Source organism: Anastrepha obliqua, chromosome 4 (assembly GCF_027943255.1).
Source record: "Anastrepha obliqua isolate idAnaObli1 chromosome 4, idAnaObli1_1.0, whole genome shotgun sequence".
Classification (NCBI taxonomy): Eukaryota; Metazoa; Arthropoda; class Insecta; order Diptera; family Tephritidae; genus Anastrepha; species Anastrepha obliqua.
In genome coordinates this window covers 77101839-77390196 of record NC_072895.1, presented here as the reverse complement: position 1 = coordinate 77390196, position 288358 = coordinate 77101839, and the positions used below count along the sequence as shown (strand labels likewise).

Sequence of the window (288358 nt, the reverse complement as noted above, 5' to 3'; positions counted from 1 at the left end):
TGCATGCAGAACTCACATACATACATACATTTTTACTAGTATTTATGTATCTATGTATATATTTTGAATACTACTTGAAGAATAATTTGCCTGGAAAAACTTTAGAGCGTGTGTAACAAGGTTTGTGGTATTACAAGAGGACATAAATGAAGCAAGGCTGAAGAATACGAGCAAGTACAAGTTATGCAATATTTTGGAATATCTTAAGTCACAGGTAGTTACCATATTTAAATCTATAAGGGGTGAACCCTTATTCGAAGCACATTTCGGCCGCGTAAGTGTGCTCCCCCCACAAGTTGATTACTGCCGTAGAACTACTTACATATTAGACTTTACTGAAATCTCACAACACCACAATTTTTCATAAACTTTATCTACATATTTTTAGTAAATAGAAACTCAAGAACGCTCCCACTCAGTTAAATTGTCTTTGTTTCTAGTTTATAGCATTCGGACCGGTGATAGCACCAGCGATTCCGGTACATTTTCAACTGTTATCAACTACATTTTTAACTTTATAACATATCCGGCTTTTATATTTTTAGGAATTATTTGAAATTGTAAGTAAGCACAGTGCGACCATCTTGGCTCCTTGGCACCACAAGATCTACTCAGATTTCTTCGGAGATCGGGTAGATTTAAAGAAAATTAAAAGGGAATCCAAGTGTAGTACAATGGACTCAATTAATGTCTGAGTGCTGCACTTGCTAGTTGTTTGGACAAAAAAAAAAAAAACAAAAGAAAAAGAAAAAAAAACACAGTGCTTCATCAAGAATCATAGAATATAAAATTTAGTTACATCCTCTTCGGGTATGCACATACATTATCTAAACATGGATGATGTCAAAAGATTATGGAACCTGAGTTTAAAATCAACAAATGTAATTAGCAAAAGAAAAACGAACGAAGTGTTAGACTCTTCTTTTGTTATAATCCGAATTGGCTGGCGACTACTGGAAATGTTTAAAGCGTTTTTAGAGGTTTCATTTTTTAATTTACGACCACATACATTTTTGATAGCAACAATTATTAATTACGTAAAAAAATTACGAATTACGCAAATACTTGCCCAAATTTAGACAATGGATGTTCAATCTAGCGTTTGGAATTCAGCTTAATTAGACTATAAATATCAAAAGCAGGAACCTTTTTTAATGAGTTTTGTTTTATATTAGAAGCAGTAAGCCTTTCGTTCAAATGACTTCCACCGCTGGCTCTATAGTAGTTCATTCTTCTAGTTTTAACCCAAATTTTCCAACCCCTTTTTTTCTGGATTGTGGGTGTAATGGTACCCTACAAAATAGTTAGTCGTAGCTTCTGCAGTAGCCCCGATTAGTTCATCTTGTTCGTTAATTGCAATTGCACAATAAAAAAAATAAAAAAATTTCCTCATGTCTGTTTTCAATGGCTTAGCAGAGAAAACAACCAACTATTTATCACAAATATTGCAAACTATTTATGTGCGGCAATGCCAGATAGTTTTTTAGCAATAATTCCTTGTGCACCTAACAGGAGAAAATTTAAGGTATATTTCGATTCGATTACACATAATTTAACCAATTATGCGGGGAAAATGACGTGTACGTTTAATGAGATATATTTTTGACCGAGTGAGCCGATCGATTGTGCTTATATCTAAAAATTATATGAGCTACGTGATTTAGAGAATTTACTCTATAAAAAAAATATAGTTAGGTAACACAAAAAATATTCCATTAAGCGAACCAATTGAGGTTTTCAAACATGACTTCCATGCCATGATGTATACCAAATTTTAATTTTGGCTTCCAGGGTAGTCCAAGTGATCATTTTGCAGAAGAACAAGCCATTGAAACAATTATATAATAGGACTATGAATAAGTTCCTTGCGGTTTTACAACAGATGGCGTAACTTGATTATTATTCCATCGATCCACATTTCCAAACATTCATTGGAGAGCTACTGTCGTAAGGCACAAACGTCAGTATAAGTTTTTTATTTGAAGCGTAAACAACAATATTTTTACCACACTTGAAAATGTCGAATTTCGTGCCAAATAATGTGTTTTTGCGGGGAATTTTTTAATATGAAGAAAAAAGCAGCCGAAAGTCATCGTATCTTGGTGGAAGTTTATGGTGAGCATGCTCTAGCTGAGCGAACGTGCCAGAAGTGGTTTGCACGCTTTAAAAGTGGTGATTTTGGCTTGGAAGACGAAGAACGCGAGGGTGCGCCGCCAAAGTTCATGGATACCGAATTGGAGGAATTGCTCGATCAAGATCCGGCTCAAACGCAAGAAGAGGTTGCAAAAACTTTGGGAGTTGATCAATCAACCATTTCCAAACGTTTAAAAGCCATGGGAATGATCCGAAAGGTAGGCCATTGGGTGCCGTATGAATTGAAGCCAAGAGACGTTGAACGCCGTTTTATGGCATGCGAACAACTGCTTCAACGGCACAAAAGAAAGGGTTTTTTGCATCGAATTGTGACTGGCGATGAAAAGTGGGTCCATTACGACAATCCAAAACGTCGGGCAACGTATGGATACCCTGGCCATGCTTCAACATCGACGTCGGCGCAGAATATTCATGGCCTGAAGGTTATGCTGTGTATCTGGTGGGACCAGCTGGGTGTTGTGTATTATGAGCTACTGAAACCGAATGAAACGATTACGGGGGATGTCTACCGACGACAATTGATGCGTTTGGCCGAGCACTGCGAGAAAAACGGCCGCAATACGCCGATACACACGACAAAGTTATTTTGCAACATGACAATGCTCGGCCACATGTTGCACAAGTGGTCAAAACATACTTAGAAACGCTCAAATGGGATGTCCTACCCCACCCGCCGTATAGTCCAGACCTTGCGCCATCCGATTACTATCTCTTCCGATCGATGCAACATGGCCTGGCTGACCAGCACTTCCGTAATTACGATGAAGTCAAAAAATGGATCGATTCGTGGATTGCGGCAAAACCGACCGAATTTTTCACAAAGGGAATCCGTGAATTGCCAGAAAGATGGGAAAAAGTAGTAGCAAGCGATGGACAATACTTTGAATATTAAATTTGTAACCATTTTACGTCAATAAAGTTTCAAATTTCGAAAAAAAACCGCACGAACTTATTCATAGTCCTATTATGTATATGTATATTGATTTGTAAAAGCTATTGATTGGGCGATACAAAATTAGGAGATCAATCGTTTTATGTCGCTTCCACTGCATATGATTTTTCACGGCAGAAGGTCATTTGATATTGTCTGCCTAAGAGTTCTCACTCATCTCACTCGGTTTTTTTCGGCAGTGAGGTTGGGTTAAAAATGCCTTTGCACCATTTAGTAACCATCGATACTGCGTATATGGCGATTCAATTAAAAACATGCCTTTTCTACTCTTGGATTTTTTCCTCAAATCCGGAACTGCTTCCGCATTGCTTCACTTACTCATCCTTCTTCCATGGTCACCTGCATTAAAAAACCTATGCTTAATGCTCTTTGGCGTAAGTTTCTATTTCACGCCCCTTTTTCGGATAATATTCTCAACGAAATTTGCGATAGCATTCCATTTTTCTTCACCTATCATCATTTCCTCGATTATTTCTTCAGATGTTAATTAACCCAATTTCTCGTTGCAGAGCTGGTCTCTCTGTGTTCCACCTGTCGCATTTGAAGAAGCTGTGTTCAGCATCTCCATAAATGCAATCGTTAATAGTTAACTTCACCGTGCTTTCTTTCTACCCACCTTTTCAAATCGGGTATTAGTCTCGCTGTAGCCGCGGCAGCCGAATGGGTTTGTGCGTGAATACCATTCGGAATTGGAAGTACGTTGGTTCGATTCTCCGTGACACACCAAAATAAATGAAAAAGTTTTTTCTAATAGCGGTCGCCCCCCTACTGTTCGCTTATCAATACTACTTGTGCTCCTTTCTCTAAGACCATCTGCTTCATTCATATGTTTTGGCATTTTCTTTTGTCATTGGACATTTGTCCGATCCTAGCCCATGCTTTGTTTCGCTGCGATTGGCATCAGTGCATAAGCAGCATTTGGGCTCTTTGGAGCACTCTTTCATTTTGTGCCCGGCTTCTTCGCATCAGATGCATACCTAGACCTTTCCTGCTTCTGTCTGGTCCCTGGCAATTTGAAGGTATCCAATATCGAAGCACCGGTAACACCGCTCAGAGATGTGCTAACTCTCGTTCTTGCACTAACCCATCCGGTCTTTCCGCGCTTTCAATAGCGAGAGTAACATAAGCCGTACTTGTTCTCGTTGATTACATTTTGCAATCCTAACAGCGATATTTTCATTACGGCCGGCTAAAATTTTTTGCCTCAAAGCTTCATGGACTTCCTTCTTTCTATAGCCGCCGATTTTGGTTTTGGTACCCAATCATTCTTATTTTTGTTCTCCTTAACTTTCTCTGCTGCATCGCTCTCCATTCAATTGATTCCTTTTGGCACGGTATTGGGCCTAGATTTCTGCCGACTTACCACTTGCAATTTCTCAGGCTCTCGAACTCGTGGCTTCTTGGAAAGTCGGGTTCAGAAGGACTTGGTGAATTTCTTTTCGCGGTTGAAGGTGTGTTCTTCGACAACACCCGTTTTTCGAGCTGTTGAGAGGGGGGTCTCCATTGCATTCTTTTCAACCTCTTTTGACGTTACTCTTACGTCTAATTCTTAAGACGTTTATTGACCGTCTTTGGTTTCACTCTGGTTGGCAATGAAATATTTGTAAGAGGCGTATTCGTCTTTTGTGGCGGCTCTGCTCTAAATCTCCATCATTAACGGCCTTCTGCCGTTTGTCTTTTTCCCTTTGTTGTAATCCATACTTTTTATTTAACCAGACAAGAGCGGGTGTATCCTCGAAAACAATGCACCTACCCCAGTTCCCTGAAGCCTGACCTACGCTTTACCGATCCCAGAAAACACCGACGGATTGGCGCTCGCCCACAGCAACTCTTTCGCTCTATGAGGAGGCTAGTTGCTGATATACATCGGAGCTGACGCATCAGCAGAGTGAACTCGCATCACCAACTTAAGGCCTCAGGTGGAAAGGGTAAAATTTATAAGGTCCAATCTGCCACCTAGGTAGGGGCTATTCTATATCAGAAAATCATAAAATCTTCAGATGTAAATTTTATAGTTATTCAGAGAATAAGATAACTAGTTTAGTATTGAATTATTGCCTGTCTACTGTGTTTTAACTAACAATTTTCTTGTTCTACTAAAATATTATATATTTGGTCAAATTAAACTCCTTTTCATCCGGAGCGCAAATAAAAGGAACTTTAAAGAACCTTATCCGAATTTTGGTTTCTTGTCTTGGAACTCAAGGTCAGCGGAAGTATTTTGCCGATAAAGGGATTACACATACTTGGTGCATGTTGGTAAACAACACTTCAGACTATTCGATGTAGACAACCGCTACAATAGCTAGCTAAGTGTGGTGCGCACACAAGGTCCTGTCGAGCGTATTGTGTGAGAGAATGGAGGCCATCGTGAGCAAACTGATTGGGCTTTACCAGTGCGGCCTCACACCTCGTAATTCCACCATAGACCAGATCTTAACAATACGCCAAACCTTGGAGAAACCCCATGAAAAACCACTTAACACATACCATCTCTTCATCGATTTGCTGCTGAGCTAAACCGCACTGGTAATATCTTCGGCAAGAGTACCATGCTAATAGCATATGCCGATGACATCGGCTGTGAATAAGGGCAAAACCAAGTGCCTGCAAACACACAAGAAGTTTTCGCGTCTTGTGAAGCGCTTTGTCTACTTTGGGACCAGCATTAACGCAAAAATTACAACTGTCTGAAGGTTAAACGGATATAAACTCTTGCCAACTAGTGTTACTTTGAGCTCAGTAGGCAATTGAGAAGTAGATCTCTCCTTCGAAGGACTAAACTAACTCACTGTAATACACTCAGCATTCCCCTCCTGTAATATGGCGCAGAAGCATGGACGATGTCAACAGCAGATCACAAAGTTTCTCGATTTAGTGAGAAGTGCGGTTTACGGTGGAACAGCGAGCAGTATGAGTTACATAGGGGGATGGACATAGTTAGCCGTGTAAAAAATACAGCGGCTACGATAGTTTGGTCATGTAATCTGTATGAAAGAAAACCTTCCAGCAAGACGAATCTACGACACGATAAACCAAAAAAGGAAAACCAGGAAAAGGAAGACAACAGCTCCGTTGGAAGGACGAAGTGCTGCAGGACCTGTTAGCACTCCAGATTTCTAACTGGCACCAACGTGCAGAGGACAGAAATAGCTGACGCGCTATTTTAGATTCGGTCAAAACCGGCACGTAAGTAAGAAAGTGTGATGCGCCAAAAGTCGAAGTAATCCACGTCGAATATCACAATAAAACATCGCACGAAGTTTTCACGAGTTCAAACCAATCTTTTTGGCAAGATCATCTTTTCAACTCGCTGCAAAACAAAAAACAAATAAAGCTAGTGGAAATAAGTGGAAATGGTATTTATATGATTATGGTAAAAATATTGTACTAAACTTTTGGATAGAAATATCGAATTAAAACTCGACACACATAAAGTGCAACGGCGCAAAATGTGAAAGGTAACCGTCATAAAAAAAGGCGGACTAAATAAGGATTTTAGCACATATCAGAATAGGACATATCATTATAAGTGCATTTAACTTTTGCTACCCAAAAAGAGCATTCTTAACTCTCTTGGGAGACCATTATGAGACACTTTTTCAACGCTTCATGTCTGAAGGTGATCGTAAAAATGTGTATTATGTAATAATATTTGCTGACATAATCCTGTTCATTTGTTCATTTGATTCTGGATTCTCAAAAATATTTAAGTAAATAATAATATATTTAGTGTTTTTGTTCTAGGCGACAGTAGACGATGCACGATTTTCGATTATGTCACCATTGTCACTGAACTGCCATAAAAGATATACAAATTTGAAAATGATATTGATTAAGTTGTTGCTCGGCGCAAAAGTGTTGCAACATACTATATATATATATATGTATTTACGTAACCAAGTATATATTATGTGTATGAGGCAATCAAGTCATGTAACAGCGTGCGCAAACTTCTACATATCTTTCGTGCTTCATAAAACACATACATGCATACATGTTTTTCTAATCCGCTTATACCTAATTTGGTAACATAATTAAGCCATGGGAAATTCATTTTATGATTTTTTTTTTGTGAAATGGTTTACTTTATTTTTATGAAAAAAAGTTTTAAAAATACACTTTGATAAAGACGCGCTTTCACAATATTTTTAGCTTTAATTTGAAAAACTAGCGGAACTAAACTCAATCGGCGGCCGCTGTAGCCGAATGAGTTGGTGCGTAACTACCATGCGGCATTCACAGAGAGAACGTAGGTTCGAATCTCGGTGAAACACCAAATTAAGAAAAACATTTTTCTAATACCTGTCGCCCCTCGGCAGACAATGGCAAACCTCCGAGTGTATTTCTGCCATGAAAAAGCTCCTCATAAAAATATCTGTCGTTCGGAGTCGGCTTGAAACTGTAGGTTCCTCTATTTGTGGAACAACATCAAGACGCACACCACAAATAGGAGGAGGAGCTCGGCCAAACAACCCTGGTGTTGCAATTTGGCAACTGACAGCTGTATCGCAATGTTTGACATTTTTTGGCTTTTACGTACTCAGAACGTTTTGAAATGCTATTTGTGTTGTTTACAGTAACTTAAAAGATTCATCTCGGTCCAAAAATGGAATTAAGTCGTGAACATTTTCGTGCGATTATTTTTTACAACTTTCGACGTGGATTAACTCAGCAACATTGCATGGATGAACTTAATTCATTTTTTGGCGATGAAGCTCCATCAAGGACCAGTGTTTATCGATGGTATGGTGAATTCAATCGTGGTCGTAGTTCACTCCAAGACGAATTTCGTGAAGGTCGTCCAAAATCAGTTGTTGTTCCGAAAACCATTGATGCTATGCGCGAACTGATATTGTAAGATCGTCATGTGATGTATCGTGAGATTGAGACAATCTTAGGCATTAGTGGGACCAGCATACATTCAATATTGCATAAACATTTGGGTGTCAAAAAAATTTGTTCGCGTTGGATCCCACACAATTTGGCAATCGCTCAAAAAAAGGCTCGTGTCGATTGGTCGAAGGAAATGCTCAAAAAATACGATCGCGGGGCTTCGAAACATGTCTATGACATCGTGACAGGTGATGAATCATGGATTTACGCGTATGAGCCCGAAAGTAAACAGCAGTCGACTGTATGGGTATTTCAAGATGAGCCAAATCCAACAAAAGTTGTTCGCGCACGAAGCACTTCCAAGCAAATGGTCGCCTGTACCACTAGAACAACGCAGAACAGTAAATTCTGAGTGGTACACAACCATTTGTTTGCCAGTTGTCTTTCAAGAAATTAGGAAAACCAATCGCCAAAGACGGATCATTCTTCACCAGGACAATGCGAGCTCTTACACATCGGCTCAAACAACTGCATTTTTGATCACCCAAAACATCGAATTTATGGGTCATCCGCCGTATAGTCCTGACTTGGCACCGAATGACTTCTTTTTATTCCCGTACGTAAAAAACCAAATGAGAGGTCAACGTTTTTCGACACCTGAAGAAGCGGTTGCGGCATTCAGAATGCATGTTTTGGAGGTACCTCATACAGAGTGGCAAAAGTGCTTCGACAATTGGTTCAAACGCATGCAAAACTGTATAGATCTTCATGGAGAATATTTTGAAAAACAATAAAGTGATTTTCGATTATTAAAATTTGTTTTTGTTCTCTAATCCCGACATATAAAAGGCACCCCTCGTATATTAACTCAATCTGGAGACATCTAGCAATGAATCATTTGTGAAGTCAAGTCGATGCCATTGCTCAACGAACAGTGACATTTAAAAACGATCAAGGTTTTCCTCAAAATCATCTAGCTAACTAACTTTTTAGATTGGGAATGATATTTTTTAAATCAAACTAGTGAATAATGCCTAGAAGGTACCTCTTGTTTATGTCACCTGTAACATTTGGCAAGTAGACAGACGTACAATTTTACACAATAGAACAACGCGTTAAAATCATTGAAACTTATTACATATGTATATGGTCGTTCTTAGGAACAATATATCTCAAAATTCGTGATTTTGTGTTTGAAATAACATAATCATTCGAATGAGTCGACATTTCAAAGGTTGGTGAAAGAGTTTGACGATAGAAAAAGGATTGGCAGACCAAAAACTGGACGTTCTGCAGAGCAAAGTCTTGCCGAACAACCTTTAAACATCAATATCTCTTAGTTCTCAACGTTGCTCATTTGAGCGAAAATTTGTTTACATTTTCCACTGAATTTTTTGACGGCAGCAGGAGAATTTAAAACAAGTCTATTCTCGAAGACTTTCGTCAGACGCAGCCGAGCAGGAATAATTTTTCCCAAATTATTTCTTTTATGTAATACAACATTTAAAAATATTTTGGTTGCACCTAGCGGGTCTGAGACACTCATGACAACTGATAAAAAGTGCTTTGTAATCGATCGACCTGTGGCGCATAAGCAAATATTTGAGTTTTCGCAAAGCCTAAACCTGTAAAAAAGTTACTGTCTTTTGGAAATGCAAAGTACTAGAACATTAAAAAAAAGTATTTCAAAATCGGTTTAGAGCTTTGGAACCAACCAGGGATTATACAAGTTTTTTAACTCTTTTTTATATCATTATAATATATTACTATAATGGTTACTGGGTGCAATTTCTTCGACAGCCTGGGGCAGGGCTTCGACCTAAGCCCCATCAGCTTTCTCCATTACATCAACAGCCGGTTGGCTGCAGATATCTCGCCATTACAAGTCTCAAAATAGTATCAAAATCGCGCTTTTGTGCTAGTTGGCGAGTACCAGTGTGGTGCTTCAACCATTTCGATTATACCAATACACTGGTGCCCATATCCTTAAGTCACTTAATCTTTTTCCAATATTAGCAATATTTTTTTCGTTAATTCCTTATAAAAACATAGTTCACTATGTAACAAAAACAATATAATTTTAATTCCAAGCTATGTAAAAAAATCACAAAAATTTAACAAAAACTATCGTCGAAATATTTAATCAAATCTTTTAGAGGGTTTCTTGCGATATAATTTTATAGCCCTTTTAATTTGAACCCTAATCCCATGTTGCTCCATTTGACACCTTAATACCATGTCGATGGGTCGGCGCTTATTTCTACTAAATAACGCCAACAGAAAGAGAAGGATTTTCAAAAAAAATTTTATTTTAATAATATTTTATCATGAACAAATGGTATGAAATATGCGCCGTGTAGTAGTTTCAGAAAAAACGGGCCGGAAAAGGTAAATTTAGTAAAGTGAAAATTTCAAATTCAGCCAATTCTCAACTTCAAATTTTTTTTTTTTCATATGCAAATTTTTCCAATTCCATTCCGTACGGAGCACAAAAAGTTGCATTTTAATTACATTTTTTAATGAAGTAAATAAGTAAGTAAAACTAAGACTGATCAATGCAAAACAAAATAATTTAAAAATCTATTCAAATAAATATTTTTTTCAAAAGCTTCGTTAGATCTTATATTTCCGAATTGAGTTTCAATATATCTCATGAGCTGAAAAGTCCTGGGCCTAACACATGGATGGCTCTAGTTTTATTCCATTCACCTCTTTTTCAGTTAGTACTTGAAAAGACTGCTGTTAAAATTTCTGATATTTTCTTCACTAGGTCGTGAGTTATTGTGCTAATAGTGATGCTACTTTTGTTATTTTCAAAACAATGGATCAAATAGAATTTCGTGTTTTAATTTTACACTGCTTCTTGATGATTCCTGAATAATTGAAAAGTGAAGTTGCTGCGTGAGTCCAGCACTCGAAGTGTAATCAATTAAAAAGCCCATAAATTTAGTTTGGAAAACTACTTTTATTAAATTCAAAGTAAAAGATCTGTGAAAATAATTAAGACCAACCAATTTACTTTTACCCGATATGACCATCTTTCGCCTTGACTATGCCCTTGAGACAGATCAGAACTGAATCGCAAGACGCCCAAATGTCCCTTGCAAGTATTTTGGCCCACTCGCGCTCAATGATTTTTTTCAGCGCCTCGAGACTGGTGAATCTTTTAGTTCAGACCTTTAACTCCAAAATGGCCCAACGAGAATATTCCATCTGATTCGCGTCTAGTGAATTTGAGAGCCATTGTGTGGACGTTATGAGGTTCGGAACTTTGTTTTTAGCCATTCTTGGTCCACTCGAACTTTGTGAGACGATGCCGAATCTTGTTGAAACGTCCATTGTCTGCCACCATGGCTTTAAAGCAACCTCCAGAATACTTTCTCGATCATATTTCACATTTATCTTGACCCAAACGGGCGAATTCTGCCTCCTGGTGGCCAATCGATGACTCTAATTATCGTATGAACGGACGGTCAAATAAACCCTATCGTTTTGGGAGTTTAGGAAACGCTCAATTTCAACAATTTTCTGGTCAGAAAACACAATGTTCGGAAATAGACCGCTTTCGGCCAAGGGTAACAATTCCTTCACTCTCTCAAGTATGACTTGTTGCTGCTTTGGTGTGAGAGCATGCACCGTTTGGATCTTGTAAGGCGTGATTTTGAAATCATTTTTCAGTATGCGGCGGATGCTACGATCAGATATTTTCACTTTTTACTTTTTTTACTTTAAGGTGCTCGAGCTCACGAAAAATCGCTGGTTGTGATTTTCTAGCCAAATATATTGCAATCACACTATTGTAAGCAATACTCTGAAACCAAAGCAACTAACAGACAGATAATGCCCGTGCATCAGTTCCGCGAGCAGTCTGAAGTTGATTACACTTCGAGTGCCAGACCCTGTAAAAATATCAGAAGGACGTGTTGGCTTTATATTGCACGCGCATTTAAGTATGAGAAAGCTCTGTTCAAAGTGGATGCCGTTTTTGCTCAGTTTTGTTTCATCAAGACAACGCACCGTGCCACAAGTCAATCAAAACAATGACTAAACCAAATGAATTGAACTTCGAACCGCTCCCACATCCACCGTATTCGCCAGATTTGGCTCCCAGCGACTACTGGCTGTTCGTAGACCTAAAAAAATGCTTGCCAGTAAAAAATTTCCTTCCAATGATGAGGTTATCGCTGAAACAAAGGTATATTTTGAGGCAGAAGATAAATCGTTCTACAAAAATAGTATTGAAATGTTAGAGCGGCGACGGAATGTTTGTGTAGTTCTTGATGGAAAGTGCATTGATGAATAAAGTTAATTTTGAACAAAAGAAAGTGTTTTATTTGTTAGGCCCGGGACTTTTCAGCCCATGTGCTACAAACATACTATATACCGTGCATACCATACATAGTAATATATATACCGACTATAACAAATAGATTTCCAATTCGTAGATCTCCACATCTTTCGAAGGGGTTACCCGACTTGAAAATCATTAATTTCTTCCTCTTTTGTCACCCAGAACATATGCTTATTCTCATTTATAACACAAACATTTTTCAAGATATTTATTTGAAATGGATAAGATATTTTTTTTATCACAAATTCACTGATGCAAATTATTCAATGCATTCATTGATAGTTATTTAATAAACCTTTGTATTGCAGTTCATGCAAAGATTCCTGTTTTTCATTTAGCAAGTAAGGTCTCTTCATTTTACATATTATTGCTAAGTGATCAATAGTATGCCATACTGTTTTAACCTTTTCGCGCCTACTGGGACAATATAATATGTCCCAGCCTCGTACAAAGTTATTTATTAGTTTTGTTATTCAATAAAACTTCCATCTTAACTGTCCCAATAAAAGTTCTTGGTTTCATTTATAAAAAAAATCCCAAAAAAATTCGTAATTATAATATACGTGGCACCACTGATCCAGTTAACAAGCACGTGTTGAGAAATTTTAACGATATGGCAAGACAAACGATGTCAAAAATATATGTTCCGCGATCGTCATTGCGTTAGCATCGAATCAGTAAATTGTGCACTTAGAATTCTCCCTATATCGCATTTAATACATTCTTAGAATATCAGTAAAGGTGAGTAGCATATAATTTTGTATGTCTTGGGATCTATTGTCGCAGTTTGCATTTTACATGGGACTTATTTGTACCAATATGGTTTTTCCCAGATGTCGAAGACAAAGTACACTGTGGAAGAGGTTGTAGATATTTTATATGAAAGCTCTGAAGAGGAAGATTTTAGCCCATCTGAGAGTAGCTACAAACCATCGTCAAACTCTGGGAACAGCAAAGCAGATGGAGATAATACTTATGAAGTTAGAGTGATGCTTTTTATTCCGAATCAGACGAAGAATATGCTGCCGATGACATAAATTCGAGTGTGGATGAGGAAGAAGAATTATGCAAGAATGAGGTGAGTGAAGCACCTGCCATTGCCACCTGGACTAACATCATAGAAGATGGATGTTTCGAACTCAAATTTCGAATGCCATTAGAAAGAGATTCTCAAGTTCTGGTAGATCTTCCCAGAGGGTCTACCGAGTTCCGTGTATTTAGAGAATTTTTTCCAAAAAGTATGTGTATTTTTATTGCACAGTGCACAAATCAGCGACTAAAAAAATTTAATAAAGAGAAGAAAACTAATAGAGCATTAACCGATGAACATGAAATAATGGTGTTTTTAGGCGTGGCTATGATTATGCACTACAACCATTTGCCATCAATACACGCTTATTGGAGTAAACACGCATCAATGCCTATGAAACCAATCAAACGCGGTGTTAAAATTTGGTTGCGATGTGATGCAAAAACAGGATATACATACGATTTGAATGTATACACTGGTAAAGATGTCACCACTAATCTTTCTGAAACTCTTGGAGAAAGAGTGGTTTTGAAATTAGCAGGTACTATCCGTGATAATGATGTGGCTGTTGCATTCGATCGATTTTTCAGATCAATAACATTGATGAAATCCATTCCATTTCCTGCTATTGGTACATATATGAGAAATCGAAAAGAAACACCGGATTTCGGGTCGCAACTGCGATGGTCTACTAGCTACTCGTTGGATGGACTCGAAAGAAGTACTTGTTGTCTCCAACTGTCACAAGCCGAGCATAGGAGAAGTAGATAGGAAGCAAAAGGACGGTAAAAAGAAAAAAGTTGCCTACCTCTTAGCTATTGTGGACTATAAATGTTTGATGGGGGGCGTAGATCTAGCTGATCAGAAAGCAGCGGTATACGATATCAACCGGAAATCCCAAAAGTGGTGGAAAAAGGTTTTTTTCAAGATTCTGATGCTTTCAACTGTTAATGCTTGGATTGTGCATAATGACCTGAACCGTAAGAGATCAACACTGACACAGTTCATAGTCCCATTAGCAGAGTCCCTTATTGCGGAAGGACCCAAGTACAAAACGTTGACAGACGATTTTGCATGTCTGAAATGCTGCTTAATCGCCACAAAAAGAAATCGTTTTTGCATCGTATTGTCACTGGCGATGAAAAGTGGATTCATTACGACAACCCAAAGCTTAAAGATCATATGTGAAGCCAGGCCAACCAGCCAAATCGACACCAAATCCGAATATTCATGGTTTGAAGGTAGTGCTCTGCATTTAGTGGTATCAGAAGGGTGTGCTGTACTATGAGCTGTTAAAATCGGGCCAGACGATCACGGGAGAGCTATACAGGCAACAATTGATACGTTTGAAGAAAGCAATAGCCGAAAAACGGCCAGAATGGGTGACCGGACACGAGAAATTGATTTTCCATCATGACAATGCTCGGCCACATGTTGCAATACCGGTGAAAAAATTATTTGGAAAATGCCGAATAGGAAATTCTACCTCAGTCGCCTTATAGCCCAGACATAGCTCCTTCTGAATACCACTTGTTTCGGTCGATGCAGAATCACCTTTCTGGAATACGGTTCACCAATGTTGAAGGTGGCTGACGACTTTCTCGGCGCAAATGATGAGAAGCTTTTTTGGGTTGGAATCCATAAATTGCCTGAAAGGTGGGAAAAAGTTGCCGCTTCCGATGGACAATATTTTGAATAAAATATTTTTTCACTTTTTTCACTATTTATTTTAAAACAAAAATACGAAATTATTTAGTTGTACAGCCAATAAATGCAATTTGTATATGGGAGACCAGTATATGAATGTGCGTTTGTGGGAATGTGTGTGCGTATCAATATAAGTACAAAGTTGCATATACGAATGCTCCTCAATGCAATCGAACGGATGTTTTCCTTTACAACACTGGAGATTAGCTGCACAGTTGGTTTTTGTTCCATAAAAAATAAAAACAATAAAATATTACTGGACGCATGACAACCAAAACAAAATCACCCTTGAACTTGTCCGCAACTATAGACATATGTATGTACATACATACATACTATAGATATCTAAAATACTTGTATAGAGTGAGCTTTGGATATAATTTAGCATTTACTTATTACTTGTTCATTATATTATTCGCATAATAGACTTCCGTTCACATAAAAAGAAATAAAAATGACTCTGTTTTAAATTTACCAATTTATTATGGACTTTAATTAGGTCGAACGAGATATGCATCATTTTTTGATGCTTTCGTGGAATTTCAGAAATGATAACGTGTGTTTTTCTAAGTATTTGTATTTTTATACGCTATAGACTAAAGAAGATTTAGTTAAAAAAAAAAAACAAGAGCTGAGAAGGTCTTGGCAACAATATCGTTTTCCAAAATACAAGAAATTGTTGTCTGAATGCACAGTTTGGTTCGTTGCGCTCTTAAAAAAGAAAAGAAGAGGGATCTTCACGATTTTCTTTCTAATCTTACTCCTACTGACCGAACAGATTACGCACTGAAATCTGTCTTCACTCCCAATCAATCTTCTGCAACTACTTGTGTACCACTAGACTTATTGCAACTACCAAAATGCCAATAACATTTAAAACAAATAACATAGTTTCAGTTATTAATCAACTTAGACTTCAAAAAGCGCAAGGTTACGACAAAGACGCTGAAAGAGCTCCCCAATATTGCCGTTCTTCTCGTGTTACCTACTAGCCGAAAGCTTGGAAAGTATCTGAAATCACTATAATTGGTAAATCTGGGAAAGACTTAAGGCGAGCTTCTTTCCTACCGGCCAATTAGTCTAACGTCTGTACTCTCGAAGCTTTTTCAAAATTTCCTCTTGTAGAAAATAATGCACTTTATTCGTGAAAGCACTATTATTCCTCAACACCAATTTGGATTTAGAGCAAAACATAGTACAACCGAGCAAATTCATTGCATGTGTAATTTATATGAAAGTCCTTTGAGAAAAAACAGTACTGCACTGCACTGTTCTTTACGTAGCACAAACATTCAATAAGGTATGGCACCACGGCCTACTTTACAAAATTACTAGTTTACTACCTCCGAATGTACATCTCTTGCTGCAAAACTTCATCACAAATAGAGAATTTTTTGTGAAACAAAAAGATTTTTTCTCTCGCCATTGAAGAATAGACGCTGGTGTTCTACAGGGCAACGTTCTAGGTCGTATTCTATACATCTGACATGCCAACGACGAGCCAAACAATGACATCAACATTTGCCGATGATATTGCAATTCTTTGCACTCACACAAACCCAAAAGTGGCAACGTCTACTGCAAAGTCATATATATAGATGCAATAGATGCATGACTTAAAAACTGGAGAATAAAGGTTAATGAATTCAAATACGTGCATATTACTTTTACTCTAAGAAAAGAAACTTGCCCTGCAGTTACAATTAATGGCCGGAATATACCAGAGCAAAATGATATAAAATATCTTGGAACTACTTAGATAGAAAACTCACATGGCGGAATTATATTAAAAAGAAAGTTAAAATGAGAAACCTATATTGGATGCTTAATTCGAGAGCAGCATTACCTCTAGAGCTACAAAAGCTAGAAGACCATCCCAATAAACTAGCCCGAAATCTACATCTCAATGAAGGTCGCACACGATTGAGAAAAATAGGCATTTTCAAATCTGCATTATCTTAATTATCTCATCTCGCATGAGGGTCCGTCCACGAAGGTAACGGAATCTCGGCGATTCCGGGTTTCAGTATGGCCTCATCGTGATGAGAGATTATTATAATCGTATTATTATTACTCTACCACATAAGATTTGTAAACTTATTGTTAGTTTCTTATACAAGAATCAAAGAATTATAAACGTCATCATTATCATAATGATTTGACAAATGAAATAATTTTTGAATTGTAAATTTTGGTTCAATTAGGTCATAGGTGCCCTTTATTAAAGCCAGCACTTTCCCAGCTAAAACTTCCTCCAAGATTTCATCACCTTTCAACATACCTGCTGCATATACTGCAGATGTACTCGTACATCTGTAATTATCACAATTTATGAATTCTTCAAAGGAACATCGTTGTTTAATAGCTGATCTTCAGATAAATAACCTTTTAAATCCTTACTGAAACCGCAGGTAGGGAACACTAATGAATGCTATCAATTCCACACTGTATAAGACATTAGCATGACGACCAAATTAATTACAATTATTTGTCGGCTTGAACATAAACATTGCTTAACTAGCTTTTAAGCACTTGTCCGATATGAATACTAACTCCGTATTACTTACAGAGGCATGATTGGTTTCGATTTATCACGGAGTGTCTTCTGTATGTATTTAAAGCCTTGGCGACTATAAATTGTGTGAAAATGGAAAACATCCCTGAAAAGTTTTCGGTGCAAATAGCAAAACTATTCTCAAAAAGTGCCCCAAAAATATTCGTGTTGGCCTTATAGTCCTAAGATCAGAGGAAAAGTCGAAAAAACCTAGAAGTAATACCCGCTGGAGCATGAAAATAATCAGCACTAATTTTTAAACTGAAGTGGGCAATCAAACATAAATTATTATAATTTCATTTTCACTTTTTTCGAGCCACTTTCGATATTTTTATTGTTACACTAGCGTACCCTCGCCCGCTTCGCTAGACGATAAATTCAATGATTTGCTGAAAGAGAATAAAATTAATACGAAACAAAGCAAATTCTTTGATACAATTTCATTCGAACTTTATTGTAACACTTTTTGGTAGACAACGTTTTTGGTTTTTTCATCTTTCGCGTGAATAATGACAATGGTTTGCCAACTCGTGAGCAAGCTACATACAATTGTCCATGAGAAAAAATTGGGTATTCTAAATTAATACCGCACATTTGTAGAGACTGTCCTTGCGCCTTATTAATTCTCATAGCGAAGGCAAGGCGAATAGGGAACTGCAAACGTTTGAAATCGAATGGTAAATCCGCCGGAATCAGTGGAATTCAGGGTATCAAAATGTCTTCTCCTTTTTACTTCCCTTTCAAAATTGTTGCTTCGATAACGTAACCCATTAGCTTCTTCACAGCGAGTCTGGTACCGTTGCAAAGTCGGGGCACATTACTATTGCGCAGCATAATAATCGGTGCTCCAATTTTTAATCGTAAATTATGAGGTGGTAAGCGTGGCAAATCGAGTGAGTTTAAGAATTCAGTTGGATAATTTACGACCTCATCTTGATCAGTAATAGTGTCCATTGACTTATACGCAACTATGTCACCAGGTATTTGATCTAAAATAGCTGAATTTATATCATTCACGTCCTTATTTTTCCCAGCTAAAATTGCTCTTTCGCTGAGTCAATCATGGTTTTTGTAATGTTGAACTATGTTTGGAAATACACTCTGTATCAATACCTCTTTAGACTGTGCAAAAGTGCAGAAATTGTTAGGCAATGTTATCATTCCTGTTGTTTTTGAAAAAAGGTTTATTTTTTTTGGTTAAAAAGTGTTTTTTGAAGTTTTGAAAAACACTTCCCTCTAACAAATTTCTTCTCAGTTAATTGCTGAAAATTAAATATTTTGAAAAAACTATTTTTTTTAAATTTAACGTTAAAAGTTTAAATTGATTTGTTAAAAAAGATTTTTTTCCGCGTTGAAAAACACCCCCTCGAAAAAATGTATTCTCTATTAATAGTGGAATATGAAATGCTTTGAAAACACCTTTTTTTTTAATTTTGTTTGGTTTTCAGAAAATTTTGTTTTGAAAAAATTTCATACCCTTGAAAAAGTTTTATTTTATTTTATTTGTTTAAAATTTTTGAAATTTTTTTTTTGTAATTTTAGAAAAACACCTCTTCGAAGAAATTTCTTTTATCTTTTTGAGGAAAATTTGGTTTTGAAAAAATTTCATGCTTTCGAAATTTTTTTATTTTACTTTATTTCTTCAAAATTTTTGAAAACAATTTTTTTTATAATTTTCGAAAAACACCCCTTTGAAAAAATGTTTTCTATGTGTCATAGTGGTATTCCATTAACTTTTAGGATTATAGTCAAATACTTACAAATATCTACGCTTTCACAAATAGCAACAATAAACAAATTTCCTCAAAACCAAAAAATTTACTTTTTTCTAAAAAAATTCTAAACAAACAACGTAATAAATTTAGAATTTTGTGTTCACGAAAAAACAGTATTGTTTTTATTGTATTAACTGAAAAGCAAAATGTTGCAAAAAATCAAAACAAAACTAAATTATTTTTTTGTGTTCATTTGGTCCATATGTTCCATAAAAAGTTGATATGGTAAATAATATGCAGGGTCTGATACACGCAAATTTCCATTGGCCATTATAGTAACAAAATTATCGATCACCAATTCCAACAGGATTTCAAAATCAGAGTTGGAATGAGTTGTTGTGTGGTGTACTTCTGAAAAAATGAGAAATAAACAAAATAAATATAAAAATTCGAATTCTAACTTTATCTTGTGTATGTTCTTATTACCTTTGAATTTTTCCAATGAAGCACCATTCATTTTAAATTTTCCAAGAATTTTTTTTATCATTTCGCGTTTCTTTCCTTTTTCATTCGATTCCAACATTTGTTCATAGCCGAAAACATCGTTTGCAAACGCATTCATTTCCATATAGAATTGGTCAAAGAAAGCATTGCTCAATTGAATTGAAACATTATTTTCATAAATACTTAGGACCTTAACTAATGCACCTTGGTACATACCTAACGCAGATATTCATCGCGACCTTGACATCGATACTATTGATGAAACAATGCAAAGCGCTAGCAGAAGACACATAAATAGACTATTAACGCATACAAATCCTATGATGAGAAGACTACCAAATAAAGAAAAATCTACCCAAAGTCGGCTTAACCGTCAAACACCAACAGATCTTGCAAAATCCTTGTAATCAATTGTCAACTAATCGTATATGTCATTGTTAACCACTTGTTTTTAAATAATATATATATATTTCTTCTAAATGAGCTTGGGGGCATTGGCCCTTCAATATCACTCTCATTCCATCTTTTTGTAAATCAAATTACTTATTGTCTAACGACAGGTGTAATATTTTATGGAAGAAATAAAAAAAAAAAAAAAAATTTTCATTCGAATCATTTGAAATTTCGGTATTCGACTCTTTAATTACAACACGACACAAATCGTTTCACAATAACGAAAAATTCAAAAAAAGTTGTACACATAAAATGAATGTCGATTCGAAACTTACTTTAATCTAAGAATCGAGCAAGTTTTGTTTTGTACAATATTTTGATTTTTTCTTTTTTTTATATGAAGAAAATATTTAAAAGAACGAATAAAATTGGCCTCGTATCGGCCCAAAAAAATGCGTACAAACGAACATCATTTCATTTATATATATATAGATTTTTTAAATTCGTTTTCATTTTCAAATATTTGTAAGGCTCACAAAATGAATAAAAAATTTTAATTTTTTTGAGCTGCGTTTTTTATTTCAGATCTGCTGAAGAGTTTTCTAAAATTCATTTTAATCAATATTTCATAATTAATTCTATCAAAAATTTTATCAATGAGTTTTTCAATGTTTAAATGTTATATCACTATAACATAATACGCATTTTGATAAATAAAAAAATTTGAAGGGGCCCGCATCTCAAGTTTCCCCCGGGGCCCGAATACTCTCTCCACGGCCCTGCAGCTTGGACAAATGTTCGTACCATGATTTATTACGATTTTCCATGTAGATTATCAAACGATTGTATACAATTTTAAATAAATAAATAAAATGATTTTGAATGATAGAAATCCTTATATTGACCTTTACGCGCTCCATTGTTTGTATGTTTGTATACTGCAATTGTCTCGCACACAAGTGTCAAATATGTCTGACTTACGACGCCATTTGCAAAAATTATAAATCTTCCAAAAGGGTGACTACTTTTGCATTACGAGTATAATTTGGTTATATCTCAAACAATTACACACAAGATTAAAAGAGTGCTGAGTGGATTGGTACCAAAATATTTAGAAAAATTTACCTACGAAGTGTTTGCAATTGAACGATATTTTATGCATATTTTTAAGAATATTTTTATTAGTTCCGTATAACTTCTTCTTTAAATATCAAATGTAAGTACAATAGAAAGTAACTGCATATACAGTTAGATTTCGAATGAAGTCAGCAAACACTGAACGAATAACAGGGTGTAACTTGAGCAATCATGTTTTTGTGAGGCTACGATTCCACCTGACACCATATTAACACTTCTGAAGATCAATCAGCGCTAGTAGCCGCCTGCAAGTTGTATGCCCGGCAAGCGCGTGGCCATATTGGAACGGCTTACACCTAACATTGAGATTTGTAGTTATTTAATGTTACAATTTTAATTTAAAAAAAACTTCTCAAAAAATGCTGGTGTTATTTACGTTATTTCGAGGCAGAATCAATTACTTTTTGGAGGAAGGAAAACGCTTTCAAATTTGTTAAAGTCTTGAAAGAAAATCTATGTTGAAAATACACACTACTATTCTTCTTATTTATGCCCCGATGAATGTTTATTTAAGGAGACCGAATACATTAATAAAGTTACCGCTCTCTTCTGTGTAATTTGCATTGTTTTTGTGTTTTTTGTTGAAGCTGAATGAATGAATTTTGCACAAAGTTTAAGGGACCTGGCAGTGATAATGACGCTATAGCTACGTGCTTTTTGTGATCTTTGTGCGAATTAGTATTTGTTTTGAATTGCAACGTAAGCAAAATATTAATATACAAAAATTAACAAAGACTTTTTGCTTTTATTGCACAACAAATACCTAATAGAAATGAAATAATATGAAGGTATGGAAATTTTCAAACGACATTTTAGTAACTCGAAAACCTTACAATCTCTACGAGACCGATGAAGTGAATAGTTCAATTAGTGAAAAACAAAGCACATGGACTCACCTCTGAACTCTGTCCGATTGTTTCTGCAACTTACAACTTCCTTACTCACTTCCATAGAGCTCGATCTCTATGTGATACCCACTAGTTCAATATCCCTCATGCCCATCAAAGCCCCATAAGCTATTCACCTTCTTGATATTATAGTGCACTACAACAATATGTCGGCTTCGGACGATACTAAAAATTTGTAAGCGACTAATTCTATCATTTTCTTGTTACTATATACCGTGAGCGTCAAAAGCAAGTGATAAGTTCTAACTATTTATTTATTAATTTTAATTAATTTTATACAAAAATTGTATATTCGACTATTTTTTACAACAAGAGCCATATAAAGCAAGGTTTCAAACTTTGTATAAAATTTAAAAAAAATTTGAGAAAACTTCATCATTATTTCAAACTTTTTACTCCAAATTTTTAGAAAATTATCGGGTATTCCGTTTTACAGAGAATTTAATTTTGGTATAATAGAATCCAAGTTTCAAGTGGTTCCAAAATCGCATTTTTCTCAAATATGTCCTCTTCTATACTGCCTCTAGTCTCTATGGGGTCTTAAAACTATGTTTTCCAATAACCATAAAAGCGCAGCAAGTGCCGAGCATGGCAGGACGGTAAAATTCGTTCTACACTCCGCATTTAAATATTCAGTTTTATTTTTTAGGGCCTTTTCTTATAAAATACGCAGATATATCAATCTATTTTCATGTAAGTCACCACTTACAGGCCCCAGTACTGTAAAGGAAGACAGCAGTTGAAGTCAGGTGTTGTCAGCTTTTGATGGCTAGGTACTAAGCCTTTGGTGTGACCAACTGGCGCCGATTAGGACGAGAAAGCACCGATTGGTGCGCTTGGTTAAACTCGGCCAAAATCGTGGAAGCGGTTTAAGAAGAAGAAGGTAAGTGCCAGGCAGGCAATGGCAAACCTCAGAGTGTATATCTGCAAAGAAAAAACTCCTCAAAAAATATCTGCCGTTCGGCTACGGCGCCCGCATGTATGTTCATTTTACTATTATAGAATATTTTCAAGCATGGAAAGTCTAAGAAGAGTCACCAGCTTCGCCGAAAGTTCCGATAACCCGGCTATATTTATGTGAGATTTAGTATAAGTTTCGACATTTTTTAACATAAGCAACAATTGTAACAGACGTCGATATCCAGTATATCGGCAAAGCGCTTGAATAACTTGAATGTGACTTTAAATTCAATAACTTTTAATCGTCAGCACAGAAAGTTTTGGAGTAACTGAATAGTATTGGGTTGCTAAGAAAAGCAGAGATGGCTCAGAATTCTAAGTTTAAGCCTTGTTCACAGCACTTGAAGGCACATCTGAAGCCGTTGCTGCAAAGCACGGCGCATATGATGTTGGTGAAATTGATGAAATGTAATTCTATTTTGTCCCATTTTATTTTATCAAAACCTCAGAAATCAAAGCATTTGGACATCTACCACACAACTGCTTACATACTGGTAGTTGTGCCGGAAATTCGCCAAGTTATCCAAATTCTGTTAAAAAAAATCAATTACGATTTAAAAACACCAAAATTTGCCAATTACTGGCAATTTATTTGTATCTTCAACACAAGATTCGGCATCTAGCAAAGAAATGGCCGACTTGGACAACCGAAATCTGAAACCACCACAGACCAAATCAAGTGCAAACATGAAAGCCATATAAAAAGTCTTTAGCGGCTGAAATGCAATCTTGTCAACGATTCGTAAAACTCACTCCATATAATTTTAGATCTTGCAAATTCGTCCTTTTTACACCAAATTACACTGATTGTTGTATGTATGTATGTGTTGAACATAGTACGTGCATACATATAATATATTCAAAGAAATGCACCACAATTCACAGTTTCAAGTCAACCGATGACGACCGAAATAAATCATTTAGACTGATTAAAATGAAAGCTTAAGGTCGTTGAATGGTTTACTTTACTTTTGCGTAATCGAATGTGGATAAGCCAAAGGGCAAGAGCATACATTTCCTAGAAGAGAAACAAAATAAAAACAGATAGTAATATACTTATAAGCACATAGATAGACGTGTACAAGTATATCAGCAATGCTTATTGTTTTTTCTCGCTATTTGGATAGGAAAGACTGTTTTCGTGTAATACTGCTTCTTCGTATGTGACTGAATACCCGTTTGGTGGTTTACTATATGTCATGACCAAAAAGATCCAAAGAGCATTTTTGCCCGTCGTTTATCGCGTCCGTCCTGCCGAGTCGGGTTGTACCTCACCATCATTCTGTTATTCAATAAGTTTTGCGGATCGATAGGAGAGGGCGTTGCTACTAGCCTAATGTTTTTTGAAGTTTCATTTCAACGTATCAATTAATTCTTTGTATACAAGCTACGTAGCATCGATGTGTCACAGTATTTTCTACTATGGAAAAATCAAGTGTCGTGGAGTGATTGAATTTTTATTTTGGACTAGCTGTACCCGGCACGCGTTGCTACGCCAACAACTAAAATAAATTTAAGAAAAATCAGTACACAAATATTCAATTCATTCTAAACCATTTTATTGATTTTGTTTATTTCGAAAAAATCGGTTGAACGGGGCAGAAGTTGATACTCTCCTGCGCCACCTGGTGGAGAGTGGCAGCAATGAGCATATTCTACAAACCTTCTCCATAGAAAAATACATATACCAATATACCAATTTTTATAATAATTGGACCAGTAGTTTTTGAGTTCATCGTGGACATACAGACAAACATTCATTTTTATATATAAAGATTTAAGAGCAAAGGAAATTTACTTGTATGAACGAAAGAAAGCTGTATGCACAATCGATGCCGCCTTCGCTACCAATGGAACAAAAACACATTCGAATGCGATGTGGGGATCGTTCTACTATCGCTTGTCTTACCCAGCTGCTCACATTACCCCACATAACACAGTGCAAGAGCCCTGACTCTTTAGGGGCCGCCTCTGTGGCTTTAGCGCGTTGAAAGGGGCCACGTTCGAGGGGGCAGGAGGGACACGTTCAAGGGGACGGGAACAGGAGTTCGACTAGACCTAGGACCGGTCTTATAGTATCATCCCATCTCTCTGTGACGGGTTTTGAGCAATTCTGTTGTCAAGATCTGTTAGCGGCTGAGGTGTGTTATAGGGGTGGACGCGGATGGTCGAAGTTTGTGATTGCTTTTGCTTATTTTCCTTACGATAGTCTGGGAGGGCCATCACCTGGGAAGGCCACAAGTCTCGTGAGGTTCTGTGAGCAACGCAATCTGGGGCTTGTACTATATTGCGATGCTAATGTCCAGCATACAATCTGGGGCAGGACGGCAAAGGACGTGGCTCTCGACTTATTCGGGAATCGAAAAGAGCTTGTTATAGGGAATTCTGAAGCGGAATTGAATCTCTGAGTGACACTGCGAAATTGGTTAGTATCCTAAAAATGGACCCAACTGCAAAGTTGGGGTCACTTAAGAAATCTGATGGCTCCTTCACGGAGAAACACAGTGAGACACTCAGCTTGCTGATGGAATCTCTCTTTCCAGGTAATCAGATAAACGTCGGCCGGCAACAGCCCTTATTGAAAGAGGCTGTTGTCAGAGCTATACTTTTTCGGCATGATTGGTACGTTGTCAGATCTGTGGTGAATGAGGCCGCCATTCGATTTGCTATCAAATCTTTTGGCGGCTACAAGTCGCCCGGACCAGATGGCATATATCCTGTCATGGTGAAGGCAGGCGCTGAGTCCTTGACTGCAGCGTTGAAGAAATTTTCACTGGAGGATAGTGAGGGTCGCCTTCATCTCTAAGGTTGGAAGAGAGAGACCCATCAGCATGACTTCTATCCTGTTGAAAAGTCTCGACCGACTGGTGGTCGCTGAAGGCTCACCCTCTGTCTCCATTTCAGCATGCCCATCAAAGTGAAAACTCCTACGAGTCGGCACCGCAAAACCTTCTTGCTAGGGTAGAGCTGGCCATCGACAGGAGGGACTACGGTCTGGAAGTCACACCTTGAAACAAAGACATCCAAAGCACTGACATCCTTCAGGCAGTGCAAGGGGTTTTTTGGGAAAACGTGGGGTCTTTCTCCTGGCAAGGTCCTATGGATCACCTATGCGTTAGTGGTTTGGATATGTAGACTCTCTCTCGTGGGAGTCAGGAAGACCTTATCGAGACTGCAACGCACTGTGGCCATCTGTTGCACCGGAGCTTTTCCGATTACTTCAGACCCGGCATTAGATGCAAATAATAATAAAATATTATTAAAAATAAAAAGTTATTTGTTACAAAGCCTTTCCTCATCTCATTAACCAGCTTTGTTTCGCTGACCCATTTAGAATAAACCTCATTACACTTATTCCCTTTCAGTTTCAATATTAGAAGTGTAGACGAAATATAATTCTTACAGCATCTTTTATTCGTCTATGTTGAGCGAGATGCAAGATGCGTTTGTATTGCATTATATAATATTATATTAAGCATAATACTACAAAGTACATAGACAGAGTACTTTGTACCAAGTTTGATAAAGGAATCAGTTAAATTTTGCAACGTTCGCTATCTTTAATTGTGATTGTTACAAGTTAAAATGTTGTTGGATTATATGAATGCAAAACAAAAGAACAACTTTTGATCTGAATAAGCAATAATGAAACTAACAAAATTTGTCCAAAACTTTTCACACCTTTTGTGTTATATGTACAATGGGCTTTATTTTTTTTTTTTTTTGCGCCAAATGAACTGATTTGAGTGGGCATTGCATTTCAAACAAAATAGTCTAAAATAGCATAAAAGAAGAGACGAGGACGTTAAGACAATGAACACAACTGAATATTTAAATAAACTTTATGGAGATTCGTAGTTTTCCTACTTCTTATAAAATTAATTAAAACTTTTATATTTCCAAACTGTAGCTCTTTAAATTATACAACATTAAAACTCGTTTCATGAATGGGGCAGAAGTAGATTTTTGTATATTTCGCGGACTTACGAAATTATTTAATAGCTATGCAAATAAACAAAATAAAAATTGACGCGAAGTGAAATACACTCCGTACCATAACTGTACAATTAGTGTCATAGTAATTTTTTTTAATAAATTTATTATTTTTATTTGCAAAGTTATTAATTTATTACAATTACAACATTCATAGCGCAACAGAAACTACTTATATAATATAATATATTACGATTGCCTTTTATACCTTGAGGCCAATAATGAAAACGCAGTCACATAATCATAAAAACGGCTTTATGGTTTTTCTAAATATTTATTTTGCAATTTTCAAAGCAGGTTTGCCACATGGAGATCGCATTGCCTTGCTGAAGGATGATTCTTCTTCGACGGGTGGTTTCTTTAATTTTCAGAAACTTTTGACAAACAAGTAGTTGAGTACCAGTAAGTATTTACAGTTTTATGTTTGTCTCGCGGTACAGTTGCACCATGATCAGATTTTACGAAAAACAGCCACTATTTGCTTTGAGGTGCTTCTTTCGCGAACAACTTTTGCTGAATTAAGATCACCTTGGAACACACACACTGTCGACTATTGTTTTATGCCCAGCACACATGTGTAAATCCAAGATTCCTCACAAACACGTCATGGGTGAGCTCTGAACCTCCGCAACCGAATTTCTTCAACATTTATTTACACCAATCTTTGATTTGTACCCATCAGAGGCCTGCATCAAGCCAAATATTAGACGAAAATCGATTTTAACTCAAGTTTCCCAACTTTTTTCACTAAAAAAAACAACAAAAACATGGTTTAAATTCCATATAGTACAATAATATAAATCGAAAGAAAAAGAATCATATAACAAGTCCAAGTTACAAAACCAAACACTTTTTTTACTAAAATTTCATACTGCCAAACTGTATACTAAAAAATATTCTAAAATTTCAAAAATTAAAAACGTTAAAAATAAGATGAAAATTTGTTGAATTTTTCTAAGTTTTGTAGATTCCGCATCGCGGAATTTAAGACATATGGTACACGATCAAATTGTATGGGTTTGGACAAGTTTGCATAACGCCTTTTAACGTTTCTTTTTCTAGCACAATTACCGGCACACCTTCATATGAGGCACATAGCGTTGTGTTATTATGACCCTACCCGTACAAGTACTGTCTCAAACAGCCGAGCCCACTAAGCACTTGGGTCATATAAAAATCCAATCCAACATGTGATTTTAGTCAAGCTTCGATGCTCAGGAATAAGTTTGAAGGTACAGCGTTGAATACGTGATCCAACGTTGCTGCGATTGGGTGACTTTTTTCTGGCGTTCGGTCGCTCTCTCGGGCTTTGTTCCGGGACCTCAGATAAGTTCGCTGCCTTTTGCTAGCCAACAGTACATTCTAGTATTATGCCAAAAATTACACAGGCCACCTCACATGAAATCCCACTGAAAGGGCTACATAAATATACGAAGCACACATATCCGAGATACCGAGTTTAGGTGTTAGGACATGATTTATATTTTAGCTCAAGTCTTACGGGGATAGTGTGGGTAGGAGTTTATTCCAACGGCAAAACGACTCTGAATTTTGTGGAGCAAATTTTAGCACCCAAACAAGGAAATATACATTTTCGATATCTTAGAATGTATAGTGCATTCGTGGGCATAAGTCTGGAAGACTCAGCCGCAGCCAGCAGGGCTATAATAATTTGGGAGTAGAGAAGAACTGTACACTCGTGACTTAGTCTTCTAAATATCGCCTATAAGGTTCTAGCGAGCGTATTGTGTGAAAGGCTGAAGTCCACCGTCAACCAACTGATTGGACCTCATCAGTGTGGCTTTAGACCTGGAAAATCCACCATCGACCAAATATTCACAATAGGCGAAATCTTGGAAGATACCCACGAAAGGAGAATCGACGAAAAGATGGTGTGTGTTTTCGTCGATTTCAAAGCTACATTCGACGGTACGGAAAGAAGTTACTTGTAACATATGCCACGATGTCTGGATTTGGTATCTCCGCAAAACTAATACGGCTTTGCAAGATGACGTTGCTCAACACCAGAAGCGCCGTCAGAATTGGGAAGGACCTCTCCGAGCCATTTGATACCAAACGAGATTTCAGACCTGTATAGGGAAAGAGGTAATAGCTACACTTTCGTTGCGTGTAACTTTGCATAAAATCGACAAAAGTAATTTTTTAAAACATGCATTTATATACTATATAATTGGCGCTTGCCTCCTTTATTGGGTGCGTCCTCCTATTTGTGGTGTGCGTCTTGATGTAGTTCCACAAATGGTCGTTCTTGTTTCTAAGAAAAAGCTTTTTCAGTTGGTTTTACAAATGAGCGCACAGGTGTTCAATTACATTGATGTCTGAAGATTGTGGAGGTGTTTCAAGTACTTTAGGGCAGTTGTACATAAGCCATAGACGGCCATCAGATGCATTATGCTTGGGACCGTTGTCTTGATAGTACTGGAAATTGTTCTTAATTCCCAACTTGTCAGCACTTTGAACCCAATTTTCTTCCTTAGTTGTTAGGTATTGTTAGTATTGTATTGTATTTGTATAGGTATTCCCACACATCTGACTTAAATATGTTAAACTTACTTTCGTCTGCAAATAAAACGTCATTCCAGAACTCGAAATCCTTATCCCCATGGCGCTTTGCAAATTTTATTCTCTTGTGTCGATTAATATCGTTGATGAAAGATTTTTTTCGTGCAACTGTTCCTTTTAATTATTCTTTCGCAATCACTGTACGTATACTCTCGGAGTTGCAGTTAATATTAAGGTGTTGAGCGACTTCTCCGAAAAAAGTTTTGGTCGTCTCGATTTCGTCTTACTTTTCACAGATTTTGCTTCGTCCACGCTGTCTATCCATGTTTATAATTTGGACTTTTATTCAACAAAACACAACTAAAATTTTATATTAATTTATTACGTTTGGTTCTTTCTTTGCACTGTTCTACCGAGAGCAAATTAATTGTGGATTCCCCTTTTAAAGTGCCAAACAATCAGGATAATGCAAGATCTCATAAAAATGAAAATATTTGCCTTGTATTTCTTACAAAAATTTTGAATTTGAATTTGTATGTCCGAGTTCTTTATTGAGCCACTGTATGTATGTTCTTTTTCTCTCAAAAACTTGTTCGCATTTTTTTACGTTTGCATATACCTACCTTTAATTTAATTAATCAATGGCTGAAACCTCTAATTTGACTGCACGATTGTGCAATCAAATTCTAGTTAATACTCGTAAATGATAGTCGGAGACAAATAAACGGAACACTTGGTTGCTCATGCGAATGCGCCCTGCATGTATCAGCTGGGGGGAGTGGCCAAATTCTATGTGCATACATAAATAGCAAGAGAATGCCCGCTATTTTTAATTGAAATTTCAGCGCACGATAATCTGCTTCCATAAATAGCAACAACAATACTTTCATAAACAAAAGGTCAATGGTGAGTTCAAGATTTTTTTGAAATGCTCCATTTCGACAATTAAAACCTCATAGCTTGAGTTATGGTAAGAAAATCCATCTCTGCTCCTATTGAGTGCGCAAAATAATCAAGAGTATCGTTATTTAATATAACCACAAATTATATGCAATGTGAAGATGTGGATATTTTGTAAGGTAGTATTGTTAAAAATATATTTATATAAGGCAGGTATGTAGTTAATTCGAAAACACTCCATTCTATATTACTTCCCTAAAACGTTTTAATAACGCGGGACATTATATAATATTACAAATCATAGAGTTTGTCTAGTTTTTTTAAAACAGCTTCAAGAAGCATTTGCAAGTATTGAATAGAATTTCTAGAAACCAGTGATAATGTCCGATAGGGAACTTCAACTTAAAATTACACTTCGAACGAAAATTACGCTTTGTAAAGCAGAATGTCGTAACTTCTTAAAAATTATGTAGAAGAGCGTGACTAAAGACCGCTTTCATGAGCGCTGTCAATATTACCAAGTGCAGTGGAACTAATGAGACTGATATACATAGGGCTATTGGGCTATATTATAAACATATGAAGATTTATGAGCACTTCTTCCTTCGAAGTTTCTTACTCTCAGAGAGCACTGTTTTACAAACCGATGCGGCTGCGCAATGAGGCGACATTACTTGGTTGTCAGTAAGAAAACAAAAGCTTATTTCCACTGGGAATGCTATCGGTAGGTGGAAAAGAGCCGAATTATTCGAAGTAACAAAAGCCGAAAACACTCATGGGTTAACAAATGGTTTCACTACCGGGCACATAATAAGAAACGCCGATCTGGCCTAGAGCATGTTTAAATTATGAAGGGAACACTTTTCTACCACCATTAAACAGTGACGCTAGCGAAAATCATAGATAAGATCACTACTCAACGCAATTACAATGAGGGTGATCCTATAGTATGCTTAAGCTACGAGTACTATTATTGCATCTAATGTCCGAATGTGCGAATGAGGAGGTTTAAAATGCGTTATGCATCATCAAAGCTGCTGTCGCAACAATGGTATGTCCGGAAACTAAAAAAACTGGCCCACGTTTGGAACCGTGGCCCACCCTGAAACCGCTTTCGCATTACTTCAGACTGACGTTTCATCTTCCTGATTACAAGGTCTATGCTTGTGTGCCTACGTCCAGGTCCCACTTGTTCATCTGAAGAATTTTTTCCGCAAAACCAATGACGATTTCTGGCGTTTCCTTGCTACTTAGCATCTTGTCGGTTACATTTTCAGTGGTTATGTAACAGATTGCGTTTTCCAGCGTTCGATGTTCTTGTTCCCAACGCATGCATTGCAAAAATGTGTGTTCAACGTGTGGGGGTGGTGTGTTCGATTTTCCTTATTTTGAACAGGTACATATTTCTGGAAATACCCATGGCCCCAAAGCATTTGGGTTGGATAAAAATTGACTTCACCGAAGTTTCTGATATATAGCGACGTCTTTTATTAGCCTGACCGTGCATCTCTGGCGTTCTTCCTTCCTCCAGCAGTCTTACCATAACGTCATCGTTTCATCCTTTATTTCGCGCGGTGCAGGTTTGCTAACTCCGTCTTCCATACTCTCCTTCTTTAACGCCCACAACTTTTTTCTCTCAAAGGCTAGTAAATCTTTACTTTTACTTTACAACCTTTCCCGTGGTTAGCATGTGGAACAAGTTTGCATGTTAACGTGTAGTGGGATGTGCTTCTTGGTTAGAAGTATTAGTTTTGTTTTCTCTGTAGCTAGTTTGAGGCCACGTGAATCTAGGCAATGGTGGATCTTAAACGATGATAAGATACCCGATGCAGAGTACGTACAGGTGGTGGCAGAGTAAGAGGAAAAACCAAGCGGGGAGATCCGCAGTTTCACTTGTAGTTTCTAACCGACGTCGGTAGCACGAAAAAGGAGAAACAACTACGTTTTATGTACTGTGCTAACTAAAATCACTCAGGCGGTTACTGCGTCACAAATTAAAAACCTCTGTGATGTGAGATGTATAGTTTGATAATACTAACGATTACACGGGTATGCTCCACTCTACCTGCTTTAAAACTATGTAATACATTTCTGTAGTAGTTGATTAAAATACAAAAACATGTGTTCTAGGTATTCAGAATAAGTACACCAAAAGCGAAGATTTGTCTTAAAGTAACTAAAATAAATTGTCTACTAATCACATCCTACGTATTCACCTTGTAACCACCCAAAAATTCCTACTCGTTTGATATCTCTGATTGTTTATAATGAAGAATTCGATATTTTTGTTAGGGGAGCGATAATTTGGAGCTCCACTAAAAATGTTTGTTCCTGCATATAAATCCTCATACAAATTGAAAGCAATAAGTTATACTCCACCCAGGTACAGTGGCTCAATAAAGAACTTGGACCAAGGCGAATTTATTATAGGTGACAGCAACCACATATAAGTAAAGCCCTACATGTATTTGTTGTTGCGTTTGGTCCAAGCATCACGTCAAAATCAGTAATCAAATGTAAACATACGAATGTAAACATACCAATACATACAAACAAAGCATATCATTTTGACGTAAGCCATATCTACGGCGAAAAATTCAGCTGGGTGAATGCTGTCACCTATAATAAATCCACCTTGACTTGGACATATGTACATAGCTTGCATCTTCAAATTCAAAATTTTTGTGAGAAATGCAAGTTAAATATTTTTATCTTTATATTTTTCCATAGAGCATTTAAATAGGATTTTAAAAATAGTAACCATAATTTACAAATTCATTGCCTCTTTGTTACAAAAAAATTGTCATGCAGCATTCGCAAAATTGGTGTCAAGAAAGATATTGGACATCTGGCATTATTCCGATTGTTTGGCACATTAGAAGGGGAATCCACAATTAATTTGTTCTCGGTAGTACAGTGCAAAAAAAGAACCAAACGTAATAAATTAAAATAAAATTTCAGTTGTGTTTTGTTGAATAAAAGTCTATTTTATAAACATGAATAGACAGCGTGGACAAAGCTCGATTGAAGTCAGAAATTTAATTATTAGTCATCATGAAAAGATTAAAACCGTTCGGAAAATCGCAGAAATAGTGGATATACCCTCTTCAACTATATACGACGTGATAAAACGTTTCATAGAAACAAAATAAAATAACAAATGGAAAATAAGAAGAAATCGGGACGACCAAAACTGTTTTCGGATGTAGATGAATGGTGGATAGTGCAATAAATTAAAAAAACAACCCAAATTTGAACGCTCGCAACAGATTTCGCCCAACACCTTAATATTAACTGCAACCCCGAGAGTATACGTACAGTGATTGCGAAAGAATAATTAAAAGGAAGAGTTGCACGAAAAATCCTTCCATCAAAGAGATTAACTGATACACGAGAATAAAATTCGCGAAGCGTCATGGGGATAAGGATTTCGAGTTCTGGAAGCACGTTTTATTTGCAGATGAAAGTAATATAAGTTTAACATATTTAAGTCAGATGTGTAGGAATCCCTAATGAAAAGTTGCTGGAAAAAAACTTACGTCCGACAGTTAAACATGGCGGTGGGTTGTTAATGGTGTGGGATTGTATGTCCGCTGCTGGTACTAGAAATTTTTGCTTTATTAACGGCAATATGGACCACAAACAATATCTAACAAATATGAACGAAAATTTGGTGCAAAGTGCTTTGAAGTTGGAAATTAAGGACAATTTCCAGTATTATCAAGACAACGATCACAACCATATGGCACTTGATGGCTTATGTACAACTACCCTAAAGTACTTGAAACACCTTCATAGTCTCCAGACATCAAGGTAATTGAACATCTGTGGGCTCATTTGGAAAACCAACTGACAAAGCTGACAAGAACGACCTAGAAGAGCTATTATAGAATAGTCGGGGAAAATGGATTCTCTAGCACGCAAGAAGTAGGTCGAGTCCATCCCAAGAGGATTGAATACTGTGAGAAAAAATAAAGGCTTGCCGACAAAATATGAATTATTTTGTTTTTTCTTAAGTATTATTTGTCTAACTCTACTTTATATAAGTTCCGAGTTCTTTTTTGTCATTTATTTTGCTAAGTTTTTATGTTTGTATATTCTATATACGAATTAGTTAAAGTTTGTTCATGTTTTTTTGTAGTAGTTTTGAAAAATAAGCTTAAAGAACGAAAATAAATGTGACACATAAACGCATTAGTTTTGCATTACATATATACCATATTTGTTGATTTAATACCATATCACATGGGTGTCCGAGTTCTTTATTGAGCCACTGTATATATGTATGTGTACCTACCTATTATACTTAATGTAGAAATCATCTCTATTAGACTTGACATGGATCTGGTCGATACATCCATTTCGCTGCACATGATTTTCTGCTTTCTAAGGGGATTTCTGTGAATTCATTCCCAAACGGCTTTTATAGCTACACTGCACATAAGGTCCAATGGCCGTTTTTGCTATGCAAAAGTGATAAGAATGAAACTGCTGTTTTACTTTTGGTGTTGTTGTTTTGAAATAAGAAATTTCTCAAAAGAAAGGTGCGTGGATTTTTTATTTTCACTTAATAAAAAACACCGTTACACAGGCATGCGTCAAAGTCAATCGTTAAGTTTTAGCAGCAATTCGTAAATATCACCTGCACTATGCCACACTTATGTAATGCAATCACTGCAATGCCGTATACATTGTCACAGAATTTATGGCAGGACTAAATACAATAATGACTATGAACGAGCAGTAGTAAATTCTTCGTCGGATGCCTGTACTTAGAAAAACTTCTGAAAATCGACTTTAAACAATCTTCATAAATATATTAATTTAAGCTGAAATATATGTATCCCAACAACCTATTCGGCTACGGCGGAGCTGTCCTAAATAACACTCAACAGTTTGGCGTCGAGGCCTTTTGCTTAAACTGTGTACATGGAATACTTTTGTATTTTGTCTTAAATTCTATGGTATAGGTTGGTTATTTTAAGGAATTTGGTTATTAAAGATATTGATTCGGAGGTTGGGGAAGATAGGTGCGTCATTGAATTTGAATTGCGGAAGGTTTGTCGTATAATGGGCATTGCAGGATATGAGGTATGCTACATCTTACGTCCGGGTTGCACGTGCACGTAGTTGGGCTGGTGTTGGTCATGAAATGGTCATGTGTAGTCTTTGTATGCCCTAGACGAAGACGACCGAACTTTATGACGTCTAGTCGGGTCACCCTATTTTTATTATTTTTTATAAAGTCCGTTATGTGGGTTTTTGTATGGTTTACCTGTTGTACCAGTCATTAATTGAGTTCCATGAATGGTGCTGTTTGTTATCGAAATGTTTTTTATATGTTTTTTAATGTCGGTTAAGATGAAGTTATCTCTCATTAGTGTTGGTGTTTGATGTGCTTGTTTTGCGGTGTAGCCAGCGAATTCATTTCCGGTTATTTTGGCGTGTCCCGGCTCCCAAACTAGTTTGATTTTAGGGTATTTCGCTATCATAATGCTTCTAATGGTGGTTGGATAGTGATCGTAGTTGTATATGTTTGCTATTGAGTTGATGACCGAAAGGGAATCGGAACATATTGCGAAGTTTTTGGTTTTGCTCTTTATTGTGTTTATAGCTTCGCATGTGGCTATAATTTCTGCAGAGTATATTGAGCTATAGCTTGGTAGGTTTGACATTTTATAACTTCGTTTTGTGAGGTTATGTATTGTTGTCGATCTTAGATCCGTCTGCGTAGATGAAGGTTTAGTTTTGGTATTTCTCTTCAATTGCGTAAAACTTTGTTTGATACTGGATTGTGTTCGTGTTGTTTTTGTTTAAGTTACTTATGGTAGTATTAATTGCTGTAGGGTTTAGTATCCAGGAAGGCGAGTTGTGGATGATATATTTTGGATGTTTTGTAAGTAGATTGAGTTTCGCACAGAGGTTTAATATTTTACCTATGGCTGGCTCTTGTTTGGGTATGTATTCTTTTTTTCTTATAGTTTTGAGCGATGTTATGAAGAGGGTTATGTTTTGTTACTAAAGGAGTTTCAAATAACCTTGCCGTAGTCAAGTCTCTCTGATTTTCTACCGACCGTATATTGGCTTCGAAGAGTTTGTTAGCAATTGGAGTGGATCGCAGTGCCCCCAGGGCAGTTCTTATAGCTGAATTGAGTGTTGTTTTGATTTTTTTAACTGTGAGTTTGAGGCGTACAAAAAAATGCCATAACTTATTTTCGGAATGAGTAGCGTTTTAGCCAATGTGAGTAAAGTTTGGGTATCACAATTAAACTTTGGAGTGGCCAGACACTTTATGACATTATGTTGTGTTATCAGTGCTGTGCTCATTAAATATATGTGGGAGTTCCACATGTATCTTTTGTTAAAAATGACACCTAGTAATTAATTCATTCCTTGGCTGGAGGTTTATTTCATGCGATATGATTGTGCATTTGCAATTGTGTTTACGAGAAATGTGAATGTATTCGTTTTTGGTTTGAGATAGTCTTGTTCCTGTATAATTGCACCCGTCTAATATGTCCCTGAAAATGCTCCTCATGTCTATTACTGGATTTTTTCCTTTTTTTCTAGAATTATTATATACCTAAAAGAGGTCCGCGTATGCACAGAAATCGAATTCTATATAAAGAGATATGATGGAGCTGAATTTGTTCTAGGCGATGGGGAAAATGGTGACCGATATGGGGTTCCATTGTCCATCGGCCGGATATCGGAGAATTGGTTATTAACGTGTACCGCTAATTTATGGTGGGCCGCCGTAGCCGAATGGGTTGGTGCGTGATTACCATTCGGAATTCACAGAGAGGTCGTTGGTTCGAATCTCGGTGAAAGCAAAATTAATAAAAACATTTTTCTAATAGCGGTCGCCCCTCGGCAGGCAATGGCAAACCTCCGAGTGTATTTCTGCCATGAAAAAGCTCCTCATAAAAATATCTGCCGTTCGGAGTCGGCTTGAAACTGTAGGTCCCTCCATTTGTGGAACAACATCAAGACGCACACCACAAATAGGAGGAGGAGCTCGGCCAAACACCTAACAGAAGTGTACACGCCAATTATTTATTTATTTTTTTTTTATAAAGTTTATGACATAATGTGAACTAATTACAGCCAAACTATTGTACTTTAGCATTAGTTCACTTTTAAGATTGTCGAAACTTAAGGCAAAAAATATCCGACCATGCATTTTAAAATGAAAATTTACATTCTTGAAATAACAGGAACTACATTCAGAAATCCATGTATTTAAAAGTGTTAAAGCATCTACTCGTATTCGTTTTAAGCCGAAATTCTTTCAATGAAATTATTTTACATTCTTCTTCTCCTTCCTTGTCAAAATCGGAAATTCCGCTCTCTCCAGCATTTAAGAACGTTCATGCCGCTCTGATCCACTCTTTCTTCTTCAGCCTACTTCTCATGGCAAAAACTTGTTGAAGTTAAAATAAAATCAAACTGTCCTGTGCCCAAACTAAGGGCGCATGAATAGTTCGTATGACTTAAACTTGTACTTCGAACTTGGAAACCAAACACGCACATTTCTTAAAAATATGAAAATCCGCGAACCGAGATATAGCAAAATTTCATGATTTTATATATTTTGAATATGTAAGCATTCACGTACAGAGATGTGCATGTACATGTTGTAAATATTTTAGATTTTCAACTCTTCTTTACTCTTTGGAGTTTTCAATGTAAAATAAAAAGTGTTCATATTTTGGCGTGTTCATATTAGTGACCGTGCACTATAAATGTATGTGTATACTTGACTTTGGCACTCATTCTTTCTAATATGTAAATCGACATTATGCTCAAAATATGTATTTCTTTCGATATGCTCAACGGGGTATTATATGAGAAGAAGAGAATTAGAAAAATTCCATTTAGTAACGCCATCAAGGGAACACCTAACAACATCACATGGTCATCATAAAAATTAACACTGTTAGTGGCTGGCAGAAGATGAAACTATTTTCAAAGAAAAATACAAGGCTAGAACGCCCTCAAGTATGCAATGAAAATTTGCATTCAGCAAGCCACAGCGCACCTACTAGGGTGACCGACCATTGAACTTTTCGAGTGGAATATATTTTTTAGAAGAAACAAATCGAATTTCCTTTAAACAGTACATAAATTAGTAAATAACTTTTCCATAATTTTTCAACGATTTTGAATACATTGTGTACTTTTTCAAAGAAACATTAAAGGATAAGTAAGCAAACATATGTAAAAGTCTCTTTACTACTGACTAATATTTAATATCCCCGATATATATTTTTTTATTAAAAGATTTCAATTAAAAAATCTTTGCACACTTTTTGTCATAAATATTGAAGGTTCAAGAATATTTAGGCCCAAAGTAGAATAACACTCAGTAGTCACCTTGTGGCTAGTTACGGGTGTCTAGACAGTTTTTCAACATAGAACAATTTTTTAAAATTTAAATTTAAATTGAGCACCCTAGTACGCGTGCAGCAACTGTCAATTATTTTTTACACTCTCTCGCGTTCACCCTTGAGTCATAACAGCTGAGTTGAGCAATTTTAATTTGGTTACGTACTTTATCCATTCTCTCCGCTTTGCAATTCTCTGGCGTGTTGTTTCAGTAATCGTCAAACTGGATGACAAGTCTGTGGTTAGTTTCTGACTGGATCGGCTGAGATGCCACGCATTTGCATCAGACTCTAGTGTACAACACTTACGTGACACAATTAAATATTTTGCCTGCAACAAGAGTCCAGTAGCTTCAATGTAGATAGAAGCCAAGAAGGCATATGATAAAGGGCATATAATAGAGCAGACGAATGCAGCTAAACTAAAGTAACTGAAAGCGCACAAAATGTATATGAATATATATGTACGTATGTATGACCTTATTAATGCAAGCAGAAATGTTGAAAGATATATTATTCTTGTTTTCTTGCTTTTCAACTTCTATATCTCAAAACTTCCTGAACCACCAGAAGGAAGTTCAGTGATCTCATACGCTGACCATTACTCGATATTGGCGTACGGCGATGGGACTTCCCTGCAACGAACCTCCAACTTTCCCACACTGAATACAGTTCATCCCATTCACCTCCTGGATGAGAGAGGCTATCATCCGGGTACTCCAAAGGGTTCATGTGGGACAGGTCACATCCACCAGGCGCAGTGCATAGAATAGCAATAGTAGATCGAAGTCTATAGTTAAAGTCAGTTGAGTACCCTGGTCAAGAGAATCTCCGTAAAAACGCGTCAGGCGATTCGGCTCCACCAAAAGAAAATGACTTTATTAAGTATGGCTTTGATGCCACCAAATTCAGAACTTATAACAATGACAAACGCACGGCTTTAAGCCTAGTTGCTGAAATACAGGCGGAGGTGGCAACAAAGAGCACATATGCATATATTAGTAGGCGGGGCTACTCCAGGACATCCAAGGACAAAGATATTCTTGTGTGTACCAAACTAAGTATATTGTTCCTCCCTCACTTTAGGGTAGCGAATATCCTCTGGCTGAGCCTTCCGCGAGGGTGCCACCTGGGCAATGAGTCTCTACATTCCTGCTTCCCGCACGCTTGCTTCTGGGCTAACGACTAAGTATTCAAACTTAGGATTGCAATCGATTGGTATGGGGGCAGGGATGTGGGGAGCAAGGCAGTATAAGGCTTAGCAAAGACCGTATGCAAAGTAATATATGTATGTTTCCGTTCAGCATTTGTATGATGAACGAAGAGATGCAGTACCTTGCTGCAGCCATGGTCAAGGGGTGCCTGGCGGGTAGGCATAAAACGCTACGGGAGGAGTTCCCGAAATAAAAACCAGTATGGGAGGTACAGAGGAGAAGAAGCGGGTCGGAATATCGACACAAACGTCGATGGGAGAAGTGGCTGCTACCACCGGAGGGCACGGAGTGGAACCATGTTCTACTCCGCGTGTCGCCAGCGGTCACACCTTTGCTGGGGCGGATGCAGGCCCCAGTCGCCGACCATCCGAAGTACTGCTGTCGATACATACTCAGACCTCGAAAGCATTTGTAGCGTAGCAACCTTGAACACAGCTGCTGAGGAAGAGCTTCTCAACTCCCCAAAGGCCTTTACTTCGAGTGATGCCCTCTCTGGCAGGCCAAAGAAAAAGGTCAATAAGGAGCGACAGAAAGCTCTCGCTCAATATAAAGCAACAATAGAAATCCAACTGCGCCTGAACGGTAAGGCCACTCTTTCGCTTATGGAGCGGGAGGGCCTTAAATGAGCAACCGAAATAATAGCAAAAGGCAGAGAGGATTTCTTTCAAAACGAAAAAGTCACGTCGATGCACCCTACCTTCGTAAATTAAACCGATGAAGCAGTCGCTAAGAGCTTGAAGGAGCCTAAAAGAAAGCGGTCCAAGGATGATGAAAAATCCGAGGCCAAACGTCAGCGAACGCACAAACCAGTTAACATAGCGGACCAGCCAGTCACTTCCATAGAGGAGATGAGGGACAATGCTTCCCAGCCAACGACTTCGAAGAAGGCATTGACGGACAAACGGTATTTGACGGTCGAATTGATTGACCTTCATCACCCTAGTGGACAGATGTCGACGCAGCAGTGGAAACGGGTTGACGCCAAAATTCTGGAAGTCATCGTTGCAAGAGAAGTCATTGAGCCCGACAAACCATCCGCCGTAGCCGAATGGGTTGGTGCGTGACTACCATTCGGAATTTAGAGAGAACGTAGGTTCGAATCTCGGTGAAAGATCAAAATAAAGAATTTTTTTTTTAATAGCGGTCGCCCCTCGACAGGCAATGGCAAACCTCCGAGTGTATTTCTGCCATTAAAAATCTCCTCATAAAAAATACCTGCCCTTCGGAGCCGGCTTAAATTGTAGGTCCCTCCATTTGTGGAACAACATCAAGACGCACGCCACAAATAGGAGGAGGAGCTCAGCCAACGCCCAAAACGGGTGGTCGCGTCAGTTATATATATATATATAGGTTGACGTTTCAGAGAGCACTGATCCAAATGGAGGGCAGGTTCTGCAGATCAACCTCCAAAATCCATGGATATCTTCCGGCAAGAAGGTATCTTGATTAGATTCAAACAATTTACAACACCTACGGTAAGAAAGACTAGATCTGTCATCTTAGTGAGGAAAAATACTAACTCTTACTTTATTCCTAAATTTAGCACAGATGAGCCTTAGAGGAGGACGAGGGGCAAAAGGTCTTCGCCTCCTGCTGCATGGCCCATACCGTCGAGTCACCACCCATGGAACTACAGCACCTCATGAGAGAAGCTCATCAGCGGGGACTGGAAGTTGTGGTAGAAGCAGATGCAAACTCGCACCACTCTCAATGGGGCAGCAAGGACCGTTTGGTGAAAACATAAGTGAGACAAATCTTATCCCACATATGTGCGAAAACGAAGAAAACTGGAAAATTACATGTGTAGTGGCCGCAAATATCATGAAGAACCTTCAATATGCGGAATATGCATGTAGGTCCTTAGAAAGAGCTCCTTAGCACAATGTACAGAACAGAATGACAATAACAGACGCTTTAGTATTAATATGCTCCCCCTCCTGACTTACTACTTAACGGTGAAGTTCCAGGAGGACATACCGTAGGACATGAGGGGGGGGGGGTTTAGTTGGGTTAAAATCCCACACCATGGCTTCGGCCATAAGTCTTTGATGCTTCCCTTCCTCCACAAAAAAAGGATATAAACGAATGTGGTGAGTGCCTTTTCAAGTATATATTAGAAAACAATATGAGTAAGGAGGAACATCCCGACTTCTAAGAGTCCAACTTCTGAAGAAGTTTTCGATATCAATTTCTTCTACAGTAATAACCTACAAATCTTTAACTAGAAAGAGCTGAAGTAACCATCCTATTCAAATCATAGGTAGATTGGTTTTATGTTTCCTGGTAAAATCCCGAAGGCAAAAGCAACATTTAGGAATCCTATGAAAAAAAACTGGGACCTCTATGAAATTTTGCTAAAGGATTACACTATTTCATACCGGCAAATACAGCAAAGACATAGAAAAAACGAGTGAGGTTCTTACTGAAACCCACTTTTCTGGATGTACGGTGATCACAGGCCGCATCTCCCGAAATATTTAAATTCTGTTTGAAATTCAGGTATGTTCCGAAGAATTGGAGACTCTCGAGGGTTGTATTTATACCAAAAGAAGGTAAAGGCAGCCACTTGTTTCCGAAGGGTTATCTGCCTATAAGCCTTACCTCGTTTCTCCTTAAAACCTTCGAAAGATGTCGGGGCATCGCATTATATCATTCAATGACGCAGCAGCCAAAGACAGGTATTTTTGTGCCATGTTTGCATGCTTCGTAAGTCAATATAGAAGAAGTTTTTCCAAAGAAGACAGAAGAGGGTAACACTTTGGTACCTCTACTACAACCAAACTCATGTGACCAGGGAACATGGGTTCATCGTCTTATTCTGAGTAGAAAAGAATTGTCATCACAGTCGTGGAATTTTTAATGCGTCACATCACTACTAAAAGATATAGGTGACGCTGAGGCCACCCGTAATGCATTCTGTAGAAGCTCAGAGTTCTTAAATAATTTAGGGATATGAAAATTACTTCAAACATAGGTTTAAATACGAGAGAGCTTGATCGCCATGGTGTTGATATCTGCCTCGATCGGCAAAGAAAACTGTTAGTTAATGACAAAAGATGATGCATTTGTATTTTTCCCTTCCGTTTTTCAGCTAATACAATTAATTAAATACGAGAGAGCTTGATCGCCATGGTGTTGATATCTGCCTCGATCGGCAAAGAAAACTGTTAGTTAATGACAAAAGATGATGCATTTGTATTTTTCCCTTCCGTTTTTCAGCTAATACAATTATGACTTTATTAACACTAAAACGTACTCAAAAATTTCCTCACAGCATAGCAAAAGCAGTGTGAACAAAAAATATTACTGCTACCCATAATTTAAAGCAAGGGCAAACCCTTTCACGGTTTCCATATCCGGATAATAGCAATACAAATTCGAGAAAGAATTCGCATCGCTGAGCGCCATTTTCTATCAATTTGAAAAATATTATACGAAGTGCATTTTTTCGAGGTCTGCACGTCAAAATGTCTTTACCTCTATAGTATTTGACTATGGCACTGCTGGTATGTAAGTATATTTGCCTGCACCGAAAGCCATTTATATGCAGTTATTGTAAGTGCTTTGTTTGTAGTTGAAGGGATCAAATTGCATTAAATTTTGGTTTGAAATGCAAAGTCATTGCGTTCGTTGTGAGTCTTAAAATACGTTGCCAGTCCCGCTTGTAGTAAAAACAATGGCGAATCGAATTTGACTAACGGAAACGAAAATAGCGACGTCAAATTGTTATTGGAATTGCGCCTAAATGTTCCCCCCAAAGAGATAGGACCGCAATAGAAATTTGTTGACTCCTAACAACAACTAGCAGCCTAACACTTTACTGCTTATGCATACACATACACATAATACATACAAGTATGTGTGTACACATGTGAGTTCCATCGAACACGTGATTTCCATTCGAATGTGCATGTCGATTTTTTGTATTTGTATGCAGTATGGGCGAGGTTTTGCTATTTAGCTGGTACAATGTAAACGACGGACTTTTACTGAATGGAATACTTACGAATCAAAACGTTTCTGTGCTGTTGTATCCCATCTTCCTCGAACAATCAAATACAGTATACATATGTACTATATAGGTAAGTAAATATCCCTGAGTGAACAGAAATGGAGCAACCAATTCTGAGTGGCTGGAAAAATACAGCATGAGCGCTATGCTCAAAACGAAGAGACATTCATAATTCACTAAGCCGGATTTAAATTGAGAAAGTGGGGTAACAAATACAGCTATAAAATACCGATTATTATGTGGCGTAAAAATCTCAGTGCGGAGCCCAATTAGACTTAATCGAAGGCATTTCTTCTGCACATTACACTTACCAATCGAAATTATGAGCCAAGATTGAGAACACGAACTTAAAGTAGCGCCATGACCCCAAGCATACCCAAAACTCGTGATTTTGCATTTCTAATGCAGCAGATCTTAAAACCGATACGTCCTGGAGCTATTCTGACTCAGATTCGCATTCAGTACATCAAAAACTTTCGGAAAAGTCTAAAACTTTGGTTATTGGCTTTGAAAGTCAATCAAATTTATCAGCTTGTGTTAGCTTTAGAACTCTAAACAAATATTCTTCAGTAGGATCGACTCACGCGGCCTCTTTGTATATTTTAGGGTACTTTACGCCGCCCTAGCTGAATGGGTTGGTGCGTGACTACCATTCGGAACTCAGCGAGAATGTAGATTCGAATCGCCGTGAACCACCAAAATCACGAAAAAGGTTTTTTCTAATAGCGGTCGCCCCTCGGCAGATAACGGCAAACCTCCGAGTGCATTTCTGCCATGAAAAAGCTCCTCATAAAAATATCTGCCGTTCGGAGTCGGCTTAAAACTGCAGGCCACTCCATTTGCGGACAACATCAGAAATGCACACTACAAATAAGAGGAGGAACTCGGCCAAACACCCAAAAAAGGGTGGAACCGCCAATTATATGTATATATATAGAACTATATATAATTCTTCTTATAGAACTATATATATTTCTTCTTATAGAATGTCTGATTTTAGTAATCCCAAAAACCACAAATTCCTCCACAATTAGAAGGGGCCACGCAGAGTCGTATAATTTCTTAAATTTCTTGGTGGAGACTACAATTTGAAATGCAGAACAGGAGACATTTAAAAAGGGACTGTTTTAATAATAATTACGCTTTTGGCAATTGGGCATTGGGAGAGCATTCGCACACCGTTGCTAATTACTGGATCTGAAATAATTCCAGAATAAGCGCAAAAAACTTGCAAACATACATTAAGAAATATAACAAAATGCAGTCACACTCTAAACTATGATATATATATTTAATAAGTTTGTACTAAAAAAATATAATGCTTTCGTTCATTCAAAAATAAAATTCATTACACAAAAGTCTAAGAGATTCAATATTAAGTACTTCATGACAAGAACGAAGATCGTGATGATATTGATTATTAAGATAACAATGAAATTATAACATTTTGAAGTGAAACTTCTTTTGCCTCGAAGGATGAAACGCTGTGAGGAGTAAAACCATAGCGTTTCATCGACATGTGACGCTACGCCAGCGCCATCTGTTAAAAGCGTGGCGTGGATGAAACGCTGTGAGGAGTAAAACTACGCTAAACTAAGTAAAACTCACGCTATGCCAGCGCCATCTGTTAAAAGACTGGCGTGGCGTGTCGTCGTGAAGTGAAACTTGGATAGATAACGAACAAGAACAAAGCATTCCTAATTTCAACTGTATCGTGAAATATAAAAATCCAGGCCCTCGAGAGGGAGGTGTCGCGATATATCACAACTCCACTGACACTTCAAGGATATTAACTCCTCATATGGATATCGACATGCATTCTGTACAGAATGTATCCGTCAATTTGGGAACGATTGGAGAACTATGTGCTGCAGAGTGCCAACTTGAAAATGGACAAGTAATTTTACTTGTCTCTCTTTATATTCATGTAAATAAGAAAATAGACGATATAATATATTTTATTCATAAAATATTGTTACCATATACTATGGCAGGGTCTGAGTTGCTAGGACAACATGATCATCAAATTCCGATGATTTTAAGTGGCGACTTTAATGTCAATTTTGCAGAAGAGCGATCAAAGACTCTAATAAGTTTCCTCAAAGAAAAATTAAATTTAAATATGGTTAATGATTGTGAAGTACCAAGAACAAGATGCGGAACTACCATTGATGCAGTATTTCATCGATACCTTGATAGATTAGAATGTAGATCATTTTTTACGTATTTCAGTTACCATAAAGCCCTTGTTTCATTTTTGGAAAACGAATCCAATAATGATAATGACAATGCCGAGAACCAAATGTAATTGAGTACAATAAATTCATTTCTTTTTATATTAAAATAAATAAATAATTCTGTTTAATAAAATTCCATTCCATGCTTTCCATGACTTCTGCATGCATTATATTGAAATAATAGTTAAATTATTGATTTGTTGATAAAAGAAGTTTCACTTCAATCGTGCGGGTTCCGTGAACTACCACACACTTTCTTTTTTTTTATGTATTTGTACTGCGAGAAGATGAGATAACTTATAACTACATCATTACTTTAATTTTGTGAAAACATAAAATATAAACAAATAATTTTTTCTATTAATTTATTTTATAATGATAATCTCTACGTGCAATATATAAGCAATTTGCCGAAACTTAACTAAATGAGCAAAGGTAATCTTATTTAAAAACGGCAATCGATGTTTGTGTAAGCCTTACACTTTTGCCAAAAAAATTTTAAAGCATTTTTTGTGATATTGAAGAACAAGCACAAAATGAGAAAATAATTATGATAAGGTTATAGGGGTAGGGTTATAATATTGGAGATGACATTTAGAAGTGCCAAGAAAACTTCGTGGCCTATAAAATATGGTGAAAAAACAACACTCCTTGGTGGAGATGGAGCAGATCTTAAAAGAAAGAAGAAACTAGATCGAACTTTAAACGCAGCTACTCTACAGGTAAATGGGAATTGTACAGGAAAAGTCCGAGACAGTACAAAACGGCAACTAGGGCTGCCAATAAGGAGAGCCTTTTAAACACCCATTTTACGAAACGCAGCGCTCACGAACATGGGGATGGAGGTGTTAGGCGGAGCCAGTATGATCCTCAGCCTCTCACAGATGTAATATTTATGAAGGGTAAACTGGCATGGGCAATCAAATCCTCTTCACCTTTTAAGTTTCCGGGCCCTAATGGGATTATTCCAAAGTTATTACATGAAACCATGGACTGTATTCTAGCATGTGGAAATTTTCAAAGCATGTTTAAACTTAGGCCATATTCCAGATAGATGGAGGCTAGTTAAGGTCGTCTTCATACCAAAAGTAGGTAGGATGGGACATGAACCAGGTAGGAGAGGACAGACCAATCAGTCTTTCGTCCTTCGAGAGGCATTTGGATATACACCTAAGAAGCTCATTGGAGAGTTCTGAGGGGCAAATCTACGGATACAGCCCTTCACGGTGTAACTCGAATAGAGGGCTCTCTAGAAAACAAACAGTATACCATGGAGCTTTCTTGGATATCGAAGGCGCCTTTAATAACGTAAGTACTGCTGCTATTCAACGGACGTTGGTAGACTTAGGGGTGGAAAACTGCATTGGCAGTTTGATTATATCTATGCTAGGATGCCAGGATCATCAAAGATAATATTGGAAATACTAACATAACAATAGGGCAAGGGTATCATCTCCACTTCGTTGATTATATGTGATAAGCAAATTCGTGATTTAACTTAAAAGAGGTGTGGTGAAAGTTGTGGTGCATGCTGATGATGTGTCGGTAATGCCATTAAAATTATATCCTAACACGATCAGTGGGATCATTCAAAGAGCGCTAGGTGAGCTCAACTCTTGGGCTATAACCTATAGCTTAAGTTTTAACCCACGTAAAACAGAATTCATGCTTTTTTACATGGTTACCAATTTTACCCACCAATTTTATCTACCACAAATTAATGATCAAACTCTCTCAATTTCACCCAGCGCAAAGTACTAAGGAGTAAGCTTGGACTCCAAACTTAGCTGGAAACTGAACACTGAAGAATGGGTAAGGAAATCAGAAATTGTTCTGTATACCTACAAACGTATGCGTGAAAGAAGATGGAATCTTCAACCTAAGTACACTTTATAGATGTATAAGGCGTTATATGATAAATTTTATCATACGACTCGTAGAATACAAAGATCAGCAGTAGAATACTTAATGCAGTGACACATATTATCCTGATGGATTTCCATATCAAGAAAATGGCAACCATGAGTGCATTTAGGTTAAAAAAAGTTACTACTCTCAATTTGGTCGTGATACTAGACTGTTTAAAAACGAAATTATGGGTCATGTAATAATTTTAATTCATTAACTCCAACGGTCCTGCATATGATTCATGTCGATGAGTTCATTCATTGTAGCACAAACGTAGATTAACGTCACGAACGAGATTTCTTTCACGGTGTAGCAGATTCTGGATAGCAGGTTTAGGGACATTCCCAGCAGTGCATCGGTACGAACCGTCCGTCAAGTTCCCTTGTTTGCGTTGTTTCGTAGTGATCTTCACAAAAGCGCTCTTCAGCCGTTAGAGGCGTTTTGTGCGGAGTCTCTTCTAAGTCCCAAAATTTCGTATGTGCTCCTACCAGTTGAACATCAAAATGTAATACCTGCAGACTTGGCATTGGTGGGCCGTTTACGCTACCTAAAGGGTCTATCCCATGACTGTTCGCTACGCCATTGGCAAACCAAGTTGAACTTGTGGATTTCCAGAAGGTCGAGCTGCTCCATAATGTCCATGCCAATCAGTATGTCTGAAACATTGATTGTGAAACATTTTTCAGAACAACGTGAAGAGAGCGAAAGTAGAACTTCACCTTGGTCTCAGAGTCAGAGGTCTCGTCACCTGCGATGCCCATGTGTCCCGGGACCCGTGTTAGTATCAGGATATTATGTCTACCGAAATGGTTCAGCCTGGATTTACATACCATAAGCGCAGCTTTGCTGTCGCTGCAGACACATACAGATGTGGCTCTCCACCTGTTTTCCACAACAAAGTTCATTGCTTCTTGCATAGCATAGACCTACACTTGAAACAAAAATGCGTACATTCCGCTAGATTCCACGTAGACAACAGAGCCAGAGCCGTGCTCGGTCATGGAGCCATCCTTGAAAATGCAAAAACAGTGCTTGCCGGGCTCATTTTCAGAGTTTCTCCGCAATTGAGCCTATGGTAGCACCACACTGTATCTCTTTTCAAGTACGACCTTTGATGGCATGGAGTCAAAGGGCACGGAGAGAATCGTTGGATCGAAGTCCATGCCTTCTCTGTTGTCAAATGCCAGACAGGAGTTGTACCAATTCCCATTGTGTTTCAGCCTGCAGATGACCTTCAAGGACTCTCCTTGGATGAAAACCTCATTCGGTTGTAGATTAACCAGAGCATCTAATGTCGGGCCTGAAATAATTGAAAAAGTTCCAGTGCAACAGATGGCCACAGTGCCATAGTAGTCTTGATAAGGTCCTCCTGACTTCCACGAGAGAGAGTCTACTCATCCAGACACTGATACATAGATGATAATAGGTCTTATCATAGCTGTGTAGATCCATAAGATCTTGCTAGGAGAAAGACCCCACGCTTTCTCTTGCACTACCAGAAGGCTGTCAGGGCTTTAGATGTCTTTGTTTCAATGTGTGACTTCCAAAGGAGTTTGCTTTCGAGGATTATTCCAAGATATTTGATTTCTGGATAGCTGGATTGTGACTCCTGTTAGCTTAGGCAGAACGAGCCCATCAAGCTTCCTCCTTCTGGTAAAGAGGACAATACTAGACTTGGTGAGGTTTGCCGATAGCCCATTAGCGCTGCACCCCGTGTCTATCATATCCACAGTTTTCTACACTTTTCTACAGATGTTAACAAGCATGCAGCGTCCCGCATTATTTAAGGTGGTGAGTAGAGGATCGATCACCATGCACCAGAGCTATTGAGACAGCACACCACCTTGGGAGCAGCCTCGATTAACCCCTGGTAGGATATAATTTAATCGAATACTTAATTGGACTCATCAGTACACTTCTATTGCAATCAAAATATTTGCTATCATATTGGTTTGCTTTCATAAGGTTTTATAAAGTTAAGTGTTTTTAATTGTTTAAACGGCAACATTTTCTAAAACATTGTACTTTACTGTTAAAAATATGATTCTTCTTTTCGTCAAGTGTTAACAACTGGCGAATAGATGAAGCAACCGGTATAAATAAACATATTTCGGTAGCGCTGAAATAGAACTGACTAAAATTACATTTGTTTGTGAAATAGATGTATCTCGGGCGGACAGAAATCAGTATCTGCTACATGAGCTGAGAACCAATTTTAATAATTTCCAAAGTCATGTTTAGTAATGAGTACAGTACCATGAAGTGGGCTTAGAGGTATTGCCATGTACCTCTGAGGGGGCGGTGTCATGACCATTTGCCAACTAAAGTTTATAATCAGCATTCCTTCTCTTATATCAATATTCACAAAATTTTGCCAAAATTTACAAGTTTGCTTTAGAACAAAGCCAAATAAATAAATTCGAGCTATCTGCAATGAAAGTTTTGATTTTGGCCAAATGAAGGTGCATTGCGCGCCAATCTACGACAAAGTACCGTAGCTGTCACTGAACGACTTTTTTCGTTCCTTTTCCTATTTTCAGTTCTTCGGTAAATTTTACTTAATATACTTTCACTGTCGTAACTTTTGTAATAATGTTAGATTTGGAAACTTATCTCGAAAACATAAGAGCAGGTGTAAGGCAGAGATAATCTAGAGAAGGTTCAATGGTTACTTCACGTGTGTTATATGTACTTATATGTCATTTCTTATTCCGCAAACATAAATCTAAGGTTTTAAAGCGGCCGTGGATTTATGATTCCCAAAAACTATATTTTGGGGCTTAAGATCACATTTTTAAATATTATATATGATTCAGTCATCCCATTTTTAACTACATCGAATTCATGGGAGTTAATAGTGTTGATTGTCGACTTAGCAGAAGGGCACATCCGTACACTATCAATCCGCGAAAACCAGATAGCATAGAAGTGAAAAAGGTAGCGGAGGAAGAGAAGTTCAACAAATAGATGATAACACATGCATATACATACATACATACATACATGCACATGCTCACTTGCATGCATACATACATATGTGAATTTGAATCCTTGACAGAAAATAGTGGTGAAGAGATAATAAAAGGGAATCCAAAATAAAAAATAAATAATGGAAAAGCATGATTGAGTTATGTTCTCGTATTATGCTCTCGCCAACAGTAATCCTGGACTCAATCCTCATATCGCCCTCAGACTATTTATTGTAAGTCAAAAGTCAAGTGAGTGTGTTATGAAATGTCACTGAACCACCATAACTCATTTGCCCATCGGTGGCCCCGCTTCCAGTGGCATCCGTTACAATTGCAAGTACTTGTCGAAAAATTTTAGCAGGCTTTTCTTTTTTATGTTTTTTGTTGAATATTGGCTGTTGAAGGGAATTTTCGATAGCTTTTTATCTATGTAGAAATGTTGTTGCAGTTATGTTTTTTGTCTTTCCGCTGAAGTATATGGTATTCGTAGTTTGTGCTGCATTTGCTTAGTGCATTGCCAGAGTTGATGTTGCTGTGGCTGACATTTTTGGCACATTTGTGAACTACATGCATGTTGATTCAAAAGATTTAACCGTTTACCAGGCCTGAATAAAGCATTTCGTAGAAACTGAAACTATTGTTTTACAAAAAATATGTGAATATAAAATACTTACAAAAACACAATACATGAGCTACTTACATACATACATACATACATACATAAATAGTTCGAATCGCGCTGAGTATGAAATATCGAGATTTTGTATGTGTTATTTATATGGAAAACACATTTCTAGTGGGTTTCTAACATGTCTACGTTAAAAAAGAGAGCAGTAGGTTGAAATAAACACTTTGCAAGCTATATCACACAATGCACCCCAATAAAAAAAGTTCATGCTGCCCCTGATATTCTCATTAAAAGCCACAATAAACATTACAACGTAAATTCTTACTGTACAGAAGCTATTCAAGCCATAAATATTGTTCTGCTAAGCTTGAAAGGCCCACTCACAACCTCATCAGCATACAGCCCACCCAAGGATGCTATCAAGGCAGAAGAATATGAAAAATTCTTCAAAACTCTTAGAGACAGATTTCTAGCTGGACGAGACTACAACGCAAAACACACTCCATGGGGATCCCGACTCTCTAATCCAAAACGTCGCTAACTCTTAGCAGCTATGATCAAACTGAACCTCCCCACAGCCTCCTCCCAATATATTGGCCATCGGAATCAAATAAAATCCCCGATCTCATCGACTTTTGCGTAGCGAAAGGCATCCCAGCTCGTGAAATAGCCAGCAACTCATATTATAAACTATCCTCCGATCACTCTCCCGTAATGATCGCTTTAAATAAAGAATCAGTTGACTCATTTCCCCACTAATGCCCCCACAATAATAAAACCGATTGGTTTTACTTTCGAACACTATTAATTGAATAATTAACGATCAACACCCACTCAAATGCAATGAAAATATTATAAATGTTGTCAAGCACTTCAATAATTGCCTTCAACAGCGTCATGGAACTCAACACCCTCCCTTACCAAGAGACAACACACAAAAGTATCTCTGGTAGTTAAAGATAAGTTAAAAGAAAAACGACAGGCAAGAAAAACGTGACAAAGAAGTAGACATCGTGAAGTCAAAAAAACATTAAACTTGCCCACCCAAGAACACAGCACACAACTCCAGAAATATGTACCTCAGTAACCTCGATGTAACCCCTGCCACTGACTACCCACTTTGGAAAACTGCCAAAAACCTTGAAAACCAAGCTTTAACACAAACAGCCATTGAAATGGAAAGTAATAAATGGGTTAAATCAGATATTGAAAAAGCTCACCCATTTGCTCGGCATTTATCCCGAATTGTTACACCACATGAATTTGAACCCTCACTAAGCACTGTTCAGAAAGTGGAACTCATAAAAAAATGTTCGAAGAAAAAAGTAAAAGCGGCAATAAATAAGCTTAAAACAAAGAAAACCGCCGGATATGATCTCAACACAGGAGAAGTACCTAAGCAACTGCCAGATGAAGGAATCTCTTTTCTCACATACGGAATACGTAAACAAGCCACCTGAGTTTTGGAATAGTGTGATTTTTTCAGATGAGAGCAAGTTTCGCATTTTCGGGATAAAAGGTCGTCAAATTATTTGGAGGAAAAACGGAACGGCACTTGGAAAGCAAAATCTGGTACCTACGGTAAAGCATGGGGGAGGAGGTGCCATGATATGGGGGTGTATGGCTATTTCGGGCGTTGGAAATATATAGTTTATTGAGTCGATAATGAACAGACATGATTATCTCGATATTTTAAAAACGAATTTGAGAGAAAGTGCAATCAAACTGGGACTCGGTGAAAGATTTGTTTTCCAACAGGACAACGACCCGTAACACAAAGCAGAGATTGTTAGGTTGTGGTTGTTGTATAATGTTCCAAAACAACTTCGCACACCCCCACTATCACCTGACCTTAACCCCATTGAGCACTTATGGAACGTTCTAGAAAAAAAAATACGAGAGCGTACAATAACTAGTAAGGAAATGCTTAAGTACGCGCTTAAAGAGGAATGGGAAGCCATAAGTCCAGAAATAACAGCCAAACTAGTTGGATCAATGAAAAGACGCCTTCTAGAAGTAATAAAAAGGCGTGGATATCCAACTAACTATTAATTTTAAATCATTTCTATGATCTTAAGCCTTTTATTTTATTATTATTGTAGTGAACGCAAACTTTTTCCGTTTAGTTTGAATGGCCTTTTTAATTTTATGTGATCTCATTTTAAATTTGATTTTGTTATTGGTAGCGAAATATGTGTGATAGTTACGTTTAAGTGAACTAAATAAAAATTTATTTTCTCATAAAAAAAAAATTTCAAATATTTATTGTTTTGAACTTTTTCTAATGCAAAGAATATTTGCATAGGTGAACGCAGACTTTTTCTACTATGTGTATGTATACTATGCTATCATATTAACTGCTTTTGTTTTGTTCGGCTCCAGAAAAACACACGGTGCCATCGAACAGGTACACAGTCTCGTAAATAGTATTCACAAAGCCTTTGAGCAGAAGAAGTATTGCACGGCCGCATTTCTCGACCTATCCCAAGCTTTCGACCGCGTTTGGCATGATGGCTGGCTCTGCAAAATAAAAGACACTCTACCCATAAATTATTACACTTTTATGTCAAAGACCGACATTTCTTTGTTAAGCAAAACGAAGAACACCCTCAGCTCTGTGAAAGTTTAGCTGGTGTATCCCAGGGCAGTATAATGGGCCCAATTCTATACTTGCTCTACACCCACGATTTACCAGTGACTGAGCAAAGTATCGTCGGAACTTTTGCAGATTACATCGCTGTTCTCGAAATTGACTCTAACCCCAAGAAGGCTTTACTTATAATACGTTCATATAAGTATAAGTAGATGATCTACTTCTACGCGCTTTACTCAAAATCCGTGATTAAAAAGCGCGATTTTCCATACAAAATTTCTCTCCCAAAATCTGAGATTATAAAATAACTGTTTACTATTAGCAGCCAATCAGGCAATTAAATTACCTATTTCTTCTCCTTGTATTTTCTTCATATCGTTAATAATAATTAAACAAACCAAAAACTCCAAAATATTCCACAGAAGCAATTGCTATGAAGAAAAACCTCTCAAAGCAGTTTTGACAGCTGATTGTAGATTTTGCAGGTAATCTGCCATATGTGAACGGGTAGATTATTTTGGTGGATTTATACTTAGGTGATTAATGCATATGTGAACGTATTATTAAACTCCAAAAAGACTGGATTTCTTAACTCAATGGTTAAAATATTGGAGAATACAATCCAATGAGACAAATTCAGTTCAAGTAACTTTCACAGTCAATCGAAGCCTTTCTCTCCCGTGAAACTTAATAATGTAACCATACCCCAAAATAATATTACGAAATATCTTGGATAAATGGAAAACACATATTTTCACTAAACGTAAGGCATTTGGAATAAAAATTCCGAAATTTATACTGGTTGGTTAATCGAAATTTCCATGTTTCTCTCAAAATCAAGCCCTTACTCTAAACTAATATGGACCCATGGCATACAGTTCTGGGGGCACTGCAGCCAACTCTAATACCGAAATACTCCAAAAATTCCTGTCAAAACCCCTAAGAATGATTACAAACGCACCATATTACATCACAAATGCCCAAATTCATCGTAAACTCAGATTTCTCACAATATATATTTGATGCTTTTTCTCCTATATGGGACATAGGTTCTCAAAAAATTGTTTCCACTGCTCCCAATTTTGCGCCAGTGATAGAAAAGATATTCGTAAAACACAGCCACTACTTTTCAACCGTCAACCTCACCTGCGCGTGGTGTATCCTGCTAAAACAAACGAGGCTCTGTTGACCGAAAAAAGGCGGTATAACCTACAAACATTCCGAGGAAATGCTGAACCAAAGACTATCTGAGGGCGGAGCTGGCAGCCCCAGCACTCTGACTCTAGTGCGGTAGGCCAATAACCTGCTCACTGTGAACTCAACATTATTGCAACCTCAACAAATATGATTTATCACAATAGCTGAAGAAATAAAAAAGCTTGCCACATCACACAATATAAGACTCCAGTCGTATCCAAACCCTTTAGTTGCTGAAATAACTTGCAATCCGATATCCTTTAACAGACTGAAGGGGAAGGCAACCACGAATATAAATAATAATGCTAATAAGCAAAAATCTAGAAATGGTTGCACCACTGGGTGCTTTCCATGCATGTATAGTACAATGACCTAGTTTTAAGTGCAAGTATTGCTGAATGTAAAAGTAGATTGCAATTGGATTAAAAAAACTAATTATAATTGTGGAAGGTGCGATATGACACTTTGTATTTCAACACTAAATAAATATTTAAACAAATATTGTAATTAAATAATTAAAATAATTAAATAATGTAAAAAAGAAGTGAATTTATACAAGTAATCAATATTGACTAATTACAATAATTACATGCAAACAAGCCCACAATAGCAATAATGATACTTCAACCATTGTTTGTTAAATGAATTTAAGGAATTAGTAGCATACAATTATAAAGGTATTAAAATTAACACCCTTTAGATACCTGACAAACTCTCCACATGAATACAAATGTAGTTATTTAATATTTATTCTTAAAAACACATACAGTTAAACATCAAATAATAGTAGTGTCTGTGAAAACCTTAGAAGCTAAGAAAAACCTAGAAACAATTTAAAGTGATTATATTTTAAGATGCTCGGCACAAATAAAGGCACTGTCTAACGTTAGTTACTCAACACCAACAGAGCATGGTCTACGATACACCACCATGACGGATGATCTGGGACAAGTGTTAATATAACTGAATCGGTACCACCCATTTAATGAAGCAGCCCTAGACTAGGTTTATATGTAGACATAAAGTATATAATATATATAAATGTAACAGTAAAGCTGCAAACAGCTCATCTTATTCACTAAGAAACATAGAATTCCAAAAATAACTCCCCCAACTCTAGGTGGTGCGCCACTGTCATTTAGTGATGAAGCCCGCTACTTAGGTCTAATATTAGAGAGGAAACTCAGATGGAAGTCAAATGTCGAAAATAGAGTAAAAAGAGCGACAATAGCACTCTACTCTTGTAAAAAGTTTATAGGATTTAGTTGGGATCTTTCTCCCTCTATCGTACATTGGCTTTACACAAAGGATAGCCAGTCTGCATCTGCGGTGCCCTTAGGACTACACCTACATAGGCATTAAACATTATCATCATTATCTATTCAGAACGAACCGTAGAGGGCGCTCATCAATTTTAGATAAATCCTCCTGCATTCCTCGTACAACGGATGTAAGCCCAAGGTATTAACTTAAGTAAATCCTTCATCTCGGTTTTTGGTGCGAAAGAGGAATGAGATAACGGACTTTTTGTAAGGTAGGTAGGTAAGTAGGTGGAGGGATTTACTACGATAAACTTGGAGTCAGCTAATCATTTCGCTGACGCTGATACCTATGCCTATAGCCACTTGTAAATTGCTTATAGATAGGCGAACCATCAACATGGTAAATATAATATTATATAATGTGGCAAAACACACATAACCGTAATGGAATAGCGGTCCCTCAAAAAGCCAGCCTGTTAAGATTTAATAGAGAAGTTACAAAAAACATGATAGGTGTATTAACTGGTAATTTTTTAATACGTAATCACAAGTTTAGGACTCCCATACTACGATTTTTGTAGAAGCTGTCTTAACACAGAAGAAGAGGTTAGTCAGACACCTCATATATGAGTGTAAAGGCTTACCCAGAAGGAGGGTTCGCACTCTTAGTACAGTATTTTTAACTGATGCAGCACATCTAAAACTAACGAAGCTTTGCTCGTTTATAGGTTCCGGCACTCGAAGTGTAACCAACTTCAGACCGCTCGCCCAGCTGCTGCACTGGCATCAGCTGTCTGTTAGTTGGCTAAATGACAGTCTAGAGTATTATTTATGAGTGCGCGGAAACATTTTTCCGAGAGTAAATGCGAAACAGTAATGGATTTCAAAGTAATAGTGTGATCGCATTATATTAAAATCACAACCAGCGATTGTTCGTGAGATCGAGCATCTTATAGTAAATAAAGTTGTTGTTTATCGTATCATTATTCGTTACAATGATACTGGCAATATCGCGAAATGCCATGGGGGTGGTCATCAAAAGACTGCAACGTCACGTGAAATGGTTCAAAAAGTTATGAAGCGACTTGAGCGAAATCCCCGACGAAGTGCCAATCAAACGGCGAAAGAATTGAAAATATCTGACCATAACATCCGCCGCATACTGAGAAATGATCTCAAAGTCAAGTCTTACAAGATCCAAAAGGCGCTAGATCTCACACCAAAGCAGCAATTCAGACTTGGGAGAGCGAAGGAGTTACTCCGCTTGGCCGAAAGCGGTCAATTTCCGAACATTGTGTTTACTGACGAGAAATGTTTAAAATTGATCAATTCGTAAACTCGTAAAACGATAGGGTGTATTTGACCGACCGTGTATTTGAGTCATCGATTGGTCACCGAGGCAGCACGTGCCACAGGTAATGGTTTGGGCCGCTGTAACCGCAGATGGGCGCTCTCCAATCGTTTTGATCGAGCCTGGCGTCAAGGTAAATGCGAAAATACCTGTAAGTCACATTCGGGCTGCTTGTGATTCGTCTGGATCGTCTCAAGGCCATAGTCAAAGCAAAATATGGTCATATCGAGCAAAAGTAAATTGATTCTTAATTTTCATTATTTTCACACATTTTTTACTTTGAATTGAATAAAAGTAATTTACCAAACTACAAACAGATTGGTTTAAAAAGGATAAGTTCCAGTTGTATCACACTGGATCTACGACTGGTCTAAGTGTGTCATTGCGACAGCCACCCTACCTACGTACCTATATACATAGGCTGACATCAGCAAAGGTATTTCAGAGCAAAGGCCTACCAAATTCGAGATTTACTGAAGGTTGTAAAGGAGGAGAGGAAAAGTATTTCAAAGTGTTGCAAAGTACATGCTGTTGAAAGAAAGTATTAAATAGTGGAATGTACGTATGTATGTATATTTTAAGGAAACATAAATGTTTTTTTTTTTATATTTTCTGTGGACGTTCCTCCTACTTATACAAAGATTTTGTCTGGGTATACCCCTAATGAAATTTTTTGGCAAAAATGCCAAAAAGGAGTCTAAACGACCCTGTTGTGGGTGATCTTAGGGATTAATATGTTCTACAAAATTATTTATCGTGTACATATAGTATGTACCGGCTTGAAACTGAGTAATGAATTTTTGAGTAAAAAACCTATTTCGCACTTTTGTTTTTTGCAAAATAAAAAATTGTTAACTACTTTCTTGCAATTGTTTCTACATGAAGTCGCTCGTGTAAATAATGATGATCATTTTGAACCCAGAATCACTAAAATCGGTTCATTTTTGACTAAGTGAAATTAAAAAAAATCGAATTTGAGCCAAAAAACAAAATTGCCGATAAATCTTGAAACAAATTTTTTTCAGGCGAACAAAAAAATATGTGTCTCATTATTTTGATCAGAGGGCAACATATTTGAGTTACATCGAAATCGAAGATCATGACCCGAATAGCCCGGTTGAATTGAAATGGAAAGCATCAACTGTCATTTGTAATAACATAACAGAATCGGGTGAAATACGTATCTATGATTAAGCATGTTTGAGCAATTTTTTCAAGCGCGTTGTCAAAAGATGACCAGTTAAGCAACGGAAGGCTTTCATGCGAAGATCATCTCCAATTAGTCCTTAGATGAATCTGGTCGATACATTCATTTTCCTGGACATGATTTTCTTTCTCGAACGGTTTTTATGTCTGCACTGGTTTGTACCACGCGAGGACGACCATTTCTTTTCTTGACTGTCACTCCAGACGTTTGGGAAAAACGATGGATCGTGCGGTAAGCAAACATTTTCGAAATACTAAGTTTTTGCAGCAATTCGTAAATCTCACTTGCACTTTTGCCACACTTTTTTGATGCCATCACTGCAATGCGATTTTCCTTAGGTCCCCACTCCATTGTTAACCAGTGAAATTTGCCACGAGTGAATATTATATAATTTATAAGTAGACATGCATACGAACAAAAGCAAAAATAACGTAACTTTTTTCTACGAATTTGTTCTCACCGTATGCATTGTAAAATTTGTCACAGAATTTATGGCAAGACTCATGATTCAATTATTAAAGGTTTGCTCACTAGTAACATTCGATTTTTGACACTCCTTTACAAAAGGTTGTATTTAAGAAGGTGAATAAAGTGGAAAAAAGTGGTAGCAAAAAGGTATTTTCTTACTTAAGGGGTTAGGTGGGTTTGAAAATTTCAAAAAATCGATTTTTTTTTTTTTTGTCTTATTAAATAGTATAATATGTTTAAAATATTTTCCTAAAATTTCAAATTTATCCGAGTAAAATTCTACGAGATAGACCCTTCAGAAGTTCCTCCCATCAGGCCATGTCAGTGCAGAGTTTCGCAGGTATACGCGTTTATCTCAAAACTCGATTTTTTTTTCCTTCGTCCAGTAACGAGATTTATCCATGTACTAACGAAATATTTTTGGTTTTTTGATTTTAAATGAACCAATAATGAGTTATGCTGTCCACGGCAAGAGCATTTTTTTGTGAGACGTTAAGGGAGATGAGGTACCAACGGCTGAGTTTTCGGAATTTTTAAATAAAAATTTCACAAAATACTGTTTAAATATGTATCTTTGATATGCTGAATTGCTTAAATAAAATATATGATTGTATATATTAAAAAAAAATAGTAAAAATACCCTTTTTTTGAACCTCTGTAACCCACCTAACCCCTTAAACGGAAACAAACTGCGAATGATATAAAAAACTAATTTTAATTAATATTTCAATGTAAATAATGGTACCAATAGAATTTATTAGCGGAAATTGCCAAGTCTTATATGAAAACAAGAAATTATTTCACTTAATCCAAGATTTTATTTTGTGAATTAATTTTTAAATTTAAAACCGATCACGAAGTTTCATCAATATGAAATTATTTTGTTAAAAATAAATACATAATTGGCACGAGCAGTTCTGTTAGGTGTTTGGCCGAGATCCTCCTCCTTACATTTGTAGCGCGTTCCACAAATGGACACTTCATCCATCCATGGGAAGGTGGGCTCATTGGAAATAAGTTCCGTCAATCCCAACATTTGTATAATGAGGTATGCAATGTTATCGATCGCATCGGGACTACCCAATTATTCTCCCTGTCGTAACTATTTGGGAAATGATAGCTCTTTGTAAAACATGAATTCCATCTAAATCACCACATCATAAGAAACAAAGCTTTGTAAATTCACCACTCATCGATCTCGCGTTGCGTCAATTACTCCATCATGTCCTGACTTAAGCGGTATGTATTCCATGTCTTACTACCATAGTCCTGAACAAACCGATGAAAACTCTTTAGCGAGTTGTTGCTCGTAAGCAGACCATTTTGAAAATGAATTGTTTTCTACAAATTTTACTTTTCCTCCACTTTTACTCAAAATTTCTAGAGCTAGCAACCCAGTGCACCCTGCAGGGTCTTGCTAAGGAAGCCGATTTGTCAAGAGAGAACGAGAAAGCTGCTTACTGAGCAAGCCTTTTATCATTGAATCATGGGCAAGACTAAGTATATAAAATTTTCAGCACTGAATAACTCCCAAAATTATACTTTTTTTCAAAGTCCAAAATACTTGATCACTTGACATAGAATCACAAGACAGTAACTTAGGGTTAATTTTAGTTCATCTTAAAACTATCCACCAACGAAATTAAACAATGTTTATAATTATGATAAAAAAGAGGTTCTTTGCAAAAATTATGCCTCTGCTACTGAAACGTTAAAATGTAAATTAATAATAAAAGGATATATAAAAAATGTATATAAATTACTGTAGGATGAAGATATACTCCTATATATTTTTGTTGCTGGTTAGGAAAATATTTATTTTTTAATCGTTTTTAAATCGGAAGTAATTTCGCATCAGTTACGGTAATTAATATACATTTGTAGGTATAATAAATAATCACCAGGTAGAATAGACTAATTGACTTCACCAACAGGGAAGCTATAATATTTTGCGAATTTGACTTTAAAGATTTAATATTTCCATATGTGATTCATGAAAATTCCAGTAGCCCAACCACTCAATCACAAGCCTGGCAATATGCAGGTCATAGAATGCATTATTGATGCCCACCAAGTGGCGGAATAATTAAAGCCAATGAGTGAAAGGACGACGAGCAAACCAAACCGCAATCATTGTAGCTATTGTGGGCGATCTCTTAAATATATTTATGTATAAAGAAGGGATGAGCTAATTGAAATCAGTGTGAAACAAAGTCACACAAACAATTACAGCGTTCACCAATATGTCAAAATATTACACGCTAGTCTTTAAAAAGTCATAACTCGTAACCAAAATAATTCAGCATTAAATTTATTATATTGATGAAATTCGTATTAAATCAGGGGTAAGCATTTCCAACTCTAACTTTGTGTTTTGCTTTATAATTGAATGCCAAAAATCCGTTTTTTTTTTTTGTTATTTGAGTTTTATTAGTTTTAAAGTTAAAGAGAATAAAATTTTCCAAGCACTTCATAAGGCCAAGAAAAATGAAAATCAGGGGTTTGACAAGGTGCAGCGAGTACATAGGGGACGATATCTTTAGAATCACAAAAGGAAATCTACATTGACTTCCAAATAAACGTCTCGAAATTTTGATTATAGCCGAATATGACCTCTCAAGCAATACCTACTTCTAATAAGTAGGTTTTACTTTTATTTTATTTTTAAATGAGAGATATCATAGGCAAAAGGTAATAGCAGAGAATGTTAATGGAACGACTTTAGCAACTGCGCCATGAATTGACTGCTAACGCAACTTTCCCAATCACAAATTCAATCGCTTCGCTGTAGGCTTGAAATAAGTCGAATCCCTTACTATTGTGGTGAAAAACCATATGAAATCCCTTACTAGTGTGCTAAACACAGAAAAAATCTGAATTGCTCTACTAGCGTGGTAAATATCTGCAATCCCCCACTAGTGTGGTAAGTTGAATTTGAAAATCCCTTACTATGAATTTACAAATTAGTACTCGAAAAAAGCTCATTTAACATTTGCTCCTTCTCATTCCATTAATATTCTCTGTTGCCAGAACTTTGCCTTTTTTCGTTCTCAAGTTTTAACGAAAAATTAAATCGAAAGCTCAAAGCTTTGGTTGCGATTATGGCTAAGCCTAGGCCGTGCTTTACATTAAAGGCAAAAGCATTTCAAATGTCTTGTTTATCACGATGATTTTTCACCCTGGGTGAAATCAAGGTGTACCGCAAGGTGCTGTCCTTGCCTTTCAGCTTCTACATCTTGTAGCTCCCCAACCACCAGAGGGGGTCTCACCGGTATCCTATGCTGACCATTGATCACGTATGGCGTCGGGCGATGACATCGATGGCTTGTGTTCAAAAGTGAAGGACTATTCCTCCAGTTTTCTCGATTTTTCACTGCGAGGAATCTACTCACTCATTTCCTTCACTAAATCTACGGCAATCCTCTTTACCTCCTGCACGAAGGAGGTCAAACTGCAGCTAAATATGAAAGTCGATGGCACACCAATACCAACCGATTTAAAACCATTGGCCAGCAGGGTTCTGAGTTATGCTGTGCCCATCTGGTCGCCTGTCGTTACAATAACAACAACAGAGAGTTCTGGTTTGATTCGGGATTGGGAATTATGGTGGCAATTTTCCACCATAATTGGTCGAATTGTAGGGAATTTTGTCGAAGCCAGGGGGTTTCCCCTTTAAAACTTCCGATGCTGCCATTGAATGCGTTCCCTAGAAGGGTGTACGTCTAGTTCAAAGTATGATTTTTGTCTCTCCTATAATGGTTGGAAAAAATTTTATCCAATAAGAAATTAGACCATACTGAGTCAAATAGGTTGGAGATTACAGATAGGTCAGAAGAAATGTAATTGTTGATCCTAATTGCAACGACACACAAATACACAAAACATATAAAGATAGAATAAATAAATATAAATACATACCATACAGTTGCAGGCAAAACTCTCCGTACGACCGCTTTTTTCTTAATTTCTCCCGATCTAAAGCATTTAAAATAAATGTAATGATGCAGTTTGGTTTTAAGTCTAATTATATAACAAATGTAAAAGAAAAATTATTTTCAGTATTTACTTTAAAAGTTATTCACGAAAAACCAAAAACAGGGACTGACAAAAGTCTACATACGTTATATTAAGGCACTTATTTTGCTCTTCTTTTCAGCGAAAACTTAACTGTAAAGCACCGTTTGTTTTCTTTTATGGTTCTACTTTGCATTCTTCTTAAAATTTATGGCATTCTGTCTTTTGAAAAAGTGTACGATCGGAATAATGTCGCTCAGCAAAGAAATCCTTACTGATTTGAGAAAATTAATTGTTGAGTACAGAAGTAATAAGAAATCCTATGGTAAAATGACTTATTTATTGCGTTTAAAAGTTTAAAGTAAACCGCGTAGTGGCCGGCCCAATAAGCTCAACCGGAGAGATGTATCCTTTATTCGCAAAGCAGTGAATCAGAATCCGAAAATACATACTGATTTGGCCCAGGAGGTAGCCGAGGGGTATCAAATTGTTGTCCACCCATGTACAATAAGCAGGGCCCTTAATAATGAAGGTTACAACTGCAGAACTCCTCACAAGAAGCCCCTTATAAGCGAGAAAAACCGAAAGCACTGTCTGGAGTTTGCAAAAAAGCACCTTAATAAGGGAATTGAATTTTGGAAACTAGTTTTATTCACTGATGAGTCCAAATACAACATATTTGGATGCGACGGCAAAGCCAAAGCTTGGAGAAAACCAAACACTGCCATGGATCCTCGGAATCTGATTCCAACTGTAAAACATGGTGGTGGCAGTGTAATGGTTTGGGGAGCAGTTGTAGCCACAGGAGTTGGAAACCTCGTTTTAATTGAAGGAAATGTGGATCGCTTCCAACACAAAACCATTTTGGAACAAAGCCTGATACCATCTGTGGACAAACTAGGCCTAGACTCGAGCTAGATCTTCCAGGAAGATATTGGTCCTAAGCATACTGTGCAAATCGTCAAGGACTGGCTGCTATATTATGCTCCACGGTAACTATATTAACCTCAACAAAGCCCGGACTTAAACATTATTCAGCATGTTTGGGAAATTTTGGAGCGAAAGATTCGGAAGCACTCTATTACTAGTGCTCCAATCCTCAAAGAGAAGTTGCTGGAGAAATGGCAGAATATCTCGGTGGAGGAGCTTGAAAACTTAGCAGCTTCAATGCCCAGACGTTTGCAAGCAGTCATCGATGCTGGTGGTGGCCCAAAAAATATTAATTTCTACAAATTTAATCAGTTTTCCTAGAAAATTCTTATTTTCTAAGTTTCTCTAATTCTGGTGTTTCACCGAGATTCGAACCAACGTTCTCATCCGGCCAAAAAGGCACAGGGGATCAGCTATAATACTACGAAAAGCTGTCAAATGTGTTTTAATGGACCCGTACAAAAAAGACAACATCCAAGCTACAACTGTCCAAATTGAACACCAAATGGGGCCTCTGATGATATCAGCTGCATATTGTCCACCGAATCACAAAAACTCGACGACCCAATACTTCGACTATCTCACAACTCTCGGCAGAAGGTTTATTTCCACTTAAAACTGAGGAACTAATCGACGGCGCTATTGCATTTTTCACCAATACCATCATTTACGCAATAACCTTATAAACAAAACACCAATTGACAAACACAAACGCAAAAGAGAATATATTCCGGACCACCTTAGACAGAAGATAAAACTTAAAAGAAAACTAAGGAAACAATGGCAAACAACAAGACATCCAGACGACAAAACAATCTTAACAAAATGTCTAAAAATACGTCCACATATGCAGTAATCAGCAATAAATCCACAAAATTAATGTACCCGTTAAAATAAGGCAGATTACCTGCTAAATAGGCAATCAGCTGTCAATACTACTTAGAAAGGTTTTTCTTCATAGAAATTGCTTCTGTGAAATATTTTGGAGTTTTTGGTTTGTTTAATTATTATTAACGATATGAAGAAAAGACAAGGCGAAGGAATAGCTAATTTGATTGCGCAATTGGCTACTAGTAATAAACATTTGGAGGATATCCGTAAACGACGTTTACTGAGGATGAAAAAAATTATGCCAGCAATACGCATGCGGAATTCGATATTCCATTTTATGATAAGTAATAAGAGGACAAAGCGTTTATGGACATACGCTTTTTTCTGTAATATGAACGCATAATTAATAATATTTAACAAAAATGTTATTAGAATTATGTCTACACACCTTTTTTCTTTGCCGGCATCCATTTCATTTAGTTTTTACTTCGACGTTTCTCCTAACATTCGTAAAAATAAATATCGATAACACAGAAAACACAGGGTTGTAGAAAAGTGTGGTAATAATCTAGGACTATTTTATGATCTTAAATTTCGGGAAAGATATTTTGTATGAGTAATCTCGCTTTTTCATTACGGACTGGGAGTTAAGCACGAAAAAATAGATAATCTACTTATATGTGAACATATTATAAGGACATTAAACAGATGTTAAAGAAATTTGAAAATAAAAACCTACAATCTTATCTGGCGAGTTTAGGCTCTACAAAAAATGACAAATTCTCACTATGGCGACTAAGAACATTAATAAAAGAGAACTTCACCAACGTGAAATTCTTACCGAAAATAATACGTGGGCTAAAACACATTTGGTTAATGCTTGTACACTTGCGAAACACTTCACAAATACCTTCCACAATCCAAAAAAAAAGGCAACAAAATAACATATAAAATAAATTTGAGTTCAAGGTGGAAAAATCAGAAAAGTGACCATACATGAAATACTGACAAAAATTAAGAATAAAAACAACAAAAAATCTCCGGGCTACCACAAGACTCAGAACTGACTATTATCTACTTTTGCGGAGTTACCTTAATGAAAGATATTTTATGTTAAATATCAGAACGAATGGAAGCGGTGGTTCCACGACGAAGTGTTTTCGGGCCACTCTTATAGATTATCTATACACTTGATATACCCTACCCAAAGTAGCATGATTGACAACATAAAAATAATGTATAATAAACGCATAAACTCGGCCTAAAAATATGCAAGCTTTTTGTGCTTCTGCATCATTAAAATTCATTCAGTGTTGCCAACTCACATTTCTTCCGCATCTTAAAAAAATTATAATTTAAAAAAACTAAAAATGGGTTCTAGCCACTCCTCACTGAATCGGGGTGGTTCGAAACAGCAACAACAACAAGTGCAACAGCAAACCCAACAACACCAAAAACATCAACAACCATTGCTTATAACCCCTCCTTCTCCGTGGAGTACACAATTTTTTTCCCCAGATATAAACTCGCCAAAACCCTTGGGAAATCAAGAACAAATCACGCAACAGAAAATTATACAGCATAAAATTAATTTACTGCGAGAAAAGCTGAAGCTGCTATACAACCAGAAAATCGAAGAAACCACTCCCCAATCTCCTCTAAGTGAACCTCCCCAAAATCAAGAGCAGAGTTTTTCTCCAATACATTCAACGAGTAAATATACTCCAGGTAATGGCTGGCAAACTGTTGACCCCAATAAAAGACCACGTGATAGCCCAGGTAAGCTAAAAATATCTCAAAAACAAGCTAAATTCGATCACTATTGGCTAGGTAGCTCCGAGTCGTCTGAAAATCATTTCTCTTCTCTTTGATGAAGTTCTTAACGCAAAATGCTCCTGGCTCTTACGATATGAAGCTCATTAATGAGCAAGTAAAAATACAATCATCAACCCCTGAAGCCTACAAAAAATTAGTTACCCTTCTGGAGCAAAAAGACACCGAATTTTATACGTATAAGCCAGAACAAGAGCGAAACTTCAAGGAAATTCTCAAAAATATGCTCGCATCTATTGACACTGAAGAAATCCTTCAAGAGCTTAAAGATCTCCGCCACACATAGACAAATATACACAACATCAAGCACAGAATTACAAAAACGACATTCCCGATGTTCATTGTCGAATTGAAACCGAGCCCGAACAATAAAGGTATTTATGAGATCAAGTATCTATATAACTTTAAAATTGAGATTCCTCAATGCGCTAACTGTCAGCAGTACGGTCACACCTACTGCCACAGAAGACCCGTTCGTATTAAGTGCGCAAATTGCTCCCGTCAGACGAAAACAGACGACGTCAAATTATAAAGGCTGCATGATATAATATGTATATAAAAATCTACAGAAGCTCAGATACCCCCCATTAAGAAAGAAGGATGAGAACTCAACAGCCGTCGCTCCAAACTCATGAAAGTCCTTCCCTACTAATCAAGCGCCCAGACAAAGCCATAACTCACTTTCATATTCCCAAGTTGCTAAAAATAGCCCATCAACGCAAACAAACAACATCGGATTCCTCAAGTGAAATGCGAGAAATGATCGCACGTCTCAAAGCAGTCTTGCAACAAGTCTCATCAATGATGAACCTACTCATTGCCCTCATTGACTCAAAAATTAACCCCACTCAAACCCATGAATATTCTTCTGTGGAACGCTATGGAGCTCTTCAAACACATATTAGAAATAAAACTGCTTCTCAAATAACACAACATTGATATTTTCCTAATATCCGAAACTCATTTCACCGATAACAGCTACTTTTGTATCCCAAATTACAAGTTATAACACACAATGCATCCCGATAAAAAATCGTATGCTGGCTCTGCTATTCTCATAAAAAACACCATCAAACACTACAGCATTAACTCTTGTTGCACAGAACCTATCCATAGTTGTGGAAAACCCGCAGGGCCTTCCAGTAATCTCATCAGTTTACAGCCCACCCAAACATACTATAAAATCTGAGGAATATGAAAAATTCTTCTCAACCCTCGGCTACAGATTCCTTGCAGGGGGAGACTATAACGCCAAATACACGCAGTGGGGATCTCGACTCTCTTCCCCAAAAGATCGCCAGCGATAACAAAATTGAATCTCATTACAGCCTCTTCCTCCCGACGGACCTAATTTAATCGCCTTTTGTGTAGCAAAAGGCCCGCCTTAGCACAATCAGCTATTAAAATGGAAAGTAACAAATAGGCTAAGTCGGATCTTAAAAACACTCAAGCATTTGCTCGTCACTTATCCCGAGTATTTACCCCAGATCGCTAAGTACTACTCAAAAAGTTAAAGACACCCTGGGCGCAGGAATGGGGTTGCTTAAGAACAAGCCCTAGAGGGGAAATCCTCCTTGAAAGTATAGGATGTCTAGACGTAGCCCTTCTCAATAGTCACCTTTAGTCGCAACGGATTTGGGTCGATCATCGATCTAACGTTTGCTAGTTCAGGTATCGCTAGATTGTGCAAATGGGGCATAAAAGATGTCTACACCCACAGCGATAATTTGCGACATAAAAACTAGCAACAAACATTCAGTCTCCACTCGGCAGCCATCTGGTTGGAAGATCAACTCGCTTGATAAAAAGCTAGCAATCGAACAACAAATCAAAGTGTTTAGCAATTTATTCAATAGTCGCCTTTCGGAGTGCACCTTTCCGTCAATTTGGAAACGCCAAAATTTAATTTTGCTTCCAAAACCAGGTAAATCAGCGGATGAGCCGTCGAGATCAATATGTCTAACCGACTCTGCGGGTAAGGTGCTCGAACGAATTTTATCCGATCGACTAGACGCGGAAGTCAGATCAAAGGGAGGCCTGTCCGAAAATCAATCCGGATTTAGAAAGGGGAAGTCAACGATAGGTGCGGTATCTTCAGCAATCCAGCTTGCAACGAAAGCAATCAGCGGCACCCGCTGGCTAAATGGCATCAAAGAGTACTGCCTGATTATCACCCTAGACGTCAGAAATCCATTCAACTCTGCAAACTGGGCGAAAACCTTAGGCACCCTAGAGCGAATTGGGGTACCATGTACGTGAGGAGAATATTGCGCAGTTACTTCGATGGCCGAATTCTATGCTACAGTACATCAAAGTTAAAATAACAAGTGGCGATCTACAGGGATCGGTTCTCGGGCCATTGCTGTACGACGGTGTTCTCCGTGTCAGGATTCCAGAAAGAACCAAGATAATTGGCTTTGCCGACGACATTGCCGTTGTGGTAACGGCTAAAAATCTAGACGATATCCGCAACAATGCGATCCATGCGGTTTACGGCGTGCAATCTTGGCTAGCCCAAAATAAGCTAGACCTAGCGCAACGAAAGACCGAAGTAATCCTTATATCCAGCAGAAAAAAGCCAGAAGAGATCTCTTTTAGAGTCGGAGACTTCAACATAACGACCACTACCGCAATCAAATACTTGGGAGTAATGACAGACAAAAGGCTGTCTTTCAAAGCACACTTCGAGTACGCCAACAAAAAAGCATCCACCACCTTGACGGCGTTGTCGAGGCTGTTAAACGTACGAGGGCCAAAAGAAATCACCGTCGGCCCCTGGCTAATGTCAAATTTTGTATGGTGCTCCAATCAGGGCGAATAAAGCTAATCATGTATCATACGTTCGAGGTCTACAGTCTACCTACCGGTTGTGCGCACTACGCGTATGTAGCGCATTTAAAACGGTGTCCAACGATGCAGCCTTAGTAATATCTGGCATGTACCCGCTAGGCATATTAGCAATGAAAACTGCCCAAATAGCGAGAGAACAGCGACCTATAAGTCCGTCTACTCGGGCCGCGTTACGAGACAATTGCATCGACGAGTGGCAAACTAGGAGGGACTACTCGGCCAAAGGGCGTTGGACGCACAGATGCATTCCCAACCTAAAGTTTTGGTTAAAGAGGCCACATGGAGAAGTGGACTTTTACCTGACCCAGTTTTTGAGTGGACATGGATGCTTCAAAGCATATCTATATAGGTTTAACCACGACGACAATCCTTATTGCGACTACTGCGATGGAGACATTTTAGAGGACGTTCACCACATATTTTTTACATGCTCGCGCTTCCGTTCTGCAAAAGAAAGACTCTATATAACCTTTGGAGACCCTCCTTCGCCGGAAACATTCGTACATCACATGCTGCGCTCGAAGGAACAGTGGAATGCGGCAGGCATCTGGAAAGACTGCGACACAGCAACGGCGACTAATCACCTTCCCTCCCCGCGAAGTAATAATTGATGGTTGTCCCGTGGCTAGAGGTGATGGAGAGTAACAGGCTCAGCCTGGTTTCAGAAGGCCAGTTGAGGGTAGCGCGCTTCCACTACGCCTATGAAAAAAAAACATCCTGAAGCTCATCCACCACGAAGTGAAAGTAGCAATGAAAAAGCTTAAAACCAAGAAAGCCCCCGAATATGATCTCATCACTGGAGAAGTACTAAAGCAACTCCCAGCAGAAGGAAAGTTTTTCCTCACGCATATTTACAATGCCTCAATATTAACTGATTTTGTTCCTCCCCAATGGAAAGTTGCACATTCCCATGGCCGCCGGTTCTACGTTACCGGAATGACTCGGAATGTCTCCGACCAAGCGCCGCCGCCTCAGTAAACTAGTCCTGTTTTGTAAACCGTATCTCACATCTCCTCTATTGTCACAGGAACAATCCTATGCTACAATTTTGCTCCAAATACTTCTCCTCAGGACTGGTATTGAATCCAACCCTGGACCAGAGGTATTCTATTGCTGCGTTTGCCATACACGGCTCTACCCGAACTCCACCTCGGGTAGGTGTAAAAAGTGCAACGGGTGGAGTCACCTTACGACCTGTTCAGGCCTTAAGTCAGGGAGTAGTCCACACTGTATGTGGCCACGTGTTACTCCCGCCGCCAGGCGTCTCATGTAGCGACTGCTACCACATCCCTGATAGGCCGACACCACCAACCGCCGCCACAAACCATACCTCAAGGGTAAGGAGCTTATGGACGCGACACAACTTCCCCAGGCCAACCCCAACCCTTTTGCTCCAACCCGAACAAACCAGCAGCTCTTGGACCCCCGCACAGTCCGTTCCGTGTGTCAGACGAGAGTACTTCGGAACCTGACAAGATATAGCTGTCCGGTCAGGCGATGCCGAGCCCGAAATTTTTAATGTATACATAACCCCTGTCAAGTGCGGCCCGGCTGGATATCACCCTGATATTCGTGCGCTTGGTTGTAGGTGACTTTAATGCGCATCACGACCTTTGGCATTCAAGCCTGCCAAACGATCGTAGGGGACATCAATTGGAAGAGCAGATAGACGATTCGAGATTCAGCACTGTGAACCACGACGCACTCAGTGGGTAATTGCAGTAACTGGCCTGACATAACATTTGATGCCGCCCGTTTGATAAATAGCATAACCTGGCGACGTATGCTATCGCTTTCAACAGACCACTTGCCCATTATAGATTGGGAGACCCGCCGACTTTGTTCCCCGACTCACAGGTCATATATTAATTTTAACAAAGCTAATTGGGCAAATTCGCAGAATTTACCGAGGACACCTTTGCCGCTCTTCCCATCCCCACCGATGTGCGCGTAGGCGAACGCGCATTCCACAAGGCGCTCACAGCTGCTGCGGCTCGCTTTATATCCGCTGGAAGGATCCGGGACATATATCCCAATTTCCAGCTGAAGCACATGGTCTAGTAAACGAGTGTGACCACCTACGTCAGGTCGCTCCCGGGGATTCTCGCATAAGGGATCTCAGTTCGGAGATCCGGCAACTGGTAAATCAACACAAGCCGACCAAATGTGTTGAGCACATGAACGCCTGTAACTTCACCACTGGCGTGGATAATCTCTGAGAAGGCCATAAACAAAACCTAAGCAGCAAAAGTCATTGGCCCTGACGGACCTACCATGCTGATGCTGAAAACCCTAAGTCCGTTGAGAGTAGGGTACCACACAAGGGTTTTCAATCTGTCTATGGCGACTCTCATCATTCCTGACAAGTGGAAATCAAGGAGAGTGGTCCCAACTACTGAAACCTAGGAAACCCGCGAACCATGGGTAATCTTATCGGCCGATAACTCTCCTTTCTTCAGTAGTGAAGACTTTTGAAACTCCTGCCTCACATCAGCATGGCTTCCGAAGAGTGCACAGTACTCACCGCCGTAAATACCCAGATGAACCTCGGTCTTAACCAAAACTGACCCTGCAATAGGACTGTCCTAGTAGCGTTGGACCTGAAGAAGACTTTCGACATAGTCAGCCATTTCACGCTATAGATGACATTTTATAGTCGCCATTCCCGCCGGGGCTGAAGAGGTGGTCCGCTAACTATCTGAGTAGTCGACACTCGTGAGTGATTATTACAGTATTGGCAGCTGATAGTCAATTTTGCAGGTAATCTGCCATATGTGAACGGGTAATTTAATTTGGTGGATTTATAGGTGATTAATGCACATGTGAACATATTATTACACAAGTAAAAATTACAAATTAAAAGTGGGATACATATAGGTACTGTGAGCATCAAAATAAAGTGTACAAAGCATTTTGTTATAATATGGATTTTATTTCAGTCTTTTATAACAAAACAATATATTTTAATTTCATGTTTTTTTTAATTAGCATTTGATTCTTTATTTAATACTAGAAAACGACAAAAAATAAATTACAACAACAGAAGTTTTAAAACAAAAACAAAATTTAACGCATATTTTACGCGCCAAAATAAAGTGTGCAGCGGACATCAACAGCATTTTAGCGATGTTGTACCGTTGTATTAGGTTGTTTACTTTCTTTTTCGTTGCAGTGAAAGCCGCTAATACGACAGTTAATCAAAAAAAACGAGTTGATTGTGCAAAAGGATACGAAAATCTGGATGTTTCTTTCTGGAATAATGTCCTGTTTAGTGATGAAAGTAAGTTCGACGTATTTGGGCAGAAAAAAACCGGTTAAAGTCTGGAGAACCAAAAATAGTGAGTATGCCGACCAAAATTTGATAACCACTGTTAAACACGTTGGGGGTTCGGTGATGGTGTGGGAATGTATGGCGGCAAACGGAGTTGGCAATTTGGCAATTTTATTGAAAGTACCATGAACAAAAGAGATTATCTGAATATTTTACAAAATAATTTGCTAATCAGTGTGCAGAAATTACACATGCAGGGATCTTAGATCTTTCAACAAGATAATGATCCCGAGCACACAGCAAAAATAGTAAAAGAATGGCTGCTTTATCGTACTCCTAAGACATTGGATCATCCTCCACAGTCACCCTATTGAACATTTGTGGGAGATTTTAGACCGCCAAATCCGGAAAAGGACAATCACCAATATGGATATGCTGAAACTCGTTGTAAAGGAAGAGTGGGATAAAATTCCATCTGACGTGACGAAGACTGTCTTCCGTTATGAAAGCAAAAGGGAAGTCAACAAAATACCAAATCAATATCATGTTTGTAAAATATATCTCTGTGCACTTGATTTTGTCGCGTAAAATATGCACTAAATTTTGCTTTTGTTTGAAATTTCTGTTGTTGTAATTTATTTTTTGTATTAAGTAGAGAATCAAATACTAATTTAAAAAACATGAAATTAAAATATATTGTTTGGTTATAAAAGACTGAGATTAAATCCATGTTATAACAAAATGCTTTGTACACTTTATTTTGACGCTTACAGTATAATTGAGCTCATTATTATATACATTAGTTTCTGTACGCAGCGGAAGTTTACATTTACCCTGGATTGGACGTTTTGTTTCTCCATCCTATTATCCACGGCAGTCAATGAAATATTTATTAATAGTTACAGTACCGCATACGTATATGTATGAATTGTACCAATACTGAATTTTTCAAGCGCCCTTTTGAGATCCGATTCCTCTTGACTTTTTTTAAAACGTAGTTTTTCAGTTAACTTTTCTATTATATGGAGATATCTCATTGCTTATAATATGTTCACATATAACAAGATTATCTACTTTTTCGTGCTTAACTCCCAATCCGTAAGGGAGAATGGGGAGTTGTGAGACGGGTTTTGTTTTTGGACCCGTATTACTCAAAATCTTAATGTTCTGCATATGTCAACGATGGAATCTTTAGTCAGTGAATACTGGAAGCTATTGGTATGGCCTATTTAACAAAACTACAATTTTCCTTAAAATTAAAATTGTATATAATAATATAAAATATAATACAAAATACAAAAATGTGGGGAGTTGTGAGACACCATGGTTTAAATTAATAAAAATGACTTATTTTAGTTGTTAGTTCTTTATTAAGATGAAAAATAAAAAAGAAAAGACAATTTTTTTAAAAAAAGTGTATAAAAAATGCAATGCCATCAATCTGATGATTCGCAGTGAGAACATGCAAAGGGTGTTTTTTTTAGAGGTTAGGTTTTCAAGTTGGCACTACTTTTTTCGTAGATGGTCTTTTTGACAGCTGTCACTTGATTTATGCTCAGTTTGGTTTGCCATTTCATAATGAATAGACTTACACCTGAACAACGTTTGCAAATCGTGCAAATTTATTATGAAAATAATGGTTCGGTTCGCGCGACGCTTCGAAGAAAATTTTGTTCAGCGATGAAGCTCACTTTTGGTTGAATGGGTATGTCAATAAGCAAAATTGTCGCATTTGGAGTGAACATAATCCACAAGCCATTGCTGAGACGCCGTTACATCCTCAAAAAGTCACTGTTTGGTGTGCTCTATGGGCAGAGGGAATCATTGGTCCATATTTCTTTAAAAATGAAGCCGGCCATAATGTTACAGTCAATGGAGAGCGCTAAAGAGCCATGATTAATGACTTTTTCGTGCCTGAATTGGACGATGTTGATGTGGATGACCTTTGGTTCCAACAAAACGGCGCTACATGCCATACAGCCAACGCAACAATCGATTTATTGAAGGAAACTTTTGGTGAGCGCATTATCTCGCGCCGTGGACCTGTGGCGTGGCCTCCAAGATCGTGCGATATAACACCGATGGACTATTTCTTGTGGGGCTATGTGAAGTCGCTCGTCTACGCAGGTAAGCCCGAGACGATTGACGTCTTGGAAGAGAATATTCGGCGCGTTATTGCTGACATACGGCCCCAATTGCTGCAAAAAGTGGTCGAAAATTGGGCCTCTCGGCTGGAATTTATTCGAGCCAGCCGCGGCGCCACTTGCCCGAAATCATTTTTAAAACATAATGGCAAACCCTTATCTTTATAATAAAGCTAAATTCTTGGCCATAACATTAAATTATATACGTTTCATTTCATCTTGAAAACCTAACCTCTAAAAAAAACACCCTTTATAATAACCACAGCTCGATCGCATACATTGCAATGAATAGAGTTGTTTCTGCTTAACTTAAAACAATAAAAACTCAAATTTAAGCAAAAATTTCATGATATATATATAAACAATGCATGAATATTGCGAGGTACTTATGAAAGATGCGTTAAAACGTCGAAAAAAACGGTGTCTCACAACTCCCCAAATCGCTTTTTTTATAAATGGCCGCGTAGTCATAAACACATCGAACGTTCATGCCCAAGTGAATGTGTAAGTTCAAAGCTAATAGGACAATTAATATAATAATTTGTATATATTAACATTTGCAATTTGCTTCAACAACTGATCGAATGTATCGCAAAACAAATGATGAAAAAACTTACCGAGAAATTCCAAAACACAGTAACTGGAGAGACGCGTCGAATGCGTGTAAATATGACCAATGCTAGCTGAAAAGTGAGATCGCATCGAGAACACTTGTTGACACTTAAAATCGAATGTAAATAAATGAATAATGCCGAAAGGTAACAATGTCTCACAACTCCCTGTGTCTCACAACTCCCCATTTTAAAAGCGAGATTACCCATACAAAAGTTCCCTCACGAAATCTGAGACTATAAGATAATCCTAGATTATTACGATACTGTTTTACATACAACCCTGTGTTATCGATAATTGTTTTTACGAATGTTACGAGAAACGTCAAATAATATGGACGCCCGCAAAGAAAATAGGTTTGTAGACATAATTCTAATAAAATTTTTGTTAAATATTATTAATTATGCATTCATATTACAGAAAAAAGCGTGTGTCCGTAAACGTGTTGTCCTCTTATTACTTATCATAAAATGTAATATCGAATTTCACATGCGTATTGCTGGCATAATATTTTCAACCTCTGTAAACGTCGTTTACGGATATCCTCCAAATATTTATTACTACATAGTAGCCAATTGCACAATTAAATTAGCTATTCCTTCTCCTTGTCTTTTCTTCATATCGTTAATAACTCAAGAAACCAAAATATTCTACCAAAGCAATTTCTATGAAGAAAACCCCTTCAAAACAATATTGACATCTGATTGTAAATTTTGCAGGCAATCTGCTAGATGTGAACGGCTACATTAATTTCGTGGATTTATTGTTAATTACTGCATATGTGAACGTACTTTTAGTTTTGGCGATCGCTTGAAATAGTTTATTTAATATTTATTTATTATAAAAAAAAAATGTTTAATAAAATTGCCTTAAAGGCAAACTTATGTGGAAATGCCACCACCTGTAATAAATTCGCCTTGCTATCATTCTTACCTATTGAGTGCATTATTGAATAATGTATACACCGTGTAACATATTTGCGTAGAAACAAAATCATTATCAGAAATCGAATTACGTAACGTGAGAACTTAGCATAAGATTATGCTTCTGGTCTATAGTTGTTATAGTTATCGCTCTATCCATTAATTATCGTAATCGAATCTAACAAAAGTGTATTTTGATTAATATTAAATTCTTTTTCATACAATGATATCCGTTCTTAAAAGGCGTTTTGAGTGCCCGAAGTTGTTTGTGGGTACGGAATTAAACTATAAAAACTTATTGTCACAGTATTATAACATCTTATAATGCTCTCGATGTGTTGTTATATGTAGTGTTTTTATTTTTATAGGTTATTTAATTAGAGCCGCTGGTTTAAAGAATTTTGCTCGGCAGAAGGAGTATGGATGTAAGTGAACTTTTGTTGAATTGGCATCTATGATTAGAATTTCCGTTTTTACAGATGTTGAGAAAGTCGAACGGCCAAAACTACGAGTTATGGAAAGAGTACCGCAATATCCACCCAATCTTCGACCGCCAAAAATGCAAAAAAAGTTGAAGTACATGAGAGGTCCTGAAATCATTCATAATGAACTTGTTCACAAACAATATGGCATAGTTGCTGAAAGTGGTGGGCGCTTGCGATGGGGACATTTCGAAATGTTACGCCTTACGATTGGTCGCAAAATGGATGTCAACAGAATGTTTGCAACATGGAGGGTGCCAGCGCCTTGGCAACCTGTAACCAAAAAAGGTCAGGGGCAACGCATGGGTGGCGGGAAAGGCGCCATAGATTATTATGTCACGCCTGTCAAGAAAGGGCGGGTTATTCTTGAAATTGCCGGCACATGCGAATTTGTAGAAGTAAAGCCATTTTTAGAGTTAGTAGCGCAACAGTTACCTTTCAAAGCCAAAGCAGTATCAGAAGAAATGTTGAGTGCCTCAAAGCTGAAGGAGGATGTAACTCTGGAAGGCAAATACTTAAAATACATAATACAAAATAATTTAAGCGGTTGCCATAGATGGCTTTCTCCCGTTGATCACAAATGGTTTGGGAAATATATTTAGTTATAACCAAAATCGTGATGGAATAATTATAGGCGATAAAATTTTACATTTTTAAACCGACTCTTGCTTTCATTTTTTCTTTTTCTTTTTTTTTTGAAAGGAGAAGAAATTAAACCCTTTATGTTGTTGTTGTTCTTGTTGTTGTAGCAGTACCTTTGCCCTGTCAGTGTAAAGGTAGGCCCAGGAAACTAGCTGTTCCTACGGGTTGGGTCCAGAGGGAGAGGGGTGTTAGATGTGTGGGCTTAATGGGGAATGTGAAAAGGTCGTTAGTGTCGTGCGGGGTGCATTCACATGCTGGACATATTTAGGTATTCATAGAAGTCGCGGACCATCTGGTATTGCTAGGGACCAAAAGGTCTATGCGTGGCTTATTGCCAACCAGGCTAACCTAACTTAACATTTAAAAAATACAATATAGATGATCCGATTATTCAAGGTTTGCTTACTTTTGACCATAGAGTTCTGACATTCACTTACAAAAGGTTGCTTGTGAGAGGGATGAAGAAAGTGGAAAGCATTAAATCCGATTTGATAAGAATGGTAATAAAAACGTATTTATTTAACTTACACGGAAACAAACTGCGAACGGTTTAAAAATTAATTAAAATTAATATTTGAATGCAAATTATATAATTTCACGGATTCGAAGTTTCGCCAATATGAGGATATTATGTTAACCAAGCAAATATTTAATTCGATCGCTTACAAAGCTTTGCTCACGTAAGTTTGGAGTTTTAACCCCGCAAGCCACGATAATTCTCACATTACTAACTACTTGGTTAACTGCCAGAACTTATTTAAATTAATTATTGTATTTAGAGGGCATTTTCAATTGCTGATACTTTTCTGATGTTCGGCAACTGACCAAGAAATTTTTGATGCCGATTTATTTGTATTCGCGCGCAACATTTGCCGAATTTTTGACACTTCGAACGTAACGATTTTGACAATATTGCCAGAATTTTACATCGAACGTGATACTTTCACAAATCATTTAACGCTGCGGTTGTGACTGAAGCTCGAACAAGCCCTATGTAAACGCTGAATAACTTTGTCATTTATCAACCGATCGACTTCAACATACATGTTTTCGATACGTCAATTAAGTACAATTTCAACCATGGATCGCTTTACACCGGAACAACCGAAAGCGAAGCTATAAAACCCGGGATGCTTGATAAGGTGAGAAAACCATCGCAGTTTATGATTGCTAATAGAGGTGGGCACTTGATTGATATTGTATTCAAAAAATAGTTTTAATAAATTGTAAATAAACCAAATAAAAAAACCTCTCTTATAAAAATCAGTTTTTTTTTTCAAAGTTTTTCAATGTTTTCATACAGACATACAGATGGTACACCCTGTAGATAAATTTATTCCAGATAATTTGTGTATATTTAAAGCCACTTTACCTAGTAAGTATTTTCCAATTTATATTGCACGAGTTTGAGGAAAGGGTGGGCGGAAGCGTTTTTCGTGAGGAGGTCCCCATCGGACTCAAAATCAGGTTACCGGACCACTGCAGTGTGTTCCAGGAAGAGGTAGCCGCAATCAAGGAAGCAGCTGATTGACTGCTCACATGCGTATTAACAGTCAAGAAAGTATGTAAATATCTACTTTGACAATGACGGTCAGCCTCATATGGGTTCCAGGTCACAGCGACATTGTCGGAAACGGTGAGGCGGATGAGCTGGCCAGACAAGGGACATGTGAGGCGATTTCCCCGTGAGTACCTGCGGTCTGTTCCTGGAAATAGGGGCTTCGCGCCAATTTAACGAGCGCTAGACAAGTACACAAAATTGTAAGGTCGTGAAATCCTTCTGGCCACGTGTGGATCGGGGGCGCTCGGACGAGCTTCTGAGGTTGACAAAATCTCAGCTTTCGAACCTCGTGGGTTTTCTCATAGGACACTATGCGCGAGTGGTGCATGCTGTGAGACTTGGAACTACCTGAGTCTTTTTTGCGTCAGATGCTTGAAGGATGAGGGGGAATCATCTCAGCATCTTCTCTTATCTGCCCTGCTCCGGCGGGGCTAAGATCTAGGCATCTTGACTCTTAGTTCTTTGCTACACCTGCTGATATAGCTGTCGTTCACATTAAAAATCTGATGAGCTTCATCAGCACCGTAAAGCGGTTGACGCAAACGCAGAACAGTCATCGTTCACAATCCACACATTCTAAACCCATCTTCATAACGATCCCAGCCACACCTCTGCTCGCCCTCTACTTTCAACCCAACGGTTTCCTTCTTCACCTTACTTCCTGCACAATGGTATCACAAAGGATGAATCCGTTCATCTTCGTCGAAGTGTGCCTACTCCTTGGGTAACCATTCCAACCTAACCTAACCTATATATTTTTGCAACGGCGAAGTTTCGCGAACCGACTGGAAACAATAACGAACGAGATGCCAAAACAAAAACATGAATTAGCCTTGATGGCGTTGGCAGCCTGCGAGACAGAGCACGCTTTCTGAGTCTACCGTCTGAGTTAGACAAAGACGACAGGTGACTACATCGCACAGACAGGATTTAGTAATTTGCTACAACAGCAAAACTCGCCAGATCTAGAAATTCGGTAGTTATTAAGCACAAGTATATATAGATTCTGTCAAAAAAGTACCGGGAATTGTTCCATAAAACACAAAATAATTGTTTAATCATCAAAATTTATTTTGTCGCCTTCAAAATAGGCTCCATTTGAAGCAATATACATATGCCATTGGTCCAGTCATCAAAGCGCGTTTGAAGAGATCTTCTTCAGCGAATTCTTCTAATGGCCTCTATCGACTCAAGGCGGCGTCCGCGGAGTGGCAATTTAGGTTTTAGGAAAAGTCACAGGGAGCTAAATCCGTTGAATAGCGAGACGGTGCGTTATAATGGTTCATGAGTTTTCTTAAGGGGGGAAGCTGGTCTAGAGCGCAAAAAATGGGCATATTTTATGAATTTATTTTGACTCAACAAAGGAATCAATCGAAAATCTGTGAAATGGGTTTAATAATATAGCTTTCATGGTACAAATACAAAATTTTTCGTCTGAATTAATTTCAAAATGGCCGCTGTCCAGCAGTTCTTCTAAGGCGCCTTTTTTTCTAGTGGGTCCATTGCCGAAGACATAAACTCCTTAATTTTTGTCCTGGATCAAAAAATAAAATTTTTTTAGTTTCTATATAACAACAGAAAGAGACGTACGTAGGATTTTTTCGATATTTTGTTTTTTCGCGAAATGGTGCACGTTTGAACAAAAAGTTACAATTTTCACTATAAAGAACGACATAAAATTGTTGATTAAAAAAAAAACTATGTAATATAAATAAAAAATCCTACGTACGTCTCCGGAGAAAGGTATTTCGAATGTATTGTCAAAATTTCGTAAGAATCGGTAAAGATTTGTTCGAGTTATGTCTTCGGCCAGTTTAAAAAAAGTGATTTCGAGAAAAACGCGTTTAAAGTTGTAAGTATTGTAAAATCATACCTGCGAGGCACTGCCGTCGAATGAAAAATTTGGGCATTTAGACATTTTTGCTGGCATCCCTCATTTGGTATATTATTTCTAAGACCCTAAAGCACCTTTTAAGACAAAAAAAAATTTTTCGATTTTTTCAAAATTCTAGACCAGCTTCCCCCCTTAAAGATTCATGACTTTTCTTTCCACAAATTGCACCGTTTCCTACGCACATTTTCTCTCAAACGTCGCATAACTTCCAAATAATATTCTTATTATATTTTTATTATTTACCGTAGAATCATTTGGAACGAATTCTGAGTTTACAAAACCATGATAATCAAAGAAAACTAGTAGGATGACGTTCACTTTTGACCGACTTTGTCATGGTTTTTTGTGTTTCGGCTCATGTGGATATGCGCCATTCAGCCGCCTGTTGACTGGTTTGAATGTCAAACTGATACACCCACGTCTCATCACTTGTTAAGATGCGCTGGATAAACGTTGGGTACGAACCAATTTCTTCCGATGAATTTTTTGAAAGAAATTTAACTCTCTTGGATCTAGTCGAGCAGCCACGCGTCTCATACCCAATGATGATGTAAAATGTTGCGAATTGATTCGTGAGACACGCTAAGGTTTTCGAACGGAGCCCTCCTGATATCAGGCTGCCTCAGGTTGTAACGGTGGCCTTGCCATGGTATGGAGCGCTGCCATGGTCGACCGGTTATTTCCCCTAATTCCTCTTTGGTCACCGCGCATGGCGGCATGCGCAGCTCCCTGGGCGGGGCAGGTGACCGTACGAACCAGAAAAAAAAATGAATAACAAAAAACGGAAAGACAGACGGACGCATTCACAGCACAGGACAGACAAACGGACACACATACTAAGCGACAGGACAAACAATCTGTCACCCATGATAAACTGGGGATCGGATCTTCCTCGGAGGATGAGCTCCTGGCCTCTAGCCAGGAAACAGTTGAGGGTAAAGCTGTGGGCCACAGCACGCCAACAACATCCGCTAAAGCCATGGAGCAAAAGCGCGCTAATAAAGGCCCGTCAAGGTATAAGCTCTACCAGAGGTCTCTCGCTATCCTTGGCAGGTTTCGTGAGAACGAGACCGAAGGTAAAGCTCACCCCAAAGATGAGGCTGACAAAGCAAGGTGTCAAAAGGTGGTGGACGAATACCTGGCATTCCAAACCACCCGAAAGACAGAAGCCAAAAAAACGTACCCGTTCGCAAGACAAAAACAAGAGGGCAACAAAGAAGCACAAGATCTCAGATCAGGGTGCGGTTGTCCCTAAACTTACGAAACAATTCAGTGAGGTGGCACGGGACCATCTTCAAATGGCACTGGTGGACGAAACTTCCAACCGCGGCAAACCTGTGCTTGACAAATGGTCGGAGATTGAGGCACGGTTGTCTCGCATAATCGTCGACCATGTCATGGCGAACCCAGAGGGTCAATCGTCAGGTTTCCACTCGGTGGAAGTGGTTCGCGGTTGTCGGATAATCAAATGTGATGACCAGTACTCATTGCACTTCCTGACAAACGCGATTGGCGAAATTCAGAACATCTGGGAGGGCTTGAGGCTCAAGCTCATTTCATGTAGTTTGCAGCCAATCAACTAATTCCCTATCGCCAGGCTCACAACCGCTCAGTGACGATGACCGATTGGTCGATCATAAAAGCGGAGGCCCCTTCTTCAAATCACAGGAGAGAGTCTTGAACCGTTGCAAAAAGTGGAAAATAAACTTCGGTTTGGCATATGGAAGGCCCAACTGAAGATATTCCGTTCTGCGAATCTGGAGGAGGAGCAGGATGAGGTCGACGGCACCAGCGAACTGCTGACTGGCATGCAGTTAAATGACGCGGAACCTGCGGAAGCAAACCAATAAAAAATGGTTTTAAAGGTTGTCCAAATTCACATTCACAGACTGCAACGGACAACCTAACCGTTCTCCTAGGGAAGGAGAACGTTGACATAGCCTTAATCTAGGAAGCCTGGGTGCGGAGCAACGAGGTGAAGGGTTTCTCGGGAAGAAACTACAATCTGTACTATAAGCGAGGTAATCCTAGATCATGTATTGTAACCAAAAAACACTTAAATATATTTTTAATCTATCTATATGGCACATGATCGGCCAGCACCGCCCGCGGAGGCTTGTAGGCTTGTGCTTGAAGGAACCAGAAACAAAATCCTGCTACTCGGATGCGACGCCAACGCGAGGCATGCGTTGCGGGGAAGCTCTGAGACAAACGACCGAGGTGAGTCTTTATATAATTTTATTATTAATACTAACTTATCGGTATGTAACAGGGGTAACACTCCCACTTTCACCTTTCCTAGTACGGAGTACTTCAGAGGATGGGAGGAAGTGATTGATGTTACTCTACTGTCTGAAAATAGCTCAGTAAGGGTAGATAATTGAAGGGTTTCCAATAAAAGGTCCTTTTCTGATCATAGTTGGATCCTCTACGATTTGGATCTTAAGGTAGATCCACCCTTACCGTATCGAAATCCTTTAAGAACCAACTGGAAGAGGTTCAAAAATGCAGTAAACAAGAGGATAGGAGAGATTCCTATCCCTCAAATCACTCTCACGGAAAACCTTGAGAGTAGGGTCATAACACTGGAAAAGGCATTTAGTATTAGTAGGGCCTACAAAACGTCCTGCCCCATAAAATTTAGTAAAAAAACTCACCCTCCTTGGTGGAGCAGTGAGCTCTTAAAACTAAGGGAAAAATCTAGATCAACGTTTAACCTCAGCTATTCGACGGGAAATTGGGAATTGTACAGAGAAAGTCGGAGGCAGTACAAGAAGGCAATCAGGGCTGCCCAAAAAGAGAGCTGGAGGGAATTCTGTTCGTCAATCGAATCCACCAGGGATTCTGCTAGTCTCAGCCGTGTTCTTTCCAAAGACCACTCAATGGCTTCTTGGGTTAAGAAACCTGATGGAACTTGGACTACTACGGCAGAAGAATCTGCTAAACACGCATTTTCCGGGATGCAGTGCCCACGAAAGTGGGAGAAGAAATATTAGGCGGAGCCAATATAATCCACAGCATCTTGCAAATGAAATTATTACCAAAGAAAAACTTGCATGGGCAATCAAATCTTTCTCACTCTTTAAATCTCCGGGGCCAGGTGGGATTATTCCAAAGATGTTACAGGAAACCTTGGACTGTATCCTACCATGGCTACTGGAAAATTTTAAAGCGTGTTTAAACTTATGGCATATTCCAGATAGTTGGAAACTAGTCAAGGTCGTATTCATACCAAAAATAGGTAGGAGGGGACATGAATCAGCGAAGGACTTCAGGCCAATAAGTCTTTCGCCTTTCCTGTTAAAAACTTTGGAAAGACTTTTGGATATACACCTCAGAAGCTCTTTGGAAAACTCTGGTATATCAACTGCACAACACGCATACCTTAAAGGCAAATCCACGGAGACAGCGCTTCACGAGGTAATCCGAACAATAGAGGGCTCTTTAGAGAGCAAACATTATACCATGGCGGCATTCTTGATATAGAAGGCGCCTTTAACAATGTTAGCATAGATGCCATCCAACGGGCGTTGATAGACCTAGAGGTGGACAGTTGCATTAGTAACTGGGCCATCTTCATGCTAGAAACCAGGATCATCAAAGCTAATATGGGTAATATCAACATAACCAAGAAGGTCCACAGGGGGGAGTATTATCTCCACTTCTTTGGCTATGTGTGATCAGCAAAATCTTAATAAAACTTAATGGAGGTGGGGTAAAAGTGGTGGCGTACGCTGATGATGTGGTGCTAATGGTGTCAGGACTGTGTCCCAATACGATCAGTGGGATCATCCAAAGCGCGTTAGGCGAGCTTAACTCTTGGGCCACAGGATGTGGCATAAGTTTAAACCCGCGTAAAACAGAATTTATGCTTTTTGACACCAGATACAAGGTACCAACTTTTACCCTGCCAACTTTTACCTTACCAAATATCAACGGACAAACTCTTTCACTTTCACCCAGTGCAAAGTATTTGGGGGTAATTCTGGACTCCAAACATAGATGGAAGTTAAACGTCGGGTCGGTAGTTTGGTGGAAAGCTCTAGGGAGAGAGTACAATTCCAAATTACTCGGCAGAATACAAAGATCGGTGCAATCAGATCATGTCCAAGAGAGACTCTCAATGCACTGACGCACGTTATTCCAGTAGACCTACATATAAAGAAGACGGCAACCATGAGTGCATTTAGGTTAAATGAAGCGGGCCGCTGGAAAGAAAAAAACTTATGGTCACGCTAGGCTATTATTGAGATAAGCTCAGTTAACCTCGGTAAGGACTGACTACATCGTCCCGATGGTAACGTTCAATAGGAATTTTGCCACACACTTTCCATCTAAGAAAGAATGGAATAAGGGATTCTCTCTAAACCACTTCGATACCACAGTCTATACAGATGGCAGTAAAATGGATTGTGGTGTTGGACCTGCTATATATGCTCATAGACTTGGAATTGAAAAATCTGTGTGTCTCCCTAATACCAGCAGTGTCTTCCAGGCGGAAGTACTGGCAATTGGGGAAGCTTGTAGGTTACTAATCGCAGATCCCTCTTTTAAGGGCAATATCGCTATTCTTTCGGATAGCCAAGCTGCAATCCAGGCACTGGACGCGGCTATAACAACCTCTAAAGTGGTAGAGCAAAGTAGGAATAGCCTCACCAACTTGAGTGAAAACCATAGAGTAACCTTAATTTGAGTCCTGGGACACCGGAACATAGAAGGTAACGAAAAAGCTGATGAACTGGCAAGAGGGGGATCTGCCATGAATAGCGCTCTTGCAGTACCAGTATTCACACCATTAGGTGAGGCCAAGAATGCAATTTCCCTAAAATACCTTCAAATCGCAGATTGTAGATAGAGAGACCAGACGAAATGCAAAATCAGCAGGACGTTATGGCCCACCTACAACCTCAAGCAATCGTCGACATTGATAAACATGAAACGACGGGACGCCTGTAGACTCACGGCAGTCATAACTGGCTCCTGGTCTATCGGAGAACAAGCCGTCAAAATGGGCATCCCTCACAACACATACTGTCATAGTTGTAAACAACCGGAGAAAAAAGAAACAATCTTCCATTTCCTCTGTGAATGCCCTGCTCTATGGAAGGACAGAATGTTAACCCTGGGCAAATCGCTGTTCGAGAGTCTCGAGCAACTGTCTGGCTTAGACGTCAACAACCTAATAAGGTTTCTAAACCGCACAGACTGGATATAGTCTTGCTGTAAATAACTGTTAAACAATTTGGTAACGAGGATGTGGCAGCAAAATGGTGTGGAAGCGCTAGTTGGATTCTGGATGAATCACCACTCTAACCAACCAACCACCAACGCACCGCTAAATATTTTAAGAATCTTACATATACAGCGAGGGCCATCTAACGATTGGAGCTTGAAATAGCTTAAGGGGGGGGGGATAGGGTTTAGCGCTAAAAAAAAAAACACTTTTTTTTTGAATTTTTTACAGAAATATGGCTTAAGATACTTTAATAAAATCAGTTGCATGTTATTGTACATCTTTTCAATAAGTTTTTAAAAAATATTAATTAATAATAAAATATTGACAAATAAGCCCATGACAGAGTTTTTTTGGAGATATGTTTTTCGAGAGGTGCTCTGCGGTGCCAATCGGCATTCGTCGTAGAATCATCTGAAACTAAAAAAGTCAAATTTTTCAGTTAAAGTATGACGTAATGCTCCCCCCTACATTAATAAAATTTTTTTTTTTCATTTTTGTAGTTTTGGTGGCAAAAAAACGTAAAACGAGCATTTTTGGCGAAAAATTTCGCCATATTTGTAAGTAAAAAACAACCTTAAAAAAAAAAAATAAAAAAAAAACAGTGTAGGGGGGAGGTATTTTTGATTTAGAAAACGTGTGCCAAATTTGAAAAGAATCGGTTGAATAGTTTCGGAGTTGTGATTGGCACCGACTTTTAAGAAGTCGTTTCGGGAAAAACGCGTTTGAAAAAATGACTCTGAGAAATTATCGATGCTCCGCATTCGAGGTAGAGTGCCTACAAAGGCTATAACTTTGAGAGTTCTGCTCCGATCCACTTAAAATTTTGACACAACATTCTTGAAATTATTTACTATAAGATGAGTGAAGAAAAAAAATTTCGATTTTGTGACCCCCCCCCCCCCCCCCCCCTTAAGTAAGAAACGAATGTTTTTTTTAGTGTGGGTTCTTTAATTCATTGAAATAACTTCCGCTGCCGACCTTGCAGTAGCCGATACGATGAACTAAATTTTCCATCACATTTTCGACTGTATGGAGCTGCGTTTGATCGATGGCTGTAACAATTTCGTTGTAGAGAGCGGCAATCCTTAATGCCTCCCCACGAATAATAATCACAACGACGTCAAATCACAGTTGCGCGCTGACCAATTCGCATTATCAAAAGTTCGTGCAGCCGTTTCGAAAGGTAATTCACAATTTTGGCAGTAAATTTTTAATATTTCACAACGCTAGTTTTACATGGAAGTGCCTGAAGAAGCATGAACAATAACATCGAAAAAGATTACAAAGAACATTTATACATATTTGCACGTTGCCATCGAGGGAACAACGTACATTTGCTTCATAGTGATTAAATAGTTGTGCAGGAAATAAAGACTCAGCTGCCCAACTAAGTAGGTCATATTGTGCTAATACAAACTCTCTAGTGATGGCAGAGGATGAGACCTCCTCCTCTTCTTTGGAAATAAAAATCGACGCCAATTAGCACAAAAAAGAAACAACCGGCAGCGTGTGTTTCGAACTCAACTTATTAAGCTCTAGAATATATAATACTTATACAATACCTTTCTGTCGAGTAAGCCTCTATTCAAATAAATGTTGGCAGCTGATGATGATAGTCGTCGGAATAAACTTAACTCAGTGCAAAATATAGTGAATTATAAAAATTAGTTTTTTAATCAAAACAAATTAGAACGCATGGAAACTTAGTACATTATTATTTTTAAAATATTAGTATGTATAACCATTACATAAACTGTTGAATATAAAACTTGTTTGTACACTTAAGTATATTTGGAACTTAGTTATATGACTTACAGTTGGATTAAGCAATTTCGTTCAATTTTTTTATAATAATATCAAAAGCTAAAAAAATATAGGCAAATTAACTTCGATATCAATTTTATTCTTTAGCTCTATAACGCCAAAATCGATTTTCGTTATGTGTCTGGTATATTTCAGCTAACATATTTCGGGGGTAAACGAAGTTCAAGAATGATGTTAGGATTATCTCTAAGATTATTAGTTTGGTTATGTAAATATTACAAAATTTTCGATGTCTTTTAGAATGGAGCTTTTTACTGTAGCTCCGACCGGCATGACGTAATCAAATAACAAAATGGCATTATTTTAAATTTTTCCGTCAGCGCCAATTATTTTTAACAATTCAAAGGCGAAATGGTTCACGTTTATTCACGGGTGTTGTTCCTCGTTGCGTTTGCGATCTCATAGTTGAGCTTATAGTTGGGTCTGCCGATCCTTTTCGAGGAGTTCGTATACCAGAAGGAGTTGAGCTGCCGCTGGTGTTTTTCCTAGAAAGGATATAAATAAAATATGGTTAATAAAAACAAATATAACATAAAAGTTTCATCTTCATCAAAAAAGTCTTGCGGTATTTCCGTAAGCTTGTCTTTGCAAGCGCGTAGTTCTAGTTGTAGACGTCGCATCGGTTCACGCTAGAGCTTTTTGGAAAGCTCTTTTCACGTGCTAACACGTGTTTGATTAATTGTTGTTTGCTTTTAGTCGTTCGTGAGTTATAGCGTCGCAAACATGGAGCAAAATAAAGAGAAAATACGGCATATTTTACAGTACTACTACGATAAAGGCAAAATGCATCTCATGCTGCCAATAAAATTTGTGCAGTTTATGGACCCGATACAGTTTCCATTTCCACCGCACAACGATGGTTTCAACGTTTTCGTTCTGGTGCAGAGGTGATCGAAGATGCGCTACGGTCCGGAAGACCTGTCGTCGAAAATTGTGATAAAATCGCTGAATTGATCGAAAGAGACCGGCATAGTAGCAGCCGTAGCATCGGCCAAGAGCTGGGCATGAGTCATCAAACCGTTATAAACCATTTGAAGAAGCTTGGATTCAAAAAGAAGCTCGATGTATAGGTGCCACACGACTTGACGCAAGAAAACATTTTTGCCCGTATGGATGCAAATCTGAATCGCAACAAAATCGACCCGTTTTTGAAGCGGATGGTGACTGGCGATGAAAACTGGGTCACTTACGACAACGGGAAGCGCAAACGGTCGTGGTCGAAAAGCAGTGAAGCTGCCCAGACGGTGGCCACGCCTGGATTGACGGCCAGGAAGGTTCTTCTGTGTGTTTGGTGGGATTGGCAGGGAATCATCCACTATGAGCTGCTCCCCTATGGCCAAACGCTCAATTCGGACCTGTATTGCCAACAACTGGACCGCTTGAGTGCAGCACTCATGCAGAAGAGGCCATCTTTGATCAACAGAGGCCGAATTGTCTTCCATCAGGACAACGCCAGGCCACACACATCTTTGGTGACGCGCCAGAAGCTCCGGGAGCTCGGATGGGAGGTTCTTTTGCATCCACCGTATAGTCCGGATCTCGCACCAAGTGATTATCACCTATTTCTGTCCATGGCGAACGAGCTTGGTAGTCGGAAGTTGTCCTCAAGAGAGTCCTGTAAAAATTGGCTCTCCGAGTTTTTTGACAATAGGGAAGCGAGCTTCTATAAGAGGGGCATTATGAAGTTGGCATCTCGTTGGGAACTCGTCATCGAACAAAACGGCGCATATTTGACTTAAATCGCATTATTATAACCAATTTTATGAACAATTGAAAATTCAATAAAAATACCGCAAGACTTTTTTGACAACCTTATATATTATGTATCAAATAAAATGTTGAAAAATCTTAAATGTGTGGCTGAACACTCCAAAACGAAACCGTTTCGGTGCAATTATTTTAAGACATAATTTTGTATTGAAATTAAGTTTTAAACAAATATACAAATTCTAGAAATTAAATAAGAAGAATCCTTATAGTATGGTAAAGGGTGATCAATTTATAGATAATCGATTTGAGGGTGATCAATTTGAAATAAAAAAAAATTAAAATTCGAACTGGTTGGGCAATCTTTATTATTTTTGTGTAGAACCATTCATGAACCATCTACTTTTATATACTGGCGGCAACTGCGCCGTAATTCGGCCATCTGTAAACACTCGTGGTATCTCGTGGAAACTTTAGTAATGTTGGCTTACAATCTCTCAATCGAAGCGAGTTTATCTACAAACCATTTCGACTTTACATACCTCCACAAATAAAAGTACAAAAGCGTGAGATCGACGCTTTTGGTGGCCAACCCACTGACCCAAGATGGGAATTAAATTGCTCACTCAAACAACGACGCGAGGTCTTGTGTCGCGTTCGCTATTCACTCTTACATTGACGCCAGCCTCGTCTTTGAAGAAATATGGGCCGATGCCACGACAGTCGGTTCTACGTAACCGGAACATGGATTTATATTCGGCCAAGGACATTCGAGATAGAAATATTGCTAAAATACGGTATAATGACCGTAGCAACCGCAATAAGCAGCCTTTAGGACTATCGTAGAACTCTGAAACACCTAACGTAGTAACTTCAGGGAACATCTTCTGCAAAGCTACACACATAATACAAAATATATTAACAATACAAAACATATTAACGAAAATTTTCTTAAGATTTTACGATACTATTTTAGTGTGTAAATGTAAATTTTATAAAGGGATATACAAGCTATCGAACAGATGTAAGATAACAAGTTTAATCTAATTTTTTCACCGAACAACTTTATTTTATCAAAAGAAGAGATGCTGAATCAAACCGCATTTACTATTGAATTAAAATGTCTAAACAATTAAAAAAATTAAGAAATCTTTTGAACAATATATTTTTAACACTCACTTGCTGCTTGAAGGCAAATCATTTTAAATGCTTTAAATCTTCTAGTTTTCCAACAGCTGGCCTTGCATGTTAATACAATTGTGTGTTTTTTTAATTTTTTTTTTATTTTTTTTTTATTTTTGTTTTTTATATTTTTATTTTTCTTTTTTATTTTTTTTTTATTTATTTATTTATTTTTATTTTTTTATTTTTTTTTTTTCAAAATAAAATTGTACCGCGACCAGTTTTTTGTTTGTTTTTAAATGAAACTCTATACCGAAAAGGTGAGCAATTCTGGTTTTCGTCTAGCAATATGGGGCAATTTTTATGATTGAATTAATTTCCTTTGTTTGTACATCGGTAATGATGGGAAAAATTCATGTGGCACAACTAAAACTAACTTAGCTACCTTTTGTAATTTACTAATTTGCTGTAATGTTTTTCAGTGTTCATGTTCAAAAGTATTTTTCCCCCTCAATTGCTCTCCATTTCTGCAAAATGGAATTAGAGTCCAGGTTTACTTTTTCACAAATATGTTGAATCTAAAACTCTATTTCCTTAAAAATGTCTGCCTTCAAAGGTAATATTCGCTGTATCTCTTCCAATGCAGTAATATGAAACTGCAGGCTATCTGTTATAATTTTTTTTGAAGCCATTAATAATTCGTTACGAATTTTCCTACGTTAAATTCAATTAAATCTCTAGATTGTCAAATAAAATCACAAATTAATAGTAACACGTTCAGCTTAAGACTGAATCAGTCGATTACTTTTCGTTTATTATCTCACAAGTTCAACTTCCAACTGAATACCCTGTGCGCATGCACCTCGGCTTATGTTCTTAATAACTATCGTAATTTCTAGATCGGACAGCTTTTATCTTCTGGCGAGTTCTATTGTAGCATCAGCTCATTTAACTCATTTAGCGGTCTCAGAAAGCGTGAATTGTCTCGCTATGTGCTGTCGCCAACAAGGCTAACTCATGTTTTTGTTTTGGCCTCTCGTTCGCTATTGTTGCCAGTCGGTTCAGGAAACTTCACTATTGTAACAATATTTATAAGTTCGTTGCAGTTATGGCTAAGGAAAACGTGTGCAACCAGTAGAGGAATGTATGGTAACTTAACAACATATGAAATGTTAAACTAAAATGACCTAAACTTAAAATGACCTACACTTCTGTTAGGTATTTGGCCGAGTTCCTACTCCGATTTTTAGTGTGCGTCTTGATGTTGTTGCGCAAATGAAGGGACCTATAGTTTTAAGGGGTAACACCACTGTAGAAATTTCAAAAAATTGATTTTTTTTTATAAGCTTAAAAAACTCTTTGAACCTTTTAAAATACAGAACAAAAAGTTTTATACGTTACCGAAGTTTATTTCATAAATATTTTAAGCTTTTAACCAAGCGTTAGTAACTGCTACCTAACGACTTATCCAAATTTCCAAACTTTAAACGCGTTTTTCTCAAAACACGTTTTCTGAAATTGGCACGCAGCATAACTCAAACAATTATAAATATTTTTAATCAGGTTTTTCACTACGTCTGTATAATAACCTTCTTAAGAGAAGAGCGTAGGGGATTTTCGGTTGGAGGATTTAAACGATTGTTATAATTATTTGAGTGCCGTTTTTTAGTCCAAAATAGAGTTTTTTCCTTCAAATGCTTGCTAATTCCACAAAAATAAATATTTTTTAAATCCCCTACGTGTTTCTCTAGCTATTCTTATCTAGATTAAGAAAAAAAATGTTTCTTTGTTCCAGATTAAAATTTGCACCCTCTGTGCTGCGTGCCGCAGAGCTCCTTCAAGAGAAACCACATTACAAAAATGTCTCCAATGCCGCCATTTTGTAAAATTTTTCGATCAAACTTTGTAGTTTTGTATTTTAGTATATAAGTAATAACTTCCCAAATCAGAGTGATTGTTTTCCCTTTCCTTCTATACAAAAAAATTCTTTAAAAATCGTGTTTATTTTACGCGTGTACAGTGGTGTTACCCCTTAAGCCGACTCCGAACGGCAAATGATTTTTATAATTTACCACAATTTAAAACCTTGCTTCACGCAGTGCATTTACATCTACAGGGTCCGGCACTAAGTGTAACCAACTTCAGTTGGCTAAATGACAGTCTAGAGTATTGGTTACAATCGCGTGGAAGCATTTTGCAGCATTTTTTGACCCTAGTCGGTCCATCATTATAATACAGCATTATCTTTGTCTCGGGAATGTGGTTCAAAGCAAAATACATGCGTTTTTCTACATTTTGTGCAGACAACAACGGTTTCTTGCGTATTGATCTTGATGAATATTTGTGGTGCAGTATGGCTTGACGCACTGCTTCATAAGGAGTGTGGTATCCTCGTTAAGATCCTTTGTAAGTATTCTTACGGAAATTCTCGGGTTTTGATCCAATTTGCGGATCATCAATCTTTCTACAAGTCCAGTAATTTTAGTTTTAAGCCCACCTGCACGCTTTTGCTCTAATCTACCCTCTTTTTCCGCTCGATTTATCACATTATAAACTATCTGACGTGTTACCGAAAACATTTCAGACAATTCCTGCACACTTTTACCCAAGTGGTAATTATAATATAATATTTACGTAATATCAAAGAATAATCTTTTGCCAGGTATTTTAAAAACACAATATTTAAATTTGAAGTCCGAATAAAGCAAACATTTTTCACTGAATGACAAAATTAAATCAGCAAAGTGATCACTGCAAAGCAGACATAACGTTAAGGGTAGATTATTTTTGCTCAAATGGTTCAAAACTATTTTATGGTCGACCTTTAGCTCCTGGGCGATGTCACGATTACTAACATGCCGGTCAACTTCGATTACTTCTGTGATTTTAGTGACATATCGACAATTTCCTTAACATCAAAAAATGCCTGAACGGAATCGACGAAATCAAAAATAAACTTTAAATTTTTCGATCGATACTTTACGAGATATCGATCACTACAGCCCTCTACCAAGAAAATAATGGATTTCCTTTTCCCTAAATTAACCTTATTTACTCAAAGTGAAAACAAATATTGAACTATGTTCTAACCCACTAGCGCGGCAAAAGAAGTACTGAAAAATGCATATCTATAAAAATTTAGCTTTAATAAACGAACCTAATTTAATTTGTTTCGAAATTAAAATTAACGGTTATCGGCACACTCACGAAATTCGTCCATAAGCGCCATGTACCTGTAAACGGCACAATTAGCATTCGATGATGAATCGTTTTGAATGCGATTAAAAATAAAAATGTTCAAAGCTTCGTCATGACAGTGTCAGATTTCATATTCATACATTGGTGCTCGCATATTTCAAAGCTTAAGTAGAAATCTATATATAATAACTGGGGACGTTTTTGTAATAATAATTAAATTATCTTCAGAAGGCTCAGAAGTGCAGGATTAAGTTTGTTCTAGCTAATCGTGAAAAGTATCAAACGCTTAGTGGTGTGGCATTTATAAATAAAGTAGAGGGACCATATACCGGAAATATTGAAGTTTGCTTTGTAACTTTATTTAAAAAATGTAAGTAATAACGAAATATATGAAGATGAATTATTCCTCTTACTTAGTTATGTTTGTTTCTGAAGTTGAGTTTTAAGAAGTGGATGAAAATGGAATATTACGTGTTTTAAGAAATGAAACACAAATAACAGAAATATGTACCATTGTTAACAAAGATTTTGACGTTTACTTCAGGGCTCGACTTTTCTTATGACTACCAGTATTCTCTCTTGAAGAAGAAATTTCGTTATTTGACAGTTATACAGATTTTAGTCCAAGAATAAGGTATTGTGGTCGGGTCGTATAATTCTACAGATAATTAACCGAGTTTTCCTCGGGGGGATCTGTTATCCCCAGAGGGCGCGTCCCCAGGTACGAGCATAATTATCGGGGGTAGGAGCATAATTATCTCCCGCGAACCACTGTAAGACGAAGACGACGACGTAAACTTCGATAAAAAAATTCCATAACCTAAGGTATAACGCGATCCGTGCCTAGAGAATAAAATTAGGCTGCCTTCTAACGGAGCCCTCTTGATATCAGGCCGCCTCAGGCTGTAACAGTGACCGTACCATGATATGAGGCGTTGCCATGGCGGACTGTTTATTTCCTCGATATCCTCCTTGGTCCCCGCACATAGCGGGGATTCGATTCGGATAGCGTAGCAATCCGTAGCATTGCGTACTCCCTCAGAAGATGAGCCATCAACTCTAAATTAACCATCCACATCCGCTGATGCCAAGGGGCAAAAGCGTCAATCCTCCAAATCGCTGTTGGAAAGATCCAGAGCGATTGGGAAGGTTTGAAGCTCAAGCTAATTCCATAAAGCGAGATTCCACAACGGCCAAGGACTCGGACCTGTTGTTCAGGCCTTAAGTCACATAGGGAGTAGGCCACACGGTATGCGGCAACGTGTTGCTCCCGCCACCAGACGTCCGGAGTCTCCCTGGTCTTCTATGCCGACGACTGCACGATAATGGCCTCGGGCAATGAGATTGATGGCCTGTGCGCCAAAGTAAACGACTACCTCGCCTGGCTTTCTCGCCTCTTTACTGCGAGGAACCTACAACTTTCCTAATCATTGATAAACATGAAACGACGTGACGTCTGGAGCCTCATAGCAGTCATAACTGACTTTTGGTCTGTTGGAGAACAATCAGCCAAAATAGGTATCCCTCACAACACACACTGTCGCAGTTGTAAACAACCGGAGAAAAAAATAACAATTGTAGATTTTTCCTCTGCGAATGCTCTGCCCTATGGAAGGATAGAATGTCAACCTTGGACAAACCGCTGTAACCGCAAACCTAATAAGGTTCTTGAACCGCACAGACTGGATATAGTCATGCTTTATGGTCGGGATTCAGGACTAAACGTTTTGTACTATATACCATCTGCTAATAGTCTTCGCCTGATAACGTAGAGTAAGAGGTCCACCTTGAAAAATAGAGTTCTTTACCATAGTCGCTTCTGCTCTAAAGACGGATATTATGTTGATACGTTTACCAGAGAGTTATAAGCGCGAGTTAAGCTGCCGCAGGATTGTGAACGGACCAGCATACAATAGTTTGTTATATGTGTAGGGCTCCATTACGCCGAAGATAAAGGGTAAGATATCTTAACCTATGTCGCTTAATTTACGCAAAAATGTAATGCTATAATTGCTTCGGAAATTCCCTTGAAAATTGATTATTCAGTATCAACAAAGCACACAAATGTGCTTAAATTGAGTCGTCATGTATCCGTTTGGACATGGCGAAACGAATATAATTCTATAGCCAGGTGCATTGGTTCCCATAGGCAGGTAACCTGAACACTTGCTTCATACAAAAATCTCACTGATTGTACCAAAAATATTGAAGAACAATTTTATATACCTAATATATACATTTACTTGGCAGAGACAATTAGATGGTTTTCCGCAAGAGATATAGATTAATGACGTTATGGATGTATAATTAAATTTAAATAAACCAAATAGTAGAACAAATTTCGGTAAATAATAACAAACTTAAAATCAATCAAACGAAATTAATATAAAATAGAGTTACCTATAACTATAGCCGCTTAGTCTGGGAATGCTGGACGCTCTACTCATACCACCACTGCTGCACCATTATTTTTCAGAGCCCCGTACACATGAGGATTTGGTTAGTTTCAGATGTATTAGTTTGATGTACGTATATATAAAAAATAATTAAATAAGAAATTAGTACAGAATCAAGTTAATTTGTTTGCAATAAAATGTTACAAATAGTAGAGTGAAATTAAAATCTATTATAATAATACCAAGCAAAGTCGAATTCATATTCAGCTTACGAAATATTCTTTCTTCTCCCCGACTTCTTATTCTCAATCACTTCTTTGTATTCCTCGCAGAAATCAAGAATAACTACCTTTTCTACTGCAGTTTTTGATTATTTTTTCCATATATTCATATATATAAGTATATGTATATATGTTGTACTATACAACCTTTTTTGATGTTAATAATGTACTTAAAACCTTCTCACAAACCAAATATATTTATAATTTTTTTATTTGAACCCTTGATTTTGACAGTTTATTTTCTATCTTTCTTTAGTGCTGCTACCTATTATACATTATAGTGAAATAGACTTTATCATATCGACAAATTTTATAAAGTCTTAAAAATTAAAGCGTGTTAAAATTTGCCTCATAAAGAACCCCTTGCCGTTCGGAGTCGGCTTAAAACTGTAGGTCCCTCCGTTTGTGGAACAACATTAAAAGGCACCATAAATAGGAGGAGGAGCTCGGCCAAACACCCAAAAAGGGTGTACGCGCCAATTATATATACATATATATATAAAGAATATTAGGTGAAACATATTGGATTGCTTAATATTTTTCGTACATAAATACTGTTGTTCTATAACAGATACCACAACGTACTATGTCGGAACAAACACATTGAAACAATTATTAATATAAACTTGTTTTTCTTGTGTGCCAATGAAGACAATAAAGCTAAAACAACTGCTAGAAAAAAGTAATTCAAAACAGATTTAAAAGAGAAATTAGTACTTTAATTGACATGCCAAAACAAAAAACCGTCAATACTAATGATGGCATTACAAAGACCAAACGAGAAGAAAACATATCGGAAATAACACGCATATCTTTCTTATAAAGAAGTTTCAGAAGAGTACAGAAATCAAGATACAAGACATTATCACAAGTTGTTTACCAGGAAAGCTTAATGAGTTAACACCAATAAAGGCTTATTGCACAGATTGCTTATTTCATCCGACCCATACATAGCTAGTTTGCGTACATCTCTAAAAACTAGCTCTACATGGAATTGCACTGATTTTTTTCAATGAAGTAGAATTGAGAATGTAATTAATTTTTTTCAACTCCGTTGAATGGATTTGAATAAAATATTGTTAAATAATTTGTTGAAGGATGAGTTGAAATTGCTTTCTGCAATGCAGTCGAATGTCATATGTTAGAGGAGACGAGGACCAAAAATCAACTCTTTCTACAACTTTTTTGGTAGCAAAAAATATTAAAATTCTCCATCTTCTTGTAATCTCATGATATTATATATTTCAGATTTAACGGAATTGAGGGAATTGCCGGTGGCAGAAAAAGTATGTAGAACGGCGAATATACCATTGAATTCTTCGGCGCTGGTTGATACAAAGTACTCTTGCAAGTCCAAGTGATGGAGTTCCCACTGTAAAGTTTGGCATATTTTACTATAAAAGTACTTAGAACATTTTGAAGTGTGAGCCACATTTAACATTAAACACGTGTCTCCAGTACTCAGTGCCCAATACAAAATTAAAAATAAAATACTGATCACCTGGTAAAGGGGTCAACATGCTTCAAAAATTGGTTCAAACGAATGCAATCAACATGGAGAATATTTTGAAAAACAATATAACAGTTTTCAACCACCAATTTTAATTTTTCTATTTTCCAAATATAATAGAAACCCTCGTGAAATTATATTTTGTACATACCTTGCTTGTGCCGGACTAGCAGATCCCGAAACGGTTTTCCGTCCGGATGTACCAACATCATGTGCAACCGAGGTTACAGATAAACGTGATGGACGGGTTACGACTCCACTTCCCGACGCAGTCGAAGATTTTCTCTGTGGTATTCGGGATGGTGGAATTTCATCTAAGGATTGATTGAAAAAATTATTATTTTGCGAACTCTAATATAACAATTATAATCTCAGTAGTGCACATAAATAAAAATATTTTAATTTTTCTGTCCTTAAATAAGTTTATGAATGATAGAAAAATTAATTATCGTTAAAAATAAATTTAAAGCTTTTATGTGTAGGAAATAATTATAAGTCGTAATCTTATTTTGTAGTTAATTTACGCTTGGAAAATCTACATACCTTAAAATATGGATAGATAGAGGTCATTTGACCTAAGTACTTTTTAATTTATTTCACTAATAATTTTAGTTTTTATATTAATTTTGCATAAAAAAAAAATTATTCAAATAAAAACCTAAAAATTAAAATTTTAAATTAAAATAATTCGGTGTGATTAATTTGCTGTCGTCGAGTTGGACAAAATGTTGAAAAAGTTAACGGTGTATAAGTCTTTGGGAAAATTAAAAAATGTTAACAATTTGCTAGAACTTATTTTTATTGCTACACTGCAGGCTAAGCAACTATGTATAGGTATATCTGGCCGATTTTTAGAAGGAAGTAATTTTTCGGATTCTAGCAAAGAACAAAGCTTTCCGAAATTATAGATTCCATCTCCTATAAAAAATGTTAACCACTATGCTGCATTTCAGTAAACTTATTAGTATTGTTTAAAATATTTTTAATTAAAATTAAAGGGGAAAACAACTAAAAATAGTGCCACAGCGTATTTCAACCAATGATCCGTTGTCCTGAGATTCAACGGTTATTTCTACTTTTGTGCTTTAACCATTATATTCGCAACGTGTTGAAAATAGGGTTTTGCTACATTTTTTTTTTCAATTTAACGGAAGAACCCGATATTGTTCGAAAAATCCGGGAAAGTCCAAAACTATCAGCTCAAAAAATTGCCAGTGAAGTGCAAGCAGAATTTTGCAAGTCACGCTACAAAGATACTTTCCGACGCCTGCTGTGAGAGCAGGATTTTAAAGGCAGAATAGCGCTAGAAATGAGAAATGGGACTCAGAGCTCGCCAAGGAGCTCTTGGATAAAGATTCTTAATCTTAGAATACGATTATATTCTCCGATGAGTCGAAATTTAACATTTCAGCTCAGATGTAGCCTCATATGTCTGGCTTAAGCCAATTACAAAACTTCAAACCAAAAATTTTAATGTTGCAGTCAAATGCGGAGGTGGCAACGTTATGGTAAGAGCAGTATAGCGGGAGTTGGAAAGTCGCAATTTAGTAAAACGGCAATGAAAATTCTGAAATCTAATTTAAAAGTGGGTAGAAACTCGGCATTCGGGAGAGTGTGTGTAACTATAAGTGGGGTATTGAGGAGACATAACAGATTTGGAACTGTCCACAGTTATGCCATCACCGGCACAGTCTACCGACATGAAGTGGTTGCACATTTGTGGGCCATTTTGCACACAAACGTCCGAACGAAAGCGATCTTAAGACTGCAATGGTTGAGAAAAAAATCGTACGAATGAGTCGTGAATAGAAAAAGGACTAACGACCAAAAACTGGAAGTTCTGTTGAGAATATTGCTGCTGTAGCGTAAAGTGTTGCTGAACAACCTTCAGCATCATTGCCGTATTTTTAATAAAAATAGTAAAACCTCAAACAATCTAAATTTTTAAATTTTGTTTTTAATTAGACGCGTCTTTTGAAAGCCCATTTTTATGGATCAGAGGAGAAAAAGGTACGCATACTGTATATACCAACTGGTACGAGGGGCTTAAAACTTTTCAGAATATTTTTTATTGCACTTATATATTTTTAGTAAATAGGGGATAGAATTAACTATCAATTTTTCAGTAGCTGAACTTTCATTAATACTCAAGGCTACTCTAACATTTTAAGGTAATTCAAAACTTTCTTTTCTCTAACATTTTAAGGTAATTCAAAACTTGACATGTTGCTGAGTATATAAGTAAATATGTGTACGACTCGGGTATTGGACGAAGAGAGGAGTGATAAAAAAAATTATTGGATGATCTCATTAAAAGGTTTTTTTTTTTAATTTGACAACTATTCCCCAGACCAATTTCTGCTAATAAAAATACCATGCAGTATTGGTAGAATTTAAAGGATTTTTAAAAGAAAGTGGTAGAATAACTATAACTATAATGTACGACTATAGCATTGATATGTTGTCAATCGGAATAATTTAAAATAAGTACCTATAAGTATATGATAGCATATTTTCTTCATTTTTAATTCAAAGGATTCAAATTCAAAAGTTTTATTATACAATGCTAAAAATAACTAAAGCTGCAGTACGCACAAAATGTTATTATTTAAACTCAAAAGAGTACTTATGAAAATTCATTTAAAATCATTTCCCTATATTTGAGGCAACAGGATAAATATTAATAAAAAGATATTTATAATAATAGATAAATCTAACGTCTTTTCAAGAAAATGTTCACGAATTGGGCAGATGCCTATGATGTATTGGATGATAGAAAATAAGTATATGGATGGCGTAGTCGTTAAATAAATTTTACAATAGGGAAGTATTTAAGGGGGAAGTCTACTGTGACAAGGGAAAAAACAGGCTTATTTTCCGGTACACGATATACGGTGTACACGATATCTCGAGTTCTGATAAATGAATCAGCTTAAAAATTTAATTATATATTCTCTGTAATAGTGTCTCTCGTCTGACATAGGATTTTTTTGATATCGTTATTTGTTAAATTGTTATAAACAATAGTAACATCAATTTTAGGCAAAAAAAAAGAAAAAAATTTCAAGAATTTTTTTTTTCAACGCCAAAATTTTTTATCGACATAATCCTACGTCAGACGAGAGTCAATACTATGTATATGATAACAATATTTTGTTTTTTTGTTTTAGATCACCGAAACGTAAGATTTCATGTACACCGTTTAGGCACCTAAGAAAAGCGGACCTGCGCTTGCAGAAGTGCCACAGCGGCCATTTTGAATATTTTGACTTAAAATTTTTTTTTCAAAAACTTAAATATATAATAAAGATAAGAGTTTAAATAGATTTTATGTACGAGCAATATTTTGTTAGAAATAAAATCCGGAAAATAAGCCTGTTTTTCCCTTGTCACAGTAGACTTCCCCCTTAATAACCATATTTCGAACAGGAACGATTATAATTAGAACTAAGTTAATTTTATAGTCGAAATAAACCGAAAATATGTTGCACACTTTTTATGGAAATTTTAAGCTCGGATATTTCTCACGTAGAGACTTTTACACACCTGTACTATCCAGCGATATATTTGATCCATGTCGTGATGGCGGTTTCGAGCCCTGTCTACTCAAAGGACGGGAATTAGGTTTCGAACCTGCTCGGGATCCGGAAGGGGTTATGACACTGCGAGTACCGGTGCTTGTTACTTTTCGCGGAGTGTAGCGGCCTGCAGCTCCAGTTTGACCAAATTCGTTGTCACTGAGAGAGTCAGGTGTAGAAGCTGATTGGGATGACCGGGAGGGCCGAGACATTGGTATGGAGCGTACTGATCGTTCCCGAACCTTTAATAAACAATAAAAAATTTACGAATATAGTTAATGTACGGGTAAAGATACGATGTTTAGCAAATTTAAATACCCACAATAAATAAACTTTTTTGACTTACCCAATGCGTGGTGGGATGACAGTGTAGTACATGTGGACTTAATGGTAAAGAGCGACTATTATTACAACGTACAAATACGGTGCCTCCCGCACCCATATGTATGGGAAAGGCGCACGGAACCTGCTCTTGCGTGCGTATGCGTTCGAATATAGGCATTAATTCTGCTAAATGCTCATCAGCTAAAGATTAAATTAAACTTCGTCAATATGTTACCAGAGCAACCCAATAACTTAGGCGTTCGCGGCGCATGATCATTTAAACAACTTTATCCTTAAACTCTTATTGTTCAAAATTTTTCTAACATGATATAAGCAATAGTTCTTTTAACTATGCTTTTAATCCCATTTATCAAAATATATAAAACCAGATGAGTAGGTACAGTTTATTGTATTCAGATAGCAGTCAGCCAATTAATTATGCATGAAACACACGTAACCTATTTGAAGTTAATAATAAGAAGGCATGCTATAGCTTTTACAAAGCAACCACACTGAACACTAATCCCATGGATGACAGGATACCATAGTAGTATATATCGACTTATATAGACTGCAGTATTTTATTTATCAACGGAAGAGTTATTAAAATGGCAATAAGCATTATTTTATTGAGTAAGACTTATCAAGAGAATATCATTAATATGGGAATATGTAATAATGCCTTTTGGTCGTATTCGTATGATAAAGGGAAGTGCATTTTCAAAAATATATTCAAATAATAATTCAAAGCTGCAAAATTTAACTCCAAAAAAGACACACCGGCATTTGAGGATAAAGCAAGTACTGCAAATGAACCTTCATTGTGCGATGAATGGACACTAAATGAGGTAAATAAAGCCGAGTAGTGAAATATTATATTATTGAACTGCAAAGGCCATATAAGATAGAAAGATATCAGTCCCTGCATAATCTCAAAAAGTTAACTTATATTGTAACAAAAAATAGCGACAAATGTAACTCCTGACTGTGCAAACAATATGAACTTTGTTAACAGTCAGTGCAAAACTAAATTTTACGTTACCCGAGTTTTCTGTACTCTCTTAATCAGTATTGGCGCCACATAACTTCCATAAAATATATCGGATTGAGATTATGCACACTTTGAAATTATACACTCTCTTTGGGTGTAGGTAAAACTGGAGGAAAATCGATTTGCCATTCACAAAAAAATTAAGAAGGAGCTCGGACGGGTTCTGTACAGATGTGTGCATCAATTATATGTATGTATACAGGATCTGGCACTCGAAGTGTAACCAACTTCAAGCCGCTCGGGCATCAGCCGTCAGTTAGTTGGCTAAATGACAGTCCAGAGTATTGTTTATAAACGCGCGGAGGCTTTTTGCCGAGAGTTAACACGAAAAAAGAAAATCAGTAATAGATTTCACAACCAGCGATTGTTCGTGAGCTCGAAAACCTTAAAGTGAACAAAGTTTTTGTTTATCGCACCAATACTCGTTACAATGATGCTGGTAGCATCGCGAAACGTCATGGAGGTAGTCATCAAAAGACTTTAACGTCACTTGAAATGCTTCAAAAAGTGAAGAAATGACTCGAGCGAAATCCCAGACGAAGTGCCAATCAAATGGCAAAACAACTGAAAATATCTGACCATGATCTCAAAGTAAAACCTTACAAGATCCAGGACTCGACACCGTCTCACAAAGCTCGAGTAAACCAAGAATGGCTAAAAAACAACGTCCACACAATGGTTCTCAAATTCATCAGACGAGAATCCGAGGGATTATTCTTTTTGGGCCATTTTGGAGAGCAATGCCGGAACTAAAACATTCACCAGTCGCAAGGCGCGGAAAAAAGCCATTGCCCGCGAGTAGGCCAAAATACCTGCAAGTCACATTCGGGCAGCTTGCGATTCGTTTCTGGACCGTTTCAAGGCAAAAGGAGGTCATATCGAGCAAAATTAAATTGATTCTTAATTTTGTATTACTTTCACACATTTTTTACTTTGAATTGAATGAAAGTAAGTTTCCAAACTAAATGTATGGCCTTTTTAATTGGTTACACTTCGAGTGCCGGACCCTGTATGTACATAACAATAACAGAAAAGAGGGTCGGTTTTTATCATTTTCGGGTTGTTTTGTAACATTTCTTTTCTTTGCAAAATCAAAAATAAAAAAAGAACTCTCATCCGAGACTAAAACCAACAAATATCAGTTCAAAAAATATATATCGGAAACGTTTTTGTGCAAAGGGATTGCAATAGTCGAAATGTGATTTGAATAAGTCCTTGTGCAGCTCCGACAGAAAACTACTATGATACCTTGTAATCATTAAAACAAAATTAAACTGAAAATTACAAATAAACATATGCATACGCATTCGCAGTGAGTATGTAAAAGTGCATAATAAAAAAAAGGCTACTTACTACACATTATTAATTTACCTTTATAATAGGACCTTGTCCAGTAATGTAAGGCGACACGTTGCTAGCCTGTGCGGCATTCGGTGTAGAACGACGAGGAGTAAATGCAGCCATACTTTGTGATACACCATCCGCCAATATAAATTGTTCGCGTAATTCAATATTAGTACGTCCTTTAGCTGCTCAAGGATTTAGTGTTTCAAAGTAGAAAATATTGAAACAGGAACAGCATCATTCAGAATTTGGCATTAAGCATTGGCATATAAAGCGATTTATAGCGATTTGAATATGGTTTTGGCGTCAATTCATTATTCGATAACGACAGCGGCATCATATGTCATGATTTTAAATATGAGCATTGGGCACAAAATCATTTATAATTTTAAGATCAGCGCCGGCAATGAAGTGCGTTTAACATATTATATTATTTAGGATTTCAGGATCGGTAAACAGGTTTGAAAAATAAAATAAAAGATTGAAAATAATAGTTAAAAAGGCAACCAAAAAAAAAAATTAAATAAAAACGTCACAATAAATCTTACTAAAATAGAGCGAAATAAATTTAATATGAAATGCATGCACATTAACAAAAGTAAAAAAAAAAAGACTAGAATATAGAGTGAAAGAAAAATTAAATAGAAACGTTAAATTAAAGTGAAATGTTATGTATTTGCAAACGTGGGGTGCTATTTATATTTTTAGCCACTTAAATTTTGAGGATTAAACTTATCAGCAGCAGTTGCGTTGTTTATGAGTATATTAACTTGGGAAATACATATCGTCACAAGCGAGTTTTGTGAGGATAATTAAAAATCGTATGCCATGCTAGTAAATGTTATTGATGCAATGTGAAAGTTGATTGTTATTTTACACACCAAGATTTGTGACATTGCCCAAGTTGTGGAGCAACATCAAGCCGCACACCACAAATTATAGGAGGAGATCGAAGCGAAGGTTAATTATGTTAAGGGAAGTTATATTATAAAAATTTGTGTGAACCGTCTCATTTACATATAGTTGTAGTGAGTCGTCAAGTGAACTTTTATGAATTATGTTTACTTATATATTTTCTTTAGTCTTTAGTTTTAGTAGTCAGTCTGAAATTATATTTTCTTGACTTCTTGAAAATAACTAAATAATAAATATTCAAATGGGATAGAAAAATAAAGAAATTGTAAAGCAGCACAACTTGCTCGAAATGAAATTTCTTTTTGTCTATTACCTCATACATATGTCAATATCATATGTCAATATCATATATATATATGTATATATATAATTGGCGCGTACACCCTTTTTGGGTGTTTGGCCGAGCTCCTCCTCCTATTTGTGGTGTGCGTTTTGATGTTGTTCCACAAATGGAGGGGCCTACAGTTTCAAGCCGACTCCGAACGGCAGATATTTTTACGAGGAGCTTTTTCATCGCAGAAATATACTCGGAGGTTTGCCATTGCCTGCCGAGGGGCAACCGCTATTAGAAAAATGTTTTTATTAATTTTGCTTTCACCGAGATTCGAACCAACGTTCTCTCTGTGAATTCCGAATGGTGATCACGCACCAACCCATTCGGCTACGGCGGCCGCGCTTAAAAGGGCCGTTCGCAAATATACATATTCAATGACCACCCAAGTCCTATTTATCGGACATTGTTATTATTTGAAAGTGATAAAATCTTTGCGGAAGATTAATGAATGTGTTCTAAATGATAGCTTCAGCGCTTTAAAATTGGAGGTTATGATGATCAGCCTGCAGATCCTGATAGTCAATTAGACTATATAGAAGTCCGACATCATACGTGCGTTATACCATGTCAGGTGTCTACCGCCATGTTAAACAACTACTACGCAGCCATTTACAATAAGTGCGTGGCAAAAACTTTTTCAGCTAGCGAATCACAGACTTAAAGTAGTCACAGTTCAGATTTAAAACGAAGTAAAGTAGGATAATCTCGGATAATGATTAAGCTTTTTATAAATTATGCATTGAATGTAAAATTGGAGACACAATTCCATGAGTTATACATATCTTTGTCAAATATGTGGTTTCAATTGCTTTGAGCTATTGAGCATAATTAAAATATGCAGATTACAAATAAAATTAGCAGCAAGTTGTGGTTGACGACCAAATTCTCTATCCGGAGGGAAAATGGCATTTTCAATACTTGAATAAGCCTCTACTACAATGTTTGTAAAACTTTACGGATATATGATTTTCGTACTCTCAATCGATCAACGGACATCAAAGAACAACAGAAGAAATAATAACTGGATTTCTGAAAATTCTGTAACAATATTTTTAAGTTTTCTTTAAGGGGGGAAACCAGTTTAGACTGATCAAAAAATCGAAATTTTTTTAATTGCATAAATTGTTAGTATAACTACTCAAGAATATGTGGTAAAAATTGTAAAAGAAAATTCGCATTATTCCCGATTCTATGAGCACTTAAGTGACCGCCCGTCGGTTCGGCCCCGTAGCACGGGGTACTTAGAATGGCGTTTTTCTCGAAACGACTTTTTTCAACTGGTGGGCACTCTAGCTAAAAAAGTTATCGACCAATCATGATGCAATTTTTTAGGAGTGTTCTTTATTCAATTCTAATTTATATGAACCTAATTCTAGGAATATATTATCATTCAAAATATTTTTTTAAGCGAAATAGTAGAAAAAATATGGTATGAAAAAATTACATTGTGTTCAAGCGCCTCAAAAACATGCAATTTTCAATGTTATTTTATCAAAATTAGGTTCATATTCTTAGGAAACATGTTGTGAATGGAAAAAAATAGTTGATTACGGAGAAAAATTACAACTTCAGGAATGCCCACCAGCCAGATACTCGGATGGCGATCGTCCATGAACAGCATGCTCTAACGACACTATTTCCGGCGGAAATAGCTTGGAAAAATTTAAAAGTGTACTTAAAAATATGAATAAAAACCCTTTAAGTTTAAACACTTTCTGATTATTCCTTCCTTGTTAAAAAAATTCACGAAAAATAGAAAAATTTCGGAACCTAAACCGGTTTCCCCCCTCAAATTAGTATAGTGTGCGCATGCTATTACATTTATTTAGCGTTTTTTTAGTCTGCATGAATTTCAGTAATAATGATAAATAATGTATTTCGTTATAAAATATCGTGCAGTATAAAAATCAGTAGAATTCCAAGCGCTTGCTTATGAGTTGCAAAAACTAAATGATTAATTATTTATTAAAAGCATGCTAATGATGTTAAGATATTACATTATCTAAAGCATTATTACGTGTTATTGTACCAAAACTAAAATGTAAATGAACCTACGAAATTATGCATTTATGCTGTTTATTCACTTTTTGGACTTTTTCATAATTGTTAAATGACCATTTCCGTTTCCGCACAAAGCTGGTATTAATGTTAAATAATTAATATAGTTATTATTCTAAAAATAGTTTTTTATAACATTAAAATAGGTATTTTAAATTAGTTCAATTTAAATTTAAATTAATTCACTTCACTAGTTCTTTATAACTAAATCATATTGAGCCTGATGTTTTGTCTGTATTACCAATATACTCGTACATGATAAAATGAAAGAAAAGAGCTTACGAAATTTGTACCTTATTTCAAAAAATTTTGGGTTTATATATAGTATACATATATCTTAGATTATTTAATTTATATTTCAAAGATGAAAAACTCCATTTAAAGCTACTTCAAATTGACTTCAGAGCTTTCCCTTTAAGAAGAACCAAATTTTTAAATGTGAAGTTCCGAAATACAATTCTGATATTACGTATATTCCGACGGTACAGCAGCTCAGTTGTAGTAAGTCAACATTTTTAGTTTTGCGCCAGAACTTCATTATTTCTCATTCTTCCAGAATGCATCCAGGGAGGTTTGACGGATATTTTCTTCACCGATGGGTACAAGAATGAAATAGAGTCTGGAGCCGGATGGTACTTAAACCATAGTAATAAGTATCACTATGCTATGGAGGAAATGGCAACTGTTTTTCAAACGGAAATTTTTGCCATCCTGAAAGTAGCCCAATGAATAATCGAGAGGAGATGGAGCGGGAAACAGATTGGAATTTTCAGTGACAGTCAGGCTGCACTAAAGGCCCTGGATAATGCGAAGCTAACCTCAAAGATTGTTCAAGAATGTAAGAAGAAGCTTAATTCTGTCGCAAGATATGACAGGCTTGTACTTATATGAGTTCCAGGACACTCCGATGTTCAAGGAAACGAAATTGCCGATGAATTGGCCAACCGTGGATCAGCGGTTACCCCACAAGGCCAGAGCCAATAATCGGAATCAGTTCCGCAGGAATCATAAATTGGATCAGCGATTATGTATGCAATTTACATAAAGAGCGATGGTCGATGAAGCCGTTCAGCTGATGGTCGGTATTATTACAGGACACAGCCCATGGGATCAACATATGACCACCATTGAAATCATTGAGGACCCGATGTGCCTGTCTTGCTTGGAGGAGGCGAATAGCACTGAGTACTTTCTCTGTGAGTGTTCTGTCTTGCTAGAGCAAGGCTACGAGTTTTGAGTTCCGATGCCGTCAGAATGAGTAATATTCGTTCTCTAAAACTGGAGGATATTTACAGATTTGCCAAAGAATCTGGAAAATTCTCAAAGGCCTAACCACCTTTGTTTCTGCCTCTATTCTTTTCTATCTCTTTCTCTGATTAGATTCATTAATTCAAATATACTCGTGGAGTATCCTCATAAAAAAAAACGGAGCAGAAAATCGCCGAACACGCAAAACACTTGTCTTATTTATGCCTTTCACAAACAAACTAAACATGTTATATTGCTAAAACTTTGAACAAATCTTCAAGAAGAGTGTACCAACATAAAAAAATAATAATAATCGTAAGTCGAATGTACGTAGCCCGCGAAATTTGAAACCTTCACCTTATTTTTTGAACACATCTCGTATACCTAACCATAGTCATTTGTGTACAGATACTTTTTCTGGCAAGTGGATATACATTACCTAGTTAGTCGGAAAATAATTTCCCAATTAGTTACTTTTATGATATACTATATGTATTCGTCGATGCAGTATTATCAAGAGATACGAAAATTTTGTGCTCGTTTTTGTAAAATGTATTATACTGCAACAAAGTTAAAAAATACTTTTCAGGAATAGACTTTTCTTTGTCAATAATGTGTAAATTTTACCAGGCTTCCGTTATTATATAATTTTAATTCTCCAATTTCTGCCCGTAAGAAAAATTTTAAAATGAATGTTAAAAAATAAAATTTTTGCATTTTTTAAGTCATCTGCTGGCTTAAACCATATTGAATTATCTCAAAATTTGACAATGAATTAGTTATAAATAAGTTAATAAAACGCGCCACTGGGTGATGCCAAAAATATTAACGTTTTAAGATCGGGTAATTTTTTCATCGGTCAGCAGCTGGTACAAATAGCTGAACCTTTTGAAATCAATCGGCTCTATTGGTGGCAGCTTCTCACAATTCAACAGTGACCTGAGTGGTATAGAGAAAACCAAAGTCTAAACGATTCTTAATTTTTGATTATGATAAGATAGGACCAAATGCAACGGAAGTGATTAAACTAACGAGTGATGGTTTCAAACAATCGTTTCACGTTTTCTTATGAAATTTTTCCTGTGCGTCTATTTCCAATGGCTATTATCCACTGAGTCAACCGATTGCTTACATTTTTCAATCCGTTTTGTGTGTTCAAATATTGTCACTAGGTAATATATTATTTGTGTATTTAGAGCATTCGGCTCCTATGATTATACTGCCTTCTAATAATCGGCGTTACCAAATACTTTATTGCCTCTCTACAGGCTAATTGATGTCTGGCCTGAGTCGCGACGTAGCTCATATTGTTGTTGATGTAGCAGCTTACAGATGCCTGCTTAGAGCCGTGCAGCCATAAATCGTCATCGTCGTCGATCACATCTAATCAAATGCCTGGGAAACGGGTTATTTCGAGGTGAAGCCAAAGGGAAAGAGGTGTTCAATATCGTTCCCACGACAGTCGGTTCTACGTAACCGGAACGACCCGTATTTATATCCGGCCAGGGACTGTCTCTTCAGCAGCATTCCCCGTATATGTATGGGGAATATTTATGCTGCTACAACAACAACAACAAAAACAACAATGACAGTTGGATCAACGTTACCGAAACGACCCCGGAGCAGCATTACTCGTACATGTATGACGAATTTTCAAACTGCTATAACAACAACAAGGTGTTAAATATGTAAATTTAAGGGGGTAATTTAGAAGATATGACACACTTCCGGGGATAGCCGTCACGTTTCGGAGTGTGCGGGGCTGGTGAAGTTAACTACATTGGCCTTACTGTACATGCTGCTGTGTCTGTTGCAACCTGATGAAGGGGAATCATGTTCGAGAAGGGGAATCATGATGCTCTGATCCGCGTTCCGAGGAATTACAGAGGTCCCATTTTAGGTCGTTTGGGTAGGTAAATAAACTGATTTTACGCCTGGGAGTAGCCTGTTTAGGACTTCGCCCGAGCTTTAAAAACTTATATTATTTCCAGACGGTAATAAATTCTGTCTGTAAGTCATTAAAACAGTTATAAAGTTATTATGAAAATGAAGAAGAGGGCTTGAAGTAACCATTCTTACTTCCTGGCTAAATTGATACAAATTTATTCAAATATGGGGAATGCAAGAAATCGATAAAACTATGTATTTCACAAACAGAATAGGTCGCGTTTTGATCTTTTCATGCAGTGCATATGTATGAGGTACGCGTGCTGAAATAAGTCGAGGACAGAGAGCTGCTAGCACAGTATTGAAGTAATTTAACATTCACAACGAGTCTTACAAATATCTTCCGTAATACTTGTATTTTGGTATAATAAAAATATGTATGCCATATTCCGTTTATTATGCCAGTAAGTATGAAAAAAATACTCAATTTAAAATTTAAAAGCATTTTACTAATGTCCGACTATGCCTAGCATGTTTTTGTCAGCTAGTACTCTTTGCCTTTATTTAGGTGTAAGTATTTTTAATATACATATCTAATAATAATAATAATAAAATATCTCTAACTTAAGCGTAATACCAATTAATACCGAAAACTCACCTCTACAAGGGTCATTCTTTTGTAAAAATTCATCAAGTGCAACCCAGCCGCCTCCAACTCGAACCATAACGGTGCTTCGCAAAATACGCACCAGGCGCAGTTTTTGGGAGTCGCCAAACTATTTTCATATCAATTAAATATTGAGTATTTGAGTTTTAAATTCATATACAATATTTTAGCCAAATTAGTAAAACTTACTCTATATTTGCCTTCTCCTACTTGGAATACACGGAACTTTTGCCTGCAAGTGCACAGCATAACTAGCCGCTTTACTTCATCGTGTATTTTATCGGAATCCGTTACAGGTTTACGTTCCTGCCAATCAGGCCTCAAGGCAGCAATAAATTCTTGCCAATCAATAAGACCTTCACCGTTCCGATCAAATAAATCCGCTACAGCGCTCATTTCCATACGAGATGTATCGAATTCTAAAGAAGAGTCATTAAGTCTTGTTGTTATTATGCACTGAATAATTTTATTATATACTTGTATTCAATATGCCGTCCATGAATTCACTTCGTGGGATGAGACCATTGTTGTCCTTATCCATTTTACGAAATAGATCTGTCAGTCGTGATTTCTTGTGATTCATGTACTTAAGGAACTAAAGAGAGCACAACTTAAAACATTTCGTTCATATTATGGCATACAAATTTAAAGCATACTCTTTTTCTCCAATCATCCCAACTGAAGTTTCGTACGCGTTCCATGTCCTTCAAATGCATCATATGGTCATGAAGACGACGTTGCCGCTCCCATGACAACATCCAAACATAACGCCATTTGTCCCACAACAAACTTGCACGCGGCGACCGAAACTCTAAGTCTTGAGCGACTGAACTCACGCTGTAATAATAAAATTTAGAAAGTGCAATTAAATACATGTTTTTGAATCAAAAAGATTTAAAGCTTCAATTCCAAAGCCTGCCCTTTAAAGAAATTGTTTAATATTATTTTCCAAACTTCGCAAAGAAAGGAAATAACCCCCTTGATTATTGAAGATATCAAACCAAACAGACGCTAAATTACAAGGATGCATCACTATAAGTCACACCGATCGGGCCGAAGCGCCTATCACAAATTGTAATACTATTAAATACAAGCTTAACTGTTCCGTTCAATATTCTGTTTACTTAACTTATGATCCCAATAAAAGATGAACGTTTTTTATTTTCGATTAGCCGTATGTTAGGTTATTCCTGTGTTTATTCTTTTCTTAATCAATACTTTGTATAGAAAATTCGCAGAGCTTCGCTAGTTAGACATTACATTTTGGTATATAAGCAAAACCAGATTTCCAACCCGTTACGATTTTTATAATAAAAAAATGTATTTTTTGACTTTTATTTAATTAAAAACATATATATATTACTGCCAAATGTTCATTTCAATCATTGAGTAAGTAATAACATAGCGTTGCAAAGATTGCAGCATCGCCCTCCTTATGGATTGAGCAGAGCACACAGGGTTGCTTTCACAACCTCGTCAAGGTCGGGTAGCGGAACGACAGTTTCGTAGTCAACGGTTGGGGTATCGGGATCTTCACATTCTCTGTGACATGCGCAGCTTTCACTATTTAACAGGCTTGAGAACTGTTCCCTCCATAATTTAAGTATACTCTAGATGTCAGTCACCAGATCGCCGTCTTTGTTCTTAAAGGGAATCGCCTCGGTCTTAAAGCCTTCTGTATGCCGCCGAACTTTCTGGTAGCGGCATTGTTGCTATTGGCCAGCATCTCAAGCTCCTCGCACTCCCGTATTTCGGCCACTCGTTTTTTCTTTCGGATAATATGTCTCTCTTCCTTTCTTAGCTCTCGGTAGCGATCACACATGTCTCGCGTTGCGCCCGATCGCAGCGTGGCTCTATAGGCAGCATCCTTTCTTTCCGCGGGAGCATGACATTCCTCGTCGTACCAATTGTTTTTTCGGGCTCGTCGAAATCCAATTTCTTCTTCGGCGGTGGTACGTAAAGAAAGAGAAATATTACTCCATTACTCGTTCCTGCCGAGTCGAAGTTGATATATACTAGAAGCTAGCCGAACATCCTCCCTTATTTTAAAGGCCCACATATTGACAAGGTTTAACTATTTACTTATTTACTTATTTATACGGTAAAAAGTCGTAACATCCTTAGAGGGGGGAATATTATGCATTTTTTAATAGCATTTGGCAGAGCTGTAGAAAGTTGGATTTCTATCGTAGAAATAAGTGTGCAGCATATTTGTCTCATGGACATCACTTCCCAAAACACACAGACGAACTCCGTTTCGAAGAAACACCACTTGATATCATGCTCGTATCTGATGGCATTGCTGGACTAGTGAAGACATGGAAGGTCCTCGAAGACTTCACCGTCAGCGACCACCAATATATTTCGTTTAGAGTAGAACATAAGGGACCACCTGAGGCGAATATAAGGTGAATATATGGTATATGGAAGTCGCATGTATCAAAGCTTAATCGCGAAGTGCTAATAGCCACCGTTGACACCGGAGACACAGAAATGCTTCGCATCAAACAACCTTGTAATAAAGCGATGCCGACTCTAAAAAGGAAAACCATAAAAGTTCTCTATATTGGTGGACGGAGAAAATAGCCGAATTGGGGCGTGACTGTTTTCGCCTCGGACGGAAATACACCAGAGCCAGACGAACCGGGCTAGCCACTGTGGACGCAGAAGCATACATGAGTGGAAAGAGGCAGCTAAAGGACGCTATTGCAAATAGCAGGAAAGAAAAATGGGAGGAACTCCGGGCAGATCTAAATAGGGCCCCTGGAGACTTGGTTAGAAGATTATGAGGAAGGAACTGGTACCCAGGATACCTCTACCGGAACTATGCTCGAGTGCGATGGACCACATCGTAAAAGAACTCTTTCCAAATCACGAATTCAGAGAAGGCATTGAGTCTGAAATAAACGTGACAGAAGAGCCTGCAATATTTACCTGAGAGGAACTCCAGTCAGTTGCGCAAAAGTCCTCAAGGAGATCGCAAAAATGCGACCACAAGTCCAAAGACATGTACGACGCCTGTCTAAGAGAGTGAATTTTCCCGAATTTTCCATTTTCCGGCCATTATTTCTGCTCGACACAGCAAGCAAGCTCCTTGAAAGATTGATCAAACCTCGACTGGCCGCAGCCATAGATAACGCCGGAGGATTATCAGCAAGACAGCACAGCCTTAGACGCACAAAGTCTACAATAGGACAATCGAAACTATCATAAACAGCGTAAGAGCAGCACAACAGGGCAGTACACAATTTAGAAGTATAGTCCTCCTTGCCACCTTAGATGTAAGGAGCGATTTCAAGAGTGTAAGATGAATGGCGCATAATGAGGAGTTATTTACGAGACCGCAAACTCGTCTGTCAGACCTCAGAGGGTTCTCGTTATATAGACGCCACATCCGCAGCGGCACAAGAATCAATTTTCGGTCCCGACTTGTGGAACATTAGCAATGACGGGATATTTAATATAGAAATGCCTGATAGTAACTTTCTAATCGGATACACAGACGATATCGCAGCAGTCATCACAGCACGAAACTTTGAAGAAGCTCGTAGAAAACTTAACCAAGTAATGATACGAATACAAAGGTGACAAGTTCATACTTCTAACCAAGAACGTTAGAAGTTAGCATGCAGGCATAGACTTTTGTAATGAGGAACATGGAACGCCATTCCGAAGTAATGCGAAAGCGGTTCCAGAGTGGGCGACGGTTTCAAACGAGGAGGAGTTTTTTAGTGTCCGGATAATTGTCATCAAATGTCTTTCAGTGGTGAGCTTGCATTGTGGGTGATAAGTTGTGTTGGTTTTTATTATTTATTATTGTTAAATTTATTATTATTTTTAAATTATTATCATAGGAATGCAACTTCAAACTGAAATATTTTTTGAAGAGATAAACAGTTGTTGAGTTTTACGGTACGATTTAAATTGGTTTAATGCAGAAACAATTTTCAAAATCTCTCCTTAAAATTTCTTGCCAACGATTGTTGCGTTTTAAGGATATACGGATTCACTAGTATGGTACATATGTATGCCATCTGACAATTTGGTAGCTCATTTGGAATTTTTCACGATTCCACCAATGCTAGTTTTTTTAAACACATCCATGACTTCGCAATAGAGCTGTTGCTGCGCCTTATCATGAATACTCGTATGCTAAAAGCCTCTGCTTAAACTGGCAAAGGGATTGCTATTCAATTTAATGGTATGCGTAAATTTTACACAAATAAGATTATTCAAAGTTAACGTCATAACAAACATATCCGGTATTATTTCAAGAGGAATGAACTGTCACTTAATTATCTATTGTATCTAAAATAATGCGAATGGTTATAATGAACGTGGTGGAACGGTATGTATCGTAAAGATATTTTCATTTTAGATTATTCCGACTTCTTATGCCAATTTGACAGCAAAAAGAATTTAAGGCGCAAAACCAAAAGTGAATTTTGAATTAGAAGGAATATTTAAATTATCCGAAAAATATGTGATTTTGATACGAAATTGATTAATGCCGTACATCGACATGTATTTCACTTTGATAAAACCAAGTGGGGCTGATTTAAGGGAAGCAGCATGGAAGCAGCGTGAAATAACTAACGAAGATGGTGGAATTGGTAAGTACTCGCACATAAACTATAAATATAAATTAGTAAACATGTTTCATACTATTTACGTGAAGTTACGGCACTTAAATGTACCGCCTAACTGAGTTTACTTTGTTGGCTATAGTATAAACAAACACAAACTTTGGAGCATATCACGAGCATACGTAATCGGAGTCCAATCACCACTCATAGCAGATGAAGAGCTCCAGCTGCCCCGAAAAACCCGCGTAACCTTGGCACAACTCGGTTTTGGATATTGTAGCAGGTTAAACTCCTACCTATCCAGAATTGACCCCGACATACTAAATATATGTCCAGCATGTGAAGGCACCCCGCACGACACTAACCACCTTTTCACATGCCCCATGAAAACCTACTCATCTAACACCCCTCTCCCTCTGGACCCCACCTGTCGAAACAGCATGTTTTCTGGGCTTACCGTTAGATGAGCTAGACGAAGATGATCGGTGATGTACACTACACTGAGAGAGTTAAGTATACTGTTACAACAATTGTTGATTTAACCAGTAACTGAAATTAGATAAAATAAAACACTTACCTTTCTGAAAATCTAGGACCATAATGCGGTAAACGATCTCTATCAGGAGTATCACGACTCGGTGTTAAACGACTAAAATAAACGGAAGAGAAGAATTGTAAAGTAAAATATTAAAAATATACACATTCAATATGAGGAGTATTAATAATAAGAGCATACTCGAGTTTAATAATTTTTATGTCATCGCATCAAGCTCCATGGAATGAAAGTGAAATGAACGAAATTGGGTGATATTGAAAATATGAAACTGAAGCATAAAATTTCGATATGCATTCGATTGCATATTTAATTAAACCAATTTCCTCCCTAGATTTATGTCTGCACTTAAGAGCAATTTTATTTCATTGCTGCCAAATGTTAGGTCCATTCACAAAACATTAAAAAATAGTCCCAGACCAACGAAGCTAACTGAAGAGGTTGAAGAAGTTATTTAGAATATTAACAAACTCAAGGTGGTTCAGGTAAAATTTTTTTTGGTAAATCTGCTATTTACTTAGATTTAATTCGATTATTTCGAACTCATGGTCTTTTGTGCCTTCTACTCTTCACAGTACCTCATCCAGACTCAGTTCCCCTATTAAACTCAAGATAGAGCTGAGTTGGATTGGGCATATGTGCCTTTCCTTCAGCTGGAGTTGTGCGAGATGCCTCACATTCAAGGAGAAAGTATCTTGGGATTGGTCGCAGAAATGACGAGAACCAGTGGACCATATCCCGATAATGTGCAGATGGCTACACAGTCTGCAGTGGTCTGTGGGAGTCCCCGTGAGCTATATGCATACATACATACATACGAGTACATATGTATGTGAGTTCAGCTGCATATGCTACAATCGCTGTCATTGGGAATAATGGTAACTTTACTTTACTTTACTTTTAGGTGGTCATTTCACATCTATACTGGTTAAGTAGCAGTTTAACCTGTTATAATATCCAGAACGGAATTGAACAATTGAACGCGGGTCTAATGAGGCAGTTGAAGCTCTTCATCTGCAATGGGTTGTGATTGGATTCTTATAGCAGCATTCGCGGGTCTGGGGTTTAGAAAGGTGGTAAGAGTCTCCCGATGAATGTCTGCATATACATATACTGTCCGACCCAGTGTTTGCAGTCGTGTTTGGTCCTGAATCTCATCGGTGTAGTCGAAGAGATGCCTTCTGACTCACCTGGGAGGAGGTTCAGGTTCTAGCAAGTGTCCTACGGTAACACCCTAACAGATTCCTCGATTAACCCGAGTGTTTTTGACGGAGAGTATGGTGGTAATGCTCACTCAAGGGAAGTCATGCTAATATAGGGTTATTCAATAGGTGCGCTTCAACTTTTTTCCGATAGGGAGGGCGAACAACGCAATATTTTTTATTTTTCGCTTGTCATTTGTAAACTTCATTAGTATACATTTCATCATGGAACGCTACACACTTGAGCAACGATTGCAAATCGTGCAAGTTTTTTATGAAAATAATCGTTCTGTTGCTGCTACTTTAAGAGCATTACGGCCATTTTACGGTCCATTTAACAAGCCGTCCCGTTTTGGGGTTATGTGAAGTCATTGGTCTACAGTAACAAGCCGGCGACGATTTGTGAGCTCAGAGCCAATATTGAACGCGAAATTGCTGGAATTTCGGCCGATTTATGTAAAAGAGTGGTCGAAAATTGGGTTCAACGATTGGACTTCGTAAAACGTGCACGCGGTGGTCATGCAAAAGAAATCGAATTTCATACTTAAATGTATATGTTCAAACTCGATAATAAAAAAAAAAATAGTTAAAAAAGTCAAACCGTTTGTGTTTTATTCAAAAAAGTTCAAAAGTACGTAGCTGGGGTCAGTTTTAGCAATTTAAGCCTTAATTTAACCCAATTTTCCATACAAAAGTTAAAATTTTTAATTGCCAGTTAAAGGATCAAAACTTTGTTTAGAAAATTTGTTTAGAGCTACTACAACGGATTAGTGGAATACACAGGCAGACTTTTTTAGATTACAGCACATGCAAAAAGAAAGTACTCCGCAACAGATCGCGTCAGAGAAGATAGCGAGGATGCAGGCATAAGAAACCGAGGAAGTGTTTAGGCAGAAACTATCAAACTGATAGATAATACAGGGCCCGCCATCTATCGTTACGGATTTGAACTAGGTATTATTTGAAGAATGGTAACACTTAGCTGTTATCTGATTTGACAGAAAATTAGTTTTATTCTTCCGCTGAACGAAAATGGTTGTGTATACGCTCAAAGAACGCTGGGAAATATTGCGACATTACTTTGAAAATCATGGTAATGTTGCAGAATGTGTACGAAAATTACGTACGGCAATGGGAAGAAGAAAATCACCGAATGAAGCCTATGTGCTTCTGATATCGTTTGGCCTCCTCGGAGCTGCGATTTGACGCCGTTGGATTATTATCTTTAGGGTGCCGTCAAAGACCAGTGTTATGCCAACAAACCAGCAACAATTGATGCACTGAAGACCAACATACGCGATGTCATAGCTGAAATACAGCCGCATATAATCGAAAATGTGTTGAAAAATTGGACCGATCGTATGGGATGGTGCATGGCTAGCCGAGGCAGCCATATGAATGAAGTTGTGTTCCATCATTAACCGGAAGGATTGTACTTCAAAATAAAAAAAAACAGTTTGGAAAAATATTGAGTAGTTTCTTTTTTATAGCAATTTAATTCTGTAAAGTTATATGGCGGACCCTATATATCTATTCATCTAGATAAAGAAATAACCAATGATTAAACTTTTTTTAAACTGCATTTCCAGAAATTTTATATAATGTAGCATATACTTCACATAATAAATGTATAATACTTACTTAGATCTACGCGTATTGAGCCCTTGATCGCGAGAACCCTTGAAGCTGTTCAGAAAAAAAAATAAAGAAAATACAAATACATTAAATCACATACTGAAAGATAACAACGACTAAAGATAACCACATGTAGGTAAATAAAAAATAATACCGCATGTAACCCTGAATGTACCTGAGAGCTTATATACTTAATGGGAGTTTAAAAACTGCGCTTATTCCTTATTCGAAGAAAAGAAATCTCTTTGGTTTATAATTAAATCATGCTGTAGAAGGCACAATAAGAAGGTGATTTACTCGTTGATCCTTAGCGGAATTTTGAATAAGAACAATAACCATTTCGAAGAGTGTCATGTGCCTTTATGTAAATATTGTTTTAAGTTATAAAAAAATTTTTTTGAAAAAATATGGATAACAATAAGAAATAATAGTTTCGCACACAGAAATCCATTATGTTTGCATACAGTTTTTGCAAATGGTTTAAAACTGTTTACTGGTCGACCTTTCGTTCCTGGGCGATGCTACGACTACTAATATCCAGCTCAACTTCGATTATTAATGTGATTGACATTTTCTACATGCCTGAATGGAATCAACGAAATCAAAATTGCACGTAATCAGCTGTTACAGTATCGGCGCCATATACACCATTCGCAATTTCATCAGCCTGGTTTGTATTTTCGCTTTTATCAAAGAAAATCTGTAAAATGTATCGAATTTCCCTTTTGTTGACTTCTATTGTTAACACTCTATAACTCACAACTGAACGGAACAAACTAAACACTACAGCCATCTACCGAGAAAATAATTTATGTCTTTTTCCTCAATTAATATTTTAATCACCTTTAGTTATTTTTACTTGTAGATTAATACATATATACCAGACAAAAACCCTATTGGATAACTCTTCTTCTCACTTCCAAACACTGCGCCAACGGGTCGGAGCAAAAAATACACCCGCAGTAAAGCATGCCTATAGTAAGAGGCGAATAATATCCGGTAGGAGAGGAAGGGGACCGGCTTAAAAGGCAGGTATTCAAGTACGTTAGATGCTATGTCACCATTAAGTTGGTGGTACAGGCTCAGTTGAGACACCACCCTGCGTCTCGAAAGATTATTTACGAGTGTCGCCCACTCAGATAGTTAGCTAACCATCTCTTCAGCTCTGGTGGGAGTGTCATCTAGTAGCGTGAAATGCCTGACTGTGTCGAAAGTCTTCTTCAGGTCCAACACTATTGGGACAGTCTTCTCGCAGGGGCGGTTTTGGTTGAGCCCGCGATTTATCTGGGTGTTTATGACGGTAAGTGCTGTGGTGGTACTGTGCACTCGCCGGAAGCCATGCTGATGAGAGGCTGGGGTCAGATGTTTCGTGTAGAGTGGCAGTAGGAGGCAAGAGTCTTCACTACTGGCGAAAGGAGAGTTATCGGGCGGATTATCGGATTGTCCTTGGTTGGCTGGTTTCCCAGGTTTCAGTAGTGGGACCACTCTCCCTGATTTCCACTTGTCAGGAATAATGAGAGTGGCCATAGACAGATTGAAAACCCTTGTGAGGTACCCTACTCCCAATGGAGCCAGGTTTTTTAAAATCAGCATGTTAAGTACGTCAGGACCAATGGCTTTCAAAACAAAATCCTTTCTTCTAACCATGGCTGGTTACTGTATAAGCGCCGCCTGGTTTGAGCCATTGGCACCTTCAAGCCTTTCAAATCGCCTGGCCCCAGTAGCATCATACCTGCCCAACTGCTGAAATCTGAGGAGGTGTCATGCCGTTGGTTAACCCCTATCTATGCAAGCTGTATAGCCATACTCAAAATGCTTATTGTAAAGGCAGATTAGTAGAATCTGCCTTACATACTCGTACAATTGTTAAAGATATAGAAGGGTCCCTATATCAGAACGAGTTCGTAGTGGGCGCCTTTCTCGACATCGAGGGGGCTTTTAATAATGTCCTCCCGGAGGGAATCACTAAATCTTTTGATTAACTGGGTTTCAGGTTTATCAACAGAATGCTTAGCGATAGAATGGTCGTGGCAGAGTGGGGTGGCATCTCTCTCCGCCAACAGATGGCTAATGGCACTCCGCACTCTCACCATTTCCCTGCATTGCCGTTGTCAATGACTTGCTGGAGAAGCTGGTGAGAAGGAGGTACTCCGTTGGTGCTTTGTGACAAGGTGAAGTACCTAAGTCCAATCCTTGACAGTAAGCTAAAGTAGAAGTCCAGCATTTAAGAGAATGTACGGAAGGAACAATATAGCCTTGTATGGATGCAAAGGCGCTATTGAAAAAAATGGAGCCTCTCGCCTAAAGTTGTATTTTGGCTCTATAATACCATTATAAAGCAATTCTGTTGCAAGGATTCGTCGAATTCCTGCTTAACCCGAGCGCAACAATCTCCACTCACATTCTTTCAAGGGAAGAGTGGGCAATATACGTGCTGTGTGACTCGGCATTACTTCGAGTCCTTTTGACGTCAATTGTATGGAGGATGAGGGGCAATTATCTCAGCACTTTCCCCTTAACTGCCCTGCTTTCGCAGGCTTATGATTTAAGTTTATTGGCTGCAATCTCTTTGCTACGCCTGCCGATATAGCAGGCATTGATGTTAAAAACCTGATGACCATAAATCACTCATCGTTCGGGTCTGTTCACCAAATACAAATTACTATATTATAGTTTTACAAACAAAATTACCATGAAATATAGTATATACATAAGTACAAAGAGCTCAGTAAGTAAGCACATATACATATGTAGATGCCAATTTCATGCATTGCCACTATATACATATGTGACAAATCCACGGGAATGGTTGAGTTAAACATATAAATAATTTAGTATATTTCATAAAATAACATTAAATTATTCTATGGTTTGCATCGACGTTTTTTTTCAATTTTTTACTACCTACAACCATATGCCCCTGTTCCCTTACATCCAAATTGCGTCAATGGATTAAGTAGCAACCGAAATCAGTTGTCAAACTTTACACAACCTTTTTCCAAATTTTGGAAAATATTTCTCAATACAAATGTTAAAATGTCATCGCATGCTCTTTTATAATCAATTAAGATTTCTTTATTCTAACCTAATATAGGCCAGTGCCAGTATTGAGTTGTGATGCGAGCAAAGTGATGCTGACTATTTGTTCCGCGCCTCGTTCCTTCGGCATCATATGGGCAAAGAAGCGATTTAAGCGATGTTAAACGTGTGTGCTTTTTCCCACAGAGGCGTGAACAGATCTTATAGCCAACAAGATAGTGATTAAAATCAAGGTTAGATGTTCGTCTATCGCAACATGAGCAGCTTAATATATCTTTTAGCCACGGAACATGTAACACAGAACCTTATTATATGCTCCAAGTAGATTCCACCAGCCCTAGTGTAGATATCGTCATGGAGACTAAATTTACCGACTGTTAGGGTAAGGATCAATGGTCTACCTATGCTTGCGAAAACTCCCTATTGGTTTTACGTGGCGACTCTCATGTAATCACATGTTTGGAGTAGATAAAAGTAAGAAGCCGTAAAAATACAAAACGCACTATCGTTAAATTTTGTTTCAAAAATTACTAAGCGTGCGATCCGCATAATTACAAATTTTATATAGAATATTACTTACTTTGGAGTTTTGGATATTCTTAATACACTTCGACGTGAGTTAGAAGACTGTTGCTTAGGTTTGCAAGCACGATCTACTTCGACTTGTCTGCGTGCAGTGTTTTCCATAAACTCTTTGTGGTCTTCGATAAGTTTTTCCAATTCAATAATTTCATCTGGCAAGGTCTCCTTTTCCAAATCTATTTAAAAATATAAACATATTAGATTACGGCAAGTTGAAGTTAACGTACGCACAAGCACAGACGGCTAGGGCGGAGAAATTTGTAAAGATACTCGTATTTATGGTAATATATAGAAATAATAATAAAGGAACCTGCGAAACGGTTACAAATAGAAAATGTGCGAGTATTTGTTAAGCACACATAGTAGTCACGCTTTCCCTAACTCTATGATACTTAATGTATTCTTTTGCATCCAAACTGCCAACAGAACACCCGAAATCGGTTATGTTTTACATTTACTGACATTGGTTGCATTTTATCTCATTTCATTTCCAGCAGTTGGACGTTTCGTGTTATTCAAGGCGCAACCATACAAGGTGAAGAAATAGTATACATCCTAAATTTGCGTTTTGTTTTTAAAATTTGCAACAACTGTTATTTTTTTTTTCAATTTTCCTGATTTTGTTCCACAAATGGAAGGACCTACGGTTTTAAGCCGACTCCGAACAGCAGATATTTTTTGAGTAGCTTTTTCATGGCAGAAATACACTCGAAGGTTTGCCATTGCTTGCCGAGGAGCGACCGCTGTTGAAAAACTTTCTCCTCATTTTCGTGTTTCGCATTCGGCTACGGCGGCCGATAGATAATAGGGGCTCTTTTTTACTTCACAATATTATTAATCAGTTATATATTTATTAGCTTTCAATTGGAGTAGTTGCATCAGCTCAAGCAAGATATTTCGCTTTGTTGCTGTCCACATAATTCGCTAAATTTCCTAGTGTTCTTTTACAGGTCGGATGTAAAGAGAATACAGCTACTGATAACGTAACCAAGAACGTATAGAGATATTAAGAGCTATTGGGCAAGCTGCTCTATATAGTATTTTTTAATCATATGTTATTTCAACCGTGGGAGCTCTTTCCCGGTTTGAAATCATGACAAAAAGTTAGTACCATATTTCCACAGAACAAAATTAATCGCTTTACGCTCTTGATAATATTGTAAACTTATTTCCAAAATCAATGTAACCCAAACAGTACGTTTTTTTTTTAAATAAATCAAACTCATATTTTCTGACGAAGCGCGTTTTCATCTCGGCCGTAGATTTTGTAGCGGTGGCATTATTGGTCCATTTTTCTTTGAAGGTGCTGCTGGAAACGCCATTTCAGTGAACATTGCCCGCATGATTTATTGTGGCCGAAGTTGAAACCAAGAACTTTGACGACCTACTGTTTTATTAGGATGGCGCTCAATGTCACACATATCATACCGCCATCGATCTTATGCTCGCCATGTTCGCATCTCCTGTTATCAGCCATCTCGACGAACGAGCTGGCTCGGAGTTGAAACTGTTAGACGTTTTTGTGGGGTGCCAGAAACCGTCACCAAAATTTTGTGTAACTTGGTTTACATAATACGCTACTGCGATGCCAGCCGAGGAAACTATATGTATGAAATCATGTTCCATAAATAATGGGAATGTTTGCTCGTTTGAATTAATTTCGAACAAAAATTTTTAATTCTTTTTGGATTTTAAAAAGGTAACCACTATATGGATCACCTCTTAAATGGGTATTAGGAAAGCTTTACCAGGCTGTACTAATAGTACATACGGGAATACTAACAGTTAGTGTTGCCATTAAAATTATACGCCTTTCATCGATTAAAAGATACTCTTATTTTTAGCTTAGTACAAATATATAACAAAATATTCTTAGCTTTTATTTAGTGCCGGGAAATAAATACGCGATTACAAAAATGACATTTTAAAAATTTATTTCGATTCGATCCTTTTTAGTACTTTTTGTGGAGAAATATTTGTTGTGCTTTAATGCTTTAAATGAACTTTTTTATGGCGAAATGGTGGAAAACGTAATGTCTTCCAAAAGAGTTAAACACCAATTTGATATGTGATTTTAACGAGGTGCGCTAAAGAAACTTTATATTCACTCTGAATCTGAATTTTATGCAAAAAAAAAAACACTACCAAGGACAATAATTAAAAACTCAAATTACTTCATTCATACTTAAAAAAACGTCTCACGATACTTGTAATCCATTATAGGGAATTGATTTTTTTTAACACCGCGGTCGAAAAAAAAAGTCAACAGGAAAAGTAATTATCAAACAGCGCTGCAAATCCTATTCAGAAGTATTTTAAATACTATGTATATATAGTTTGAAAAATAGTACTTTTAAGAAAAAATAAATAGGCAACTCCATCAGGAATCAAATATTACATTTTCAGTTTGCCCAAGAAAGTAAAACAAGCTGAAGAGAATTCTTAAACTCGGTCAATATCACTTAGTCTATTGAAATGCCTGTTATGGTAAATACTTACTATTTAGTCGAATGAATATATAATTAAAATTGTAAATGTGAAATAAAATCCAAAACTTACTTAAAAGAGTTGCTTCCAGACCATTGAGCCAGACCAAAAGTTCCTCAATTATGTCGTCCAAGTCCTTAAGCGATTGTAAATGCTGTTCTAATTTCGCTTCTCGATTAACAGACCATTGTAATACTTCATCCCACCGCTGCTGAATAATTGTTAGCCAATTCTTTATGATTGGAATGGCATCTGGATATGCTTTATAAATGATTTCGTCAGCGAATTGGAAAGTTTGGGCTTTCTGGTGTTTTCGATTTTCCAAGTCTTTTGTAAAGTCATTATGCATCGCGATCATTTCCCGTGTAATCTTTTCATCATCCGGCGCGTTTTTCGCATAACGTAACTTTTGCTCTGCATGATCTAACCAATCGAAAAGTGAATGTATTTCTCTATTTAATTTTTCCGCGTCTTTAAGTGCCTCCTGCAACCGACCATTTCTTTTTTTTGATGCTTCTATTACTTCATCCCAAAGTATTTGAAGCTCATTAAGTTGTCGGTCTATTTCTTTATTGTCACTAGATTTTTCTAGTTCTCGTCCGGTTTTCAGCACACCCTGCATTTGAGCAGCACGTTTCTGTAAGTCATGTTCGATATGTTTATGGTGCTCCACTAATGCCTGTACAGTTTCTAAATCGCCATGCACCAAACCGTTTTCATTCAAACGGGTCTTGGCCTTTTTCAACCAATCGAGTAATTCACAAAGTGCATCAGAAAATTGACCAGATAAAAGCAACGCTTCTTCCATCTTACGTTGACGTTCAATGCTTTTTGACCATACCGTTGTCCACTTTTCTTTAAGTTCTGTTAACATTTTAACAAGAGTGGTTTCATCTCCTTTTGGAGCCCGCTCTAAAAGACTTTTACCTGAGCGTATGGTTGCATCATAACTTGTTTGTTTTGTAGCCAGCTGTCTGTGCACATCTTTCAACTTACTTATAAGTTTTTTAATTCTGAGAGGTTCCTTCGATTTCGTTGCATCTTCTATTATTTGATCTAGTATTGTATCTGTTTCGTGAAGATATTGCATAATGCTATTCCAAGAGTCATTATATTCTCGTGCCTCTTTATAACCATGATCTAAAGCACGAGTACGTTCAGCAGATTTACTCACAATACGCTCCCAGCGATGTTGAACAGAAACAAGGAGATTTTTTATTAAAATGACATCCTGTTTTTGACTGAAGTATTTCAAATGAGTTCCTTTTTTATCGAGTAATAGCATAGCCTCCCGATGAGTGCTGACGTCTTTCTGTAGAACTTTATGTTCCTCCATTTGATCCTGAATTGTTCGTAAAACTCGCGAAACCGGTGGTGCATTTGCTAAGTGTTTTTCAGCTTGGTCTAACCATTCCACGAATGCCTGAAGAGTGTCATGAAACTCTGAAGCTTCTTTCAATGCAATTTCTAGTTTAATTTTTTTGTCAGAAGCACGCGAAATTACTGCATCCCATCTTTGTTTCAGTGTACGTAAGGTGTGTTGTAAATTGCTAGAAGGTACTTTAATATGGTTTTGTCGTTTAATGTACTCCTGGCCTTGCACTTGGATTGTCTCTACCTTTGGTCGATTCTCTTCCAGCTCATTATACACCTCCATAAATCGTTCTAACTGCTCGGTTGCAGTTTCTGGCAAACCCCCAACGGGTTTACTTGCATTTATTACAGCATCCACATCACCTAACCAACCAAGGATATCTTGCACCTCAGCAATATACTCTTGTGCTTCATGTAAGGCTTCTTCAAGCTCATGCTGACGATCAGAGGCTTTTTGAATTAATAATTTCCACTTTGAGTTCAATTTTCGTAATTTATCTTGTGTGGTGGAAGCCTCTATCGTACCCTTTTCAGTTTCGATCAACTGACGGCCAGCATCGTTCAATGTATCTACCGAGTTTCGATGAGCTTGAATATCATTAGCAATAACCTTTAATTTAGCTAATTCCACCTCCAAAAGTTGTGGATCACCTGGTACCTGGTGTGATAATAAATTTAGGAGAGAATGCCTTAAATGGGTTTCGTTCATACTTTACCGATTTTAATTGATCCAGAGTAACATCTGTTTTATCTATCCATACTAACAGCTCATTAAGGGCATGCTGGAATTGACCCAGATGTAACAGGGCATGCTCCAACTGCTTTTGACGCTCTACCATATTGCGCAGCAATGCTTCCCAACGCTGATTTGCAATAGACAGTGGTTTTCGAATTGATGCAGCTTGCTCCGTAGATGTGCGATCCGTTAGTTCTATGGCTTGCCTGCGTAGAATCACAAAAATTGATAACGCTTAATACTACATATATTGTGAAAAATCTGCAAAATGTGTCGATTCACATAAATGCTACACATACATATTAGCGGACAAATTTATAACAAAAATAATGCAGAACTATATACATATCTCTATTCACGGAAAAGTGAAAATTTATAAGACATTTTCTATACATAAGTTAGATACTTCCTCTTCCAAAGTAGCTTGAAATATAGTCTTAGGTGTGGCTACGAAATAATGAGACTGACGCTATAAAAATTGTATTCTAGTCGATTTATTATCAGCCTCATTACATATCTCTCTCTATCCATAGAACACGCCATGTCATTATATTTTATTATTTGAAATCTTTTTCTATAAGTTGTTTGAGGACAGCTTAAATAGATTCACCTCTCGTTCTCTCGATCCTTATAATTTAGATATTACCGCAGAGATTGGCAAAGAAGGTTAATTGGCTAGAAATATTCTGAGAACGAAGAATATTAGCAAACTGATTAAAATTATCCGTTCTTTGAGTACTAATACTAAGTGAAATTAAAGGTAAAAATAACTTACGGAGTAAAATAATCAAAAAATAAATGGTTTGGTATAACTAATGCACTCTTTCGCATTCGTATACAGAATCACTACCACATTTTTTTGCGTGCAAGAAAACTTTTGAATTGAAACTATAAATGGGCACTGCGGCCGGCATGTCGCCAAAAAAAAGTGCATACTGATTAGGGTTTTATCCTTAATTTCGGTGATAGAAACATATGATTATGAAATAACTTTTGACCAAGCTATATACCGATCAGTATGATTTAATTTATATATGGTATAATTCTACAAATTGTCTAGTATGGAATGAGGCGCAATTATAATAATTATTATTGCTATATTGAAATGATTTGTAGTTTACGTGACCTTTTCTGCCAGAAGATAAACCTGCTTTTAGGAGATAAACCTACTTTATTAAAATCTCATATCGGCAATTGGTATCCAACCTTCCAAAGTTTTTATCTTACTTATATTATTTCCTTCTTTTATTCTTTTATTTACTTTCATTACAAAAAAAGATCTAACCAGTTTTGGGTGCTTTGTAATTCATTTTAATCAATAGTAGGGTAAAATATGCTTTGAACGAACTATTTTTAAGCCCCTGGCTTATAAGTTATATATCTACACATACAAAAAAAAAACTTATTTCACCTAAATATGTATGGATACAGTTCTTACCTATTTAATGCTTCCACCTCCAGCATGTGTGGGTCAACATCGTCCTTAAACTCTCTCAATTGCACGATTTGCTTCTTAACTACATCAATATCAGAGCCTACGGGTCCAAGTCCCTCAAAATTGCGTTCTGCTTTATTTAAGAACTTTTCCAAATTTTGCAAAGTCTCGTGAAATTCCATTGCTTTCTCCATTGCATCAATTAAATTTTCTTCACGTTTTGCGTATAGAGCTGTAATACTGTCCCATGCATTATCTAGGTCGTCGATGTGTTTTTTTACTTCTGGCTTGTCTGGTTCACCGCACATATTTATTAAATTGCTCCCATTGCGGCGCACTTGTTCCACTTCTGGTTTAGTCTGATCAATTTTATATCGCACTTCTTGTAGTGCAACTTGTTGTTTTTGTATTTCCTGTGGTTGAGCAGCGGGAGGTTCTTGTGAAGACAAGGTCTCTTCTAGATCTTTGAGCGTACCCATAACCCCATTGAGTTGTTCCCAAAATGGTTCAGCCACACTTAAAATATCGTCGAGTGAACTGCCACGGTTTTTAGTAGCCTTTTGGACATCGTTCCAGAGACTGTTAAGTTGTTCTAGCTTAGATTTAATATCACGCACAGCAGGATCTGCCTTGTTTCCGGCTTTTGCAATCACTTCATCAGCGGCTCTTTTAACAGCCGTAAAAGCATCTGAACGCTTATCCAAATCATCCGTTAATGAGGCATTGTCCTCCATCTGCTCTCTTATTTTCTGTGGAAGTGCTGAGAGAGGGTCCAGTTGATTGACTTGATCGACAGTATTAGCCAATGCTCGAAGCATCCCTTCTAATTTGTCTGAAAACTGGCTCGATTCTTGCAAAGCATTTTCCAACATTTGTTGTCGTTCACGTAACTCGAGACGAAGTGCTGCATAACGGGCATTGTCTGTATCAAGGAAGTCATTTATTTTTGCGCTATCATCATCCGATACAAGAGCCGTTAAAGCTTCACCAGTTTTATTGAGCTTATCCAACAGTGGTTTATGCTCAGTAATAGAAAGCAAAAGACGTTCATTCTTATCTTGCTGGGTCGTTATTTGATCTGGGCGCAAGGCTGGCATACTGAACCTCGACATTTTTTGCTCCATATCGTCAAACCAACTTGACAAACCATTATGTGAATCTGCAAAATGTTCAGACAAGGGTAATGCTTGTTCCAAAATGCCCAAGCGTTCACCACACAGTTGGGCAACAGAATCTACAATTTCTTTTAAGTCCTCCAATTTTTCACGAAGAGATGCTATATATTCGCTTTGAGGTGATTCCCGTAAAATTTTTTTTGATGAAGCAGCTACATCTCGTACCCGCCCTTTTTGGCTCGAGATATCATCATTAATTGTACGATGTTCTTGTAACTGTAATCGTACCAACGTTGGCTCAATTGCAGGTGGATCAGCTTCGCGCAACGTTGCGTCCATATCCCTGAACCACTCAAGCAATTCATCGATATCTCCCGTAACTTCCTTCACACGTTGAGTACTTAGATGAAACCGTTCCGCTTTACGTTGAATTTGCTCAACAATTGCATCGAAACGTCGATTATCACGCATTACAATGTTTTCAATTGAAGCTGACCCTTCCCCAGGAGAGATTTGACATAATTGTGGTCCGAATAAATTAATATTATCTATAACAGGGCGCATTTCTACCAATTCCGTTTCTAAACGTAATATATCCGCTTGACAAAGCTCACTTGCTGAGAGCGAACTTTCAGCTATTTGCATCCACTCCAATAAACGCTTATGTGAATCATGGAATTGTTGTACCAATGGAAGTGCATTCTTAGCTTTTTTAAGCAGATCGCCTCCTCGTGTCGCTAATTGGCCATATCGACGTTGAAGCGCGTCTAGTTTATCTTTCAATTGCAAAGCTTCATCATTAGAAATGTGCTTCATTAATTCGGAGCCTGAATCAACTGTTGATTCAATGTTTGGGGCCTGACTTGCTATATTTTCATTCAACTCTACCAAGTGATCCATTTGTTCCATTAGCTTTTCCGAATAAACTGGAATTAGTTTGAAATTTGCTAGTTCTTGTTCCATTCTTTCCATCCAGCCCACTAATTCTTGATACGTTATTACCAAATGTCTTAGACCTTGACGAGACTCAGCTAATAAGGCACCAATATTTTCACTGACATCAACTAAGCCAGTATACCGATCTGTTATATTACGCACTTTCTCACCCAGCTGAATGGCCTCATCTTCACCAATTAAATGCATGAGCTGCCCAGCAATATCTGCCAAATTCGTAAAGCCTGTTTTTTTAGAAAGAATTTCTCCATGTAAGGCGTTGTGTTCCTTGATGCGATTTTGAATTTTTTCTTCATCTGTTGGAACAAGCTCCATAGTTTTTATTGATCGTTCAACACCATCTAGCCACAACTCAAGTGGAGTTACTTTATCGTGGAATGCTTTTGCAACCTCCATTGCTGCTTCCAAATCATTTTCTCGTTGTTCGGCTCCATTGGTGAGAGAATCGAAACGTTTCACAAGATTATTCAACTCTTTTTCAATAGAATCTCGTTCAGAAGGCTCACAAACATTGGCTACTTCTCTTCCCATTAATGAAAGAGAAGACATTGAGTTTTGCCTGTCCATTAACATTTTTTTCAAAAACTTTTGTTCTTGCAGCTGTGCTTTAACTACTTTATAATCGGAACTAGGTGGCTTTTGATTTGCCACCATTTCTTCCGTATCAAACAACCATTTAGAAAGTCCCGACAAGGCTTCCTGAAATCTGCCGGATTGTAGAAGAGCAACATCCAAACGGCGCTCACGTTCATTCATTAATTCCTTTAGATTATTCCAACTATCATTCAAAACTTCTAAATCTTTCTCAATGACAGCTGTCGAAACACCACTACCTGCTGATCTAACTAAATCTCGGCCGGTGTTGTTTACTTTGCTAATGTTCTGTCCCAGAGGATCTACTTCCAGATTTCGAAAATCACGAAAATCTTCCTGCTGCCGACGAATTTGATCTAGCTCCGAACTAACAGGCTTAAAATTATTAAATTCCAGTTTTACGCGTTTCAAGTCATCCAGCACACGTGCTTTTACATCGAAAAACTCAAGCAACGCTTTTAGCGTATTTTCCAAATTACGCTCGTGATTGCGGCTTTGGTTATCTAAGCGATTAAGCGTTTTACGTATTGAGGAAATTTGGGCAGGAATTTGATTTTCGGTGGTAATCCCGGAATCAATGAGTGAGGATGATGAACGTTCCATACCATTTACCAAATTTGACATATGTTCGAGTTTTGAATGTATATCAGATATATCTTTTAGCTGTGATCTAACTATGTTAACTTCGCGACCAGGTGGTGATAAGTTTTCTATCTCTTTTTCTAAATTATTTAGATCAGATAAAAACAATTTAATTTCTTCATTTAATTTCGATATGGTCGATGCAGCAGATTGTAATTCATCGAAGCGATTACTTAGACGACGTTTTAAATCGGACACGCGATCAAGCATGTTGTCCACTTCATTACTCAAATGACCCGTATCACCTCCAGCTGTAGAACTTTCCAGAGATATAGTTTTCGCCGTAGATTTTAATTCATTGAGAGGTTTTTCCAATTTCATTAATTCATCACGTATAGCTTTCACTCGTTCTAGTAGCTTAGGGTCTTTTGCTGCACCTCCCAGTGCATCATGAGCAGCTAAACGATCTTCACATCGGCCCACTGCGTGATCCAAACTTCTAAGATTGTCATTGAAATCAGATAAGCGTCGTGAGCAATTTTCGATATCTTGTGTTTTAGTAATCAAATCGTTGTTGAGTCGTTCCCATCTATCCTTAATATCTTGCAGATCACATTTTATCGGATCTTTGTCAATATCGCAGTAACTTATAAAAGTCTCTCCTAATCCCCTAGTGGTCTCATATTCGTTCGAGTGTTTCCACACTTCGCTTCGAAGTGTCTGTATATCACGCAAGCTATTTTCCATATTTGACTTATATAGTTTTCCAGGCACCAAGTTGGCTAACTTATCTTCTGCTTTTCGCAACCATAATAAAAATGTTTCTGACATTTGCGAATACTTTTTACAATGCTCCATGCCTGTTTGAAGGCGAGAGTGCCTTTCAGATACCTCTCTGCGAAGTTTATCCCACAGTTGTTGAATTCGTTCCAAATCACGTTTTATTGAGTGGTGCTGTTGTCGATCAGACAATTCCTTTCCTTTGTTCGTAAGCATTATAATTTCGTGCTCGCGAGCCATAACCTCCCGATAAATAGGCTCATGTGTATCAATTTGATGTTGTAAAGTAGGTTTATGAGCCGATAACAGAAGTTTTTCAGACAAATTGGACAATTCACCCGACAACCAGCCTAGCATTTTTGTACAATTTTCGGAAAGATGGCGACTATCTCGTAACGATGCTTCAGTTTCTGCCTTTTTCGTATCCAACTTTCGTTGCAAAGCCTGATACTGTTTCGCTAGCGCAGATACTCTTGAATTTACATCATTTCGCGAAGCGGAGTCGCCAAGAATATTGCAAAGTAATACAGCTGATTGTTCAGCGTCAGCAAGCAATGATCGTTGACCCTCCAACTGACGATCCAGATTTTCAATTTGACGCAAATTTTCTTGATGGTCGCCATCTTTAGGTAATTCGTCTAAGTTGTCACTGATACTTTGCAATGCTTCTCGTAATCTCGTAACAGCGTCATCAAACTCTTTACTGCTGTCAACAGCTCCGCCCAAATTGTTAGCACGATCATCTAGGCGAGAGACCAGGTCCTCCCATTTATTTAAGATATCCTTTAATTTCTTTTCTACATTTGCTTTCTCAGAGGGGTTTGATATGTGATTCAGAATATCAAGACCAATTTCCTGAAAGTGGTTCAACTGAGGTTGCTGAATTCGAAATTCTTCTCGGAGAACTTGTACTTGCTGAACTTGACTCTGAACCATTCTCGAGTCTGTAGAAATAGGACCTAGAACGGTTAAAATTCTTTCTTTACTATGCAACCAGTTAGATAAATTATTGTGTATATCTAAAAAGTCTCGAAGTTTTTCTGAAAACTCTATACGCCGTTTGCAAACATCGTTTAAGCTTTTCCATTTCTCAATTATATTATCATTTTCTAGTCTTAATTCATCTGCGCCAGTTACACCCGATTTCCGACGAAGGATGTCTTTGATTTGTACTTTGGTTGTGTCTAATAAGCTTTGCTTTTCATACATTTCTTCGAGAACTTTTCGTACTTGTTTAATACAGTGATCAGCTTCTTCTTTATTTGAGGCTATTTCTTTCGGAACTTGGCGCTGAATACGATCCAAAAATAACGATAAATTTTTTAAATTTTCATACTGTTTTCGTATTTCATCAGTCATGTTATCGATCTCATTTTGTCGATCTGTCAAACGAACACCAATTAAACTGAACCGATTATTAATCTCTTTTAATTGCTGCTGAACTGGGGAGAATTCAGATATTTGAAAACCATCTTGAGATGATCTGCGGCCAGTAGATAGTGACGACAGAACTCCGCCTTTATTAGGGCTCGGACTCCTACGATCACCAGGTGTAGCGCGCAAGGGGCTTACTCCTTTAGAAGGACTATAAGTTAGTTTTTTACGGTTTGGACTTTCTGGGTGAAGAAGTGCATCATACTGAGCCCCAATATCATTAATTTTTTCGATTTGCACACTAAAATCTCTGTGCTTGTGTATTAGCGGCTTAAGCTCATCATGTTGTTGCCGAATTACCTTCAAATCTATGGCAACCGGGCTCATTTTATTTAAAAGGCCTTCCATTTGAGTCAACCATGACATTACATCTTCTTTCATGTTTTCATATTTCACTTCCTGTTCCGCTTTCAGCTTTGAAAGTTTAGATTTTTCATCCAATGTAATATTTATACTTCGCCACAAATTTTCTAATGATTTTATTCGGTCTCGTAAGGGACTAGTATCGGTAACATCACGTTGTCCAATTAAGTCTTTACAACTACTAACACAATTTTCATATGCTGAAGTTTTGCTGTCCTTTTGGCGTATAGCTTCTTCTGTGCGAGAAAATAATGTATCTATTGGTAAATTATTTGCGTCTAGACTATTTATAATTTCTTGTAAATTATGAAGATCTCGTTCGGTACATACAATTCCATCCAAACATTTTTGCAATTGACTATAAACGTTTTCCAAAAATTCTCCTCGTTTGTACAACTTTTCTACTAGTTTATCTACTTTTTCAGTTGTAGCTTTCAGATTGGATTCAACCTTTTTAGCAATACGTGCATTTGATGCGGAGTCCATTAAATGTTTTGCTGAAGTTTGTACACTGCTAATGGTTGCCTGATGAGAATTTACATCCGCTAATAGAGTTTTATGCTCACGTATTTGCTCCTGCAAACGCTCCTTGATAAGCGAAGCGGGACGAAACTGCAATTTGAACATATCTTCAGCTTTATTTACCCAAAGAACTAAGTTTTCGAGAGCATCTTGAACCCCTTGAGATTGTACCAATGTTTTATCAAGCAGCTTGCAATGTTCACCAAATGTGTCAAGCATATTTACGTATTTGGCTTTCAATTCTAGTGCAGGCTTCTCCAAATTTTTAGATACGGATGGACTGAGCTGGCTACCCAATATTTTTACTAGATCTTCTAAAGTTTGATCAACACTATCTAACAAACGTCCATTAGATAACAACTCATTGTGAAGTGCTTTTGCTTCATTCATTTGGTCGGAAGCAACTTTTGTGTCTCCTGAAATTGGTTCTGCTATAAGACGTGCTACTCGGGGTTGTACATTACGAATCCATTCATCTGCCTTATCAATAGCATTTTGGAATTCTCGTTGGCATCCACATAGTCCAGATATACGGTCCTGCAATGCATTGGCACGATGCAACAAGTCCTTGTATTGAGTGGATATTAATGAAACTTCTTGACGAATAGGACTCTCTGCATTTGATATTGGCTCGATATGAGGCAAACGTTCGGGTAATGCTGTGCGAAAATCATTTAAAATGGCCAAGTATTCCTTGCTTCCATCTACAAAACGTTGCGCTGACATAGTTACAAATCGTAGATCAGCTTGATGGCCTATGACATCACTTACAAACTCACGTATAGAATCACCGTGTAAAGAAAGATTCTTTAAGTCGGATAATGATTGCTCTTTATCTTCAAGTGTATGTCGGGCTTCTTGTAACCAATTAAAGAAAATGCTTAGCTCTCCACATAATTTAGTGAGCTCATCACGAATAGATTCGAGACGTCGTAGCAAGCGCAAGGCGCGATCGCTGACACGATCAACTCTTGAACGCAACTCTCTACCAGCATTTTCCAGAGTTGACACCTCAGGAGCAGAAAGAACGTCAGCCCCTGTCAGAACAATTTGACGTATTTGTTCTAAACACGAGGAAACTGGTCGTTGCTGTCCATCAATTTCTTCTTTTATTTGCTGTTTAAATAAAATACAAAAAAAGGATAGATAAAATGTATAGTCAGATGTACATATAACACGCTGTCACAATGTTTCTCACACGTGAAAAAATTTATTTGTTTCCAATAGTGGAGCTCAATTTTAGTAAGTCTGTACGAGTATTTTTAGTTTTCGACCAGAACAATAGTAGGTTTATGAGGATTGCAAAGTTTCAGTGAGGGCAAAGGTCCGACAAACTATTATACCTATATGTCTATAAAAGTATTTGAATATGCCAATAAAAAAAAAAATTATATGAAGTAAATTTAGCAATATTTTTTATGCTATCGCGCCGGCTTTGGGTACATAGTGCCGAAATATTTAAGATATAATATAATATATAAAAATTTGGCACATTTACTTTAAAATAATACATTTCTTTAAACAAATCCGGCTGAAATCTTCAAAGGTATTCAAAGATAAACATTTTAATATTAATAATTTTACGAATCTCTTGGGTCCTAACTGAAACCTTGAAAAAAATGCAGATTTACTAGAATTGATCTCTAGTAACAGACAAATATCGATTTTCGAAATTTGTCTGTGTAAAATGACTTACCCGCAAAATATTGGTTTGATTACGAATCTCATCGATTTTTTCTTTAGGACCGCCAACATTGGAAATTTTGTACTCAATTGTGCTGACCCACTTGAGGAACTCGTTGACACATTCCTCACATGTGTTGAATTTTTCGAAGACGGCTTGCTAAATACAAGAAATCAAAATATTAGATAGATACTACAGCGCTGTGTTTGGTTCATAACAAACGAATGAAAGAGTATGAAAATATATCATTACTAAAACTGAAACGTTATTAAATATCGGGAGCCCTCGCTGAACATAATGGAAGTTATGTATGTGTAAACAACCACATGTCTGGGATTTTCCAATATTGTAAATATTAACATATAAACAATTAGCAAGGCCTTTCAACATTTGATATTTTACTTTTATTATGGGTGGTTCGTTTTTTGGCTCAAAACGATGAGTAAAAAGCTGTTCACAACCAACTTAAAAGATTTTACGCTCGTATTTATAATTACCATAATATATTCAAATTTAAATTTAATTGAAAACAAAAATTGGTAAAATCGAATAAAATCATGCGAAGAAAGCATACCTTAATGATAAAATATTTGTCTGTGAATATATGTATATATAATAATAAGCCATGCAAATATATAAGCAAATAAAATAAGTAAACTAAAACAAGCAACAAACTACGAGTTTCAAAAAGTGCATTGTTAGAAGATTAAAAATAAGTTAGAAGATTAAAAATAAGTTAAATAAGTTGGTTGACAATTTAAGGGCATAAGTCTGAAACGATGAAGCTGAAAATATAAAAAATGTAACATAAGATTTTATAAATTCAAAAATAAAACATAATGCATATGAAAAATGTACACTTACCAAAGCAATAAAACGCAAAATACATTATACTTTCATGCTTAGAATATGTTACATTAAACGCTTAGAGTAAACGAATTACGACAATTTCATAAAAGAAATGGTGAATATCATAATTCAGGAATATTATATATATAATTCATACGCAGCATATACATTCAATTTTTAACAATTACGAGTTCATACTCGATCACAAATAAATATTATATTCCCTTATTCGCGAACTAAAACCTCTAGAACTGTCAATATTGAAAAAGTAAGGAATCCAAAAATCAATTATTCGAGCCATAAAATAAAGACCGAGATATTTATTTCCACAAAAATGTGTTATTCTTTAATATCACCTTGTTCCCCAACGTTTCCCTCCGAAATTCCATATCATCATCGCCAATCATTTTCATGCCCATAATAAAAACAGCGAAACAACAAAATATTTGGCAATACACTCGAAAATTAATTTGAAAAAGTACAACAGCAGGACCAACAATCTCATATTGTGAAGAGCCAAAAAGTAGTTTCAGAAAGTTATATGCAAGTTAGCTTTCGATTGTTTCCGGAGAATAACTTGCAAGCATGTTGTTAACTGTTTTTACATTTACTTTCCGGAATTTTTTCAGCTGTACAGACTTGCTGAAAGCACTTTCCTTGCCCCGTTTGGCGACAACTTAAAAGCTTCCGTATTTCACATACTATATGTACGTATTAACACATATTAGTCATTAACAAGTACTGTACTACTCTCACGGACGAAAAATTAGGCAAAACAGTTTTTTTTTTGGTTGAAAGGTATATTAAAATTCGATAAAAAGGATAAAACATCAGCGCAAGTTTCGAAGAAACGTTTAGTCGCCACGTGAGGAAAGCCCCCAACGACTGCCGCAGCCATAACTAGGCAAAGGTACCGACTAAGCTTAAGCTCAGCGTTTAGTGTAGTGTAAATCACCGGTTGTCTTCGTCTACCATAGCTCATCTTACAGTAGGACCAGCAAACTCCGATAACGGCATTCGGGGGTCGGGAGTTTAAGAAGGTGGTAGGAGTCTCCCGATGATTGGCGTTGATTGTCTGTCTATCCAACGCCCGATCCAGTAGCTGTCTGTCTGTTTTGTCCTGGATCTCGTCGGCGTAATTGAGGAGGTGCCTCCTGACGTGCCTAGTTGGCGGCTCTGGCTCAAGCAGGTGTTTGCATGGGTGGGACCTGCGGTAGCACTCTAACAGAAATTGCTTACTGAGCCGTTTGCTGTGCTCCCTCACAGGGAGCATATAGGCCTCGTCGTGTAGGTGTTGAAATGGGGACAGTAGACATCTCGTCAAAGTCCTAATGGCAGTGTTTTGACAAGTCTGTAGCTTCGTCTACTGCCAATCACTGGTTCCAGGTGACCAGACAGATGCAGCATAGTTTAAAACCGGTCGGCCTATTGCCTTAAATGTCGATAGCAACATTTCTTTATCTTTGCCCCTTTTGTGGCAAAAGCGGTTGTATGCGCAAAGAAAGGGAGCAAACTGTCGAAGGTAACTCCCACGATTTTGGGGTCGAAATTGGTGTATCGTCGACCTTTACCTTAAGTTGCAATTTGACCTCCTTTGTCCAGGTGGTGAAGAGGGTCACCGTGGACTTCGTGCGGGAAAGTTGTACGTTCCTCGCAGTGACGAAGCGAAAAAGGGACGGCAGCCGTTGGTCGGGAAAAACCCGAGTCATTCCGGTAACATAGAACCGGCTGCTATGATTCATATTGTTGACTACATCGCATCAATAAAAAAAGTTTTTGCAATAATGCCGGGTTATCGTGCGAGTGAAAATAGTATACACATAGCTTATTATAATACCATACAGGAAAATCGGCAAAACAAACGGCTGAAATGTTTTATATTTATGCAAGGATAATGCAATCGTACAACATTATAAGTCGCATAGAACATGAAAATAGGTCATAGTTAAAACACTCCAATGAAAGGTCATTGGTGAAACAAATTGACGAAAAACCGCGTTGGATGTGCGGTAGGTCACGAAACAGTCGGAAAAATTATCTTAAGAGACAAATTTTCATCAAGATGTGTAAGAATATCAGTATTATAACTTTTTTGGGATGTGACAAAGATAATATTATATAACCTCGATGGACCACACAAAGTTTAGAGAAAGCCGCTAGCTGCCCTAAAAAACAAGAACATTACTCCCGTAGTGAAATTTAGGAAGCTAAGTGTTATGATATGGGAGAGACAGCGCCGACATATATAAAAAAGTTGATGGGAAGAAATATAAATGTTTATTTAAAATGATAAAAAAAAAAACAATGTTATACAAATACAAAGCAAATCATTTAGACAAATTTTGTTTCAAGCCCTGACAGATAATAGTGGATTCTTTATCAAGTTTTGAATTCACGTTTTTTCGCTAAGTATTTTCTTTTTCACATCTTAAAAAAAAAAAGGAATTATTTGGCATATTATTTTAAAAACTATTATGTCTCTTTGGCTATCCAAGAAGGTATAATACAATATTCTAATAATTCTGCAAATAGTTCACCGCAACGAAACATCGACTGCAAACTCTACGTCTGTCGCTTACGCGTCTCGTTACAAAAATGTTATAGTATATACAGTATGACCACATGTCGCGTATTCTAGCGAAATAGAAACACTGTAGAAAATGTGATACTGACGGTAATTTCTCCAAAGAATGCCAAAACAGCTCGAAATGCGTGCTCTGCGAGGCGAAAATAAAGGAGAACATTAACCACGTCGCTGGGAGCTACAGGTGTCCAGGGTTTAGAAGAGCTCTGACAAATAAAAACGAATGAGAATTATTCAAATAAACAAGAACCACTGTGAAACTGTCATAGACAGTCAAGGAAAACAGATATTGCCATTATAAGTGAGTTCAACAAGTGCAAAAATGATAGCACATGGGCCTACGACAGCAGGAAATGCGCGGCTATTTGGACTGTGTGGACGACTTCCCAAGAGGAGTAAGTGTTGCGGAAGGGTTCGTTGCAAAATAAATGGAATAAATTTGTCAGTCGTTACGCAAGACCCTGTTTGACAATAGAACAGTACAAACGGTTTCCTCAAGATATTGTACTGGAAAACTGCCTTTAATCATAGCGGTTGACTTGAACGCTCGGGCATCATAATGGGATAGTCGGCGTACAAATAAAAGAGAATTGCTTCCTGAAGCATCCGAGCAACTCCACATTATTATTCTAAATAGCGGGTCCACTTATACTTATAGAAAGAGGGGATTAGGGTCAGTCATATAAATTGTCGTGGCCAACGATTACCTTACTAGAAAGATCAAATGGATAGTGATCATAATGATCATAATGGACGTTTCCGAAAGGAAGCCCAAGGACAAGAAGCTTGACAACGAAGTCCTTCAATACATGATTAACCATTTTCAACCCATAGTTGGTTTCGCCCAGAATAGAACTAAACTTTTAGTAGAACAACAACGAGAAACTTGAGACGCTTCCATGCCCAGGCGAGTAATGTGTAAACACATATCTTCGTGCTACTGGCGGAATGACAACATCAAGCTACTGAGATTGCCTCCGCACTAGACGTAACATGCAGCGCAGTAGAGGGAGACCCGATTTTGCTGACAATGTTCATAATTTCAGATCAGACGCGCAGAGCTTCGTAAGCATCCTGCCTTTTAGTAGTTCCGCGAGGAGAGTGTAGATAGTGGAGAGGTATTTAGTACGTAGGTGTACTAGCTGTGAGGCTACAAATCGTGTTTACTGCTATGCTGGTGTAGCAGTACTCATGAGAGTTTCCCGGTAACTCTAATATTTTTTTATCTTGAATTTTATAGCGAGTTACTATAAAGGTATTGTGTGACACTGTAAAGTTTATGAATTCATAGCATGATGAATTTTCATTTTCTTCGATTTTCCTCTTCAGATTTCATACAAAATTCTGCGACACCAAATGTTCTTTTCATCTTTTACTGTATTTTTCAATTAAAAGCCACCGAGTAAAAAGGAAATGGTGACACTATATTTTGAACTTTCATTTGCATTGTGAAATAAATACATATGTACTCGTATGTATGTACTATGCATACACATCGAAGTTCAGATTTAGAGAAAGCTAACGAATTTTTTATATAATAAAAATATTTGTACTCGTATGCTATTCAAGTATGTCAAGAGTTAGTGTCCCTTTTATAGAATGATTCATAAAGCATATTAACTGATTTACATCATGTAAAAGTAACATATAATTAATTATCTTGCAGATTCAAGAAAAGAGCATTCTAGAACGGTTCTGACAAGTCGGTAAAATAGATGCATGTATATACAGGGTGTTTTTTAGCGAATACAAATACTTTAAGGTTATTTTCTGTGGTTAATTTCATGTTGAAATAAACCTAAAAATAGAGATTTAAGTTGAACCCCTAGGGTGGCACCCATTTATATTAAAAAAACAAGTTTTAACGTCATCTAGTAGACAATTTTATTGGCTATCGAATAAACCTATTTTTGCATGCAAAATATATAGTATTTTTAGACATATCTCCCACTTTTAGGTATCTTTCATCACAAAATTAGCTACAGAATGTAACTTTAAGCATTTGAGTCGATAACAAAACACCCTGTATATTTAAGTGATATTCAAGTGCATATTTCAATATATAAAAGCAATTTATTCATGCAATGCGCTTACATATACATATTTATTTAATGTTATATAACTCACTCGCTGTTCGGCAGGTAATATAAGATTCATTTGTACTGCTTTTATTAAATCCATATTATCTTTATTATCAGTGTGATTTACAAAACGCCCGTTAACGCCATCGATGAGCCCGCTATTTATAGCCGCAGTCAATGAAACAATTTCGTCTGTAATAGAAGCTCGAACAACAGTCGATGAAGGATCCAACAAGCCATTTGCAATGGATTCCAATATTGTGAAATCATGTTTTATATCATAACTCGTTTGGAATGGGTCTGTGAGGTAGCCATTTTCGGGATTGTATAATTTATATTGTATTGCTTCTATTAAGCCGAATGATCTTTTGGGTGTAATAACCAAACCAGTTTCATAAGCATTTTTTAACGAACACGATTTAGATGTCTTTGTATTCAGTACATTGGCCCTGTTTGCGTCCATAAGACCTTTCCGAAAAGCCTCCGATAAACCCACAAATTTAGCTTTGGCTTCATCCTTGACTAACGCCGAAACAGGATCAATAATGCCAGCAGTGACAGCATCTTTTAGTGAATATACCTCATTTTTTCTATTTAAATATGATGCAGAATCATGTCCGCTAATATTCTCGTTATAGTCGTCGTTATGGTGGATTTTATACGTCAACAATCCGGTTTCTAAATCAAGACTTTTACTCTCGACTGCCTGATCAAATGTAATAGGCTCACGTAAATATATAAATATTGAAGGATCGTACACAAGGAATGACAATTTCGGATCGATTGTAACTCGGCTACTCATATTAATTAAATTAATTTGCCGGGCCTTGGAAAATGGAATCAGTTTGTGAGAGGGTAATTGTCGTACTAATGCTGTATTAGGATCAAATATATTACAGCTTATCGCCTCTTCTAATGACATTTCTCGAGGTGAGGTTCTATCATTTTTCTGTGAAGTCTGTGAAGTCTGTTCTGAGGTAGTTTTTCTTTCAGGGTTTATAAGCAAAGAATTGGAAACTGGTATCAAAATACCTTTACTAAAAGCTTTATCATAATTATGGAATCCCCGGGTTTTGGGATCAAGCACCTCTCCTTTAAAAATATCTATAAAACCATTATTAATACTTTCTCTTAGATCAAAATCACCCATTTCGCTTCTGAATATTGTCGTTTTTGAATTTATTAATCCTTTACATATAGCGTCATTTAAATTATAGTATTCACCTGTTGTCGGGTCACAGAATGTTCCCTTTTCAGAATTATATAATTTCATACGAATTACTGTTATAAGGTCTAGCGGTCGATGACTTGTCACAATTAGCCCACGTTCACGTGCACTTGCCAAGTCTATATGCTTTCCGCCCAAACTATAGAAACCGTTTGCATCAATTAATTTTTCAGAAAAGGCATGTGACAACTGCATATATTTTCCAGTACTTTCATTCTTTATTAAACTGTGTGTTGGGCTCACAATCTTTTCAGCACATGCTTCACTTAAGTTTAGTTTTCTGCCTGTAAGGGGGTGTAAAATTCTATTTTCTGATGCATCGTAAAATCCCATAGCTAGTGTTTCATATAATCCGAATTCTGCATTTTCAATATCAACAATCAGACCCTTTTTCAGAGCCTCTTCTAATGAAATACTTGTGTTGCTACCACGTTCTTTAAAAACACCCTCTCGCTTATCAATAATTTCGAGGCGGCAAGTTTCGTTTAAATTGTGCATTTTCTCATTTAGTTCGTCAAAATAGCAAGGCAGTTGGGGATTTATAACGAAATTGCGCATAGCTTCCATTAGGGTGATTTTTTTTCCGGTTGTTGGATCTATTATCTTCCCGGTACATTCATCAAAAGAGCCTTGAATGATAGCTTTTTGAATGCTTACAGGTGCCTGTGTATCTTTCAGAATGCCTACGTCGAAAGCGTGTTTAACGCTAATCTTTTGATTATTATATATCAACAAACCACTATCACTATCAATCACATCTGTTATTTTAGCACTTACTAAATTTATATTTGTATATAGTCCAGTGTTATAATCTTTTAACTGCGTATTATTTATGTCTATCAAATGTGCTTCAATTGCCATTGCTAAAGGCAGCTCTCGGCCTGTTTTGGGATCAATAATGTTTCCATCCGAATCATTATAAATGTTTGTAATTATGGCTTTCCCTAAAGATATTGGTGTCTTAACCTCAACTAAAGTTCCACAATTAAATGCTTCTTTAAAATCAAGTTCTGCACCTTTTCCAGTTTTAATTGTCCCTTTTTTCGTGTCGACTATCCCGGCTTCTACTGCTGCCATAAAAGGAAGCAACTTCTTATCCATCTTGACGATAGTCGAATATGGATCAATAATTCCCCTGCGAATAGCAGCTTCAGTTGAGAGTTTTTCTCTTGTAATAGTGTTACTGAATTTGCCTGATTCGGAATCGTACAGACCATGATATACAGCGTCAGGTAAACTTCTCTTACGCTTTGGTGGAAGTAGCATTTTGTTTTCCAAAGCTTCATACAGAGACATTTTTATTGATGTGCATGGGTTAACAATATATCCACCCACGGGATCCAGCAATCCTGTGCTTATAGCCTCTTTAATGCTTACAACAGAATCTGTTTCTGGATTTAATATAATTAACTCATCTTGATTAATATATTTGAGAGCAATTGCTTCTTTTAAATTAAAAAGTTTTTCATCGAGTTTAAGAGTTGAGGTTGAAGGGTCAAACATATTTCGGACTAAGCAATCCACCAATGATAATGGCTTCTTTGTGCTTATAATATATCCTTTTACAAAAGCTTCATCTAAAGTAAGATATGGGGACCTCAAAACGCCTGTTACTGTGTCAAGAAGACCGTCTTTAGCTGCTATTTTACCAGTCGTAATTGTTCCATATTCCTCATTTTTTATTAAGCAGGTATCTATTTCAACGAAGCCTAACTCAATTGCTTGTTGTAAACTAATTTCGTTTCCAGTTATCGGATTAAATACCTTTCCACTGTCAGCGGAATAATATTCACGTTGCAATAATTCTGGTAAACTCCAAGTAATACTATCAGTCTTTACCAAATGATTTTCAACCCCCTCGTTCAAAGGCATAAAAATATTAGATTTTGTATCTTTTACTTGTCCCTTTTCTGTTTCAACTAACTCCTCTTCAATAGCACTATGCAAATTTAATTCCTTATTATCAAGGGAGTCAACAATAAGAGATATTTTAGGATCAACCAATCCTATTTCTATAGAACGTTGAATATCAACTTGGTTTTGAGATTCAGAATCATACAATTTTCCAGTTTCTTTATTATAAAGACCTTTACGAACAGCAGCTTCAAGAGAAATGGGCTTGCGTGCACCGGGTACAAGAAATCCCAATTTGAATGCTTCCTCCAAAGGTATTTCATGAAATGTCTGAATATCAGTCATTGTACCTGATTCCATATTTACAACTCCCAACTCAATTGCCATTCGCAGTGGAATAATTTCCCCACTTACGGGATCTCGAACTGATAGCGAATGAATATCAATGTTCCCATTATTAATGGCGTCATTTATAGAACAAACTCGACCATCATCAAGTAATATTTTACCAGTTTCTGGATCAATCACACTTTCAATAAGAGAAGGTTTTGATTTTTCTTCTGAATAAGTATAGGTGATCCATTTGCGAGTAATACACTCGAAGAAAGGCACCTTTTTCCCAGTTTTTGGATCAACCATATGACCATTATGACGATTTAGGAGCGGACGGTCTAAAGCATCTATTATCTTCTCATATTCACCAGTAGTAAAATTTTTTACTAATATGTGTTCAGGATTGAATACATTACCATTTAAAACCAAGTCCTGAAATGAAATCTTTCGTTTTGTTACAGGGTCCATGAAATATTGATGTTCTAAATCGAATGCGTTGAACTCACTCATCTTTTCCGGTGTCAATTGATGCTGAGAGTTTAATAAATATGAATCGCGTTCCAAAGTCACTAAGTTATTATTATGAATTTGGACTTCATCTAGTAGAAAAAGTTTTTTATTTTCTAATAATATATCCATAGTATCCATAAGCTCTTCACCATTAATAATAACACGACAATGCCAAGGTTCAATTAAGTTCTGTGAAATTGCAGCACCTATTGTTGTTTTTATATGGTGGGGCACACATGTCGGGAAGTCTTCTACGTCATGCAAATTATTATCAGGAGTTAAATAAGAAGTCAGAATTTGGTTTCTATTGTCTACAAAATCGCGTTGGTCATAAATTTTGATCAGTTTATCTTCTTCTTGCTTATCTTCTTTATTTCCAATTGAAGATTCGTTTGAATCGAATTTCTCAACGGCAGAGGATTCACTTAAGGTAGGAATATACTTTACAGTTGCCATATTTCTTAAGTCTTCAGTATTCAGTTCCTCTTTAAGTGTTTCTTTTTCAACTAATTCCACTTGTTCTGAAATCATTGCAGTTTTATCATCTTGTTTAAATGTTTCCGTTAAAATTCCTAATTCCTTGGCTTTGTCAAATGTACAAATTTCACCAGTCTGAATATTTCTCACTTCATCATTAGAAACTAGAACATACCCTTGCATTAACTCAATTGTTTTTGTGGTGACAGTATGAAGAGATTTTATCGTTTCCATTGTTTTAGTTGTTGATAATGGTTTCTGAGTAGCAACAAAAGCAGAAAGAGGTTTCAATAACAAAAACCCTCCTTCTAAGGAATCTCGTATTGATAGGATTTTTTCTGTTTTCGGGTGTTTTACAGTTTGATTCGCAACATCAATTAGACCTTCATTTAACGCTCTCTCTATTTCAATCGCATCTACCCTTGGCGGATAGGGAATAGACATAATAAGATTATTTGCCAAAGCTTCACCGATTGTCATTTTTTGACGTGTATAAGGATGAGTTATTTCATACGTATTTGGATTTATAAGCCCCCGCTCCACGGCTACAGGAAATGTCATTGCTATAGGTGGTAAATTATTCGAGCCATTATGACTGGAGTCAAATATTCCTTCTTCAACCGCTTGACTTAGATTGAACACTTTATTACCGACTTTGAACTGGGAGGTGATACCATCAGCTATTCCACTTTTAATTGCTTCCTGCAATGTTGAATTATTTGGTTTTTGAACTACTGAAAGGGGATCTAGAATATCACATGTAATAGCTTCATTAATATTAAGTAAATATCCATTATCTGGATGTACTATTTTTTGACACTCCAAATCAATAAGACCTTGCTCTAGCAATTTTGGTATTGATAAACTTTTAGCTAGGGGAATTAATATATGGTTCTGGGATTCAGGATCAATCACGTTTTCGACCACAGCTTGATGGATATTTAAAATTCGATTTCTCTGTGGATCTAAAATTTTTCCCTTTCGTCCATCAATAAGACCAATATCTAAAGCTTTTCTTATTGGTAAAGCATCCTTATTAGACAAACTTTCAAGGATTTCTTTTGTTTCGTTATCAATTATTCCTTTTTGGAGAGCATCAATGGGTTTTAAAATAATTTTACGAATTTTTAATAATGTAATTGGAGCATCGCTTGGCGTGCTTCTGTGAACAATTCCACGTTCGTAGGCTACCTCAAGAGGAATATTTTCGCCAGTTCGGGGATCAGTAACGAATCGAAGTGTTTGTAAAGCATCTTCCACTGGTATTAGTGGTGTGCCACAAACTTTGGCTAATCCAATTCTCATAGCTTCACAAAAACTCGTACGCTCTCCACAATTCGTCAAAATCATTCCATCGTTAGGATCACAAATTTTACGTCTGATGGCCTCTTTAATATAAACTTCTTCATTTGTATGAGGATCAACAATTTTTATTATATTTTCATCTATGCGACCTTCAATGGCTGCCTTTAATATATTTTCTGATTGACCTGTTTCTGTAAAAATTACTAACATTGTGGAAGGATCATAAATTTCACCCGGTGCTATTTGTAGCGGATCAGGGGAATCGTGTTCAGAATCCAATAACTTATCTTTAGTTGGAGTAAGAGATACAGTTTCAGCCCCACGAATGCTAGAAGAATAAACGTTAGTACTCACTTCTTCTAGAATTATTTTCCCCTCATTGATAGCACTTTGTATATTAATTGTTTGGTTAAAGTTATCCTTATAATTGCCACAAGGATCAATAATGTTTCTTTTTATGGCCGAACCGATTGACAGCTTTTCGTATGTTTGTGGATCAATAACAGAAACGGAAAGATTGTTGATTATATTTCGTTTGATACATTCATTGAATGGTATACAGACATTGTCTATACTGAGCGTACCTGCATTTGCATCGAATATACCAAAATCGATAGCATCACGAAGCAGCCAGCCGCCTGGAGGTAGTTCTAGTTTTAAAGTGTTGGAATCATCTGTTTGATTGTTTGATTTCACTTCTGTGTAATTTTGCATTTGCATCAGTCTGTCAGTTACTGTTGTGTTATTCTTAGTTGACGATATTTTTGTCACTTTTGTGTCATAATTTATTTCAGGTGAACAATCATCTAAATCGGGGATCAAAAGACCATAAGATAAAGCCTGTTGTACTGAATACACATTTCCAGTCTTCTGGTCATGATATAACCTGCGGTCTTCATCAATTAATCCTTCACTCACAGCTTCTGTAAATGTTGATATTTTTTCCTGTTTATCTAGAGCTGTAGTTTGTATCGACACATACCGATTGACTGTACGAGTAACGGTCTCTGTTGTCAATGTTATATTTAATAAACTACTTAGAAATAAAGCACCTCCTGGTGTGATAAATTTCTTTTCAATAGCTATATCGAGAGGCACATTTTTTCCAATCTTAGGGTCAAGTAAATACCCCGTTTTTGGATCGATTAAATTATAATAACATAAATCAAGCACTGTTAGTTCGTTTCCACTGGCGTCATATACGCCAACTCTTTTAGTAAACATTTCATATACCTCTTGTCGCACCATATTCTTTTTAACGGCTATATCTAAAGCTTCGTAAATATTTTTACTAGTTTCCAAAGCAAAACCGGATTCTCTTTTGCATAAAATATTACGCGTCAAGGCCATATTAAAGCTCACAAAATCATTTCTTCTAATATCTTTAAAACCGTCTATATTGAATATTGATTTCTGTGATACCGAACTTATAAGCCCACGCTCTACTGCTTCTGGAATAGTCATTACTTCCCCTGTCATAAAATCGCGGTACTTTAATTCCGCAGGTAGAATAATCCCATATTCTATTGCTTCCTCTAATGTAACTAATTCTCCCTTTCTTTTGTTAATGCACTTTAAATTATTATTATCTAAAACTCCAGACTTAACTGCCTCTGTAAGATTTAACTTACTCCGACGCATAGGACTACTAATTTTTTCATTCTTATCTAGCAAATTAAAATCAACAATATCTTTTAATGTATAAGGTTTAACAATGAGTTTGCGATTTCTAGCCTCTATAAATGTAAATTTTTCCTTTGTAGCTTCATTTAAGTAGTGTCCAGTTTTCGAATTTAAAATTCCAATTTTGAGGGCTTCGCTTACCGAAATTTTAATGTCATTCTTTGCATCAACTACTTCAACTATATTAGGATCAATTAATTGATTTTTTACTGCTGAGTCAAGTCTAAATTTATTACCGGAGTTTCGATCTGCTATCCAACCTGACGCGTCAACCAGGCCATGAGCAATAGCATCACTTAAGCATAACGCACTAGATTTTATTGTCACTGACTCATGTTTAATCAAATATCCCCGATTATATGCCTCTGGTAAACTTATGGATTTATCTGGCTCAATATCAACAATTTTCTTGGGTAGAAAATCGATAATATTTTGGGGACTCGTGCTATTTTCTTCAGCATCTGAAGTTATCTTAATTCGTTTTTCAGCAGATTCATGTCCTGAATATGTTCCTTTTATCTTACTCTGATTGATTTCTAGAAGAGAAAGTTCTTTTTCACCAGAATCTTTACTCGCACCTAGTTTTAATAAATATTGACACAAATTGTAATCAATAAAGCCTTGTTTTGTTGCTGATTCCAATGAAATTCGCTTATCATCCAAAGTCATTTCCCCAGAAGGTACGTCTAAAATCCGCATAAGAATCGCTTCTCGGACTGTAATATTATTACCGGTTCGTGGATCACGTATTCCAACAATATCAAGCCAATTACTACTGAATAACTGACTGACGTCTCCATTGCTGCTATGTTTCTCTGATCCATGACCTTCGATGTTCCTTAACAGAATAGAATCTGGATCTGCATCGCTTTTACGTGAATTTGGGAAAGAAGTTAAGTGCGGCTCGCCATAGAAACTTTTGTAACCGGATCTATAAAGTAAAATAAATATACTTTTAAATGTTTATTTAAGGTTTTAGGCTGATAGACTGTTCCGCTATGAAATGAAAGATAAATGGATAATAAAAAAAAGGTAGAGAAAAAATGTGTAAGGAAAAAAATGTTTGCCTCCTTAATACAATTTTGGGAAACTTAAGATTCAGGTTGAGCAAGAAATATATCTTTCCATGGTCCACAGTCAGCCTTGACATAAAAATCATAGGGAAAGGAAGAAATCGTTTCACAGTCCGCTGTCAACCTACACGACTCGTTCCCACGACAGTAGGTTCTACATAACCGGTACGACCAGGATTTATACCCGGCCAAGGAGTGTCACTTCAGCATCATTCCTCGTATATGCATTGGGAATGTTTACGCTGCTACAACAACAACAACGAAACGTACACTAATCGACTGGTGTTGATTGACTTCTCCGAGGTTCAAATATTGTACTCGGTACACTAGTTTCTCCAACACAAAGACATACATCAAGCAACTTCACTCTAGCTTGCACCAAAAATGCTCGATGTTGAAAAGCCAGATTCATAACATATTCTCCACTCAATTGTCATTAGTGCTGTCGGAGACCACTGCTAACCGCCAAAAGGAGTCGAAAGACGTATGTAAATGCCAAGCCAAAAGGATATGCCCTTAAAAAAAATACGAGTAACTCTAGCCGCCTAAAGAAAAACGAAGTTTCAAGATACGGGGGACTGCCGGTAGATCAATTTTTATACGATGTCAAAGAGCAAAAACATAGTGAGACGAATATAGGCTCGCCGTATGGAACTTAAGTATGATCTGCATTTCTTGTAAGACGTGCGAAATATTAAAACTCAGTGTCAATAAATTGGGGACCTGACAAGGCTTTAGACATCATAATTTCGATATTCAAAATACCTTGTGCAAGTGATATTAGTGCTGAGGAAAACAAAAAAATTATATTTAACACTAAAAGATTATGGTCGCGTGTGGGAAATTAAAACGGAAGTACATGAAATAGTATGAAATTAGTAAATTTAAATTAAAGGTGACAAAAGCCAGTGAAAACTCGCTCAAATGGTTAAATAAAGTCCCGATACTACTCAAAATATTATTAACACGTTCGCGGACACTAAAATTTTCAGGGAGCTGCAAAAATAGACAGGCAATTATTTTTGAAACTAGTTGTAATATCCAAAATCTGATTATACATATATTATAAGAGTAGTCAGAACATCGTATTTTAACTATTATATGAAAGTACTTAATAAATCAAGTGGTCATTACTTTGAAATGTATATTAATTACAAAAACTTAAGGTTACATGAAATTAAATAAACAAAACTTGGCTTTAAAATTTGAATGCTGTAGCATTCACGTCATTTTGCATCACTATAAAAATGAATGATATAGCATTCACGTCCGCGAACGTGTTGAACGTTATGTACGCGACAACCGTGTGCAAAATAAGGCTAAAAGAACGCTCCAACAACTACAAATAAAGTTAAAATTGGGAAGTGCTAAGAGTAGTAAGAGAAGCTCATTTCCATAGGCGCACCGCACACAACACGCCACTTATCAATGCCAAAAACCGTAAATTAAAGATTGCAAGAGACCATATACGAGTAAGTAGGTATGAGAACTTCTAAAACACCATAATTTTTGCCAACATAAGTAGATTTAACCTTTTCAATCAAACGGCAAAGGCTTTGTTTGGAGAAACCCAAATTACATTTTAAAGGAAAATTTGTTACTAAGTGCCACAAAATTGAACATTCGGGGCAATTTTCGCTTCTATCAGGATAACGCACGCCATTGTACAGAATTGACTCAATTGGAATTACGCCCATTTTGTTCAAACACCAGTACTACCTAAGTTCTAGATAAAAAAAATTCGAAATCAATCTGACCTCAAAAAGGCGTTAAAAAAGGAATGGCAAACGTTTCTTCTTAATATATTAAAAAGTTGGTAGAATCGGCTCCAAAGGGGGTTCAAGCTGTTATTGACAGAAGAAGATACCCGTTAATCTGTGGAATTAAGAAAAATTACAGAACAACCGACTTTGTGATGAAAGCAGCAAGAGAGGCACACAATGTTTTCAATAGAGTCTACGAGTATAAAGAATAAACGATCTTTTTCAAAGTACATACATGTATGCCATGTGATCGGTTATTTCGCTCTAAAATTAAATAATTTGTATAGAATGTTAAGTGTGTAGACACTTGTGCGCAGATACCTTACAATGTAAAACACGTAAAAAGTAACAATTCCTATTTTCTAAAACATGAAGCAACAATACAAACAATAAGGATGAGCACGAAAAACGAAGATATAATCAATAAGGTACAGCTTACATTAAAAAATGTATCCAAAAATTGTGCATACAAATAAAAACATTATTGCATTCAAACATTTCTCAGAGAAGACTAGTTTATGAAAAGAACATACAGATATTTACTTTTTTTAATACTAATATGTTTATCGATATCTTTACTAAAAAACAATGAGACAAAACTACAAAGTCTTTTAGACAAATTCTGCTTCAAGCTGTAGTATTAAAAAATATTTTCATTTCATAAATAACAAATATACATTTTTGTTGTGAAAATGTGATTATATATATATGTACATAATTGGCGCGGATTGTCATTTCTTCTTCTTTCTTGGCGCGATAACCTACGCGATTTTGGCCGAGTTTAATAAAGCGGCGCGTCTTTTCTTTTGCGCCAGTTGAAAACACCAAGTGAAGCTAAGTCTTTCTCCACCTGATCTTTTCAACGTAGATCTTCTTTCTTCCTCTGCTACAACCAGCTGGTACGGTATCGAATACTTTCAGAGCCGGAGCATTTGTATTCATTCGGATGACATGACCCAGCCAACGAAGCCGCTGGATCTTTATTTGCTGTCATAGAAATAGCCGACCACATACAGATCATTATTCTATCGCCTACAATACTCGCCGTCCCCAACGCGCAAAGGTCCAAATCTTCGGCAGAATTTTTCTCTCAAACACTCCATCGGCATACGCCAATAATTGTACGCTTCTATAAAAAATTGTGCCTGCGGCTCCAGCACACAATACTTGTGATTTACATTTTAATAAAAAGGTTACGTCGCTAAGTACAACAAAAGGCAGCACCAGTTTGTGAAAACAAAGTCGAACCCTGAAACGTAACCGCCATATGAATTATTTTTGCATATACTCGGTTGTTCAATAACTTTTGTGGATCGGTTGTTACACTCTTCATATGAAGTCATAATTCATTCTTTGTTTACAAGTCATTTAGTATCGACGTGTCACAGTAGTTTCTACAATGAAAAAAAAATCTAGTATCGTGCACGGATTGAATTTTTATTTTAGGAAGGAAATTTATGAACGAATGTTGAAAGTGTAAAGAATGGACACGAAAAAAACTAATCGATTGTGTTTTATCATCACTTGCATAAAACTAAATGTAAATAAAAAATAAATATACATATTCGTAATGTTTGTAGTCATTATTAATATGACGAATTCACTTTTTGAAACTTCTACGTAGTTTCAAAATGTGCTCGGTTAAGTGTGAGCTTGCAGAGAAAAGTGTGCGCTATAAGCAGGAATATCGTCATTTGCCGCACAATGACATAGCAAAAATTTTAAATTGGGCGAAAAGTACGGCAACTTATGTGTTAAAAAAGTTTAATGAAATCTCGTCGGTGGAACGAAGGCCTGGAAGTGGAATAAAAATAGAATTTGTGTAGTAGTCAAAAATAAATGAAGTGGTGTCATTATTTCGATAAAAAACCTTGCTTTTCACTTCGAGATGCTGCAAAACAGGTTGCAGCATCTCGAAATGTTAGGCCCAAAAAGCCCGCAATAATGAAGGCTGGCGTCAAAAATTGTAGCACCCAATCGAAATGATAAACAAAATAAGAGTACTAAAACACGTGCGCGAAAATATTATATGTACAGTCAAGAGATCCATAAATATGGCTGTGTTGTTATGGACGATGAAACATACGTCAAAGCAGACTTAAGCAGATTCAGAGCGTTGAATTTTATACTGCAAAGCAGAGAGGAAGAGTCCCAGGTGCTCTTAAGGTAAAAATGTTGGGCAAGTTCTCTAAAAATTATTTGCTTTGGCTAGCCATCTACCAGTGTGGTATTAAATGGTATTAAAAGCAAAATGTTCATTACCGCAGGCACAATAAATCAAGCAATTTATATGACGGAGAGCTTGCAAAAAGGTTTGCTGCCATTCATAAGACAACATGAAGGCTCAATTCATCTTGTCATTATAGCCGTCTTGCCATGAGCTGGTACAAAAATCGTGAGGTAAATTTTGTTCAAAAGGACCACCACCCACCAAACTGTCCACTATTGAGACCCATTGAAAAATGCTGGGCAATTGTTAAAACGCAATTTCCGAAAAATGAAAGGATAAACGAAAAAAGAAATTAAAAATGAGCAGCAGTTTCAAATGAGTTGACAGAGAGCTGCAGATACCATAACAAAAACTGAGCCCATCGCCTAATGAGAGAAATCAAAACTAAATTACGCTTTTTTGTTTATAACAAAGAGAATTGATATGAGGTTTTTGTTTAACATAGTACGCTTAATAAAGAAGAAAATAAAATAAAAATGTTTTTCATGGCTTATATAAATTTGATGCTACAAGTCATCAAGTGACTGAAAGAGATTTAGTAAAAGCCCTATGCATCTCATCGGGCAGTGCTGGCAAAACACTTTAACTGAAGTATTGGGTTTCAGAAAGCTGTGTGCAAAATGGGTGCTGGAATCGATCACAATGGAATAAAAACACATTCGAATGCGACTTTGCGACTTTCTCAGCAACATTTAGAACGTTTTCGAAAAGATAAAGTGGATTTTGTACGTAGATTCAACACAGTGGATGAGACTTGAATTTATTACCATAATCCTAAATCAAAACAAGAAACTAAAGAGTGGTGTGAACCTGGTTCTTCGAACCCGAAGCGAGTTCGTGTCCAGAAATCGGCTAAGAAAGTGTTAGCAGCAGTTTCTTGGGATACGAAAGGAATTTTGTTTGTAGATTACTTGTAACTTGGACTTTTATGAGATTCTTTAGTTAGGAATGTGTCTGCACTGCCTCCCATCCCACGAAAGCTCCATAAGTCAAAATGGGACGCACAGTGGTTTATATCCCATTTTTTACCAAATAAATAGAGGCATTACAAACATAAATAGAGCATTATATACATTCTTAAACATTTCCGCGGTGTTATTTTTCCAAGAAAGCTTTGAGGCCAGAATTATGCCAATAAACTTGTCCCGTTAGTTTCGCGTACGGATGAAATGCATATTGCAGTTCGTTCAAAGTTCGTATGTTATACAAAAAATATATACCTATGACACTGTTTCAGCCTTCAGTTTTGTTTCGATTGAAGAAGTTTGCGTTATGTTAAACAAATATAACATGAGCCCGAAAGCGAAGGAAATTTGCGTTACAGTGCGAGAGCAAATAATATGAAAGAGAAATTCTTTGAAGTCCAACGCTAAAACTTTTGGCGGAGCTAATTCAACAGTGGAAACAATATTAAAAAACTGTCTTGAGACGAAATCATTAATTTGTTTCCTAAAATTTTCAAACAGTTAAACAAAACATCAAAAATGTTGTGGACAAAAATCCGAAAACAGTCGCCTTAGAAATGCGGAATGCACTGGAAACCGATCATAATATTAATGTTCATATCGAAACGGTACGAAGTGTTTTGAGAGGAACCGATATAAGGCGAGTGCCTAGAGAAAAATCAGAAAAAAATGTTAAGTGATAAGAGTAAATTCAATTTATTCGTTTGCAATGAAAAACAGAAAATATAACGCAAAGCGGATAAAGAGCTTCAATCAAAAACTACACGAAGCACAAATTCCATAATGTAAAGGAACCGTTACTTTATAACGAGCCAAAATAACTACATTCGCTACCCCAATCACCGAACCTCAACCATATAGAACATTTATGGGACGAATCAGAACGTCGGATCAGCAAAAGAGCTTATTATAAAAAACAGGAAATTAGAGTTGGTCTTTGGAACAAATGGAACAAGTAACATAAGAAACAAAAAAAAACAAGCATAGTTTTTTTCATGTTAAATCGGTTAAGGGCAAAGCAGAGAGGGCGGCCCAACATGTTACTAACTAAACCATTTGCATTTATTATAAATATTATATATTTGAGAATGTTTTTATAGAGTACGTATACTTTTCTGTGCTGTGAAGTTTTTGTTTTTTCGTTTTTTATATAATTTCAAAATATTTAATTTTTGTTATCGGATAAGTTTTTTTTGTTTGCTTGTAATACAACCAATTATCTTTTGAACGCACTTAATTTAGGGTTAGTGCGTGACTACCATTCGGAATTCACAGAGAGAACGTGGGTTCAAATCTCGGTGAAACACCAAAATTAAGAAAAACATTTTTCAAATAGCGGTCGCCCCTCGGCAGTCAATGGCAAACCTCCGAGTGTATTTCTGCCGTGAAAAAGTTCCTCATAAAAATATTTGCCGTTCGGAGTCGGCTTGAAATTGTAGGTCCCTCCATTTGTGGAACAACATCAATAGGAGGAGGAGCTCGGTCAAACACCCAAACAGGGTGTACGCGCCAATTATATATATATATATATATATATAATATATATATAATAATACCAAAGGTTATTAACCTACTTATATTTAAAAAAAATTATGAAAGTGTGGCTGACTCAACTATGTATGGCCGGAATATTGATTTAACCTTTAAGAGAGAAATTGAAAAATTCAACGAAACTGAATCAGTTGGTGAGCTAAGCATATTGGTCGTCCAATAAAAATCTGCTTGGGGAGAAATATGTAATCAAAGAGGTTGCAATACTAAAACGACATTACGGGTACGCCACCTTTTATGTTGGTATGTAAACGCTGAAGAACTTTGTCATTTATCAACCGATCGACTTCAACATACATGTTTTCGATACGTCAATTCAGTACAAGTGCCAACCATGGATCGCTTTAAACCAAAACAATACGAAATCGACGCTATAAAACCGGAAATGCTTGACAAGGTGATGACAAGCGCTGAAAAAAGATCGCAGTTTGTGATTGCTAATAAAGGTGGCCACTTGATTGATATTGTATTCAAAAAATAGTTTTAATAAATTGTAAATAACCAAACCAAATAAAAATACCTCACTTATACAAATCAGTTGTTTTCTTCAAAGTTATTCAATATTTTCATACCGACATAAAAGATGGCGCACCCTGTAGTATTAATTGTAACTTCATGAACGTTAACAATTATGTCAGCCGGCCTATGGAATTTGTTAGTGCATGAATTCATACAAGTTTTATTTAAAGCCAGTTAAACTTCGCCTCTTTTGTGGAATATGTATTTCGGAATATTTTCTTAAAGCCTTACACTTCTTTTTCTTACCTTAAAAATATCAAATTCACTGTCACTATAGGAGACGAGAACAGATTTTGTTCAAATAGAAAATCCACAAAAAACACCTATTAATTATTTTAGAGTAAAAATTATTACTTTCTGCAAATGTTTCACTTTTTATTTTTGTAATGGAGGAGGCGAAACATTTTTTCGCATTTCTAAAATGCTCAAGTAGTAAGTGTTTAAAATCAAAAATTTTTGCTCAATATATTATGATACAATCTAGTGTGCAAATATAAAGCAGCAGTACTAAAAATAAATTTATATATTGTAGTAAAAAAAAATTTAAGTATAATCACTTACCGTACTATACTAGAATCGTTGTTATCTGGGATGTCTGTAATGTCGTCTTCTGAAGGAGCACAGTCTTGTACATCAGCTCTGAACGTTTTAAGAGGGTTTTGAATACTTTCAGCATATTGCTAGAATTAATTTGCAAAAGGTGGAATATTTTAAAAATGTTACATTTACTTTTATGAAAAGCATGATATCGATTCATTTTTACCTGGAATTCATATGCAAAATTGTATTCGCAGTTATTCATCTTTTAAGGTGGACGAGTTTTCTTTTACTTTAGAATTATATTTTCTTATTTTTATATGAGTTCATGTTCATTAAATAATAAGCTGGAATACTTTAACCGTCGAAGAAAACATTCTACATATATTAAAATTTTTTTGATAAAAATACTATATATAATTATCAATATAAAAACAAAAATTTTAGAAAACAACTTCCCTAGTCTCTTCCGTATGTCGTACGGAGTGCGATACGAAATTATTTTCAAAACATTGTCTTTAGCTAAACACTTTCTTATTGGAAATTTATTCGTGCTCCTGAGTTGAATACCATAATAATGGATAAATTTCCCGCATTTTTTAATTTTGCATAAAATATGAGAACATTTGGTATACCATACATTGTGCAAACTTCGGGGCTTGGGAAGGGTTCTTGAGTGGCGAATCTAACGAGATAGCATAAAGTCGATATTAACCCAATATAATCTCACACGTCAAAACGTTCTCAATTGTTGGAGATAAATGAGTTTGAAAAAATTATTTACAGTTTAAATAATGTTTTTGTAATTGCTTTATAACACTAGATGTTACTAGTTATTTATATGCAAATGTTATTTACGGCGGCCGCCATAGCCGAACGCGTTGGAGCGTGACTACCATTCAGAATTTAGAGAGAACGTAGGATCGATTTTCGGCGAAAGACCAAAAGGAAGAAACAGTTTTTTCTAATACCAGTCGGCCGTCGGCAGACAATGGCAAACCTCCGAGAAAATTTTTGTCATAAAAAATATCTGGCGTTCGGAGTCGGCTTGAAACTGTAGGCCCCTCCATTTGTAGAACAACATCAAGACGCTCACTACAAATAGGAGGAGGAGCTCGGCCAAACACCCAAAAAGGGTGTACGCGCCAATTATATACATATATATATATGTAATTTCTCTATTTTCATTTGCATTTTTATAAAAAAGTACCTTTTAAAGTAACAGTAAACAGTTATTAGGAGTTATGTTCGTCCAAAATTTACATAAAAATTCCACTTTTTATGTTTGCAATTTTTTCTTGGATCACTTCACACCATTCAGAAGTGTCCGGGTGGAAAATGCCGGGTACGAAGCATCTACCGGTTTTTGGAAGTGGTGGCAAATTTCCGGTGCGTTAACATATTCGCTTACGTTCTTGATTTATATTTGATAGTTTGTGATGGCTAATTTTGTTATGGAAGAGAGCATCAGAGTATTGAGATAAATCATATTATTTAAACTTGTTCTTCTTTGAGAATAGGATAGGAATTTGCTTATACTGCGGCTCACAGCTTATTTCGTGTGTTCATTTATTTCAAAGAATATGTAGGATTTTTTACAAAAGCTATATTTTGAAACCTAAATTTACTTTCTAAGATACATATATTTGAGTTATGAGCACCAAAAAATAATTTCAAAGTAACTTTAATTTAAGGGGAATATTCAAAAACGAAATGTAAGGAAATTTCTACTAACTAATATTAGTTTGGGGAAAAATAAATAAATCACATTACATGCCGGTCAACTTCGATTATTTCTGTGATTTTAAATCATGTCGGTTGCTTATGTGATGTTTTCTTATACAGGGTTGGCCATATTAAACTGACCCATTGAGTAACTCTATAACTTTTTACTGTAATTTGAAATCTAAGGTTTACGTCAACAAGCCAAAGACACTAGGCGCACTTAAGGCCAATATCCGACGGGAAATGGCCGCCATATCGGCCGAGACGCTGGCCAAAACTATGGAAAACGCCGAAAAACGGGCACATTACGCTATACGAGCTAAGGGCGACCACTTGCGCGATATCATATTCAAAAAGTGATGTAAACGAATCTCCTTGAACTAAATTAAATGTTTTTCACAATGAAACACAAAAAAATGTTTCTTTTTCCATATTTTTTTAATAATCACATGGGTCAGTTTAATATGGCCAACCCTGTACTTTACTTAAATCACTCCATCAATTCTCATTCACATTGAGAAGGGGCGCCTGCGATGGCGTTTCAACCTAATGGGGGCAGTTCCAGATAAGCCATGATTGAACAATATTCGATTTGTATTTGGGATCGTTGTCTTAATAGAATCGAAATCTATCCCGAATACTTAATTTTTCAGAACTTTACAATAAAATGGTTTTCAGTAAATTTAAATAAGTAGTTTTGCCTGTATCTTCGTCTGTGTAAGCTAAGTTTCCGACCCCTGCTGATGATATACTCGTACAACCCTATTTCATGTGAATTTGTGCCTTATTTTACCTTTCAAGGTTGAGCTTGTAATTGTAAACCTACGTCGATATTAATTTTTTTGTTCAGATTCCTAAGAAATAAATACATTAAGAAAATAGCGTTTTCTACTTTTTTTTTTCTTTCATTAGAAGAAAAGTTATAACACTGACAATTTTGATTTTTCGAGTATTCCAATACTTTTTTGACTCACTTGTGAAAGCGTTTTTCATCAAATCATGAAGCCTAACAGCTGTGGAATCGTAACAGGTGGCGCTAAAGTAATCCTCCTATCAGAAAATGCTATAAATTTTACGATTGGCCCCTAATGTCAGTTCTGTTTTGACATTTGTGTAGTAAACACATGCGAAATACACGTTAATAAACAATGTTACGCTACACTGCTCCAGAACGCGGAATATTGCTGACTATTTATTTGACCAATAATCGGCCGGTGACTTTGGCACAACGTGAATTTCGTCGCACATTTCTTTGCCGTCCAACGCTTACTGGTGAAACACTGCGACGTTTAGCCGCTCGCCTCGAAGAGACTGGCACAACACGAGATGCTGCCAGGCGTGGCAGACCCCGGAGTAGCCGTTCTGCAGAGAATATTGCTGCTGTAGCCGAGGATGTCATGGAAGCGCCGTCGACATCGACCAGACGACGTGCCACGCAAATGGATATCAGTCGACGGTCTTTACAGCGAATTTTGGTACAAGATTTGAAGATGTTTCCGTACAAAGTCCAGACGGTGCATCAGCTGTTAGCTGCTGACCGCCAATCGCGTCTAACATACGCTCAAGCCATCCTTAATCACCACCAAGAGGAAGATGATTTTTCATCAAAAATAATCATGAGTGATGAGGTCAATTTCCATCTTAGCGGGTACGTAAATAAGCAAAATGTACGCTTCTGGGGCACTGAAAATCCACGTGTAACCCACGAAGAGCCATTACACCCGCTCAAAGTCACTGTATGGTGTGCTGTTTTCGCTGGAGGAGTCATCGGACCTTTTTTCTTCGAAGACGTCGCGGGCCAAACGGTTACTGTGAATGGTGAGCGCTTCAGAGCAATGATCAACGAGTGCTTTTTGCCGCAACTTGATGAATTGGGATTGGAAAACATGTGGTTCCAACAGGACGGTGCAACACACACTGCACGTGCCACAACCGATATGCTGAAGGATGCATTTCCCGGGCGCCTAATCTCCCGTTTTGGCGATTTGCACTGGCCAGCAAGATCGCCTGATTTGACCGCTCCAGACTTCTTTTTGTGGGGCTTTTTGAAGTCGCGGGTTTATGTCAACAAGCCTCAGACTCTCGCAGCTCTTAAAGACAATATCCGTCAAGAATGTGAGGACCTATCGCCGGAAGTTTTGGCCAAAGTGATGGAAAATGCCATAAAAAGGGCTCAAATGGCAATCAACTGTGGCGGCGGCCATTTACATGACATCATATTCTCGACTTGATGTAAAAAAAATTAAAAGACCAAATAAAAATAATCCATAAGAAGAATCAAAGTTTTTAATTTTTTTTTTAAATTACAGCCAAAAAACATCGCAAGGTTACTTTTGCGCCACCTGGTATTTTGCAGCCCTTTCAGATTGTCCTTCAGGGATGGAATTCATAAATTAGAATCTCGTTGGAACAAGTGTATTGATGCCCAAGGGACTATACTGAATAACAAAATTATGTATTTCTTATCTAACCGCAAAACTTATTGAACAACCTAGTACAGCGTTTTGCATTTATCCTAACGTGCGCTGTGCACGTTGGTACGATGTTTTGTTTTTCAGAAATGGCTTCTTCTACGTTTTGGTGGAAGTGGTTTTGCTATTCATTTCCTCACTTTGATCACGCTTATATGTATGTCTCATAATAATAATTATGCTATTTTTGGCTTCTAGTAATTAATTACCAAAAGTCAACAACATTGCCTAAAAGTTCGATTGCATGACATAGGTCATGGGTAACCCATGGGTTAAATATGGCACATATATACGTTAGTCCGTGCAGGGGACATTAGAACCGTCCATATGTGTTATCATCTGTTTTCACTTTTCCGCAACAATTTTGGAAATTATTTTTTTTTGTAGGTAGCACGAGTTTTCACTAATATGTCATTGCTACTAAACAATAGAACAGGAACTTGGATTGTACATGATGATGCCGCTGTTGATGCAGTCATTCGAATGACATCATCAAATAATTTAATTGACGCCACTAACACAACTACGTACAAAAATACGAACTAAGTTTGATTTATTTAATGCCTTTTTAATTCCAATATGTTTAACCAAATGAAGACTGCATTTTTATTTTCGAAGGTAGTTTTATCACCAAACTTTGTATTTTTTAAGAGGCAGATTAGTCGAAATACATTATGGATTTAATTGAATAGTAACACGAACAAAACACACGCCTATTACGTTCGTTTTTTTTTTTTTTTTTTTTGTTTCAAAAGCAACACAAAAATCTCGAGAGGAATAGCCGTCGTCACACAAACACGCCGTTTGCTTCACTAAAAACTTTTTCAACAGATTTTACATTTCTTGAGCTTACGCCAAAAAGGTTACCATATTTAAAAAAAAAACTCGTAAATAAAATTTTATCAAAGCACATAACGACATTGCTTTATTTCTTTAATAATAAGAATACGTGTTGTTAAATGTTTTCATAACTTGTTTGGAGCGAAAGATAACACCACTGAGAGAAATTTGTTAACTAAAGAAGTGTTATAATCAGTTCTTTGTTGGCAAGTTGGCAGCTTGCTCAGTAAAAAGCTTGTCAATTTGTTTTTTGTTTCAATAAATACTATATTTAAATAAAAAAGAGAGACCTCATACAGTGTGTTGGTAGGTAAAAGCAGACATATTAGGGAGCTTTCGATAGAAAATATATAACATGCACGTTTGTTGGTACATTAATATCATATGTGCTTACGTATAGGTATATACGAGTATAATAATAACAGCATACTTTTATTTTTATTTTGACAGCAAAACTTTTGCAGAACGATTTATCCACTGTATTAAAAAATTTGTGTGCCGACGGCACAGTAGTTGTAAAAAATCGGGTGGTCACCATAGCATTTTAATTTAATTCCATAGAATATTTAAATTTTTTTAATTAATGGAATTATTTAGGCGGAACTCTTTCTTCTAGTATGTACTTCAAGTATACTTTGAAAAACTAGGGTATACAAGTTAAAAAGTATATTTAAAATAACTTTGACGTTTTTTAACATAATTGTTGGTGATAATTGCAAAATATTACCAGTTCAAGCGGAGCGTGCAGTTAAGCACATTACACTGTATTTGTTCGTCATAGATTCGGTGTACTATTTACATATACAAAACAAAATATTCTAAGATTGAGAAAGCTTTTCGCTTTTACAATGAGCTTGTCGAGTGAGTACACATTTATTTGGAAGCTTAACACAAACACAAAGCTTTTAAATGTAACCCAATAAACACAAAAACGAGAGTGACGTCATATCGAATTCGGGGAAGCTTCGCCAAAGTAAGTTAAAGAGATCAGACTTTAACAAAATAAATACATACATGAAAAGAGAAAAACATTAAATATTTCAAATAAGTCAACTTTAAAATAAATAATAATTAAATAAAAAATTAAATAATAATATTAAAATAAATAAAAATAAAATACATTTTTCCGCTTTAAGTTATTTGAAAAACTTATTTCGTGAAAGATGTATCTGTTTACGTCAAATACCACCCAACAGCCATTGAATTTACCAGATATGGCTCTCAGCGATTCTTTTCTGTTTGATCGAGTAAAAAAAAACACTACGGGCAACGGGTTTTAAGAACCGAAAGGAAATAATGGAAAGATCGAAGTTGGCTCTGTTTGCTATACCGACAGCTGAATCCAATGCTGACATAAGTGTATTGCAATTGATAGGGTGTACTTTGAAGGCGATAGTACTACTTTTGAGGAATTAACTTGTATTTTGAATTTTCTGAATGTATTTCGACTTCGACACTAATTCGAGGCGACTCCGTTGTGCTTATTGGGAATACTCTTGTTGTGAAAATCGTACAAACATATTTCTATTCTATGTGTGCATGTACGTATGTATACATTTTAGTGAATTGTTGCTGCTACCAGCTGTTGAACACATGTTGAAAGGTCAACGTTGTACAATTTTGTAAAAACAAGTATTATAGCACATCATTCGATTTTTTGTTTGAGTTACTACACATTACGCAAGTCAAGTAAAAGGCGTTTTTAGAGACGGAAAACTTTAAGTTGGCAACAACGTTTTCTGTGATAGCCGGTTCTTTTGAAGTTAGCTTGGCTCGATAATTCATCATGAATGGACTCACGCTGGACAACTATTTCGAAATGAATAGTTTAAATTTATTTAAAAAAACTGTCTCAATTCATGATGAAAATCCAGCAAATATTGAGTGATTGCCGCGATGTAGCGTGCAAAACTTTGAGTTTTGTGTGCAAGTCTTTTTTCTTTGATATTTACTAGGGATTGACAATTAAAACAGTAAATAATACTTATAATAATTAGAGGACGACCGAGTTTCGGATTTGGCAGCGCCATGTTCGGTTTTACTTCGATTTCAGCACAAATAGCCGAAAATTATTACTTCAGAAAAATTCAAAGCTACCTTTTGATTTTGCTTGATATTGCTGTGATTTGTAATAATCAAGGCGCATTCATTAAAGGTGGTTGCACTAGGCCAAAAACAATGTTCTATACGTTTGATTGTCAAAGCAAAGTAATAGGAAACTAGGTAACAAATAATGAATTCGCCTTGTTTCATTCTGGGCTGAAAGCCACATGGACACAGCGAAAGCTGATTTACCAACACCACCTTTAATAGATTCGCTTTGGTAATAATAGCACATAAGATTTGTAAACTTATTTTTAGTTTTTAATTCAAGAAAGATTCAATAAATAAAGAAAATGAATTGATTCAAATGAATCATTTTCAATTCGTCAAATAAAAAACTAAAAATAAGTTTACAAATCTTATGTGCTAGAGTATTATGCTGCCTTGCCGGGTTAAGAAACGAATTATTTGTTCAATGATATATAATATATACGCACATATATGATTAAATCAGATGTGAGTGTGACGGAAGTGAATGCATGGAGAGAGCCAGAATGGCCGGGTCTCCAGACTCCCTTTCTTCGTAGCTGGAAGCCAGAAAGGTCTAGTTTCCATGTTTATCTTAAAGCTTCCGTGTCCGTCAGGACGATTGTGTGCGATTTTTTTTGTGTGAGATGGAATTGGATGGAGGGAGCCGGAAAGGCCCTTTGTTCAGTTTTCTTAGAAGTTTCAAACTACTAAGCTCATTGTGAGAGCCAACAAATGTTCCGTTAAATGCGCCTGAAAGGTTTTATTGTTAGTCACTTATATTTTCATTTTTTAAATCATAGTTCTCGTTCAACGAAGCTATAATTCTTTCCGATTGTTTTTTCACGAAAAAAAAGTTCAGTGGTCCGTTTTTGGATGAATGCAATCAAATTTCTTTTTGAATTGAAAATAGATCTTAAATCACGTGTCTTAAAAATTTGGGGACATGGGTACATCCCATGTTCTCATATAAAAGCACTATCTCTAATAATGAAAGATAAGTGTGCACGGCTTCTTCAGTAAGCCCAAAATAGAGATGAATAAAATGAATAGGACCTGTTACATCTAATTCGATTAATAATTCATTATTTTCATTAAAAATAAGGTGGCGGCCGTATCAGAAAGTATTAGACATTCGACTTTCACAGAATAAGCTAATTTAAAAACTAGTTACGTTATTTTAAATTCACATTTTTCGTAACCACCATATTAAATAATTTCAAAACACACAATGTTTACTAATTTAGTCTGAATTCCGGTAAATACAATCGATGTCTACATTTTCTCGGTTAAACTTACCAAACTTTTGCTTCCATTCACTTCTATTGCCGTTTTTAAGCGCTGGGAAAGTAATTCCAATAATCGGCTATATTTTGTATTTAATGTAACCAAACGCTGGTTGAAGTATTTCGCAGCGCCTGAGTCTTTAACATTTTGCGGAAGATCTTGACGCGGAAGAGAAAATGAAGGACTGACTTCCTGTATCCAGTCCAGTAAGCGCATGCATTTACCATCATATATCTGCTTTTTTATTCCGGTTTATTGTCACATATTAGGCAGTTTAAGTTATTTTACACAATTGTTTCATTGTTGCGTGTTTATGTGTGTTACAAATTAAATGGGAGTTAACATGTTAGAATTAATATTGGTCAAAGTTAGAATTTTAGCATTAGTACATTGCAAAGGCGTTTTTTAGCTTAATTTTGAGTTGATGTGAGTGTTTAAATATATAGCTTTATCTGAGGTATGAAAGAAGTTGAATTTTAAAACAAGTTTCGGGAAACAGGATCAGATATTTTACATATGTACACTTTAAGTATACAAGTAAATACAAGTTATTATAGTTAAAAGTGCAATAAAATATTGATTTTAACAAATTTCAACCCATAATATTTAATAATACGTCATTCAATTCCCCAAAGTAACTTGCAGCGGTGAAATTAAAGCCTATTTTACCAATGTAAGATACACTACCTTAAATACTTTGCTGTGCTACTCCTGGTAGTACTTAGTAATGTGATTAATTACCTAAATCCAAGGATACAATATACAATATTCAACATCCTTCAAACACGCATTTTTTATTTAGATAATCGAAATAATTTTGATTCACTACATACGTAAAATGCAATATAATTGGATTTCTTTGTTTGGATGCCGCAACACCCCAAGGCTAAAATTTTGTTGCAACAAATTTCTATCATATAATTTGTTTCCACTAGTTATTAAACTTCCTTTTTCAGGTAACAGTATATCTAAAAATATACCGATTGTTTCATTCCAGTCATAAGTTACCAATCTACATGCATTCAAAATTAATCTCAGAATCCTCAATGGGCCCACACTTTCTTAAGTGTGACCATAAGGCGGATCAAGCTGATTTCACACCAATATTTCTTATTACGAACAAAAAAGTTATTTTTGAAAAGTCCTAATGAGCTGCTAAAAAAAACCATTATGAGCGAACGCTACCAGGATGGGCGACTAGACACGATTTAAAGCTTACATGGACAAATGCATATGGGAAGACATTGCCCCCTTTGAGTACCTATAATTTGCGCTGATCACAGCAAAATGCCGTGTCCGGAATACGCTTCACTATAGTCGGGGGTATCAAAAATTGGATTATCTTAGCCTTGCCATAAATAAATTTTACTATGCGTACGGCGAGAACAAATTCGCAGAAAAAAGTTCCGTTATTTTTTGCTCTTGTTCGTATGCATTGTCTACTCATAAATTATACTGCTTCGTGGCAAAATTTTGCTTATTAATAATGGAGTGGGGAGCTAAGGAAAATCGCAGTGCAGTGATTGCATTACATAAGGGTGGTAAAAGTGCAAATTAGATCTAGGAATTGCTGAAAAAACTTAGTATTTCGAGAATGTTTGTTTACCGCACGATCAATCGTTTGAAGTGACAGACTGAAAAAGAAGTGGCCGTCTTCGCGTTGTTCGAACCAATTCGGCCATAAAAACCGTTCGAAAAAGAATTCGCAGAAATGCCCTTAATAAGTAGAAAATCATGTCCATGTAATTAGAGATGATCTCCACATGAAAACCTTCCGTCGCTCAACTGGTCATCTTTTGACAACGCGTTTGAAAAAAATTAGACTCGACAGATGCAAGCAACTTCTTTGGTGACACGCGGTCAACGGCCATGACAATATTCTTTTTACAGATGAGAAAATGTTCACAGTTGAAGAAGTTTCTAATAAGCAAAACAACAAAATCTGAGCTAAGACTTCTAAAGACGCAAAAAAAATTTGTTCCAAGGGTTCAGCGTGGCCACCATCCAGCTTCCGTAATGGTTTGGTGGGGAGTGCCTTGTAAAGGCCTTACGTCTCTTCATTTATGCGAAAAAGGGTTTAATACCGGAGCAAAAGTGTATGAAGAGGATTTCTTAGAAGGCGTGGTGAAGCAGTTGATCAGTACTCTCTTCAATGGAGAGCGTTGAATCTTCCAGCTCCAACATATAAGGCTAAAACCATCCAGCAGTGGATAAAAAATAATATTCTTGCGTTAATAGAGGCAGAAGATTGGACATCTGTTCCATATATAATAAGGGGCTATTGTATATCTAGTACCTGCCTAATTGTAGATAAAAAGTTTAAGTAAAATTGTTGACAAATTGTTTTGGGAAACAATTGTAAATGATTTTATTATTAACATGATGTTCCTTGAACTAGCGCTTATATTGAACTATCCATTCAGTATGTAAAACTAGTTTGTGTAAAATAGAAGTGTTTGGAAAAACTCTAAAAATATCGTGGACATGAGCCGATGTCAATCTCATACAAGTCCAGATAAATATCACTACTACAGATAAGAGTGTAGCTAAAATGTAAAGTTTGTCCATTACCAATCATTCGAAGAAATGAGAGATATCACAAATCACAAAGCATTACATCATGAGTAAATAACTGATTTACATGATTTACAAATTTGATAAAACAATTTATGCACTATTGAATTTGATCTATTCGTATAAAACGATAGGCAATTGGTCCAATTTTTGGTCCAAAGTTTGGTACATTTTATGAAAAAAAAAAAAATAGCTATTGTTGAAGTAAAAAAAAAACTGAAATTTATTTTAAGGCACTTATTCTGTGACAGTGCTGAGTATAATGTTAAAGCTAATTTCACAAACAGCTTAAAAGGAGTATTGAAGATATTGTTCACGAAACCAAAAGAAATACATATATCATTAAAGAAATGTCATAAAAATATATGTAATTTGTATATAGCAGTGATATATTATATAATAGCCATAGAAATTTATTTCAGGCTACAATAGATATACTTTTCTCCAAAGAACTGTTCAAAAATTATTAGAATGTGGTGAATAGCCCAAGCATATGTGAACAAAATGTATGAACATTAATTAAGCGATGGTTTTTTCAGCAATCGAATATTAGAAAACTTTGTACCATAAGAAAATAATTTCTCTCGTTCGAATACATAAATGCTATTTATACAATAGAGAAAGGTATAAATAATAATAAACAAAAAAAATATTACCTTTGCCTCGCGTATTAGACGTCCTCCTTCAATGTTCACATTTTCGACCTTAGGTTTCCGTTCTTCCGCAGCTCCCAATAATTTCTGGTTAATTTTGTAATTGTTAATTTGTTGATTAATTAATGGGACATTTACAGATAAGATAATTTTTAAAAGATACACTTTTATTTGTGCTTTAGAGCCCTGTATATACTAAAAAAATTATGCAATTTAAAAGGATTTGGAAAATGAAATTTCAAGGATGCTTAATTTTCTCGTAATTTAACTTTTGTTGATCAAATTTTAGTGCAAATTAAAATATAATACTCAGCCGAAAATACTTGAAGATAATCTAATTCTCAATTTACTGTTTGCTTAAAAAATTTTGCCTATTACTTGTATGTATAAAACGAAAACTGTTATAATAACACGTACACAAGTTTCAATGTAATAACTGTTTCGTACTTTTAAAATGATTGTACCAATTAAATTGGCCGCCGTACCCGAATGATTTGATGCGAGACTACCATTCGGGGGTGCGTAGGTTCGAATTTATGTGAAACACCAACATGAAGAACTGGTTTTTTCTAATAGGGATCGCCCCCCGGCTGGCAATGGCAAACCCCCGAGTATATTTGTGCCATGAATCGGAATGATTTAAAACTGTAGGTCCCTCCATTTGAGGAACAACATCAAAACGCACGCCACAAATAGGAGAAGGAGCTCGGCCAAACGCCTAACAGAAGTGTGCACGCCATTTATTTTTTTATTTTTATTGTGAGCTTACTTTTTCTGATCCGATACATATACACATATCCCACAAAGTCTACGTTCACCTTACAAATATTTTTATTTATTTAATACTATAAATTTATAGTTCAAAAATACAATACATTTTACTTATATTTCTTTATTATTATCTTAAGTCTCAAAAGCAAACAAAAATAAAGAGATTCATCACCCTATTTTTTTACATAACGGTAACTAATTACAGCAACATTTAAATAAACCATTTCAATTTTAAAATTGGAAAATGGAAATAGAACTGGAAATTTTATATGGAAAAAAGCCTTATAAAAACGAAAATAAATATTGTGTAGGGCAGCCATGATGTTTTAGGACTTTACTCGGTCTATTTGGCATTGAGATGACAAACGTTTATTTTAAACCGCTTGTAATCTTCATTTCGGTCTGCCAGTCTGCTTGGCTCTGTTTCGAATACCTTTTTCACATACCCCATTTATCAATCGTCTATTCAATGAATTCTAACTGACCCACACCACTTGCCGCCAAGCAACCCCACACCATAACTTCACCACCGCCGTGTTTGAATGTATCAACCAGATTTTGTTCTTGTTGTTGTTGTTGTTTTAATAGTAATAGAAACCCCGTCAGTGTAGGGTATATCACCGGCCGTCTTCGTTTGACTCATCTAAAGGTAGGCCCAGAAAACATGCTGTTTCGACGGGTTTTAGAGGGCATGTGGAAAGGTGGTTAGTGTCGTGCGGGGTATCTTCACATGCCGGACATATGTTTGGTATGTCGGGGTCAATTCTGGATAAGTAGAAGCTTAACCTGGTACAATATCTAGAACTTAGTTGTGCCAGTGTTACGCGTGTCTCACGGAGAAGCTGGAGCTCTTCATCTGCAATAGGTGTCGGTTGGTCTTCCATTACGGCATTCACAGGGCGGGAGCTTAAGAAGGTGGTGGCGGTCTCCCGGCGAATGTCGTTTATTGACTGTCTGGTCCAGTAGATTTCTGTCAGTTTTGTCTTGGATCTCGTCGGCATAGTTTAAAAGGCGTCTCCTAACGTGCTTAGAAGCTGGCTCTGGCTCTAGCAGGTGTCTGCAAAGGGAAACCTACGGTAGCACCCCAGCAGGAACTGCTTGCTGAGCAGTTTATTGTGCTCCAAACTGTCAAAGGTCACGCCCAAAATTTTGGAATTGTCGTCGGAATTGGTGTGTCATCGACTTTTACCTTAAGTTGCAGTTTGACCTCCTTTGTCCAGGTGGTAAAGAGGGTCGCCGTGGATTTAGCGGAGGAATGTTGGAGATTTCTCGCAGTGAAAAAGCGAGAAATGTCGGTGAGGGAGCTGTTCACTGTGGAGCACAGACAATCGATGTCATTGCTCGACGCCATTATCGTGCAGTCGTCCGTGTATGAGACCAGGGATACTCCCTCTGGTGGTTGGGCGAGTTTCGAGATGTAGAAGTTGAACAGCAAGGGTGAAAGGACACCACCCTGCGGCACAACCTTGAAAGGCCGGCTAAAATAGCTCGCGCATCTCTTCGGGTCCGACGAAGGCTACCGTTGAAGGTGATAGCCACCTTGTGGTGAGGTTGCATGTCTTCAGGTGCTCAATCCATTTAGTGCGCTTACGTCGACCTACCAGTTGCCGGATCTCCAAATTGAGATCCCTTGTTCGGGGATCCCCGGGATCGACCTGGCGTACGTGGTCACGCTCGTTTTCCAAGCTGGCTGCTTCGGCTAGGAAATTAGGACGAATGTCCTTGAGCCTTCCAGCAGGGATGAAGCGAGCCGCAGTAACTGTGAGCAGCTTGCGGAATGCGCGTTCGCCTGCGCGCACATCGGTGGGGTTGGGAAGAGCGGCGAAGGTGTCTTCAGGGAATTCCGTCTTTGTTCTTACAGCAAAACGCCCCGGTCTTGAAACCTTTTGTAAGCCGCCGAACTTTCTGGTAGAATTTTCGGGTGTTGTTCCTATTGACCGGCATCTGAAGTTCCTCGTACTCACGTGTTTCGTTCTCTCGTTGCTTCTTTCTAATAATAAGTTTTCAGATTTCGCGTACCGATCAGATATAATCACAAAGAAGGAAAGGTGCGGAAAAACGAGACAAAATTTTAATAAGATAACGGTATTATTAAAAGTTACTTACCGTTATATGGAAAATAAAGCGGTTTTGCAACTTAAGAATATAATGAAGGAATAAATAAATAAAATATATCTTCACATATAAATTTACTTTGTGTTTTGAATAAACTTAAAAATATTTGTAAATTCAACGCAAACTTTATGGGCTATGTGTATGGGAGTATATAGCATATTGGTTGTCTCGTACACCCTTTGGTGGGTGTTTGACCGAGTTTTGTTGGTAATTATTATCTCGTTTCAAAGTATGTGTATCCCACTTCATCTCAATAAGTCTATGAAATCATCCCATTTTTTTAAAAAGTTAAGAAACTCAGAGGACAACGCCGCTTAGTGGGGTATAGGGTACCAAATACGGAGATAAATTTGAAGATTAATTCCAGACTTCCTAGTGAAGTAAAATCTACTGTGTCACTTTAGGAGTGGACACATACGCAGCTATTTTTTTTCGTTCTGTGATCGCGCCTAAGCAAATTACGCTCACTGTGTGATCTAAAAGGGCTTGTAGACTAGTTCTGCAACTTTTTTTTGCAAATTCCGCATGTTAAAGGAAACCTGTCTGAAGCAGATTAACCGTTATATTGTACTGCTGTCGAGATACTTAACCATCATAACGCATAAAGCTTCTTCGTTAGACACTTGCTTTGATAAGAAATTACACATGCGTTCATATTATTTAAAATATGGAAGTAATATAAAATCCTAATTTTAGTCGGTTATGTTATGCATTTAAAATGCCGCTTATCGTAGCGTACGGTGTAAAACAAAGCAAACAATCATTCCCTACGTTTTTTTATATTTCTTTTGAAGTTTCTAAACATGTCCGAAAACAAGTTATTTAAAGGCTTTCGTTCAAAGACAAAATAAAATGTTGGAAGACATCCACAATATTTGTCCTTTCCCCTCTCTTACTTAATTAGCCGAACAAGAAGGCTCTATTATCATTTTTATAAAATTTTACCAGTAAAAATCATCGAATTGCGTAAAAAAATGTTAAAAATCCCTTTTATCACTGTGTCACCCATGAAATAATAAATATGGAACTTTGAAAGGCTTTAACAAGAAAACGGTACACTTTGTCTAGTTAGAGATGGTGAATTTTATGTGCTTTCGTTCGGTACCAAAAAGTTACTTTAACCTTAAAATTGAATTTTTTAATTAATCATTATTTTTGGTACCCAATACACCACCGTGCGCCGGAATTGTCGACAAATAAAAAAATAGTGTGCTATGTTTAATGGTACTGGAAGAAGTGGTACGCTAAGTGCTGATACCGCCAGGTAAAACGATTCATTTTGATATTGATATCTACTGCCAACTATTGATGGCATTGAAGTAAGGAGTTTAATTGAAGCCGCCAGAATTTATCAAAAGAAAGAATGTCGGTATCCATCAGGACAACGTCAGACCTCAGATAAAAAGATAGATATTATGGAGTCGATCTGGAAAGTGAGTACTTATTATCTTTTAGAATAAAATGAAAATCGCAATTAGTTATTTCCATCTAGGCAGACACTTAATTTAGATCTTTACTGTCAAACAAAAACTAACCAGATTGAAGCAAGGGATCTACCAAATCCGGATAGGATTAACCAAAAGGTACGACCACTCCAGGTCGCAAACTTCTTTAACGAAGCATTGAAAGTCCCGAGAGCTTGGATGGGAGGTTCTATCGCATCCTACTGACAACCAGTGACTGTTACCTTTTCAAGGATTTGCAAAATTTTTCTATGAAAAGGAGCCTTCAATATAAACAAAAGATATCATTAAATTCAATAATAATAACAAAATTTAAATTGTACAAATTTAAATTTTAACTCTCTGATCAATTTTAAAATTAATTGATGAAACCGGGCATTAAACCAATAAAAAATAATTTTTATATTGAATGGCAACTTTATATTTTCAACTTATACACGACAGCCCCGCTGTAAATTAGGTTTGGACTAAATTTCTAAATTCAGTTTAACCAATTTTTTGCGTAGAAAACTCAGAACTTCTGCACCGATAACGATAAAAATGACACATATGTACGAGGTATGTTCAAAAAATAAGGTGAATTTTTAAATTTCGCGCAAATTTCGATTATTATTTTCTTTTATGTTGGTACACTCGTCTCGAAGATATGTTCACGGTTTTAGCAATATATAGTTTAGTTTGTTTGTGAGAGGCATAAATAAGACAAGTGTTTGCGTGTTTGGCGATTTTCTGCTATCGAAAAAAATGGATCAAAAAAGTTCCATCAAATTTTTTGTAAAAAGTGGAATTAAGTGCTCAAAAGCACTTGAAATGTTGACAGTGGCATACGGTGAGAGTACTCCGAGTCAAAAAAAAAAAAATGTTTACAAGTGGTATAAGCTTTTGACAGAAGGTCGAGAAGATGAGAATGACAACGCTCGCTCTGGACGCCCCAGCACATCAACAACCGATGAAAATGTTGAGAAAGTGAAGAAAATTGTTATGGAGAATCATCGAATCATAATTAGAGAATTTGCTGAATTTGTCGGCATATCGAAATTTTTGACGTGTGGCAGCGAAGACGAGTGTACCAACATAAAAAAAAAATTATAATAATCGAAATTCGAATGTATGTAGCCCGCAAAATTTGAAAATTCACATTATTTTTTGAACAGGAACACGAGATTCCTATTGAAAGACTCATTACATATTATGTACATATACGAGTATATATAAATGTAATTATATACAGATTTATGAATACAAAAACTAAATTCTAACACCAAACTACATTGTTAAAAGAACTAGAATGTTTAGTACAGTTTGATAGTGTACTGAAGTACTGGACACACAATTAGTTATATTTCGTACTGCGTAGGTTCTACAAAAGCGTTCTACTAAATATATAAACAAACAATAATTTTTTTTATGACGTTTCATCAGATAAATTGTTCATCTTGATTAATTAAATTAAAGTATGCTTTCCTGTCTTTAACCATACACACATTTCCACATGAGGCATATATGTATGTATGTATGTATTTATATACTCGTAAATAAGCCGATTACTCATAAGGGAAATTTTGTTTAAGAATGGCTTAACAATTCTGTAACACACGTACTTACATATATAATAAGCGTACTTGTATTGTGCGCCATCGGATAATCCCAACAATAAAATAAATATCAATTAAATGCTATACCTCTTTTCATGAAATTTTTACAACAAGCGCAATGTAGCTACCTCGCTCAGTATTGTTTAAAAGCGAGACAACTCCATTTCACAAACATATTGAAATAATCACATTTTTAATTGATTGATTGAGGTTGAGAATTGAATTTAATTAGCTTCATTGTAATTTTGATCCTATCTTGTACAAATACAAAATTTTTGAAATACACTTGAACCAAATTGTGTATGTATGCATCATTCGTTTGGCACCGACGGTATGTCCTGTAACTCAAGTATTGCGGAAATATGCTAAAAACAAATGGTTCAGAGAAGTCATCATCCATCATATCGTCCCCTTAGTATAACAATAGCCTATGGGCTCATAGGCTATTATTTTTTTATTGAATTTTTGGATTCTCCATCGTCGATTTTATATGTGGTCAAAATTTTGTCAAATTCTAGTTCCACAAAGTGGGTCAAAACGTCAGTCAAAAAATAATACATATTTACAGACATAACGAGATTTGAGAGAGAGCTACTTTCGACAAAAAGTTTGAAATTTATTTTCTCAAAACATCAAAAAATTTATAGGCTATTTTAATACTAAGGGGACGATATGATATAGTTTGTGGGAAATAAAGGTGTCACTTTTTGGCATTTTTGTGATCTGAGACGAAAATTATACAAGCTAAATCCGAATTTCAAAATGAAATTGCTGTTTACTTAATCAAATATTGTTAATACCATCAGAAATAAGACTTAAAATAGCAATATTCCTGACCTATAAAAAAAATATATTTTGAAAAGTAATCTACTCTTCTCAGCAAATGCATTGCTTAGAAATAAAAATGATTCCATTTCGCGAATAATCGTATCCAAAAACTACTAAATTATGTTCCATTTTTTATTTTCCTAAAGAATGTGATCAGCAAGTGCTACGCTGTGGCTATGATTAATTATTATTTATATAGAATTTAGCGTGAGACTGAGTGTCTAAATATAGTAGTGGCAAAACTTAGAGCACAAGAAGTAGACTGTATTTGCTGCAGCCAATATGCGGTCTGATATCATAATGAACTAATTCTGAGCGAGTGTTGAGACAGTGCCATGGAATTCAGGGGCACCAAATAAATATATATCCACTACTTCTTTTTTTAAATATTACATATTTAGCTCATATACATAATATTTTAGCGCCACTCAAATATGGATGTAAAGTCTAAGTTCCAGGCGCGAATATTAATTCCTCAGTGTATGATCGGACGAATACATTCCCACTCGAATTTAAGTGAATTTACCCAATCTGCAAAAGGGTTCTATTGAGAAAATTGATTTAACCATGTGGTAGAACGTTTCTATGACAATTTTAGTTTAACTTTTACTAAGCTGATTCAACTTCTTTGTTTTTGTTTTTTGTCAACTGGGCGGGTGCGTGACACATACATACACATGTTATGTGTTTGAGAAATTAACCTTTTTTCATGTCGTCCAAATACAGGTAAAACATATATATAAATATATGCTAAATCTTCGAAGTAGCTGCCTAGATTGCTACATGAGTATTGTTCGGAAGTGCGCGGGTTCGAAACCTTGGACACGAAACATCAAATGATAGAAATAGCGGTCATGCCTCGGCGGGTAACGACAAACCTCGGAGTGTATTTCTGTCATGAAAAAGCTCCTCATAAAAAATATCTGCCATTCGGAGTAGGCTTAAAACTGTAGGCCCCTCCATTTGTGGAACAACATAAAGACGCACGCTTCAAATAGGAGGAGGAGCATATTTGTATATACGAGTACATATATAAATGTTCGAAGTTGTAGGTTTGTTTAAATTTTCCAAAGAAGTTCCAGAAGTTTCATGTTTCGACAACGTCAGTTTTGAATGGATATTAAACGTTATTCAACTTCAAAGTTCTATTTGGCAAAAAACTGGGTCCATCCCTTGTTGCCTTATTGCCCGATCTGATTCATTGTTACCCAGTCTAATTGGCTCTACGTAAGTTGGTATTAGACTTTCTTCTAATTTAGAATAATTTTTTATTAAACTCAAATGCCTTGCATATCAATATCAAGAGCGAGAGGCACACTTTGATCAAATAAACCACAATCGCCTAGGAACGTTTTATTTTATTAATCAAGATTGGGATATCTTCTGGACGCGTTTTTCATGTTTGATATATCTTACTATTAACGTATACTCACATCTAATTCATATGCTGAAGTTGCTGTTGGCATAGCAGATAATTTCTCGGTCTGACCGTCTACCCAAGATTCTTCAGCTTGAATGCTTGACTGCAAGTTTTTCATTAATCCAATTACCGTTTCACACGATCGCATTCTTCAATTAAAACAAAATATAAACATTATTTATAATTTACTAATGAAGAAAGACATTCATTGACATTGAACTTTACCTCTCAGCTACTGTATTGCAAATAGTGACCCAACGTGTATTTAATCGGCCAACATTCGTATGTAGACTTTTTAAATCACCCAAAACTTTAGTCGGGACGCCCATTCGGCCTAATTGATCAGCCGCATCGTTCATCTTATCGATTTTTGGTTGATGTTGCGAAGTCTGCTCCTGAATATCAGTTAATTGCTTATACACCTTTTGTAGCCCTTCATGAGACGATGGTAAAACCATATGAGTAGCCAGTTTGTTTTCAATGTCAGAAATTAAATTTTCATTTTCCTCTAATCCCATTAGTGAAATTTCTAATAATTTTAAACGTTCTTTGTGTAAACCACTTTGCGTATGTAACTCATTCCATAACTCCAATAAATTATCCAGACTCTTTTTCAAAGCAGGTGTTTTTAGTGGAATATTCCGGAAAATCTTTTGGAGATGCTGAATTTCAGGATCAAGTTGTTTTAATCGACGTTCATAATCCAAATATATTTCTTGCACATGCTCTACAGAATCTAAGTCACGAGGCAAAGGCGCTAATATTATTTGATCTAGTTCGCGAGCCATATCCTCCAACTTCGATTTGATGGTTATGCATTCTTCGGTGAAAACTCGACTTGACTGCTTGCTTTCCTCTAAAAAATGTTAAATTATAAAATTAAATAAATATATGACATATATAATATATACAAATATATAAATAAATAAAATTATTAAATATATTTAACTATACCTCGATATTTTTTGCTAAAAAACAATTGCTTCATTGTTTATACTACTCTCTCAAATGTCTGAAATATTATACAGAGCGTGTTTCAAGTAAGACGTTTTGTAAACTCAGAAAACATTGTCGGACAACTGGAACACCCACCCTCACATGAATAACCATTCCTCAAAAATTTTATAATTTTGTATTCATTATTCGAAAGTCTATTTTTTTTTAAATTACGATTGGAAAAATGAAGTTTAGAGAGGATTTAAATATACATATATAAATATATTTTACCCTCAAAAATGTACACATTTTCTTCCTATTCTAAATAAAAAAAATACCAAACAGCCCAATTATTTAAAGAACACGATTTCAATCATGTGACTGTTTCAATTGGCTTCGCAGTAGCACATCCTGTTAACCCAGTTTTCCAAGACCCTGGTGAAACGATTACCGAATATGGCGCACAAAAGATCGAATTTACAGGGGTTGTACGGCATTGTGCTGCCATCTTGCTACACAATATTGACTTTCGAAATAAGTTGGCAATATTTCCCAACGTTGTTCAAGTGTAATAGGATTCTAAGCGTTGTAAAGCTTTCCAGCGTGAAAAATCTGTCACTGTCAAAATAGCATATAATCAATAACAAAATACTATATAGGCTGTTCTGTATATATGAGAGGGTTAATATAAGTATTTATATACTTAGGACCATTTGGAGGGGCACTAATTCGAAGCTCTGGGCACGAAACATCAAATGATAAAAGAAGTTGTTCTAATAGCGGTCGCAAACCTCCGAATATATTTCTGTTATGAAAAAGCTCCTCATTAAAAACCATTTGCCGTTCACAGTCGGCTTAAAACTGTAGGTCGTTCCATTAGTGGAACAACATCAAAACACATTCCACAAATAGGACGAACCAAACACCCAATAAAGGGCGTAAGCACGAATTATATATAGTTATTATGTATATCGATGGTTTTCGAGAAAAGTGACATAATTCAAAAATACAAAATACTGAATTATCAAACACCCAATAAAGGGCGTAAGCACGAATTATATATAGTTATTATGTATATCGATGGTTTTCGAGAAAAGTGACATAATTCAAAAATACAAAATACTGAGTTGGGTCAGTTTTCTAGATAAGTGACGCCGCAATTCGATCACCTGACAAAACGGCACTAACGCGATCTCTCAGAATTGCTTCAAGATTCGCTTATGACGCTTTTCCAGATAAAAATATATAAACCCCGTAGTTGATTTTTGCTGTTAACGGCAAAACTCCGAATTTGAGTTAATTTTGAGTTGCGTCGCTTTTCTCGAAAACCATCGATATGTATAATATATCTATATAAATATATCGCACCCTAAATACAAAAGGGTCACAACTCAAAATTTTCCACACTCGAGCTTGACTTGTTTACAGTAGCACAGAAAACAAACTATGTGACATATCACGCTGAAATTTGCCATGTAAGCTTATAACAGTCCTACCAAAAAACAAAAAATTTATTTTTGCCATATGTCATCCGCGGACCGTTTTATTGATAACGTCTCGCTCATATTTCAGCAGAAGTACATTTTGAGTTGTGACCCTTTTGTATTTAGGGTGCGATATATACAATATATATAATATTTATGCTTTGTAATTTAGCAAAAAAAGTTATAACGCTTTCCGATATATGTGTATATAAATCATTTAATATTCTTTATGCGACTTCTTTTGCGGTGTATTGCATTGCCAAGCATTATTATCGTAGCATTTATTTGACGCTCAGCGTAGTTGTTATGCCAACGTTTTTATCGGCTTTGCCAAATATGGTTATACGCCTACATTCAAGTAATCATACAATAACTGGACCTAACAATTATTTTCTTTTAACAATTGTTTAATGCCAAAACCATGATTGTTATTGAGCGCTCCCGTACCAAATTCTAACTCATTTAAGACACACAAAACCTTACCTAATTAAGCTAACTGCGCTAGGGGACAAAAGCGCAAGGGGCAAGCACTTACTTCAGTGTCATTGAAATACTAATAGTTTAAAGTGTTAAGAAAATAAGATAGGGTGCTTCAATAGGAAAATTAATTATATTAAATAAAATATATGTATACGATTGGTAATGAAATACATATATACAAGGTGAAGTCCAAAATAAACAAGACTGGCGTCATAAAAGTGATTTTGATGCCGCCATCTTTTTAATGAGCTAGTGCGTTGGAAGTTACATCCCTAGCTGACTTCCAGTAAAAGCTTAGTGACATTCGGTTCAGTTGAAGCGAAGTTATTGCAATTATTGTATTATGAAGTGTCAGTATGTTCATTCCATCTGTACGAGTACAAAAATGAATTTCGATCAAAGAGCTAATACCAAATATTGTTTTAAAATCGGTAAAACGTTTAAATTTATTAAAAATGAACCGAAATCATAGTTGAAATTCATGGAATCGGAGTTGAATATTACAAAAACTTCCAAAACAACGATTTATCGCATTTAACTGATCATTTGGGCTTACGAAGGGTCTGTGCACGTTTCATTCCGCACAAGTCAGCATTCGAAAGACCTCATTAAAGAGGCGAAAAAAGACGAGAACTTCCTTTACTTACATAATTGTAACTGGTGATGAAACGTGGTGTTTTCAACATGAATCTGATACTAAGCGTCAAAGTGCCGAATGGAAGGCCCCAGACGAGCCACCACCCCAAAAACATTGCGTTTGGAGAAGTCAAAAATCAAGTCGATGCTCATTTGTTTTTACAATTCCAAGGGAATTATCCACAAGGAGTTCGTGCCAACGGGCCAAACCGTCAATGCAATTTTCTATCTTGGCGTTTGAAACGTTTGATGCATCGCATCCGTTGAGTTCGCTCTGAATACCGCGAAGGAGGAAGCTAGCCCTTTTTGCCTGATAATGCACCATCTCATCTTTGACTAGAAATCGCATTTTAACCATCAATTACTCACCGTGTTCGCCTCATACGGCTCTCTGTAACTTCTACCTATTCCGAAAATTGCATTTGGCATTGAAAGGAAAAAGTTTTGCGTCCATAGAGGCCATCCAAAAGGCTTGTACCGACATCCTGAAGGACATTCCGGTCAATGGCCTGAAACATTCTTTCGAAAAGCTTTTAGATCGCGGAAAACAGTTTATCGAGGCCATCAGAACAAAGCTCTTATCGAACTTATCAGAACAAAGCTGCTGTCGTTCTATTTTAGCTCAGTCTTGTCTATTTGAGACTTCACCTTATATGTACTGTCAACGTTCAAATCATACGCTAAACAAAAATCAAAAACAGGTTGTCTATTATAATATCCTACACCAGTCAAGACACAGTTAAACTTACTACTACGAAAATGAGTGTTAATAATCAGGATGATTTCGCTTAAGATTGAAAACGGTTTCGATTGAAACGCCGAGGATATAAACCAAACAAAAAATTCTTTAAAAATTAAGGATTCAATAACTTATTTTTTACATATGACAGGTACTATATGCTGACAAAAGCTGACAATTGTCACTCTAACAAAGTTTTCCTGACAATAGCGACCAAAATAAATAGCTCCGTCGGAGAGCCTAGTACATTTTTTTGTTGTGAAAACTGAAGAAAATTTTCAATTCTTTCTGCTTGAATGAAACGAAACAAAATGTTTATCTGAAGGTGGTCTTTAAAAATCGACTTCTGATATAAAAATTTAAATCTCAAGCTTTATACGAAAATTATAAAAATCCCACAAATTTGTACCAAAATGTGTGATATTTTTTCTGCTGGCGGTGTTGCGCATTTTTTTCAATAAAAATAAGGAAAAAAAGTTACAAACAATCAACGGGATTTTTCAGCAAACTCATATTTGCACTCTCAGATGTGACCAAATTTCAAAGCAGATTATTTCCATATTTATAAATTTATACAATGTTTTTTCATGGAAGGAATAGGTTATCATGTCTCGTGCGGTAGCAACTCTTACTGGAACGAGTTGTCTATCACAATTAGTTTGCATCAAACGCAATATGGCAAAATTCTATTGACTCCTTATTAATATGATAAACCAGCAAAGTTTTCCCTATTGTAATAAAAGATAAATGCTTTAGTTTGGAAGACTTTGGACCTCGTTGACACAGATTAGAACTTACATCTTCGTGTTAAAATAGTGTAAGGTAGTTATGAAATATAAAAATAATTTTTTTTGTCGAGCAATAACATATTTAGTGATATTACCTTCTGCATTAGCTCGTTTTTCAAATTCATCAAATAAACGATTTACTTCATCCATTTCTCGTCTCAGACGCCGCAGTTGTGGATCATTTGAATCACCCTCACTAAGCAACTTTTCGGCATCTTCATTTAAAGCGCGACGTATAGCAGAACGCTGGTCTGAGCCCATAGCCAAGAATTGGTCGAAATCCCAACTTTTAACAACACGTATAGTGGCAAAAATCATATTTTGACGCAGTCTCAAATGTTTTTTTTGCCACAAATTAACTGTACGATCAAATAAGCGTTTTAGTCGCTCAGCGGCATCAACAGCTTCTTTGTCGGGTGGCGGTATAAGAAAACAAGCACTTGGAATTGAACCTTCTTGACCAGCGGAAGAACGAATTCGCCACTTTACACGTCCAGAATTATCTAAAAGTAGACATTTTTCCCCTTTTTCTATTTGAATGTGGCCTGGTAGCTTGTATCCACAGATAGCTTGAATTGTGTATGGAGTATTTACTGTCTGACGCCGTTTGCTTAAAGGTATAATACCCAAAGCACGTTGTTGAATATTCGAAACAACTTCGCCGAAAGTATTTAACTCTTCGCGCAAGTCTTGCATACCACGTAACAAGTTTTCACCTTGATCCAAGCTAAAGTCTGATTGGGAATATTTGCTGTTGAGAACCTCGTCACGCTTATTAAGCCATTGCTCAGTGTCTTTAATTTCTGTAAAGAATTGATGATACTCAGTGGCATGTTTAAGATGAACCTCTAGACATAAAGTTAATTGCAAAAGCCATGCCCATTGCTGTTGCAACACAGTTAAGTGCGCCTCAATACATTTGGAAGCCGGATGCTGTTGGTTAAGTAGTGCTTCTCCTCGATCAAGTATTGAAGCAAAGTGAATTTCCCTTTTTTCCAAGTCTGTCATCAGGTTCTGAAAATAAAATTTAAAACAATTAGCCATAAAACAATCAACAAAAACTTTAATTCAATCGTGTTCTACATATACAATCTGCCTAATAGAAGCCGGACTGGCGAAATTCAAACTTATAGTTGCGTTATAAAGAAAATTTAAATGCTGCTGAATAGGTGTCTCGTTTTCGCATTACGCGTTGTGCAATTTGTTAATTTTGCAAGAAATTTAGAAAGCGTACGTTAATTTTAGAAAATGAGCGAAAATGGCAATAAAAAACGATTTAAAGCAGGGTTCCTATGTACACACCCTATAGGTCCAAAAATCTCACGTGCATCTGCAGCAAAATATTTGAAGAAGTGGAAGATGTTCATATGGGACTAACGGTATACCGAAGGCTTTGTGAAAAAGGAAAACTTACCCAGTGGGACAGCAGGGCAGTGATATTTTCAGCAAAGCAAAGTTAGATTTATCTGATACTTTTGTACATGGTATACGAGGTGTGTTAAAAAAATAAGGCGAATTTTAAAATTTCGCGGGCTACGTACTAGACTATCAATTACACAGGCCAACAACCAAAAAACTTTTTCGATAATTTTAACTAAGGTTTTAAGGTTTTTTTATGCTGAAAACGAATATGACCTAGAAAATGCTCCAGCACGTCAGGATTTTTGGCAATTTGAGGTTAAAAAGTCAAAAAATGCAGATTTTGGCCATTTTTGATAATTTTTTTTGGGATAGAAATTTTTTTTTTTTCAATTTTCGACGAAAAGGTCGCATAGTACAACTCTTTAGCTTTAAAACCCATTTTTTAAAATTATTGTACGATTTTTAAAAAAAAAGTTATGACATTTTGAAATTAACAGTTTCAGTTACGCCAATAGACGTTATACCCAACGTATACGTAAATATATAGTTTAGTTTGTTTGTGAGAGGTATAAATAAGACAAGTGTTTTGCGTGTGCGGCGATTTTCTGCTACCGACTCTTGGCTCTCCTGGACTCTTTCATTGGGACGATTGGACTTTGGTTTTGATATCATATCATTTCGATGTCAGATTCATTTGGATCATCGTTGACAATTTTCTTCCCTTTCTCAACATTTTCATCGGTTTTTGATGTGCTGGGGCGTCCAGAGCGAGCGTGGTCTTTCACATCTTCTCGACCTCTCAAAAGCTTGTAGCACTTGTTAACATGTTTTTTTTTCTGACTCAGAGTATCTCACCGTATGCTATTGTCAAAATTCAAACCTCGTATGTCGTATTTGTTTGGAGACCTTGCAATCCCTATAAAAAGAATAGAGTGAATACAGTTTTCCTCCGTTTCCTGAATTTTGAAGCTCGTAGGACATCGTCACAGCTCGTCTTACTACTTCACTACTACATATATACAGTGCCTCACAAAAGTATTCTGAAATATATTTTATTCGGTTATAGAATATTATATGTATAAGAAACTCTTTCACTTTTTATTTATTACTCAAAAACTAATTCAGTCATTTCATTGTTCTAAGCTTTAATTCAAATACAATTTTTTTTTTCCAAGTAAAAGTGTAATTATGCATAGCGTGTCCTTCTCTTAATCTGTTCTGCATTGAGAAAACCAACTTCGCGTTCTCACAGCTGATATCTCTGCCTATTCTTTGAGTATCACTGCCTTAAGGCTGTCCCTTGACGTAATTTTATGTTTTCGAATAGCACACTTCAAACCTGCCCACAAGTGGTTGATCGGATTTAAATCCGAAAACTGAGGTGGTGTTTCCAAAATATTAGGGGTGTTATATAATATCCAAAACTTCCTATTTTAAGCTGGGTGCTTTGGGTTGTTTATTGACACTAGCACTCAAATTCTTCTTTAATAGTTAAAAATAATTTATTACTAATAAAATGCATGCTACCGACACCGTTTGCACTCATGCATCACCACCTTAACTGCACATATTGTATTATTTCGGAATACACTTTTCGCCCCACTTTATTAGGACAATCTGGCCCAAAAATATTAAATTTAGTCTCATCGCTAAATATTACTTTTGACCAAAAGTCATTGTTGTGATCAATTTACTTGTTTGCGAATTCTAAATGCTTTTTTTCACTTATAAGCGGCTTAATGCATGGAGTTCGCCCATTACACCCAGCAGCTCTAAGCCTTCTTCACACAGTTCCATCACTAATGTTTATTGTGCTAATCTCAGCGAGATCCCTATTAATTTCTGTGGCAGAAGTGCGTGGCTCACGCTTGATTTTCTTATTATAACGGCCTTAACGCGGGACTTAAAATTTTCAGACCTTCCTGATCTCTGTCATAAGGTTAACGAATTCCTCCGCAAATGCTGTGGATGGTGGAATGCCTCTTTTTGTGGAATTTGATATCTCTTTTAATGTTTTTCTTTTATTTCGTAAATTAAATATTATTCTTCTTTCTTTTTCTATTTTTGTAGGCATAGAAATTGCTTAACTCACTATCAAGCATTTGTCTACATGAGTTCAAGCTTTACCATATTATGTGTAGAAAATGAAATTTTAGATGTCTACAAAACGCTCCTTTTCACTACTTTATATGACTCATAATCAGGTACAATATGATTCTTTGATCAAAAGCAAAAGCAAAATGGGTGATAATGTCAGCATATATATGTTGGGGACATATCTACTAACCTAAAAATCGAAAATCGAAAGTACGTAGCCGCAAAATTCAAAGTGGCATTTTTTAACAAACGCCCTATATTTGAATATAACTCACCTCATAATAGCGATGAACCAAGGTGAGTTCCAAGTGTTTATCGGACCAGTCTCTAGTGATTTCAACAAGTTCTTTTTCGTTAAGCCATTGCAATTCTGCAGAAGCTTCAGCCAAAAAAATTTGAAGTGCATCTAGATCTGAGAGCCTTTTTGTTGAAGTACTTAGAAGCTCTGCGTACAATTTTTGTAATTGATTAAGACGCTGCAAGTAAAGTCGCAATTCATCTCCAGAAAACTTTGTTTGCTGACGTTCATCGGTTAAAATCGTAGAGTGAAATTTCTCAATATTTTTATGCTCCTCTTGCTGCCGGCGAAATTCGTCTTTAACGGAAGGCAAGTCTGAACCATAATCTGCCGCATGCAATTGTTTCTAAAATGCAAAATAAAGTATTGTGTTAAAATATTAGATAGTAATCTAAAAATAAGAGCTATATTATTAATAAATTATAAATTCTAAATAAATAACCTGTTAAGGCAAATTAAGCCTTATATACACCTGGCATATGCTTCTATAGAAATATCATACTCATACAAGGAATATATGTGTATAATATACCATTTAGATAGTTTAAGATATTTATTTAAATTTGTTTACATTTTGTTTTAAGTTCCTATGTTCTTGCTATGATATGTTTACTGAAAAACTGTGAACGTTCTTTCGATTTCACAAGCATTATGGAGGAGAGGAAATCAATTGGTCGTACAAAAACCCGAAAACAGACCACAAGCTGATTTCTTTAGGTTTATATATTTATATTTGATCCTGCCACGAATCTTCCAAATGCGGTTGTATAAAAAGCTTTGTGCAAAATTTACAAAGCCTGGGCGTTTTCCTTATCTCGTTAAATCTCGTAAGCATTCGGCATCACAACTTCGAGTCAAACTTTGTGTTAATTTCTGCGCAAGTTGCTCCAAATCAACCGAATTTGCCTTGAGATTTTGCTTAATTTTAACCTACACATTTTCAAAAGGGTTCGCATCAACGATCCCATCAACATTTCAATTTCGCTGTTTCTTGCTTAATCCTAAACAAACGTCTTTGGATATGACGGTAATAATGCTTTTTGGTAAATTTTTAAATTTTGTGCATCAAAACTGCATTGAAAATGGCGGTAAATACAAATAAAAGGTCAAATCCGTTTTCGAAGAAGCAACCCCAAACATGAACCTTAACTGGCTGCTCAACAGTTCATTGTAATTGTCGATTATCAGCAATAAAATGCTCAAAATGAAAATCCGTGAATATTACGTTTGCACAATTCCGTTTTTTCCAATGTTCGAGATCTTCTTTATGTAAATGTCCTCGATTCGGGTTTTCGGACAAAATTGCTTCAGTTTCCCGCAGCGGATAGGAACACTGTTTCAAATGCGAAACTCATTTTGTAAAAACAACGTACCTACGTTTTCTAAATTTATACAAAACAATAAATTATTTTATAATCGAATTCAAAGTTTGAATTTTGCCGCTCACGCTGCCGTTAGATAGACTATATTTTCAAAGTATTATTTATTTATTTATTTTATTTATTTAATTCAATTATATTTCCACGAATTCTGCTCTACACATTATGTTAGCAAATCATTTAACTAAATATTTACATAAAATTTTTTTTTTTAATTAATTTTAGTGATAACTCTTATTTTTTATACTTACCAATTTCGACTGGCACCATTCGATGTGGTCCTGCAAGTCGCGAAAATTTGAGTTTGTTTCAATTTGACGGGATTCAATAATCGTGCGGGTCTGCCGAGTTACAGTTGTTTCATGAACCGGATATTTCAGTTCGGTTAGCTTTTGTACCAAACTTGAGTTGAAATGGGCATGAAGATTTGTCCATCGCTGATGCAATTTATTAGCCTTACTTAGTAACTCAGCACCATGGGTGTAGCGACCTTCATTAAGCACAAGGCAATCCTGATGCATATCCTGTATTGGTTCTTCTAAATGGCGAATCTCAGTTTCCAATGATTCCACAACACTTTTAGCATCAATTGGATGTAAGCGTTCAATACGTCGGGATTCTTCATTTATAACTGTTTCCAGATCAGATATTTTGACGTCAATGTGTTTAAGTTCCCTTTGCACTTTATCTGCAAGTCGCTGCATACGCTCTAATCTTTCCAGTTCTTGTTGTAAAATAAGTTCGCGATCTGATAGTGAGGACAGCATTCGATACCATACCTTCTCTATAGTTTCAGGACGAAGCTCAGATTCGACATCAATCTCGCCTATGCTTTCAAAATAGCGTTCCAATTCGTTATATATTTGAATAAGCTTTTGTTTTTCGTTTTTACGCGCTAAAACTTCTTCATTACGAAAACAATGCAAATCGTTTAACAGACGCTTAATTTCAATAACAGTAGGAGGAATGGATCGCTCCTGTAAATATGCAGTTTTTTCTCGACACCAATAAATAAATTGATGAGCAAGGTCACGATATTCATGCACACGCCTTTGGGATTCCATATCGAACAAGGGATGAATAGAAGGCGGCTCCGGGAATACATCATACAAAGAAGATATATATGTGATAAGAGACTTTTCATCAGGTTCATTTGTGTCAACATCTAAAAAATAAAACAAAATTTCATTTAGATTTGTAGCTAGTAAAAAATAAAAACTTATTTATAAAAGCTATGAGGTCCATGATATAGAGCTGTTACGGACGAAGAAGAGGATTTAGGATTTCATTTAAGAGCAGAAACAAGCTGTAATTTCAGTTTCCTTGGGGTTTGGAACCAATGGCTAAGGAAGTACCACCCATTCTAACAAAGTAGTTTCACCCTCCAATTAAACCAATTATACAAGGTGATATAGTTACTATTGTAGACAAGAACAACAAACGCTGCGCATGCTCGAAGCGTACAGGGATGGATGTTCACAGTGCCAAGGATAGACAAGTATGCAGCGCAGTTGTACGCACTGCTAATGGCTTATATTCATAATAGTAAACGTGTTCAATGTGGCATCCTAACTGAATCTACAAATTAATCTAGGCCAGCTAGATTTAGATGAGAGATGAGATCATCATTACAGCTGGAAGCCACTGTCGGAAGTGTCGATAAACTCAGTATTAACGCATACTGGATATTAGGAAATCGAAACGTCACAGTTGCAGGAGTTCATTCCCATGGCTGCCGGTTCTAAGTTACCGGAATGACTCGGCTTTTTCCCGACCAAGGGCTGCCGCCCCAGTAAACTAGCCCTGCCTCGTGAACCGTTCATCACTCCACCTCTTACGTCACAGGAGCAATTCCTTGCAGCGATCTTGCTCCAAGTACTTCTCCTCAGGGCTGGTATTGAAACTAACCTTGGGCCAGAGGTATTCTATTGCTGTGTATGCCATAAACGGCTCCAGCCGAACTCCACCTCGGTTAGGTGCAATAAATACAACGAGTGGAGTCACCTTAAGACCTATTCAGGCCTCAAGTCCCACAGGTAGTGGTCCACACGGTATGTGGCCACGTATTGCTCCCGCCACCAGGCGTCCGATGCTTCCAGATGCAAGATTGAAGCCGAGATGGGCGTTAACCGCTGGTCTGAACAGTGACAAACTAATCACAGTCAGGACCGAGCAAGGATGTCCCCAAGGGGGTGTTCTTTCTCCGCTGCTGTGGTGCTTGGTCATAGACTCTCTACTAGCGGAGATGCAGGAAGTCGGTTTTCATGTCCAAGCATATGCGGACGATATCTGTGCACTAACATCGGATAAATCCTTAAGGAGGTTTTGCACAAAAGTGCAGAGAATTCTTGACAAAATCGATGACTAGTGCATGCGTTAATCCGAATAAAACAACCATGGTCTTGTTTACGGGAAAACGGAAATTGGATGGACTCAGTTTTCCAACACTGAAAGGTGTGACACTTGGTCTTTCCGATCTTAGCAGTATCCACTGTTTTTGGCACCTAAAGACGATCTGATACCCATAGTTTCATTTGGAAGGAAATTTGATGTCAGATTGCGTGAGCAATGGAGCAATCCAGAATGCCTGCAGGGAGGTTTGACGGATATTTTCTTTACCGATGGGTCCAAGAATTAAATAGGATCTGGAGCCGGATGGTACTTAAACGATAGTAATAAGTATCACTATGCTATGGGGCATGGATCCTGTGACGTAAGAGGTGGGGTGATATACTAGTCATTAGACAGGGCTAGTTTACAGAGCGGCAGCCCATGGTGGGGAAAAACCCGAATCATTCCGGTATCGTAGATCCGGCTGCCATGGATATCGTCGGAGTAATTGAAGAGGTGTTTCTTGACGTGTCTGGGAGGCAGTTCAGGTTCAAACAGGTATCTACTTGGGTGAAACCTGCGTAAAACTGGCTGCCATAGGAATGAAAAGAATTAAAGCTTAGTAGCTTGTGCTGCCACCTTCTTTATAAATTACTTGGTAAATACGTTGGTGAATGGATTTGTAGAATTTGTTCAGATAGCCTAGTGAAATTTCAGACCAGCTCGTTTTTACGATTCGAATTTGAGCATATTTGCGTTCAAATTGTTGCCCATTTCCATAAACCTAACGAGCAGGCCATCCTCATAGATTAATAGATCAATAATGTTCAGATCTGGGTAATACAGTGTCCATGCTAAAGTTTCAAAGTTTTGGGACGCAATCCAAGTTTCGACCACACATAAAGTGGTTACAGCTGCAGTATTGTTGAAAGATCCAATTAATAGAACCAAATGTTTCACGAATCTCAGAAATAGAGAGCTTTATACCTATTTCCCGTTATTTTGTAGTCTACAATTTTCAAGTCGAATTTATTGCTCGCAACCTTCTTTCACGTAAAGATCCACAACGTTTGGACTTCGAACAATATTTTTGGTAATTTGGGTATATGAAAGTCCCCCTTTGGTCTAGATATCGATTTGTCCTTTTTGGCTATCTGTTAAACCTTTCTGTTTTCCCATCCATCCCCATCTTGCTGGAAGATCGAACGCGCTCCATTGAAGAGAGTACTGCTCAACTGCTTTACCACGCCTTCCTCCTGGTACACTTTTTGCCCCGGTATTAACCCCTTTTTCGAAGAAATGAAGAGACGTAACGCCTTTGCAAGACGCTCCCCTCCAAACCATTTCGGAGGCTGGATGGTGGTCTCGCCAAACCCTTGCAACAACATTTTTTGCATCTTTAAACGGTTTAGCATAGATTTTCTTGTTTTGCTTATTAAAAACTTCTTCAACAGTGACCGTTGACTGCGGGCCACCCAAAAAGCTGCTTGTAATATATCTGTCGAGTCTAATTTTCTTTAAGCGCGTTGTCAAAAGATGACCAGTTGAGCGACGGAAGGCTTTCACGTGGAGATCATCTCTAATTATTCTTGACACGGATCTGGTCAATACATTCATTTCCCTGGACATGATTTTATGTTTTCTAAGGGGATCTCTGCGAATTCTTTGCCGAACATAAAAAAGCTAAAACATTTTAAGCGTTTATGAGAAATGTTTAGTCAGTCATTTTTCTATAATTTCTATTCATTTGTTCCTAAGTTCATCTTTAAAAATTAAATTTTATAAAACAAAAACAAAAAACTTCACTTCAACGAAGCAGAAAAAGTTTCCGTACACATGAAAACAGGGATTTCCCGCAGTATGCAGGGGCATATTCATTCCCAATAACGGTTTTATTTTAGTTTGTAACTGATTTCCCATATTTTAAAATAGGGCCATCCAAATGTACTATGTACCAGTATTTACCTTCAGGGTCCAATAGACGCGTAACTCCATATTCTTTTTCCACAATATGAAAAGCGTGTTCTAATCTCTCACGGGGTCGATCCGTTCTTGCCTTTCGCCAATCAAGCAAATCTGGTCGATTTCGGTGAACTAATGCAGAAAATGCCAATCCATCTCGCCAAGACGATGTAAAGTCATTCACCCGTACACCTGGATACCGTAGCGTAGAGCGACGAGCCCAACGTAGTAACGCTTCCCGAGCAGACACATTGTCATCCTTGCCAACAACAATATCCGAAATCTATAAAATAAACAAATATAAAAGCTCAAACTCTGTAAAATGAACAATCTATTTTATACATATGGTACATCATGTACGCTTGTGTAGTTGTATAAGAATATTTAAATACTTAAATTTAATTAAATTATCCAATATCCTAATACTTTATAGTAAAAGATGCTTCAGTATACTCAAGCAAATAAATCCAAAAAAGAGAAAAAATATACCACCGATCGTTATCATCGACCTCATCTAACGAAAGGCCCAGAAAACATGCTATTTCGACGGGTTGGGTTCAGAGGCATAGAGGTGGTAGGTGAGTTGATGCGAACATGAATAGGTGGAACGTAGGTGGATTAAGAGCGCATGTGAATAGGTGGTTAGTATCGTGCAGGGTACCTTCATATCCTAGACATACATATATGAGTATGTCGGGGCTGATTCTGCCACAATATCCAGAATGAAATTGAATTAAAGTCTGCGATTGGTGGTGGTTGAATTTCGAAGCCAGCGTTGGAAAGTTTAGGAAGGTGGTAAGAGACTCCCGACAATTGACGTTTAATGTCTGTCTGTATGCTGTTCGATCCCGTAGTTGCAGTCGTTATTTGATCTCGTTATTGAAGTCGAAGAGATACTGTGCTCCTTAAGGGGGAACACCACTGTAATTTTTCAAAAAAATCGTTTTTTTTTTCTTAAAGTAGATATATTCAAAAATATGTAAAAAAAAAAATTTTACTTAAAATTTTGAAAATTTATGAAGTTATACCCAATACAATAAGTGCAAGTAGTGAGTTACGCGTTTTTCTCAAAACGACTTTTCTAAACACGGCTCGATTTCTCGAAGACTTATGAATCGATTTTAATTTTTTTTTTTTTAATTTTTGAATGAATATTTTTACAAGCCTTTCGAAAACAAAAAAAAGGGTAAAAACATAAACTCATTTTTGAAACCTGCACAATTTTCTCAAAAACAAAAACTTCATGAAAATCACTTAATTTTCACGCGTTCACAGTGGTGTTCCCCCTTAACCGGGCAGATTTCTGGCAGGTCTGAAATTTTGTCCACTGCGAATCACTAGTAGACGGAGAGCTCATGACCAAAAAACCCAACATATTTTATACCACTTGAAATTTTGTGTGAGATTAGTTTTTTAATACTAGAATCGATATCCCGCGGGCTGGCTGCTCAATAGCGGTCTTAATTATGGGTTTTTATTTTTTAAAATTGTTAATAAAAAACATTTTCCCAACATATTTTATACCACTTGAAATTTTAACAGAACTTCATTTACGGTCTGTATAAAATGAAACGATGGTTGCCAGCCCATTCTCATGGTCCCAAAGTACTGCCAGCCCATGTTGAAAGTGCGTTGATGGAAGCACAAGTCAACATATTTTATACCGGCTGTCTTTTTTACACGACATTGGCAATACAATAAATTGATGAAATCTGTAGAGCCAGCCCATTCTGATGGTCCCATCACATGGAAAATTTGGAAAATTTCATTCATTTCATTCATTCATGAGTGGGAGCGAGACCGACTTACGTGAATGTGGGCGCGCGAGAGAGAGCGTATATCGTTTATATACTGTCTGTCGCGCGCGCTGGCTCTACTTTTTTACTAGGAATTTTGAATGGTGATTCATAATAGTCTAAGAGCTCATGACCAAAAAACCCAACATATTATTTAAGACTGCTATTGAGCAGCCAGCCCCCGGATATCGATTCGAGTATTAAAAAACTAATCTCACACAAAATTTCAAGTGGTATAAAATATGTTGGGTTTTTTGGTCATGAGCTCTCCGTCTATAAGTCGCCATCTGCCTGCAATACAATACGGGCGGTATTCAAGGACAACAGTGTCCGGACCCAAAGTACGACGTCAGGTATAGTTAGTTCTTTCCACAGTGTTGGCTAGTAAAGACGTAAATTTTAACTCTTCGTTCGATTTTCTTACTTGTTATTTAAAATGGAATCTTCCATCAAGTGCGTTTTTTGTAACAGTAAAAGAACAAATGATAAACTCGTTGCTTTTACCGTGCATACGTTAAAAAAGTGCCGGGAAGTGTTGGACATTCGAAAAAAATTTAATTTAAAATATAAAGATGTTATTTTACCAGCATCAGAATGTAATGACGGCTATCATATAAAATGCCATAAAATGTTCTTAGCAGTCATGAAAAAGTATTATGAAAAAAAGGCAGTTACATCGAGCCATTACCGCCAAAATAATGTATCCCACACCATAATCGATTTTTGTTTTGTTATCGAAATCGATAGTTCAGCATCATTTACATCATCTGTCGAAATTTCATGGCTGTAGATTAAACCGTTATGATTTTATAACAAAAACAATTTTAATGTAAATGCATATGGTGACTTGTTTACATTTTCTTTGAACGCTTGTGTGGGATACAATTAAATTCTCTTTTAAAATAAATGACAACACAAGGGGAAAAAATAAAAAAAAAACAATTTTTTGAAACTTTAATTAAAGATAAAGCTTTAGAACAATATGTCGAAGGTATGAGTTTGTTTTTTTGCAAAATATGTTTTTGTTTTCAATTATTGGATATTTTTACAGCTCTCCCTGGTACCGTATAGCGATTCAGATGAATCTTTCGTTGATTTAAATGGTTTGGAAAGTTTAAAAGAAGTCGAGAAGGAAACGTGTGTTGGGAAAAGGGGCTACAGAAAGCAAAAGAGAACACCTAAAAGGCTGTAAAAAGTTAAGAAAAAAATACGAGTGTTTTGCTCAACCCGTGCTTAAAGAAAAAATGTCCAAATTCGTGTCATGATAAAATTTCTGAAGATGAAAGAGTAAGAATAAATGAATATTTTTGGGGAATCGGCAACAAAATTAGACAGAAAGATTGGCTGTCTTCTTGTGTTAAACAAGTCGATATTAAAAGGCGATATGGAAAAAGTGACAGAAAAAAGTGCAGCTTTAATTATTTTATCAATATCAATAATAGCAGTTTTAAAGTTTGTCAACAATTTTTATTGTAAACGTTGAACACTTCACAAACGATTTTAATATCCGTAATAAAAAATAGAAGTTCGTATAAAACTTGCCTTGAAAATATAAAAAAGCCAACTGCACACAACAAATCTGAGGAAGCAAGCATATCGCTAGTAAAATCCTTTATAGAACAATTACCAGCGGTTCCTTCACATTATGGCAGGAATAAAAGTACAAAATTATATCTACCTCAAGAATTTCGAAACATGAAAACTGTATATCAGCATTATGTCAAACATTTGAAAGCTATTAATAAAGAAAATAGTCAGTTATCGTTAAGAGTATTCCGTAATATTTTTAGAAACAGTTTCAATTTAGGCTTTCATTTACCTAAAAAAGATAAATGTAAGAGTATCAAATTCATCTAAAGGACAAAGAGAAATGTAAGCAAATATTTTTGGAGGACCAAAAGCTATGCAAAGAGAATCCGGCTTATTTATGTACAAGTTTCGACTTGCAGAAGGTCTTAAATACTCCCTATGGAAAAAGTGTTACTTTGTTCTATTCTAGAAAATATTCATTCTACAATGCGATAGAAAATCTTTACCCGTAAAATTCCAACACGAGTATTTAAATTTCAAATGGGATGGATCTGTTAAAGATTTGCTACCTGAAACCGACCAGGAAGATAGTATTTAGCGTTCTTTATATATTTTTATCTATCCTTATTCAAGTTTACAAGATTTTAATATGAATAACATTACTTTGTTAACAGAAAACTTTAAATATATGAATTACATTACTTTTTTGTTTTATCGAATATACTAAGAAATGTATACATTTATTTCTTTTTTAAATCAAATGTAATTTAATTTTAAGGACTAAGTAAAAAAATTAAATAAAAAAAAAACGGGAAGTCACTTCCTTAAAATAAATTTTTGTGTAACCCACACACTTTTTTAATAATATGTTGCCAGAAGGAAAGCAAAAAAAATGTATCCCACAAAAACAACCCTTATGATGCAAATATCTATTTAAAATTATTAAAATTAAATGTATTGCACAAAAACATATTTACATTAAAAATTTTAAAATAATGGCTTTATTCAAACGGATTTAATTTAAAAAAAACCTTCCCCTGTAAAATTTTGAGTTTGTGGGATACATTTTTTCGGCGGTTATGGCTCGACATCATCGGATATTTCAGTTCAAACAGGTATGAAAATATTTATTTTACTGTAATAAGGGAAGGAATATAATACTAGTTCCGATTATAATTTTTTTTGTATTCAAATATATTTTCACAGATGAACCGACACCAAGCACTTCATCTGCTCACGAAATAGAACAAACACATCAGGAAGGTCAATCTGCCATACAAGAACCTTCAGGTGAAAAATTAACGGAGGCAGCATTAAGTGTGGAGCAGGATATTTGTGCATTTTGTAATAAAAAATATAAAAAATCCAAAGGACGTCAGGCACCACTTGTCAGAGGAGAAAAAAAAAATCTCATTGAAGCCTTGGCAGAATATTTGGATGTTGTGAAAGATAGTGAATTTTTTAAGTCACTTTCGAACGAGCCTCCGCACTTATTTTATCACAAAATCTGTCGGGTTGAATATTTTAATAAATTTAAAAGCAATCCAACTGCAGACACAAAATTTAATCTGAATCGGGAACTACACAAGGAAGCTGATGATGAAATTGATCAGTTCATCCAAAAAAACATCATTGCTCGTGGCAGTTGTTTCTTTTTAATATCTCTGGGTGAAATATACGATGATATATTGAAGAAATTGTACGAAGACCGTGGCTATAGTTATGATGGTTCATGCAACCTTCAACATTTGCTGAATAAAATTCATTCATTCATAGTCCGAAATATTGCAACTATCAGGTATTTTGATTGACGGTATGATTTTCTTTCAGATGCTGAAGCTGAAGAAATAGAAAATGACTATTTCAGTTCAGACTCGGAATCAATTTCTGACATCGAAAATTAAAAATTTAATTTTGTTTTTTTTTTCTATTCATGTAATAAATTAAATAAATAAATAAAGGAATAATAAATTAGAAATAAAAACTTTTTTAAGAAAAGGAAAAAAAAATTCCATTCTCTAATTTTTTGATGAACAAACCTTTCATCCTTCCCATTTTTGCAAGACTGTACGGAGAGACAGAATATAAACGATATACGCTCTCTCTCGCGCGCCCACATTCACGTAAGTCGGTCTCGCTCGCACTCATGAATGAATGAAATGAATGAAATTTTCCAAATTTTCCATGTGATGGGACCATCAGAATGGGCTGGCTCTACAGATTTCATCAATTTATTGTATTGCCAATGTCGTGTAAAAAAGACAGCCGGTATAAAATATGTTGACTTGTGCTTCCATCAACGCACTTTCAACATGGGCTGGCAGTACTTTGGGACCATGAGAATGGGCTGGCAACCATCGTTTCATTTTATACAGACCGTAAATGAAGTTCTGTTAAAATTTCAAGTGGTATAAAATATGTTGGGAAAATGTTTTTTATTAACAATTTTAAAAAATAAAAACCCATAATTAAGACCGCTATTGAGCAGCCAGCCCGCGGGATATCGATTCTAGTATTAAAAAACTAATCTCACACAAAATTTCAAGTGGTATAAAATATGTTGGGTTTTTTGGTCATGAGCTCTTAGACTATAGTGCCAAGCGACCAGCCAGGCGCAGTGTAATTTAGAAGTATAGTAGTGGCACTGTGCGTTCTACGGAAGACACGCTTATGCATGGCAGGGTGTTTCGTGAAGAGTGGGGGTAGAAGTAGGAGGGCTTCAAGTGTCTTCACTATTGGGGGAAAGATGGTTATCGGGCGATAAGAATCCCCAGGTTTCCCCGTTTTTGCCTTCCTGAAGGCCACCTGGTCTTCATTGCTGGAGAAACCTAGCGGTGCACAGTTGTTTGGCAGTTTGTGCAGTCGTCTAGTAGCACGACACTTTAACCTATCGACCAGAGGATGCAAAATGAATCACCGTATGGAGAACCTCGCACATTTCTTTTGGCACAAATAGTAGTGTTTTTTGCCTTTGTTATGGAAAAATATTAAAAATTTCATTCGTGGATTAAACATTTTTAAACAAAGTGGAATATTCAGTATATCCCACATTTCACTCCACTTCTCAACATCCAAAAATCAGATCCGATATTGCTCAAGGGTAAAAGTTCGAGAAAATTCTTTTCTATGATCGTTTCGATTCAGCTGTAAATTTCCGTCTATGTTATGCCTTGTGTTATAAATACTAAAGCCTCTCAAGTAAAAATAACTTCTTTTTTCCCTGGACTATCTTAAGTAATACCCAAACATATATCAAATTATTTTGATACCAAAAATATGAGATAATTATAAATATTAGTAATTTAGATACTCTAACTCAAACATTTTTCTAATAGCGGTCGCCCCTCGGCAGGCAATGGCAAACCTCCGAGTGTATTTCTGCCATGAAAAACCTCCTCATAAAAATATTTGCCGTTCGGAGTCGGCTTGAAACTGTAGGTCCCTCCAGTTGTGGAACAACATCAAGACGCACACCACAAATAGGAGGAGGAGCTCGGCCAAACAGCCAAAAATGGTGTACGCCCAATTATATATACATATATATATAATTTAGATACTCTTGTAGTAATTCTTTCAATTAGAAGTAGCAAAATAATGGCATACAGTTAACTTCAATGACAAAACCACAATTAAGTTTTTTACCGTTTTTGCAGCACATATCGATGACACTCCTTCTAATTTTTGAATCTTTGCTGGTTGTTTTATCGTATCGAAAACATTTCGGTTTAATATGGTTACTTTACGGGTGATGTTTGAAGTAATACGACGTCCTCCATTTGCTGAGCGCTTTGATATCTTAGTTTTGTCAATACTTTGACCGATTATTTCCGTTGATATATATTTGTTAATTGCATTGTTAGAATAATTCGGAACGATGCTCGACGGCTGATAATTCGTACTTTCTATTCTCAGCGTAGAGTTTTCAAGTTGAGTTGAAGTATTGAATCCGTTATTCATATTTTTGTTTTGAATTCACAGGGATTATTCTATTCTTATAGAATAGTTTATGAAAATTGATTTTTTCCAAACAGTTGTGCAAAAGAAATTATACAAAAATATATAATATACTACTGTGGGCAAAAAGTAAGGTGAATTTATTTGTCATACTTCGCGGGATTAAAATTTCGCTCTAGTTATTTTTTTCATGAGTTGGCAGCACTGTTAATAACATCTGGGCCAACTTTCATGTGAATGTCATTATCAGTAATATATTTATGCTTGTGTTTACCAAACGACCAAGAGCGCATTTTTCGATTTTTACAATGTCTGATTTGATTGAGGAGAGAAGTGCCATCAAATTTTGTTTGCGGAATGAAATTTCGGCTGCGGAAACGTTTAGCATGTTGCAGAAGGCATTTGGTGATTCGACCATGTCGCAGAAAAATGTTTATAAGTGGTACAAAGACTTCAAAGAGGGTCGAGAACGTGTTGATGGCTTGGAGCGCTCCAGACGACCATCGACGTCAACAGATGACCAACACGTCAATAAAATGAAGGAGTTAGTGCTCAAAAATCGTCGGTTGACTGTTAAAGACCTTACTGATATGATCGGAATATCAGAAGGATCTGTGAAAACCATTTTGAAAGACCATTTGGGCATACGAAAAGTCAAATCTCGTTTGGTACCGAAAACTCTCAATTTCTTGCTTTCAGACTATCAAGACAAGCTCGAATGCATCATTACGGGAGATGAGACCTGGATTTATGCTTACGACCATGAAACAACTGACCAATCAAGCGAATATCGTGCTAAAGGCGATGCCAGACCGAAAAGAGCACGTCAAAGTCGTTCAAAAATAAAGGTCATGATGACAGTTTTTTTCGATTTTCGTGGTGTGGTGCACTATGAATTCCTTCCATCTGGCCAAAGTGTTAATAAGGAATATTATTTGAGCGTTATGCGTCGTTTACGTGAAGTAATTCGTCTAAAAATACCAGAATTATGGGCCAACAACTCTTGGTTTTTGCATCACGATAATGCACCGTCTCACACTGCACTCGTTCTTCGTGACCATTTCGCCAAAAATTCCACGCATATCGATCCGCAACCACCGTATTCGCCTGATTTGGCTCCGTGTGACTTCTGACTATTCCCAAAACTCAAGAGACCACTCCAGGGAACGCGTTTCGAGTCGATTGAGGAGATAAAAGCTGAATCGAAGAAGGTGCTGATGGCTATACCGGAAATGGACTATTTGGCATGTTTCGGGGATTGGAAAAATCGTTGGCATAAGAGTATTTCATCAAGAGGGGATTATTTTGAAGGGGAAGAAATTGATTTTCAACAATCAATAAAGAGTTTCCATTTTACAACCAAATTCACCTTACTTTTTGCCCACAGTAGTATATACAGAATTCCCGGTTAAATGAACATGAAAATTGCTAAAACCATCGTTTTAATTATCAGGGATTTAATGAAAATGATGCTCGTTAAATTAATGAGATCTGTTATTTCCAAGGACTCGGTAAGCTTACGCACAACGTAAGTATAAGCTTTCTTGCGATGTCTAACCATTAAGTCCGGTTCAAATATTATTCCATCTAACGGTGCTTGATTTATTGGTTCACTTGAAGAGAGACGCTCCATTACACGCTACGTTATTTACGCATTAAAGCTGTGAAAAAGCAATATTGTGTTTGGTCGAAAACTTCTTAGTTATAATAAAATGGGAAAACAGAAAGGTTTAACAGATAACAAAAAAGGACAAATCGATATCTAGACCACAGAGGGACTTAAAATATTGTTCGAAGTCCAAAGGTTGTGGATCTTTACGTGAAAGAAGGTTGCAGGAAAAAAGGGAGCAAATCGAGGCGAGCAATAAATTCGACTTGAAAATGGTAGGACTACAAAATAACTGTAACCACTTCATGTGTGGTCAAAACTTGGATTGCTCCCCAAAACTTTTAAACTTTAGCATGGACATTGTATTACCCAGATCTGAACATTGTTGATCTATTAATCTATGAGGATGGCCTGCTCGTTAGGTTTATGGGAATGGGAATCGAATCATAAAAACGAGCTGGTCTGAAATCTCACTAGGCTATCTGAACAATTTCTACAAATCCATTCACCAACGTATTTACCAAGTAATTTATAAACATGGTGGCAGCACAAACTACTAAGCTTTAATTCTTTACATTCCCATGGCAGCCAGTCTTACGCAAGTTTCACCCATGTAGATACCTGTTTGAACCTGAGCTGCCTTCCAGACACGTCAAGAAATACCTCTCAATTACTCCGACGATATCCATGGCAGCCGGATCTACGTTACCGGAATGACTCGGGTTTTTCCCCACCAAGGGCTGCCGCTCCGTAAACTAGCCCTGTCTAGTGAACAGTATATCACCCCACCTCTTACGTCACAGGAGCAACTCCTCGGAGCAATCTTGCTCCAAATACTGCTCCTCAGGGCTGGTATTGAATCCGACCTTGGGCCAGAGGTATTCTATTGCTGTGTATGCCATAAACGGCTCCACCCGAACTCCATCTCGGTTAGGTGAAATAAGTGCAACGGGTGGAGCCACCTTAAGACCTGTTCAGGAAGGCCCTAAGTCATACAGGGAGTGGCGTCTGATGCCTCAATGGCTACTACCCCCTGATAGGCCGGCACTACCAACCGCCCCCACAAACAATACCTCCAAGGTTAGGAGCCTATCGGAGCAACACAACTCCCCAAACACAGCCCATCCTATCCATCCATCCTGCTCTAACCCCATTGCGGGGACAAACCAGCAGCTCTTGGTCACCCGCACAGTCTGTTTCGTGTGTCAGGCCAAAATAACTGGGACCTGGCATCAGTCAAATGCAATTTTTGCAACGACTTTCGGAGATGTTCCGGCCTGCGTACTACCCGTGCGTGGACAACTACGTTGCCCCCTGCTGCGAGCTCAGTAGCGGCAATCACCCCCGTGGCACGGCCGCCCACCACCATTAAGCCGCAAGAACAACAGCGGGCTGCACAGCAGGCCCAACACGCAGGCAGCCACACGCGTCCCTCACCACCCATGTTATAACAGCCTTACCAAGAAGCATTAAGCTTCTACAATACAACTGCAACGGACTCGGGAGTAAGATCGACGAGATAGTCGACTTTGAATGAGCCGACATAGGACCCCAATAGCAGCGGTCCAAGAAACCAAGCTGCACGCTAGATCCTCTCTGATCACCAGAAATGGCAGACATGATCGCGAGCGAGACAATGGTGGTGGCCTGGCGTTCATAGTCCACCACACAGTGCAGTAACGTCTCCTCCACGAAGGCATCTATGCCGAGGTCAAAAGTTTTAACATATACACACCCCCTGTAACCTTCTGCCCGGCAGGATATCACCCTGATATAGGTGCGCTAATCAGAGGTGAAAACCGTAAGGTCCCTGTAGAACCCGACGAAGCACAACGACAAGGTGGATATCACCTTCAACGGGCGTTCTTCGTCGGACCCGAAGAGATGCACGAGCTATTTTAGCCGACGTTTTACACTGCATCCTCCAGCCGACAGAACCAAGCGTCGTACCACCAGACGGCTGCACAAACTGACAAACGACAGTGCGCCACTTGCTTTCTCCAATGATGAGGTTCAGGGGGCCATCAACAAATCAAAATCATCAAAAGCTTTTGTTCCTGACGGACTGAACGCGCTGATGCTGAAGATTGCATTGGGAGTAAGATTTCTACAAAGGACTTCAATCTGTCCTTGGCCACTCTCACTATCCCTGACAAGTGGATAGCAGGGAAAGTGGTCCCACTACTGAAACCTGGGAAACCCGCCATCCAAGGGGAATCTTATCGTCCGATAACTCTCCTTTCCCCAGTAGTGAAAACACTTGAAGCCCTCCTACTCCTACTCTTCACGAAACACCTGGTCCCAGCCTCCCATCAGCATGGTTTCTGTCGAGTGCATAGCACCACCACTGCATTCACTATGGTAAACGCCCAGATAAACCACCAAGGGAGTCTCCCTGCTCTCAGTCGCTGACGACTGTACGATAATCGCGTCGGGCAGTGACATCGATAGCCTATGCTACAAAGTGAACAACTACCTCACTGACCTTTCTCGCTTTTTCACTGCGAGGAATCTCCAACTTTCCCCCACTAAGTCCACGGCGACCCTCTTTACCACCTGGACAAAGGAGGTCAAACTGCAACTTAAAGTAAAAGTCGATTCCGACCAATTCCGACTGTTAACAACCCCAAAATCTTGGGAGTTACCTTGGACACTTTGCTCGTCTTCTCAGCGCATACAACCGCAATTGCCCCTAAAGTCCAAAATCGCAAAAAGGCCCTCAAATCGCTTACCAGCACCACTTGGGGCAAAGACAAAGAATTGTTGCTATCGACATTTAAAGCGATTGGCCGGCCGATTCTAAACTATACTGCGCCTATCTGATCGTCTGAAACCAATAACACCCAGTGAATGAAGCTTCGGACATGCCAAAACACTGCCATTCGGACAGCGACAGATTACATCTTGATGTCCCCAATACAGCACCTTCACAATGAGGCACAGATGTTCCCTGTAATGAAGCACAACAAGCTGCTTAGCAAGAAGACACCTGCTTGCGCCAGAGCCACCTCCTAGGCACGTCAGGAGACACCTTTTAACTTCGCTGACGAGATCCAGGACAAAACTAACAGGCATCTGCTGGACCAGACAATCATAGTAAGTGTAGTTGCACTACTCACAAACCAGAACTAGAATCCAATGCCAAGTATTCTTTAATTAAACCGCATGTTGTGAGTTACAGCAACGAATTGAGTCTTCCATATATAGTACAGTATGTGCATATATTGTTTACTTATCTCATGTTTGTAATAAAGCATTTACTGCTAATGAGATTAAAGACAAACCGAACAAAACATTTTATTTATGGTGTTTTCTTGTGAAAATATTGTCATACATCCAGCTAACTATAGTCGGAAATTAATAGAATGGGGTACTTTAGGACAATGAGACAAATAACAATAATATGACAATAAATGCCAAAGATATAAAAAAATATAAAAAAAATATTAAAATCGCCTAACACAAACACTTTCGGTATTTACAGCGACGTTTTTTTCGCTTGTAAGGTGGTACGGACGATCGTACATACATACATATAATATATATCGTTTGAACTTTCTGCATAGACAACAAAAAAAGTATGAATCCTGAAACTTGATTGTCCAATGCTTTTATTTATATCTCATACTGTTAAATTTATTATAAGCAAAACTATTTTTAGATGTCGCTTAAAATTTCATGACGTATGCACAATAAACAAATCATTCTCGTATTAAATTTGCCACTCTATAAATTCATCCTTCACTTTTTTAAAAGTCATACACACTCGGCATTTTTTGCCATTCTTTTGTTCTTTTGAATTGATAGCTCAATTTTTATATTTCACAATTTGAACAAATTTAAATTTCTGCACCACATTTTTTAACGAGCATTCAGTTTCCCTGCTTAATCACACAATAATGGCATACACATCAGTTACTCGTATCACTAAGTCGTAGAATCGAGTAATAGTTATCCTACGTACTAGGTATAAAAACCTATTTATTGAATATGCGCCAAAGCATGCAACCGAACTTTAAATGTCAATGTTTTATCAATGACTAAAAGTCAACAGCTTAAAAAACACGCATTACAAATTACACCACCACATTTTTATATTTTACTGCATGAATGCATGAACAACCCGCTCAGTTTCTTTAAACACTTGTTTAAGCTAGTAACACCCACTTACATCACATCACGAATTGAACTTACTGCTCTAACTGATTTTCTGATGGCGAACGATCAGTCTCTTTCTTACAAAATATTAAAATCAGTGCCTAATAGTTACGAAAACGTTCGCAATACTCCAACTCCAACACAAGTTTCTGGTAGAAATTTACTAGTTTTGTTAAAATGTTTAATTGCTCCCATATGGTGTTTATCAATATGTTTGCATGTACACATATACCGATTGTAATTAGGTATAAAACAAAATTTCAAACGGAATAACGTCACTATTTTAAACTTTGGTTGTTTTTACTGATTTCGATATGCCCACATAATTACGATACAAACATATGTATATAGCTGCGATGATGTAACGCTCAACAATAAAAATGGTAAAATTGTTGTTTCTCATGTTTTCTTATATTCTTTCTAGCATTTTACTTCATGGTAAAGCCTGGCAAGGCTGTAAGTAAGCCAGTCTTTGTACTTGACTTACTTATGTTTTTGTTTTAAATTGCGAATTGCATAATAAACATTTAAATATCTTTAACTAATTTAAATAATTCGGAGATTTATAGTATTGGGCCCACAAATCAAGCTAAACAAAATGGTTAAAAAAATAGACAAATTTTGTTCTAAAATTTTACAGAAACTTTAACATATGTATATATATATGTATACATATACAGTAACGGAATCCATTAAGTTTTTTTTTCATTACCATCGGTACGGAAACTATTTCAACAACTGTTACTATCAACGGAAATTGTTACTATTAATTAAAATCTTTCTCTGTACATAATACTTAACGTCCTTAAGGCCTTACGAACTCTCACTGGATACTATGTATAAGGGGCATTTTAGTCTTCGTTATCGTTATTGTGGAAATTCAAACGTGTGTCGATTTTGCGAGCTGGATGATGAGTCACCGGACCGCATTCTCTGCGAATGTACAGCTCTCACAAGACGAAGGCCCACTCACATAAGTTGTGTTACTCTGAATCCATTTGTAATGTAGAACAAAGAGCACGAGCAAGTGCTCAAATTCATTAGAAGCCTTCAATTATAGCCTCGAGGTCAATCACAATAACCCACCTCAGATGACACTATGGCCCAATAAAACTAAACTAATAACTTGATAACGCCTGTTTCCGCTTAACAGATATTGTCAGTAGTTTGAAATCACGGCACAACTATTACAGATATTACATTACAATTATTTCCAAAGAGCGCATAAAACATATCAGTGTAGCCTACAGAAAATACTTTCGCGCACCTTGTATAGTAATTTGTAAAAAGCAAATCTTGATAGAAATTCTAATACCCTAAAATTAAATAGTTATATAGTGAACATTTTTTATTTTTTTCATTTTTTATTATTACTTTTAAATTCCTTCGAGAATTCTAATCACCCCACTTCTTAATATATTTTTCAAATGTATTGTCCTAATTACTAATTAAAAATATTTTTTAACGATTTAATCCACCTTTCCAGAACTCATCAACTCTATTCGTTAAACGAATACAATGCACTGCCCTGCAGTTTTTAAATTAAAAAGAAATAAAAAAGATTTACTTTTAAGTCTTAAGACTTATGTCTTTACGCTAGCTTCTTTTCTTTTTGTTAAGTTATAAACTTTAACGAGTAAGTCACGAGCATTTAAAAAAATTTTTGAATTGCAATTTGAGCAATTAATTTAGCCAAGTGTTTGAATCAAATAACTCAAATATTGTGTTTCATGGATTGAAAATCAGCAGATGTACACTATTGCTTTTCGCTCATATTCAGGTCGAAAAATTAAAGATTTCTTTTTGCAAAATTTTTCGAATATATCTTTTCCATGCAATCTAAATATAGGCAAAGAGTGCAATCGAGTCTTGTTTGTAACTGTTGGTATGTGAACGTGTAGGCGAACGTACGTGGGCAAATGTAAACACGTTTCCATTTTTATTTTCATGTAAAACAATCTATATATTTTATGAGTAGGTGTTATGTTATGCTAAAGTTTTATACCTTTAGCATTTTAATACCATACAATTTATTTTATGAATCCGGACAGACGGAAATAGCAGAAAGACAACATATAACACGAGCCACTAGCGTGTTATCGATTGAGTATTGATCGAACGGCCTACACTAAACTCAATAAGATAATCTGCAGTAGAAGACCAATAAAGGCGGCCTAAGAATCGCTTTCTTTTAATTATTGACTCTACACACAAATGTGTGCATGCTTTCAAAAATAACTCAACTCACACATTATATTATATTGAAATATAAGTATGTTCAATAAATTATAATTCTTATTTATATAGTTTTATTTTTTTTACTTTTATTTATTCATACTTACTTTTTACTTTTATTTATTCATTCATACTCAACAACCTTTGGCTATATTTATATAATACACTGCAATTTTAAATTAAAAACTTATTTCATACGCGTACATTTAACCTCCGATTGCATGAACGTTGTTTTGTAAATGAGTTATACTATATACATTGCTTCAATGAAGAACTCGGACACCCAAGTGATATGGTTTTAAATCAACAAATATATATTAAAATGCAATTTTAATGTGATTATGTGTCACATTTATTTCCGTTCTTCAAGCGTATTTTTCAAAACCACAAAAAAACATAAAAAAATTCAACTCATTCGTACACAGAAAATACAAACATAAAACTTTGCAAAATTCATGACAAAAAAGAACTCGGACATTTATATGAAGTAGAGTAAGGCAAATAATATTGTCACGTAACCTTTAAACCAAAACTTAAGAAAACATGCCGAGATTAAATCATTCTAACCACAGAGTTAATTTCGAAGTCACCACCTTTTAATTGCATTTCTTATTCGCCATATACGCTTTTTGAATTTGCCTGCTTTTATGTCGCTGTGAAAAACGGCGAAGTAAGACCGACGCCGACGAGCAGTGAAGGAGTTCGAGTGCAGAGTCGCAGTAGTGAAGTCGCAAAAATATTCATTATCTCTTAAAAAGGCTAACCTATAGCCGAATTTAACGTTTTTGTAAAATGATACATTGAATTTAATAATAAAAATATTCATATGTAGTTAAATGTGTTTTTGTGGACAAAACGTAGTGATCGGACATCCTGATATATCTCCCCGCTCGCCCCCTCGTGACAATATAATATTTAAGATAAAACAATATAATTAATATTTAGTCGGCCTTTAATTTTTCTCACAGTATTCAAACTTCCTGGCATGGATTCGACCAACTTCTTGAATGTTAAAGGATCTATTTTCCCCCACTCTTCTTTAATAGCATCTTCTATGTCTTGCTTGTTTCTAATAATATGCTTTTTCAGTTGGTTTCCCAAATGAGCGCACAGATGTTCAATTACATTGATGTCTGGAGATTGTGAAGGTGTTCCCAGTACTTTAGAGCAGTTGTACATAAGCCATAGACGGTCATCAGATGCCTTATGCTTGGGATACTGATAGTACTGGAAATTGTTCTTAATTCCCAACTTGTCAGCACTTTGAAACAAATTTTCTTTCATAATTGTTAGGTATTGTTTGTGGTCCATATTGCCGTTAATGAGGCTAGAAATTTGTGCCAGTTGCGGACATACGTTTGGTTCTTTCTTTGCACTGTTGTACCGAGAGCAAATTAATTGTGGTTTCCCCTTCTAAACTGCAAACAATCGGAATAATGCCAGATGTCCAATATCTTTCTTGACACCAATTTGGCGAATGCTGCCTGATAACAAGGAGGTAATGGATTTCTAAATTATTGTTACTATTTTTAAAATCCTATTTAAATACTCAATGGAAAAATATAAAGATACAAATATTTAACTTGCATTTTGAATTTTGAATTTGAAGCTGCAAGCTATGTATGTCCGAGTTCTTTATTGAGCCACTGTAACTGGGTGGAGAATACTTATTGCTCTCAATCTGTATGAGGATTTATATGCAGGAACAAACATTTTTAGTGGAGCTACAAAATTATCGATCCCCTAGCAAAAATATCGATTCATATCACTAAGTGAGTTGCAAACGAAATCAGGACTTCCTCCATCGCAATGGTTTGTTTACGATCATTGGCTGTGTTGATTTTTATCGTTTATCACTAACACAAGATAAATTTTGTTAAACACATCCCAATTGACGTCAACCCATCTGTCAAATTCGCCCACAGCTGAATAATGGTCTACTGCAAAGACCAGTAGCCAGTAACAATAAAAAAACAATTTTGTTGCCGTCTTTCCACAAGATGCGTAAGAATTCTATACGTTACTGGAGAGCTTAATCGGAGATATTGGAAATGGCACAACCACATTGAGAACTTCCTAGAGAGGTTGTAAAGCCATTTTGAACCAGTAACCTAGTATGGTTTATAACGTTACAAAAAGTTTCGCAAAATCAATAAATGAGAGCGTTGGATCTTCCAACAAGATTCCGCTCCAGTCCATAAGACAAAAACCACCCAGCAGTGGCTAAAAAACAATATTCCTTTTATCTCGCCAGCCTTACTCGCTTTCCCTTACCAAACCTACGAAAGTGAAAGTGAATGACATATGAATATCGACCGTCAACAACCCTAAAATTTTGGGTGTGCCCTTCGACAGTTTGCTTTTCTCAGCGCATACAGCCGCAATTCTAAGATCCAAAATCTAAACAAAGTCCTCAAGTCGCAGGCCGACAGCTCTTAGGGCAAAGACAAAAAAATATTTCAGGCGACATTTAAAGTTATTGGCTGGTCGGTACTAAATTACGCTGCGTCTGTCTAGTCGCCTGGCTCTAGTGATGCGCAGTAGACAAAGCTTTAGACCTGTCCACATACTGCCGCCAGGGATGTCCATGATAACTACTCTATAACACCTTAACAACGAGGCTTCCATACGCCCGGTCAAGGAGCACCGCAAAATGCTAAGCAAGCAATTTCTGCTAGGGTGCTACTGTGGAAATCACCCCTGCAGGCATTTACTGGAGTCTGAGCGACCTCAGGCGAGTCAGGAGGTATCTCTTCGACTACATCTACGAGATCTAGGACCGCAACTGCAACTACTGGATCAGTCAAAAAATATATATATTTATATATAGAGAGATTACCTATAAGTTTAAATCATTTGGTGTTTCATATGCACCAACCCATTCGGCTACGGCGGCGGCGGTATCGGACATTAAACGACAGTAATCGGGAGACTCTCGCCACCTTGAACTCCCGATATCCATTGCCGTTATCAGAGTCCAAATACAACCTATTATAGGTTGAACTCCCATCTATCGATAATTGACCTCGACATTCGCAACATACATATGACTGGCATGTGAAGGTACTCCGCACGTTACTAACTGCCCCGTCGAAACACCGAGTTTCCTGGGTCTACCATTAGATGATTTAAACGATGACGATCGGTGACTACACCGTACTGGCAGGGCCTCGTGAACTGCTACAACAACAACAACCCCTGATTTCAAGATAGTTTTCTTTCTAACGCGTAAATATTAATATATTCACTGATTTTTGATTCAAGTAGCACTTGAGCCGTCGAATGATAGAAAAGTTTTTTTCTAATAGCGAGGGGTGATGGTAGGTTAAGGCAAACCTCTCACCGTATTTCTACCTTGAAAAAACTCCTCATAAAAATCATCTGACTTTCAGAGTCGCCATATACATAGCTGAAGGTCACTTCATTTAATATTATGGTTAGGTTGGGTTGCTGCGGTTTCCACTCTCTATAAGGGTATTGAGGGGCCCACTTCGTCTCTTTAAGCAACGATGAAATACTGTGGATGACTGCTGGTAAGCCTGCCAGGCATACAAAAAACTAAGATTTTAAATAGAGTTTAGACAGCGATGTGTGGCAAAAGTGCAGCTGCGACAGAAGTCATTGGAAGGAACCCCCATTCGTTCTCCTTGAGGGACTTAGTTCTGTGTTCATTCATTCTACCCCAGACCTGTGGTCCATGATCCATCTATTGCTGTCCTGCGCGATGCAAACCGACCTGCTCCAGAGCTTGCTTGAGGATAAAGGGATGCCCTACTAGGCAGAATTGACTGATGTAAGATCAGTTCGTCGCCTAGCCAGCTCAACCGCGATTCCCAGACAACATTCGTGGTGTACCATTTAGCCAAAGCTCTAAATTCAATTGCTACTTTTGATGAAGTGTTTTAGCCCGGCAGAGATTTTATGGTAGGATGTGGTACAACGGGCGAGTTCCTGACCCACAACATAGCCTCTATGAAAGCTATTAACTCAGCTTAAAATGTCCATAGAAGAGGAAAACACTCACAACAGCAATATATAGCTAAACACGGTTTTAAGCTCCATCTTTCGACTCTATTTGTGTTGACAGTCTGAAAAGTAAACCCAAAGAACTTTAACTCGACAGCAAGTGTAAGTCCTACCCCATTTAGTGAGGGAGCCTTAACGGAATATCGTCCACAAATTTAATGGTAGAATATATGTATTTGTACAGTAATAATCTAATAATCTATAGTAAATATTTTTTAATAGCTTTTATTCGTACTCACTTGAAAATGTAAAATTATGGTCCAAATAAGTCCAAGCGTCAATTTGGGATTGCCATCAACAATGTCTTCAGCGCGGATGTTAACCAATTTAATTTTTTTGTACCGAAGAAAATCAAGAGCCATTTGAGCATTTTGTAACATATGAAAACGCATTTTTCCTTTTTCGCGCGGCTAGAAATACATATATAAAATATAATTACCAAATTATTATTATCATATTAACATATCTGTTATGTAAGAAGCACACAATATCCCAGGCCGAATGTGCAGAAATTTGCTCCCTGCTATCAGAATCCGTTTTAGGATACTTTGGTCGCCGGTGGCGATATTTTTGATGTTTAAGACACCAAACGATATTAAACGTGCTTTTTTATGGCGGCTACTTCTCGGCAGACGATTGCAAACCTCCGAATGAATTTCTACTACGAAAAAGCTTCTCATAGAAAATCAGTTTCCGTTCGGAGGCGGCATAAAACTGTAAGTTTCTGCATTTGTGAAAAAACATCAAGACGCACACCACAAATTGAGGGAGAATCTCAGCCACACAACCAACAACAACAACCAGGGCCATTTATATCTGGTGTTTTTTTAAGAGTTTGATAACTAACCAAACAGAAATATAATTGGAATGAATTTTTTTATTATAATCTGGTAGTTAATTTCATGGCATTTATTTCTTGATTATGATATCCGACATCAATCTAATATTTGACGACTTTTTCCAATAAATCTGAATAATAAATCTAAATTAGCCAAATCGGAAAAAATTTAACACAAACGATTGTCCTTTTGTTTCAATGAATTGAGCTGTATTTTATAGGCATATAAGCCAAGATCCTTGCGGAAAATTTTCCACGTAGTCGAAGGACAAAGACGTACAAGTTGAGAACGAAGACGAATCGACATTTCGGCGTCTTCTTCAATACTTCGCGATCGGATCCACGGACACGATCGTCCAGCCATGTACGTCGGCCGAGTCACTTCACAGCACTCCTCTTCTCAAACCAAGCTGAATTCAAACAGCCTCGAAGACGATCTCTAGTAAGCTAGTCAAGGTGGACTCTGCAAGGATGCCCCGGCGACCATAGTGAAGGTTGCCAAAAAGAAAAATAAAAATCCCGTGTTCTGCTCCAGGCGTAACGACAGCCCAGTTCATTCTAGGAAAGATTGTACAAAATGATCAGGCTAATAAAGCGCACGAGAGGGACATCGAGGACCGTGCTTAATGCGAAGCTACAATCAAGGAGTACGATTGTGGCTGGATCGCATCTAAGCTGAACCAGCCACAGCAAGGGCCTAAATGTTCGGAACAGAGCTTGGCTAAGCCCAACCGTTCACAGGATGTGAGTGGGCGCTATGCCAAGAAGAGCAGAATCTCCACAGTTCAGGGTGCTAAGGGCCCTACGCCCAGTGTGGCAGCTGCGGCCGCGAGGGCGGCTTATGGTGAAGTGGCCAGGGATCATCTCCAAGCTACCTTGTGAACGCTAAATCCAAAAGTGGAAGATAGGTACTGCCTGGCGAGTTATTGAAGGACATGGTCAGGCGTGACCGTCAGACATCTCATAGCCAATGTCGAGGCTCTCGTCCCTTAAAATATGCCGACAAGGTTTCGAAAGAGTTTCTGGATACGAGTTTCGCTAAAGCTCATTCCTGCTTCGGAGATTCCAAGGTGACTACGGGTCCGAAAATGGATAGGACACTTTGGAAATTTTCGTATCTTAAATTGCAAAACCCTGAGGTTCCGATAGATGACTGGTCTGTCATCAAGGTAAAGGAAAGTATAGGAACGCAGCTCTGTCGTTCTGCTGCTGATCAGTAACGGGTCTCTGGTCTCTTGTCATTCTCCGTGACGAAGATTTCGATATCTGCCTGATTCAAGAGCCTTGGATCTGAGAGCATAAAAATATGGGACTGAAGGAAGAACTACTATATAATTCCAGTTTACCAGATGTGACGGTGGTCATGATGGAACCATAAAGTGAAAGTTTTATTTTGTGTCTCCTATATGGCCCAGAAATGCAGCACCTCTCTTGACCAAGAACGATAATATCTGATCGACTGTGTTGATTTTTTAATTAGCCATAATCTACTAATTTGGAAGAACATTTGTTTTTCCCAGCATCGGAAACATCAAGCGGCTTGGAATTAGTTCTTGATATTATTCTCTCGCCATTCTGCAGTTATGGTTTCCCAAAAGAGCTCTTTTTCGGATTATAGGCTGATCCTTTTTCAAATCAATTGCGTTCAGGAAACCTTATATTTCCGTGGAAATCGTAAAAGAACTGACTGGACTTGTTTTCACTGGGTTTCCAAGAAGAAGTTAAACAGAAATAATTTTTCAATTTCCAACATTCATGTTCTTCCGTTTTCATCGGAAGTTAGGTACCTCGATAGTGAGCGATACTTGACTTCAAACTTCATTGGAAGCCACAAATTTAAAAATCTATGTTCGGCAAAAAATGGCGACTCAAGCCACAGGTCGTGCTTTGGATGTACAATGTAGTGGATCTGCAAATTTAAACGTATGGATGCCTGGTTTGGTGGGAAGCTGGTGCTTCATCTCTGCTCAAAGTGCAATCAGGTTGAAGGAGGTTGGCCTCTGGAGGCAATCTCTTAAGGGGGAGGTAGGGTTTAGCGCTAAAAAAAAAACACTTTTTTTGTGAATTTTTTACAGAAATATGGCTTAAGATACTTTAATAAAATCAGTTACATGTTATTGTACATCTTTTCAATAAGTTTTTAAAAAATATTAATAATAAAATATTGACAAATAAGCCCATGACAGAGTTTTTTTGGAGATATGTTTTTCGAGAGGTGCTCTGCGGTGCCAATCGGCATTCGTCGTAGAATCATCTGAAACTAAAAAAGTTGAATTTTTCAGTTAAAGTAGGACGTAATGCTCCCCCCTACATTAATAAATTTTTTTTTTTTCATTTTTGTAGTTTTGGTGGCAAAAAAACGTAAAACGAGCATTTTTGGCGAAAAATTTCGCCATATTTGTAAGTGAAAAACAACCTTAAAAAACAAAAAATAAAAAAAAACAGTGTAGGGGGGAGGTATTTTTGATTTAGAAAACGTGTGCCAAATTTGAAAAGAATCGGTTGAATAGTTTCGGAGTTGTGATTGGCACCGACTTTTAAGAAGTCGTTTCGGGAAAAACGCGTTTGAAAAAATGACTCGTGAGAAATTATCGATGCTCCGCATTCGAGGTAGAGTGCCTACAAAGGCTATAACTTTGAGAGTTCTGCTCCGATCCACTTAAAATTTTGACACAACATTCTTGAAATGATTTACTATAAGATGAGTGAAGAAAAAAAATTTCGATTTTGTGACCCTACCCCCCCCCCTTAAGGGACATGGTAGTATTTTTGGGCAGTTAACACCGTATTTCTCTGAATTTCGGACAGATCTCCCTATCCGCAAACTGGAGTTTCAGGGTCATCCCAGGGCAATCTTTCCAAATTGGCAGGATTGTAGGGTGGGAAAAATCTGTACAGAAATTGGTAGCCCTGCCTTCAATGACGGAGCAGGGGTTTTCTCTATATCAACCAATTTATCTATCTCATTTAAACTGCCGAATACTGCAAGTGCTTTTCAGGCAGAAGTCTTCGCGGTGCTGCAGGCATTCAAAATGCTTAGGAAACGTGAGAGCGAGGGAGATATTAAATTTTTTCCCATAGCCAAGCCTCAAGCACGGCTTTGACGAAACCATAGTGCAGTTTTAACTTAGTAAACTCCTGTAAGGAGGAGATCAAATCTGTTGGGTGTGCTGGTAATATTCCTCTGATCTGGGTTCCAGGACATAGGAACATTGAAGGAAATGAAATGATAAGCTTGTCAGGAATGGGACTGAATGGATCTCACAACGTATATTTCAAGAAACCGCAGAAAGGATGGAGCTCTATTTCGAAGCCACCTGTGGAATCGCCCGATAATTGTGGCCGACCCTTAATGCTAAACGCACAGAATCTCCGCTAAGCCAAAATAAGCACAGTCTTACACACTGATCTCAGTTATAACAGGGCACTGCCTAATACGATGGGTGTGTTGTAAACACATGGCTTCTGCAGAAGCTGTAAATTTCTTCTGTGTCATTGTCCCGCTCTATCCAGACGTAGGTTTATTACGTTGGCAATTTTTCAATTGAATTCTGCGCAAAGAAATATTATAAAGCTTTTGAAAACCACAGGTGAGATAGGGACAAATGTGTATCCCACAAGCGGTTCAACCTAACCTAAATTTTTTTGCGTATAGTTCTCCTGTGGAATCCGTGATTGCTCAGAGTTATTCGAATTGTTCTTAGGCGAACACACCTTTCTGATGTGCTTGCTAAATGTTCAGCTAATTTTTAAGCATTAACATTTGGATTTTTGCCCACTTTCTTTAGAATGAAACGGATGTCTCTGCGAGATAGTTTCCTCGAGCGGCCACTGGATAGGTTCATTTCGATAGAACAAATATTTTTACAGTTTATCAGAAATGTCAACACAGTTTACCTTTCTCAGCTGCCAAAGCTTAGTTATCGATAGTTCTCATGCAGCTAAAAACAAACACCCTATACAAGACAGAAACTTTTGTCAACGCTGTTTTGCGTTTTTGTTATTGTTAGTATTGTTAACTTTGTTATTTTATGTTAAAGACTGGATTTTTTCAGTTTATTGCGATTAAAAAAAAGATTTCAAATAAAATGAAAGAAAATTTAAAAATTGTGTGGGTTTTCAACTTACCAAATATTCATTCGATAGAACTTCCAAAAGTGTGAGCAAATTGTGGCCATCTCTTAGATCTTCAAATAAATCGTCCACTTGTCGTTTAGCCTGGTAAATATTTAATAATAATTTTTAAAATAAATTCATATAAAATGTTAATAATTAAGCTAAGTTTAAATATAATAGCTTAAAACTATTTTCAGAGTCAGAAAATTCGAAAAAATAGCAGTCGTGTCATTAAAATTTAATTAAACATGTATTTAGAAAATGAACGAACATCTATTTTTAAGCCCGAACCGAACATTTTCAAGGCAGCCACTAATAATAGGCACAAAAATCTATGTTTTATTAATAAAAAATTAAAATTTCTTTAAAAATTTGATGTGGTAAGAAAATAGTGTTCACGTTGGATGCCACACAATTTAAAAACGCACTGCTCCAAACGAACGCAAATCAAAATGAAGAATGTTTTGAGAACCAATAAAACCATTTTTACCCATCAATGTTAATTTTTCCATAATTAGCCAGAAATATAAACAGCACCTCTCGTTTATACATATAGGGTGGGCCATGTAAAATTTGCTTTTTGAATCGGCTATAAAAAAAAACGAATCAATATTTTTTCAAACTTTTTTTTTATTTTGAAGATTGAACATTGTCATTTATAAATGAAAAATAATATCGCTTTACAGTAGGCCATTCGATCAACCCAATTTTTAAGCACATTTTCGATTGTATGGGCTCCAATTTCATGAATGGCATCTTTGATTTCGTGTTTTAAAGCATCAAACGTCTCTGGATGGTTCGCATAGCACTTGTCCTTAACGGCTCCCCACAAAAAATAGTCCAACGGGATTAAGTCACAGCTCCGAGGCGGCGGTTGATGTCGGAATTTAAAAACGGTAGCCAAAAGTTCGAGTGTAACTTTGGCAGTGTGACAAGTTGCACCGTCCTGTTGAAACCAAATGTCGTCCATGTCATCCTCTTCAATTTTTGGAAACAAAAACTCTTTTGGGTGTTTGGCCGAGCTCTTTCTCTTATTTGTGGGGTGCGTCTTAATGTTGTTCCACCAATGGAGGGACCTACACATTCAAGCCTACTCCGAACGACAGATATTTTTTATGAGGAGCTTTTTTCATGGCAGAAATACACTCGGAGGTTTGCCATTGGAATTTCAAAAGTTTTTACATATTTGAGAAGCCGTTATCCGAGGATTATTTTTCACCCTTAGTTGATTGTGAACTAACATATTTAACAGTTCCACCAACACAAACAATTGTGTCTCAATTCAAATATTAAAGGAGATATTGGAGCACAAAGTATATTATCAGCTTTTAAATGACAAAAATACAATGAAAGAGATGTTCTATGGTTTAGAACCGCAGCAGGGCCTAAAACGGTGGTGTACCATCCAAACGAGTATTCGGTGACCACCACACGTTTTAATGTATGCACGGGAAAAAACTAATCGACCAAAAACTACACACAGTATGTCAAGAATGAGTTTTAATATAAAAAATAAATTAAATTTTTCGGCTTCAATAGCAAAAACTAGCACTCTTTATTTATCTTTGACTTCTTTTTTGTACTCATACATATTTATTCACATCATTTAAAGGAAATTAATAAAAAACTTTAAATTCATTGGAAATGGGTCTTTTTGAAGAAAGTAGTAGCATTATAAACAGCAATAATAGAGGAATGTTTTTTAACTTCTGCGGACGCGAAGTTTCTTCCTTGGTCTGAATATAACTCAAGAGCGTACATTTCTGGCCACTTTCTGAAGTAATCGTTAATAACGAGTACATATTTGTTGCAAAAATCATTAGTTCGAAACGGACGCACCACATCCAGAACTATTCCACTGCACCCAATATTCCAGTACAGTTCTTGATGGTATTTCTCCAACGTTGTTGTTGTTGTATGAGCATAAACATTCCCCATACTTACATACAGGGAATGCTGCTGGAGTGACACGCCTTGGCCGGATATAAATCCGGGTCGTTTCGGTAACGTAGAACCAACTGTCGTCCAACGTCTTTCGCTTCCATGGTCGTTTTCAGGTTAGAGTCATTCAATTGAATTTTTCTTATCGTATTGGATTCCCACTCTTTATTGGGTTACAACTGCATTGCACCTAAAAGTACAATTCTTCTTAGTGAAATTATGGAGACTCCGGGCAACGTTTGCGAATCCAGCAAAAAAGCGGCGGTAATACGTGCACAGTCCTAGAAAACTTCATGTATTTTTTGATCGTATCCAATCTTAATTTTGTCTTTGTCTCTTTTGTTGCCTTGGGTTGTCACCTTATGTTCAAGATACGTGACTTCAAACATAAACAATGCACCCTTCTTCCTTTATTCGCAAAGCAGTGAATCAGAATCCGAAAATACATGCTACTGATTTGGCCCAGGAGGTAGCCGAGAGGTATCAAATTGTTGTCCACCCACGTACAATAAGCAGGGTCCCTAATGATGAAGGTTACAACTGCAGAACTCCTCACAAGAAGCCCCTTATAAGCGAGAAAAACCGAAAGCTTCGTCTGGAGTTTGCAAAAAAGCACCTTAATAAGGGAATAGAATTTTGGAAACTGGTTTTATTCACTGATGAGTCCAAACATATTTGGATGCGACGGCAAAGCCAAAGCTTGGAGAAAACCAAACACTGCCATGGATCCTCGGAATCTGATTCCAACTGTGAAGCATGGTGGTGGCAGTGTCATGGTTTGGGGAGCAGTTGCAGCCACAGGAGTTGGAAACCTCGTTTTCATTGAAGGAAATGTGGATCGCTTCCAACACAAGACCATTTTGGAACAAAACCTGATGCCATCCGTGCACAAACTAGGCCTAGGCTCGAGCTGGATCTTCCAGCAAGATAATGACCCGAAGCATACTGTGCAAATCGTCAAGGACTGGCTACTGTATTATGCTCCACGGCAACTATATTCACCTCCTCAAAGGCCCGGACTTAAAGATTATTAAGCATGTTTGGGAAATTTTGGAGCGAAAGATTCGGAAGCACTCTATTACTAGTGCTCCAATCCTCAAAGAGAAGTTGCTGGAGGAATGGCAGAATATCTCGTTGGAGGAGCTTGAAAATTTAGGAGCTTCAATGCCCAGACGTTTGCAAGCAGTTGTTGTTTTTGTTGTAGCAGTCATCGACGCTGGTGGTAGCCCAACAACATATTAATTTCCACAAATTTCCAGTTTACCTAGATAATTTTTATTTTCTAAGTTCGTATGTACACTTTTGTCAGTGCCTTTTTTGGGGTTTTCGTGAATAACTTTTAAAGTAAATACTGAAAATATTTTTTTTTTCATTTGTTATATAATTAGACTTAAAACAAAACTGCATCATTACGTTTCTCTTAAATGCTTTAGATCGGGAGAAATTAAAAAAAAAGTGGTCGTACGAAGAGTTTTGTCCGCAACTGTAGTTATAAGTTCTACATTGATCTGAATTGTCGTAGTGGAATAAGAAGAACTAATAGATATGAATCAGAGTTTTTCAGAGTAATAATGTAAAGCATAAATAAATTTTTTTTAAATATACGAATATATGTAATTATTAGATCACTCAGATGTACACACAGAACGAAGTCTTTTATATGTATAAATTTACTATGTGTGAATAACCCACACACTCAATTGACGACCTTTATATGTCATTACATCACTGATATTACATTATACATAGTATATATTAGGCGGGTGTTTCACACCCACAGCGGGTTTTGAGCCCGGGCCTTACTGAATGGTAGTCTCCACTACCCCACTCAACATCGCAGACCCCTTTTTATACGCACTGCTCATTAAAATTTTGAAGTGGGGCCACGCCCCTCTTCCCAATATCTGCCACTTTTCGATATAAATAAGTATAAAATTTGATAACAAATATATGTCGCAATTAATTTTAATTTTCTAATGCTTTCCACTTTTCGCTATTGGTACGGTGGGGGTAGTGATTCCTCGATACTTGTACTTGCAATTAAAAAAGGAAAACTTATTTTATTTAAATCAAGTACTCTAGTACTACAGTTCATTGGCCTCGTTAAATTAAATTAAATATATCAAGAATTCATTTGAATATCGACAAAAAAAAATTACAAGAGTTCAAAAACTAAAAATAAAAAGTAATTCAAAATATAAAAATTATTTTTAAATTCGCTTCTTCAGTGTTTCTTTAAGCGCCTTTAATTTTATTTAATTTTTTATCTTTGTTTCTAATATTTACTTTATTTATCTTTTAGTAATTGAACGACGGCACCGTTGAACTTCCGTTTTCAGGCATTTTTCCCGCGATTTATTTTTTAAAATTCCAATTATTTTCAATTTTAAAATTCCGAGATTTTCTTCCGACCAGAATTAAGTACTGGAGGTGGTAATGAACATTGTGATCGCGATGGAGTAGATGCTGGTTGTTGTGATGGCAGAGCTCGACCAATAGCTAAATTAATGATGTGATTATTGGCAACTAGTGTATTGTCAAAAATCTCATCATTTGCTCCATGTACGGAGCAAAGGAAAGGCGGCAACGGTTCTTCCCACGTTGCTCTTTGCATACTATTTATCTTTTTAAACTGCTCAAAAATGTCAAAAAAGACAGAAAATCGATATCATGTCTTCAAAAAAAAAGCTTTATCCTAGTGTCAAGGAACTCTTCTCTCAGCACCCAGTAGCACTTCAAACCCTCTACTCTCTAGTACTACCTTGTGTTTTCTATAAAAACTTGACATTATTTTAAAGTAAATATAACTTGCAAATTGTCAACTACCATTTTTCTCATCAGAATGGCGTTTGTTTGCCAAACTTTTGCTTCTTTGCTTGACAATTCGTTTTGTTTATACACAACAAGCATATTCCGTAAAATGTCGTTACTTATACTTGGAAGTACTATCCTAAAAGCACGTTCACATATGCATTAATTACCAATTAATCCACAAAATGAATCTACCTGTTCACATATGACAGATTACCTGCAAAATTGGCAATTAGCTGTCAATACTGTTGTGAACGGTTTTTCTTTATAGAAATTATTTTGGTGGAATATTTCGGTGTTTTTGGTTTGTTTAATTAATATCAGGTCAGTCCATAAGTTCGAGCGTTAAGTGCCTCATTCTGGTTTGATAACTGATAGGAATAATAATCAGCAGTTATCGTCTGGTTTGGTTCCAGAAGATCATAATAAACAAAACCCGCCATATCCCACCAAATAGACAGGAGAATCATCTTGGGGTGAAGGCCATCTCTAGGGGTCGGTTCTGGTTTATCTAAATAGGATTATTGTAAAGGACCCATTTTTCATCACCAGTAACGATACGGTTCAAAAAACATTCACTTTCAAGCCGTTGCAGCAGCTGAGAACACACAGTCACTCTCTGCTGAAGGTTGGCGACGGAAAGTCTATGCGGAACCCATTTTCCCAGCTTTGAAACCTTTCCCAACTGAACCAGGTGCCTGTGAACTGTTCCATGCGATGAATTTAACCTCTGAGCTATCATATCGACTGTCAAATTTGACCCAGCTTCCACGAGCTCAAGCAAGACGTCGGAGTTAAAGACCTCAGGACGATCAGCGCGCGGGGCATCCTCCACGTCGCAGTTACCACTTCGGAATTTTGAAAACCACTTTGGCGCAGTTCTTACACTCACGGTATCCTCTCCGTGAACAGTGTTTATTTCTGCAGCAGCAGTTGTTGCATTTTTACCACTTTTATAAAAAAAATACAAAATATGCCTCTTATACGCGTTCGAAGACTCCATTTTATTTTTTAAGAACACGTGCTTCTATCCGCGATTAAAATCACTTGTTGAATGCACAATATATGTATCAAAGAAAATATAAATAGTTTCATTATATACCGCGCATAATTTTTTGTATGCAAAAGGCGTACAGAAGTGAAATTATGGGTAAAATACGCACGAACTTATGAACTGACCTGATATTAACGATATGAAGAAAATACAAGGAGAAGGAATACCTAATTTAATTGCGAAATTAGCTGCTAATAAAATCAGTTGGAGGGAATACGTAAACGATGTCTACTGAGGTTTCAAAAAATTCGAAATTCGACATTACATTTTATAATAAGTAAGAAGAGGAATGGAGGATGGTTCCATATGTAGAAGTCCACGCAAGTGGGGAAAGTTACTGGTCGCCATTCACTTGGGAGTGGCCAGGACGATTCTTCTGCATATGGTTCAAGCAGCTCGCAACGTCCAGGATTAGCCCACGTATCCTGTGGGTAGCTTCCGAACACCCGTTCGGGAGTGAGCTAACGTGAGAAGACGAAGCATTCCAGGATAGCTCGTTGTGCGCTGGGTTTGGGACCCGCCAGTTAAAAAGTATTGGATTATTTTATAATCTCAGTTTTTGGGAGAGAAATTTTGTATGGGAATTCTCGCATTTTAACTATAGATTAGGAGTTAAGCACGAAAAAGTAGATCATCTACTTATATGTGAACGTATTATAAACTTCTCGCTTGATCATCTGCTGCTTACTTGATCATCTCTAAAATGTTGGTACTTTCACATACAATTTTTCTCATGGCGAGTAGAGAAGTGCACTTTCTTCAAATAAGTCTTAACTTAACTCTTATGCTAAAAGACAATAATGGCAATTCTTTCAAATAACTCCGGCACCTACGGATGACCACTAACGCCTTGGAATCGGTTATGAATTTCGCGGAGAGCTTTTGGAGCACGCAAAGATGTTGGAAACATTTTTTTATGTCACTAGGTTTCAGAATGTAGCGCTAGCTATCATATTATGGCATCTTTCTCTAAAAGCCGCAATACACACTTTGGTACACAAGTGTCTAGAGCTTTTTTAAAGTTGTTGCCTACATAAAATATCTCAATATCGCGAAAAAGTCGGTCTGGGTTTACAATATTCAGCAACTTCTTTCGGTACAATATGAACGCGTGTTAGAGAACAGCCAACTTTACACACATCATAGTTCTCCGCAGAGTTCATCGAAGAAGAAAAGAGTTCATCAGCTGGAGCACCATTCTTGGAACTACATATGTATAAATGATTCTTCCGAGCCTGCTAAATATTATAATATATCCGAAATATACATACATGTATTTATCTGCGCTAACGTAAAAATTATATATATTTGTACTTACATATTTTCTTATCTTTGCCCACTTAGCGCTCGCTCTAACAAATTTGGCAGTTTAATTTAGGTCGCACACAACCTTATTTGTATTTTAAAAGAGAAAAGCATGACATGTAAGCATGGGAGCCAAGCATATGAGCTTCAGAAATTTCTGGAAATGCATACATTACACTAAAGAGGCTCTTCAAGATGATAGTAATAGCATATCATTCGCTGCCTTGAAAAAAAGGTATAACAGTTTCACTGCGAGTGAGAAGGTCAAACTATTTTAGTCACTCACTTCGTAAGATCTACACGCCATGGGGGTGAAAAAGTTAAGGGTAATAAGTATGAACAATATAAATATATGAAGTTGGCAAATGGAATTTGCGCCGAAGCACTACATTGCACACGAAACAGATATTAATCTTTCAATTAAATTAAAATTGGACGAATTGGCGCTATTAAGTACTTCATATCTGATCCGGCGACCTCTAAACGGGTAAGTGAACTAGTAAGAGGAACACACTTGGTATGACATACTAAGTTTCGGCTCATCACATTGGCATTGAAGGAAATGAAACTCCAGACTACCCTTATCTACCTAATAAAAAAGAAACTCATAGGAAACTACCAGGTTTGACACAATCCCGAGTTATCTTGGGGATCATATAACCGAAAATGTTTTAAGGAATGCATAAACTTATCGAAGACTGAAAATTTATTTGTGAGAAATCTTCAAATTATATAGAGAAGAGAACGCAAATGAGCAATGTCCTGCAATGATGCACAAACTCAAAAGAATCCTGGGTGACCACATAATTTGCGGAAGGCAAAATGAATACCACCATTATTAAAGAACATTTCCTTAGTACTTGAAATTATAAATTCAATTTCAAAATTATCACAATTTTCTCAACTGTGACAAAATTTCATCCCATATCCCTGGGTCTTTTGACACGGTATTAAAGGTACTTTCAAAAATACTTACTTCACAACTTTGTCAAAACTGGACAAATTTTAAACGTAACAAAAGCAAAACTGGGAAATCGCAAATGCTTGGCTGTTTGATTACTCTTAAAAAATTAGATATTGAGAACTAGCGAAATTTTATAAGGTAGTTGTTATGACTCAAAAACGGATTTTTGGTCATAAAATGAGGAATTGGGAAAGTACGGAATTTTTATACACATCATTTGTTTTATGGTATTTCCTTTTATCGAAATAATAACCCATTTACTCTGGTCTGCACCAGAGCTGTAATATTTCTATATTATTCTTTCAGCATAATCATAGGATTGCGTGTTCTTTTCTCATATTTTTGTACTCAGGCCACGCAAATGCTTTAGCGACACGTTCATGCATTTGCTGTCCAGCAGCTTATATGTGTGCGTGTCGGGTGCATGACGCTAATATCTAAAATTTTTGATTTTCATCATGCAAAAGCCGACAACAAGCATGTGTGACACGAAGCAAGTACGTGTGTCATCCGACACGCACACATATAAGCTGCTGGACAGCAAATGCATCAACGTGTCGAATCGAATGTTAGAATCGACTAGCACACACTGCTGGCGGCATCTATGTATTGACAAACAGTTGGAACTTAGTCACGCACCTAATAATTGGAAAACGCTACTGTGAATTATAAATAAATGAACTATTTGCATTTGTTGGTTTTTGACTTTGGGTTATTATACAATGTGTTTTTTAAACGTGTAAGCAAACGGAAGCAACTGGTTTTCACTTGATACGGGCATACGTTTTGCCCAATTCTGTGTACTCACGGAAAACAGACACGGCATACGTACACGTCGATGAGAGTCTGCAATATGAATCGACAAAAGTCCATACTACTGCCAGTCGACATTAGCAATACTCGTATGAGTATTGATTTCCATTTAAAAAAATCAGATTATTATTTTAAATTTTGTCGGTCGGCCGTAAAGGAAACAAAAAAGTTTGAATACTGTAATGTTGGTCTCGGGGCTCTGGAGGAACGGTCCTATATACGAGTAAGTATGTATAAAGTATAATAGAAGTTAAACTTACAGGGGATGGGCAACATGGATATCCGTTGGTGAAGACACACACATGTATCATTGTGTACTTCTGAAATAAATTAAATTTATTTTTCATTTTTACCAATTAATATAACGTTTATTTTCCTCTTTAGAGCACAAAGAAAATATCTTTATTTTTTATAAATTATTTTTTATTGAAAACTTGGAAAATATTTATCATTTATATGTATTAATTGTAGATGTAGTAGCTAGTACTGTTTACCAAAATATGTAGCGCCTATGTAAATCCGTACATATTATACTATTTGTCAAAAATGAATTCACACATTGAAAATAAATACAATATCTCAACAAAGGTCTCAAAAATACAGCTCTTAATACTTTTAATCAAATATGATACATTGCATTTAAAAAGGGTTCATTAAAAACCCCTGGAAGTTCATTTTAAAGTAATTGAAAATTACAACAAAAATATATACTACTTAAATTTGTTAATTATTGTACCGTCACCTATTCTCTGTCAGAAAATTTCCTACGTTTTTATTTGTTAGTTGATGATTGATTTTTGATCTAAGTATGTGCATAACAAATTAAACTATATAGTGTTTTTAAAATGACTGGTAAAATGTAAATATATTATAATCACCAAATGGGGAAAAGTGTATTAGAGTTATCGGAAATGATTTCTGTAACGCGGAACACAATATATAATGTCACAAATCGCACTGAAAACGCAAAGATCACCAAACATCTAGAGCGCTTATTGATACGGAAACTAGATCAAAATTTTCAGATTTCGACCACAACTCAAGGAACAGTGTGGTGTTGTTGTCTCACATGAAACTGTATGCCAGGTCATATTGCGTCACAAATACTTTTCAAGATCTGCAAGTAAGAAACTATTGCTATCTACACAAATATTGAAAAGCGTTTATCTTTTACTACGATGCAATATCTCGACTATTGGGATAACGTCATGTTGTATGAAAATGATGTCCTCTTACAACGACGGAACGATATGAGTGAGCCGCAAAGCATTAACAGTATTAGAAAATCACAACATTATACCCAAGGCGAAATGAGTACCTTAGGTGGCGCCATTAAAAAACAGTTACTTTATTTTTTGCGATTTTGACAGTTCCTTTCGCAATACAAAACAAACGAACAAAACTAGGGGAGATTACACCAGACAGGGCTAGGTGGTGTCCTTTCACCCTTGTTTTTCAATTTCTATATCTCGAAACTCCCCCAGCCACCAGAGGGAGTCTCACTGGTCTCATACGCCGACGACTACACGATCATGGCGTCGGGCAATGACATTGATGGCCTACAGGTATGCTCCAAAGTAAACGACTACCTCGCCTGCCTTTCTCGCCTCTTCACTGCGAGGAACTTACAACTTTTCCCCACTTTCCACGGCGACTCTCTTCACCACCTTGACAAAGGAGGTCGAGCTGCAACTGAAGGTAAAAATCGATGACACACCAATTCCGACGGTTAACACCCCAAAATATTGGGAGTTACCTTTGACAGCTTGCACTCCTTCTCAGCGCATACAACCGCTATTGCAACTAACTTTGCACTTGGGACAAAGACAAAGTAATGTTGCTGTCGACTTTCAAGGCAATAGGCCGACCGGTTTTAAACTATGCTGCACCTGTCTGGTCGCCTGGAATCAGTGATTCGCAGTGGACGAAGCTCCAGACCTGCCAAAACACTGTAATATGGACTGCGACAGGATGGCTAATGATGTCCCCGATACAACACATACACGATGAGGCCCATATGTTGCCTGTGAAGGAGCATAACAAACTGCTCAGCAAGCAGTTTCTGCTAGGGTGTTACCGCAGGCCTCACCCATGCAGACATGTACTTGAGCCTGAGTCACCTCCTAGGTACGTCAGGAGGCATTTTCTCAATTACGCGGACGACAGACACCTACTAGATCGGACAGTGTACAGGCATTACCACCTTCTTCAGCTCCCGACCCTCGAATGCCATCATCGGAGTCCAACCACCACCAATCGCAGACGAAGAGCTTTAACTTTCCCGAGAGTCCCGCGTAACCTTGGCACAATTACGTTCTGGGTATTGTAGCAGGTTAAACTCCTACTTATCCAAAATCGACTGCGACATACTTAACATATGCCCGGCATGTGAAGGCACCCTGCACAACACTAACCACCTTTTCACATGCCCCATCAAACCCACTCATCTAACACCTCTCTCATGCAAACCAGTCAACAGGCGGCTGAATGGCGCTATCCACATAAAAGCCTCCAGTTTTTTTAGCGTTTTTATGCGGAAGATGTCGTGGCTAGAAAGTACGTGTATGTGCGTATAGTTCCTTGTGTTTGGTTGTTTCCAATGCTTTCGCCTACTCTTCTTCTTCTCAACCAAGTAGTTCCCCTTCCTTTTGTTTGTTTATTGATGGACTCTTATGAAACGGCGAATTCAGAGGGCGCATTCTATTTCTCTATCATTTTGGCATTATGCCGACTGTCAATTTTGGTAAATTGAGTGTTATGAGATGGGTTGCATGTGCAGAGGAGTAAAACACCTGGCATTTGGAAAAAAGTGCGACAACCCGTATTTCAAATTTTATCCACACAACGATCCGAAGCAAAGGAACATAGAGTGCAGCTGTGGCTTCTATATACATAACTGCTGCAAGATCATGGATACACCTAATTTACACCCCACCAATTCACCTAACAGCGCTTAAAACTGCAATACTGGAAAAATAACAAATAGTACCGATCAATTATGACCTGGTGGCGATAGTTCATTCTATAAAAAAAATATAAAAAAACATCTACAATGTGTCATAGATGCTAAGGGTCTCCACACTAAATATTCATTCATTATGTCATAAGGTTCAAGTCATTATTTAAAACCTTGCATATAAAATCACATGCCATTATTTGTGAAAAGAGTTATTTTATTTGACACCTAGAAAATGCAGATAATTTTTTTGTTGTATTTTATGTTTATTTTCCAATGAATTTTCGGTTCCTCCAATTTCCTATCTGTAACCAGAGGTGTGCCTCGAGGCTCTATCTTAGGCCCTTTTTTGCTTGTCTTGTATATTAATTATTTGTTTAGTGTGATTAAATATAATGATGCCCATGTACCATAGGTATATGCCGATGAAGTTCAATTATATGTTAGTTGCCCCTTAAATGCATTGATATTTGCATCAGCAATTTGAATTCTGACTTGAGATTCACAAGAAAGTGGGCTTCTGACAACGCATTAATTCTTAACCCTGATATATCCCAATGCATCGTTATATACAAAATATATCTCAAGCTTGATGGCTATACAGAAGTCAGACTAAATGACGCTGAGATTAAATATGTGGACTCTGTTACAAATTTAGGGGTTACATTTAATAGAACTGTGACATTACTCCACATTGACTCACATCTTTATTGCCATAGGCAAAGTTTATGGTATGCTTCGAAATATATGGACTACTCAGCACTTTACACCAGTAAATATTCGACTGCTACTAGCTAAAATGTATTTTTTACCAACGTTACTGTAGGGTTGGGAATTATATGCTCATTGTGATAGTGTGTGCCGTGGTAAACTTAATGTTTTGTATGTATAATAACATTGCAAGATACGTTTACTGTAAAAAACGTTATGACCACATTTCTGTTTTTGCGAAAAACATTGCCTCCATATCTTTTGACGATTTGCTTAGGTTTAAATGTTTAGTGTTATCCCTGAAGGTCATAAACACTCAGGAACCCAGATACCTTAAAAATCGACTTATATTTTCAAAGTCTTGCCGTTCGTTAAACTTAGTCCCAATGAAATACAGTTGTTTGGTGACTGAACGTCAATACTTTGTATTCTCTGTCCGTCTTTGGAATAACTAACCCCAAGAAATTAAACGTATAAAAGAGAGCTCGCGCTTCAAACATAAATTGCTTCGTTACCTTGCTGAATGCTCTCAAATGATTGGGTTTATTTTCAATGTGTAGACTCACTCTTTACAAACCTCGACACTTTTATTTAAAACAGCCCTCAAATTTAAGGACTACATTTAATATAGGAATGATAATATACATATACACAAAATAAAGTATTTTTGCTCTGAGGTGGATGAAAAATTAAATAAATGTGCAAAAATAATTTGTATTTAAATAACAAATATTTTACAATCATATATAGACGGCTAAATAATATCTGGTGACAAGTTTATATGCCAAACATTGTCTTCCGGTCGTTGCCCACGCTTAAGGAGTAAAAAATCGGTACTTCTGAGAGGTATTATCATTATCGGCAGCCAGACTCTAAAGGCTGAAATACACCCTTATTGGAGAACCACAGGGTAAAAGCCAGTACCAAAATGCTTGCACACAAACTTAAACTTACGGTCCAAATCGCGACGTGGGCAGCATTTCAAGCTTTACGTTCTCACGTATATGTGCGTCTCCTTTTTCCGAATAATACAGTCTAGTTCACTTGATTGGGTTTCTGTTGAAGTCCGTCTGAATTCAAGATATCGATTTATCCTTTTTTGCGATCTGTTAAACCTTTCTGATTTCCAATTTTATTAGAATTAAGAAATTTTCGACAAAATACAGTAAATGCCTAAAAAACGATCCCTCTTTACAGCTTTAATACGCAAATAAGTAATGTAGACAAACTGAGTGCCTCTATTCAAGTGAACCAATAAATACCAAGCGCAATATTACAACTGCTGAAGTTTTACTGTTGCGAAATACCATTAGATGAAATAATATTTTTATGCATGTTTATTTTCGAGCAAAGTACAGTCTTCACTTTAATTATCAGAAACCCTTGTATTACTAGATCGAATACGATTGATTTAATAGCCATTTTCTTCCATAAAAAGTATTGTCTCTAATCAAGTGAACCGAACTGTATTTAAGCTTGAATTCTAGCTTCACACATATTATTTTTTTTTTTATTGTAATTAAAATTTATTGTTTCTGTTTTATACATAAATAGGTAACATATATTCGACTACTACTTTTTTGCAGCATAATTTATATGTTACATATAAGCAAATAGATATTTACAACCTAAATCGAAACCTGAATAAACTTGGCTGCTTAGTTTATTGGTTTTGAAAAGCTACAATAGTAGAGGCAATGAAACAAGCAGTGCCACAAAAAAAACGAAAAAGCAAATAACTCAAAATTTAAAAAATATGGCATAGCTACAAATGCTATAATGCTAGGGAGCTATCCTTTGAGTATTTGAACGAGTTTAAAAAATCATAATTTAACAGACAAACAAAAATACTTATGCGCGAAGCAGGAATATAAAAACGTATGCGATGATGCAAGGAGAAAGTAAAACGAAGAGTTATTTGCCAAAATTGGCAGAACACCAAGCTCGAAAGAATAGTGGCGTTTAGCAAGGATAATAAGAGAAGCTTCCTTTCAAGTGGGAGCGGAAATTTCAGCGGCAGAGTTTAAAATATATTTCCAGGCTATGTTAAATCAATCGCAATTAACGAAAGACATTCAATAGGCAGCTACTTGGCACCCAGATGACCATTATGGAAGTTGAAGAAGTTGTGAAAAATGCCAAAACAAACAAAGCTCCCAGACGGGACTGGCGTTCCCACGACAGTCGCTTCTACGTAACCGGAACGACCCGGTTTTATATCCGGCCAAGGACTGTCACTTCAGCAGTCTTCCCCGTATATATATGGGGGACCGAGTAACATATGAATTACTAAAACATACCACACAGGAATGCCTACAAGAGCTGACAAAGATGTATAATGTGATTGTTGAAAAAGCGAAAATATATGAGACATTTCTAAACACAATAATTTTTCCCATGTTCAGGAAGGGTGATCCAAATTTGGCCAGAGCCTACAGAGGAAGTTCAGAGGAAATTGGTGTAATGGTTGAAAACATTAATATAAGGCTACTGCTGTGCGCGGGCGATATTGTGGTGTTAGCAGATAATCCAAGAATCATGCGGGCTATGATATATAGACTAGAAAGATCTAGAAAAGGCGGTCAGATATCGCAGTTAGAAAAACGGTGGTACAATGCCGAAGATGTAGAATATTGTTATTTGCACCAAAAATGGCATTCGGAAAAAATTTGGAAGCCAGAAACAACGAGCCAAGGCAGGCATTAATTGCACCTGGAAGGACTTTCTTGCTCAGTCATCATTATCGATAAAATAAATTGAAACTTTTTCAAGCTGTCTGTAGATCCATGCAATCTTATGCTGCCCAAGTGTGGGATTATACATTATCGGATGAGGTGAGAAACTGCAAAGATACTTCATAAAGCGGATCCTAAGGATACCAGACTTTACGCCAATGTATGCAATTTTTCTGGAAACTTCAGGAAGCCACTTTTATATATTGGGTCTTCCCACGAAATATTTTTAAAATTCTATATAATATAAAGAAAGCAGACTCCCGCATAAATTGCGGCAGTACAGGGTTTGATTGAAAAGTAATGAGCCTTCCCGCGCGGAGCGTCTGCCAAGCGATCAACCGAATCGGCTGATGGGGGAAAATGATCGTTGGACCTTCCCCTTCCACTAGAAACTGGTCCCTGTTCGCTGGCAACAGCGGTGCAGTCAACATCGCGCCGCGCGTGAAAGCTGTTTTGCAGTGGCGAAAATGCAGCGATCGTTGGAGCAACGTTACTCAATCAAATTTTGCGTAAAGCTAAACAGTTTGTACCTCCAAGAAGCCCTGTAAACGCAGCATTTTAAAAAGAAGTGCTCCTTCGGCTGAAAAGCCGCATCGCCCGGGTTCGGCCCGACCTCGTCAACAATTGGACCCTTCATCACGACAATGCGCCGGCGTACAACGTCTTCCTCTGCACCTCTACATTGGCCAAGATGCTAAAATTTTACAATTTTCTTCACTATGCAAAGATATTCTTGACAAACTGTATATATTCCTACTACTACTACATTTTGCTTTTTCAATTTCTTTAGAATGTGTGGCGCGAGTAACTTCCATTTCCCATTATACCTGCCTTCCAGTGATCACTTTGATGCTTTCGTTTTGTCATACAGTGAAAAACGTTTGCTTTATTTGGACTACAAATTTAAATACTTTGTAAAATGAGTTAAGAGGGTAGATAAGAGTGAAAGCGTGAAGGTGGGTTTAAAACTAAAATTACTGGACGTCCAGAACGCTTAATGCCCCGAATTTCCTTGACACCACTCGCAGAGGAGCCTAACGAGGAATGGGTCAAGCGTTCATCAAAATCGCATGAAGTTTGATATTATTGCTGCCATCAGACGTGATGCAACCGATGTTTAGTTTTGCCACACGATTCAAGACTAAACTAAGCAATAAAAAGACTTAGGAAGAGATATCTAAGATCTAAAAGATAAACTCGAACATGAAAACATTATACACGAAAAGATCCTTCACCAGCGCAGAGGCACGTGTTTGCGCACCCGGGAAAATACACTCAGAAATGCTAGGCAATAGTGCAAGCATATTTTAAGGGCAAGTCTACGCAATGGAATTATGCGCTCACTTTAACGCAAACTGTAGCAGAAGCAAAGCCATCCTTAAGACAACACTCAAGGGTCTCAATTCTTTCAAGATTACATAAAAAATGGTGCTGGATTGTCTTGACAAGCTGTATATCTTACCAACAATATACCGGGTGTATCGCAATCCAAACCAATACTTTAACCTAAGCCGCTTTAAAGATTATATGGAATTAAATAAAAATAATTTGAGAATCATCAAGGAGTTCAACAGGGCTTTCTATAATGACTTATCGTCTTACTAACCTGGGAAATCTCCCAGCCTGATTTATAAGTGGAATAAACTCCTGCGTAAACATAAAATAGAGTAAACAACAGAGGAGGAAATAAAACTCAATAAAATAGGACAAATACTAAAATTTAAGCGAAACCCTCTCAATCCCCTAAAATAATCATAATAAGAGGTCGAATATGTAGGGCTACAAAGGTTCTTGTCGCCGTATTCGAATAACTAGGGCGGTAGGCAATCAACTTTCTCAGCTTTGTTCTGTTTTTAGCAGTATATGATAAATGATTATATGCATGAAAGTCAAAAGAAGAAACTATATATAGTAGCTTCGCATGCTTAGGTCTATTTGTATATCTTTCATTCCATTCTATGGATTAGATGTATTATTCTTAAAAAAATCACGCTATATGCACATTACATTCGTAAAGTTATAATTTTGCTCCTATAAACAATAATTACCTTCATGTATTTCCAATGCTGCGTTATAAAAATCAGATAGAATATTAGTAATTTATTTGCAATAAAAAAGTTAATAGCGGTCTTCACAAGAACAGGAACAAACTACACGATGAAGCTTGCCCAACAACTGGGAGTGATAACCGCTAATGTAAACTTTATATGTGCTGGAAATTTTGTATGGTGTGCCTTTGTGATTGTTTAATGAATTCGAAAGTTTTAGCTTTTAACAATATTAGCCACATTTTTTATGCTAATAACCTTGTATCGTAAAGCACTACAAATCAAATTTCCAAGCTTTGTATAACTTTTACAGAAATTTAACAAATAAAAAAATATTGTAATCACAATTTTCTCACTTTTTCACCAGTATCTTTAGAAAACTACTTCAACTTGGAATATAAAAATAAAAGGCTTCCGAACACTCGCTTTGGATGGTTCGGAGGATGGTTCCCTATGTAGAAATCTACACAAGTGAGGAAAGTCACTTGTTGTTGTTATAACAGTAATAGGCACGTCACGCAGTAGCCAGGACGATTCTTCTACATTTGGCCCCAGCAGCACAACTTCCGGGCTTAGCCCAAGTATCCTCTGGGTAACTTTCAAATACCCGTTCAAGAGCAAGCTAATGTGAGAAGGCGAAACAATCCAGGATATCTGGCTGTGCGCTTGGTTTGATGACGGAACTATCGTTCCGCTACCCGACCATGACGAGATAAGAATAGCGATAACGCGGTTAAAAAACAACAAAGCAACGGGAGCCGATGAACTTCCAGCTGAGCTATTCAAACATGGCGGCGAGGAGCTGATAAGGTGCATGCAAAATACGGTCGGACGAAAGCATGCCTGCCGATTTGGGTTTAAGTGTGATCTGCCCAATCCATAAGAAGGGCGATCCTGCAATCTGTGCCAATTACCGCGGGATTAGTCTTCTCAATATCGCCTATAAGGTTATGGCGAGCGTATTGTGTGAAAGGCTGAAGTCCACCGTCAACCAACTGATTGGACCTTATCAGTGGGGCTTTAGACCTGGAAGGTCAGCTATCGGCCAGATATTCACAATACGTCAAGTATTGGAAAAGACCCATGAAAGGAGAATCAACACTCACCATCTTTTCGTCGACTTTAAAGCTGCATTTGACAGTACGAAAGGGAGTTACCTATAAGCCGCGAAGTTTGGTATACCCGCGAAACTAATACGGCTACACAAAATGTCGTTGCTTATATCAGCAACGCCGTCAGAATTGGGAAAGGCCTCTTCAAGGCGTTTGATATCAAACGAGGTTTCAGAGAGAGTGACTCTCTGTCGTGTGACTTTTATAACCTGATATTGGAAAAGATCGTGCGAGCCGCAGAACCTAATCGCTCAAGCACAATTTTTTACAAGAGTGTACATTTGTTGGCATATGATATTGACATCAAGCGTCATATTGGTTCTGCCTTCTTCAAACTGGATAAAGAAGCAAAGCGTATAGGTCTGGTGGTGAACGAGGACAAAACGAAGTACCTCCTGTCACCAAACACACAGTCGGCGCACTCGCGAATCGTTATGATTTTGAGGTTGTAAGAGACTTCGTTCATTTAGGAACCAGCATTAACACCGATAACAATGTCAGTCTTGAAGTCCCACGTAGAATCTCTATTGCCAACAAGTGCACTTTGAACTAAATAGGCAATTGAGTAGTAGAGTCCTCTATCGGATGGCACAGAAGCTTGGCTGATGACAATAACATTGGAGTGTTTGAGAAAGATTCTGGGCAAGATTTTTGGGCCTTTGCACGTTGGCAACGGCGAGTATCGCAGGCGATGGAACGATGAGCTTTACGATGGCATAGACATAGCGCAGCGAAGATCTAGTGGCTACATTGGCTGGGTCATGTCGTCTGAATGGATGCAAACGCTCCGGCTCTGAAAGCATTCGATGCGGTACCAGCTGGTGGTAGCAGACGAAAAGAAAGGCAACCTCTGATTTGGAAAGACCAGGTAGAGAAGGACTTGGCTTCACTTGGTGTGTCCAACTGGCGCCGATTAGCACGAGAAAGAAACGACTGGTGCGATTAGTTAAACTCGGCCAAAATCGCGTAAGCGGTTATCGCCCAAGTGAGTGAGTGATACACGTTTCAATTTTTCAGATGAGAGCATACTAAAAAAAACTTTACTTCGAAAACTATAGTCTTCTCATTTTTATGTACAAACTTGGAAACTGATTTATCTGACCATAAGTTCTGGTAAATACAGCCGTGTCATGAGCAATATTATTTAGTAGTAGTTGCTAACTAATTCACGATGAGAGGATCAACATTTCAATTTCTTCCCGAAGAAATTTCTGCAAATTTTGGAACGGTAGTACTAGTGTGTCGTTTTTTGTTTAACTATTTTTGTTACAGAGTCATAATTTTACACTTTTTCGTTCGAAAATCGTGTAGTCGTCCGCCGTGTTTCGGATACGATTTTACACTGCTTGACTTTTTTTTGATGCGGTATCAATAAAAATCGAGGCGAAACTCAGGTGTTTAGACACAATGTAAAATATTATATCAAAATTGGATAGACAGGACGGACTACTAAAACCAACCGGGACCGCCACTTCATTAGCTGGGCTGGAACCCGCAAGGGAGCAGGGGTCGCGGTCGGCCAAAAATCACTTGGCGAAGGTCGATGTTACGCGAACTAACAGATGCCGACTTCACATGGGACGGCGCAAAAACAACAGCCCAGAACCGTTTACGATGGAAGAGTCTTCTCGAGGATGGAACTATTCTTTCTCTCTAAGAACTTTCGTTCAATTCAATCCCGTACAGTATTTATTATGTTTTGGGTAGACAACAGTTAAATAAATATTGAATCTGACTTAAGATCTGATTATGTACACATCGCATAACTTTAGATAACTTTAGGCTGATTATGCCTTGCTACAACTAAATTGATCAACCGTATCAGCCTTTAGAAAACGTCATTGATAAGACCGATTGCTAATTAAAGTTTTTCGACAACATGGATCGTAATTTATATTATTTAATTATTCCAAAATTCTAAGCGTCGTACGTATGAAAAGTTTTCATCAAGATTCCCCAAGAATTCAATTTATTACTTAGTTTAGTTAGCTTTTTTTACAAAAATCCAAACAGAGAGTCGGATGTGAAGATACAATGACCCTCATGTATGTAAAATATGAGAATATAAACAATCCCATTTAACCTGTAGGTATCTAGCATATGGAACTTCTTTTGATAGTTGGGCCATGTATAAACTTGCGGAGTAAATTGTCTTCTATCTTCTTGAGCGAACCCAGTACTAAACAATACCAACACATCGTGCATCTTGCCTTCCCTCAAAGCGCTATAGCGCGCAACGCAACATGAACTGTAAGCTCCATCTATACGTACAGCGACCATAATGCAATAATCATCGATATACTAACGGACGTAGAAACTAAGCCTTTTCCCTTACAAAGAGTACAGCAAAAAGGGTAGAAAAGGCTATCTTTTGATCCGGAAGTTTTCAGCATGAACTGGAATGTTTGCCCAACTCTAGATAGTGTTGAGGAAATGAAAGTAGAAGGCATGACAGCGGTCATAAGTAACTGTCTCAGCAAGGCCTACGACGCGACCATGCAAATTCCCATGGTATTCGTACAATAATCCTGGTCGCAAACGCCAATGGTTAGATAAACCAGAACCGACCCCTAGAGATGGCCTTCTGGAACCAAACCAGACGATAATTGCTGATTATTATTCCCATCAGCTATCAAACCTGAATGAGAAACTTAACAAAAATCGACCGTCTTTAGTGAATAGACGCAAAGTTTTGTTTCACCACGACAACGCAAGACCTCATACCACAAGGCAAACATTAAGCAAGCTGAACGAGCTCGGATGGGAGCTAATGCCGCATCCACCATACTCTCCGGATCTTGCACCTTGTGATTATCACCTTTTCCGCGGACTTCAATCCTATATGAGTAACAAGAACTACTCCTCAAAAGAAGCTATAAAAAGGGATATCGAAGCGTATTTTGGCTCCAAGGCAAATAAGTTTTTGAGCAGGGTCTTAAAAATTTGCCTAAACGTTGGGAAGACATTGTAAATAATGAAGGAAAATATATTATTGATTAATAAATACTTTAAACATCTTTTTTATTAATTTTAAAACCACCTTTAAAAAACGCACGAACTTATGGACTGGCCTGATACCAACACTTAATTGTAATTTCCCATTCGTGTTTTTGTTGGCAGAGTCGCGTGTAACGTCCAGTCTAATTTTTTTATAGATAGTGGTGCAGCCGAGTGGGGTTATTGGAGACTACCATTCGATGGATAATTGTTCGAAGTACACTGTGGACACGAAACATGAAATAGTAGAAAGAGTATTCGCTCAAAGCGGTCGTCTCACACCTTGGCACGCAATTGCAGCCTCTAAGTGTTTTACTACATTCAAACATTCCATCGAATAGTTTACAATTTTATTCGCATTTATAACATCCTCAGTAAAATTCCGGATACACATACAGGCAAACAAAAATTTAAAATCTAAATTATATTTACATGTATATAAAAACGACTTATATATATAACATACCTTTTTGAGATGTTTGTTTACCCATTTTGTAAATGTTTTCTTCTGAATAGCATCCCGCTCATCTATAAGTACAATGAAAAGATTAATTACTTTTTTATAATTTAATGTAACTAATGACCTTTAAGCAATTTAAAATGTCTACTAGCCGAACTTTGAGTCTACTAGCCGAACCTTAAAGTTCCAGATTGTTTATGAAATTTATTTTCAAGAGATCGAGGTTTCAAGCAAGCGTTTTTTGTCTTGTTTTTAAAATTTAAATTGAACTGATCTGTAGTGATTAGGGTACTCCTCGAGTGATTTCCCTCCTGATTAAATACATATGAATATAACTAGATTTTTTTGAACCCTATATTTAGCTCTGGCGGCCGCCGTAGCCGAGTAGGTTGGTGCGTGATGACCATTCGGAATTCACAGAGAGGTCGTTGGTTCGAATCTCGGTGAAAGCAAAATCAATAAAAACATTTTTTTAATAGCGGTCGCCCCTCGGCAGGCAATGGCAAACCTCCGAGTGTATTTCTGCCATGAAAAAGCTCCTCATAAAAATATCTGCCGTTCGGAGTCGGCTTAAAACTGTAGGTCCCTTCATTTGTGGAACAACATCAACACGCACACCACAAATAGGAGGAGGAGTGGACTTAAAATTTTTAGATGAATAATAATTAAGCCAGTAATACCAACTCTACTGAAATTTTAGATCAACGGAAGTTAGTTTCAATCACCTGAAATACTGCTTTTTTTCAGAGGTAAATTCATTATTTAAGCAACCTCGAGATAGATTTAAATATTTTATATTTACTTAAAATGAATTAAAAAGTAAGTAAGCTAGAGGATAGTAAACTATCAACTGAGCCGATATCAATTCAATTGTTTCATGTACAGAACATAATAAAATCCGGGGATCCCCCGACCGCATTGCTCTTATGTGATCAGTGGTAAAAATAATTTGGTTACTCATTACAATTGTGTGAAACAAGGTGTAATTGAATTGGAATATATTTTATTATTTTTTAATACAACGTATGATTTTTGTTAATTTCATAAAAAATTTAAGGTAAAAATAAATTTAAAATTTCAATTATAGATCGATAATTTATCGACGATAACACACCAATAGGTAGTGCGTTATTTTATCTATAGTCAGTAAATTGTTACTCTAGAGTATGGAAGGTAAAGGGCATTCACGGGTAATCAAGTTGACAGAAAAGTATCTATTGCCTAAAACGGTTTTGATTTGCTCTCCAAAAGTCGCCAGATAAGTCGCTAAATCATTTTTGTCGTCAAAACTTTTTTTTTGTCGCCAAGACTCAAGCAAAAGTCGTCAATTCTAGCGACAAAGTCGCTAAATTGGCAACACTGCTGGTACAATTGATGAATCATTGTCTCAATTAAACATACACACTTGCCAGCAAAAGTATCAGTACACAAAGAAATGAAAGTAACGTATAAAGAAATTCATTGCCAACAATTTATTTGACATCGACAATTTATTCGTAATTCTTCTTGCATGCCACCACACATACACTTGCCAGTAAAAGTATCCCTACACAAAGAAATGAAAGCAACATATTAAGAAATTCATTGTAAAAAAATCTAAAACATTTTAAATTTTTATGAGAAATGTTTAGTAAGTAATTTTTCTACAATTGCTATACAGTTTTGCCCAAGTACAACTTTATGGATTTTGCATACGAATATGTGAACAAGCCGCCAGAATTTTGGGAACTTGTTCTATTTTCGGCTGAAAGCTAATATTGCATATTTAGCAATAGAGGAAGAAAACTAGTGTGGCGTAAGAGAGGTACTGCGCTCGGAAAAGAAAATCTTGTACCAACTGTGAAGCATGGTGGGGGAGGTGTGATGGTCTGGGGGTGTATGGCGGCGCAAGGTGTTGGCGAACTTGTTGTTATAGTCAACAATGGATAAATTGTTTTTGTTTAAATATTTTAAAGAATATCCTCATGCAAAGCGTTCAACAGTTGAAGTTTGGTGATGATTTCTGGTTTCAGCATGATAATGATCCCAAGCACTCGGCATATTATGTTAAGCTCAGGTTGCTGTATAAAACAAATCACCAATTGCGCACCCCGCCCAAAATCCCCAGACCACAACCCCATTGAGCATTCGTGAGATTTACTGGAGCGCAGGATCCGTCAGCATAGCTAAACCTCCAAGGAAGTTCTTAAAAACGTAATAATTAATGAATGGAGGAAAATTACCAATGAGACTTTTAAATTGGTCCATTCCATGTCACATCAACTTGCGGAGGTGCTCAAGCGGAAAGGTTATCCCACAAGTTACTAACACCTTATTTTATTTTGTTAAATATGAACACTTTAATACGTTTTCTGCTTTGTTGAAGTGAAGATTTTTGTTTTTGTTTTGTGAAATTTAATTTTTAAAAATGTACTTCGGCAAAAATGTATAGAAATTGTAGAAAAAATACTGACTCAACATTTCTTATAAAATTTTAAACTGTTTTAGTTTTTTTTACAATGAATTTCTTAATACTATATGTTGCTTTCATTTCTTTGTGTGTGTTCTGGCAAGTGTATTTTCTCCATCATAAAATTATAAGGATAAGTCTTTCAATATGTATATATAATTGGCGCGTACACCCTTTGTGGGTGTTTGGCCGAGCTCCTACTCCTATTTGTGGTGTGAGTCTTGATGTCGTTCCGCAAATGGGGGGACCTACAGTTTCAAGCCGACTCCGAACGGCAAATATTTTTATGAGGAGCTTTTTCATGGCAGAAATACACTCGGAGGCTTGCCATTACCTGCCGAGGGGTGATCGCTATTAGAAAAGTTTTTCTTAATTTTGGTGTTTCGGGACATTCCAGGTGCATAATCATAATTCTTAGGCAGTTCTCATCCGGTGCTTTGTTGTCATTGGTGGAGATTTTTACGTCACGGATCCCAAACCCAGTTCTTTACAAGAACATAATTCGAAACTTTCGGTGGATAAACTGGATCTTGATGCATGTTAAGAATTAGCCGATTTACTGATGCACAAAGCCAATTAAACACACCACGCAAAGCCCAGATTCAAATGTGCATACGTTGGAAATTTTGTAACGCAAAATTAGAAAACAAAACCAGATTTCTACCGCTGATATACTCAAAGAGGGCATAACAGAAGCTTGGAACAGTATATCATCTGCAGAGACAAATTTAGTTGCCTCGATATCAACCCAGCTTCAAGCGGTTATTGATGCTAACGGTGGACCAAGCGTTTTCCCCCCTTAACTTTGTCATTTTATTTTAAGGAATGGATTTGTTTTAGTTTATTGTAATTATAAAAAAGTTTGCAATAAAACTGTATCAACACAATTTTCAATAAACTTTTTGGACTTTGAATCCCTCGAAAATAAGGGGGTGTATGTATAGATTTGTCCATCATTGAATGTGAAATTTAAAGATTAAAGTATGGTCTGGAAGGGGAAGCAGCTTATGAGGTTTATTACATTATTAGCAAGTTTCGTTGTCATAAGCAAAAAGTCTTCTTTGGATGCACACGCAATAAGAAAATGATTTATAAAAAATTTATATTTCTATGAAATTTTTGCTTCTTAAGTTCGCTCCACACATTTTTTTAATGAGAGAGTACACAGTAGTAAACCATGGTGGAAAGAATAATGAGATGATAATGATGCCGTTACTTTGCGCTCAGCGAATTTGACAATGAGTTACGTGGTTTTAGCTCCAGTATGGGCAGATTACCATTTTCGTAACTTGATTTAGCTTTTTTTTTTTTGTTATTTAGTCTCGGAGTTTTAGTTCTTTCTTCATGACATTTTTCTAGCCTGTTCTAATTAAAAGTAGTAATGTTTATAATTTTGTAAAATATACATTTTTCAAAAATTAGTTCAATAATTCACTTAGTTTTATTCAGCTTTACTTGTTTTAACATTTGGTAGCATTGCCCGTGATTGCAGTTGTTGCTGGTGTTCTTCTGCTTTCAGCAGTAAAATCTCTCTCTAGCTTATTGTAATGTTGCCTAGCTTTGGATATAAAAACGCACTAAAATGCCCATTTAAAGAAAATAAAACACCAAATTTTTATTGAGTTATAGAACTTTATATGCGTGACAAATTGTCTTTAGAATGTGCGTTTTTTTTTAAATAAATGTGTTATGCTTATGTACAATTTCATTTATGAGTTTTTTTGTTAAGCGAGACTCTTTTGTTAAGGGAACGACGTTTTTGTTATATTCCAGGTTATGTAACTAGAGAAGGAACTCTTTTTGTAAAAATGTCAGTATGGTTTCTTGATGCCCTTTGTCCCACTAAGGATTGATGGCCGGAAGAAACGATTACACCTCTATGGTTTTAATTCGTATTCAGTAAGTTCAAAAGCTTTTTAAAATGTATATAAAGGTTTTCAATCTTAAGAAGAGTTGAGAGAAGAAGATTTAATATTCTTGTATAACCTTAAATGGAGTCAAAAATTAAATTTGCACTTTCAAATTATCAAATTTTACAAGAGTCAAAAAATTTTCATTACCACGAAAATCTTCTCAGAGTGACCTCTTTTAACCTTTTTATGTTTAATAATATGGTTTTTTTAACTTAAAGTTTCGGTAGCTTTAAATTAAAAAAAAGAAACAAACACGAAACTTCAAAATTTTCGCATTTTGGGTATAAAAAAAGCACTAAACTTATTGTGAAGAGCAAATGGTTGACAACACTGCACAACTCGGAAAAACGTGACGTCACGCACTCTTGATGGGCGTAATCTTCTTTCTATCATTCTTGGTAGTAAATCATCACAAATATTGAACAAGTGATTGGACTGAAACGAAAAAGCAAGCATCAACTTTTTGTTGAAATGGGAGAATGACGTCAGTTTACATTTTACCCGTAAACTCCATAAAAACACTTGCTTAAAGAGAAAATCATACCTACCTTCTCTTTGTATTTTGTATTCGAGCGTGGGTATGTACGATATTAGGGGTGTACTTATATGAAGATTTAATATTATATTATATTATTTACTCATTATGTGAGCGGAGCTGCCTGCACAACTATAGGTCAATTGATATAATAGGACTATGAATAAGTTCCTTGCGGTTTTACAACAGATGGCGTAACTTGATTATTATTCCATCGATCCACATTTCCAAACATTCATTGGAGAGCTACTGTCGTAAGGCACAAACGTCAGTATAAGTTTTTTATTTGAAGCGTAAACAACAATATTTTTACCACACTTGAAAATGTCGAATTTCGTGCCAAATAATGTGTTTTTGCGGGGAATTCTTCTTCATTATTTTAATATGAAGAAAAAAGCAGCCGAAAGTCATCGTATCTTGGTGGAAGTTTATGGTGAGCATGCTCTAGCTGAGCGAACGTGCCAGAAGTGGTTTGCACGCTTTAAAAGTGGTGATTTTGGCTTGGAAGACGAAGAACGCGAGGGTGCGCCGCCAAAGTTCATGGATACCGAATTGGAGGAATTGCTCGATCAAGATCCGGCTCAAACGCAAGAAGAGGTTGCAAAAACTTTGGGAGTTGATCAATCAACCATTTCCAAACGTTTAAAAGCCATGGGAATGATCCGAAAGGTAGGCCATTGGGTGCCGTATGAATTGAAGCCAAGAGACGTTGAACGCCGTTTTATGGCATGCGAACAACTGCTTCAACGGCACAAAAGAAAGGGTTTTTTGCATCGAATTGTGACTGGCGATGAAAAGTGGGTCCATTACGACAATCCAAAACGTCGAGCAACGTATGGATACCCTGGCCATGCTTCAACATCGACGTCGGCGCAGAATATTCATGGCCTGAAGGTTATGCTGTGTATCTGGTGGGACCAGCTGGGTGTTGTGTATTATGAGCTACTGAAACCGAATGAAACGATTACGGGGGATGTCTACCGACGACAATTGATGCGTTTGAGCCGAGCACTGCGAGAAAAACGGCCGCAATACGCCGATACACACGACAAAGTTATTTTGCAACATGACAATGCTCGGCCACATGTTGCACAAGTGGTCAAAACATACTTAGAAACGCTCAAATGGGATGTCCTACCCCACCCGCCGTATAGTCCAGACCTTGCGCCATCCGATTACTATCTCTTCCGATCGATGCAACATGGCCTGGCTGACCAGCACTTCCGTAATTACGATGAAGTCAAAAAATGGATCGATTCGTGGATTGCGGCAAAACCGACCGAATTTTTCACAAAGGGAATCCGTGAATTGCCAGAAAGATGGGAAAAAGTAGTAGCAAGCGATGGACAATACTTTGAATATTAAATTTGTAACCATTTTACGTCAATAAAGTTTCAAATTTCGAAAAAAAACCGCACGAACTTATTCATAGTCCTATTACTTTTAAAGCAGGGAAAACGAAGTAAAGTTTTATGAATGTTTTGTGACATAAAATTATTAATAAGAACCGAGCTTTAAAGATCTACTGTATTTAGATAAAAGAAAAAAGGAGGAACAATATTTTTAACACTTATATTATTATATTGCAAATTTTACAAAAGTTTATATATAATATCTTAACTGGGTTGGATTCGGATTTGAATATCCTAGTGCATACAAGTATGCATATACAAATATGTATTTTAATCAACTAATGTAAGTAATTTAAAATTTAGTCTACCTAGTAACGGCAGACGGAGATTGAAGAGTACCTCGCCTAATGCGATTAAGGTTTAAATTACTCAGAACTCATTTTAGAGACAAAGAAGTAAGCAATAAAGTGTCTATTCCACTATTAAAAATAAGAAATTGGTTGCATACTCGTACATATAAAGTGATGACGTTACTAATCCATAATGTGGATGTATAGTAATTGCTAACAAAGTTTATGTGCACACAAACGACGTTGATGTAGCTCTAAATATGAGGTAGGCGTACTCTTGAAGAGTAAGTAGAGAAAAGAGAAAAAATGCGACAATAAAATTGGTTCTCTTGTTATACCACTAAATACTAAGTTCCAATTTTGGATATTGACAGTTTCTTATAACGTTAACAACGATTTAAGAAAAGGGAAACATGAGTAGGCGTAAACAATTTTTGAAATTATGTTATTATGAATGGTTATGACATAATCGAAGCATTCAACTACACATACAGATATACAAATGGTTGTTTTTTTTTTTGGATCATAGCAATTTTTATATTACGTCTAACCTACTATAGGTAGCTTAGTTTATGATGATGTCAGTATATCAACGCAATAATGGATGAGTGGTTACATTATTATCTCACGAGGATGCTACCAATTTTGCAAAAATTCTATGTAAAAGTGAAAAAAAAATCTTTCCAAATATTTAGAGATACTGGAACTAAAAATTAACTATTTCGAACCGCAGAAAGACAAAGAAAATCATTTTAATAGTTTGTCGGCTCAATTTATAATCTTTTATACATTCTAGGAATATCGAATGATATCTGAGAGAATTTTAAGGTATATAACAGACGGCATATACATATGTATGTCTAACGAAATAAATGGGAAGAGGTAACAGAAAAACTGTTAAACGTCACATAAAAATTGTAATAGAAGCAAAAAAGTTCTTAATAAACATGGATATGCAAACTAGGCGTTTGGGCCAGCAGTACTTAATCGGTGCATCCGGTTTTGTAAACCAGACAACAACCAATGACTTTAACACCGGCACATACCTTCCAAACACGACCGTCACATTCAACGCATTTCAACATCTTTTTCATACTTTCATAAGTTTATTTTTGTTCATGGAATGAGCAATTGATTTGGATGGTTTCTCATTAATTTTTATGACACATAACAGCTTTAATACTCATTATTATTATTGTTTATATTAGATGTATACAATATAACCCTAACTTAATTAGCACACTGGCTACTAGGGACAAGATTCATTTATTGCTATTATTGAAAAAAAAAATGTTTACCCTAGACAAATTTTAATGATGTTATGAATAAGTACTATAGTCACATAATTCAAATTTATTGACCACTGAAAGAACTTAACTTAAGTATTGTCAATGCAAAAATTCGTAGTTTTATTATAATTCGAATAAATTTGAAATCATTTACATCTTAAATTTTTTCTAGTTTACTAAGTTTCAGAAATAACTAAAAAAATTCGTACATATATACTTTTCTTATATATTAGTTTGAAGAAAAAGAAATCCATTATTTTCTCGGTAAGATGGTTGTAGTGATCGATATCTCGTAAAGTATCGATCAAACAATTTAAAGTTTATGCTCGTCATCAAGGTGACATTTAACACTAAAAAATTATAATTTTTTTTTGTTTTTTGTTTTATTGAGTTGTGAGTTACAGAGTGTTAGCAGTGAAAGTCAACAAAGAGAAATTTCGGTACATTTTACAGTTTTTCTTTGATAAAGGCGAAAATTCAAGCCAGACCGCTGAAATTGTGAATGTTGTTTATAGTGCCGATACTATAACAGCTATTTATGTGCAATTTAGTTTCGTCGATTTCGTTCAGCCATTTTTGATGTTAAAACAAATGTCGATAATGTCAAGAATATCGATAAGATCACAGTAATAATCGAAGTTGACCGGCATGTTAGTAGTCGTGGCATCGCCAAGGAGCTAAAAATCAACCTTAAAACAGTTTTAAACCGTTTGCGCAAAATTTCACGTAAAAATAATGGATTTTTTTGTTCTAAACTAATATTTATTACAGTAAATTTAAAATTTTAGCTTAGGAGTTTGTATGATGACCTGTTCGTTTTTCTTGTGAGAAATGTTGTTGTTTCCAATTAAACTCGCAGGAAACGTCTTGTTAAGCGACCACTTTTATCTTCACCACAATTCGATATAATAAGTATATTTTCATCATTATTACAACTGTATAACATACACACACGTTTCAAACAATTTTTATTTACATATACAATAACGCGAATAAAAACAAAAAAACATTCGACCAAAATTTACATATACTCTTTTTTGTTAGAACAATGAGGGAATTGTGGGAATTGCAACCTTCTGATTTTTGAAAAATACAGCCAAAAATCAACTTCACATAAAAATACTGTTGGCAGCGTAGCCGGCGCTGAACTGATAAGGGATATTTTTTTTTTTTTTGACGCGGCCGAAGGCCGCCTGTGCATAAAACGAATTTTATTCAAAAATACTACAGATAACGGTGTTTATACATTGTTTGCTTCTCGAGTGTCGTTTTTTTAAAAAAGTAAACTTTTGAATATTGTTTCTTCCATGTAAGGGTGTTATATATATGAAGTATTAAAAGAACAAAAATTATGCTCCATAAATCAAACATATTTTAATATAAATCAATTATAGAATATATATATTTATTTATTTATACGTATATTATATGTGTATATAGAATATAAATTTAATACACATAAAACATAACATTTAAGATTTTTTTTATTTTTTATTTTTTTTATTTTTTTTATTTTTTATTTTTTATTTACTTAAAAACTACATATAAGGGGGTGGGGTTTTGCTTTTAGAATGTAGGAGACCCGCTCTACCCTCCTTATAACTCATTTGTTTTCAACACGGGCTACCCATATAAAATTCTCCAAAATTTTCATAAATTTGCAAAAAAAAAACTATTTTCTTTTTTAAGCTTTGTAAATATGTTTAAAACCTGACACAATCAGTTCAGTAATTTTTCATTTGTGCAAGTTCAAAATTAATTGCATTATTTTGTACGAAATTTAAGCTAAGCTTCACAATACAAAAAACGCTGTGCAAATCAAAGCTTTCTGTACATAGTCATTAGTGTACAACCATATTTTGGGATTTTATTTTATAAAATGTAAGGTTTACCTGAAATGTGTTAATTTTACTCTAATATTTTACCTTTAAATTGTGTCAAAGCGTCTTCGTAGCCCCCAACATGCACCGATTGCTGTGAAGGCACAGCGGAATGCTTGGCTTTTTTCGCTGGACTAGTTTCCACACTAAAATCAATATCACTGGTTCTTGCCTTTTCTTGTAAAACAGGTATTTGAGCTGTATGATGTGAATAATAGGCAGCATTTTGCTGACCATGTGTTTGTGAGCTAGCGTAGTGTTGGTTGTGTGGGTTGTCTGAGTGTTGGTGTTTCGAGTTTTTCCGCACCTTAGGTGATGACGCAATTGGCTCATTACTTGTATCGTTTGGATCGAAGCCCAAGCGCTCTTTGTAGTAAGCGTGGGATGTCATTGCCAAATCTTCCACACAAAATTATGCTTTTTTTTTAGGATACACTATTATTTAAAATTCCACCACTTTTGGCACTATTTTTTTAGTTATATTGTATATAAATAAATATTGGACCGATATTGTTTCTACTCCAGTAATTATGTCAAGCAATGCATTACCGTATATTCGTTTTTTTTTTTCAATAAGTTGAAGTAAGACTATTAAGAGACTCAAACACAAGATCCTGAGGAATGTTGTCTTATAAATTGCATTGAATCGTTGTTAGTCAGTAGAGTATGAAATCCTAGTAAATCCAAATATAAGTGTCATAAGCGGTTAATAAGCTCTAAGTTCAGTGCGATATTTCTACAATGATATACTGCAATCAAAATGAGTAATTATCTAGTTTATACTCCGAACGCCAAATTGTATAAAAAAAAATCAATCTGCTACGAAGCGACGCAAACGGTTTAAAGGAAATACGCTCTGTGTTTGGAATCTAAAATAGCGAAATCAAAATGCGTCGATTGTTGCCTATTTGACTATTTTTTATAAATTTGACGCCGGACTGTAAACTAGATAAGCACCTTAAGGTGATCCTTGCACACTAATGTAGTAATCATCTCCCTTTTAACTCGATTTTTCTTTTTTTTTTTTTGGTTTTACCAAAAACCCTATTTGGTTAAATACGAAGTTCTTCCATATGCATAAAGTTGTGATATGATATAATATTAGTTATTATTTGCGTTGAATAGGAATAACGAGTTCGTCGATCATTAAACACCTTAATCGATAAACGATAGAAATTACTCTTTTGTAAATAAGTAAATAATATACGAAATGACAACGATGCTCAAAATAGAGTTAAGCAGAGCACGTATCAGGTTTTCTACAGTACGGATATTTATTTCTTTATACACACAGAACAGAAATTTATTGCCACATTTCTGCAAAAATTCATTTCATAACTATCCCATTCACGATATTAAACACTTTTCATGACACATATTAGCACCAAATATTCACTTATAGGAGTGAGATTTTAATTCACAGTATCGTAAGTTATATACATACAATATAATATGCTATTAACAGATATTAAAATTTTTTCACCAAACGTGCGACACGGCTGTTCGTACCATACTGAGTAGAAGATAAAAATGAACAATGATTATACAGTTCACTAATATCAGTAAGAGATACGAGTTGTATTGAGTAGTCATAACCTTGAGTGGTACCACTCGCTTTTTATTCAGAGAGTAACTTAGCCTGTACTGTGTAGGTTGTGCGATCAAAGCTGCACATAATATTAAATCGACGCAGTGTATTTGAAAGTAGAGATAAAAAGTTAAATTTAAGAGAACAAGTGTTTAAATTTCTACAGAACACTAAATTTTCTCTACCAAATTTGTTGAGTTTTCTTTTTCAGAGAAGTAGATATTGAGATCTCACCTACATAAAATGGCTCACGGTCAAAATATGCAGTCAAATTCGCGAAACAAGATATTAATTACTTGAAACTTAACTCAAATCAAATATGTGCAGATTGAAAGTAGCACCTCTTAACAGTATGTATTTCTGCCATAAAAAATACTCCTCATAAAAAGCATCTGCCGTTCGGAGTCGGCTTAAAACTGTAGGCCCCTCCATTTGTGGAACAACATCAAGACGCATGTTACAAATAGGAGTAGGAGCTCGGACAAACACCCAATATAAATTAATAGTTGAAAACATATTTTCTTTCATTAGATTCTTAAGTTGTAAAAGCAAAAGAAAGTAACAAAATTCTTCACTTAAGTCATTGCTTAACGGTAAAGTAATTACAGTAAAATTTAAATATACATAGAAACCAGAAAGTCTGCGTACAGCAATTTTTACTTTATTCAATATTTGTTAATGTAAGGGGTTAGGCGTTAGGGGTAGTCAGAGGTGATTTTCAATATAATTATAAATTTTTTTTTGTTGCTAGTCAATTGCTTTATTTGACAAAAATAAGAACATTGCATTAAGGGGGGTGTGGAGGTGGTGTCAGGATAGGGTCACAAAATCGAAATTTTTTTTCTTCACTCATCTTATAGTAAATCATTTCAAGAATGTTGTGTCAAAATTTTAAGTGGGTCGGAGCAGAACTCTCAAAGTTATAGCCTTTGTAGGCACTCTACCTCGAATGCGGAGCTCGGCTGTCGGCGAGCAGGTATTCATTTTTTCAAACGCGTTTTTCCCGAAACGACTTCTTAAAAGTCGGTGCCAATCACAACTCCGAAACTATTCAACCGATTCTTTTCAAATTTGGCACACGTTTTCTAAATCAAAAAAACCTCCCCCCCCCCCCCCCCCCCCCACTTTTTTTTTTATTTTTTTTTTTTAAGGTTGTTTTCACTTGCAAATATGGCGAAATTTTTCGCCAAAAATGCTCGTTTTACGTTTTTTTGCCACCAAAACTACAAAAATGAAAAAAAAAAATTTTATTAATGGGTGGGGGGGAGCATTACGTCATACTTTAACTGAAAAATTCGACTTTTTTAGTTTCAGATGATTCTACGACGAATGCCGATTGGCACCGCAGAGCACCTCTCGAAAAACATATCTCCAAAAAAACTCTGTCATGGACTTATTTGTCAATATTTTATTATTAATATTTTTTAAAAACTTATTGAAAAGATGTACAATAACATGCAACTGATTTTATTAAAGTATCTTAAGCCATATTTCTGTAAAAAATTCAAAAAAAAAGTGTTTTTTTTTTTAGCGCTAAACCCTACCACCCCCTTAATACATTATGTTTCGACTTGACTTTAGCAAAATTTCAAAAAAAAATTAATAATTCTAAAAGTTATCGCTGTTTGTGTGGAGTCCGTTTCTCCAGAAGACCCTTGCGGTGATCATCACAAGTCCTGGGAGATTTGTCTAAAATCAATCGGACAAGAGAAATTAGTTTTATTAATAGATAATCTTAAGGATATTTTTTTCAAAATTTACATTTTTTTAACAATTAATTGGCGGTTTTTCACGAAAATCAGAAAAATATTTCCTGCGGCCGCCATATTGTTAATTTTGAAAAAAAGCTTCGACCAGGCACAAGTTGTTTATGTTTTTCAAAAGCAGTATAAATATTATTGAAATCTACCAAGCGGTTTTTAAGTTACAGTGATCACCAGTTCAAAACACATAATTTTGAGAAAAACGCATTTAAAACCCGGGCGCTCTTTGTTAGTTGTTGAATAACTCGAAAAGTATTTGTCGGATTCACTTAAAATTTTCACGAAATATTTTTAAGATAATATAGTTTACGAAAATGAAAAAAACATCAATTTTTTGAAAATTCTACTTAACCCCGTTCATCGGTTAATGAACTCAGACACATTTTATTTAAAAGTCGTAATAATTTCAAAACTTAGAGACCAAAGGAAAAGAAATTAATGTAGTAGTAAGAAAAATAATTATAAAATTGTGAAAAGATAGAAATAATTAGTATCCGAAATATTAGTTAAGCTATTGGGGGAACCTAGTACACAATTACAAGCAAACCCGGTTTTTAACATATAATATCAGCAACGCAGCATATGGTAAAGGTTACATCATAGAAAATTGTTCAAAATGTAAGCTAAAACTTAAAAAAATTATTTGTGCGGAAATTGCTAGAAAAGTTTTGCATAAAGCTGGATGTCATGATAGAGTCACTCACTCGAAGAAAGCCGTTTATTTCACTTGTGAACAGAAGAAAGCGCATTGAATTTGGTAATAATTATACGAGTATGTATAAAATAGCCTCCAGAGTTTTGAAAACAAGTAATTTTTTGAGATCATAGTAAATTTTGTAAAAACTCTAAATTGATTGGCGCAAATCAAGCACTGCTCTTGAGAAACAAAATATTGTTGGTACAGTCAAATACGGCGGCGGCAAGTGGTGTGGGTTAGTCAGAATTTATTGAATAGACAGTGGATGAGTGGGGGTATTTGAACATTTAAAAGTGAATTTGAAACAGAGGGCCGAACATCTTGACTTCTCAAGAACGTTTTGGTTCCAACACGATAGCGACCCAAAACACACAGCCGAGATTGTTAAGCTTTGGCGCTTGTACAACGCTTCAATACAGCTTAAAACACCCCCACAGTTTCCCGATCTCATTTGTATTGGGATTTATTAGAAAATCAAATTTGACAGCATGTAATAATAAGCTGGCTTTGTGAAGTGTTTTGCGGGCAAAATGGGCGAAGATTACAAGTGAGGAAACAGAGAAGTTTGTGATTGCATTACATAAGTGTGGTAAAAGTGCAAATTAGGTCTAGGAATTGCTGAAAAAACTTAATATTTCGAGAATGTTTTTTTACCGCACAATCAATCGTTTTTCCAAAACGTCTGAAGCGCCAGACAGAAAAAGAAGTAGTTCGAAACAGTGCAGCCATAAAAGCTAGAATTCGCAGAAATTCCCTTAGAAAACAGAAAATCATGTTGACGGAAATAATTGCATCGACCAGATCCATGACAAGACTAACTAGAGATGATCTCCACACGAAAACCTTCCGCCGCTAAACTGGTTACCTTTTGACAACGTGCTTGAAGAATCTTAGGCTCGACAGATGCAAGCACAGCCTCCTCGGTGGCACGCGGTCAACGGCCATGAAAATATTACTTTCAGAGATGAGAAAATTGTTACAGTTAAAGAAGTTTTTAGTAACCAAAATGAAAAAATCTATGCTAAAACTTCTAAAGACGCAAAAAGTGTTTAAAGGGTTTGGTGGGAATTGTCTCCTCATTTCACCAAATATGTGGGATCCCCATTCTGTACAAAAGAAAAAAAAACACTACCACCTGCTAAACGTTGTTTCTAAGTAATTTGTTGTTAAAGTTATAAAGTTATAAAGAGTTTCTGAAAATGGCTTCTAATTTGACTTATATTAACAAATAAAAAGCAATAATTTAATTTTTTGTATTATTGTTAAAACGGTCTTACAAAATAAACGATAACTAAATATTTGGAGGCAATTAAAACAGTTTGAAACAAATTATAAAGCCCATCAATTTGTTATGTGAACTTCGAATGCTTTTTATTTTGAAAAAAAAAACATGATACACATAAATTTTACTAAATATAACACTTGAAATATGTTATTCTCAAAAAGCGTTTAGTTAAAAAAGGTAAAAAAACTCAATAAGCTATCGAGTTTCAAGCTTAGTACAAAAATTCCACGAATATTTCATCCCAGTTCCATGGTCTTTAACTAGAATTTCGGGAAAGATTTTAATTATACAGGTTAATAGTCGATTAAATTTTAATATAATAAAGCGCAAGTTTGAAGTGGCTAAACAAATCTCGTCTCTTCCTTGAAAACGCTTATAAGCAGTTGCATACAATTCACCGGAATGCAATCCAGGAGAAGCGCAGCGTCAGCAACATGAGCCATTCAAAATATAATTCGTGGGAAACCCAGTGTCAGAAATATACAAATAATAAATAAGCCTTTTAGACGGTTAGGTATAGAAATAAAAATTTCATTGTATTTATTCTTACTTGGGGAGCGGAATTAAATGACTATATAACTTTATAAAAAATTGGATTTGATGATTCCCTTAGAAAGGACCTCACGGGGCCGTGGGGTGATTCCCAACTTTAATTTTTTAGAGCTTGTGGTGGCAAACTCGTTAAGAGGCGCCCGAGCGTGGACCCACATAAAAATCTGGGAATCGAATACTACGGGACCCTGCAGGACAAAAGAGCACAACTTTCTAGAAGGTGTAAATATAACAAAATGTTATTTTGTCCTGTCCGATTAATAACAAAAGCTTAGCTCTCTGCGAGAACAGATAGACGACTCGACATTCAGCACTGTAAACGTCGATGCCCCCACCAGGGTACTGGGCAATTTCAGCAGCTCGCCTGATATAACAATAGCTAGCGCTGGTCTGATATCATGATGAAATAGCATAACCTGGCGACCTATCCTATCGATTGCATCAGACCACTTGCCCATTATCATCTCGATTGAGAGACCTGCCGACTTTGTTTCCGCGAATCACCGGTGGTCTTATATTAAATTTAGCAAAGCTAAATGGTCAGATTCGCGGAATTTACCGAGGACACCTTCGACGCTCTCCCCATCCCCACCGATGTGCGCGTAGGCGAACGCGCATTCCCAGCTGAAGCAGCTGTTCTGGCAAACAAGCATGACCACCTACGCCAGGCCGTTCCCGGGGATCCTCGCATAAAGGATCTCAATTCGGAGATTCGGAGAAGCGGACTAAATGGGAAGATCAATTGAAGTCCTGCAACTTCACCTCTGGTGTGAGTAAGCTCTGCTCCACCGTAAGGTCCCTGTCGAATCCGACGAAGCACAACGACAAGGTGGGTATCACCTTCATCAACAAAATGAAATCTTCCAAAGCCATTGGTCAAGAGGGCAAACTGCAACTTAAGGTAAAAGTCGATTCCGACCAATTCCGACTGTTAACAACCCCAAAATCTTGGGAGTTACCTTCGACAGTTTCCTCTTCTTCTCAGCGCATACAACCGTTATTGTCACTAAAGCCCAAAATCGCAACAAAGTCCTCAAATCGCTTGCCGGCAGCACTTAGGGCAAGGTAGGTAGGTAGGGTGGTTGTCGTAAGACACACTTAGACCTTCGGCAGGTCCATTGTGATACCACTGGAGCTTATCCTTACTCTACGTGTTCCCTTTCAAACCATCCGGTTGCTTTAATAAACGAGCAGAGCTTCGTTAATTTTAGATGGGCTATATCCGCTACATCGGTTAGAAATGCTGTATCGAGGGTGCGCAGCCTTCTCCTAGCTAGGCTTTCACACTCACATAAAAAGTGTCTGACTGTTTCCTCTTCTTCTGTATTTAGACAGCTTCTACAGAAATCGAAGTAAGGTAGTCCTAACCTTCTAGCGTGGCTGCCTATTAAACAATGACCAGTTAATACACCTATCATTTTTCTTATAGATTCCCTGTTGAATCTTAGCAAGATCTTCGATCGACCGCTGTTCCAGTTCGGCCATGTCTGTCTGCTTAGTTCGCATGTTGTGAGGTTTTGCCAGATTGTATTTACCTTTTTGATGGTTTCCCTGTCTATAAGTAATTTACAAGTGGCTATGGGCATGGGTATCAGCGCCTTATCCGGCTCGAGATCGAGCGTTGTACCGGCTCTTGCAAGTTCATCCGCCTTACAATTTCCTGGAATGTCCCTGTGGCCTGGTACCCAGATAAGGTGCACCTTGTAGCACTTAGACACGTCATCTAGTAGTTTAAAACATTCTAGAACTGTTTTTGACGAGTGCGTTTTTGATTCCAGCGCTTTTATTGCTGCTTGACTGTCCGAGTAAATGAAGATTTCATTTGTGGATAATACTCTCGTTTTTATTTCTTTAAGCCCCTCTTTTATGGCAGTGACTTCCGCCTGAAATACTTAGGGCAAAGACAAAGAATGGTTGCTATCGACATTTAAGGCAATAGGCCCGTTCTAAACTATGCTGCGCCTGACTGGTCGCCTGGAACCATTGACACGTAGTGGATAAAGCTACAGACTTGTCAAAACACTGCCATTAGGACTGCGACAGAATGTCTACTGATGTCCCCACTACAACACCTACATAACGAGGCCAATATGCTCCATGTAAAGGAGCATAATAAACTGCTTAGCAAGCAGTTCCTGTTAGGGTGTTAGCGCAGGTCTCACCCAAGCAGACATCAGCTTGAGCCTGAGCCACCTCCCAGACATGTCAGGAGACACTTCCCCAATTACGCGGACGAGATCTAGGACAAAACAGACCGACAGCTCCTAGAACGGACATTGTACGAGTATAAACAGACAATCAACGACATTCATCGGGAGACTCCTACCACCTTCTTAAACTCCCGACCCCCGAATGCCATCATCGGAGTCCAACCACCACCCATTGTAGACGAAGAGCTCTAACTTCCCCGAGAGTCCCCCTTGGCACAATTACGTTCTGGGTATTGTAGCAGGTTAAACTCCTACTTATCCAAAATTGACCGCGACATACTTAACATACATATGCCCGGCACCCTGCACGACTCTAACCACCTTTTCAGATGCCCCATCAAACCCACTCATCTAACACCTCTCTCCCCTGGACTCAACCTGTCGAAACAGCAAGTTTCCCAGGCCTACTCTTATATGAGCTAGACGAAGACGACCGGTGATTACATTACACTGGCAGGGCAAAGTTACTGCTATAACAACAACAACAACATTACATTGCCAAGATCTGACTGATTTCCAAAGTAGAGTTCATAAAGAAATTAGGAAACAAATCAAGAATTAAGAAGTTTTCGGTTGAACAAGAACCTGAAAGCACGGAAAATGTTTAGACCGGGAGATAAGATATTCGTTAGGAACAAAAAAATAAAAGCACAGCCCTGTATAAGGAAAGACAATAGAGTGACTTTATTAACAAACATGGGGAAGAAAATGCGTAAAGCAAAAACTAGCACTACGTAATTCACGTAGTAGAAAATATATATCGCCATCTGTGTATTGTATTTCACCTTTCCTAGTACGGGGTACTTCAGAGGATAGGAGGAAGTGATTGATGTTACTTTACTGTCTGAAAACAGCTCAGTAAAACTAGACAATTAGAGGTCCTTTTCGGATTACAGTTGGATCCTCTACTATCTGGATCTTAAGGTAGATCCACGCTTACCGTATCGAAATCCATTAAGAACCAATTACAAAAGGTTCAAAAATATAGTAAATAACGGGATAGGAGAGGACTGCCATGAAAGAGAGCTAGAGGGAGTTTTGTTCGTCAATCGAATATACCAGGTATTCTAATAGGCTTCGCCGTGTTCTTTCCTAAGATCATTCAATGGCTTCTTGGGTCAAGAAACCTGATGGTACTTGGACTGCTAGAACAAAAGAATAGCTAGAACTTCCGGAGCCAATATGATCCACAGCATCTTCCATATGATAGAATTATCAAAGAGAAAATTGCACGGGCAATCAAATATTTTTCACACTTTAAATCTCCGGGGCCAGATGGGCCAGGAAACCATGGACTGTATCTTACCGTTGCTAAAGGAAATTTTTAAAGCGTGTCAAGGTCGTCTTCATACCAAAAATAGACTTAGTGGTGGACAATTGTATTAGTGTCATCTCTATGCTAGAAACCAGGATCATCAAAGCTAATATGGGTAATATCAACATAACTAAGAGGGTCCATAGGGACGCTCCACAAGTTGGAGTATTATTTCGATTTCTGTGGTTATGTGTAGCAAAATTTTAATAAAACTTAATAGAGAAAACTTAATCTTAGCGCAAAGTACTTACAGGTATTTCTGGACTCCAAGCTTAGATGGAAATTGAACATTGAAGAATGGGTACAGAAATTGCTTTATATGCCTGTAAACGTATGCTTGGAAGAAGATGAAGTATACAATATTGTTGTATAAGACCATCAATTTTATCGTCTGGATCGGTAGTTTGGTGGAAAGCTCTAGGGAGAAAATACAATACCAAATTACTCGGCAGAATACAAAGATCAGCCTGTGCAATAACGGTCGGGGAAATCAGATCATGTCCCATGGAGGTTTTTAACGCGCTGGCGCACGTTATTCTGATATCTACATATTCAAGAAGATGGCAACCATGAGTTCAGTTAGGTTAAATGAATCGGGTCGCTGGAAAGAACAAACTTATGGTCATGCCAGTGTATTATTGCGATAAGCAACAATAAAAAACTTCCACACTACAGTCTATATTATGGCTCTAAAATGGATTTTGGTGTTGGAGCAGATATATATTCTAATAGACTTAGAATTGCAAAAAACGTTGCGTGTCCCTAATACTACCAGTGTGTTCCAGCCGGAAGTACTGGCAATTGGGGAAGCTTGTAGGTTACTAATCACAGATTTCTCTTTTAAGGGCAATATCGCTACTCTTTCGGATAGCCAAGATGCATCTAGACACTGGATTCGGCTACAGCAACCTTTAAACTGGTGGAACAAAGTAGGAATAGCCTTACTACCTTGAAGGTAATGAAAAAGCGGCTAAACTGGCAAGAGATGGATCAGCCATGAATAAAGTTCTTGCAGAATCGGAGAATGCAATTTCCTCAAAATACTTCCGAATAATGCCCAAAATGGGCATCCCTCACAACACACACCGCCATAGTTGTAAACAATCAGAGAAAAAGAAAAACGATTTTCCATTTCCTCTGTGATTGCCCTGTCTTATGGAAGGAGAGAATGTCAACTCTGGGAAAATCACTGCTCGAGAGTCTCGAGTAAACTGTCTAACTTAGACGTCAACAACCTAATAAGGTTCTTAAACGTTCCCACGACAGTCGGTTCTACGTAGCCGGAACGACCCGGATTTATATAACGATAACCACTGGACCTTTCAGGATGCAGACAGGCAATTAGCGACTTTCACCTGTTCTCGCTCTCCAAATATCGTTATTGGAGTCCAACGAGCACCCATTGCAGACGAAGACGGTCAGCTGCGAACCACTAGCACAATCACATTCTGAATATTGTAGCATGTTTAACCCCTACTTAACAAGAATTAACCTATGGATAGTAATCATGTGTCCGACATATGAAGCGCCTACCCCGTTGAAACAGCCTGCTTGCAGTTCTACCGTTGGAAGAGATAATAGCGACGACGATCGATGACTTTACTACGTTTGACAGGCCTTAGTAAACTATTAGAACAACATCGGATGTGAAGCGGAACCCATCAATAATTCTGTTGTTGTTGTTGTTGTTGTAGCAGCATAATCATTCCCCATACATATATGGGGAATGCTGCTGTTCGGTCGTTCAGGTAACGTAGAACCGACTGTCGTGGGAACGTCAACAATTCTCAATTGCCTCGCTGACATCACTGCCAAGACTATCACCTCGAGAAGACCACTGAGGATGGCTTCCCCACGAGCGTTTCCACGACAGTCGGTTCTACGTTACCGAAACGACCCGGATTTATATCCGGCCAAGGACTGTCACTCCAGCAGCCTTCCCCGTATGTAAGTATGGGGAATGTTTATGCTGCTACAACAACAACAACTTCACCACGAGATACTTCCAAAATCTTCAAAGTTGAGAGACAATCACAACCTTCACTAATATCCGTCCCATTAATACCTTATTCGGAGAATAATCATTTATTGTAAACGAAAAGCTTCAGATAATTCGTGAGACGAGCGGTATATTGGCAAAATTATGTTCTCTGTATTACAGTAAGTTAAACTTCCACTTATCCAGAATTGATCGACATACCAAAATAATTTTGATAATCTTATTTTTCTTGCTTGGAGAGTGTCAAATGGAAGTTTTTGGCATATTTTTTCATTAATTACCTTTATTTGATACAGAAAGTTTTCAACTCTGTACTGAGAAGATCCTTTTAAATGTCCAACATTATTTGCGTTCGATTTAACAAGCCCATGAAAATTTAGCATATCCAACCCGTTAATTTAAAGATAGGATTCGTTACTTACCCGCTATACGAAGGACGGCTCTATCTGCTGGATCAAGTTGGAGAATACTAAGTGGTTTGTCCTTAGCCCATTCGCTAAGACTTTCTCGATCCATAATTTTTCCTTCACTTGGAATCAATAGTAATTGTATCAGTGAGTTCTTCGGAGCATGTTGTGAACGTTAATGCCGTTGGAATATTAGGTACGGTTGAATGCCGCGGTTTTTCTAAAATTACATATTTTAATTAAAGTTAAAATAGTAAGCGATAATATACACAGTATGGCGCTTAAATACACCATGCAAAAGTTTGTGTTATCTAGAATATATGCCTCCACCATTTCCCTATTTCCATATGCTAATGATTAGCCAAGTATGGCGTCTCTCTTGTTTCTTAAATACAAGGATATTTGCTAAGAAAAAAACTCTGACGTTGCTGCTCACTTACTCGCCATTAACCGACCGGTTATGCAACACCAATGTGGCCGATGCAGATTATCATAATCCAGTGGGAGAAGTTTTAGGGCGGTCAGATCTCCGTACCTAAGACTTTTGGACTGTGAAGATATCCTCATACCTTCTGAATATTTTCGACTTTTAATTTGGAAAATTTAAATATTATTTTATTATTTGTATGTAGGTATAATCAAGGTTTGATTGATTTATATTTAATTTGATAAAAAAAACACAAGGTTAACACAAAGCAGCAACTTAATAGTGCTGCCTTTTCTCGATCAAATGTCGGTCAGAGTTCAACATTCTGAGAAAAGAACACAAAAACCTATAAATATATTAAAAAAGAACAAGAAAATTTACAGCCCTGCCGCAGAGAAAGGAAAACACTACACGCTTATTGCGAGAGCTACCATGCTCAGGTCAGTGTTGTGTTTGATCGCTACGCATTTCAGACCTTGGATAGCTACTGCAAATGGGTAATTACAAAAAAAAAAAAAAATGGAATCTAACTAACATAAATCATCGAGGGGTGGCAAGGACCCGGAGCCGAACGCCTAAATCGTATATGGGTGTTTGACCGAGCTCCTACTCCTATTTGGGGTGTGCGTCCGCTATCAGAAATATGTTTTTCTTAATTTTTGGTGTTTCACCGAGATTCGAACCTATGTACGTTCTCTCTGTGAATTCCGAATGGTAGTAGCGCACCAACCCATTCGACTACGGCAGCCGAATTAGAATTCCCTCTAAATAAAACCTTCTCCTGCGTGAACGGTAAGCTCTATTTTCAATCAAGAAAGAGGATATATAAAAAACTTTAAAGATTAGTTTTCTACCATGTCTACAGAAATACTAATTATTATCAAATTTTTATGAAATATATTTACTATATATAATAAATATATCATATAACGTATAAAAATGAGTGAAATATTTATTTAGACCAAGTTATTATTATATTATATTATGCATACAGTTTGTACACACCCTGAAGACTCAAAAATGTCACATGCATCTGAAACTAAACATTTCAAGTCGAAAACGTTCATAAATAAATGGGTGCAATGGTATAACGGAGTTAAACACGTGGACGACTTCCTCAGAATGTTCTTAATTTACAATTATTTATTATACATTTTAGTTCAGGGAGTACTAATATTATAAAGTAGTTGCGTCCACGTTCAACCGCTCTCGGATATGGTATACCCTTAACACTTCCTTAACCAAAATTAAAATCTGTCAAAATTTTGCTTGTATTGTGTTTTTGTACAGGGTGTTTTACTATCGATCTAGGTTAAGAACCCATTAATACCCTTTTTTTATTTGAAAATGTTACCTGATATTTGAAGTTTTCATACAAAATGCCATCGGTCATAATTCAATGGCCAGGTACTGTACTGTAGGTTGTAAGTATAGTTGAAGACAACTTAAAATTATATTATATTTTTTATATAGGGTGATTTTTTAAGAGCTATAGGAAAGTTTTTCAAAAAAACACACGTAAAATTCAGAAAAATGCATGAAATTTTTATTTAAATGGATAGTACAATTCATATAATTTAATGTTTGAAGATTATTTCATGCAAATGTTGACTGCGACTGCGCTTCAAATGGTCCATCCGCTTAGTCCAATTTTGGCATACTCTTTCCAAAGTTTCGGCCGGTATCTCACATATAAATGCCTTAATGTTGTCTTCCAATGCGTTAATTGAAGCAGGCTTGTCTGAATAGAAATGAGCTTTAACATAGCCCCACAAAAAATAATCTAAACGCGTTATATCGCACGATTTGGGTGGCCAATTGACAGGTCCCGAACGTGAAATAAAATGTTCACCGAACTCGCCTCTCAACAAATCCATCGTTACGCGTGCTGTGTGGCATGTGGCACCGTCTTGCTGAAGCCACATGTCATGCAAGTCAAGCTCTTGCATTTATATAATAAAATTCATTGATTTGCAAGCGTTGTTCGTTTGTAGGACGACTCATGGTTAAATTATAGACCAAACTGAAGATGTTTGGCAGTGAAACAAAAAACGAAACGTGCGTCAGCTGTTTAAACCAACTGGTTAAAAAGATAATAGCTAAAAAATCACCCGTTAGTTCCTGAACTCTCCAAAGCTTCTTCTTCTCAATTGGCGCGATAACCGCTTACGCGATTGTGGCCGAGTTTAACAAAGCGCGCCAGTCGTTTCTTTCTCGTGCTAACCGGCGCCAATTGGACACACCAAGTGAAGCCAAGTCCTTCTCCGCCTGATCTTTCCAACGCAGAGGATGCCTTCCTCTTCCTCTACTACCATCAGCAATTGAGTAGTAAAGTCCTCTCTCGGTGAACAAAACGAACACTCTACAAGACTCTCATCATAACCGTCCTAACGTATGGCGCAGAAGCGTGGACGATGACAACATCCGATGAATCGACGCTTGGAGTGTTTGAGAGAAAGATTCTGCGTAAGAGTTTTGGACCTTTGCAGTTGGCAACGGCGAATATCGCAATCGATGGAACGATGAGATGTGTGAACTTTACGACGACATAGACACAGCGCAGCGAATAAAGATCCAGCGGCTACCTTGGTTGAGTCATATGGTCCGAATGGATACAAACGCGCCAGCTGTGAAAGCATTCGATGCGGTACCAGCTGGTGGTATTAGAGGAAGAGGAAGGCCTCCTCTGCGTTGAAAAGATCAGAGCTATGCATATGCTATGCTATAGTCTTTGTTATCAGGTCCCACGAATACTTACGACCGAGCGAGCGCAAAACGAAAAAGACAACTGGCTTCAGTTACAGAATTTATATAAGTGATCGCATATGGTGCTCACAATCACCAACGTAAACGTGATACTAATGAGAGCTCTATATAAAAGAATTCTCACCACCGTTCCGTTCCGCAGTATCGTAGATCGTTGTTTCATCGTGTCAGCTGATACGGGCGTACGGCTGTACGTTTACGTTGGTGAGTGTGAGCACCATTAGTTCTTTCATTATTTATGTCAAGTTTAGTTCATTTATTATGTCAAATCGTTATAATGGCCAAAAAGGAGAGAATGGCAAAAAAAAAAAATAATTAAAGATGCGTTTGCATTGCAGACTTGCCAAATCGACACTATTCAATATTTATAAAACTTTATTTGAATACGAAAATGACAGACTACCTCGTAATATGACTAAAATCATATTGGAAAAACAATTATTTTTTGCAAAGGCAATATTAGAAGAAATCTTAATATTAGTTGGGAATGTGCAATAAAAAATATCGTAATTTGGAAAAATAATAATACATTGCTTCTAAAGCTTGGTCTAAACAAAAGATATAAAGAGAAAATATTGGAAAAGGTTTCAAAAAGCTCTGGTATATTTAAGGATCTCGATCACTGTATTGATAAAACATACCCCGTAGCACCGTCCGCTGGTGGTACTCAGACATCAATAAAATAAACAATAGAGAGACTCATAGTGCGGAATCGTATATTGTAATCTTACAAAGCAAAACAAATATATAAGATGATATTAGTAGAACAGAGTACACCAAGTGGAAATATGTATTATTTTGGGAATGACTTAATATAAATAAAAAATGGGCAAATGAGTTTTGTGATCGAAGAGTATTGAAGGCCGAACGGGTTCTTTTTTTTCAGGCATTCAAATTGGTCACTCATCCCTCACAACATACAATCCCACGGTTGATAAAGATCTGCCTTATGGACCCTGGACAAACCACTGTTCGAAAGTTTCGAACAACTGCGTGGCTTAGACGTCAACAACCAAATAGATTCTTAAGTCCGCACAGAATGGATATAATAAAGCTGTAAATAACCCTTAAACAAGTTGGTAGCGAGAATGTGGTACGAGTTGGTACGAGTGGTATAAAGCTTTTGCAGAGAGCCGAGAAGTTGTGGAAAATTTATGAAAAAAAGGCAATGAAGTGGTGCTGGAAAACCATCATACCATCGTTTAAGTATAAGGGAGGTAGCTCGTGACCTTAGCGTGTCTCACGAATCAATTCGTAACATTTTACACCATCAATTGGGCATGAGAGAGGGAGTTAAATTTCTTTAAAAAAAATCATCGGAAGAAGGTGGTTAAAAACATGCTTGAGCAAGTGAATTCGGGCCCACTGTTTATCCAGAGTATCATAACAGGTGATGAAACATGGGTATATGAATCCGCTAAAGGAGCTGAAGAAGATCTCTTCAAACCCGTTTAAAAGGTGCCATCGTTCCGCAAAAGTGATGTTATCGCTTTCAAATTACTCCCCATCAACTACAACCGATTTACGCCAGCCCTTGATTCCGCTCTCGAAAAATTTCTGGAAATTAATTTTCGGTATAGTATGGTACGGAGAACGCGTTATTACAGTTGAAAGGAAATAATGGAAAAGTTGAAGACGGCTTTGGTGTTTTAACTTTTCCATTATTTCCTTTCGGCTGTAATAACGCGTTCTCCGTACAAAATCTGCAAGTGGTTTTCACACAAATCCTTTCTTTTTGACGAATTGCTTCAAGTAAATGTCTTATAACACCCAAATAATAATCCTTATTAACTGTCTGACCTTCTGACAAAATTTTGAGTACAATACCGTTGTAATCCATGAAAACCGTGAGCAACGTTTTCTTTTTTGACTAAAAACGACTTGGTTTTGGTTCATTCGGAGCTATCCACTCACTCGCCTGAAATCTGGATTGCATGTCGTACTCATAAATCCACGACGTTGATAAATGTTGAGTCGTATATAGCCTTGGAAATCATATTTTTGGCTATATCAACGCGGCTCGTTTTTTACACGGCGCAAACCCAAATCATTAATACAATGTCTTGAACGGATCCATAAGCAACGTTAAAATCCTCTGCCAACTCTCTGATGGTTAATGTACAGTTATTGATCATATTTTCTTTCGTCATCCTTGATGGACTCATGATTTCTTTTGATGCGTTCATATCACTTGAAAAAGGATGTTTTCTTTAGGGCCTCATTTCTGAAACAGTTTCCCAACACTTCTAAGGTTTTACTTACAATTTAATACAAACTCATTGTTGCAAATTCAAATACATTTTTAAAACTCTAAAAGGCCGATAACATGTGCAGAGGTAGATTTACTCAAGCTGGCGCAACTTTAACAAATGTCAAGCAATGGCGATAAAATTTTGGTAGAAATCTTAATAGCAGATGTGGTAATCCGAAAACTCAAATCATTATACTTAGAATAGTTTTTGAGTAGTTTATTTTTTTATTCTATTAAAAAAAAAAACTGGCAACTACTCGAATTTTTAAGTCAAATTCATTCGATATTCACAAAAAATATTCGTCAGCTTTGGGTAGTAGAAAGTCAAAATCAGTTAAAAAATGCATGTAACTAACCAGCAGCTCTTGATGCCCTACACTACCTGTTTCGAGTGCCAGATCAGAGTACCTCAGAACCTGACATCAGTGAACTCAACACCAGGCCACAACAAAACCAACGCAGGCAACTTGACGCATCCCTCACACCGCGAAAGGCGAACCACCTTTCGAGGAACTTGAACTGCTACGAACTTGCGAGGAAGATTGTTGTTGTTGTTGTTAACAGCATAGGAAGATTGTCGACATAGCTGATTGCATCAACCGAAACGGAATACTAATATCTGCGGTCCAAGAAAATTAACTGGATAGTAATTCCTTACTGATTACCAGGAAAGGATACAATGTGCACCGCAGGGATCGTGAGCGAGGCAGGGGTGGGGTGGCCTAGCGTTTATAGCTCACCACACTGTGCACTATCGTCTTATCGATGAAGACTTCGGCCGCAGGGACAGCATCTTAGAATGTCAAGGTATAGCTGTCCGATTAAGCGATGACGTGCTCAAAATAAAGGATGCGAAGCAGAAGGTGCTGGTCCATGCCAAATGTACTCCAGAGGCCAGAAAATTTAGCGCTGCTGCAATCAAAGAGAATAAATTAGCTAAAGCTTCGAGCCAAACAAATTCTGGGGATAAAATACCCTACGTCCTGCCGTAAAGATAACTAGAAAAGAAGCCAAAAGCGAGGCGTAGAGGCACTTGGGAAGAAAGAATTCCGGCGGAGTATCACTATCAGATATCGATGAGGTTATGACAGTAGATGAAAGTGGTGAAGGAATAGTAAAAACGATGACCAGCACTAATATCGGCCAAACAAATCTTCACCATGCCAAACACGACTCGGCAGTAATAGCAAGGCAATTATCAGGTCTATACTGAGTATAGTGCTGGTCCAAGAAGCCTGGATCTTCAGGGGCCAGACTAGAGGTTGGCCGCAATAAACGCGCATGGGACATCAGATGTAATATCCCGGAGCCTGCGTGTTACTGAGTAGTTATATGAATTTCATATGTCTTTCAGATATTCTATCTGTAGACCTAGTTGAAGTACCGATTAGCATCAGAGAATGTCATCTAAACGTTGTGGTGGCATCAGAATATTTACAAGGGGACTAAACTCAGGCAGCACCTCAATACCGCGAGAAGAATAGGCGGGTTTCAATATTTGGATGTGATGCCAATGCTAATAACCAGGCATAGGGAAGCAGATGAATTTATTCTTAGTAATAAATTAGAAATTTTTGTGTAATTATACACCAACATTGATAACTAGCCTACGCGAAGAGTCCTCAGAAATACTAAGAATAGGAAGCTAGTAAGAAATTGGATAGCAGCCCCGACATACCAAGCATATGTCCAGCATGTAAAGGCAAGCCGCAATACACTAACCACCTTTTCACATGCCCCACCAAACCCACTCATCTAACACCCCTCTTCCTCTGGGCGCAACCTGTCGAAACAGCAAGTTTCCTGAACCTACCTTTAGATGAGTTATATGAAGACGACCGGTGATTTCGACTACACTGACAGGGTTGCGTATTGCTGCTACAACAACAACTTAGCTATCCTTACTGATAGCCAGGCAGCAACCAAGACTTTTAGGCATCCGTTCCCATGACAGTCGGTTCTACGTAACAGGAACGACCCGGATTTATATCCGGCCAAGGACTGTTACTTCAGCAGCATTCCCAGTATATTATGGGGATTGCTTATGCTACTACAACAACGACGACTGTTAGGCATCCAGTTAAGGTTCATGTTTGCGGCGATTAAACAGATATCAAAGCAAAAATACGTAGTCATTATAGCTAATAGTGGTGGAAATATATTATATTGAATATATTGCATATAATAAATATCATAAACACATTCAATACAGATTGATAGAATCGAATGGTCAAAGTTTCTAATTTATGATGGTCACACTTCTGTTAGACAGACTGTATGTTAAAACACATTGATTGGCACCAATCGTTTTTGATTGCAAGTTTTGCCAGAGGTCCCTTAGCAACACCACTGACTTAAAATGGGTGAATTGTCACACGTATCGTTTCTTTTTGGCAGGTGCTAACAAATTAATTTTTTAACACTGGTCACAATGCACTGATCAGGGACTAAAAAGTACAAAAAAAAGTCTCCTTTATTGTATAAGACTCGGACATTGTAAGAAAGACCGGTTAAGACCCATTAAGCAGTTCAGCACTGGTCCAAGCAGTTTGCAATAAAATTTTCATCCTTAAACATTTTGTTCAATTTATAGAAACTGTATTAACTATTTAGCGAGGATGTTACCTCATATTTGTGGCTAGCAGAGATATCTTTCGCCGGCGTTTATAGCTGGCAAAAGGGGCGAAACGTTTGATATTAACGCCATACTCTGAAGATTCACATTTCACAAAAATTAAATGATTCTACACCTTTTCAATTATACCACTATTTCACTCCCAACATTTTACTTTATTCTTATTTATATACCCTTAAAAATCCCAAACTGAACACTCACCAACAACTAACTATTGCAAAGTAACTTTCCATACGACGATTTCCAATATTCATTGATATTTAAAAATCGGACCACCTTTCTCAAGTGCTAATATGCAATCATATATTGGATTAAATTCCTTTTCACTCCCGTTCAGAAAAAAGTCCGTATTTATCGCGCTAAACAATTCTCGGCAGATTTCGTCATTGCCATGAAGGATAAAATCGAACTACATATGTATGCACATACTAGATATCGATGTTGTTTTCAACAACAAAACCCAGAGTTACTACGTCGCCTAATATATCAGAACCAAAAGAAGAGTACCTTTCTCAAACTTAACAGGGGACTGCATGTTCAAGATTTGCTTTCTAAAACATTACACTTGCACGTATAACGAAATATTTGGATTGACGAAAACATTTGATATTGATGAATTACACAGGCCTGCGAAATCTCGCTTTTTTACAGTTTCTAAAACCGCTATGGGTGTTTCCTGAAGGTTTTTTTATGCTGAAAACGAATATGACCTAGAAAATGTTCCAGCACGTCAGGATTTTTGACAATTTGAGGTTAAATTACCAAAAAATGCTGATTTTGGCCATTTTTTAAATTTTTTATTGAGCAAGGTAAAGTTTTTTTTTAATTTTCCACAACGGCACCGCAAAGCACTACCCTTCAGCTTTAAAATCCATTTTAAAAAATATTTTTGCGATTAATATAAAAAAAGTTATACTATTTTGAATTCGCACTTTACAGGGGCGTTAGAGAGTTAGAAAAGTTGAATTTGCATATCTAAAAGTCTCCAATTCAAAATAGAATAACTTTTTTTATATTAATCGAAAAAATATTTAAAAAAAAGGACCTAAAAGCTAAAGAGTAGTACTTTTCGATGCCGTTGTTGAAAACTAAAAAAAAAAAACGTTACCTTGCTCAAAAAAAAATTTTTTTAATGGCCAAAATCTGCATTTTTTGACTATTTAGCCTCAAATTGCCCAAAATCCTGACGTGCTGGAGTATTTTCAAGATCATATTCGTTTTCAGCATAAAAAAACCTTCAGTAAACACCCATAGCCGTTTTAGAAACTGTACCTCGCAGGACTGTGTTATGAATAAAAGGTATTTTGAGTGCTCAAAAATATTGCGGTAATTCTAATGGGTTTGTTTTATCTCCAATATGCCTGCTTAACGCTTTTTGTGCCTGTGTCTGACGCACCAATTCAGCAGTTCCTTCTTCTGCTAGTATTCGAAAAACTAGAACTATTACGCATTACTAAGTATTTTCTCGGTAGATAACTGTAGTGATCGATAACTCCGTAAAGCATCGAACAAACAATTTAAAGTGTATGCTTGTTGCCAAGGTAAGGTTTCACACTTAAAAAGGTCTTTTGCTGTTGTTTTTTGTTGTTTGTTCCCGTGAGTTTTTAGTTATAGTGTGTTAACTACGTAAAACAGCAAAGAGAAAATTTGGTACATCTTACAGGTTTTATTTGATAAAGGCGAAAATGCAAGCCAGGCTGCTGAAATTGTGAATGGTGTTTATGGCGGCGATACTGTAACAGCTGATTACGTGCAATTTTGATTTCGTTGATTCCGTTCGAGTTATTAGAGCTAGTTCATCAGTTTGAGCGCTTTGCTTTCTTCTATCTGGATTCGTCTTGGCTTAGCTGCGTGGTATACAGCAATTGTGAGCCATATGTGCGGTCTTACCGCAGTTTTTACAGTTTAAATCCGATCTTCTTCGCTTTAACTGATAAAAGTATTCCCTTATTACTTTCCTCGTGGTTTCCTTCATCGATGTCGGTTCTTCAACATCGACCCGATGAACTTTATGCCTTGGCTTGCTCAAAAGACCTACTGCTTCCTGTGTCACCACAAACCGTCCCCTTCGGTGTAGAGTATGCTGCCCGTTTCGCGCCCGGATCTCGTATACCCCTTATGAATGCTTGTCAATTCATCTTCTCAACGAAGTCTGGTTCTTTCGCATACGCCAAACGCGCTAAACGTTTAATCTGTGTCCCATATTCGTGCAAACTCTTATTTATACTCAGGCGGTGATTCGTCAGTTCAACCAGGTACATTTGTTGCCTATTGTCACGCCCGTAACGTTTCTCTGTTGTTGCCATCAGTCTTCGATAGTAATCACGGTCGACTTCTGCAACTGTCTGCAGTTCTTCGGCGGCGGAACAACCAGACTTTATCTGCAGTACCCTAGTAATTTTTTGTTACTGTTTTTTCAAACTGGAGCTTCAGTATAGGGTTTGGTACAAATGGAGCTTTTACTTTAGGACCACTGGCCAAAATATTCGACTGATTTAATTGTAGTTGAGACTTTATCTGTGTCTTCTCCTATTCTTATTTGGATATACGCGTATCCTCTTTCTCCACCTGCGCATTTATCTTGGACGACAGCTCCGCGGACATTTGTGAGATTTGCGATGAGATGATGATAAATGGGACGACTGCAATGATATTTGCGAAGAAATTTTTGATATTTAAGCCATAATCTCATTCATGGAGTATAATGGTCCTAGATTTTCGGGCTAGATTATGGCTGCAATATCAGCTGCAATTGCTTTATTTAATCTGGTTTACTACAACTGTGGTTAATAACTATCGTAAATTCTGGTTTCGGCAACTCGTATTTTCTGGCGACTTCTGCCTCACCTTGCTCTGTCTTGTAATCTGATATTAAGGCGAATTCATGTTTTTGTTTTATTATATAATATTATTGGTTCGATATTGTCACAATTGCCAATCGGTTCGTAAACTTTAGCGTTTTACCACACCATTTACATGCCGTGCCTAATCAATACTATACCCGTTTTTGTCCGTTAGTTAAAAACTGGTTTCTGTAAAACGTATATTTTGACGGTAGATATGTATACAAAATAGCCCGCACTGGGCGGCCCACGATACAGCATTTGTTTACCATTTTGCTTCTAAAAATATCATATGTAAATAAAAAAATGTCAACTACTGGAAACAAAGCAGAGTTGCAAACGCTGCTGCGTGGCTGTAGAAATGGAGAACATCAATATAGACAAATATGTGCTCTAGCTAGAAACTGAGGAATCATTGACCAAAGTGAAAGAGAAGACAGAGAATCCAAGAGTGGTGTTGTGGTGACAGAAATATTGTGGTGGATAAGCTGTCTCGCATTCAGTGTGATGAGTTGTACCTTATCACTAAGGCGAATTTGAAACGCCTTATTGTGCCACCCAAAGTTTATTTTCCTCAAGCCACTCAAACTACGCCAGCAACCTTGGCGCTTCCAAAACTACAGTTACCATCATATAGTGGCGATCCTACCCAATGGCTCACATTGCATGACGCATTTCCTTCAATCGTCAATGACAATGCAAGACTATTGGACGGACAGAAGCTGCACTATCTTCGCAACTTTTTAAAGGGAGAAGCGCTAAAATTGGTAAGCAGTTTAGCAGTGAGTGACAGCAACTAACGTGAAGCCTGGTACCTATTGATGGCCATATCAAAGCGCTATCATTAATTGTGAAAGCAACAAAGGACTCGACCAAGGCTGTCAAACAAGTGCTTAACCAAACTTTGCAGAGCTTTGGAGCGCTACGGTCACTTGGTCGGCCAGTTGAGTTTTGGCATGACTGGCTCATCCACCTTAATGTGTCAAAACAACGAAACCCGCAAGCAATGCGAAGTATCATTTGTGGCAAACGATCTGCCGTCATTTACCGGACTTCGAGTCTTCATCGAAACTCGAGCACGCTCTTTCGAAATAGTGCCAGTAGTTTATGCTAATACAAGAGCATCCACGAAGAGCGTTCTCGAATCAACATATAGCACATAGTTGCAAATCGGTTGATACCACTAAAGCGCTAGTTTGTACTGCTTGAACTGCCTGAATAAGGAGTACGACCACGCGAAATATCGCACGCTGTCGCTAGACGCATTATACTATTGGCCACCGCTGAGGTTTATTTTCACGACCACGCTGGTAGGTGGCAGGCCTGTTTCTATAATGGTTAACATGCTTCGTTCCTCACCAAATCATGCGTCCAATGTCTTCGTCTACCTAGAATTTTATCGTCAGCTTGTGTCACTTGTATTGGATCGATTCAAGGTGGTCGTACCATGAGAGAAATCAAGACATTGTTGCAATACAAAAAGCGTGCAAAAGACGGTCATTTCCCTGCACCATTGCTTCTTAGAAAGGAAGTTGTGACTGGTGAATCGAGGCAGTTTGCACTTTACTTCGAATGGAAAGAAGATACACCTCCTTCATATCGAATACATCAAGTTTTTGCAAGAGCTTATCGACCTGGTGCACACGGAGTCAGCCGGTCCAGCTACCCTAGCAACCATGCAGTAATCAAGGTCGCACGTGCTACTACAAAGCTTAGAGTGGCGTTCAACGCGTCCATGAAGTCATCGATCGGGTATTTATTGAACGACGACCTTACGGTAAGCCCTCAGCTACAACGAGACCTTTTCTCGATTTTGGTTCGCTTTTGCACGCATCGCTACGGTCTTTTTGCTGATATCGAGGAAATATGTCGGGAAGGCTACGTTGCTAAACAGGACGCTGATTATAAGGGTATTGCTTAGAGTAAGCATTCGTCTGAACCTCTACGAAACTACCGCCTACTCAGGAAACTTCGCCCTGATTTCGCTACACATACTAAAGGTGACAACTCTCTTTCGATTGCATTTAATTTAGCCAAGGGGCCGAATGAGCTGACAAAGCTCATTTTCCTCTCTGACTCAATCAAGATTTTCGTCCCGCTTGGACTGATCGCTCTGTGTACAATCCGATATAAAACATGTATGCAGAACATTTGGAGATCGGATGTGGACTAGGACGAGCTGGTACCACCTGACGTAGCTGTTGAATGGTTAACACATAAACTTGAGCTAGCCACACTTACATCGTTTAAAATAAGTCGCTGGCTTGCCACTACTTCCATAGCAGATGCTGAATTCCACATCTTCCCGGATGCTTCGGAAAACAAGAGCCGCGCCCCTTCCCAACCACTCGCACGAAGGTAATCGTTTCTGGTTTCAATCTACCACGCAACATTATACAGAGCTAGAGTAAAAATCCAGCAATCGCAGAGGAGTGGAATTTGCTAACCAGATACATCAAACTCGAACGAGTTACCGCCTATTCGATTCGATTAGTAAACAACACCCTCATATCCGTTAAACGACATGGACATTTGCAAAGCTGAGTTCGTATTGGTAAGTTACTCTCAAAACAACGCTTTCATACAAGAAATTTCTATTTGGAGGTCGAAGATGCCAATATCCATGCTCTGAAGTCTCATTTGCCTTCAGCCATATTCGGATGCAGAAGGTATTCTTAAAGTAGGAGGCCGTATTAAGAACGCATTGTGCTTAAACAATATCAAACACCCGATGATATTGTCAAAGGACCCATCACTCACTAAAGCTATCGCCGCTGAAATCCATGTCGCAATGTTGCACACCGCACCGAAAATAATGCAAGCAGCAATTCAACGCCAATTCTAAATACATATTCCTAGTGTTTGAAACTTCTTTCGAAGGGTATATCTCCATTACGTACGATATAAACGACTAAATCGCAAACCGCTGAAACAAAAGATGCCCGATCTACCGTCTACTTGTGTTACGAGCATTGTACATATCCATAAGTGAAAACACACTTAGGTAGTTGACAAAGAATGCCCATAGCTGAGATCATCTGATTCCAAAAAATATTATTAAATGAATATAAATAAAATTAATAATAACTTAAATAATTTTTTTAATAATTTTGTACTGTGTGATATATTTCAAAATAATCAGGAATGAGCAGTTCAACAAGACATTTCTTCCATTTCCATACAGTTTCACTGGGTTTGAAGTATTTCCCATCGTTTGTTATTCAGGAGTATTAACATTTTGTAGAATATCTTCAGCGATTCGGCAAGCGTGCATGGCACGTCATTCCAAGTCTAGAGCAGATACCAAGTCGGTTAATCAGCTATTCTACTGTTATCATTTTCTATAGATATGCCTTGCTCATTGTACAAAAATACAAGTAAATATATAATATTATTATTCTTCCTATTTTTTTTGGCAGGCGCCCTAGGTCTGACTATGATGGGCACCAACTGTGTTATAATAGGCTTCTTTTTTTTGAAGCAAATGAACATATGTATGTCGCAAACACAAGAAGAGAACTGCCTAATGAGCCATATGGCCTCTGGTGACGGACAAGCATTGTTTGACAAGAACTTTATATGTGTGCGTGTCGGCTGATTGACGCTAATATCTAAAATTTTTGATTTTCATCATTCAAAAGCCGACAACAAGTATGTGTGACACGACGACACCCGACTGCACTAACACACACAAAGCTCAGTCAAGCATGCTGGATCGTCTCCCGAGGCCAATAGCCATACTAGCTAACGGCGAACCTTGCTTGATAACTTTGTTTTTGTTGTCGCACACAAATTTTTTATCAAGTTAATCGGGCATAGAGATAGTGAGCGGAGAAATGGCGAATAGAAGAGGCTCAATGTGAGTGCTAGTATATTTCCCTGAGCGTATTAGCGGGATTGTTATACCAAATTCAAATTTTTATTGTAACATTTAAAACAATGAAAATATCTTGGCTTTAAAAATTTACAATAACAATTATTTTTAATATATTTATATATTATTATTACGTTTATTTGAGTTCAAATTAAAAGTACCGTTAGGTAGCTTCAGTTTTACTTCAAGTCGTGTTTGCATTTTACAAAGAATTAATTGACAACGCAATATACATATGTCGAATTGTAGTGTTGCTTGTTTATTTTACTGTTATGTTTTGGTTTTTGTACATGTTGTACGTAAAACATTTGACGTATATTTCCTTTAATAATATTGAAAAAAAAAGAGCTAATAAAAGACATTTTAGATAATAAAGCGCAAGTCTAAAAATGAGTTTACAAAATGTTTTCATTTTGCAAACAATTAATTGACATACTGTAAGTCAAGGTTATTTGGGCATACTTGCATATGTACATATGAAAGGAAAATGATGTTCTTGCGCTTGTGCATTATAGTTTGTCATATGCAAATGTACATTCAAACATATGTAATTTGCCGTCAAATACATAAACTATATATTGAAATGCAACATAAAATAAGTGTTGATTTATCTTAAACCATTATTATATTTTTTGTAAATTTTGTCTGTTTGTATTCTCTGCAAATGTTGTGAATTTATTTAGATATATATCGCTCCCTCCCTCTCCCTTTTTTCTTTGTCTGCCTTGAAAGTTTCACTTTTGTTATGTGTACTACGCTATACGCACTTTGTTTTCTGTTATACGAATGCATAATTAATAATACCTAACATATATTTTATTACAATGTTATTATTTGTATACATAAACCTGTTTTCGTTGCCGGCATCCATTCTATTTAGTTTTTACTTTGACGAGGGTTGTATGTCCAAAAGTATGGTTATTATCTACGATTATTTTATAATCTCAGATTTTGGGAGAGAAATTTTTTAAGGGAAATCTCGCTTTTTAATTAGAGATTGGGAGTAGATCATCATTGGGAAAAAGTAGATCATCTACTTATATGTGAACGTAGTGTAAGGGATGTATTGAAATTCAATATCGATATTTTAATATCGAAATTGTTTAATTTTTGTTCATTTGCATTCAATATATTTATTTCGTCAAATGTCTGAGTAATGCTGCAAACAGTCACCGTCGTAAACGCAGTCCCTCTTAGCTGCTACGATCAAGCTTAGTTTTTTATTTTATTTTATTCTTTTAATTACATATTTACACAATACATCGGTTTGTGTGTATAGGTGTTTGGTTGTATCTACACAATGTTGCCATTAATATTTTTGCTTACACACTTTTTCACACATCCGCGTTATCAGTTACAATTTTTCATTGTTTAATAAACCAAAGCCAAAAACCAACAAATGCAAATAGTTCATTTATCTATAATTAACATTAGTCAACAGTGTTTTTAAGTTATTTTAATAAAAATTTTAATTTTTCTAAGTTTATTTTGTAAATGATTTCGAAATGTACTGCTTGGCAACATTGTGTGGTGAGAGAGCAATCAGCTGACATGGTTTTACGGGAATTTTGAAATATCGTGAAATAAAATCTACGATACGGAAGGAAGGAATTTTTCATTTACATGGGGTTCTCATTAGTTTGATCGTATCAGCTGACAGGGGACTGCGTTTACGTCGTTCACTGTTTTCAGCATTACTCTGTATGGCTACGGTAAGGGACTTCGATACGTCAGTCAGTGTGCACACTATAAGGAACTTGTTGAATTTTAATATCGATATTTTTCCGTAGAAAGTCGTAATTAGCAAATGCCTTGTTTCTTGGTTTCAACTGTTTAATTTTATAAATCAGGCGAAGGACCTATTAATTCCTGAGAATGAGTAGTTCGCAAGGATATGAAATCAATTGGTTTCATCCAGGGCTTTCGCGGGAGAACGCCGAAAAGCTAATATTAAATGGTTGGCATGCAATGAATTTGTTTTCGAAAATGTTTGTTTATTAGTTCTATAATACTAGAATGTTATGAGGATGGTGCCTTTTTAATACGGGAATGCAATTCAGCTGTGGGGGACTTCGTTCTAACGCTTCTGTTTCAGGTGAAAATCATATAATATATGAAGTTATAATAATGTATCACTTTTTGTTTAGAATAAGGTGTGCCATTATCAGATCCGAAGACATGGTGGTGATGCATTTTTTTCAATTGACGATAAAGTAAAAATTTTGCACGGGCTTGAGTCACTTGTTGAATTTTATCAAATGGCCGCAAATGGCTTGCCAACGAAACTAACGACTTTTGTTAAAAAAGAGTTACCACCAAACGATGCTCGCCGTCATGGTACTACCAACCTGTTGCACCGGGCAACAAAAGAGAATAATTCAACAATTGTTGGAGAGCTGTTAAAGTGTGGTTACCGCAATGTAGATGCTAAGAATAAGGATGGGCAAACAGCTCTACATTTGGCTGCTATTCACAGTGACTTGACTATACTAAAGCTTATTCTAGAAACCGACGTTAACGTGAATTGCATAGATGTGTTCGGAAATATGCCGCTGCATGTAAGCTTTTTAAATTATCAAATATTGTAAATACTAAAAGAACGTTTTTTAGTATGCATGCCAAACAAAACCAGGTTTATTCATCCGCAATATAATTAAAGCAAACGCGAATGTGCAAGGTCGGAACATTAAGAATGGCTATGTCCCCTTGCATGAAGCTGCTAAAAATGGAAATCTAGAAGCAGTGAAGGAATTATTAGAATCACATGCACCCCTACTACCGCGTACGACATCTGGAGAATTCCCAATTGATCTAGCTCGTGAAGCAGGTCAAGTTGCAGTTGTAAATTTTTTGAGTGACTATAAGTTGCCTGCTGCCAAAACTAAAAAAAAACTCTGGTATCATGGAACATTAACTCGTGAGGAAGCTGTTAATAATTTGCAGAGATTCGCTGAAAAGATTACCGTAATGTCGGAGGAACAATTAGAGCACAATTTCAATGTGCAACAAGCTTCGAATGAGGGAAAGCTCATCGATAGCTCTGGTTGTTTTTTGGTCCGATATTCTGACCGCTCCGGATATGTTTTGACGCTTCTTTTCGAAGGTCAGGTTAAGAATTTTAAAATTTCACAGTCGGTAAGTTGATTACATTTTTCACTATCATTGAATTTGTAATAATTTATATGAAACTGCCTTTTAAGTCTAAATATTTGTACATTGATGAAGGACCATATTTGCCAACATTAGAGCACTTAGTCGAACATTTTATGCATTTCAATGATGGTCTGCCAATTAATTTAAAGTATGCAGTTCCACCAGAACCGAAACCACCCCAGCCTCTACTGTCTACTCTTCCTCGAAATAAGTGTAAAAATAAAACTTTAAGCAATGAAAGAATGCTCGATGTGGAATTAAATGTCGGTAAACCCAATCAAACTACTATAAAAAAGCTACAGAAAAACAAATATAAAGAAAATAATTTAGTATTAAGTAATTTTTCAAAAATTAAATCGAAAGTTTTAACACCCTCTGATGGAAAAACGTCTCACACGGAGTCATCAATGCCCCAATATATGTTGGAAGATTTTCCGTGTAAAGGACTCACGTTTTCTGCAAACTTTTCTAGTGTTGAAACTGAATCTTTAAAAGGCAGTGCGGTAGATTCTTCGACAATACCTCCCAGTTCGCCCAACGTAGCATTGGATGATATGTATAACGTTCCTAAAAATAATTCAGCAATAGAAGCAGAGATTGGCGATGAAATTACATTAAAATATCAAGGAACCAAATGCCAGGATATTTCCAATAACTGGTAAATATAAAATATTAATATTTAACTTACGAAATATTAATACCTTATATATATATATATATTTAGCTTAGTAAAACTTCTGTGTGCACTAAACTACTAATTATAACTTTTGTGATATGATGTACGAGTACTGTAAGGTCTCGTTTTATGCGGTGGATACGTTCTACAGAAAGACGTATATAAAAAATTCGCATTAAAAAATACTTTACTTGCCCTGAAAACGAAGTGATAAGTTCCGCAATTTTTTAAAATCGCATAAATCGAAAATAACGAATGGTTCCAAATCACCTTCTTCATCAGAAGAGAAATTTCTGCAATATATATTTGCGATAACGGCGATGGATTTTCACAAACTCATTCTTTTTCTTTTCTGACAATGCAATCGGAAATTAAACTTTGCGATGATTGTATTCGTACACAAGAAATTTTACTAAACAAAAACCATAAACTTCACTTCAACGAAGCAGAAAAAGTTTCCGCACACATGAAAACAGGGATTCCCTGCAGAAGCAGTGGCATATTCATACCCAATAACAGTTTTATTTTAGTTTATAATTTATTTTGTTGTGACTACATTACTTTGGAGTGATTATATTTTAAAGTTTTTGTGTACTAGAAATAGGAAAAAAGGAAAATAGTGTTGGCGAGAGAAAAATTACCCTCAAACTTAGAAATGAAGGCAAACCTTTCAACTAAATTGAGCAAATCATAGGAAGTCAACTGGTTCATTTGTGTCAAAGCCGCGTTCTGGTCGACCTTGCAAGCTGACCGTATGGTAAAAACGATGCTTGCAATGTGGTGAAAAATAATCCTTGAATTACGGCTTCTCAAATATGTAAAGACATTTGAAATTCCTTTGGCAATCAGGTGCACGACGATACTGTACGTAAAATACTCAAAAAAGTTGGGTATCGGGGACGCGTAGCACGTAGAAAACCGTACATATTCGAAATCAACAGAAAAAACGTATGGATTTTGTATACGAATATGTTAACAAGCCCCCAGAATTTTGGGAACCTGTTCTATTTTCGGCTGAAAGCAAATATTGCATATTTGGCAATAAAGGAAGAAAACTAGTGTGGCGTAAAGCGGTACTGCGCTCGAAAAAGAAAATCTTGTACCAACTGTGAAGCATGGTGGGGGAAGTGTGATGGTCTGGGGGTGTATGGCGGCGCAAGGAGTTGGCAAACTTGTTTTTAGAGAGTCAACAATGAATCAATTTTCTTATTTAAATATTTTGAAGACTAGCATGATGCAAAGCGTTCAACAGTAGGAGCTTGATGCTGATTTCTGGTTTCAGCACGATAATAATCCCAAACATTCGGCATATACTTCTAAATTGGTCATTCCATGCCACATCGACATGCGGAGATCCTCAAGCGGAAAGGTTGCTAATACCTGTTTTTTTTTTTTTGTTAAATGTGAATACTTTAACCGTATATTGCAATGTACGAATACTTTTTCTGCTTCGTTGAAGTGAATTTTGTCTTTGTTTTGTGAAATTTAATGTTTAAAGATGTACTTAGGGAAAAATGTATAGAAATTGTAGAAAAATTACTGACTAAACATTTCTCATAAAATATTAAAATATTTTCGTTTTTTTACAATGAATTTCTTAATATGTTGCTTTCATTGCTGTGTGCATACATACACAGATGTGGGCACTTGCCACGACAAAAATTGACGGTTCACCAAATATTTTTGTCTTCCTCAAGAAAAATGGGCTTATGGATCGCTCAGACGTGTGAGGGAAAATGTGGTGGGCCCGTTTTATGAAGGAACGAGCCTTTGCTTTAAAAAATTGGCCCTTGTGTTTATGGATGGATTAGATTTTTTTTATTAAAGAATAATTTAGAATGTTTAGGGGCAAAGTGTCATCGCGCTGCACAGGCTGCTGCCTCTGCTATAAAGCTATTTAAGCTATTTTGTTTTTGTAAGTACGATATTTGGAATATTGACTGAGGGACGACAAATATCATTGAATAAATAATGAATAAAGGGCATATATTTTTATTAACCTTTGTAGATAAGTCAATATAAGTCAAATCTTTGATCTCTTGATATATAAGATCCTCTAACTCCTAGTTGGGGCATAGAATGTTTAATAGTAATGTATGGTAAGTATAAAATTATCTACTTTTACGCGGATAAGTATTTAATTAGAATACATAGACAAATCAAAATTCTGCCATAGCATCAAATATGCTACATTTGTACGGTACAATACAAATGTATATATATTCTACATCTGTATGTACGTTTACCATATACGAGACACGGACATCGTTGCTCGCTTAAATACAGGGTCCGGCACTCGAAGTGTAACCAGCTTCAGACCGCTCGCGCAGCTGTTGCCGATGCCCGTGCATCAGCTGTCTGTTACTTGGCTAAATGAAAGTCCAGAGCATTGTTTATAAGCCCGCGGCAGCATTTTGCCGAGAGTAGATGCAAAAAAAATGGATTTCAAACGTAAAGCGTGATTGCATAATATTTGGCTGGAAAATCACAACCAGCGATTATTCATGAGCTCGAGCACCTTAAAGTAAATAAGTTCTTTATCGCACCATTGCACGAGTATTACAATGATACTGGTATCATCGCGAAACGTCATGGAGGTGCTCATCAAAAGACTGAAACGATAGGGTTTATTTGACCTTGACCGAACGTTCATACGAGAATTCGAGTCATCGGTTGGTCACATCGGGCCATCTCGACTAAAAGATTTCTGGACCGTCCCAAGGCCATAGGCAACGCAAAAGGTGTTCATATCGAGCAAAAGCAAATTTATTCTTAATTTTGTATTATGTTCACACATTTTTTTCTTTCAATTAAATAACAGTTATTTTCCAAACTAAATTTATGGCCTTTCGAATGTCGGGCCCTGTAGTTGATCGGGATACCCGATGTGACTTTGTTTTATTACTTACTCAATGATTTAACGCTTTGTGGCTATCGTAAAGCGTTGTTGATTGCGGCGAATTATACGGACGCACTGTGCATATATAGTAAATCTGGAAGATCCACCAAATGACTTCGAATTTATTTATTTATGTGTATTTATATTTTGCTCTAAATTAAAAAATATATATATATATATAATATATATTTGTAAAATTCCAGCTATTACAAGTCAAAATGTGATAATTGGGCGCGTATTGAGGCTGCTAATCATAACGTATTTGTGTCTCAGAGCAATAATCGGACAGAAGATATTCCTGAAGAAACACATATCCATAAGCCACATGCTCCCTTGAGGTATTCCACATGGTTTGATTTATTTATTCCTTCTGCTTGAAATATAGTGAAATCGTTAAATATTTTAGTGATGTCACCGCTGAGTACTTTATTCCTCACGAAAACATCGAAATAGGAAAACTTATTGGTGAAGGTGAATTTGGGTCCGTCTATCAAGGTCGTTTGAAAGAATGCGTCCCTGGACTTAATAAAAATAATTTCGATGGCGAGATAGCAATCAAAACGCTGAGAGATGAGCATTGCCGCGCTAGTAAGAAGGATTTTTTACTTGAGGCCTCTGTGATGATTCGTTTAAATCATCATTGTATAGTCCAATTAATTGGACTATCTAAACGGGAGACTTTGATGATGATACAGGAGTTGGTCCCTCTTGGGTCGATGTTAAACTTTATACAAAAGAACCGTAAAGAAATTGATCCAAACCGGGAATTGAAACTATGGGCGTCGCAAATAGCTTGTGGTATATAAAATAATTCTTAAATACCGTAACTCAGTATTAATTATATATTCCTTAGGTATGCTCTATTTGGAGTCTCAACATTTTGTCCATCGTGATTTGGCAGCACGGAACATTCTATTATCATCATTCCATCAAGCAAAAATAAGTGACTTTGGTTTATCCCGCGCACTTGGGACGGAAAATGATTTCTATGAAGCCCAGCATGGTGGTAAATGGCCTATTAAATGGTAATTTTGAAATTGGTATAACATTAGCAATTAATCAATACAAATTTTAAAAGGTACGCGCCAGAGAGCTACAAACATGGACTTTTTTCGCATTCAAGTGATGTATGGTCCTACGGCGTAACATTATGGGAAATGTTTTCACTAGGGGAAGTACCTTACGGAGAAATGCTTGGTTCTGAAGCTGTACAATTAATTGAAGATGGCAAGCGTCTGCTTCGGCCAACGTTGTGCCCTGCTAATTTTTATAACATTATGGAAAATTGCTGGCAATACAATCCAAAAGATCGCCCTTCTTTTAGTTTTTTGATGGAATTTTTTATCAAAGATCCCGATTATCAAAATATTATGGAATTAGTTAAGACGAGAAGTATTAGTTGAATTAAAGGCATGTACAATAGTGTTTCACAAAATTAAAGATATATATAGAAGTTGACAGATTTACATTAAGTACGATGCGAAATGGCGTCTATGAAATTTCCATTCGATTAAATATTTAATTATTAAGTTAAAAAAAAAAACAATAATAAACGTGTGTATTAGCAGAAAATAAACGTGTGTATTAGCAGAAATGTTTTCTTTTCTCGAAAAATATGTCACCGCATTATATATAGACATTTCGAAAGTATTACCATACGCCCTGTGAAAATGTTTTGTATTTCACATAAGAATAGAGCAAGAAATTATATGCAATAGAGGTCATAATTCTACGCTTCTCCTGTTTTTAAACACTATTTGTCAATGAAATTCTAACGATAAGCTCAGTACAATCATCATTTGTGAATTTGTTTTTTGTGTTAGGACGATTTATTGGTAAGGAAAATGATTATTCCCATTTTATAAGCTATTAGTTTATCGGATTGTAATACAACACAATAGAAGCAAAAAATAAAAGTAATTGATATTGGTGAGAAGAAAATCATACGAAAATTGTGGAAAGAATGTCAAAACTATCGACAATACCGGAATTATAACTTCAAGGCCAAGAGCAGGGCGTCTTTTTAAATTAACAGAAAGGGTAAAGTACAGTATTATAGCGCTTGTGAAGAAAGATACAAAAATAACTGCTTCAAAAGTGAAAGTTAGTTACAAAAATATATTAGAGCCAAAAGAGTCTCGAGACTCCAAGAAGCAATGAGTGGTGATTTAAGAACACAATGGAAACGTGCCATGGACGAAGAGATTGAGTATCTAGTCAATAATAAAACTTGGGACTTGGGAAGTCTTCCTGGCAATAAAGAAACTATTTCCAATAGATATGTATTCAAAATAAAACGAAATGAAAAAGGTGAAATTGAAGGGTTCAAGGCGCAATTCGATGCTAAAAGAGTGTTTTTGTACGGAAAACTTGAAGAAGAAATTTACATGCACCAACCTATAGGCTATGAGGATTATTCCGGTAGGGTGTGCAAGTTAAATAAAACATTTACGGTTTGAGCAAGCTTGCAGATGCTGGAAGTACACAAATGTTGGAAGTATTTAATCTGAAACATTGTCAGGCTGATCCGAGCGTATTTGTAGGCGATATTAATAAATCAAAGCTTATACTTGCCATATATGCAATTGATGAACTGATTACTTATTTGAAAGGTGAATTCGAGATTAAAATTTTCGACACAATATTTTACCTGGGTATGCAGATAACTCGTGAGGAAGACAACATTTTTATCGAACAGGATGCTTTTGCTAGAAAAGTGTTACAGCGATTTAACATGTTGGATGCCAAGCCAGTTAGAACTCCAACAGAAGGCATACTTCAAAATGCAAAAGACAAGGTACGGCCGAATTACGCTTACCAGAGGGAACACATCGTTGCTGTTAAAAGAGTTTTTAAATATTTGCGAAGAACAATTAATAAAAGTATATGTTTCGCAAAATCTAATGATTTATCTTTGAAGTGCTACAGCGACTCGGACTTTGCTTGAGATGTTTGCACTAGACGTTCAAGTGGAGGTTATGTAATAATGTTCTGCGGTGGACCGGTATCATGGTCTTCGAGAATTCCAGCAACAGTAGCGCTTTCCACAACCGAAGCCGAGTACATTGCAATATGCATAAGTGTAAAGGAACTTATTTGGGTACAACGTCTATTAAGTGTGTTATGCGACTTCTGCACAACATCCAATTATATTTGGACAATCAGAGCGCCTTTAATCTGGTCAAACATTCTCAATACCACAGGCGAACCAAGCATATTGAGGTCAAGGTACAGTTCATCCGAGAGGTATATGAGGGCGGTGGTTTTATTTTGAAATATGTACCAACAAACAAGCAGCTAGCAGACATCTTTACAAAACATCTTAAAAAGCAAAACTGTAATAAACTAAAATATCTTTTAAATATTGAAGGAACATAAGAATGACCTGATCAATAAAAGTGGAAATGTTAAGTGTCCTAATGTTTAAGTCGCTTATTGTTTATTGTATCAGCTTTTTCTCTATTCTCTTTTTATATACGTTTCCTGAGTTATTTTCATACTATCCAAGAATGTTTCTCTTTAGTATATAAGAAGCATTGAAGTACCTAAATACGTATGTATATATAATTTTCCGTTACTTATAAATAAGTAAACTGTTCAGTAAACCCACTCTCTGTCTTACTTCATCGAGAACGGTTGTTCTTGTTTATTCCACCTATTTCTACAAAGTGAACCAATAAATCAAGCACAGTATTACAGGTGCTGAAGTTTTACTGCTGCGAAATATAGTTAGAGGAAATACTATTTTGTTGTATATTTATTTTCGAGTACAGTCGTCTCTTGAATTATCAGAAACCCTTGTGTCACTAGTTCGAATACAGTTGCGTCAATAAAAATCATTGCCTCTAATCAAGTGAACCAGGCTGTATATACATAAGTACTTATACGCTTATAATTAGTGCTTACACCCTTTATTGGGTGTTTGACCGAGCTCCTCTTCCAATTTGTTGAGGGCGTCTTGATATTGATCCTCAAATGGAGGAACCTACAGTTTTAGCCTCCCCCGAACGGCAGGTGTTCTTTATGAGGAGCTTTTCATGGCAAAAATACACCATTAGATAAACTGTTTTCTATCACTTTATGTTTCATACCTACAGTGTGTTTGAATTCAGGCACTTCCGAATGGAACTTATTTGTTATGAAACGATGGTCACTTATTTGTTATGAAACGTGAAACAATCACAATTTTTTATAAACATTTATTAACAATAAAGATGAAAGGCCATTTATTTATTAAAGTATTAATGACCGTTGATAGCTTGCATTATGTTATCAGTGGAAGCTAGCTTTAACGCGTTCAAAATTTTATTTAAATTCGATTCACTGTAGCATTTATGGTGCAAACTGGATACCACCGGTAGACGTTCCTTATTTGGCATCGTAATAGTTACGTCATTGATTATACCCTACAATTTAAATCAATATATTGAAATGTTGCGATAAACTGAGTGATTTACATACCTTTTCCACTTCCACATTTAGGATTATTTTATGTTGTTTATCGTTATCCTTTAAAAATAATTCTTTTTCCACGGAGAATTTTGGAGTTCTTCCATAAATCCATTCCCAGGAAGTGAACTCTGTTCTTAAATCATCGATTCCTGGGAACCACTTTTCCGTCGGATTGATTAGTTGAAAACCACGTTGCTTCATAATTTGTTGGTTGCCGCCATCTTCTAACTCGGTAGCAGAAGTTCTCAGGTATTCATAACCAATCGCAGATATCAATTGCGAAATATTGACATTCCGATTTAGTTCACATAAATTTTTAATGGGCGAACGTACAGAAGGAGTAGAGTTGGTAATGTAATTAACCTGAAAATCAATTTTGTTTATCAATTAACTAACCAGTGTACATTAT

The 288358-nt window shown here is 37.0% G+C and overlaps 4 protein-coding genes across 22 annotated transcripts in view; 2 read left to right on the top strand and 2 right to left on the bottom strand.

The window, feature by feature from the left end:
- The first annotated feature begins 77592 nt into the window (after positions 1-77592).
- Positions 77593-78602, top strand: LOC129246025 (39S ribosomal protein L16, mitochondrial). Its single transcript, XM_054884527.1, has 3 exons — positions 77593-77730; positions 77827-77883; positions 77938-78602. The coding sequence occupies exons 1-3, from the start codon at positions 77682-77684 to the stop codon at positions 78540-78542; spliced, it is 711 nt and encodes a 236-aa protein (XP_054740502.1). The 5' UTR covers positions 77593-77681; the 3' UTR covers positions 78543-78602.
- A 10543-nt stretch (positions 78603-89145) lies between these two features.
- LOC129245563 (dystonin) lies at positions 89146-270484 on the bottom strand. Of its 19 annotated transcripts, none has more exons than XM_054883795.1 (31): positions 270254-270484; positions 261989-262193; positions 240396-240457; positions 218495-218584; positions 213768-213938; positions 194224-194503; positions 190179-191092; positions 188526-188894; positions 184887-185805; positions 179954-180584; positions 179742-179877; positions 171540-171623; positions 168322-168543; positions 159941-160059; positions 143935-152209; positions 138387-138533; positions 130350-137806; positions 128892-129117; positions 126874-128833; positions 124313-124490; positions 120700-120744; positions 117881-117952; positions 113374-113554; positions 113195-113312; positions 112907-113136; positions 112709-112826; positions 103236-103414; positions 102858-103131; positions 99463-99625; positions 97525-97581; positions 89146-89582 (listed from the first exon to the last, which is right to left on the bottom strand). In XM_054883795.1, the coding sequence occupies exons 2-31, from the start codon at positions 262080-262082 to the stop codon at positions 89438-89440; spliced, it is 23916 nt and encodes a 7971-aa protein (XP_054739770.1). In that variant the 5' UTR covers positions 262083-262193; positions 270254-270484; the 3' UTR covers positions 89146-89437. The 19 variants fall into 19 exon arrangements, with proteins under 19 accessions (XP_054739770.1, XP_054739778.1, XP_054739765.1 ...); XM_054883803.1 differs by lacking the exon at positions 103236-103414 and adding an exon at positions 105636-105793 and having other exon boundaries at positions 270254-270483; XM_054883790.1 differs by lacking the exons at positions 261989-262193; positions 270254-270484 and adding exons at positions 250203-250893; positions 251602-251642.
- An 8055-nt stretch (positions 270485-278539) lies between these two features.
- LOC129244508 (tyrosine-protein kinase Shark) lies at positions 278540-285816 on the top strand. Its single transcript, XM_054882171.1, has 9 exons — positions 278540-278726; positions 278785-278864; positions 278917-279327; positions 279380-279904; positions 279970-280580; positions 283701-283835; positions 283904-284295; positions 284351-284522; positions 284576-285816. The coding sequence occupies exons 1-9, from the start codon at positions 278645-278647 to the stop codon at positions 284898-284900; spliced, it is 2733 nt and encodes a 910-aa protein (XP_054738146.1). The 5' UTR covers positions 278540-278644; the 3' UTR covers positions 284901-285816.
- A 1860-nt stretch (positions 285817-287676) lies between these two features.
- Positions 287677-288358, bottom strand: part of LOC129245490 (lipoyltransferase 1, mitochondrial) — a 7095-nt gene continuing 6413 nt past the window's right edge. Inside the window, exons 3-4 of the mRNA XM_054883678.1 lie at positions 287959-288312; positions 287677-287903 (exon numbers count right to left, since the gene is read on the bottom strand). Coding sequence (XP_054739653.1) covers positions 287739-287903; positions 287959-288312 — 519 coding nt within the window. The 3' untranslated portion in view covers positions 287677-287738. The remainder of the gene's footprint in view (positions 287904-287958; positions 288313-288358) is intronic.

What these genes read in the sequence shown, in the direction of transcription:
- LOC129246025 (XM_054884527.1), top strand. Translation starts at nt 77,682, where the DNA reads ATGATATCCGTTCTTAAAAGGCGTTTTGAGTGCCCGAAGTTGTTTGTG. An exon ending in GTGCCCGAAGTTGTTTGTGG is followed by an intron (nt 77,731 to 77,826) that starts GTACGGAATTAA and finishes TTATTTTTATAG; the next exon opens with GTTATTTAATTAGAGCCGCT. An exon ending in TCGGCAGAAGGAGTATGGAT is followed by an intron (nt 77,884 to 77,937) that starts GTAAGTGAACTT and finishes CCGTTTTTACAG; the next exon opens with ATGTTGAGAAAGTCGAACGG.
- LOC129245563 (XM_054883790.1), bottom strand. Translation starts at nt 250,548, where the DNA reads ATGACATCCCACGCTTACTACAAAGAGCGCTTGGGCTTCGATCCAAAC. An exon ending in CTTCAGCATATGAATTAGAT is followed by an intron (nt 171,624 to 179,741) that starts GTGAGTATACGT and finishes AAAATTAACCAG; the next exon opens with AAATTATTGGGAGCTGCGGA. An exon ending in GGTCCTAGATTTTCAGAAAG is followed by an intron (nt 113,555 to 117,880) that starts GTAAGTGTTTTA and finishes TTATTATTACAG; the next exon opens with CGTGAGTTCAGTCGCTCAAG.
- LOC129244508 (XM_054882171.1), top strand. Translation starts at nt 278,645, where the DNA reads ATGAGTAGTTCGCAAGGATATGAAATCAATTGGTTTCATCCAGGGCTT. An exon ending in CGAAAAGCTAATATTAAATG is followed by an intron (nt 278,727 to 278,784) that starts GTTGGCATGCAA and finishes CTATAATACTAG; the next exon opens with AATGTTATGAGGATGGTGCC. An exon ending in CAGGATATTTCCAATAACTG is followed by an intron (nt 280,581 to 283,700) that starts GTAAATATAAAA and finishes GTAAAATTCCAG; the next exon opens with CTATTACAAGTCAAAATGTG.